The 231,643-nt window shown below is 39.5% G+C and overlaps 1 protein-coding gene and 2 long non-coding RNA genes across 7 annotated transcripts; 1 reads left to right on the top strand and 2 right to left on the bottom strand.

The window, feature by feature from the left end:
• Nucleotides 1–6,833: 6,833 nt before the first annotated feature.
• Nucleotides 6,834–9,024, bottom strand: LOC138923782 (uncharacterized). Its single transcript, XR_011437904.1, has 2 exons — nucleotides 8,825–9,024; nucleotides 6,834–8,067 (listed from the first exon to the last, which is right to left on the bottom strand). It is a non-coding gene; the product is annotated as an uncharacterized lncRNA (long non-coding RNA).
• Nucleotides 8,961–120,133, top strand: HIBADH (3-hydroxyisobutyrate dehydrogenase). Of its 4 annotated transcripts, none has more exons than XM_001499874.6 (8): nucleotides 8,961–9,431; nucleotides 18,634–18,794; nucleotides 30,237–30,346; nucleotides 33,075–33,196; nucleotides 104,850–104,983; nucleotides 106,872–106,948; nucleotides 114,292–114,448; nucleotides 119,168–120,133. In XM_001499874.6, the coding sequence occupies exons 1-8, from the start codon at nucleotides 9,341–9,343 to the stop codon at nucleotides 119,324–119,326; spliced, it is 1,011 nt and encodes a 336-aa protein (XP_001499924.1). In that variant the 5' UTR covers nucleotides 8,961–9,340; the 3' UTR covers nucleotides 119,327–120,133. The 4 variants fall into 4 exon arrangements, with proteins under 4 accessions (XP_001499924.1, XP_014594632.1, XP_070120823.1 ...); XM_014739146.2 differs by having other exon boundaries at nucleotides 9,100–9,431; nucleotides 114,292–114,453; XM_070264722.1 differs by having other exon boundaries at nucleotides 9,163–9,431; nucleotides 18,644–18,794.
• An 81,694-nt stretch (nucleotides 120,134–201,827) lies between these two features.
• Nucleotides 201,828–231,205, bottom strand: LOC111773204 (uncharacterized). Of its 2 annotated transcripts, XR_002807493.2 has the most exons (3): nucleotides 230,958–231,205; nucleotides 228,047–228,157; nucleotides 201,828–202,142 (listed from the first exon to the last, which is right to left on the bottom strand). It is a non-coding gene; the product is annotated as an uncharacterized lncRNA (long non-coding RNA). The 2 variants fall into 2 exon arrangements; XR_011438340.1 differs by lacking the exons at nucleotides 201,828–202,142; nucleotides 228,047–228,157 and adding an exon at nucleotides 228,343–230,138 and having other exon boundaries at nucleotides 230,958–231,198.
• Between the last annotated feature and the right edge of the window lie 438 nt (nucleotides 231,206–231,643).

The raw sequence follows: 231,643 nt of genomic DNA, 5'->3' as shown, positions 1-231,643 counted from the left end.
TAGCATGCTAGCTATCACATCTAAGTTCCAATTAGCGGGCTAAAGGAAGAAGGGACAAAGTATATATCAAGTGCCTCCTAAGGCTGGTTTCTATATGCTCACGTTCCAGTGGCCAGAACTTAGTTGTATTGCCACACCTAACTGCAAATGAAGCTGGGAAATTCAGTTTTTATGCTGGCTAGCCATATTTTCAGCAGAAATCCTATTATTCTGGAAGAAGGGAAGAACTGATATTGGGGGATAGTGATCTGCAGTATACATGTAACAGAATGTATTTAACACAGTCCTTCCTTTTGTACATTTTAACTGTCCCCCCCTTTTATAAATAGCACTTCTATCAACATATCTCTCTATATCTGTGAATATTTCTTTTTAATTCATTTCTAGGGTTGTATCTTTGGGTCAAAGGACATCTTTTTAAAACTTTTCAAAGTGCTTTTCAAAAAAATTGAAGCAATGGATGAATGCCTTCTCAGCATATATTGATGAAAAGTTATACAGAGATCCAATCGAAAAGCATGTTTAACAGCACCCAGAACGCTGCTGCACGTCAAGACGCATTTCCCTAAAGGCCAAACACGTGGTGCAGAACATCATTAATTAAACCAGAGCTTTAACTGAGCTCACTGGTCATTCCAATGTCATCTGGTAATAGAAAAGGGGAACCATAAGATGACAAGACCCGGCAACTAGTTTCCCCCTCTGATTAGAATTGTAAGTGTCCTGTTACCCATATACAGATGGAGTGTGATGCAATAATAAGAGGGGGCAGCAACTTTCTCTTTCTCTAAAATTCCTGCTGCCAAGTAGTCACCTCAGATGTATGTGTGTTCCTGCCTTGATTCATATTTTAAAAAATTATTACACCTTATTATGTTTGTATTTGTGAGATTGTTCCAAGTTTGTCTTGTTGCTGGGAAGAAAATCCACAGCTTTATTAACTGAGGCTTTCTTTGTGCCTTCTTTCTGGTTATAGGTTTTACATGTAGAAACTAAATGGGGAAGCATTTTTTTAAGCTAAACAAATTAAAGAGGAAGATCCTGGAAATTGTTCAGTAATAACCCCTAAAGCTCTCTTCCATTAGCCCTCTCCTTCAACTCAGTCTCTCTACTGACTTTTTCCCCTTAGCATTTAAATATGCTCCAGTCTCTTTCCTCTTTAAAATGAAAACAAAAATCTCCTTTGAATTTACTTCCTGCCAATTTCTCCTTTCCTTAACAGGTCAAGTTTCTTGAAAATGCACTCAATCTTCACTGTCTCCATTTCTCCGTTTTGCTATTTGTCATTCTCTCCTCAATCTATCGTGGTCTGGTCCCACCATTTCACTGCAGCTGCTCTCCCTTACTAAGTCAGCAATAACTCTGAGTTGCAAAAGCCCACAGGCATTTTCTGTGCTTATCTTACCACTCACTTGATAATAACTGGCACTGTGAAATATTCCCTCTTTGAGCTTTACTCCCGCTTTGACTTCTCTGACATGACTCTGTCGTTGTTTCCCTCCCTCTCTGGTCCCTCCCTCTCAGCTTTCATAAGCTCTAATTCTTCCACCCACTCCTTAGTGTGATCTCTGGAGTTTTATCATCAACCACATATTTCTTTATCACTCTGGAAATGTTCGGAGTGATCCCATATACGCCCATGACTTTTATTATCATCTATTAGCCCACAACTTCCAAATACATATCTCTAACTTAGACTCTTCATATGGCCAACTTCCCCGGTCACGTCCACTTCAAACTCAACATAACGCCAGTTCCCTATTTCGGGAAATGGCGCTTTCATCTATCCGATCACTCAAACCAAAAACGTGGGAGTCTACCCAGATTATTTCTTCTCTTTCAATGCTCCTTCAACTCCTGGAAGTAAGCGGTAATATCAGTTTTGCCTCCCAGATCTCTCACACCTGTGTCTTTCTCTCTATACCCACCGTCATTGCCAGCATGATTAGTCCCTGAGCATCTCCTATGTCTTAGATAGTTTTGCCTTCTATGGCAGTGGCTCTCAATGCTCCTTGTGCAGCAGAATCACTTGAGGAAATTAAAAATAAATTCAAATGCTCTATGACTCACTCCAGACATTACTCGTAGATGAAGACTGGGCTTTGGTATTTTGAAAAAATTCTAACATGCATTTGGGATTGCAAACCACTGCTTTATCTTTACAGATGAATTGGGCCAGACATAGAAATAATCTGACTAGGAAATATGAAAGCAGTTGAAGGCTACCATAACTATGTCATGGGACTCTGGTAATTACATCTTTAAACAAAGCCAAATAAACAAAGCAAAACCAAAAATCTCTATTATTTTTGTTATAATTGATATATGAGATATAGAACAAAGTTGATCCACTGCATCTTCAAACACAAAAGGACCAATGGGTTATATAAACATAAAGATGTAAATATTGGAGAACGCACAACTTGTTGAAAGGCATTCTGATGCCAATTTTTTTTTTTGGTGAGGAAGATTCACCCTGAGCTAACGTCTGCTGCCAACATTCCTCTTTTTGCTTGAAGAAGATTTGCCCTGAGCTAACATCTGTGCCAATCTCCCTCTATTTCGTATGTGGGTCATCACCACAGCATAGCTGCCAACGAGTGGTAAGGGGACCAAAACTGTGAACACGGACTGCCAAAGCAGAGCATGCTGAACTTAACCACTATGCCATAGGGCTGGCCCTTGATGCCAAATTTTTAAAGTACTGTAGTATATTTTGGGGACTAGATTTTACTTGGAGCTCCAGTCTAAAGCCCTGTGTAAAGTTGTGTTTATGTATTAATTTACTCGGTCACTGTCTGAGGTTGACAGTCATTGTTTTCGCTTTTGTCATTTTGTATCCTTTCCTCCTCCTTTGGGTGAAAAAACTGTACTCACCTTCCTCATCCCCTACTCCTCAAGCCCTTTGGTTTGAGTGGGAATGACCTCAGCTTAGCTCTAGAAGTGGGCCTCAATTTCATGGCTTTGGCCACAGCAGTTGGCTCAGAGATAAGCTAGAATCTGATAAAAACCGGAGTTTCTGTGAGGAAGAAAGTTTCCTCTCTTTTCCAGAAGGAATAAGGTTTTATCCAGCCCAGGGATGGTGCGATATGACAATATAAGCAGCCATTGGTAACTTCCAGGGGAGCAACTGCAATAGCGCATGATGCTTGAAGATGAAGTTGACTCTGCAATAGGCACCGCTGAGCAAAAACACAAAGAGAACAAGTCTCTGTTAACGCTAGGCCTACTGTGGACTTTTCAGTAATGGGAACCAACAATTTCTTTTTATTTCTTTAAGCAAATTAAATTTTCTTAATCACTTATGACATGAAGATGGAATTGATATGCTGTCTTTATTAGAATTAAAATAGCCATCATTTGTAAACATCCTTTTCTAATATTGTTAATTCTATTATGTCAAATAACAAGCAAAAACGTAAGCATTATTCTGAATTTTTCCTTTCTCAGAGGTGATGGAAATTAAGGTCCATGACTGAGGAACAAAATTATCAAGATGACATATAATAAGGATTTTCTGCATTTATAACAGCTTTCCACCATAGACACCATCAAAAGAGGTAAGACTCAGTGTAGTTACTATCATGTCATGTTAAAAAGTATGGGGTCTGGCCCAGTGGTACAGCAGTTAAGTGCTCACGTTTCGCTTTGGTGGCCCAGGGTTCGCCGGTTCGGATCCCGGGTGCGGACATGGCACTGCTTGTCAAGCCATGCTGTGGTAGGCGAACCACATATAAAGTAGAGGAGGATGGGCATGCATGTTAACTCAGGGCCAGTCTTCCTCAGCAAAAAGAGGAGGATTGGCAGTAGTTAGCTCAGGGCTAAACTTCCTCAAAAAAAAAGAAAGTATGTAATACATTGCTCCATAGTATTTATGAGCATTAACATGCTTATATGTTTTATAAAACAGAGCAAAGGAATACAATTAATTAATCTGATTAAATGTTTATCTTGAATTTACATGTTAAGGACCATATAGTAAGTAAAATAACTATGGATATAAGTTAGGTTGTATAATAATAATTATTGGCAGAATCAACAAACATTTATTGCATGGTAATTAAATTTATTCAATAATCTTGTGTAATCAATATTTATAAGGTTAGATGATTATTGACCACCATAGTCAAAGGTATACGTGTAAGTGGAAAACACGAAATACTAGATATGCTCATTGATACTGAAGTATCATCACTTCTAAGCCCTCTCAGATGACAGAGCAAGGAGATATACGTCTGTATAAAACCTGTGTATATATCCATATTGATAATATTTCTATGTGTTACCATCTGTGCCTATATTAAGCATGAGTACATACTAATGTCTCCAACTCTCAACCATTTAAATAAATGTAACAGTATGTACTTAGATATGCTCTCAACTTGAGACACAAGTCAATTATTTTATCAGTGTTTTGTGTTCCAAAACATTTTTGAAATTACCTGTGGGAAGACTGGTCATTGCCTATCCAAATCCATTCTTCTTCTTCTTTTTTTCCCCAGCTAAAATACTATATTTCTAATTTGTCTTTGCAGCTAAGTATGGCGAAATGATTAAGTTATGGCCCGTGGGGAAGTGAAATTGTGGGGCAGGACTAATAGGAAGACTAATAAGGTAGGACTAATAGGACAGTCTACTGGCACATCCCTTTTCTTTACTTTTCCCCCTGCTTTTCTGTTTCCTGGGACTCAGACAAGATGGCTGGACCAACTTGGATCATGAAGTAATCATGAGGCTAGAAGCCAGTGCTAGATAGTAAAACAAAAAGAGAAGCCTAGATTTTTGATAACTCAGAGATGCCACACCAACCCTGCTCTGCCTACATTCAGACTTCTTTTATGTGAGAGAAAAAATAGATTACTATCATTTGGCTTTTCTGTTTCATTCAGCCAAACCTGATGCAAACTGCTACAGTTTTTGAAAGTGCCTTTAGATACAGTTTCTTAATCAAACTAGATCATTTTCTTGATGGTTTATTTTCTGCAAACCCCACCCCCCCCAAGAGGCTTCTTGGGGAAGGTCATTTAGAATTGAGTCCTAAACAACAGGGAGAAGGGATATTAGAACTTGCAGAAAAGAAAGAAAGAGAGAGAGAACAAACCTGGGGAGTTCCGAGGGATCTGGCAAGGGACACTATCATTTTATCATGGAGGTGAGTTAATAAGAGAGGTATCTTGGGGACAGATATAAAAGTGATTAGACAGTGTGGGCCTTGTTGGGAAAATCTTTTTCCTCTCTTCCCCAGATTTGGATAACATGAATGTTACATCTTTTATTATAATCACATGGGTCCCTGGAGCTGTGTTCCTTTTTTTTTTCCCAGTCTATTTTCTCTCTGTTGTTTAAATAGTTTAATTCTTGTTGTTCTATCTCCCTGTTCACTGATTCTTTCCTCTATTCTGCTGTTGAGCACATTCACTGAGGTTCTTTAAAAGTTTCAGTTATCACATTTTTTCAGTTCTAAAATTTCCACTTATTTCTTCTTTCTATTTCCTATTTCTTTGCTGAGACTATTTTTTTTTGCAATTGTTTTAAGTGTGTTCTAATTGTTCACTGAAACATTTTTTCTGACAGGTGCTTTAAAATCTTTGTCAGATAATTTTAACTTCTCTGTCACCTTGGTATTAATATCTTTTTTTTTCCCCGTTCAGTTTGAGATATCCCTGGTTCTTGGTAGGATTAATGATTTTCAATTGAAACATGGATGTTTTGGGCATTATGACACTCTGGATCTTATTTAAACCTTCTGTTCTAGCTGCTTTTCCTGATCCTGCTCTGGCAAGGGAATGGAGGGGGCACCATCTTTATCAATGCTAGGTAGGGGTGGATGTTGGGGTGTCTCATCATAGCCTTGAGAGTGTGGAAGCCTAGGCTCCTCACTTGGCCTTTGCTGGCATGGGTAGGGGTAGTGCCATAGTTTTTAATGTGTGGTGTTTGTCCACAGTAGCGTGGTTATTTTTTAAAGGTTATCTGTTTTGCGAGGCTGCTCCTTTTTTGGTCCTTTGCCTAGAGAGAGCAGCCTTCTACTGGGGCATTTTTGTTTGTGACTCTCGGCAATTTTGGGTTTCTGGTTTTTGGCTTCTCCAGAACTCAGTACGAGATATATAAGGCTAAATGAAAACCCAAAACCTCACCTCTGTGTTCCTCCTTAGGTCCTGAGGTCCCTAGCTGGTATGCCTTCTTTTCTCCACCTTTTGGAATATTCTTACGTTTATTTTATACGTAATGTCCAGAGTTACTAGTTGTACTTAGTAGGAGGAATAGAGAGAAATATATCCACTCCATCTTCCTAGAAGGAGAAGTAGAGAGCCTATAATGCATCGAAACACAATTTCAAACAAAACTATGTGGCAGAGACTTGGAAGCAGTTGCAGTGCCTTTCAGACAAAGATATCAGGAAGGCAATCGAATAAAGAAAGCCAACTACAGGCAGTAACTGCCTATAGAAATACAGCAGTCCCCCCTTATCCATGCTTTCAGTTACCTGTGGTCAACTGAGGTCCAAAGATATTAAATGGAAATTCCAGAAATAAATAACTCCTAAGTTTTAAATTATGTGCCATTCTGTGCAGCATGATGAAATCTTGCACTGTCCCACTCCGTGTTGCCGAGGATGCGAATCATCCCTTTGTCCAGCATATCCTCGCTGTATATGCTGTATCGACTGTTGTGGTATCACAGTAGTTGTATTCAAGTAACCCTTATTTTACTTATTAATGTGCCAAAGCCCAAGAGTAGTGATGCTGGCAATTTGGGTATGCCAAAGAGAAGCTCCCTTTAAGGGAAAAGGTGAAAGTTCTCAACTTAATAAAAAAACAAAGAAATCTGTATGCTGAGGGTGCTAAGATCTACAGTAAGTTTTATTACAATACATTGTTATAACTGTTCTATTATTAGTTATTGTTAATCTCTTACTGTGCCTAATTTATAAATTAAACTTTATCATACGTATGCATGTATAGGAAAAACCAGCGTAGATAGGGTTTGGTACTATCTGTGGTTTGAGGCATCCACTGGGAGTCTTGGAACATATCCCTGTGGATAAGAGGGGACTTCTGTACAATAACATCCGCAAGCACCATCAAATAATCATAATTACTTAAAAAATAATGCTTCTGATAAACTCCTACAAAAATCTCAGGGCCTTAATTTATGAAACAGCATAGAGCTTGTGGGAGGGGATAGTAAACCACAGAATGGAGGGATATGGATAATTGTGACTTATCCCCTGGCCCTGGGTGAGAAAAAAGAATCAAACTTTCAATGCCACTCACTTCATTTTCAAAGCCCTCACATCAGTTAAAAAAAAAAAAAAAGAAAAGAAAAGCAAATTAAAAAGATCTCACACCGGCTTTAGCTCTGCCTGCTCTTCTTTCTGAGCCCCTTCCTCTATTGTTCTCCCCTTCCAGTCCTAGGACAACGCTGTTCATAGGAGGCAGGCTTGTAAAGAAATGCTCATTTTTCAAGAAAGGAGGCCTATAAACAACCGAGAGAAACAAAAACAGCAGCTCACAATAAAAATGACAAAAACAATCTGATTGGATATAAAGTCTCAAGAGGACTGGGATATAAACTTTAGGAGCTGAGAAGATCAATTGAGATGTTGTCTTGTGTTGTAAATGGCTCTGCCAAGTAGGTTGACATAGTTGAAAGGCACATGCATGTCAGTGCTTAATTATAGAAACCTGTAGGGCTACATTTATTGGTTGCAGGAGGTCTATTCCAGCTAAAACCTAAATAAACCAGGAAGAGAGGAGCAGGTAGGAAATGTTCCAGAAACCAATAAAGGGATTTGGGTGGAGTTCTAGAAGACTGTTCCAATGGCAGAAATGAATTTTTCTTCCCTTTCTTCCTCCCTTTCTTCTTTTTGGTTGTGTGGAATTGAGAGTTGAGTTTGAGAGAAAGCCAAAGAAGGGAATTGTTTTTCTACCAGTTACAAACGGGAACCTTGCACTCAGTTTGGTTCCTGGAAACATTGCTAGCATGCGCAGAACCAGGAGAGAGCCTGTTTGGAAATTATCCAATTCCTGTGCTTTTCCTTTAGGCACTTCCAACTCCATGAGCGACCTGGCAGAAGAAAAAAGAAGGTCAAAGTCAAATCTGTTGATTCTGCTACTTAGATTAAAAGGTTGGGTGAGTGCAACCAGGCAAGTGAGTAAACAAAGTGAATTTTGGGGAGGAGGTGGACACCTTGGGGTTCCTATTGCCTTAGCCACTCCTCACTCTCTTTTCTCCTGTACTACCTTTTTGCAAAGGCTGCAAGTCTTGGTTGGGTGTGCCCATGACTCAAAACCCTTTGATGGGGTCAGTGGTGGTGGGAAGGCCTACAATTATTAACAAAGGGTTCAGAGATTCAAATATGTACACCAAGCCCAGACAGAAAAATGAGTAAGTCTCCCTCTCTCTGACACACAAATATACATATACACTACTTTCTGGATTTTCATTTACCTTTACTTTTTGCTTAAGAAATGGATGCAGAATTTTCAAACATTAGAGAAATATGTGTTGGAATACAGAGAGCAAGTTCCTAGTAATTCTACCACTCAAAGAGAACAACGTTATCAACTTGTTTTCCTACGATGTTTCAAGTTTATGGAGAAACGGTTGGGTTAAATAAAATCAAAAGAATTTAAAACAGTTATTGCATGCATGGTAGATTTCTGTGATTTCTCAATGAACAAACACTAAAAATAGAAATGCTAACATTAAGAGACCCACGTATTATTGAAATTAAAAATGGGTCCCTATACTTGGAAAGATTGGGAATTTCTACTCGTCTAAAGATTGCAGCACCTGCTGCGAGCCAAAGTTTTGTCCTTGCCTGCAAGCCGACAGTGCACGCAGTTACAGTCCTCCAAGCAGGCAGGGCACGCAGTTACAGTCCTCCGAGGAGGCGGTTCTGGGGTGGGGGTCAGGTGCTCGGAGGAGGAGGTAATGAGTGACAGCCACTGCCTCTCAAACACGCTCTACGTTTTGGTAAACAAGGCTCCCGCCCGCAGACTGTGCACAACGGCGGAGCTTGGGGGCGGGGCCATGCGCCTGACGTAGAGGTCCGAAAAGGCCTCCTATTGGTGATTCGCGAAGAGAGGAGGATCTGGGAATCCTGATGGGTCCACTCCCCTGTCCGTAAGGGGATTGACGGACCTTGTCCCTCAGGGCCGCGCCTCTCGGCGCCGCGCTCCTCCCCTCGCAGGTGGGTGCCCGCCCCGAGCGGCAGAGCGCGTGCGCGCGCGGCCCCACGCCGCGGCCGTGTTCGCCCGCCCCGTGGCGCACAGTCGGAGTCAGTGGGCGAGTCGGGAGCGGCGGAGGTCACCGCGGGAGGAGGGGCCGGGGCAGCATGGCATCCTCCTTACGGTTCCGTGGAGCCGCCTCCGGCCTCCGGTACTGGAGCCGCCGGCAGCGGCCGGCAGCCACCAGCCTTGCAGCGGGTAAGGACCTCGCGCCTTCTTGCCCTGTCCCTCCTCCGGCCGCCCGCTTCTCGCGCCTGACATCCGAAGAGATCTTTTCACGGGAGGCGCTGCGGTTGGGTCGGTGCTTAAAACCCAACATTTTGGCTGATGTCAAGGCCTGGCGTCTTCTGCCACTGCCGCTCGCGCCGCTAGTGCTTCCCTCACTACCGCTGCTGGGGATCCAGATGGATGACGTTCAGCGTCCTTTTCGAGACTTAGGAAGGGGTAGGAAGGGCTTGGGGTAAAGGGAGGAGTATTTGGGTCCCTGGTTTGCTTCCTTGGAGGTAGGGCTCCGAGGACAGTTGGAGGGCCCAGCCCCAGGGGCGACCCGCATCCACCCCGGCGACCTCTGGCCTTTCAGCGCTGGCTAGCCTTTCAACGTCCCCAGGGTGCATCCTGAGTGGGCGTGCCTTCGGGCAGCAGGGCCTGATTTTTGTCTAACCATCTTAATTGTGTAAAATGGTTTTATACGAGTGGTGTCAATACAAAACAGGTGATAAGTCATTCCAACTAACTTTTAAGTCACCCTTGACCGGCAACGCGGGCTTGCCCCCCACCCCTTCTTTGTAACTGTGCTGCCTGAAGATGGCACTTCTGTCAATTTATTAACCAGAACACTTTCAACGTCCTCAAAATTGTGGCCCAACCTATCCTTCCTCAACCTGTGTCACTGAAAGTTATGAAAGCTAACTATCGATTTAGGAAGAGGCAGTTTTTAGATCCACAAACATCTAATCTTTTCATCTTTTGAGTGAAGAACCACAGGCCCCTTGGATAAGTGAATTAGGATATCCCAGCAGGCTCTAGAAAGTAGTCCTTGATTCTTCCTCATTCCTGCACTTTCTACCACACCAGGATTCTTCTTTAATCGAAAAATTGATTGATTTGTGGGGACACTGCCATCGTCCTCCTGTAAAAGTTTGAGAGTTGTAACAGTGCACTGTTTAGCAGGGTCATACTTTGCTAGCAAGGATTTTTAAAAAAGCTTTGGTATTAATTTTTCTGATCTTTGCTTAAAAAAATAGTAGGCTGGGAATTGAGTTCTTAATAGCGCCCTTTCGTCTCCCTCAATAAAACCTAAGCAGAAGAGAGAATTTCCTCTCTGGCTTGAGAAGGGCAGACTCCATGTGATGCAAGAAAACAGATGTCTGATACAGAGTCACAGCAACAAGATACAAACTCACAGAATTTGCCAAAGTTGAGTGTATCCACTCTTTGAGCTACATGTATTGAGCTACAAAAAATGCCTCCCACCTTGGAGATACTTAAAAAAAAATCGATTAGTCACTTTTTCACAGTAGTAAATGCAGCACTGGTTTTCACATGAATGCATAGTTCTTTCAGTTTTGATTAGACAAGGAAGACGTGTGCTGTTTAGTGGTTTTACAAGGTGTTCTAATGATATTTTAATAAACCCTTGATGTACCATTAGGGTTATGAAAGTTCTTAGAATTCATAGTAGAAGAACCTGAGGCCTAAGACTATAATAATTGTTTCTGTAAACTGGAAGGGCCTACCTCACAATGCTGCTCAGATTACTTTGGCATATAATCTGGTTCTTCGGGTTCTCTGACCCAAAGGTGTACAAATATAGTTTTATGATAAATTTTAAATAGTTCTTTTTATGATGATTGTTTAAACACTTCGAGGGCTGGCCCTGTGGCGTAGTGGTTAAGTTCACGGGCTCCACTTTGGGGCATGGGGTTCCCGGATTCCCATCCCCAGTGTGGACCTACACACCGCTTATCGAGCCATGCTCTGGCGGTCTCCCACATACACAAAATAGAGGAAGATTGGTTCAGATGTTAGCTCAGGGATGATCTTACTCAAGCAAAAAGAGGAAGATTAGCAACATATGTTAGCCCAGGGCTAATCTTCACCAGAAAAAAAAAACAAGAAAAACGCTTCAGCAATTATTTTCACTTTGTGGAGTTGTTTTATATGTTTCTGTTAATTTTAGTTTACTACAAAAGTGTTAACTTTTTTGATATTGAAATCTTAAAAAAAAAGAACTACGTGCAAGTATGGAGTCTAGGGACTTTAAGAAAACCATGTTCAAATAGTAACATTATTTAGTGTTGTGATTCTGATGGGATATATGACTCCATAGTGTGTTTAAGATGTTTATATCGTATAGATGGTAATATTATAAAGATCCATACAATTTACTGTTTAAAAAAAATGAGACCTAAAACTTGCTGGTTAGTAGTACATCTTACTTTTAAAATAGTTAAAGCATCATAAAGGAAATAGAGAAGTGAGAAATACTGAACTATACTTATATTACTATTTAATAAAAGTAAGTTTTGTGTTTTATCTTAAAGGTAATTAAATTAGGTTCAGCCTTCTTCCTATAAATAAAAAAATGTACAGATCTAGGCCCCCTGCAGTCATTGTGACCCATCAACATGTACGTGGAAAAATAATTTGTATCAGATCATCTTAACCAAAGGTGGAATGGGAAAGTTAACCAGCATCATGTACAGAAATGGGAATAAAATTTTTTTTTTATTGGCCCTTTTCGTGTGTATGAAATCTACTTTCAAAGCAATGCATAGCATAAATAAAATACGTAATGGCATTTTTTCCCCTGTACATTAGCTTCTATGCGTGTATGTGAAGCTCTGAAAAGCTGGGGACCAAAAGTTGACCTTATACTTGTGAAATTACATAGGGAGATACAGTAGTCCCCCCGTATCCTCAGTGGATATGTTCCAAGATGCCCAGTGGAAGACTGAAACCTGGAATAGTGCTGAACCCAATGTATACTGTTTTCTCGTGTACATATACATCTATGGTAAAGCTTAATTTATAAATCAGACATAGTGAGAGATTAACAACTAAGAATAAAATACAACAATTGTAACAATATACTGTAGTAAAAGTTACCATAGATCTGTGCAACCTCAGCATAAGATTTTTTTTCTTTCCATATTAAGTTGAGAACTTTTCACTTAAAGGAGGCACTTTCCAGCTTTTCTTTGCATATCCGAATTGCCACCATCACTACTCTTGCGCTTTGAGGCCATTATTAAGTAAAATAGGGGTTACTTGAACATGAGCAGTGCAATACCACAACAGTTGATCTGATAACCAAGGCAAGCGGGTAGCACATACAATGTGGATACACTGGACAAAGGGATGATTCGCATCCCAGGTGGGATGGAGCTGGACTTCTATACTCAGAGAAGTTGTTAAATATTATCACCATCAGTAAATAACTTCTTCTCTTTTGACATCAGATCATCTAATTACACTACCCTTTCTCTAACTTTGCCACAAGCAAAGATGAAGTGAACAACTCAGCCCATCATTAAAGACTTCATGTTCATTGATTTTTATATTGGCCCATCCAGAATCAGGGCCTCATTATTTTTGACCTCAGCTTCAACAGCTAACATCAGCACTTCTAAGATTTCATCAATAGGAATTGCTTTATTGCCAATATTTCAAAAGCTGAACTAGTCTTGTGGTTGATATAACTCCCCTCTGACTCTTGTTCTACTAACCAATATGCTATTTTTATTTTTTTTTTTTGAGAAAGATTAGCCCTGAGCTAACATCTGCTACCAATCCCCCTCTTTTTGCTGAGGAAGACTGGCCCTGAGCTCACATCTGTGCCCATCTTCCTCCACTTGACATGTGGGACGCCTACCACAGCATGGCTTGCCAAGCGGTTCCATGTCTGCACCTGGGATCCGAACTGGTGAAACCTGGGCCGCTGAATCGGAACGTGTGCACTTAACCGCTGGACCACTGGCCTGGCCCCCTAACCAATATGCTGTTGTTGTCATCATTACACCGGGTCGTTTGACCTCCCCCACTTTTCCCCTTGAAATCCATAGACATGCTTTCTATGTATGCTCTCTCATTTCATTAAGTCCCTCTCTAGGTTTGTCTGTATCCAGCCGCAAACTTATTTATAATCAGGAGTTTCAGTGATGGCTTTGATAGCATCCGAGTATTATTGTTTCGCAGCCTCCTGCTCTTATTCTGGGTAACATCCATTGTCTGTGGTCTGTCTTCCTCCTGGCTGCCGTTTGAGAGTGATAGTGAGTCACAGAAATTTGCTGATTAGATAACAATCCTTTCGTTAATCTCTAGTTTGTTCCCTGTTACATATTCAGATTACCCAGAGCATTTCCAGATATTTTACTTAGGGCTGCACTCTGTGAACCAGTCATTTGCAGAGAGATGGCATTACAGTGATTGGTTTAGATAATTTGGAACCTGACCCTGGGTCTGGGAGGAAAGGATGTTGGAGAGTCAACCTGCAATGTTTAATGGTTGCTGCAACGCACATTACCTTTGCTGGATCCACTTTATCAGCATCTTTATTCTGTAATTGCATCAGAACTGACTTTTATCCCCTTATGGTCATTTAATGAAACCTCTCTCTAGTTATTCATTCATGTAACATTGTTAAACACTCACTGTGTACTAAGTCATTTATTTCATCTTATTGTAAGAGTAGTTACAAAAGTTATGTGCACATGGTAAAAACTCAAAAGGTTGTAAAATAAAAAGTAAGAGTCTTTTCTCTTAACTCTGACCCATCAGTTCAGCTCTCTAGATATAACTGTTTCTTTTGCGTCTTTACAGAAACTCAGAAAAATTTAGTGCATATATATTCTTTTTTATCCTCATACACTGTATGTTATTATATGTAATGCTCTGCATCTTGCTTTTTTTTTCACTTAATAACTTATCCTGAAGAACTTTTCCTTATACTACTAGATAGATAGATCACATTCTTTTGAACATCCATATATTTCATTGTATTGATTTTCTGTGAATTATCAAGTGCTCTGTTAATGTCTATTTAGTTATTATGATTTATTAAGTGACTTGTTAATGTGTATTTAGTTATTTATGATTTTTTCTGCTGTTACAAACAGTGCTATAATAAACTATATTTTTGTGTTGTTCAGAGTTTGTGTATAGTAGGGGTCAGCAAACTATGGCCCATAGCTAGGAATCTGTTTCTGTAAATAAAATTGTTTTGGAACACAGCACAACCATTTGTTTTTATATTGTCTATGGCTGCTTTAAAACTAAAGTGGATGAGTTGAATAGTTGTGACAGAGGCCTCATGGCCCACAAAGCTGAAAATATTTAATACCTGACCCATTAAGAAAGAGTGTGCTGACCCCTCTAGTATACATTCCTAGAAATGGAATTACTGGGTCAAAGAGTATGCAAATTTTAAATTTTAGAATACAATTCAAATGTGGATTGTTTTTTTTCAAATTGCCATCCAAAAGATTCACGTAATGTATAATTCTACAGTATATGAGAGTACATGTTTTCATCAGTCCTTCCTTACCAGTAGTGTTTTGTTAAAGAAACAAATTTGTCCATCAGATAGGTGAAAAATGATACTACATTGCTTTGTTTTACATTATTTAGTTATTACAGAAGTTGAGTATATTTTCGAATTTTTTTTGACATTTATATGTTTTCTGTCATTTTGTAATTTTTGCCTACTTTTAAAAAATGGGATTTTTCTTATTTTTCTTCCAGATTTTAGAGTTATTTGCCTGTAAAGTAGCCCTACTCCTGTTGTGTGTTACATTTTTCCTAGTTATTTGTATTTTGTCATGTTTGTGATATTTTTTCCATATAGATATACTATTTCTCCTCCCCTTGTTTTATTATGAGAAATTTCAAACATTAAGTATTGAAAGAATAATACAATGAACATCTATGTACTCTTTGCTTAGAGATGGCAGTTGTTAACGTTTTGCCATATTTGCTTTATTTCTTTCCAAATATATTTATATCTTCTCTATGTCATTTTAAAGTAAAATGTGGACATCATGATACTTCAACCCTAAATAATTTAGTGTGAATCTCCTAAGAATAAGGACCACCATTACCTAAGACACTTAGCAATTCCGTGGTGTCATCTGATATATAGTTAATATTTAAGATTCCATAACTTTCTTAAGAATGTCTTTCTTCAAGCTTTTTTTAACTTCCCCAAATCAGGATCTACTTAAACTTCACAGGTTGCATTTGGTTGATACATCACCTTAGTATCTTTTAAGAACTGTCTTCTCCACTTGTTTGTTCCGTAAACATGTTGATTTTTTAAAAACAGCTTTATTGCAATGAAGTTGACTTACAATAGACTGCACATATTTAAAGTGTACAGTTGTTGAGTTTTGACATTTGTGTGTATCTGTGAAACCATCACCATAATCAAGATAGTGAACATATCCATCACCCCCAAGTTTCCTCATGCCCCTTAACATACACAGATATTTATAATTGTATATTTTTCCCTGGGTATGGATTCCTAGCTTGACTGTTTGCAGTATTTTAAAGACGATATGCTACTGTCTTCTCACTTGCTTTGTTTCTGACAAAAAATCTGCCCTAATCTTTATCTTTGTTCCTCTGTACATAATGTCTTTTTTCCTCTGGCTTCTTTTGAGCATTTTGATTATGATGTGTCTTGTTATAGTTTTCTTCTTGTTTCTTGTGTTGGGGTTCATTGAACTTCTTGGATGTGTGGGATTTATAGTTTTCCTCAAATTTGGAAATTTTAGGTCATTAGTTCTTCACACGTTTTTTTCTGTCCCCACTTCTCTCTCCTCATTTGAGGACTCCAGTTACATGTGTATTTAGCTGGTTTAAGCTGTCTCACAGCTCTCTGATGCTCTTTTTATTCTTTAAATTACTTTTCCTCTCTGTGTTTTGTTTTGGATAGTTTCTGTTGCTTTGTCTTCAAGGTCACTAATCTTCTGTAATATCTGTTTTGCTTTTTTAATTTGGTGTAATTTTCATCTTACGCATTATAGTTTTCATCTTAAGTTTGATTTGCATCTTTTTTAATATCTTCTGTATCTCTACTTTTGGAACATATAGACTACAGTTATGGGAACTTTTAATGTCCTTCTCTCCTCATTTTAACATTTGTGTCAGTTCAGGATTGGTTTCTTCTTTTTGCCTTCTAAATGTCGACATTCCCTTGGGCTTTGTTCTTCAACGTCTTTTACTCTCATTTGGTGATTTTTATCAACTCCCACAGTTTCAATTCTCACCTTGTAGCAGCTAGTTACCAAGTATCTCTTTTTTCTCTTCCTATCCCTGAGATGATTATAATTGGTTGTAATATTTCTAAGAGTCTGTGAGACATCTTTCAGCTCATTGACAGCTCAGTTAACCTACTTAAAACTGAGCCAGTTCTCCTTCTTGATTTCTTTGCTTAGGTTATTGCTATCACTATTTTCTAACTGTCGTCTTTGACTTTTCCTTTGTTTTAGCCCATAAACCAATCTATTGCTATGTCCTTTTAATTCTGTCTTTGAAATATTTTTCAAATCTGTCTTTTCTATGGCCACCGTGCTTTATTAATTCTGACCTTATTATAGACTGAATGTTTGTGTCCCCCCAAATTCCTGTGTTGAAATCCTAATATCCAATGTGATGGTATTAGGAGGTAGGGGCTTTGGGAAGTAATTAGGTTATGAGGGTAGAGCCTCTCGAATGGGGTTAGTGTCCTTATAAAAAGAGAGGGGAGAGCTTGTCCTCTCTCTCCTGCTCTCCACTATGTGAAGGTACAACAAGAAGATGGCCATCTACAAGCCAGGAAGTGGGCTCTCACCACACAGTGGATCTGTTGCCAACTTGATCTTGGACTTCAGCCTCCAGAACTGTGAGAAATAAATGTTTGTTGTTTAAGCCACGCAGTCTCTGGTATATTTGTTATAGCAGCTTGGACAGACTAAGACAGACCTAGAGAATTACTGCCACTTTTATGTTGTCTTCTTGCCTCCAGGCTCTTCTTCCAATTTATCAATCGTACACTGCTGCCTCATTTCTATTCCTAAAGTATAGGTCTGATCATGTCATTTCTTTTGCCAGACCTTTCAGTAACTACCTGTCTTAGTCAAGTTAAAGGGGATTAATATGCTTCTAACCCAATAAAAGGAATCAAGTTAAAAGGAATTAAACATGCTTCTAACCTAACAAGACCTCTATTTCTTAAGCCTTAGGGCTTCAAATAATTAGCTTTTAGTAAATCTCATTGCATTTAGATTAAGTTCAAAGAAGTGCAGGGATCCATGAGTTGAGAGCACCTGAAGCTTAAAAGGGTGACTGTGATTAGTTTGTGCAGTACACAGTCTTAAAACGAGTCCTTGAAAGAAAAAGGAAGACTAAAGCTGTGAAATGATAGGGGAAAGCAGGTGGAGTTATTTCTCTTTCTTCTCTCACTGGACCGTGAACTTTTCAAGGGCAAAGATCGTATCTTGCTTGTGTCTCTCTCAGCTCTGTCATAGTACTTCATACGGTAAATATTTGTTGAGTGGATTTCTAAATCTAGAAACGGAAAAATAGTGTCTGATGTTATTTTCATGATAACGCAATGCCTCTCTGCTCTCTCTTGCAAAAACCAGTGCTTTGAATTGTGCGCCCCAGTGTAATTTCAAAAACCTTTGTGACAAAGAAGAAAATCAAAACCTGCATACAGCTTTTAAAGAATTTCTTTTCTGTATATGGAAATGCCTCTTCTTTGAAAGTGCAGAAGTTGTTACCCTAAGGTCCTGAGACTGTTACTCTTGCCATTTAAAGCGGTGGAAGCGTCCCTTTCCTCTTTCCTAGGACCCCATTTATAAACTGGTGGCTTTTGGTTGAAATACACTTCCTGGGTTTCACATTTTTTTGAGATTGTTTTTTATACCACTGGAGGGGATGGTTTCTATAAATGTGGAGGAGGGAGAGTAAAAAGCGTTTTCATTCTTGGACTTTGTCCTAGATACAGGTTTTATTGAGTACTTCCAGATTTTTATGCACATTATTAAAGGAGATAATAGATAAGAGGAATCTAGAATACTTCACATAAATACATAATAGATAAAATACATAGTAGTTATTTTATAAATGATAACATTATTTATTTATTGTTAAAGATGGTAAAGGGATGTTATAGAGATAGAAAACAGAAGAGAAGATTGCTTAAAATTTTATGATTGTGTTCTGGAGAACTATATAATTAGAAGTTAGCCTGCCTGCACATCATTGATATCTTTAAATGTGATTAGATCGTCAGTTTAAAACTAGCCTTTAAAACGTTTTTTTAGCAGAAAACGTCTAAATAACAGTTGACTAATACTGAATGAATATTTACAATAAAAGATATCTCCTCCTATTGAAAGTATTGTATTGAAATCAGTGTGTTCTAGGTCGATGGCTTCCAAGACTCCAGTTGGATTCATTGGACTAGGCAACATGGGGAATCCAATGGCAAAAAATCTCATGAAACACGGCTATCCGCTCATTATTTATGATGTGTTCCCTGATGCATGTAAAGAGTTTCAAGATGCAGGTGAACAGGTAAGGCCTTTTCTTAAGATTTTTTTAGATTTTGATGTTTAAAAATGAATGTACATTCAAATAAGTGACAGCTTCTTAGAAGTATACTCAATGGAGTTGTAAACCTATTTCATTGTTAATTTTATTTCTTTATACATATAAAATTATATATATGTTTATATTATATATAATATGTAAAAAATATATATATTTACAGGAGACCATGTATTAGTAACTGAATTTAGAGTTTTCTTTTTTGAGATATAAAGGAAATTTTTCTTGTACAAGTTGTAGAACAGTAGCTGAGGGCTGAGTATAATTCTAGAACTGGGAGACTACTAAAAAAGGTTCCTGGGGCGGGCCCAGTGGCGCAGTGGTTAAGTGCGCACATTCCGCTTTGGTGGCCTGGGGTTTGCCAGTTTGGATCCCAGGTGCAGACATGGCACCATGTGGCAAGCCATGCTGTGGTAGGTGTCCCACATATAAAAAGTGGAGGAAGATGGGCATTGATGTTAGCTCAGGGCCAGTCTTCCTCAGATAAAAGAGGAGGATTGGCAGATATTAGCTCAGGGCTAATTTTCCTCGGGAAAAAAAAATAAATTAATAAATAAAAATGTGTTTGAATAGCAAATTCTAAAAAAAAAAGTTCTTGAGAACTGTAGAAAAACGTGAGAGAAAGAATAAAATTAAACAGTCAACTTCTGGATAATAGACTTGAAATAAATACTGAGAAATACAATGCCTGTGTAAAGAGCAGATTTAGGAAACTTAGGCCATTTGCAGAACTGGGCATCCTCCAATTCCTTCCTTCCTGCGGTTTGTGTGCCATATGAAGATGGCAGCACTGTTGTGTGAGGATGTGAGTATCATCTTGGAACTTTGCAGGGTAGGGTTGTGGTGCTTATGCTCATAAAATCTATGAATACTGACACTGTACCACCAGGTCAGCAGGCTTACAGATGACCTTAAGTAGCTTAGGGACTTAGTAGCCTTGTGGGAGAGATTTGATCACTTCTTTGTTTTAGTAAAGAATCTGGGAAAGATGGCCTTTATCATCTTCAGGGATGGTAAACAGTTGAAGTTGATATTCTGTCTGGGATGAATTAATTGTTATTTTGAGGAGATGGGTATTACTTTTGCCGATAACATATCTATTTCATGTTGGTACTTTACAGTGGTTAATATACTTGTTTGTAAGAGTAACAATGGTATTTGGTCTCCAAACAGAGGAAATATCTTCAGTTAAACACAGAATTTAATCAAAATAATAACACATTACTTTGGCATTTTGGAGAATATCGTTCCAGAAATTTTTGTGTGTGTGTTTATGAAAAATACTTGCATTTCTCTTCCTCTTCCTACTTCTCCCAGCAAGAGAGCAGTAGGAATTGAAAGGAGACTGATTTACCCTGAATTGGCAAAGCAGAAGCTTAGGGCCTTTCAAATTGTTACCAATGCCATTACTCTTTCCTCTATGCCTGTGGACTTACAGCTTGTCTGTGGAAAAGTGATCATAATCCCTCTGTGAATCTCATTTCTGCCGCTTCTTCCCGGATTTCCAGAGCTTTCTGACTCTCTGCCTGAGTTGCCTCATACTCTAAAGTTACCCTTTTACCTCCATTCCCCAATAAAGTTCTTATTTTTCAGTGTTGCTGATTTTAGGTAGGTGTGAAGGAAGCCTACTTTAAGAATAAGACTCATCCTTGAGTGAAGAAGATATTTAGTTTTTTAAAAGGAGAGAAAAGAAGCTAATATTTAGTGAGTACCTACTATGCGTCAGGTCTTTTACTAAATATTTTGTATATATTATCTAATTTTATCTTTGTAACAAAAGTATTATCAGGAAACTGATGCTTGGAGAAGTTAAATAACATCCCCAAGGTTACACAGTGAGTGAATGGAAAGAGCCAGGATCTGAACAAAGGTCTGTTTTTGACTTTGGCTTTAGCTCTTTTAATTACGTGATGCATATTCACTAATTAATGAAATTAATGTGTGAGACATTTTTGAGTTTGTGTGTGGCATCTTCCTTGATGATTCTGAAACGTAGCTAACTGTTATCTGTTTATAAACTGAGTACTAGAAAGTAAAGTGCCTAGATTCATTTTGGATTGGTAATGTCAAGCAACTGATCATATAGCAACCCCCCGCCCCCCCGGCCTTTAATGTGTTGTTCTGCACCCATGGAGTTTGTTGGAATTAAATAGTAATTATCTATAATAATGGGTTGTATAGGCAGTAGGAATACAGTGGGTTGAATAGTGGCCCCCAAAAAGATGTCCTCCAAAATTCTTAGAAGAAAACAAAGGGGTAAATCTTTATGACCTTGGATTTGGCAAAGGATTCTTAGATATGACACCAAGAGCATGAGCAACAAAATTAAAAATAGGATTTCATCAAAATTAAAAACTTTTGTGCTCCAAAGAACACTACCAAGAAAGTAAAAGGACAACTCACAGAATGGGATAAAATATATACAAATCATATATCTAATAAGGGACTTGTATCTAGAATATATAAAGTAGTCATACAACTCAAAAATAAAAAGACAAGTAACTTAATTAAATGGGGAAAGGATCTGAATAGACATTTCTCCAAAGAAGAAATAGAAATGGCTAATAAAAATGTGAAAAGATGAAAAGACTAACATCATTAGTCATCAGAGAAATGCAATCAAAACAACAATGAGATTACAACACCCACTAGGATGCCTAGAATCAAAAAGTCAGATAACAAGTGTGGAGAAATTGAACCCTCACCCACTGCTGATGAGAATGTAAAATGGTGAAGACACTTTGGAAAAGAGTCTGGCAGTTCTCAAACAATTAAATGTAGAGTTAGAATATGACCCAGTAATTCCAATTCTAGGTGGATACCCCAGAGAAGTGAAAACATGCCCACATACAAACTTGTATATTGATAGCAGCATTATTCAAAAGATAGAAATAACCCAAGTGTCCATCTGTGCGTGAATGAATAAACAAAACATGGTATACCCGTGCAATGAAATATTATTCAGTCCTAAAAAGGAATGAAGTACTGATACATGCCACAATGTGGATGAACCTTGAAAACTTAAATGAAAGAAGCCAGTCACAAAAGACCACATTCTATACAACTCCACTCATGAAAATCCAGAATAGAGAAATCTATAGAGACAGAAAGTAGATTAGTGGTTGCTTAGTGCTGGGCAGGGGAGTGAGGGCAGGGGAAGGGTAGGAGGAGGCAGGCAGGCATAGGGGAGTGATGGCTAATGGATATGAGATTTCTTCTTGTAGTGATGAAAAGGTTCTAAAATTGTGGTGATGGTTGCACGTATCTATGCATACACTAAATACTATCAAATTATATACTTTAAATGGGCACATTATATGGTATGTGAATTATATCTCAGTAAAGCTATTTAAAAAGTTGTGTCCAAATCCTAACCCCCAGTACCTGTGAATGTGACCTTATTTGGAAACAGATTCCATGCAGATGTAATTAAGTTAAATATCTTGAGATCATCCTGGATTTAGGGTGGGCCCTAAAGGCAATGATGAGTGTCCTTACAGGAGACAAAAAAGGAGAAGACACAGGGACGCAAAGGGGAAGGCCTGTGAAGTCAGAGACAGACTTTAGTTATGCTGTGGCAAGCCAAGGAACACCAGGAGCCCCCAGAAGCTAGGAGAGGCAAAGAAGGATCCTCCTTTGGACACTACGGGCCCTGCCGACACCTTGATTTCAGACTTCTGGCCTTCAGAGCTGTGAGAGAATACATTTCTGTTGTTTTAAGCCACCTTGCTTTTGGCAGTTTGTTGCGGCAGCCACAGGAAACTGATACGGCAGGTATTGGGAGTCTGCGAAATGCATGGATTTGAAATCTGCCTTTACTGCTTAGTATCTGCAATCTTGGGCAAGTTATTTAGTGTCTCTATATCTCTGTTTCCTCGTGTGTAAAATTGAGATAATAATAATACCTTTCTCAGACAGTTGTTATGAGGATTAAATAAATTTATATATGTAAAGAGCTTAAAATAGTGTTGGGCACATTGTAAGTACTGTATGTGTTAGCTGTGAGTTCCTATAAGTCTTAGTTTCACTGCTGCTATATATAAAAGGAACTGTTACTCTTTTTCTAATGCTTTCCATTCAAATGACAGTGTCAAAATCTCTTGCTCCTTTGTGAAGAAAAGTTACTTTTTATTGCTCTGATCACTATGGCTTAAGGCTGCTTAGAATCTCTTAGCAAACAGGGGATAGGACCTTCATTAATTTACTAATTTAACAGATGTTTCTTGAGTACTTTCTATGTGTCAGACACTGGGAATATAGCCCAGAATAAAACAGTCACAGTTCTTGCTTTTGGGGGCCAGTAGGAGGTGTTAGCTTATCATGTAACACAAATATGTGATGCCAAATTGTGGTAAGTCAGAAGAGAAAGTAAAGGGTCTCATTACTTTTTGGTAAAATATGCATTACATTGGGTGAGAGGGAAGTTAGGGAGTTCTCTCTGAAGACTAGACATTTAGGCAGAAAGCACAGGAATAGGTAGGTTTTATCCAGGTGAAGAATGGGGACAAAGGAGCAGTTTTCTTTAAAAGTAGAAGCCTCAGGCTCCAGGTTTCTAGAGATTTCTACTTTAGGTCAACAGATATGTACTGAATACCTACCATATGTCTAGCAGTCCACTTAGTGCTGTGAAGAATAAAATAGGTCAAGTTAGATGGGGTAAGCTTTTAGGTGTGTCTCAGGTGGTAAGACTAAATAATATTACAAGGAAGTTTCTATTAAAATTTTTTTGACTTTAATAGAGTGCTGAAGTAGTTTTTGAGGAGGAGAAAATAAGTAATTAACCAGGAGTCATTTCATTCCTGCTAGGGAACTACGTAAACATTGTGTATAATCTTTGCTCACCAACGCACAGAAATGATGTAGTCTGAAATGAAAGTCATGAAGATGATCTCTCAGATTCCTGAATAGAAATTAGAAGGTTCTGGGACACAGACTCAATTATTAGATTTTCCTTTTTCCCTCTTCCTTGAGATATGTAAGTGGTTGTGAAGAAGAAAAGAAGATGGATTCTGGGTCGCTGCCTCTCCCAGATTGGTAAAGAGTGGAGACTTGTCTTAGCTTCATGTCTGCAGTTCCCACTCCTGCCCCCAACACACAGTGGGAAAAGTTCTGTAGGTGGTTCACACTGAAGCAGCAAGCTTGGAAGACCGAATCCTCTTTTCCCATATCCCATCTGCCTTCTACCTCTGATTCCCCTAAGAGTCTTGACTCTTAAGAAGTCCTCTGAGTATTGATCATAACAGCAATGGAGGGTAGGAGAATGTGAAACTTAGATGAATGAAGAAAGAAGGATAAAGGGTAAAAAAGCTTTGGGCCTAAAGGGAAGCATGATGCCATAATAAAATGAAGACATTTGTTGATAAATGGTTTATGCTGGCAGCTTAAAAAATGTCCTGAACAGTGGCAACGTCATTTGAGCAAGTGCGATTTCCTAAGAGTACTACTTTAAAAGTTAACATTAATTTGAATAAGTTCTGATGTATCAAGATGTTAGTAGTTTTATTTCATAGCTATACTTAGTTGTAAAAAATGTCGGATAAAAGAAAAACAGTTTCATTCTACTACTAAAAGGCAAAGACAAGACTTGGGATGGGGTGGAAAAATATAGGTGGAAAGCTTGAAACTTCTTGCCATTGTGCACAATAGTGCAATGAAGGGATTAAGGATTCAAAAATTCAGAGTATATTTTGAGTTGACTCTTATATTTTAAGGACAGGTGTCTCCTTCTTCCACCGATGTTACTATGTCAAATGAGGTTGATGAAATGGCAGCTGAAGAAAACTGAAGTTTTTCCCCCCAAAGATTGCAGAAAGGCTGGCTAGTTGATTTCTAATACCGAGTGTGCTTTCAGTGGGAGATGTGCAGGGAGAGAAAGTACCAAAATAGACATATATGAATCGAAAAACAGTCAACTGGTTGTAAAGATCTTTGGACGTCTCCTTGAGGAAGTGCTTTTTGTTTTTTTAAAAGCAAAAACTGGGGATTTATTATTTCAGGTAACTGAGGAGTTGGGCAGTGGTCTGACTCCAGGCACAGCTGAATTTTGGGCACAGATGTAATCAGATTCCTTGCTGTCTGCCTCCTGGCTTTGCTTTCCTCAGGCAGCCTCCTCCCTCCCCTCAAGGTGCAAAGTGGCCACCTGCAGTTCGAGGTGAAGAAGTGCTGTAGAATGTTCCCACCCTGGAAGTTTTTCTTCAGGCTCTACCTATTAGTGAAAAATACTACGTGGATTATGAAGGAAATAAAAACTTTGACACGTTAAATATGTTTTGCATGACTGATTGTATTTAATCGACTTATTTATGCCTTTAAATGTTAACCTGTTCTAATAGGGCATTTATAAGTGGTTAAATATGTTATTTGTGGTCATTTCCCTAAAAAAATTGGGCATTCTTCTTTCTCTATCCCTTTATTATATTCTTATTTCTGTTGGAAACTCAGGTTTAACCTACAATGCATCATTTCAACTTTTAGCATCTTTTCTAAGAATGTGACCCATGGTGATTATCAGGCCTTTGTATATTAGAAGTCATGAATCAGTAAATTGTGAATGTAGTGGTTTAAAAACATATGCCCTGGAACCAGATTGCCTGGGCTCAAATCTCAACTCTACCATATGCTGGCAGTGTGACTTCAGACAGTTTACTGAACTCAGTCTACTTAAATTTTCTCATCTTATAAAAAGGGGATAGTAACAGTGCCTTTCTCTTAGTCCTGGAGAACCTGGCACGTAAAAAGTGCTCTTACTGCTACTACTACTGTTACTACTGTTGTTACGGTTGCTGTTGCATCTATACCTATTTCTCTCACATCTTTATTCTCTCACACCACATGTAGAAACACACCACAGACTTGGCTGAGCTGGAGTCCAGAGCGCTTTGGAAGAGAATTTTAAACATATTTTTAAGTGAAAGAATGATGCCCAAAATTAAAACCAAACTAGAGGATAAAGTGATTTGACAGCATTCCTGCTTAAGAATATATTCTGCACTGTCCTACTTTTATTTTACAGAAGATACCAATTTCTCTTTTTAAACATTAGTGTCGAGGGAATATGTGCTTCATTTTCATTTTCATTTTCATTTTCATTTTCATTGTCTAGAAATTTCCTTGGAGATGCTGCTGATCTGTGCCAAAACTCTTGGGACTTAGCATTTCTGTGTGAGTTTTCTGGTTGAACTGGGCTTAATTAGATTCTTTTCTCTTTAAAAATTTGGAAACCGTCTTGTTCCTGGGTTGTAAGACTGAACATGTTTGGTTGAGTAATTCTCTTGGGATTTAATCTGGCACCCTCTCAGGTCTTGTTAAATGAGAACTTGAAAAGCCTCTTGCTGAGTGGGCTGCATCATTGTTGACCAAATATTTCAAGATGTAGGCACAACCATTTTTGTCAGTTTTTCAAGTGTAGTGTAATTTTGAAGTAATAGTATGCTTTTCTACTTGGAAAGATTAAAAAACCCTGAATGGCAAGTTGAACCAAGGTCATGTTCATCTTGCTTCTTTGCAAGTTTTTTTTGGCCATTTGGTTTACTTGGAAGCAGTGCTGAGCTTGACTTATGTGACTGTTTTGTCTAGAAGAGACAGTGAGATTTTTCTTTTATATAAAGTAATTAGTTAACAGTTGTCTCTTTCCAGTGGATATGTAAAAAGGAGGTACCGTTCCTTCAGCTAACTCTGAGGCCTGATGCCCCCATCCTTCCTCCCTCCCCCTACCCAGCAAAACAGATTTTGTCTTTAATGTATCAAGTCTCCTGCCCTTTGTATTGGTTGCACACCTGCCATTGTTGTGTACTAGCATACAGATGAATCTAAATACAGAGAAATTGGCTGCAAAAATTCTTAAAGACTGTAGATACCATTATATATCAGGGAGCCAGTCTCCGGTAGTCAAAGTTGAGATAATGGAAAAGTAAAGTCATCTTAATTGATAATAATGTAAGAATGAGGCACTTGGAATTAGCAAGAGATCTTTCTGGGATGGCCGTGACAATCAGAGCAGAGCCATGGCCTGGAGTTGGCTAGGTCAGTGACCGGCCCCAGATGTGGAGATATAGCAGAGTCCTCCTACCGCTGTCCATTTGTGCTGGCTCACTACAGATGCCTCCTATTGCGTTGCCCTCTTTCACAGAGGCTATGCCTTCCTAGAACTTAAGCTTACTAAATATGAAAAGTTTCTTTGCCTAAGTTCCCTTTCTGCTTTTGAGATAGAAACCCTTAAAGTTAAGTCAAATCACTATTCTTTTTTAGTAGATTCAGAAACTGAAGCCGGAAAGGTCAAGTGATTTGTACAAAATCGCTCATGATTTAGTGGCTGAGCTACAACTAAACCTGTGTCTCTGGTTTCCCAAATTAGTGCTCTTTTCACTGATCCATGCTGTCGTTGCTTATCCATTCAATTAGCAAATGTAATTGAAGGGGCTCTAATTAGTTTGGCTCCTAAACGCTTTTGTGGTTAGTGTCAGACTGGCAATCAGGTTTTTTTTCCCCCCCAGCTTTTGAGTCGTGGCCAGGTTTTGTCAGTCAATTATTTCAGAGTCTAGAAGTCATCACATGGAAGGCAAGATGATTTGAGTAGCTGGACATACGTGTCTGTCTGTCTAATAAACATGCCTTCTGTAGGACAAATTAGAGAATGATATTAGAATGTACCAAATATATATAGTCATTAGATGTGGAGCATTTGTGGCCAGTACAGTGATGACATTCCAGCTATCACTATCATTGTGTGTTTTTTCCGGACCTGTGAGCTTTGACACTACTTCCCTGTGTAATTGAGGGGTTAGCAGGACTCTGGCAACCCAAGCATCCCACGAAGCAGATGCTAGGGATGCAGGGGGCTGATTGGCCACCCCACGCACTTGGCAGTTGCATGCATTGGCACTGCCAGTTCACAGGCCTGAGAAGCTTGGAGGTGTGAAGTGTCCTGATATCTGTGAACTAATTGTTGGTGCCCCTGAGGGCAACTCTCAAGGAGTTAATCTAGATGGAACTGGATTTCCTTCAGTGGAAGAGACTTTCTCAGTTCCTAAGAGGACGTCTAAAATTGCCTCTTAGACCTCAGGGCTTACTGTAGTCCCTCAAAGACCTAGAGAGATGGAGCTGCGATAGAAGGAACGGCCATTGAGAGGTATGCCACTGTTTTGCATTGTGTTCATTACTTCATTTAAGTAGAGATGAACAGATGAGGCTCTCTGTGTAACCCATATTCTTGATACAATCCAGGAGTGGAGAATTATAACTCCTCCTTCAACTTTTCCTTTTCTTATCTCCTCATCTTAATGAGCTGTGCTTTTCTTGAGTAAACTTGAGGTGTTTGCCAGGAAGTAGTTGCCTCTTTTTGAATCTCAGTATTTATTTGGGTGTAGGAAAGGTTTTCATTTAACTTAAGTATTTCTTTGTAATTTGACAGGAAAAAATTTTTTTTCAGAATTATTTGTGGCAAATCCCCATTATCTATCAAAATAGATATGTTGAATGTGCCACATGGTGGATGCTAAAATGCTGTATTGCCTTTAGAATGAAACATTTAAAGAGAATATCTTTTTTTTTGTTTTAGGGTCTGAGATTTCTTTTGAGAAAAATTAGCCCTGAGCTAACATCTGCTGCCAATCCTTCCCCTTTTGCTGAGGAAGATTGGCCCTGAGCTAGCATCTGTGCCCATCTTCCTCCATTTTATATGGGGGATGCCGACATAGCATGGCTTGATACACAGTGCATAGGTCTGTGCCCAGGATCTGAACCTGCAGACCCTGGGCTGCCAAAGCAGAGCGTGCTAACTTAACTGCTGTGCCACCGGGCTTGCCCCAGGGTCTGAGATGTTTTATATTATCATTTAATGTTAATACACAAAGTACTAGGATACTTGATTGTCTGAAATTTTAAAGTATGATTTATGAAATTACTTGATGTTATAACTGCATTCATCTAGAATTTGATTTAGAAGCTGATAGTCTTTTATGTAAAATGGAAATGTAATGACTTCTAACTCATAATATTTAGGTTACACACTGTGTTTGGCTTGCCATTCTTTTCACTTTCAACAACTGCACATCAAAGACAAAAAGAAAATGTTATGTAAACTTTGACCACAAGAAAGACATTCCCATTCCCAAGATGCTTACATGTCACTTCACATTTCCTAGTAGAAAATATGTCAATTTCTAATACACATGTAAATTATTTTATGGGGAAATCTTCAGTTATCCTCCTGATAGTCCTTTGTCTTTTTTTTTTAATAGTTTTGTTTTTCAAGTTTGCCTTTTTTTTTTTTCCTGAGGAAGATTTGTCCTGAGCTAACATCCATGCCAGTCTTCCTCTGTTTTTTAGTATGTGGGCCACTACCATAGCATGGCAGCTAACAGAGTGGTGTAGGTCCATGCCCGGAAACTGAACCTGGGCCACCAAAGTGGAGTGTGCTGAACTTAACCACTAGGCCACCAGGGATGGCCCCGCTTTGTCTTTTTTTTAAAGAGAGAAGAGCATTTAGAGGAGCTTTTGTGATACTTAGGGTGATGGATTCTTTCTATTAAAGTTTGAGCCAAGGAGTGAGCTCCTGGTCTCCTCTGACCTCTTTGGTTGCTGACTGGCTGGCAGGTGTATCAAGGTGTATACTGTATGAGAGAGAACAGGGGGTTGGGGGAATGTCAGTGAGTGTGCCTACACCCATGCACACATGCACATATGCAGAGGGTGGACAGAGTAGCTTTCCTGTACAGTGTGTTTGTGGTCATCATTAAAGCAGAAATGAGGGTTGAAATGAGGGCATACCTCGATGCCTTATTTATATGTCTTTCTTGCATATATAGTTTCCACATGAGTCCTGGTAACTCACACTCTCAACTTTCATGGTGATACTCACAGTGCAGTAAGTGCTCATGTCCTTGTCCTGACCTTTTCTTTTTTCAAACAGGCTTAATTTTTTTATTCTCTTGAAAATAGAGACAGTAGGATGATGGTGATTGGGGCTTGAGAATTTACTAGGGGATTTTGCTGCCCGTGAAATCACTGGTGAATCCTGTAGTTCGGCTCCCAGCTCTGTCGTACTAGAGTGTTTTTTAGTCAAAAGCATCTACCAAAAAGTGTGCTGTTTAAGGATCTAAGTTGGAGGAATCCATGAGAAGTGTGTCTGTTCCCAGGACTGTTCAGTTTTGCCCTTTCCGCCTCAACTCACTTCACACTTTTTAAAATAAACAGTACATTTGATTCCATAGAAACTGCATCTGTATGTGTATAAGGAATGGACTCTCTATTTCAGGCAATAAGCTATTTTTTTTGTCATTTGGAAACAAGGATTAGTTTTTATTCAGTCACTTTTATCGGCATGCATAAAAAGTAGATCCTACTTGTGCTCTAGAAACTGCTTATATTTTAATTTAAATAATATATATACCTTTGCGATTTTTTTTAAAGGTAGTGTCTTCCCCAGCAGATGTAGCAGAAAAAGCTGACAGAATTATTACAATGTTGCCCACCAGCATCAATGCAATAGAAGCTTACTCTGGAGCAAATGGAATTCTAAAGTATGTATTTCTCGACTGTGGATATTTTCTTACTATGATAGTTCATGAATTTCGCATTTGTTAGAACTATTAGGAAATTACAATGATGTTTGTTAAACCTTTCTACACTGTTTTCTTTTTTCTTAAAAGTGAATAGGGGCTGGCCCCGTGGCCGAGTGGTTAAGTTCGCGCGCTCCGCTGTGGCAGCCTAGGGTTTCGCCAGTTCAGCTCCTGGGCGCGGACATGGCACTGCTCGTCAGGCCACGTTGAGGCAGCGTCCCACATGCCACAAGTAGAAGGACCTGCAACTAAGATATACAACTATGGACGGGGTGGGGTTGGGGAGATAAAGCAGGGAAAAAAAAAAAAAGATTGGCAACAGTTGTTAGCTCAGGTGCCAATCTTTAAAAAAAAAAAAGTGAATGGTATGGTTTCTCTCATTGAAAGGGTTTATTTTTTCGCTGAAGTCAAATATATGACTTTTGGGAATAAATTCTTTTCCTTCTGTTGCTTTCCTATAACTCTTGCATTAAACTTACGCTTTCATTGGTAACATGTTTAAGAGACTTTTAAAGTTTGCATTTTAAACTGTACAAATGTTACAAGCATAATTGTCTTATGGTTTATAGAAATTCGGGAAAAGGTTTCTATGAAAAATAAAACCAAACATTGGAAAGAACACCATTATTTAACATTTTATTATATAATAAAAAGTTATTGTATGTCCTCTGGGTTAGTACATCTGTCGTGAGAACTTTGAGAAGTTGGAGTTAAAGGTTAGCAGTAGCTCTGTAAATAAAATATGATTTAGGTCAGAGTTTCCTAGCCAGTGCCTAGCTTCCCTTGTTTTGAGAACCTTTTGGTTAATTGCTGCCTATTGCCAAACCCTCGTGGTTATGTTAGGATGACAGTGGTTGAATTCCCAATTTACTCTTCTGGTCTTACTGGTTCCTGTTCTAACTTGTTTTTGTTGTTGAATTTCAGCAAAGAGCTGGAACAAGCTGGTAGGCCCTGTAGAAACGTGAAGGGCTAAAAGAAGGGGTTTAACTTCATGATCCTGTAGTACATGGGATTTGAGGTTTGGGGAAGTTGAATTGCTTTTGAAAACTAACAAACTTGGAAGCAAAAGACACTTGGATATTAGGCAGAAAACTGATAAGATAAATGTTTAGATTTCAGGGAAGGTTGAGAGAGACTCATTTTGGATGGGGCCCTGAGGCCCACAGTCTGTGTGGTCCTGAGGCAACCTAGCTGTCTCATTACCTGGTCTGTTCCAATTATGGCCGTGCTTCACCTCTCAGGGAAAAGTTAGTAAAAACTCGTGTGGAGACAAGAATACTACATTTATTAATATCCTTTAGTAAGGAATATGGTGGCCGGCTACCAGAGCAATTTTGTCTAGGGAGTATTTTGAAAGAGTTTGCCTTTGCATTGAATCGTAATTTGCTTCTCACGGGTGGTTATGTATTTTCTTCTGGGTTGGTATCATTTCCCCACACCCAGTGCATGTGTAAGTTTTGAGAGATTTCCCATTTGTTTAAAGACTTAAGATCTTAAAAATATTAATATCAAAGAAGACTGGTAAACTTAATTCTTACTTTTTAGGTTACATAAAGTGAAACTCTGCATTCTGAGGTGATCTATAATAGAGTATGTTACTTCTTTTCTGGGGATTATGACAATCATTGCTTTTGGGCCAGATTGATTTGTATGTCTGAAAGTCTTGTTTAAAGCATTTTGTGTGCTATTTTTTTCTATAGAAAGATTTTTCTTTTCTTTTTTGTAGTTTTTAGCAATGATTTTCTGTTTTCCCCTCCAATATTTGTATTTATTTAGTTCTGATTTTCCAATCATAATTATGATTAAATGGCCTCTAAATTAGTTTATCTGTAGTAAGAACTTTGGGAAGTTTGAATTAAAGGTTAGTCATAGCCCTTTAAATAAATTATAATGTAGGTCAGAGTTTCCTTGCCAGTGAAGATAGGCATAGATTATAGATAATAAGGAAATCATGTAGGTATATAGTCTGTACTTACAGTACAAATAAAAATGTTTTACTATAAGAATGCCATTTAAATATGTAAAATATGGTATATGAAAAGACTGTTTCCCCTTTTTACCAATGTGTATATATAAATTTACCATAAAGAACAAAAAGACTTTGTCTATGAGATTTCCAGGTCCATTCCTTTCTGCCTGTTTGATGTTTTATTTTGTCTTTAAAAAGTTACAATTATTAAAGAATATGCCACCCTGAAGCAAATGACTAAATTTCAGTTGCTTATGTTTGTGGAAATGACATGGATATGTGAAATTTGCAATATGACTTGTTAAAGACAAATAAATTACTTTTTAAAGAGACCCAACTACTTTACAAACAAAAATTTAAATCCTACCAAACAGCCCTTTTAAAGTTAATAGGTGTTTTAAATTGCTTACATCTTGGCTTACTTATATTATTATGGTTAGTGTGTATTTCACCTGAAACCAGAATTTATACCCTGTAGTTTATTAGATTATTTTGGTTTGTTTGAAAGAGTTTGGGTTTACTTTGAACTATAATTGATCTGAAAATGAATTTGAGATTTTGAACCAGTTCTAATGTTTTTAATATTAAACCAAAGACTTCTTTGATAGGTGGCAGCTTTTAGCAGATTCTGATTCTATGAGTAGTTGCATGAAATGTTTATTCAGAGTTGTAAACCATATTTTTAAAAGTATAAAACTATATTTTTATTTATTTGCTTAGAAAAGTGAAGAAAGGCTCACTATTAATAGATTCCAGTACCATCGATCCTGCTATTTCAAAAGAATTGGCCAAAGAAGCTGAGAAAATGGGAGCAGTTTTCATGGATGCCCCTGTTTCTGGTGGTAAGTGGTAGCTAAGATATCTGTATACCTATTTCTGTTTGTCAGAAGTAGCAATTAGGGTTTTGTGGTACCCAAGATATATCCAGTTATTTTTAGACCTATTACAGGGTTCTCAATTCCCTCATTAAAAATAAAAACAAAACAAAACTGATGTGTGTTATTTAGTACTTTCAAAATACATTGCTTGTTCTAAATTCAGATAAAAGGTTGTCACAACTTTGAAGAGTTGTGAATTTTTGGTGAAAATTTCTGTGGGTAGGGATAGATCAATTCCTAGAAAATTTAACTTTTTAAAACAGATTCAAGAAATAATTAGCTTGAATAATCATGTAACTATTAAAGAAATTGAATAAGTGGTAAAAAGAAAAAATCATTTCACAAGGGAAACATTAGGCCCAGATGATTTTACAGATTAATGTTAACAGAGTTTCAGGACGCAGATCACCTCAATTTTATATGAACTTTTCCAGACAATAGAAAAAGAGGAAATGCTTCCCAACTCATTCTACAAGAACTATATAATTCTAATATTTAATCTAGACAGAAACATTATGAGAGAGCAAAGTTATAGGTCTATATCAGCATGATATAGAAGTAAAAACTTTAAAAAAAGTATCTTAGCAAACTAAATCCAATCATGCATAAAAGAGATCAAACACTACAACCAAGTTTGGTTTATCTTACATATGCACAGATGGTTTAATATTAAAAAATCTATAGATATATTTCATCACATTAACATACTTAAAAATCCTATGATAATCTCAGAAGACAAGGAGACCCACTAATAAAATTTTTTTTTTTTTTTTTAAGATTTTATTTTTCTCCTTTTTCTCCCCAAAGCCACCCGGTACATAGTTGTATATTTCGTTGTGGGTCCTTCTAGTTGTGGCATGTGGGACGCTGCCTCAGCGTGGTCTGATGAGCAGTGCCATGTCCGCGCCCAGGATTCGAACCAACGAAACACTGGGCCGCCTGCAGCGGAGCGCGCGAACTTAACCACTCGGCCACGGGGCCAGCCCCCCCACTAATAAAATTTTAACAGTTTATTACTGTATTACATCTTAATAGTGGTATCTAGATATTTTGGAATGGCAGGATTATGCGTATTGTGATTTGTCATAATATCTAAATTTTCTAAAATTAGTGAAATCAAATACCACACACACACACACACACACACGGGTCCATAATTATAGCAATATAGCAGTAGACAATGGAATAGCAATTTTATTCCAATTACATTAAACTTGATTTTAGGCTTTGAAATAAAAAAATAACAAAATATAATCATTTAAATCAGTTTCTGTTTTTTCATAAAGAACCTAATGGTCTTGTTGCAAAGGTGTCTTATATCCAAACATTTTTGTATATAGGTGGAGGTATAAATAATTGTTAGCCACTCTAATTATTATATTGAATTGGTTAAGTAAAATTTAGGTGTAAAGATTTACAATGTGGTATAGACACTTTGATCATAAAATACTAATAAGCATCTTTAAGCTTGCTGTTGGTGTGGTTTTTTTATGGAATAGAATTAATAAATTGAACAGTTCTTTTCTTCAAGTGGTTCTATAATTGAATTTGAAAATTTATATAGTGCATATGATCTTGCTCTTGGTTGATCTTCTTTTGCTTCATGAGTATAGCCTGAAATTATCATTTGATAATGAAGAATACCAATTTTATTTTTAAACATTATTTAACTTTTCAAATATAGTCTTCTGTGTGATAAAACTTTGAGATTACCCTTGTTCACAGTGAGCTATTTTTAAACCCTGGTTTGTAATTTTAGGGTGCAAAAGTGCTAATTTATAATAGTAAATACACCTGAATCTGAACTATATTGTAGATTGAAAGCTCTGTGTAGAGTTGGTTTGTGATAATTTAGCGGTTGACATATGATCATTATGAGATTGGCCAGTGTATAATAGAAGCTTATGTTTTTCTTCTCATAGTTATTGTTTTTATATTTTTAATATGGTGGGCTAGAAATAGCTTCACTTTCTCAGTTAAAATAAAATAGAGGAAACTTTCCCTAAGTTAAATAGGCTGGTTTAAAATCATTATATTTTAACTAAATAAAATTAAGGAAAAGGGACCTGGGAAAAGCATGGCTTAGACACCGAAGGTGGGCCCACAAGTTTATAGGGTTCCATATATGTCATTCTTGAAATGTGGAATATTTGAGGTAATTTGAATAGAACCTTAAAAATGTTCCCCAATTTTGTCCCTTTCTCCACAACCCTCATCTGTTCTTTATCCTAGACTTTTTAAAAAATGCATTTACATGTATTTATTAAGAGATATTACATACAAATACAGTAGTATTCTAAAAATATAAATGGAAACATGTATTTCTCATTTTGTGGTTAGCTTTTTAAAAAGAGGTTTTTTAATCCAGATAAATTTAAAATTGTAGATTTTTGAGCAAGTGATTGGTTTCTTCAGTGCAGCCTTTTCCTCTACTTCCTGCTAACTATTTTTCTGGAAAGTAAAGTGAAAAGAATAATTACTGTATCATTTTGCCAGCCCATGGAGTAATAGATTGAAGGTTTCCCCAGGTTTCATTTTTTTATTTATTAGACCCACCCTATAGCAGCTCCTCCCTATAACAAATAATACCATTTTATTAAAGTTCTATATAACTTTTTTAATCAAAAGCAAGTGATGCTTATTAAACTGTTATAATTATCATCCTGAAAGCAATGTGAGTAGCTGTTTTACACTTGTTTAGTTCTCACTTTATAGTATAGATATTGCTTTCTAAAGTCCTTTGGTGTGCCTCAACAGATTTGGCATTTCCTTTTGAAGCTGTCAAACTGTGCATACCTTTACCAAAGCCCACATTATATTTATAGACATTGATGCTCTTCCTCCTGTAGAGTTTAAACTTTACGTTGAGTCTTGCCCTCTCTTGCTGCTGGGAAACTCTTCTCCTGCCACATAGAGAAGCCTGGACTAGCAGCTGGAGACGTGCTAACCACCAAGCATGCAAGTGAGGCCATCTTGACCATCCAGCTGCAGTTAAGTTCCCAGGTGACTGCAGCTGCATTAGTGACCTCAGGCTGACCCGCAAATGAACTTCCCAGCTAGGATAGTCTAAATTGCCCACCCACAGAATTGTGAGCAAATAAAGACACAAAGTTTTGGAGTGAGTGTTATGTAGCAATTGATAACTGATGAAGCCAATGTAGTTGATATTGCCATAATTATGTACAAGTGTTTGTGACTTAACATATCAATTAGTGTGCAACCTATACTTATTTAGTTTAAGTGTTATAAATCCTTTCTTGAAGGAGCATTATTGTAATGCGGTTAGCATGAAGACCAACTTTAATGCCAAAGCTAAGTTGCTAAACTGAAGTCTGGTTAAGCCAGTCCAGAAAAGAGGTAGGTTTTCTGTAAATAGGTCCTTGGCTTACGTCTCTATATTTATGATTACAAGGGAGAATCTTTGACTAAATGTTACCTAAGTAGCTACCTTGGTGAGCTGATATGAGATATACCCATATTTAGTAAGATTTGGAAAAGTAAGTTGATGAAAATTCAATAAATGTTGTTATAGTGTTCTCATGGACTGCTAGGGTTAAATAATGTGTTTAGATTTTTTTTTGCTAGTACGTCTAGCTTTTAACTGTCTTTTGTGCTCTTGGAACTGAATTTTATTATAGAAGGGACTTTAGGAATGACTTAATTTGACTGTTATTTTGTAGATAGCAGTTTGAGGTCCGAAGAGGTTAAGTGGCGTGCCCAGGGTTCTCTGCCTTGACAGCAGGTTTCAGGCTAGCCTCTTACTCTTCCACCTCAGTCTGAGGTTCTTCCCACACTCTGCTGGGCCTTCTTCCTTCAGTCCCACCCTTGTGGTGGCCTTCTCTCCTTTTCATAGAAGTTGCCTACTGTTAACTCCACTTCTAACAATTTCATCTACCCCAGTGGCTGGTCTTTGATCTTCTTTCTTGCTAGCTGACCTTTGAGGAGTGAGGGGAGGAATTGCTTTCTTTTCTAACCCTCAGAGGCTGGCTTCTAACCTGGAAGAGGCCTAACATTTCTGCCCCACGGTCACTGGAGAAGGAATGGTTGAGAAGCCATCATTCTTGAATCTGGATAACCCCGGAGAGATCAGCTCAGTCCTGTTGTGTTGACTCCAAACTGGAATATTTATTCTCTGGCTATCAGGAGCCTTTTATTCTGCAGTTTGGTTGGGATAGAACCGGAGATTTTTGGGTCCTTCCTGTTTGAGATCCAGCTGGCTGGTGTTGTTTAATCAAATAAACCTCCAGAAAAAGAGAAAGTAAAATGGTATTTTGACATAGCCCTCACATGTTTGAGTTTGACTGGGACAGAATCTGTTCTGAGTCATAAGGACTTGGAGTTGAACATGATTATACCTGAAAGCAGAGGGATGAGAGGATTGTTTATATAGCAATAATGGGGCAGTTTTCCATGTCCTTTTTCTGTGTTCCCATAGTATTGTATCTATGCTAGTGCAAGGACCGCTGTGTCAGGCTTATGTTTGTGCCTATTTCTTCCAGTAAGACTCTGAAGAGGGCAGGTACCATGTCTTTTTGAACTTACTCTCTCCGCGGTGTGTCTCCTGGTGGGCGTTTAATTCAGTATGGTTGACTGAATCAAGAATCTTCTATTTTTAAAATTCAAGATTAATGTTAAATATTTTGAGCATTCCTGCAGTTATTTCTCACTCCCGAACTGTTCTCTAGATTATCTATCTCCAGATTATTGATCTCTCTAAGTTAAGCTAGTTAACTGCCTCTACATTCTAACATCAGTCAGAAAGTAAGTATTTACTGTGTTCAAAATGTTATACAGTCAGGCATTACTTAACAACGGGAATACATTCTGAGAAATGCATTGTTAGGTGATTCTGTTGTGCAAACATCATAGAGTGTACTTACACAAACCTAGATGATATAGCCTGCTCCACATCTAGGCTATATGGTACTCATCTTATGGGACCACTGTCATATATATGGTCTGTCATATATATGGAGCTATTCTGTAAGGGCTCTGAGGCATCAACAAGCTTGGTAGGTTTGTGGAACATTTATCTTTGTATTCCCAGGACTTAGCAGGTAGTTTTGCTCAGTTTGTTAAATCACTAATAAATTGACTCCTCATATGTCTAATCCATGCCTTTAACAGTTTGTGGTTATCAAAGTAAAGTTAACTGGGCTTTATGTAAATTAGCACATGACACTGACCTCATAAGTTGACCAAGATGTCATTCTGTAGTTCGTGACTGTATTGTAACGTTAGTGCCATTGGGAATTGTGATTATGATCAAAGTGATAAAAGAAGTAGAGTAATATTCAGAACAACTTAAAGAGAAAGTCTTTGCGTTAGAAGTTTAGAATGTAGGAATAGAAACTATTAAAATGATTTGTAACTAGTTACAAAATGCAAAATAATGCAGTACAGCAGTATTCCCAATACTTAACAATTAGAAAGGAAACTCTTCATTAAGAGCATTAAGAGTTTGATCACAGGGGACGCCCAGTGGCCCAGCGGTTAAGTTCGCATGTTTCACTTCTCGGCAGCCTGGGGTTTCCCGGTTTGGATCCCAGGTGCTGACATGGCACTGCTTGGCAAAAAGCCATGCTGTGGTAGGTGTCCCACATATAAAGTAGAGGAAGATGGGCATGGATGTTAGCTCAGGGCTGGTCTTCCTCAGCAAAAAGAGGAGGATTGGCAGTAGTTAGCTCAGGGCTAATCTTCCTAAAAAAAAAAAAAAGAGTTTGATCACAGCAACATGGTAGGCATTGTAGAGGAACACTGTCTTTGTCCTGTCTGGGGTAGCTGTTAATACTTATTTTGACTTTTATCTTACATACACCTTTATGGATATTTAAAGAGAGAGAGCAACACCAAATTTGATTCCAGGGCAACAGGATTTTTAGTTCTGGAAATGGAAAATTTATGTTAAAGATCAATTAGGAAACTCATAGATGATTCCCAGTTACATATGAGGGGAACCAGTGAAATTTGGAATTAAATTTGCTAGTTCTTCAGTAAATATTCTTTAAGCAAGGAAGAAGGGAAATTGATTAGTTCATCTAATTCTCTTATCGCCTTTACTTTCACATTCTTCATTGTACTTCTGTTAATAAATTAAAAGAAGTTCACTTGGATATTAGGAAGAGCCTGGAACTTTTAGAGAAAGTAACTCTAAAAATGAAGGTCTTTATTTTTTCTTTAATGAAATGTCTTATACTTAAAATTATTGTATTTATATAATTCTCACAAGATTATATACTGTTTTCTGGTTATACATTCTTATCTGATCTTCTCTATTATGCTGACAGCACCTTGATTGCAAGGGAGATGCTTCATTCTTCATTTCATGCAGTAAGCATTTATTGAATACTTCCTATGTGCTAGGCATGCTCTGGGCACTAGAGTGAGGGTTTTAAAGATATCCAAAGTCTTCTGCCTCGTGGAGTTTATGATTTAGTGGGAATAGAGAGAATGGTAAGCACTTTGAAGGTAAAAAAGGCAGAGTAAACAGTTAAGGAGACAGAGATGAAGGGGAGGGCCCTTTATATAGAATGGACAGGATGCCTTCTCTGGGGAAGTGACACTTAAGCAGCAATCTGAATGCACAGGTTCAGGGGAGGAGTGTTTCAAGGGAGGGAGCTATTCTGTAAGGGCTCTGAGGCATCAACAAGCTTGGTAGGTTTGTGGAACATTTATCTTTGTATTCCCAGGACTTAGCAGGTAGTTTTGCTCAGTTTGTTAAATCACTAATAAATTGACTCCTCATATGTCTAATCCATGCCTTTAACAGTTTGTGGTTATCAAAGTAAAGTTAACTGGGCTTTATGTAAATTAGCACATGACACTGACCTCATAAGTCTGTGCCCTAATCTATTTATCTGTCTTGTGTAAATTACATCTTTATGAAAGTTGTAATTCTTCTTTAATGTTGAATGTTATTTAGTCACACCATTTTGGGTACATGCATTTTTTTTTAGTGTGGAGTGCGTCTGCTACCACAGGGTTAGTTCGAATTTGATCAGCTCTCTTGTATAATGAATGCTAGACATAAAGCAAATTAAAAACTATTGTTTGTGACTAATGACCAAATACCGTTCAGTCTGCTCTAAGGGCATAATTACAGCACTTAACTGTGCCTGAATAATTGAGGAATAAACTCACTGATTGCCTAATGTGTGTGTAGATTTGCACAGAGACCGTGAGTTGAAGTGACTCTGAAGTGGCACTTGTAGTCAGCCTGAGGCTTTCCATGCTGGTGAGCCTCATTGATTTCTGAGCTGTACTGCTTCAGTTAGGGATTAATGTCAAAATTAAATAATTGAGCTTGTGTGCAGGTGTTTGTGTAACGGTTCCCTCCCAGGAAACCAAATTTTATACTCTACTTGGCTGGGTTAAGTTTTAGTAATTTGTTTGAGGTATTCTTAGAATATGGAGTAGTCAGCACCAAACCGATTAAGGAGTTTCTCTTAGAGTACTAGACTTGCTTGCTAAATTCTTCAATGGAAGTCTCATACAGACTCCATTGTTGTTTTTAAAATCAAGTGTGCAGTCTTGGGCTTTACTGCTCACTGAACTGGATACCTACTGTTTTTCCACTAGATCTGTATCTAATTTATGGTAAAGGGACCACAAAAAACAAAAATTATTTATATTTTGGCACGTAATACCATTATAGTTAAGGGTCTGTTGGCATATCCATTAAAACATTTTCTTAGAGAGGTTTATAACTTGGCAATTTTACTTGGCTTTGGGCTGAAACTATTTGCTATTTCTGTCCAAAAGCAAATTCTTTTACCAAATTTTATATAACTGAATTTTATAATGTGTGGAGGGGGAAGGGCTATCAGCATAGGTCTTTTTTGGTGCTTTCACAAGCTGTTTGATTAGAGTAGTGTTGTTTGCAGCAGTTATTCTTACATTTTAGTCTGATGTCAGTAAGAGGTTAGTTTTTTTAGTGTTTTGACATAAGTTGGTTTAACATGAAGATAATTCATTTTCATAGGTTCTTCCCTTTAAAGAATTGTATTATTATGATGATTTGTAGTTCTTTTAAAATGATCAACTTATATTATTTATTATAAAAATTAGAAGTTCTTTGTGGCATTGGCTTTTGTATGAGAGACTCGAATTATTCTGTCTTGAAAAAACAATAAAATAAGCCTCTTCTTGGTCTGATTTCGTGGTATTTTGTCTCTGGAGGATACCTTTTGCCTGGGGTTTTCTCCAGTTTGCACAAGTAGTTTAGAAATGTTTGGTAAATAAATTCCAAGAATTTCTTTGAAATTAGTCGCAAAGAAGAGATGCCCATAAAAACTTCTTTTTTAGATTCTTTGGCATGCCTCAGACTTCCTTACAACAGTTGTCATAGACAGGAGGCCCTATGTAAGGTGTTAATGAGTTCTTAACATTTAGAGAAGACTGCTGACTCACTCCCCAATAATAATTTGTCTCCTAAGAAAATAGTAAAAAAATGAGTCAGAGAAGGCAAGGTGATCACTTCACTCAGAGTTTGTATTAATGCTCTCATTTATTGTTAGTAATAATTATTATTGCTAACAACAACCTAGTTTTTTCCTAAGAGTTTTACTCTTTTGCAGTTTGCAATTCCCTCTTCTCCAAATCTGCAGGCCAGGTTTTAATTGCATTGCAATTTCCAGTCAAGGTTGCCAGACTCTGTCCTAGGGTGGAGGGACACTGTGTTCTCTTCACCTGGTTATGTTAGAAAGTGCATGGATAAGGCAGGGGTCCTGCCTGAAGTAATCCCAGGGTATTTTTAATGTCCTTTAATTGCCATTCAGGATGTAACTCAGACCAGACACAATTGGGTCTGCGTACATAGTTCAGGACTGCCTAGCAGTGTTTATATAAAGGTGAAATAGATTTAGCAAACAAATCTCCTGAAGCTATTACTTACTTATAATTTATTTTTTGTTAACATCTATTGATTCCTAAGCACTGAGAAATTAGTTCCAGTATACCTTATGTATTATATGTCTTTATTTTGTTTTGCTTGTAATCCCTGGAGAGCATTGAGGGTGAAATGGGAGGAGGAAATGGAATTATGAGTTTGCCAAGGGCCGTGTCTTCATGATCAAACTGTTATCAGACTTATTTGCAGTATTCTAGATGTCTGATTCTCTTAAAGAAAGACAGCTTGATAATATTAACAGATAAAAAGTATATTAAGTTGAGTTTAAATCCTTCTCTGTATATATTTGCCCTGTGATTCTGTTTTTTGTTTTGCATTACTTTGGGTGCTTTAGTTGTGAAAATTTTCAATTTACATATGCATTTTATAGTAGCCATCCTCCCACCATGGCCAGTGGAGGTATGGCAGCAGGCTTATCTTCTCTCTTCTGACTTCGAGGGATTTTCGCTTAAGGTAGAAGGGTTTTGTTGATTTGTTTTGTATTTAGCTCAAGTTATCTCGGGTGGTATGAGAGATAGGGACTCTTTTAGAAGATTTGCACCTGACATCTTTTTTTATTGAGTTATTGACTGTTGTGGTCATCAGAATGCTTATCCATTGCAGTCTCTAAGAAAGCATTATTCTGAGGGAGTTTTTTTTTTTAATGAAACATAGTATGAAGCCAGGCATACAAATAGTTTTATCATTAATTACATTTCATTTCTCCTAATTTCTTATGTGTGAGGGTAATACTTATTCTCAAGTGGCCAACATTTTTAATGTACTATGTACATATATTAAAGTAGTAGAAAAATAGTCTTGGCAGACACTGAAATAGTTAATTGGCTTTTCCAGCCAAGATATGTTTGTAAAACGTTCTGAAAATTAAGAAGTGAGAGGGAAAGAATTTTTCTTTGCATTAATGCCATATTTTATTAACCCTTTACCTTAAGCTATAAAAATTTTCTTATAGCATTTTTTCATTAGATAAACAGAGGAAGAAGGATAGCTGATTTATTGTAATTATCAAATATCTGCAAACATTCACATAGTTAAAAGAACTATTTTGACATAAAATCCTGAGTAGAGATGAGATTTTTTCCTAAAAGTAAATGATAATTTTGAGAAAAGAATAAGAGCAACAGCATAATTCTGACTTTGAGATCTGTAATCTTTAATAGCAAACTTTTAAAAACAGCATTTAGAAATATTTGATAGTATCTCATGGTCTTTAATTGGGCTGTACTTTTATATTCTTATTAGTACGTGTATAAAATCAACAGCTTTTCATGATCAGGCATTTACGTCTTAAATCTTGCACACTGCTCTGTTAGGAAATAGAGCAACACTGGATATTTTGAAGTCAATAGAATACTCTACTTTCTTTTTTGGTGGGGAAGATTGACCCTGAGCTAACATCCACTGCCAATCTTCCTCCTTTTGCTTGAGGAAGATTGTCCCTGAGCTAACATCTGTGCCAGTCTTCCTCGATTTTGTATGTGGGGCCCCACCACAGCATGACTTGAGTGTGTGTAGGTCCATGAACCCTGGGCTGCCTAAGCCGAGCACAGGAATTTAACCACTAGGCACCACCTGTTTGGCCCAAAAGAGTCTACATTTGATACAAAAACTTACTTTCTATGATATTCAAGGGCTCCTGGACGAAGGTGAGAGGAGTAGGGGGTGGGAAGTGGGGTGGGAGCATGTGAGGGAATAAGAGAGAGATTGCATTTTCCTTTTCCATTTTAGCTGGTAGTTTGGTGTAAAACTGTAAACTTAACCTTTTTGGAATTGTTACTACCCAAAGTGGGAATATAAACTATATTGAACAAAATTTATTTAGCCTGTTAAAAAGTAAACCTAAAGCTATAGTTAATTAGTGTACATTATTGCATCACTTCTAGTAGAAAGTCAAACTGGTATAGAGTCAGAGGAGCTCTGTCAGGTAAGCTGACTGCTACCCATATGGGGCTTTAAGATAATGATGAGTTTAAATTTCCTCTTAGAGCTAAGTGAGAATAAAACTGGAGGCAATAAATACTCTTGGCCAAAGCCATTAAATGAAAAAGCTGGGAATTCTCCAGCTCTTGACTTAAATTGTTTGTTTATCAGCTGGCGCCTAGTCTGGAGTCAAGAGCTGGAGATTTCTATCTGTGACAGAACTTTGAAACTCTTGCAGGACACTTTCATTTCAACTTAAGGTAACTTGAGTTTATAGCTTTGGCTTTAAAGATTACTAATGATTTACTCATTTCCTTACCATTTAACCAGAGTGGACTTTTTCCCAGGAAGGGATCTGTGTTTATTTAGGGCCTTTGTCTGCGGAGGGATTAAAAGGCAGCCCACCAGCATTGTGAACTTGATGGTAATAAAAGGTCACCAAAACACACCATAAAAACATTCTTACCATGGAATTAATTATACAGTGTAATTTTACAAAGCAGGTCGGTTATTCCATCCCCCCCACCAATCTTCAACATTTTATCATTTAAAAATTAAAGCTTTGGTACAGTTTAGGTTTTTGAAAAAATTATTTTGTTTTTTTAATGATGTTTAAACACTGAGGAAATTGTCACATGGAGTAAATTGCTTTAAAATTTTAAAGTTTTTAAATAAAAATTATCATTTATTGTTAAACTATGGGATGAATAACTTGTTTGGAAGGAGGGTAGTCAAAAGGGATGGTTGGGTGCTCAGTTTCTAAAAACCTAAGCCTAGTTAAGAGTTTTCCTGTGCCACCAGGTGGCATTGCATCCAAACCTGCTTGTGATAAAGGGAGGATTTTAAAATACATTCTTTTTTGCTCGAGACGTAATCATACTTTTTCTAGATTTTGCTTTTGACTCTGACTTTAAAATGCATCTGATATTAAGGTTGTTTAAATGTCTCCAAAGAACTGAAAAGATTTCTGAACTCTACAAGTGTTTGCTTTTAGGTGGTTAATATTGAAATGAAAGTAAATTAAAATGTTGAAAGCTTTGCAGAGGATTGCCAATTTTTTTAGTAAAATGAACATTTAACAGTTGGTTGTTTGTTTTCTGCTTTTTTTTTTTTTTTTTTTACTTGTCTAAACACTCGAGAGAGGATCCTGCTTATAAAACCCTTACAAATGTTGCAGAAACTCCCCAATGTGGCAAACCCCACTCCCCCACCCCCGTCCCTTCCCATACCCCAAACACACACACTCATACCCACCCCAGCCCTTATTAAAAAAAGTGTCAGCGGGTCTCACTGTATGGGAATTTTTAAAAAGAGGGAAAGACCTCAGAAAGGTGCAAGTTGGTCCTTTTCACAAGCCTATGAGATTCATTAGGCAGTTCATGTTCGTGTCTTAAAAGCTGTTTTTGGGAAAGTAAATTCTTGCAGTTTCCTGTACTGGTTTTGAGGGAGTCTTTATAGTCTTTTGAATCAGCTCGTTTTAAGAAAGTGATAATATAAAAGCAAAAAAAACCCTCATTATAAATTTTATAAAAGTAAGATTTTTTCATTAAAATGAGTATTGTTTTATTTTTATGAACCCATATATATAAGTTAATAAACTGCATAGTAACAAATTATTTAATACAACTATCCAGGTGCTAAGATATGTTGTCAGAATAAATAAGGTTCAGTGTACATTCTATTGATTTTTATTCTTTTAAAAAAATGTATTCACCATGAAGAGAGATGTTTAATGCATAGCTTTGATCATTAATCAAAAAGCTTTATGAAATGTTACTCATTTTACACACCTACCTCTTCTCTGAGGCTTCTTAGTATGCACAACCTGTTAAAGAAATGTATATGTTTTCAAAGTAAATGTTTGACCTCCCACCTTGATGTTCCTGCTTTTAAAAACATGCACACACAAAACATAACTGTCCCCGTCCCTCTGTTTGGAAGAATTGATTGGAGTGTGTTTGTACTAAAACTAAATATATACAATCTTCAGTATTACAAAGAGACAACTTTGTTTTATAAATTATGAAAATTTCACATTTGAAAGTAGTCTAGACAAAGGTACTCATGACATTTGACCCTGAATATTTTACTTTTAAACTTGATACAACAGTCTGCTTCGTAGCTTTGTTGTATGCTGATATTTCTACTTATTTAACATCAAAAAGCTGTAGTGGTTTCTCTTTATAGATTGTGCCTGTGTTCTGGAATTGCCTCCTGCTGTCCATGAATTGCTTCTTGGCTTGTTTTGTTAGAATTTCTCACCAGGGTTTTTGTGAGCTATGTAGCCAACATTAAAAAAAAAATAGAATTTGATACAGTAGACTAGATTAGTAAAAATCGTACTTACTATTCATAATTATAATTGAGTAAGCCTCCAGGCTCAGCATATCAGTTTTATGTAATAAGAGTAAGCATATGTGAATCTCATGTAATAATATGCATATATATAATTGCCTACAATCAATCTATTTGTATAGTTATTTCTGTAATAATATTTGACTATTTTTGCTGAAATTCCAGATATCTACTTTTTCATTAAAAAGTTATAGTCAGAAAAAAATCCTTACTCGTTAGGCGTGTGTAATTTAGTAATGAAGCATTTAGATTTTGGCTTCTCTCATTTCAGTTGGAAATAGTATTGGTCTAAGTGAGTGTTGCCATGGGAACCTCCACATAGATATAAAAGGCAAGACTGTCTCAGTGGAGGAGGAGGGGCGATGTACTCAAATACCGCTGGCCTAAATGATCTGTTTTATGTATGTGTTTGGGGTGTAGAAGGAGCTGGGATGAGAAGGGAAGAGAAAGTGGTGCAGAAAGTAAATGTTAAAACTCTGCCGTGCACCCACACTTTTGGAGTCTCATAGGTAGAAGTGTTTTAAAATTTGAAATGTGATTCTTAAGTATTTGTGTTATTTGCATATATTAGGGAGTCTTTGCATACCTTATTTTTAAACTGTCGATGGAACGTGTTTATCTTACTTGATTTTAGATGAAATATTTAACTCAGTGAAATCTGTTGGTTGCAAAGTTAGGATTTTAGTCTCTGAGATGGCTTTAATTATAAATTTTATTAAAGATAGTTATCATATTTAATTCTTTTTCAGATATCTGAAAAATTTTTTAAAAACTTCAACTTTGCTGACTCGGAGACAGTCAATGTGACTTTCAAAGAAAAGCTGGCATTTAGGATTTTTAATATTAGATTTTAATAATTAAATAATTTTAATGCTTTTTCAATAAATGTTAGTCAAGGAAACAATGACTTACTGTATCTGCTTGTATATTATTGTATGGTTTTCTAAAAACAATGAATAATGAAAACAGCAAAAGCAAGCATCAAATCCCTTTATATCCTTTAGAAGCACATGGGTAGCAGCTGATAAAGATGATTAGAGAACAGCCAATTTAACTGTAAATGTAAAGTAACATTTTTGTTTTTTGTATATTTAGGTTACAAAAAACAATGAAATGGTGCCGAACATGAGTTAACATGTAAAATGCAATATCATCATCCCAGTTTTAACTCTACCCATTCTGGTTGTTAGATACATGTGTAAAAAAGAAGAGACATTAACCTGACAAAAACTATTTAAACTTACCTTTTTAGTCAATCCAGAGAAAAAGTAAAGCTGCCAAGGTAATAAAACATCCGGAAGTTTTTAAATTAAAAAGAGTAATTTAAATTTAAAAAAGGGAGGGGGGAGCCGGAGAAGAGGAGGGGAAAAGAGACAGCTTACTGCTCCCCAGGCCTGGCCGTGTCTGATGTAAATTAGCCAGCAGTGGAAGTATATTGTTTCCACTCTGCACAAACAATGCCGGCATCTCTGGGGGTGGGGGAGGTCGGGGTGGAGAGGGGATTTTGAGACTGGGATGCAAAGAGTTTAGTCATCAGTGGAGTCTGAGGCGTAAAAAATGGTAGGATTGAGAGTAAAGAATAAGAAAGTATATTTGCATATAGAGTTAACCAAGTGAAACCTTCAAGTGGTGTGAAATAATTCCTAATTGTGTGAGAATGCTTAGTCGTCAGTATTCTTGAGTCTGTCTTTCTTTTTTTTCTTTTAAAGAGACTGAGGCCTTATACTATAAAATGTTCAGCAACCAAGTTACCCTATCACTTTTTAGGTGTACTGTTGGCAAAGGGTATCTGCTTAGTTTTTAGACTTGACTTCTTAAAAACAAAAAGTCTGAGTAAAGTTGTATTTCTTGGAAAAATAGATGTTAGGAGGGATAAAAAGTCAAGTTTATAAAAAAAAATACTTAAGAGACTGAAAGTGGTGTTTTTCTGTTTCAGCTTTTGTCTGCTGCCCCCCCACCCCCCCCCCCCCACCAGCCCCACTCTTCCTTGGGAAAAAAATCTGACAGTCTTAATGGAGTGGAAATCATAAACATGCACACAGACATCAATAAGTGGTTTCAAAATACTTTTACTTGAATCACTTTAAAAAGTTTCATAATACAGAATTTTCTAGAAGAGGGCAAGTAATATTTATTAAGTAACTTTGATGTGTCAGGCTATCACACTGGGTGGTTTGTATATTTTAAACCGTTTAATCCTTATAGCAAATTCCTGAAATGTAGATTATCCTCATTTTTTAGTGAAGAAGCTGAGGCTCATTTAGGAAGGGACGATATGACAACATACAGTTATTGTAAGAATTAGCCTGTGTAGCAAAAAGAAGATATTTTAGGTAGAGGATTTTAAAATACGATAGGACTAGTACCTTTAAGTTTGGAATTTCTTTCGGTTGCTAAGCTAACGAAAAGACTTCCATTTGTTTTATTTAGAAACAACATGAATGGAAATAGTTTTTCATGCTCCATTGATATCACCATTCAATGACACCCCCTCCCCCCTCCACATCAAAATATAGAAAGAATTATTAGCTGACTAAGAAGTCCACTTAGATAATTTAAAGCAGTTTTTGTTTTGGATCTTATATGCTTGGATCTAGTCAACTACAGGAATGAAAGGGACAAGAAAATGTCTAACCAGAAGTGAAAACTGGAAGTTTTAAACTTAAAATAAGTTCCTTGGAAGGTCTTCTAGAACTTGGGTATTAAAGAGTCAAAGGGTGTCTTATTTAACTACAGCCAGAGTATGAGTACGTACACAGGACAGTTTCATATATGTTTTCTCTTTTAACTTGTGTTTTAAAATTTTTATTTTCCAAAATAAATTATTTAGTTAAATGTACTTTTACAGCTTTTTGAATACCCAAAACTGACCTTTACAAAATATCAATGAGAGTTTCAGTGTGCGTGTATACTTTTTTTAGTATGTTTATAGTATTCAGCATTAACACTTACGACTAACAGTGTACCAAAGCTTATTGCTTAATAGTAATAATAATAATAAAGTACACTATTTAGTCTAATTTGACATTACTATTGTCATTTTGTGTTTTACTGAAAGAATTATAATGTATTGGGGATTGATGATTTTCATCTTGTTAATATTCTTCAGTCATGTTACTAAAAGAAATCATCGTTCCCAACAGCTTTTAGCAGAAGACCTCTAAGAGTAGTGTGGGGGCTATGTATGTGTTTTAACAGTTTTGTCTTAAAGATAACTCTGTGAAAGATCCTTTTTATACCTAATTCAGATTATATTAAAAAAAATGAACAAACAAGCCCATGTTCATCATAGCTTAGCTATAAAACATGGTTTCATTGAAGGCTGTAAGAAGATCTGATGTTTATGACATTTTGCTTTGCCAGTTTTTCCCCTGAATTTTGTAAAAGGTCCAGTATGCTGAGGTGGAAAATGCTAGTGCATATTTGGAAAATAAACTGAAACCCACCCAACCTCCTATATTGCATATTCTAAAAGTGAGAATTTCAGATGTTTAAATAGTCTGATGTGTCTGGTTTCATCCTCATAGATTTCTAGCTCCAAATGTGATTGGCAGTAGTTTGGAAAGAAGAGTGAAGAGGAGGCCTTTCTTCTCCTTATGTTGCTGTGTTCAACAGGGAAGAGACAAACCAATATTCATGTTCTTAGAGCTCCGAGCACTAGAGAAGAGTCTTGTTCCAGTTCCCAGGTTATTTTGGAAGTCATATGAAGCTTCTTTCATTTCAGTTTGTTCTCCTTATTCTAAAGGTTCCCAGCTTGTTATATACCAAATTGTTTCCAGAAATGCTTATTAGACGGAGTGCTATGAAAGGAAAGGGTAGAAGAGGCAGAGTAGAGAATATTGGCAAGAAATTTTCTGGAAAAAACTTTTTTTAAAGATTTTCTGACCTTGACCCTTACTGGGGTAAAGTTCCCAGGGAATAATGATTATTGCTGGTCAGAAAATTGTCCAACTGGATAATGATGAAAACTGGAGTTTAGCCAAATCTTATTTTTGTGTAGTTTTCCTCTTTCTTTTCCTGTTGTTGGCTGTTTGGAAGGGATCTTTTAAGTGGGTCATCTGATTATGACAGGATGAAGGTCAAGTTTAGCTTTGCCTGACTTTAGATCTCTTTTCTAACCAAAGTGGCCTATGATAATGAGATTCTTCATCAGAAAAAAGGGAACAATTCTTTATCTTTATCTATACATCAGTTGTAAGCGGTGCTGTGTTTTTGAAGATTGAAGTTGTGAATTTAAAAGAGTGAACTGGGATGTTTGGGAAGTATGCTAATGTGAACATATCACAGTGTTTTCATCAAGAGGAGGTGATGTGGGAAACCTGTAGAAATGAGGGTGAAGAAAAATAAGAAATCTAAAGGAAGAATAAACATTCTAAATTTGTTGTTTAAGGGGGAGAACTAGGGAATTTGTATATATTATCAGTTATATGTGGATGTAAGGTTAAAAAAAAAAAGGAAAAAAACAGCGTCAAAATGGTAATTTTGATGTCCATGCTGAACACCCTTTATTAAGTATATTTGCAGTACAATTGACACCAAAATAAGCTCCAAATAAATTCCAAAATAGGGAGTTGTTGACTTTTATTTTAATTTGTAGTATGTGTCATGTGGATATGAGGGTCACTATTGGGGAATGAGTTTTGGGAAAAGGTGCTATGAAAATGAGCTGTTTGTGGTTTCACGCCCTAACCATTTACAATTTCCTCCTTACTTTCCATTGAGAATCATGGGTGTGCATCTGTGTGGCTGCACATCTTCATGTGGCTCTTCTCCCTGCCCTGCCAAAACGAAATTTTAGTGTCTAAGAAATAAGAGGTTATTTTTCTCTATTTCCTCTACATCCCATGGTAACCTAAACTCTGAATTTTTTTCCATTGATGATAAAAGTGAAAGTGATATACCTTCCTTGTACTTATGTCTGACTTTTAAATGTTCTTGAATCTTTGATACGCTGATACCACATTGTACACAGTTATGAAGAGAGGACCAACAAGCATCTACTCACGGTTTTTCATGCAAACCTTTTTTTGAGGGAAAAAACACAACCTTTCCTTAAAAAACCTCTCATCTTTTAAGTAATTGCTTTTTATTTTTATTATTTTACTTTCTCCTGCTTAATTTTAACCATAATTTTAAAAACTGATAAAAAGTATAAATGTGAAGAATTCAAAATGAAGTTTAGGATGAAAAATTTATCTAATTGCATCTGTTCTTTTCTGTTTTCTGCTGAAATTCCTTAATAAAGTTCTTTCTTTTTAACCCTTTAAATTAGACGCAAGGAAACATTTAATGAGCTTTTTTCTCTGGACCCAAAACCACAGCTTTGATGGACTATTATTGGTATATGCTCCTATATACACACGTGTCTTTGGTATGGTGTTTGCTTTCTGAAAGGCTTCTTAATTATTCCCTCTCAGTAATGATAAAAAATAGATGGATGGGATCCTTCTCATATTCTCTTAAGGTGTTCTGCATCTAACCTTTGTGTGACAGGGGAGATTGTGTTCTTGTATGTCTAGTTTGAGTTGTCCCCACTTTGTCTTGGTTATGCTTCTGATTGGGAATCCTTTTTGCTTTTCTTTTTAATGTTCACTCAATACGTAATTACTGAAATGAAGTGGTGATAAAGCCTGTGTGGGAAAGAAGTCCTTGTTTCCTGTCTTTGTTGGTACTTCTGGGTTCCTAATCTCCTGAGAGCCTTGGGATGTAGATCTGTACATCACAGCTAGGGGTTGGTCGTTTTTATGGTGAGGAAGAGGGGAAAAAGATAGTATTGAAGCAATTCCTGTCTAGGTCTGCAAAGTGCAGATTGCATTTCTCTTTCAGTGGTGTTAGGTTTATGGCCCTTTTTTTGGAAAGTGCTATTAAGTGTTTGGAGACCTTTATCTTTCTCTGTTTTGTTGTAGCAGATGGAGTTGTCCTTTGGTGGTTTTGCTAGGCATGATAAATGTACTAAAACGGCTTGGTGGAAGTTTGATCTGGAAAGATTACTGTTTCTTTTAGTTTCCTGAAGAAACTGGAATCATAGTATTCAAAGTGTTGAGCAAACAAGCCCATAAGCAGATCAACAATAATGATGTGTACTTCTCATTGATACTTGTAGTTTTTTTTCTTCCTTTTAAAAAGAAGATTTAGGAATAAAAACTAGAAATGATCAGTTTTGTCTGAAATAATGTAAATAGTATAGTCAAACCTTTCTCCTCAGAGCATACAGGGAGAGATGTGCACATAATGAAGGATTATCCCTATTTTATAAAAGAGGAATGAAAGCAAAGAAGTTCTACAGTTCTCTAGTATTCACAGAAAGATTTTTCAAGGGACACAGTGTTGAAGTCTTATACCCCATAGCTGTTCTTAGTATTATTGCTAACAAGACTTCGTTGTGTATATTTCTGGTATTCTGAGAGGCTTTTCCCTCTGCAGTCACACCTTTTTTAGTTTAATTCTGATTCATTTGAATATACTAGTATTTTTACAACCTTGTGTACTTCTAATAGCTTTTATGCAAATCTGTGATTTATCTATACTGGAGTTCAAAGATGTTAGCTACCACTTAGCTACTGTATTGAAATAAATTTTTGATTGATTGAATCCTCCCAACAAATAAACTTGTTGCTAAAATCAGATAGGAAGTTCTAACCAATTACCAGGCATTTGAAGACAGAGTTTCTTTCTTTCTTGAGTGATTCTCACTCCATATTGGCTGTGACTCAGCTGGGAGTAAAGTTGTAGCCTGACCTGTCTGTGGAGTGATTTGCAAATTTTTATCATCCTCACATTTCAGTTATTTGCATCAGTGCTTCCTTAGGTTAATATAGATAATTGAAACTTGTAAGTTTTGCATCAGAAACTCCCTCTTCCAGCTCCTTTATCGTTTATGTTCTAGATCTTATGTATTTCTAGCTTCAGTAGTTAGGAGCAACATAGTGAAGGAGAGCAGTAGTGTCCACAGTCTTAAGCCCCTCCTTGTACTGGTAGTGGGGAGAAGAGGTGAACCATCATCAGAATTCTAGGTGGTCTCAGTGGTGCCTGGAGTGCACTCAGCTCTTTGTCTGTGGTTACAGCACCTGAGAAACAAGATGCAGAAGAGTCTGGTTTACGGGATTCTGGCAGTACCTCCCACAGTGACGTAGCCTATGCACCTTTGGAGGTTCACTGACTCACAGCATCTTGTTTTTCTTTTTACTGAGGCTGCTAAGAAACTCACAGGTAGATTTTGGTACCAGTAATCATCATCCTTTTTCCAAGCTTTCCCTTTTTCTATATGATTTTCATTCTCGTTTGCAGCTTTAGCTTAACACATACTTATTTAGTCCTTACTTTTGCGAGGCACTGGGAATACACTGGTGAAAATGAGAGACCTGCTTTCCCTCCTCTTCGTGCTTATAGTCCATGTGTTTGTGTCATCTTATAAACTATCTCCACATCTCTTTTGGAAGTAAGGATATGAATCATAAATATGGATTCAGGGCCATCAGATTTTCTTACTACTTCTCTGTTTCTTTTAAAAATCTTCCTCTGTGTACTTTTATTCCTCTTTTTATTTTCATTTTCTTTGCTTATTTTTTCCTCAGCTTTTTTAATGAAACGAAGACTCCCTATTTCCCTTTTTTTCTTAAAGCTTCTGTATATCGTAATCAAATACCTTGTCTTAATATTATAAAAAGATTTTATTGCATGTATACCATACTATACTTTTTTTAAAAAGAATTCTTTTTTGCAATTTACTTTTTCATTTAATGTAATTTAATATATCTTCTAATATATAATAGATTTATTTTATACTTTTTATTACTGCAAAGTATTCTGTGGACAGATTTCTGCTATTATAAAAAGGCTACTCTGAATATTCTTGAGCAGAGATCTTTTCAGGTTTATGCAAATTTATCAGTAAGAGAAATTCTAAAACAGAATTAGTGGGTCAAAGAGTTTGTGTATTTTAAATTTTGGTAGATGTTGCCAATTTTTTCACCAAAGTTTATGCTTAGATCAACAGTGTAGGAAAATATTTATTCATATTCTTGCCAACCCTATCTTTACATTTCTTTTCTAGTCTGTTTTAAAATGGCATAGTGTGCTTTTGATTTTCTTTTTTTCCCTCCAATTATGAGTTGTTTGAGCATTTTAAGAATGTTTATTGGCCATTTATTTGTTGTTTTTTTTCAGTGATTGCCTCTTCCTGTCCTTTGGGCATGTTTTTATTGGATTCATTCATTCAGTAGCTATTTGTTGAGTACTTAGAGTGTGCTGGGCACTGTGCTAGGCATTGATCTTTCCTAATTGATATGTGTGAATGTCAAATGCTCATTCATTTATTCAGCACATATTTATTGACTGTCTACTATGTACTAAGTACTAGTCTAGGCTTGGGAATACGTCAAAGAGAGAAAACACAAACACGCACACTTACGCATTAGTGCTCTTAGGGATGTTATATTTTAATGAGTGTGAATATGTGTGGGGAAATATATATGTTGCAAATATTTACTGCCAATTTGCCCTTTTTAATTATTTTGTTTACAATACTTTTTGAAATACAGAAGTTTTTAATTTTTATGTAGTTAAATTTGTCAGTCTTTTATGGCTTCTGAGTTTTGTGTCATCTTTAAAAAGGCCTTACCTTCTCCAAGATTGTAAAATTTAAAAAAAGGAAATTTATACATTTTTCTTTTAGTTATTTTATGACTTCATTTTTAAAAAATTTAAATCTTTGATTCGTTTGGAATTTATTATGGTGGGGAGGGAATGAGGGTAGAGTTCTAGAATACTTTTTCTTTTCTAAATCCATTTAATGAAAAACCCATTTTCCCCGTTAATTTTAAATACTTCATTAATTTTATACACTCAATTCCCATATGTATTTGGGTCTATTCCGAGCTCTCTGTACTCTTCTATTGATATCTCATTGTTGATTTTTTCCTAAGCAGGATATTTTTACTTTCTGTTGCCTTATTTTCTTGTCTGGGAGAGTTGTCTTCATTCATTGGTCTTTTTTCCCCTCTTAGAATTTTCCAGACTTCTTTTGCTTGTTTACTGTTCCAAATAGACATGAGAGTCATCTTATTGTGTTTCTCCCAAAACATTTGGTTAATATTTTGGTTGGGATTGCACTGAGTTTGTGGATTGATTTATGGAAAATTTATATATTTACAAAACTAAGTCTATCTAAGAGTAAGATTTACTCATTATTCATTCCTTCTGTTATGTCTTTCTAGAATTTTAAAGTTTTCTTTTTGTATGTCCTAAACATTTCTTGTACGGTTTATTCTAGAGTCTTTTTTTTTTTTTTGAGGAAGATTAGCCCTGAGCTAACATCTGCCGCCAGTCTTCCTCTTTTTACTGAGAAAGACTGGCCCTGAGCTAACATCCGTGCCCATCTTCCTCTGTTTTATGTGGGATGCCTGCCACAGCATGGCGTGACAAGCAGTTCATAGGTCCGCACCCAGGATCTGAACTGGCAAACCCTAGGCCGCCAAAGTGGAACGTGCGAACTTAACTGCTGCACCACTGGGCCAGCTCCTATTCTGGAGTCTTTATCTTTGTTGTTGTTGGTATACATGGAACTCCTTTTTTTTTTTTTTTAAATATTTCTAACTGTTGTTTATAAATATGAGAAGTATTGATTTCTATATATTAATTTGAATTCCACTTCCTTTTTGAATTCTCTTAATGTTTCTAGTAGTTTTTCAGTTGATTCTCCTGGGTTTTCCAGTTCTAAAAGATAATAATTTTGTCTCTTCTTTTCTAACTTTTAGATCTCTTATTTCTTTCTTAACTAATTACATGATTAATACTTCCAGAACCATTTTGAAGAATAGTAGTGAGAGCAGGTGCCCTTGTCATGTTCCTGATGTTAATGAGAATGCTTTTTTGGATTTGATCTTAAATATGATGGTAACTTTTGGTTTGAGGAAGATTTTTTTTTTAAATTAGGTTAAGGCAGTATCCCATTATTTTTATTTTAGTGTGTGTTTTCATTATTCATTTTTTCAACAAATATTTATTATGTTTCTAGTGTGGGTCAGACACTACTTTGGTGCTGGAAAATGAGCAATCAGCATAGACACAGTCCCTGCCCTCATGGAATTTATAATCTAGTTGAGAGGAGACAGATATTACTCATACGATCACGAAAAGCTGTACGGTATTTTTGTGACTGTGATGCAGCAGGGATGCAGTGTGCTACAGGAGTATATAAATACGGAGATTTTCTTAGAGGTCAGGAAAGTCTTGTTGGGGAAGGAGCCATTGGTTTGTGACCTTCAGTAAGGGAATGAGTTAACTAGGCACAGGGAAAGAACATTCCAAGGGAAACAACATTCCAAGCGAAGGATGGCACATCGGAGGGAAGCCTGGTGTTAGATGAGGCTGAAGAGAGAGGTTAGGCTGGACTGTCCAGACTTGTTAGTCATGCTACTCGTTTTGATCTTTATGCTAAGAACAGTGGGGAGCCATTGAAAATTTGAAGCAGGGAGGCAGCATAATGGGATTGGGATTTCTAAAAGATCACAGTGGCTTTAGTGTGGAAAACGTTTCAGAGGCAGAGTGAGGGTGAAAGCTGGGAGACTAATTGGGAGCCTCTTGCAGTAGACCAGACACATGAGGGTGAAAGTCTGAGCTAGAGTTGTGGCTGTGGAGTCAGAGAAAAATGGTAACATGTTGATTGATTGTTTGGTTGTAAAAGTACCTTAGATTTAGGCATTACAAGAAGTCAACCTATAAAATTCACAAAAAATAACGCATAGAATGGGTAGAGCCAGGTGGAGATGTAGCTTTTTGGATAAAAAATATCCAAGTTGGTCTCAATAGTTTGTTTTATTGTTTTTATCCTTGTCTTTCGTTTCTTCTCATTGTTCCTCTGTTTGTTTCCTGACCTGAAAATCTAGTCTCTTTTCATCAGATTCTGTTGTTTATTCTTCAACATCCTTGCATCCAGCAAACATTTTTTGAGCACCTCCTTTGTGTCGTGTACTCTGCTGAGTACTGGGGAAAGAGATGAATGGGCCCTCAAGGTTGTCATAATGTATTAGATGAGGCAGATGCATATTCATAAAACTACACATTGTACTAAATGTAACTTACAAAACATGCAAAATGAAGTTATTGATCCATTTCGGGATATCTCATGGTTGGCTTTTTGGAATAGATGAGGTCTAAATTGCATTTTTAAAGATAAATAGAAATTTGTCAAGGAGAGAAAGGGAGGCCTGTTTTCAGGCAAAGGGAATACAGCATGTACCAGGACACAGAAATATGGAATAGCGCAGTGTTTTTGCTGAAATATGGCAGTTTGATATTTCTGGATTTTGACATTTCTGGTTGTAAATGGAGGGAGAGGTGGCAAGAGATGAGATGGGGCAGATTGGTAAGACCCTCACCATGAAGCTTCTTCCAGGATCACTGTATTCAGAAAAGCATTTACGTTGATTAGGGCGTAGAAAAGGATAGTGTGAGAAATTAAGATAGCAATATATTTAGTTGTTAGGAGCCCACAACTCCGTATTAAAAATATCTTTTTGCCTAGATAACAAGTAAGGTGTTAGACTAAGTTTCAAGAAGGCAGATTTAGTTGTACTTTTTAGAAAATGCTGTCTTTGTAAATGCCTTACATTGTGTCATGTGCAATTGTTTGCAGATAATAAAACTAAATAATCAAAGTGCCTGTGTCATTCACTGGAGGCAGTCAGAACTTGCAGTGGGCTCAGTGACATGTAAGTGTGCTGACAGGGCTCAGGTTCCCTGAAAACTTATAATTGACTTCCAGGGAGAAACTTGAGATTTGTGGAGAATTTTTTAAATGATAATTTTCATTGGATTCAATTGAATTTATATAGTACCTCCGTTTAGAAAAGCTGACAGCTAAACTTAAAATTAAAAATTTAAGACTTAGGGGTTACGTCCTGTAGCTCAGTGGTTAAGTTCTTGCACTCCGCTGTGGCGGCCCAGGGTTTCACTGGTTCGGATCCTGGGCGTGGACGTGGCACCGCTCATCAGGCCACGCTGAGGCGGCATCCCATGTGCCACAACTAGAAGGACCCACAACTAAAAAATACACAACTATGTGCTGGGAGGATTTGGGGAGAAAAAGCAGAAGAAAAAAAAAAAAAGATTGGCAACAGTTGTTAGCTCAGTGCCAATCTTTTAAAAAAAAAACTTTGACTTACTTGAGACCATTTAATACTGAAATATGATGATGTTATCATTTAAGTCCCTTAAAAAGAAAAACTAAAGTGGTTCTCTTGCAGTATTAGGATTTTTCCTGAGCTATTTTTTGCTCCCATTAACCATTTCTCTGTTCCTTGAGGAAGATATTCAAGGATGGAGACTAACAGAGTGCCTCACAGAAAGGCTGGAAATATAATTTCACTTAACCATTCTTGCCAGTATCTTTTAAAAGTGGTGGGAAAGTTCTTGTCTAATTCCAAGTGCTAATTTTATGACCAGACTTTGAAGAAAGTGATATTTCTAGTTTACTGAGTTAAGTGAGATCCTTATCTAGGACTATGAAGGAATTAACAGACACCTTCAGAGTGCTGTACAGCTGAGGGGTAGGTAGAGCTAAAGCTCCAAAGGGATCACATGGGTGGTGGATAAGTAATAGCAGATGTTGCTTTTAAAGTCTGTGAACCAGAGGTCTGTCAAGAACAGTGCTTGGTTTTGGCTGACTTCGTTCTATGGGAAACCTTTATATTTGTGTTAATGTTTCTGAAAGAATCAAGAAAAGACTATTCAGATGATTTAGAAATTTGAAGACCAGTATTTTTACTTTGTAAAGTGGACAGATTTGCATAGGAAGGAAATTCTGATTAACTAGTAGGGCAGCAGAGTATTTAATTAGAGTATGAAAGCAAATTGGGTATTGTGAAACGAACGCTTTTCTTAGGAATCTGAAGACAGATTTGAGTTCCATTGTTTCCACTACCTGTTGTGTGACTTTGGGTAAATTATTTGACTTCTCTGAGCCTTGACTTTTATGGGTATAAATAAAAGTGGTAACATTATTAATACTGAGTCTATTTATGTTAATTATTTTGAGGCTTGCTGGCTTGGTGGCATGGTGGTTAAGTTTGCATGCTCTGCTTCAGCAGCCCAGGGTTTGCAGGTTTAGATCCTGGGCACAGACCTAGCACTGCTCATCAAGCCATGCTGTGGCAGTGTCCCACATAGAATAGAGGAAGATTGGCACAGGTGTTAGCTCAGTGACAATCTTCCTCAAGCAAAAAGAGGAAGATTGGCAACAGATGTTAGCTCAGGGCCAGTCTTCCTCACAAAAAAGAAAGAAAGAAAGAAAGAATGTATAAAATGGAAACTCTTAGTGGTCTGTAAAAATATAACCATTGAATCTCCCCAAGTGAGCATTTTCCTTTCTGTAATGCCATTCTTAAGGCCTTTGCTTTTTGTGAAAATCAAGTAATTAGATTTCTATCTTTCCTTTTCTTTTTCCTCACTAAAACCCCAATTTCGGGGTTGACCTTACCAGAATGTTCTAACGTAATCAGAGTGGAAAAATACACATTACTGTTTACTTGGGAATGTTGTAACCCAAATCAGAGCTCTGACTCTGATTCACAAAACAGGACTTCTCGAGCTTTGAGAAGAGGCAGTGTGGTGTGATGGAAAGATCACGAGATTTGGATTCAGGACTCAAGTTCAGGTCACTTACTAGTTGCACAGACTTGGGTAAGTTCACACATTTCCAGGAGTGAACCACAGAATCCCTGCCATCGAGAAAACCACCCAGAGAAAGTAACTGACTTCAGTTAATTTATATTCAGAGGAGTATTTCCCCAGGCTATGTTTATGGTCCGGTGATTGCCTTACACCAAGCGATTGATTTCTGGTTTTCTCTAGTTTCTACAATAAGTTGGAGGTAGTGGAGTTCAGAGGTAGTTTCTTTGCTGCATGCTGGCCATAGGACCTTGAGCAACTTATTTAACATCTCCGTGCCTCAGTTTCTTCATCTGTAAAATGGATATTTTAAATAATACCTACCTCATAGGGTTGCGTTTAGAGCAAGGTATCTGACCCTTATTATGTGCTCAATGGCGTTAGTTGCTCCTTTTATTATTAAGATCACTGTTGGAATATTAAGGAGAAAAAAATGAAGTTCTTATTTAGTTGATAAGAATTTGAGAATCTGGTAGAGTAGCTTAGGGAGGAATCCTAGTTGCTGGTATTCTACTTTGTACATATCTTTATATGGGGGGAAATCCACTGTAGGGGAGGAAAAAAGCTTCTTTTTACTTCTGCCATCCTAATTTCTCTCACTGGGGCCCTGTAAATGAGACTGACAACAAGAAAAAAGCATACGAATTTATTTAATATTAGTTTTACTTCACATAAGGAAATGAAGACCCAAAGAAACTGTTACATCTGAGTGTTTTTATATTGAGTGGAAGGTAGTGGAAAAATGTGATGGGACAAAAGGGTATGAGCTAAAGGTAGTAAACTGGGAGAAGCTTAGCAAGGCTTGATGGTGTGGATTTTTGTGAGTCGCTCTGGAGGTGAGGCTGCTCTTTTCCTCTGGGTCTAGGGAGGGCACCTCTCACACGAGGGTCTTATGACCTACTTCAGGGGAGAAGAGGAAGGTCAGAGAGTCCTTCCTGCATCTCCTGTTTCTCACATTTCTTCGGCTTAAAATATTAACTATATCAAGGCACCATACTTTGGGATAGTGTGTTTTGAACTTTGCCACCACCATAAAAATTTAAACAACTAAAATAAATCGTAAATTTCTCCCAATTAAAGTATAAGCATTTTAGTGACTGCTAAATGTAATAGAAGTATACTTTACTTACCTTTTTTTGTTAATTTGAATTTGTAAGTGGAAATATAACATGCCAGTAAAGACATTTCGTTAGGTAAAAATGTTTTCAATATTACCTTATTTCCTAATATTGCCATTCCCACATTTTAAAAAATGTCGTTACTGTGAGATAGCTGTTTATTCTTACAAATACAAATGGTTTCTGATTTGTATACATACATATTTATACTTTTACATACTTGAGTGAAATAATTTACTTTCTATTCAGTTTTAACTTGCGTGAATTTTTTTTAAAAACTTTGGTCTCAAAAGTTAAAAGATATTTAGTTTTAAAAGTCATTATAAATGAAGCATTTGAGAAGCAACTTTTTTTTTTTAAGATTTTATTTTTCTCCCCAAAGCCCCCCAGTACATAATTGTATATTTTTAGTTGTGGTCCTTCTAGTTGTGGCATGTGGGATGCTGCCTCAGCGTGGCTTGATGAGCGGTGCCGTGTCCACGCCCAGAATCCAAACCGGTGAAACCCTGGGTCGCTGAAGCAGAGCGCGCAAACTTAACCACTCGGCCACGGGGCCGGCCTCCAAGCAATTCTTAAACAATTTGATTTTAGGGGTTTAAGGCCAAGCATATAGGCACTATGCTTTTTCCCATTTGATTAAGAACAGGGTAAAACAGTAAAAATAGAGAATATAACATTTTCTGCTTTTAGAGTGTTGATTCATCAGATATACTTGAGGAAATGTTAGTAATTTCTAGAAGCAAAATTACAGAATTATGAATTAGTAAATTATCAGATAAGGTGATTTTGTGATGTATTTAAAAATACTATGTATTTTATTATCTATATTTAAAGTACTGTATATACTGATATAAAAATACTGTATATACTGATAGAGAGAGAGACTTAGAAAATTTCTTTCCTTGTATTTATTTTAGACCTCCTTTCCTTATTTCCAGATTCAGTTAGAAAATGAAGCAAACCAGGAAAACCAGTAACCCTCCCTCACTTGTCTTATAGGCTCTAAACCTGAAATATGTTTTAAATTTGGCTTGTCCCTGTCTAGCTCTTTTCATTCTTTGAATTTTTCAATCGATGGTGAATTGTTATTGTCAGAGTAAAGATCCTGAACACTCCTGTGCTAGAAACATTCCTTGGGGACTGGGGTCAAAATATCATTCTGTCACTCTGTAATACCTGTTTTAGCTAAATTTGTGTTGTTATTTGTGTCATTGCATGATTCAGAAACAAACATTTGCTTAGATCCTTTCCCTCCTAGCTCAGATCATAGAAACCGCGAATTTGGAAGTGCAACTACTGATGCTCTCATCTTTTTCTCTTACCTTCTCAGTTGTTTAAAATGTCTAATTTTATAATGACGTCATCAGAGTGAGAATCTTTGAATTACGGCTTTAGCCTGGTGGAATCTTTTCTGAGTTGTCTTTTGAAAGGGTTAGAAATACTTAAATGTCTTTGAATACTCATATCCCAAATAATCTTCAAATTATCGGTTGGTTAAAATGAGTTATTAAAAGAGAAAGAAAGCTAATTGTAGGGGGAGGTGAAGAGGGTGCATGCAGAGGAGGGAGGAAAATGTGGGGAGGGAGTGCCTGTTGGGGGGCACGTGGCTGGGGAAGGGGTGCAGGGGAGGGGAGGATGTACGCGAGGCAAGGAGCCATAACAGGAGCTTCACCTGGTGAAATTTCTCGTCAGTTCTTTCCTTTTTAAGTAGGTATTAGTAAAAGTACTACTACAGCATTTTTCTGCTAATAATTCATTTTTTTGTCCAGTATAACTTGTTATACCAGATTTTCCTTTCAGTCATTAAGATTTAAATTTCCTATTTCTGGTAGTAAAATCATCTCTGTCAAGTGTAGGGAGACTGCAGCTTTAACATCGCTCCATGTCTGATTAAAAGGTTTTCTTTTGTAATTAATTTTCCTCTGAGCTCTTTGTGGAGAACAGTAGCCCACTGCAGAGAGGTTAGAATACCATGGACTTTGGCTGTTCAGCTTTAATGATACAAGGGAATAGCAAAGCAAGAATAAATGAGGTACTTTTTGGTGAGCAAAAAATGTGAAGTGACTGTCAGTGTGAGATTGGTTCTAGGAGCAGTTAGCCAGCAGTAATAGGGCACACTTGAGTAATTGAATTTGCATAACAAGGCTTGCTGAAGAGATCTGACAGGCATAGAGATTTGTCTAGCTAGAGAGCTCCAGATGGACGTGACCACGCAGCAGCTGGGTGGCACGTTGCTCAGCATGGACAGCACCGCCCAGACTGGCAGCTGGACCCTGGCGACTGCAAGGCTGTGGCAGGCCAGCTGGTGACTTCTGACAGCCAGTAGCCCTGTTAGAAAGACTTTTCATAATGGCCTGTCAGGGTACTGGACCTGCAGGGACCGGCAAGAGAGTGTCACAAGTCACCAGTGAGGGTTGTTAAGCTAAAGAAATCTGTCCCAGGGAAGTGGAGGTGGTCACCGATGCAGCCACAAAGCTCATACCTCCCAGTGATTGCCCTCCTTTTCTAGGAGAACAGGCCTTTTTTTTTTTTTTTTAATGCATTTGCTCTACACTTTAGTCATTCTGGATTATGTTGTGTTCTTAAAACCTTCAAACCAAGTTGGCCACATTCCTGAGAGCCCATGTTGACGGTCAGTTGAGGTGGAAAAGAATATTGCTTTCCATGTTTTTCCTTTTTCTTTGCATATTTGCAGCAAGGGCATGTTTGTTTTTTAGGAAATCAGTTATAATTTAATAATTTATCTTCGATTTATTGCTCATAGGAAAAAAACAACGTCGTTTAAAGTATAAGCTGCAGAGAAAATGAGGGAACTGGTATGAAGTTAGTTTGTTCATGTTAACCCCCCCCACCACGTCCAGGTGGACTGCGTTTATGTGGAGGAATTATATAACCACCCGTCTTCTCAGATTAGAATAAACATGGAAGAAGGCCAGCTTTGTGCTTGCTATTAATAAAGTTTACATCTGTGTTCTTAAATTGAGAATTTTGCCGTCTTATAACATTTCCATTCTAAAAAATCATGTAACTAGACAGTACAACTTCTTTTAAGGGCAGGAAAACTCTACTTAGAAGCATTTTCCAGTAAAATGAGAAACTTGCTGTTATAAGCCCCGAGCTCACTTACTTTTAGTACGACCAAATTCTAGTGAAACAAAATAATTCATACTGGAGCAACTTGGATTTCACGGCAGTAAGAATTGTCCAAAAGAGTTACCATTTTTAACCTTCAAATTGGCAAAGATACAAAAGTCTGTTCTTAGCAAATGTAGGGGAAATATGTAGCTTCGTAGACTTCTCTTGGGGATGTAAATTATTTCAACCAACTCAGAGAACAGTTGGGTTGTATGCATCAAAAGCTTAAAAAAAAATATATGTATCTCAATCTATTTATATATACATATCTATCATAATTTAGTAATTCTACTTCTAAAAATGTAGCCCCCCAAATTAAGAATGTATGTAAAGATTTAGCTATAAGAATGTATTTTTAATATTGTTAAGAACACTGGTTCTCAATGTGCCATCCATGGACCCCCCAGAGGGCCATGAGGTCAAAATTATTTTCATAATAACACAGTATTACTCACAGTGTAAGAGGAATAGTGGGTAAAACTGCTGGCCCTTAGCATGAATCAAGACAGTGGCATTGTGTTCTTCACTGCTATGTGCTTGTGGTTTCACTTAAGAATGTCCTTGATGAAGCAATAAAAATTAATTTTATTATATCTTCATCTATGCATGTGTTTTTTTATATTCCATGTGATGAAATGGAAAGTATTCATAAAACACTTTGCTACAATAGATATGATGACTGTCATGAGGAAAAGTACTTTTGTGATTGAGTTGCCAGCTGAACTATCTGCTTTTTTGTAGAACACCATTGTTATTTAAAAGAATGACTGACAAGACATTTTATAGACAAAGAAAAAAGTGAGCCTGTTACTTCAAGGAAAGCAACGGACAGTATTTGTTGCCAATGATAGGACTGGACCTTTCAAGCAAAAATTAGAATTTTTGAGAACTTGCATTTGATTCTGAGCCTGACAGCTTCCTCATACTAAAGCCCTGTGTGCTGAGGTTTGTGGTGCTATTAAAGAACAGGCATTTCTAATACTGTAAGTTGAGAATTTGGAAGATCTGCGTAACTCCCTGAATCACTGTTTCCCACAGGACCATCTGTGATGTTGCAGGCTTGTGCCTGGATGAAAGATGCATTCAAAGTGCAAAATAGACAGATTTTAATGTAACAGACTAGAAAAAGTTCATTGATAACAATTTTAGATTTCACACTACAATTATCCTTTACTAACCCACCATCTGTCAATCTTTGGTTTAATATCAACAAAGGATAGCCAGTTATCTGAAAATGTTATTAAAGTACTCCTCTCTTTTCCAACTACACATCTATATGAGGCCAGCTTTTCTTTATATACTTCAACCAAAATAACATATATCTGCTTCTGCATTCAGTCAAGTGAAAATCCAGCTGCTTTCTATTGTCAGAATTAGAGATTTACAAAATTATAAAACAGTGCTACTCTCTTCACTATTTTTTTGCTTTGTGAAGTCTTATTATTTTTCACAAAAATATGTTAACTTGTAGTAGGTTTATTGTTATTTTTAAATGAATTAAGAAATATTTTAAATTGTTCTCAGTTTTAATTTCTAACATTATAAATACTGATAGATTGAACCCACATAAGCAAAAGCTTTGGGGTCCTCAATAATATTTAAGACCAAAAGTTTAAGAACCGCTGATTTAAAATAACCCAGTGTCCGGTAGGATAGAGTTAATAATTAGGGATTAAATTTCATAATATGAATCAAAATGATTAATATTTGACATGAAAAATTTTATAGTATTATGTTAGGAAGGAAAAGCAGGTTATAAAACAGTATACACAATATGATTCAATTTTTGTAAAAGATTATAATATGTTTATTACAAATGTATTCTATAACACTAAGGTATTGAGGAGTTTTCTCTAGGGAAAGAAGGTAGAAAAAGTTTTTGAAAAGTTGTCGTCAGAGTGTTAGGCTGCATCACGAGATACTGGTTCCTCCTGGCTCTTGGTGAAGACATCTTGTTCTTTCCTAGTTTTGTGACATTGGCCAAGGTACCTAACCTGAATTTTTTTCCCCTTATTTTAAAAATCAGGGCAACAATAACCTCTCAGGCTTGTTGAAAGAATTAAGTGAGATGATATACCTGGCATGTGATAGTTGTTCAGTATATTTACTTTCCTCTAACATCTCTCTCAGCTTTAAAATTCCGTATACTAGCAGTATATCTGTGACGTTCAGTGGCTGGTAAAGTGTCCCTTGAAATCAAAATAAGGGTCCTTTGAAAACAAAAAGAGTGTGTCATGTGAATATCATCTTGTTTCTGTGAAAAAATGTTTTGTGGAATAATAGCTGTAATGGAAAAAGTAAATAGCGTCATACACATGCCTTTTGGTAAAAATAGGTAAGGGAAACTAATATTTAATGAGCTGCAATTGCATAATAAGTCCTCAGCCAGCTACTTTGTAAAATAGCTGGATGCTTTACAGACATTATCTTATTAACCCTCACATCAACCTTGTGCGGTAAGTACTGTCGTTACCCCATTTTACTGATGATGATTGAACAAAGAGGTTAAGGAACAAGGCCTGATCATTTGTGGATGTGGATTGCATTCAAACCTAAGCCTGACTGACTCTGTGATTTGTGCTTTTTATCCATATAATATGCTACCTCTGATTCAAGAGAAATCAAAACCACCAGATGAACACAAGGAACAGCTAGCCCAGCTCCTCCCTCTGAGAGGCCAGATGGATGGATTCTGAGGTGGGGAAAAGCCTGGATTAAGGTTCATAAATTTCAAGATCTCTGGGACTTAAAGACTCATTCCTCAGTGTTCAATTAAAATAACATATATAAAGCACAGTGCCTGGTACATCATAATCATTCAGTAAATAGAAGTGAATTATTATAACTCTCTGACTAAGCCAGAAGTTTGGGTTCCTGTTCATAAAACAGGAAAAAAAAATCACTATGAGTCCGTAATCCCTTACTTGAAACTCTTGGAGCTATGTGAGTTTTGTTTTCGATTTTTAGAACGATAATTCCTTGTATTTACCATATTTTTATGTAACGTCCCTAGTAGAGTCCAGGGCAGCCCTCTGAAATCAATACATTAATTGTTTCTGCAGTGAAATAGATGAATATTCACACTAAGCAGACAAACGAAGACCGTAAGTAACTTCACATCAGTTCAAATAAGGATTTGCCGTCAATGAGTGAAGAAAAACTCTTTTGCTTTTAGAGGTTTTTGTATAACAGAGTTGTAGAAAAGGGATTTGGACTCATAAAACATACAGTAATGTTTCAAGGAGAATAGAGAAGCATGGATTACCTTACCACCTGATGAATAGATAGTCAAGTGATAGTTCTGTTCAAAAGAGACTCTGAATCCTAAATCAAAGCAGTAAGTCTTTTTGGCCCCTAATCTCAATCCTAATTATATCCAAAGAGAGAAAAATGCACCTCTTCTCTTCTCTTCTCTTCTCTCAAATGAGACAGAATCAAGTACATTTCTTCTAGAGGATCTGCCTTTGTCAGAGAAACCACAAGAAGCCAAATGTATTTGAATTGGTCTCTCTTTCTAGATTTCTTCTTCTAACAGAATCTTCTTTGTTTTTGGTAAGAATGGAAAAATGATATTCTGTGTCTTGGTCTTTAAATGCTGAAAAACCTGCAAATACTAAATTCTCCTTAACTGTAAAAGAGACTAATGTTATAGGCTATTTTTGGTCATTCCTGAACAAAAGTATTCAAGAAATCTGCCTTTTGTAAAAGAAAAAGACTTGAGAAATTTTGAAAGAAGGGAATTTGAAATGTTAGGAAGATAAGCAATATAGTTAATGGCAATGCCTGATGGAGCTGGAACCGAAGCAGAATAATTAAATAGCTTCTTCTTTATCCTCCTCATGTCATCACTTCCTTTCCTAACCAGTTCATGTTCCATGGTAGATGATTAGACGTCATCAGCTCCCTTGTTCCTCTTTCCCGCTGTTGAATTTGACCCCATTCCTGGGCAGATCCAACTCTTCGTTGTGTAGCTGAACATGGTTGGAGTAAACGGATGACCCTGTTGGCCTGGTTTCACTTTTAAATTAATGATCACTAATCTCAAGGGGCCCTTTGACAGTTCTTCATTTTCTTAGTTCATTCACCCTTTCCATCACCTAACAATTATTTGACACCTTCCCTTCTCCAAACCTCTAGTACCCTTCCCCAGAGTCAGCTGATGAACTTCCTTCTTACTTTCATGGAGAAAATAGACAGTTATGAAGGAACTTCCACATTATCCTATCACATATCTACTAACCTACATGCATTTATACGCCATATACCTTCCCTTCCCTCCTGTCACAGTGGATGAGCCATCAGGGGTCTATCTCAAGCCAAACTCTTCCCTTCCTCTCTGATTTCTACCTCTCTTTCTGTCTCACAATTCAGTCAGAATCTCTAAGAGTTGTTCCTAATGTGCAGTTGGGGTTGAGAACCACCTCCTAGAACAGAAGCTTCAGGAGAGCAGAGATTTGTTGTTTTGTTCCCTGCTGTGTTCTCAGTGCCTAGATCAGTACTTGACACATAGGAGGCACCCGGACTTGTGCTGAATGGATAAGTGAGTGAATGAATGAATGAATCTTTCTAGAAAGAAAAGATATAAATTACAGTATAAACTCTGAAAAACACAAAACACACCTAATAACTCATCTTTCTCTATGTTTTATAATCAAATTGGAAGCTAAAATCTCCACCAAAATTTTGCTTTAAAGAGTTTTCTAGTGAATTTCTACAAATATGCTCATCTGAAAATTTTTTCTAGAATTTTTATGGAGATAATCATAGTTACCTATTTTTTGGTTACTTGGAGCTGGGATTTTTCTGATTTCTGAGTGTTCAAGCTTTCTTTTCAAATGGATTTCGTTGGTGGCAGTTTCACAAATGATTGGATCTGTACAAATCTGAAGCTTCTTTTTACCCAACACTGCTGCTCAGAAGACCTGTGTTCAAATGCCTGCTGGTCACTTTTTCTCCTCTATTAAGGAGGCAAGGGATGATGATTCTTATATTGAGTAATGTCTGTTATGATCTTACTATAATTGTTAGCATTTCTTTCATTAAAATCAGGGGAAGAATGTTTATTTTCTTGATGCCTCTGTTTCATGGAAAGTCATAGGAAAACCAGCCACATATGTTTTAATTTGGTTCTATGTCTCTTTTCCCTAAGTCCCAATTTACAGAAATGTGACTATCCAAACAGACTCCTATATATTTTGAAAATGAACATGTGTCATAGGTATGCAGTGTGGTTTTAGTATGGAAGTAAGCCTTATGGATTTTCATGGGCTGTAACTCAAGTAGCATGGCAGTGTGTTACAGAAACAGTCTGTGGACCCTACTTTCAAGTTTTCTTACTGAAGTGAGTCAATAGTATTAGGATAAAGATACTTAGCTTCTTTTCTTGGCAGTTAAGTTTTTATTTGTAAAACAATCCTAAAATGGAACTCAGCTAGGTGATTTATTTTTTTTATTTATTTTTGGTGAGGAAGATTAGCCCTGAGCTAACATCTGCTGCCAGTCCTCCTCTTTTTGCTGAGGAAGACTGGCCCTGAGCTAACATCTGTGCCCATCTTACTCTATTTTATATGTGGGACGCCTGCCACTGCATGGCTTCATAAGCGGTATGTAGGTCTACACCCAGGGTCTGAACTGGCGAACCCCAGGCTGCCAAAGTGGAGCACAGAAACTTAACCACTATGCTGCTGGGCTGGCCCCTCAGCTAGGTAATTTTTATACCTAATGCCCTGATAGAAGATGCCCTAGAACAAACACCATTAGTGTGATCATTTACTTGGGAAGCTATTGCCAGGGCAAGCTCATAGCTGCTAGGGACAAAAAGCACATATGCAAGCTTAATTGTAAAAATGGAGATACAGAGTAACTCAGCAATATCATAATGTAAATTAATGAAAAATTATTCAGTTTATGAAAATTTGACTCAGGTGTTTTAAGAAAGTATCTTTTGTAAATCAGGGTGCATGTATTTATCTCCAGTGGTCTTTAGGTTAGAGTTTTTCCTTTTTCACCTCCTACCTTTTTAAAAGACAGTAAAGATAGAATTCATGAAATATTTCTAAATAATGTGTATAGAGATTCCATTAATATGTAGATCATTGCTCTGCTATCTAATTATTTATTTTATTTCTAATTTCAATTTATGGGCTCCCCTGGCCCATACTTTTTCTTTTTGACTGAACCATAAACCTACACTGAAATACTTTTAACATAAACCTCCTGAGAACAGGGTCATTCTCCTATGTAACTCCAAGACTGCTATCACACCGAAGAAATTTAACATTGATGCAGTGTCATTTAGTAAATAGCCTGTATTCAGATTTTCTAAGTTACCCCCCAAATAACTGGGCTTTTTTCTTTCATTTGATCCAGTGTCTAATAAAGCTTCATGCCTTCCGTTTGGCTGTCATGTCTCACCAGCCTTCTTTAACCTAAAGCAGTTCCCATACTCTATCTTTTTAAAAAAAATTTTTCATGATGTTAATGTTTTTGGAATCCAGATCAGTTGTCTTATGGAATTTTTTTCATTCTGAATTTGTCTGATTGTTTCCTTAATGTTGGTTTCGGGTTAAACCTTTTTGGTTACCATACAAGAACCTGATTTAAAAAATTAATTAATTAACTTGAAAAAGGTTGGTATTTGGTTGTAGAGAATCTTGACTTGTTCTGCCTGTTCTCAGATGCTTTTCTTAGAATCCCAACCTCTCAGCCAGGTACCAAGAAGTAATGGTTGAATTCACTTTTTGCATTTATGAAAACCTAGCTTATTGTAATGAAGAAAATTTTGTTCCGTTTTTAGTAAAAAATCACTGTCCAATTTGTGATTTATCGAACCTTTCTGAAACCTCATGATAGGATGTGTGCTTTTCTGTTACCTCATAGGAATCTTAAAACAGCAGCATTAAATAATCTCTTCTGAAATGCCCAGCTTTCAGGTTTCCATCCAATCAAAAAATGGCTCATTGTGTAAAACAGAAACAGGCTGAATTTCAAGTGGATATACTGCAATCACATCCCAAAAATGAAGTATTTCATACCAGCAATCTTATACTTATACGCATGGAAGGCAATATGGCCTTCCAAAAAGCTGCTTCTTCAGATCCTTCTGATCTTATCTCTGGTTGTTTTTGAAACTTGTGTATAAGAAGTAAGAGTTTAACAGTGAACTTTGTAACCAAAATGATATCTTACTCTAACCCAGTTATAAAATCGTGTATCTCCAAGTAAGTGTTTCCCTTTGTTGTAACAGATGTTTATATTTAAGTATTGTCTTTAGCTCTATCTTTTCAGAACCTTACCAATTCTCACTTAGCAAATTTTGCATACCAAATTCTCTGAAAATGCTGTTTTTATATAAAGGTTTGGTTTTTATATTTTCATACTAAAGAATAGTAGATGTTAATAACAGTGAGGAATAGGTTTTTTTTTTTTTGAGGTCAGCAGTGTTTAGATTAATCAGGTTGACATTTCTTGCTGGTGGGTCATGAACTGTTGATAATAGCATTAAATGGTGATTCGGTTCTTGCAGAAGGTATAACTTATTATCCGCTACTATATTAAATCATCACGGAAATACAACTGGCATTCCACACCCATGTGTTTTGTAGAAATAGTACATGAGGGAGTATACATGTTTCTTTTGTTTACATCTTAAATTTGTTGGAGACTTAAGCACCTTCTCTGAGGAAGCTGCAACATTGCCACTGCTTTAGAGAACCAGGATCAATACCTTGACTGATTTTGGGAATGAACGGGTACGTAATTTTTTTTAATAACATTACCCAAAGTCTCTTCATATTGTGGGCCTTTCTGAAACCTCATTTTAATAATGAGTATGCCTGCGTAGCAAGTAATAAAAGTGAACATGTTTACAGATTTTTAAGTTGGGTTTACTTGTAACTTAAACTACTAGTGTAGGCATATGGATGCTTAAAAAATATATGTATTCATTGTAAGGGAGAGATGATGCTTGGAAAGTTTACTATGTGCTATAGAAGTAGATTTTTTGAGAAGCATCATTGTTATAAAAACCTCTTCTTTAAGAAAAATTTAAGAAATTGAGGTAGATTTTTTTCATTTGCTGATCAATTGCCTTTTAAGATAAATCTCAGTAGTTCTGTATACAGTGGATCTGAAATTACTTGTAACTTTGAATTTTAAATTAAAATGTGTTTTCAGCATGTCCCATGTGTGTATTGTATTAATGTTGACTTAGTTTCTGATTGGATAGTGTAGAATGAATGAAGTCAGTTTCCAAGTATTAATAAAATACCCCAAACACACAGCTCAGGGTCTTACAGATAGGTGCTCAGTTATGATTTGTTAATGAATGTGTGATACTTCGGCAAAAGCGGGAGAACATTTTAGCAATTTGTATTTGTCACACGTGTATTTTAAGGAGGGAAGAATAGGTAAAAGAGATATTTCCCTTTATAGGGAAAAGGAATATTAGCATCTTCAAAGTAACAGCCTTGTTTAGGGTAAATAGGTTCTTGGAATCTGTGCTGACTCGTTAAGAGAAACAATATAGCATTAGAAAATTGTGGGCCACTAGAGGTCACTGTTTAGTAATCAACTTTTAATGAACCAGAACAGTCAGGAAAGCCGATAAATTAGAGTGTGGATTTTTCTAATTATGAATTCATATTTAATCATTCAATGACAAGTTAACTGTGGCAGTGGTTCTATGTACTTTGCATATGAGGTTATGTTAATATACTATTATATTCTCAGATGCTGGTCCTCCATCATTAGAGTAGTGTGTTGCCAAAGGCTTTGTTATCTAGTCTTAATTACTAATTATGAGATGTAACTAAGTTTGCTACCACCTCCACCCCTTTCATGGACCAAAAGTTCTTTTGAAAATAAAGTTTCACTGTAAATGAAAGTTACGTCTCATGATCACAGGTGTAATGGTTCTGATCCGTTCCTGCCTCTTCCGCTTGTCTAAAGTCTTCATGCTTCATTCTTGGTTTCTCCTGCATCCATCCCTCCTCTCTGCTCTCTCACCTGCTTTCTTTCCTCCCTCCTTTGGGTTCCTTTTCCCCTTGAATGTGAATTAGCCACTTTATTTCCTCAGACTGAATATTTCTTCTCAAGCTTTCCAGCCTTGATTCAGTGAGTAGTAGAATGTGACTCTTACTGCATGTCTTAAAGGGATCTCGGTGGTGGACAACTTGGGCTGATCCAGCCAGCGAAGGCAAGATTGTATTTGTGCAGGCAAATGTGCCCCGTTGCTGCTGCCGCCACTGCTGCTGCAAGCAGATGGCTCTCCTCAGCCTGTCCAGGCCGGAATCCATTCAGGAAAAGACAGATTTCCCTACTCATGTGACAGAAATTTGTTTTCTTCCTTAAAGGCTAGGCTCGTTGCCCAAGAGGAGGCCTCTGGAAAAATAGGGAAAAAACTGAACACATGCACATGTGTTTCCTTTTCTTGAAAACAATCCTGTGCATTCTGCTCAGAAAGCGGGTTTATCAGCACATTGCTGCTCAGATTTCCTCTGCTTCTTGTTGCCTTTACCGCTCCTGCTGCTAGCACACTGCTTTGTGCTTATATCTACTCACAGTTCTTAGGTTTGCTTCCATCAGTACAAGGCACACAGCTGATAATGTTGTTCACCCAAGCCAGCCCAGTCTTCTGAGCGTGCTGTGCAAGGCCCTCCACAGTCTGGGTCCAACTTACTTTTCTACTCGTCTTTCTTGCTACTTCTCTCTACTTGCCTTAACTTCTAGCCAAACTGGTACATTCACTATTTCCAAAATGTGCATCTCATTTACTCAAGTCTCTGGTTCTTGTTTATGCTTTTCTTTTACTGGGATTTTAATCTCTTCCTCATTTTTTATCTGTCACATTCTAAGCTCAACATAGATGCCACCTCCTGTGATATCCTCCTTAGGTAGAGGTGACCCTTCCCATGAGTAGCCATTCCATGAGGGCACTTACCATTCCTCCTCGCATGTAACGACTTGTGTACCTGCCTTCTCTCCTCAACTACATTGTAAATCCATTGAGTCCAGGGATTCTTGATACATAAATTAAAAGTACTAAAATTCCCAGCAAAAAACCTATTTGGCAAAGTGTCTAGCTTTACAATTTTATTCTGGAAAAATTAATTTTATAATGCTAAGGTTTGTGGTATTAAGGAAGGTTGTGGGATATTCTTTGTTGGAAATCTTTTTTACAAAATGAGTTCTGTCTGAACACATGAAGAATAATAGTCAACTTGCCCTTCTTGAGTACCTGCTTCGTAATATCACTGGGAATACAAACAGTTCTTTATTAAATCTCCTAAGTGAGAGGAAAATGTATTTTATACTTTGAAATGATGCTCCTCCTATTTGCATAGCTCTATTTTGAAGAAGCTGAGTTTAGTTAAAAATAACTTTTGCTTATAATGCTATTAATTTCTTGTATTTTTCTGAAAATAAAAAGAAATGTGGAGAATATGTGGATTTTGAACTTGATATTTTTCAGCTCTTTTTCAGTTATTATTTCCAGTTGCTGAATACAGTATATAAATTCTGTATTATTAGAGGGTGAAGTTTGCATAACCAATTCTTTTTTCTCTCCTAGAGGAGTAGTAACTAAAAAGTTTTGCATGCCTAAACCTACGTATGCACTTTATTATGATAAAAACTAACTTGCAGGGTTTTTGTTTGTTTGTTTATAAATCAAATATGTAGAGAGTTACCTATTTGAATTTGGAAGATACTTTTCCTTGGAAACAACATTTTCTAATATATTTAGATCCCTATTTTCAACCTCAAATATATTCAACCCAGAATATTCCTGAATTATAATGCTGTTAGTATCATGTTTCTGTGGGAAAAAGGGATCCAGCTTGGGATGCCAGCCAGGATGCCAGCCCTTTCTACCCTTTGAGGAAATCTACCTACTGCCTCTTTTTCCTCTTGCTAAGCTGTGGGATATCAATTTTTCCCTGGGGATTCACCTACTCTTATACAGTTTGAACTCTTTCATCTCTGTAGAGTTTTCCTAATTTTGTATCGCCATCATAGACTTTTCTGCTTTCTAGACTTGCATTTTTATCTATAGGACTCCTTAAGTCAAACTAATTTTCTAAGTCAAGCTTGTCTTTTCTGTAAAACCGGAACGTCTTCTTGATTCCTTAATTATAGTATACTACAATTTCAAATTTTCTAATCTTTTAGGTTCAAACTCTGAGAGCAGCACTATCCAATAGAAATATAATGTAAACCACAGAGGTAATTTTAAATTTTCTAGTAGCCACATTAAAAAAAAAAAACAGGTGAACATAATTTTAATAATGTTTTTCATTTAACCGAGTATATCTAAAATATTATAATTTCCATATTTAATCAATGTAAAAATCATTGAGATATTTTATATTCTTTTTTTCCTAGTAAGTCTTAGAAATCTGATGTGTATTTTGTCCCTAAAGCACATCTCAGTTTGAAAACTATCTGTATTTCAAGTGTTCAGCGGTCACATGTGGCTAGTATCTCGATACTGGACAGCACACAACCTTAGAGTCTGCTGCTACGTTTTTCTCTCATCAGCCTGTGACATACTGTGGTTCTTCATTGTTTGCTGAAGTTCCTTCACTGCTTGCATGGAAATTTACAGGTTTTTCCTCCTTCCCTTTCTCCTCTCCTTCTTCCATTTCTGTTGTTAGGATAATGTATATATCAATTAATGTGCTAGAGTAAGTCATAGTCCTCGTTCTCAGGGAACTCACACTCTAGTAAGTGAGGTGGACGTGGAAGAAGATAACTGCATTGCAGTGCAAGTTGGTAATTGCCATAACAGATATAAACAAGTTCCATGATAAGTTGATGCTGTAATTTGGACTATTTGTGTTTATTGGATCCGACTTCTAGGCCAGTTGCTTTCCTGAAGAACTGTTAGGTGTTTACCATGTATTGTGGAGTTGGATGAGACCTTTCCAAGAAAAAGAGATCGTTTTTGAGGTTAGGAATTGGAAAAGGGCATGGCATATTTGAAGAAGATTAAGTGAGTGTCAGTATATCTGGAGTTATAATTGTTCCAAATTCAACTGCTTACTGTTTTCTGAACAGATCTCATGCTTTTATACCTTTATGTGTTGGCTTTCGCAGTTCACTTCACCTGGAATTTCTTTCTGTGCCCCAAGTCATTCCCTGCCAGCTCAATCTTAATTGTCTTTCATGGCCTATATTGATCTGATCTTTTATTCCACAAATGAATGTGATGTTTCCCTCCTTTGAATTTGAACATTTTAGCTTTTTTATAGCAATGTATTTTCTTTGTATTAAAGTTAATTTTATAGTGCAGTAACTCTTGTCTGGATCACAAAACAATATGAGCAAGAATTAAGTATTAAGTATTTGCGTATACCCCAAAGAGCCAAGAGTGGGTTCCTTGTATATAGAAGATATACAGTAAATACTTGATTTCTGTGTAGCAAATATTTTTTTATGAGATATTTAAAACAAAAAAAATAAAGCACAAAATTAAAGTGATCTAGAGATTCCAAGAACCTAATGGTTCCTTTAAGGTTACTTTCACAGAAAGTATTCATAAACTTGATTGACTGCTATGTGTAGTTGGCTGAAATGTCTTGATTTCACTTGTAAAAGTAAATGCCATAAAAGCAGCATTCTGTTGTAAATTTTTATTGTAATACAGGTGCTAATGGTAAAGATGAAACCTGTTTTATTATCAGAAAAGAGTTAAAGATATCCTGGCATAAAAATAAGACGGGAATCAGTCTTTCCTCTGACATTTAAGGACCCATTTTGTTTCTTCAGATAGCCATCTCCTACCTCGGGCAGTAAGGTGGATCAGGTATATTAAAATACCTGCTGCCGTAAAATGCCCAGGTGCTGGATACATTACAACAAACATACTTTTAAAGCATTTCAGATTCCTCAAAAAGTAAGGGAAATCTTCAATGACCAAATAATTGAATAGTAACCTGAAATCAGAGTGATAAACCTAGAAGCTCTGGGTGCCCTAGGGGCAAATGTTGATTTCAGGAGCCAGGGGCTTTGGGGACTAATATTCATGGGTGAAGAATCATGGGGATGATAGGAAACTAGGTCTTGTGCTCACTCAAAGTGAGAAAGCTGACCCCTGCCTCCCATTGCTCTCCCCACAAAAGCCAAAATACACAGAGGCCATACCCTCAGAAAAGAGTGGCTTAAGGGTAATCTCCTTGCTGATAAAGGGGACTAATTAGGAAATCTGTCTGACTATACTGATTATAGGTTGGGAAATAAAACATGCCAGTCTCCCCTTAGTCTTTGTAACAGTAGGTCTGACCTCATGGGTAAGGAATTCAAATTTAAACAACTTACCCAATTGGGAAAACACCCAGCCAATACATTTAAGGGCTTGTGAGTTGGTAGGGCTTATCACCCACAGAAAGAATAAGAATCCTCTCTGGAGAAAATCATCCTCAATCCAGGATGCTGAGCATTCACAAATACTAAGCACAGTAAATATGAACTCACCAAAAAAAAAAAAAAAAATCCAGACACATAAGAAGTCACCAGAACAAGAGTCAACAGGAACAAACCAATTTAATCCCTAAGAACTACAGATACTGAAATTCCGAAAATAGAATATAAAATGACTATATATAAAACATTTAAAGGAATAAAAGAGGAAATGGAAAATAAATGAATAAGGAAAAAGAATATCAGAAAGGACCAAATTTGGGAAAAAATTGCGCTGGCCCCATGGCATAGTGCTTAAGTCTGGCGCTCTCCACTTCAGTGACCTGGGTTTGTGGGTTCAGATCCCAGGCATGGACCTACCCTACTTGTCAAGCCATGCTGTGGCAGCAACCCACATATAAAAAAGTGGAGGAAGGTAGGCACAGATGTTAGCTCAGAGCTAATCTTCCTCAAGCAAAAAAAGAGGAAGATTGGCAACAGATGTTAGTTCAGCACAAATCTTCCTCACCAAAAAAAAAGGGAAAAAAACCATTGAAATTTTAAGTGAATTGGCGTATGGGAGCCAAAGAGAGAATTAGTAAATAGGAAGTGAGACCTAAAGAAATAATCCAAATGTAATACAGAAAGACTTGGAGATGGAAAATATGAAAGAAGGTTAAGAGACATGGATACATGGCTAGAAAGAGAAAGTCAAACATGCATCTGATTGGAGTTCCAGATGGAATGAGGGGAAATGGTCAACATGATAATGTCTGAGAATTTTCCAGAATTGACATAAATCCACAGAAACAGGAAGCACAAGGTGTACCAAATAGGAGTTTAAAAAAAGAAAAAGAAATCTTACTAAGTACATGGTTGTAAAACTGCAAAATACCAACAATAAACAGAAAAATATTTAAAACACCTAGGAAGAAAAGACAGATTACCTGCAAAAGAAAAATAGACTGATGCCAAACTCCGCCCTCCCCAGCATTATTGAAGTATAATTTATGTACAAGATTCACTCATTTTAACTGTAGAGATGGATGAGTTTGGACAATCATATGTAGCGGTGTAACCATCATCACAATTAAATATTCTATATTTCCATCACCCCGGAAACTTCCCTCATGCCCCTTTGTAGCCACTTCCCTCTCTCATTTCTGGATAATCACCGATTTGCTTTCTATTACTATAGTTTTGTCTATTCTAGAATATTATGTAATAATATCATGTAACTATGCATGCAGGATTCACACAATATGTAGTATTTTGTGTAAATAGCAGACTTCTTAAGAGCAACAGTGGAAGCCTGGAGACAGTGGGACAATATTGTCAGAGTACTGACAGATAACTTGTCAGTTTAGGATTTGCATCCAGCAAAACTTTTCTTCAAGAATGATGAGTAGGTTCCACTTCTGGTTAAGATGGAGTAAAAATACTTTGCCCTTTTTCTTCTACTGAATGTAACTAAAAACCTTGGACAGAATGGATGCAGCAGCTATTTGAGAACTCTGAAAAGTAAATGGTAGCAGATAGATGGGAGAAAGAAAACAGAACCTGAAGTACAAAAGCACTGCCAGCGAATTTCCTGAAACCCTCTTCCCCCACTTTGTTTCTCCCAGTCTGGATTCAAAGGCAGCATGAATTTTGGAACTGTGCATGGGTACACACAAAAGGAGTTATAAGAGAAGGGAACTTTCTAGTCCAAGGAGCAGGAAGAGGGGCCCTGTGAGACAGAGAGAGTGAAAGAAAGTCTCTTTTATTTTCTCCCAGCTCTGCAACAAGGAAAGCCTGACTCCTGAAACTGCAATTTTGTGGTGGCAGCAGCAGCTCTGTAGACACTTAAAAATCTGAGGGAGGGCCCAGCCCCATGGTCGAGTGGTTAAAGTTCTGCTTCAGCAGCCTGGGTTCATGGGTTTGGATTCTGGGTGCAGACCTGCTCCACTCACCAGCCACACTCTGGTGGCGACCTACATACGAAATAGAGGAAGACTGGCACAGATGTTGGCTCAGGGCGAATCTTCCTCAGCAAAAAAAAAAAAAAAAAGGCAGGAGAAGAATCCTTTCTAACCCGCGGAACTGTGGTCCAAAGAGTGTAGAAGAATCCCCTGTTGCTTTTTATTTTCTTTATTCTTCTGCTTCTTGGCCTCAGAGACAGACCTAGTTATAGGAATTGCAGGACTTTATAGCCAGAGGACCAGACGGGGAGGATTGGAAATGGGGGTACTGGAGTGTCAGTGAGCCGAGGGAGTTCACAGATAGGAGGGAACTCAAGAAAGGGATCCCATAATGTTTTATGAACTCTTGGGTCCACCTTGGAGCCGTACAGCATGAATCTTACCCTAAGCAGCATACCAAAGGCTTTAAGAACTTAACTATGGGGTAGGAAGCCTCCCCAGTCTCAGGCTGGGCCCTGGCTGGTGCACATGTAGGACAGGTTCAAATAGCACTCCAAAGACTGTGAAAACCAACCTAACATTGTGACCACAGCCCACAAAAGGCAGGTTGCAGTTTACAGCTTGACTGTAACCTGACTGATTGCCTGCTTGTTTAAAACAAACAGACAGAAACCAAAACACAATATTCTTCATAGAATTTGAACAAGACCCAGAGTCTCATGTAATATTCCCAATGTCTATGATACGATGAAAAATTACTTGACATAGAAAGAACCAGGAAAGTCTGATAAATTTTTCAAGTGAAAAGACAATCAAGATGCCAACCCTGAGATTACCCAGAAGTTTCATATCAGGCAATGACTTTAAACATCCCTTATAACCATGTTCCAATAAGTAAAGAAATAGAAGCTATAAAAAAGAGCCAAATTGAAATTTTATAGCAGAAAAATATGGTAACCCAAAATTTGAAAAATATCACTGGATGTGTTCAGAACCAGAGGGGATATGACAAAGGAAAGAGTCAGTGAATGTAAAGATGGAATGACATGAATAGAAATTATTCATTCTGAACAACAAAAAAAAAGACTGAAAAAAATGAACAGAGCCTCAGGATCTGGTGAGATAATATCAAAAGGTTTAACATTTGTGCCACTGAAGTTCCAAAAGGAGATAAGAGAGTGTGGTTGAGAAAAAAATATTTCAAGAAAGAAATGACTGAAAGCTTCTCAAATTTGACAAAAGACAAAGTTACAAATCCAACAAGCTCAGTGAGCCTGAAACAGGGTAAATGCAAAGTAATTCATGCCCAGAGATATCATAATCAGACTGCCAAAAACCAGAGAAAAAGAAAAAGTCTTGAAAGTAGGCAGAGAAAAATTATGCATTACAGGGGAACAGTGATTTGAATGACTTCAGAGAAACCATGAAGCCCAGAAGGCAGTGGAACATTTTTCAGAGTGCTGAAAGATATTCCATATGGCAAATATCCCTCAGGAATGAAGGTAAAATAGGGACATTCTCAGCTAAAGGAAAACTAAGAGAATTTATCTCCAGCAGACCTGCTCTAAAAACGTGTATTGCACCTAATAAAATAACCAAAAAAATGTAAAAACCGAAAATGTGTAGAACTACAAGGAGAAATTGATAAATGGCCACCATCATAGTGGAACATTTCAGTAAACCTCTCTTAATTAGTAAATGATCAAACAACAAAAAAAAGTGATGAGATAGATTTGAATAACACAATTGACAAGCTTGATCAGAAGGACCTAAATAGAAGCTCATACCCAGCAATTGAAAAACAAGTGTATTTCTCAAGACATATGGGAAAATTATTAAAAATTGACCACACAATGGACCATAAAGCAAATCTTCAACACCAAAGAATCTATATCTTATAGATTGCATTCTCTAACTACAGTGCAATTTAATTAGATATCAATAGCAAAAATACAATTAGAACCTTCTATACATTTGAAATTTAAAGTCGTATTTCTAAAGAATTTATATTCTTTGGTTGAAGTCATAAGAAAGAAAGAATATTTAGAACTCAGTGAAAAAATATATATTTAAACTGGGATGCAGCTAAAGCAGGACTTTTAGGAAAAAGCAAATGCAAGTTTTGAATGGATTTTGAAAGAATATTATAAGGAAGAAAGCTGAGTACAAGAAAAAGCTTTAAATTTTTTTTAATTCCAAAATATAAATAAAATACATGTAGAAAAATAAAACGAACTTAACAGCAGCAGCACAAACCAAATAACCCAATTAAAAAATGGACAAAGGACTTGAATAGATATTTCTCCAAAGAAGGTATACAAATAGCCAATAAGCCCATGAAAAGATGCTCAGCATCACTAATCATTAGGGAAACGCAGATCAAAACCACAATGAGATACTACTTTACACTCATTAGAATGGCTATTATGAAAAACAAAACAAAACAGAAAACAAGTATTGGCCAGGATGTGGAGAAATTGGAACCCTTGTGCATCGCTGGTAGAAATGTGAAATGGTACATCTTTTGTGGAAAACAGTATGGTAGTTCCTCAAAAAATTAAACGTAGAATTGCCATTTGACCTCGCAATTTTACTTCCGGGTATATATCCAAAAGAATTGAAATCAAGGACTAGAAGGTATTTGTGCATCAGTGTTAATAGCAGCAATATTCACGGTAGCCAGATAGTGGAAACGACTCAGATGTCCATCAGTGGAAGAAGGGATAAACAAAATGTCATATGCAAATACAATTGAGTGTTATTCAGCCTTTAAATGGAGTGATTCTGATACATGCTACAATATGGATGAATCTTGAAGACAGTGTGCTAAGTGAAATACGCCAGACACAAAAGGACAAATGATTCCACTTATACGAGATACCTAGAGTAATCAAATTCATAGAGACAGAAAGTAGTGGTTACTATGGAATAGAAGAGGGGGATTTGGGGAGTTAGTGTTTAATGGGTAGAGAGTTTCAGTATGGGATAGTGAAAAAGTTCTGGAAATGGATGGTGGTGATAATCGCACAACATTGTGAATGTGTTTAATGCCATTGAACTGTACAATTAAAAATGGCTAAAATGGTAAACTTTATGTTCTGTACATTTTACCACAATTTAAAAAGAAATCACTAGATAAATCAAGTGGACATTACTGAAAACTGAATTGGTGATATAGAAGTTCAGCTTATGAAAATATTCCAGAATATGTAGAGAGTAGAAATTGAGTAAAAAGATATCTTTGTGAATTCAGCAAAAGGGAAGAAAGAGAAAAAGTGGAAAAAAGGTAGAAAATAAAGATGCAGGAATGAAATTTAAATTATAACACTAGTGAATGATGTGCATTTTACTATGAGACAAAGATTCTTAAAGAACAAAATTCAGCTTTTTGTTCTAATGCCTAAAATAAAGTTACGTTAAAAGGCCAACAATAAAGGAAAGAACAAAGATACATTTTTAAGTGCCACTGTAAAGAAAGTATGGATGGCAACACCATATTACATAGGGCAAAATTTAAGATACAATTTGGGATGAACAAGGATGTCTTACAATGAAAAAAAGGAACAACTCTTAAAGAGGAAACAGTGCATCCTTTTATGTATGCAGTGTTATTATATCAATGAGCACATAAGGCAAAATCTTTAGGAATTTGAATTTGATTTAAAACCGCAATTATAATGGAAAATTGTAATGTTTCTCTTGGGATTTGACAGATCAAGACAACAAAATATGTAAAAAGTATTTGATTAATGCAATTAACAAGCTTAGTTTAGTAGTTATAGAACCCTAAAAATAGGAAATATACTTCCTTGTCACATTTCCATGGATTATTTACAAAAATTCATCAAGAACTTGGCCACAAATAAAACCTTGAAAGATTTAGAGATAGAAAGTGTGCCACATTCTCTAATCATAGGATCATAAAACAGTATAGTTTTAAGCTACTGTGATGGCTTGAATTATGTCCCTCCAAAACTCATATGTGTGACTCCTAAACCCCAGGAACTCAGAATGTGGCCTTATTTGGAGATACGGTCTTTACAGAAGTAATCAAGTTAAAATGAGGTCATTAGGATGGGCCCTAATTTAGTATGGCAGGTGTCCTTATAAAAAGGGGAAATTTGAACAGACGCTTAGAGAAGGAAGATGATGTCAAGATGCGAGGATAAGACAGGAAGCCATCTATGAGCCAAGGAGAGGGGCCTGGAACAGATTTTTCCCTCGGAGCCCTCTGAAGGAACAAACCCTGCCAATCCTTAATCTTGGACTTACGGCCTTCAGCTCTGTGAGATGAGAGAGTTCTGTTGCTTAAGCCTCCCAGTTTGTGGTATTTTGTTACGACAGCCTGAGCTACTTTTTGAAAATGGAAAATATTCTTCTAAATAGTTTTGAGATCAAGGAAATTTAAAGCTAAAATTAATGAAAATAGTTTACATCAAGATATATATTAAGTAAAGCTAAAACTGAAAGATTTTATGATATTTTAAATAGTTTTTAAAATTAAAAAAGGATTGAAAATAAACAGCTTCTGAAACTCGAACTAGAAGAACACAAAAACAAATCATTCTAGAGAAAACAATGTGAAAATTAACTAATTGAAATTAATTAGGAAATAAGTTAACAACAAGAAAACTAGATTTGTTAAATAGAACCAAGAACTGGTCTGTCAAAAAGACAAATCTTTGAGAAGTCTGACCAAGAAAAATAGAGAAAACATGAATATCAAGCATGAGGTAGAATGAACACAGATGGGAATGACATTAAAGGAATTATAAGCTTTAGGGCAGTAAGGTAGAAAGTCCAGATGAAATGGATGGTTTTCTAGGAAAACAGAAGTTACCAAAATTGTGTCAAGAGGAGGCAAAATTAGACTTTTAATGAATAAAGACGTTGAAACAGAGCCATTGCTAAAAAGGAACTAAGCAAAGATGGTTTTAAAAGACAAATTTTATGTAATCTTCAATTAATCTATAATTCTTGTATATATGTAAATATATAGTTTAAACCATATTATTCCAGATTCTAAGCTCTAAAATAATACTTAACAATGCAGTTAACAAGAAATGTATAAGGCCCATATGAAGAAGATGATAAAACTGTATGAAGGGAAAATAGGATCTGAATAAATGGAGAGATGCCATTTAGTTGCTTTGGAAAGCATGTAAAGATGTCCATTCTCTTGAGAGAATATGGAAATTATAATGCAAAATCACATTCTGTTTCTTTTTCAAAAGCTTAAGCTCATCTGGAAGCATAAGTCAGTAAAAGTAACCAAATGTTTTTTTTAATAGGACAAAGAGCTTAGTATTAAGTTACAGTGGTTAAAACAGCGATATTTGCTCAAGAATAAGCAGTAAATTGAGGAACTGAGTTGAGTCCCCAAACAGACCTATGTCCATATGGGGATTTAGTACATGAGTAAGCTGGTCAGATGAGTGGGAAAACAGTGAATTATTTAATGAACTGTGTTAGGACAATTGACTGCCCATTGGTGGGGGCGCAGATCCTTACTTCACACCATACACAAAAATAAATAGCAGATGGATTAAAGAATTGTGTTAAGAAACAAAAAGTGTGAAAAGATCAGAGAGAAATATGAGAGAATATTTTCATAATCTTAGCATGAGGAAAACTTTCTGAAGCAAGAAATATCATCAAAAGTCATTAAAAAAATGAACAGATCTGAGAATTAAAAAAACAATGTCTTCTGTATGACAAGGTATAAAGTTAAAAGACAGTAATAGACTGAGAGAAAATATTTGCAACATATGTAGCAGAGTAGATATAAAAACTATAACAAGAAAAAGACCAAGAAATCAGGAGAGAAATAGACAAATATATGAAAGGCACTTTACAAGAAGAAATAACAATGGCCTGGATGAAGAGATACTCATCTTGGCTGGAGGACAGAGAAGGACTGTTGTGTGTCAAGCACTGCTTGTTTAATAATCTTGCATTATCCTGAGAAGCAGGTATTAGTGAGCCCATTTAACGGGTGAGAAAACTGAGCCTTAGGATTAGTGAACTGACTCACTGATGGACAGTTTTCCAAATACTGCAGCCTATGGAAGGAGTGGAATGTTTTCTCCATTAAATTAAAACTCTGTATTCTCTAACTCATGATGATGTGTAATATAAATTTTATTTTCAGAATATATTTAAGAGTGTTAAGTTAGTATAGTCTCTGTAGAGAAAGGGCAAGGAAAGAACTGCAGTTTACTACCCTTGATCCTGTGGCTCCTGGTTTCACCCTCTAACAAGTCAAGCTTTCAGGACACACACACACACATATACACATACACATACACACACACATTTGGCTTGAGAAGATAAACGTGATTTTTACAAGGATGTGTTTATATTTTGCTTTAGTGAATACTACGTAATTTTGTCTCTAGATTTTGACTTAGTGGATATTTTCTGACATAGTATTGAATTGCCTTTAAATTGATGATCCAGGATGCTTTTTTGCAGCTTAATAGGGAGTCTATTAACATCTAATTCATTATTTTATGAAATATGGTTTCTTTATCATATTTTCTTTGATAAGACAATATTTTCCTGAATAGTGGAATTACTGCTTGTTATATATATTTATACATATGGGTGTGTATATATATATGTGTGTGTGTGTGTGTGTGTATTTTTGTTGTTAGTACTATAAAGTGTATTCCAACTCCTAGTGATCCTGTGTACAACAGAGTGGAACCCTGCCCATTCTTTTTGTGCCATCTCTCATCTTCTGGCACTATATCAGATAATGCTCTGCTGCTACTCATAGGGTTTTTCATGGCCAATTTTTTCAGAAGTGGGTGGCCAGGTCCTTCTTCCTAGTCTGTCTTAGTCTGGAGGCTCCGTGGAAACCTGTCCACCATGGGTGACCCTCTGGTATTTGAAATACTGGTGGCATGCTTTCAGCATCACAGCAACATGTAGCTACCACAGTGTGACAACTGACAGATGGGTAGTATGATTCTCTGACTGCGAAACAAACCCAGGCCGTGCGGTGAGAACAACCAAGTCTTAACCACTAGACCACCAGGGCTGGCCATATATATGTATATATATTATTTATATGTATATTTATTTATGTTTATTTATATATATGTTTATATATTACACATATTTTTAATTTAGTGGATAAATTTTTTTTTATGTCATCAAGATTTATTCTTTTTAATCCCAGGATTAGCCTTTGACCTTCTTTTTTTATCTTTTTAAGTACTGTAATGACTTTCTGAATTACAGTGACCAGAACTCAATAGTGTTTATGAATTATACAGATTGTCATGACTTTCCTCATATTCTGTTTTCATTAAAAATCAAGAAAAATTTTTCTAATAAAATGCTATACAGCGGCTGGCCCCATGGCTGAGTGGTTAAGTTCACATGCTCTGCCTTGGCAGCCCAGGGTTTCGCCAGTTCGGATCCTGGGCATGGACATGGCACTGCTCATCAAGCCATGCTGAGGTGGCATCCCACGTGCCACAACTAGAAGGACCCACAACTAAGAATACACAACTATGTAGTGGGGGGCTTTGGGGAGAAAAAGGAAAAAAAGAAAATCTTAAAAAAATGCTATTCATTATTTCTTTTTTAGTCATTATTTTTTACAATGTAAGACCTTCTCTACCTCTCTTTTTGCTGGAAATTTCTTACTTTCAATTTATTAAATGGCTGTTATGCAAAGAACTCATGGCCTAGGGGAAGCAAACAGGTAAACAACTGTAACAGAGAAGTGATGTGATTGATAACAGGAGCATGGATGAGGTGTGTGCAGAGGGTGCATAGACAGGCTTACTGAGTACTTTATGGGAGGGGGTTGGAAATGACACTGGAGCTGAACTTTGAAGAATAAGTGGATTTTTATTAGCTAAGCAGAGCCTGAGATGGGTGCTGGAGTAAGGAGTGAAAGTAAATATAGCATACCAGGAAGAAGAGAAGCATGAGTAGGAAGGCAAGAAAGATCAAGTTCGTCTTTCATATGTGGGGAAAAGGAGTCCTTTGGTTTGGCTAGAGCATCAGGTCTTGGGTATCAGGGGCTGAGAAGTTAATCTAGAAAGTTGAGCTGAGATCAGACTTTGAAGGACCTTTCATGCCTTCCAATGCAAGAAACCTCTAATCTTGAGGTAAGTTGGAGAAATTGAAAGATTTCAAGGAGACAAATAAGATGAATCGTTCTCATGGGGTTGGTGAGAATTGGGTTCAAGGGGGAGTGAGCAGGCATAGGAAGACTAGCTAAGTGATGGTGATATTCTAGGTGAGAGAGGAACAGAACCACAAGCAGAGCAGTAGCTGGGAATGGAAAGAAAAAAACTGGAGAAAAATAAAGTATGTTTTGTTAAGATGGTACAGTAAATTTGTGTTTTGATGCAACTGTTCTAAGTGTGTGAAAAAAATAGACTATAGTACAGTCATGTGTTGCTTAATGATGGGGATATCTTCTGAGAAATGCATCGTTAGGCAGTTTCATCGTTGTGCAAACATCATAGAATATCCTTTCACAGACGTAGATTGTATAGCTTACTATACACCTGGGCTATATGGTACTAATCTTATGGGACCACCCTCATATATGGGGTTTGTCATTGACCGAAATGTCATTGTGAGGCGCATGACTGTAATAGAACATATAAGACAATCAGTAAGACACAGTTTTGTTCCAAGATACAATACATGTATTCATGGACCAAAAATAGAGTGGAAAAATAGTGCATTGAGTGACACTAAAGCCATCAGCTAGCTAAGCTTTGGGTCCAAAACTGGGCTGTAGTGGCTGGGAGTTCTGTTCCTCAGTAAAAGCACTCCCTGTGAGTAAGGGACTGGTCCCAGGTTCACAGCCTGAAGTCAGGAAGCTAAAATCTCCTGCTGACCATTGCCTAGGGCTACAGTTTTTAGCAAGCTTTGAACCTAGGACATGGGAAGACACAATTAAAGTGGTAAGACCAGGCACTGAACCAAGTCACCTGCTGGCTTCCTGACTGGATCTGTGATGTCCCTAATATCCCCACAGAGCAGGTGCTCCAACCCTTGACTGCTGTAAGAACCAGTCCTAAACTGGGACCTGGGAGGCCGAAAGAGACAACTATAAAATCATACGTAGGGAGAAGTAAGCATGGATGGCCAGGGTGAGGGAGTGGTGGGGGTTAAACAAAAAGTCCTCCATTCACAATGAGCCTGCAAACTGAAATTCTACACATGTGAAAAAGAAAAAAAGATAGTCAACAAAATAACCTTACCTAAAGAATTATTAAATGGTATACTTAAGTGAGAAGAAAAATGAATCTAAGGAGAAAGTCGTAGAATATAAGGAATAACCATGAACACAAAGTTATTTTAAAAATCAAATAATAAACTTTATTGACTATTTTAAAAACCTCCTTTTGTGTATGCTTAAAAAAAGCTAAAATTCTGGACAAGATGTAAGGTGTGTCGGGGAGTAGAGTGGTAATCCCTGGCTTAAAGCATGCTAAGGTTCATTCATATCGTGTTTGAGAGGAGAATAGAAATACTGAAAAACTTCAGATATTCTTATAAAAATTTATAGTTAATTATGTATGTTTAAAAATTTTAATAATTATCATTCACAGAATAGAAAAGTGATCCATAGCTTCCACAGCCCACAGGAAATAAAGAAAGAAACTTAGAAAACTTTTATCAATCCAGCAGAAAGCAAGAGAGGAAGGGAAAAAAAGCTCAAGGAAAAATGAAAGTAAATACAAAAAATGTGATAGAAGTCTGTGTAATTACAATAAATGTAAACAAATTAAATTCACTTTTCCTGAGATTGCAATTTAAAAATCCAGCTCTCTCTCTACTCTATGAGAGACATGCCCAAACATCTTAAAAAAGAAAAGAAAAGAAAAGCTACACCAAAAGATTAAACATATGGGGATAGAAAATAATCCACTGAGAAAATATTAACCAAGAGAGAAATTTCAGATCAGAGTCAATAGGAATTAGTAGCTGGATGTAGAAAGGTAGGAAGAAGTCAGATGACTTTAAAGTAGCATTTCTTGATGCATAGCTGCTGAGAAAACTAATCCTGAGGAAGTTCCTTGAAAAAAGGAATTTTGTCATCAAATAAATTTGAGAAATGGTGCATACTCTATCCCCCTCTTGGAAATACTCCAGGTACATTTTTGGATATTTAAATAAGTCCTTAAATTCTTAGACATATGTTTAACTTTGTTTAGCTTGGTATATATTTGACCACCAAAGTTTTAATCAATTTGAGGGACTTTGGGTGGGGAGGGGGTCTAGGAAATTACTGAGGTAGCTCTCAGATTGAAAAAAAGAACTTGAAGAACCAGAGTTTCAGTGACTAGGATTGGGCACTTGGTGCTGCTAAAATGCTCTCCTTTTTTCTGTCTTTATTATCTGCTTGTTTCTGCTAGGCTTTGCATGTCAACCTCATTATCTTTTACTACAGGCACTCTTCATGTGAGCCTTCAGCAACCACAGTTTAGCAACCCAGGGCAGAACTCTTTTGGTTTTGTTGGATTTGCTTGACCCCATGGACTAGTTACCATTTCCCTGAGGATGGGGTACCCTTATTGTTGATGAGCACAACCTTTTGGCCAGAGGGGCAGCATTTGTTAACAGGAGGAGGATGGGAAATCTTACTAATTGCCAGAAACAAACAGAACGTGGCTTTCGCATCACCATCAGTATCCACTAACATCTTGTAAAAGGTAGTTTTCTGAGGAACTGACCTTGGGAAATGCTGCCATGGAGTTTCCAGTGTATGAGGATAGTAGTAGTAATGTCTTAACTGAGAGTGGATGTACTGGAGGAGGAAGAAATTTGGGGTCTGTGTGAGGGGAGGGTGGAAGAACAAAAGTTGTTTGAACATGTGGAGCTCATTAAACTGGAAATTTTTGTTTTGTTTTGGATTGTAAGATTTTGTGTGTGTCTGTGTGTGTGTGTGTGTGTGTGAGGAAGATTAGCCCTGAGCTAACTACTGCCAATCCTACTGTTTTTGCTGAGCACGACTGGCCCTGAGCTAACATCCATGACCATCTTCCTCTACTTTATATGTGGGGCACCTGCCACAGCATGGCTTTTGCCAAGCGGTGCCATGTCTGCACCCAGGATCCGGGCCGGTGAACCCCGGACCGCTGAGAAGCGGAACGTGCGAACTTAACCGCTGCGCCGCTGGGCCGGCCCTGGATTGGAAGATTTTTGAGCCTAGGGACTGTTAAATACAGCACTGCCTTGAAGTTGCCTAGCATGGTGCTGTGTACTGTAGCAGGAGTTCAGTAATGTTGAATGGATATATGAATTAACTATGATAAATTTATTGATTTTACCAATTGGCAGAATTGGAGATGAGATTCATTTTATGGGTGAGGGCACTGAGGCTCAAATCGATTGATCTGCCCAAAATAACACTGTCAGTGTCAGAACTGGAGCTAGAACCTAGGTCTGATGTGCCTTCTCATGGCTGCTATGTTCATCTGTGCAGGTTGTGCCTCACTGAGGAGACCTGAATTGAGGGTGAAATTCAGTTTACTCTCCATGTGCCAAACTTTGTGTTCTTACCTTCTTCCAGTTGTCTGCTTGGGGTAAAGCCTTTTTCTGATTTGTTCACCCAGAGGAGCTGCCTTTTTGTGGTAGGTCTACCTTGAAGGGTAACGTTTTACAGTTCATACAAATACACCACCATGTCTCGTGCCCCTGAGTAACCCTGGCTTCTTGCTTTAAATCTGGCTTCATAATTAGGCAGACCAGACAGCCGTCACTCTGCTTCTAAGTATTATCTTGGGATTATTTTCTTCTCTTGGATCTTGAAGCCATTTCACTTTGCTTTACATCCTCATATTCTTCATCCCAACCCTTCACTCCAACTATGCCAAGACTCTATGTGGTATCTTATTTTTATGTATGGTGGCATGTATAAGTATGGCACATATAACACGGCATTTTTCCCCCTAATACCATGTTTGTGGGTTAAGTACCAAACCCTATGGACTTAGAATAATTTGCTTCGTTCTTTAGCCCATGCTTTTGGTTTAACCAATTCTTGATTCTAGGTCAGTCTCTTGCTTGTTTCATCTTGTCTCCTAGATGACCTCACATCAGAATTTGTGCATGTTGTCTTCGGGGAAGCAACCTGCCCTAGTGAAGTGAGCATAATATTGGAAATTGGAGGAATTTAGTTTTACCCACTTGCCTCAACTGTGTACATTTTTTTATTTTCTATCAACAATTACTTTTTAAATGGAGGTTATAGGACTAGTATGAGCTTCCTCAGTTTTCTCTAGATAACTACATTAAGGATTTGTAAAGTTCATTATATTAAACATTATCAGTATATTAAAAGTTGATAGTATGTAATTGAAATACTCTGGTCTTTCGCAGTGTGTGAGAATCAGAATACCAATTATTTTTCTTTGGTTTTATTTTTAAATTATTTTATTTTTAATTGTGATAAAATATACATAACAAAATTTGCCATTTTAACCATTTTTAGGTGTACAGTTCAGTGGTATTAAGTACATTCATATTTTTGTGCAACCGTCACCATCATCTATCTCCAGAACTCTTTTCATCTTGCAAAACTGAAACTATACCCATTAAACAGCAACTCCCTACTCCCCTCTCATCCCACCGTTCTGGCAACCACCATTCTACTTTCTGTCTTTATGAATTTGACTGCTCTGGGTACCTTATATAAGTGGAATCATACAGTATTTGTCTTTTTATGACTGGCTTTATTTCACTTAGCATGGTATCCTCAAGGTTCATCCATGTTTAGCATGTATTAGAACTTCTTTTCTTTTTAAGGCTGAATAATATTTCATTGTATGTATACATCACATTTTATCTATTCATCTATCAATGGACATTTGGGTTGCTTCCACCTTTTGGCAATTGTGAATAATGCCGCTGTGAACGTTGGTGTACAACTATCTCTTCAAGATCTTGCTTTCAGTTCTTTTAGGTATATACCTAGAAGTGGAATTGCTAGATCATATGGTAATTCCATTTTTAATTTTTTGAGTAACTGCCATACTGTTTTCCATAGAGGCTGCACCATTTTTACATTCCCACAAACAGTGCACAAGGGTTCTAATTTCTCACATTCTCACCAACACTTGTTATATTTTCTGTTTTGTTTTGTAGTAGCCATCCAAATGAATGTGAGGTTTTCTTTGGTATTCTTACAGAATAAATTCTGATTCATATTTACTGAGCCAGAGTCTAGACTTTGAAAGACAAATTGACTGTTGTCTTTGTACTCAGCATACTATACAAATTGTAGCTATTGGCTGTGCATGTAGTTGGGAGGTAGGTTGTATTCAGGAGTGAGGAGGGAGAAGGCTCTGTACCATCTATGATAGGGCAATGTATATGACTTATTCTTCACTTTGCAAAAAAAAAAAGTAGGGCAAGAAATAGTCCTTTCTGCTGTGATTCATTCTCATGAAACCAGATGAAGAGTTCGCCCCACTTTCATCGTCAACATTCAGCAGGTGCCTCTATCACATATTTGGTCTCACAGCACTTTGTAAAAGTTTTATTCAACAGTTTTATTCAATTTTATTTATTTTAGTACTTGAAGTTGGCCACAAATATAATACTTTTTTTTATTTCTTCCTATAGGAATATTTTTCTACTCAATAAGAAGATAGTAAGTGAGATCCAAACCCTGTGTAAACAGTAATATTTCCTTGATCCTCATGCAGATCTGGTTACTCTTCCTTAATGTTATGTTATGCAACATAAGAAATGGTTGGTTGCAGAAGGATGCGTAATAGCTGAGGACCTAGAAAGAACGGGAGAGTGCACTGAGTCCAGCTTACATTTGGAAGCGTGACTTCTTCAAGTAGGCCCACCCAAAATTCAGGAGTCCTTGGGGCCGGCCCCGTGGCTGAGTGGGTAAATTCCTGTGCTCTGCTTCGGTGGCCCAGGGTTTCCCCAGTTCAAATCCTGGGTGTGGACATGGCACCGCTCATCAAGCCATGCTGAGGTGGCGTCCCACATGCCACAACTAGAACAACCCACAACTAAAAAAAAAATACACAACTATGTACTGGGGGGCTTTTGGGAGAAAAAGGAAAAATAAAATCTTTAAAAAAAAAAAAATTCAGAAGTCCAGAGACTCAAAGGGTTCGCAGCTGGTTGCCCGAGCTGATAATTCATTAGCTGAGTGTAGCTCATTAGCACAGCCTTCTCTTAATTTTTAGTTTCTTATTACCTTCAGTTTACTCTGATTTGATACCAGGTATTCATTTTGCCTTTTCTTAGTTCTCCTTACTCACTACCCTCCCTTCTCTGTCAGCCAGCACTTCTTTTTACCTACTCTAGTAATAACAGAATATATGTGAACAATCAGTTCTCTATAAAATAGAGGACAGATGATCGTCACTCGTGTTTTTCTTTTCAAGCAAACTGGAGAGGGGACACCCCAGAGTGGTGGGGAATATGGCAGTGATTGGATTACTCAGAATTTGGTTATTAGCCTTATTTTACTTCGTGATTGTTAATGCTGAATGCAAGGAAATGTATAGAAATTGTATAGGAAAATATCTGATTCCTATAACAGAAAAATGTTGCAAATTATGCAGTTCCTAAAGAAAGTAAAATAGAAAGACATTAAGGTTGCAGGCTGTTTAATGCAAGATTTCTTATTTGGCTTTTAAAAATGATTTTTAAAGCTGAAATATACTTTATCTATAAGATGGAGTTTTAAAAATCACATTCTGCGAAGGCGTTATGTTAACTTTCTCCTTGGGCTCCAGATATTTAGCTTTCAAGATCCTAGAGTTTCATTGCAGTCCAACATTATGCACTATCTTGATCTGGGGTGAATGTCAGAGAATTGGTTTGCAAAGTGATTTTCAAAATGAAAGCAAACCATTTCATTCTCATTTACTCCTCCGTTTAAAAACCTCATTCTGCGTTTCTGTCTGATGACTTCCATACTGCACTGGTCCTTCTCAAGCCAGCCCAGCTCCATGCGGAACATTCTGTTGCTCTTTCAGCATAAGCAGGTCTATTGTGATATTTATCTGAATTCAAACAAGGCTAATTAAAAGAGCTGCTGACAGTTGTTGTGATCTGACTTTGACTGCAGCTTGATGGTCATTATGGGTAAATAATGAACCAGGTCTGCAAATGTAGCAGCTGCCAACTTGGGATAGAAGAACAGCTATTGCTTCCAATTTAAGGATCTATCGACCGCTTCCCTTCTCCCTGCAGATCTTCTGCAGAAAACTAATGTTTTCTGCTGCTGTGTATTGTGGTTTCAGCTGTTTCAGATATAGCCTATAATTTCCTTCTTTAATATTTAACTTAGGACATTATTAGCTTTCAGAGTTAACAACTTTTCTATTTTGAAGAAGTTCAGCTTTGTCCCGTTGTATGCTATAACTAGCTAACCAGCTGTAGTGTATTTATTATTGTGTTTAATTTGTATTATGCAGGGAAAAGCTAGTCTAGAAGAGCAAGGGATAGCTTTATGAAGATGTTTCAAAATCCTATGTAGATAGGTTGTTGTTGTGGTGGTTTTTAAGAGATAGATGCATGTCCCTTGCTTTTGTTTTCTTAAAGATAGACACCTCCTGCCAAACCTGAGTTTTGGGTGTTGTTCACCTCCTCAATGACTTATGAAATACTTTGATGCAAAGCTCTGTCAATTCAGAGGAACTGCAGTGACTTTCATTAAAATGCAATACTGAATATATTGTCACTCCATCATGAGCTTTTCCTTGTCCTATTAGCATGTAGGAACATGTGCATTAAAGGTAACAGAAAAGGCACCCAGCATCCAAAAGTTAATATACTTCCCTGCAGATTTCTCACACTTATAAAATACAGATTCTGGATTTAAAAGCCACATTCTAGAATTTAATGCCAGCCAGTACTTAACACATCCCTAGCATTTGTTCACCTGCCATGGAAAAGGGTATCTGCATTATGTAAAGTCTGAGGATACAGTGGAGCTTGGTATGTAATGCAGCAGAGCTTCGAGATCTTGCTGGGAGGAAATGATCCCAAACATGCCCCTGAAAGACAAGTCTTACTTTGAAAAATAATTATGAAAAATTGCTTATTTCTGCATGTATTTGTGTCTTTGTTTATTTCAGGAAAAGCCAACTAAACTTTCTTTATCTGACTCCAGAATAGTGCTGTGAGTGTTTTTGCTTTTCCGTTTCCAGCTTGGATAATGCCAGAAATAGTGTTAACAAGGGGTTATGTTATGCTGGCTTATGTTAAACCAGATCACCCCCTAACATGTGCAGAGCCATTCATCTGTGTCACCAAAACCCAAGAGAACATCTGACATGGACTCTGAAACAGAAACAGTGATCACTTACAAATCAAACATGGCACGCTCTAAACTGATTGTGCACGGCAATCTTTTCTAGAAAGGACAACTAATTGAACATGATAAAGTGTAAAGTTAATTAACACCCTTAAATTTGTTGATTACTTTCACGGGATTATATTGTTCGTTGAGTAGCAGCTTTCTGTCCCAGCTGTCGCCTTTTTCAGCGAATGTCGCTGGTAAACAATAGAGACACCATAACAAGTCGTAAATGGTCCCTGTGACAGCAGCCCCTTGTGAGGCTGCATCTGTAGAAAATGATTAGAACAATTGCATTTTAAAGACGGCTCACACTGCAGCCCAAGTCCCATTGGTCCTCTTCTTGATCTCTTTTGATGGCAGACTGGTTAAAACATTTAAGTTCTTTTGAGTAAATTAAGTGATTTACTGCATTTTGCTATATATCAATGAAAGTGCTTTGGTGGCAAGATTTTTACAGTATTAAAGATAAAAATAATTTGATTGTACTTTTTAGATTTCCATCTCTTCCCTCTCTGGATTTGAAGGCCTCTTTCCAGAAGTCGTAGAATTGAAAATGATCTCCTCATTTTTGACTCATAAATGGTTATTCTAAGTTATCAGCACTTGGAAAATGGTTTTTCTATCATAGCTCTCATTTTGGCTTCTCAGTAAAGCTAAATTCCAAATTTCAGTTCTTTGCTACTTTTAGGCCAAAGACTTTGACATGTTCAAGCTGAGTAGATTTATGTGTTATATTTAAATTTTTTATAACATTTGTATAATAGCTGTGTAAAATACCTTTCAAATGTATTCTTTCATTTGAGCTTCAAATTAAGAATGGCAAGTGTTTTTATCATCCTTTTCAGTGGAAGAATGAAGATTGAGTGGTGTTATAACTTGTCCAAGTGGTGTGACCTTGAATTCTGACTTCACTCCAGGTCTCTTAACTCTGATTACATGTTCTTCATTTTTTAAGTCTTCATAATAATGTCTCCACACATTTGCACTTATGCTCGTGCGTGTGTATGCAGCCATAAGTGAAAATGCCATTACCACATGTGGGGGAATCATGCTACTCCAAAGTTGAGCTTTTTTGATAAGCTAAAAAGTATTGTCTTACTTAGTCTTAATTAGTATTCTTGGTTATTTTGTTAACCATTAATTTCTTCTCTGCCTACCTCCTGAAAAGACAATGAACATTTATCAGACACGTGCTACATGCTGGGTGCTAAGATTCAAACAGCTTATGCTCATGAGGATCTTAACATGACACAGTAGAAAAATCGTTGATTAGAGTGCTGTAAGCGCTTTATTAGAGGTATCACTGGGAATGTTATAAGAATAGGAAAAGGAGCTCATGGTCATGAACTGCTTCTTAGAATTGACGTAAGTTGAGTCTTGAAAGATAAGCAGGACTTAGCCAGGCAAAAAAGGAAGGGAAGGGAATTTCGTACAGTGGAACAGCCCAAGAAAGACGTGCATGCATGAAAAATCGTTGTACATTCCAGCCACTGTAAATAGTTCAGTATGCATAGCATGATGGTTTTTGTTGCAGGGAGTAGATGAGGAAACCAGAGAAGTGGTTAGAAAGTAACCACATAACATTGACAAGAAAAGTAAAACTTAAAAAAATCAGAAACCATTTAAGGAGAAAAAAGAGAAAGTTCATTGCTTCCTACAACACAAGACAAAAGGGAAGATACAGTGAGTTATGTAGTTCTCCTTTTTGCTGAACATAAACATACAAGTACTTCAGAAAGAATAACTTTTTTTTAATTGAAGTCAATAGTTTATAACATTGTGAAATTTCAGTTGTACATTATTTGTCAGTCACCATATATATGTGCCCCTTCTACCCTGTATGCCCAGCCCCCAACCCCCTTCCTCTCTAGTAACCACTAATCTGTTCCTCGTCCATGTATTTGTTTATCATCCTTCCACATATGAGTGAAATACTGTGCTGTTTGTCTTTTCTGTCAGCTTATTTTGCTTAACATAATACTCTCAAGGTCCATCCATATTGTTGTGAATGGGACGATTTTGTCTTTTTTATGGTTGAGTAGTATTCCATTGTATATATATATACCACATCTTCTTTATCCATTCATCAGTCGATGGGCTCTTGGATTGCCTCCATGTCTTGGCTATTGTGAATAATGCTGCAGTGAACATAGGGGTGCGTAAGTCTCTTTGAATTGTTGATTTCAAGTCCTTTGGATAAATACCCAGTAGTGGGATAGCTGGATCACATGTTATTTCTATTTTTAATTTTTTGAGAAATCTCCATACTGTTTTCCATGGTGGCTGCACCAGTTTGCATTCCCACCAGCAGTGTTTGAGGGTTCCCTTTTCTCCACATCCTCTCCAACATTTGTTGTTTTTTGTCTTGATAATATAGCCATTCTAACAGGTGTAAGGTGATATCTCATTGTAGTTTTGATTTGCATTTCCCTAATGATTAGTGATGTTTAACATCTTTTCATGTGCCTGTTGGCTATCTTCTTTGGAAAAATGTCTGCTCGTATCTTCTGCCCATTTTTTGATTGGGTTGTTCGTTTTCTTGTTGTTATATAAGTTCTTAGAAAGAATAACTTTTACTTAATAGAAAAAAATAGGAGGAACTGTGAGACTACAGAAATGCTGAGTAATAGTGAATAATGTCTTCAGCTGCTGGTTATGTCCATGTTTATGCATAATTTGAGACTTAAGCCTGTTTTGGTTCTTATATCAAGTAAAACTGCCAAAGATTGGGAGACAGATAAGCATAAATATTAGACTGAGGTGATTAATGTTAATATTGACCTTTATTACAGGTAGAGGGCTAAGATTAGAAAAGAATATAAAGCAAGAGCTTGAGTTACCTTGAAAAAATTATCACTGCTTTTGGTGTAAAAAATATAATGAACATTACCGTCATTTACTATCTCCTACATAAAGCTCCAAATGAGGATTTTTAAAACATGTAACTCGGTTCAAGGAAGAGTTATGTTTTCCTTGAGGCTGCTTTATTCCTCTCCCCAAGTAGTGTTCGCCAAAACCTCTAAGTTACTGAGATTCATATTTGAAATCCAATGTGAAATCTTAGGGTTTTATTTTTGTATTTGTTCTTAATTCTGATTTTCAGTTTTCTAATTGTTTTGTTCTAATAAACAAACTCAAATCTGTTGTAAAGAGAGGTAGGTTATCATGTGCAGTTGGATACCAGGCAGAACTCAGTGTCCATATTGTAAAACATACAAAATTATATGCTCAGTTCATGTTATTTTAAACTGCTCTGAACATGATTTGCAAATAGATTCAGAATACCTAAATTCTTATCAAAGTTTTTACAAACCTGCCCACAGCTGACAGCAAGACCATTACTCTCTGAGAATTTTTTTTTTTGATTGGCACCTGAGCTAACAACTGTTGCTAATCCTTTTTTTTTTTCCTTTTCTTTTTCTTCTTCTCCCCAAAGCCCCCCAGTACATAGTTGTGTATTCTAGTTGTGAGTGCCTCTGACTGTACCATGTGAGATGCCACCTCAGCATGGCCTGATGAGCGGTGCCATGTCTGTGCCTGGGATCCAAACCAGCAAAACCCTGGGCCACTGAAGTGGAGCATGCGAACCTAACCACTTGGCCACGGGGCCGGCCCCTTGTTTCCTTCTTCACCCTTTCTCTTTCTGAGAATTCATTATTCTTTCAGTGACGGAGGTTGAAACATGGAAGGAAATTGGGAATTAGGATTTGCTGGTGATTGTCCTCATCCATCTGACACTTGGTATATAATGCTACCTTTTGGTATTCACTTCTGAGTATATATCTATTTTCCCTAATAGTGTTTTAGACCTTTTGAGAGCAAAGACTGTAGTTTATACCTACCATGACCTTAAAATTTGGACTTTCTGGAATAGTTGTATTTCATATATTCTCCTAATATCAGAAAACAGGTCCTGATTTTTTGAGTCAGAAAATATGCTTACTCCTTCAATCTTTGCACAAAGATCTAACAAGTGGTTAATGGCACTGAACAGATACTTGCTGATCACATTTTTCTTCCTTGAATTTCCACGTGACTGTATTTATACATCTCCTGTAGTGTGCATCTGTCTTTTATTATTTATAATTGTGTATTTGTCTTATCTTGTCTCTCATCTACACACACACACACCCCCTCACCCTCCACCACCACAAACACTGGATTTCAAATTCCTTGAGGGCAAGGATGACTTCTTTCTCATTCCCTGGGTTGAGAACCACTGAAAAATGGATCTCCAGTGGTAATTTTTTTATGTCAATATTAAGTAGGAGTGTAAGGAAAGAAAGAAGGAAGATAGTTTAGATAATGGAGGCTTCTTAGGGCACCTTTTTTTAAAAGAGAGAGAGAGAAACAGAAGCTGACTTAGAGATTCTGATTAAATTTAAAGTGCTTCTGTACTATAAGGTTGATTGAAATTGAAGCAGACTACCAAGAGAAGAAGGGATAGATGTCTGTTCCTTTGAAAGCAGGGTAGTCAGCTACCTGTTTTGAATGGTTTGGGTATTTGCCTTTTTGTTTGTTTGTACAAATGAGTTCAGTTTTCCTGATCCTAGGGTAATGGGAGAGAAACAGTAGAGACGTCATCACAGGAAAGTGTTGAAGTGTTAAAGACAGCCACAAGTATTTAGACTTGTTAGATTTAATTAATGTAGTTACATAAGAAAATTCATTTTCTAACTCTTTTCTGTAGTTTGGAACTATTTGTATAAAATGAAACATGTCTTGGCTTTGTGTATTAATATAATAAATGTGGAAAAATGGATATATGTGAACTTGAAAATCTCAAATTATAGAATTTCAAAAGCTTAAAAGTAATTCAGTGATAATCTTTTCTAATATCTCACTTTATAAATAGAAAGCTATAGGCAAGGGAGTGTTTAATGACTTGCTAGAATGACAGATGCTTTGTCTGTAGACCTTGGCACCTTGTGCCTATCTCTAAGAGCAGTTATCGCATGGCCATGCAGTCGTCCATTTCCTTGCTCCTCCGTGCGTCATTGCCTCTTTCTCTCTCTTTCTTTGAACAAATACTGTATTTACTAAGCATCTCTTATGTACCAGACACTGTGCATATGGGACGAATGAGCCAACAGAGTCGCTGCCCTCATGGAACCAACATTCACAGGGGGAATACACACCAGAAACAAATAAACAGAGACATTAAAATAAACTGGTGGTAATAAATGCTGTGAAGAAAATGAAAGCAGGAAAAGGGGATAGAGGGTGGTGGGATGCCATTTTAGATTGTTAGACTCAGTGGTCAGAAAACACCTCTCTGGAGAGGTGAATTTTGAGAAGAAACCTGAATGAAGTGAAAGAAACAAATCGTGAATATCTAGGGGAAGAACATTGCAGGCAAAAGGAACAGCAAGTGGAAGGCTTTGAGATGGAAATATACTTGACCTGTTTCAGGAACAGCAAGGAGGCTAGGCTGGCTGGAAAGCAATGAACAATGAAGAGACGGTATGAAATGAGATAGGAGAGGTAGTCAGGGCCACATCTTACAGGGCTTTGTACGACTTTGGATTTTGTACTGAGAGTGATGGGAAGCTTTTGGAGGCTTGAGAGTAGGGAAGAAACATGAACTAGATTTATGTTTTAAAAGGATCCCTCTGGCTGCTGCATCGAGAATAGACTATGGAGGCAAGGGCTGAAGGGAGATCAAGTGGGAGGCTGTTGCAGTAATCCAGGTGAGAGATGATGATGGCTCAGTCCAGGGTGGTGGTGATGGATGAGAGAAGTGGCTGGACCACAAGTGTGTAACTTCTTAGGGGCAGAGACATATGTTATTCATCCATATCCTCAGAGCTTACCACAGGGTCTGATTCTTAACAGGTTTCCAGTTAATTTTGTTAAATGAGTAAAACAAACGCAGCATTCTTGTCACCTTTTCGTACACTTTGCTGCTATTGAAAGCTTTTACTAGAGCTCTTCACTGTTATTTTAACAGCACTGGCCATGGACCACTTTAGTTCTTCTTAACCTGGGCCATCCTACTTCCATTGTTTGTAGGTTCAGCCCCAAGGAGCTAATACTTCGTTGGAGAGGCTAAAATTATTCTAAAGGAGACAACAGCTTAGATAACCAAAAAGGAAAGGACTCGAGTATAGTAGAGGTAAAGGTAAAACTCCCACTTCACAAACTCAAGTTATAAAGTAGTAAGACTTTAACTTAAATAGCATTTTATATTTCATAGCATATATACATTCGTATATTCACAGTCACTCTATAAAGAAGTTATTAATGCTTTTTGTATTTTATGCACTTAGGCTCAGAAGTTAAGTAATTTGTTTATAATCACACAGCCAGCAAGTGGCACATGCCCCAAACCAGATATTCTGTCTCCATATCCTTTACTCTTTCTACCATGTTCATAAATTTATTTACCAAACAACCATCTATTGAATGTATCATGCACTGTGATAGATAATGGGAATGCTGACATAAACAAGACCCCAGTGCTGACCCTGTAGGAGCTTATAGTATAATGGAGGAATTGGGTAAGAAAATCAAAGATTTTAATAAGGTTTGTAAATGCCATTATAGAATTAAGCACCTTCTAAAATAGAAGGTAAAATAAATATTTCTCCCAGTGTTCTAGCAGCTGCCTAGTGTATATTCCATGTTTTCTTATTTTGGGAAGTGGACTTGAATTAAAATGGCATGGCAATGTGATAAATTTATTGTTTATTATTGATAGACATCAAAATCTATACTATATTTTCTGAAGTCTGTAAGATAAGTCTTGCACAGCTTTAGAGTTCTAGCTTTCTAGATGTTATTTCCTAAGCTGAAAATGGTATATTTATTTTAGGATTATTAAGGTCTTAATTTTGCCTTTGCAGTGGGACTAGGCTTGATAGTGTCATATGGTTAGAGGAATATGTATAGAACGATAAGATTTGGTCTTAGAATTACCCAGTTTGGTCAGACCCTTACGTTGGAATGTATGTTATGATAAAGTTGGAATAATGATAGCACCACATTGAGGGGAGACGAGTGGAAATACCACAGACTTCTGAATTAAAAGCTTGAATTATTCTTTTCTTTGTGACCTTCTCTTGCTTAAATAACTTATTTCTTCTTTTTGAAATATGTGTTTGAACAAGTGAGAAAGTACACCTGTCAAAAGATTAACCAGCTGAGAACCATTGTCAGTGTTAATTTTCATTTAATAAATGGCTCTCTGAAGCTATTTAGCAGTCTGTAATCTAGATACAAAGCTATTGACCTATGATGGATAGTGCTGGATTTGTTTGTAAGCTTTGACTTAAATCGTCTAGTTAATTTCTCTAGGTCAGATCAACAGGATTAGGAGTAAGGGTGGTTATGTGGTTTGAATAAATATGGCTAGAGAAATTGAGCAAAATAATTGTAAAACATTAATGATCCACCATCTTGGTAAAGTAAGTTAGAAACTAACAAAGTGACAGTCACTTAAACTTCAACATTATCAGAAATGTTCAAATGACACAGGTTGGTTAATTAAAAGCATTTGTTAGAATTGGGTTTTTGTACATAATGAATTCCAACATGTGTCTGAAAATATTGTGAAATAATGTAATTTAACCATATGTGTGAGCATCTCAGGCTTTCATAATATGTGGACACGCTCTCTTCCAAGATTGTTTGGCTAACATCCTGCTGACTTCTTTTGCTTTTAATAATTAGATAAAAATAGCATGAACTGTAAAATAGAAAGGCTCCTTGATTTGGCAATAGCAGAATACTCACAATTTGAATGAAATAGGAGTCTCCTCACATGAGCTTTTTGTGTATAAAAACTGTGTATTTCATTGAATAAATTAAATTCAAAAGTAGATCATTACTTGCAGCTGTCTATTTTAATGGCTGGGTTTGATACATAGCACAGACAATTACAGTTTCTTTATTCCTGGCTGTACTATAAAATAAGGTGTAGAGGCAAAAATTGTACTTAATATAACTCTTCCACATACTTTCCTGTTTTTAATCAACAAAACTAACTTGAAAATTATGAATTAAGATTTCTCTAATACTAAAAACAGTAATAGTACTCTGGGTTTTATTTTATAGTTAATAAAAATTTAAATGAAGCTTTCCCCCTTTTTAGGACAAGTCTAGGCCATGTTTTCTGGACTAAAGTAGAAGTTGTGTCCGCAGTCATTTCAGTGACTGAACATGCATCAGACCTTTGTTAAACGCTACTAAGGAGTAGTCAAACCAAAGTTTATTTCTTCTTCCTGCTCATATCACTTGGAATGAATTGCCCAAAAGGTGTATGGCAGAAGGAAAAAGAAAAATCAAATAATATTGGAAGGTATACATTGGAATAATTAGTCTAAATAAGCAACCCTTTTCTTTACCTTAAGAAAGAATCCTACCACCTGAAATGCCTGCTTGTTCCTGGGAGAAAGGGCCGGGTCTCTCTCCGTAGATTTCATCTGTAGATAGTATGTGGAGAGTAAGTAAGTGAGCCAGAGACCTCGAATTCAGATTGGCTGCAGACCCCTCTGGCTGCTCCAGTGCTGGTCAAGGCACAAGCAGCCTTTTTCATACTTCCTCTTACTAAATAGATTTCTTAGGAGAATAATAGATGCATGAGAATAGTAAAATTCACATTTCAAATTCCTGTATCTGTCGTACCACAATTGTGCCAAATATTTGAGATGAATTGAGAATGAGAGTTTGACTGAATCTGTATGATTTTCTCGGTTTATGATTAACCTGCATAATACTTGATTATTAAAATATTCCAGGAGAGATTTAGAGTATCTCTTACACATACCTGACATAAATACAATTAGGAGGCAGGATATTTTCATTTGGTTTGGGGATTTTCTCTAGGTTTACTGTCTACTTAAACATGTGAAAAATGTATCCTTCTGCTTCTACCCTTTACCCCCAAACCATTCAGGTGTGGGAGCTGCTCGGTCTGGGAACCTCACGTTCATGGTCGGAGGAGTTGAAGACGAATTTGCTGCTGCCCAAGAGTTGCTGGGGTGCATGGGCTCCAATGTGGTGTATTGTGGAGCTGTTGGGACCGGGCAGGTAACATTTTACATGAATGACCATGACTTGACGATAAAAAATTGGCTAATCTTCATTTCTCCTTTTTGACCACATTCTTACTCCTCCTTACTGTGTTCAATCTATTGAGTCTTTGTTTGCTCAGATTTTCTTAAATTAATTTGGAATAAATTAGTTTTCCATCATTCCTGGTAGAATAAAGTAGACATCAGCCAATTAACTTATTTTAAAAAGATATCTAAAGTTCCATCGTTCAGATTTTCACATGTCATCCCAGTAACCACTGAAATCGTCCTTAAGATTGCTTCTATATGAAGTGCTTATGGTGCCTGAGTTGCTATTATCCTCCATCTAATGTTGTAATTACTTGTTACGGCTCTATTTGTAGTACAGTCACATAGAAGTAACGTGTGCACTTTAATCTTTTCTTGAAAACCAAATAATTTTTATTTAGAAATATGTTATATCAATTCTCTAATCAGATAGAGGTGAATGACAACACTGAACTCTAAAATCAAACTATTTGTCCCCCTCCCACCCAACACACACTCTCACTCAATCACTGCTCCTCTTAATGCTTTGTCATGGTCACTGGCACCCTCTTGATCTTTTTCAAGACTTTGGTATTATCTTAGATATTTCTATTGTCTCCATTCCCTTGTTCAGTCAGTATCCAACTTCTGTTGATTTTTGCTTCAGTGGCTCTCCTTGTTGACTGTTTTGTCCATTCCATACCTTATGGTCCAATCTTTCTCTCATTATTTCACACCTTATTTACTGCTCAGAGGGCCTAATGGGTCTCTGGATGCCAGGTTTACCACTCTGCCCAAACTGTAACCAAAACAAACTCCATCAAGATGTGTGGGTCATCATAGACTTGCCTATTCGGAAACTTTGAGTAGTTCCCTATTTCCTAGCATGTAAATTTTAACTAACCACCCCCCGCCCCCAGCTTTCATAGCTCTTGCGCCAGTCTTAGCTATCAAATTTCTCACCATTCCTTAAAACATAAGCACGAGTCCATTTTCTTACTGTTCTCAGGAACATCCCATGCTCTTACATATTTAATCCCTCTTATATATTTCGCTTTTTCTCTGCTCTTCTCTTTTCTCTCTCTTGCCTATTTAAATCCTGAGTGGCCTTCTGAGAGATGGTTTCAGGTTCTACTTCCTCTCTACTCCTGCCCTCAGTGATTTTATTTTCTCTGAGCTCCTGCTGTCTCTATCTTATGGCCATACAATTTTCCACTTAATTGTTTTTGTATGTTTGTTTATTGCCTTTGTATTCAGTGTGTTACTCCTATTTCCCCAATTAAAATGTAAGCCCCCTTCCTTAAAGAGCAGTCGTACTATGGATGTAATGCACAACATGATGACTGTAGTTAACTTTTGCTGTATAATATATTGTTGTTCAGAGAGTAAATCTTAAGAGTTCTCATCACAAGGGAAAAAATGTATATACACATATATTTTTTCTATCTGTATAAGATAATGTGTGTTTACTAAACTTATTGTGGTAATCATTGTATGATATATGTAAGTGAAATCATTATGCTGTACAACCTAAAGTTATATAATGTTGCATGTCAGCTATATCTCAGTAAAACTGGGGAAAAAGGAGCAATTGTGCCACATAGATTAGTATTCCCTCTAGGACTGAGCCTGTAGGAGGAGCTTGGTTACCAGTTCAGGGTTCTTTCCTAGTGGAATAGGCTCCCCCGTCTGCTTTGGGGTAGCATGTTAGGCTAGGAGGGAGGCGTGCAGTACCACATTCCTTTCCTCGTTTGAGAAAATCAAGAGTTGAATGCTCGCTCTTTTAGAAAGAAGCCTGTAGAATTGGGTAAACAACAACTTCTTGTGAGTTATAATTGGAAAATAAAGATATTTAATATGTACTCACTTATTTTCAGGCTGCAAAGATCTGCAACAACATGCTGTTAGCCATTAGTATGATTGGAACGGCTGAAACTATGAATCTTGGAATCAGGTTTGTTGAATAGTACATTTTCATATACTAACAATTTTTATGAGCTTTCCTATTTGATTTTCTGATGTTGAAAAGAAATATTCATGAGAAATAAATGAGTTGATCCAGGAACATTTTGAAAGTACTTCATTATTGAACTTTAATAGACTTTGCTTATTTGACGACCAATAGGACCCTGGAGAGCATGAATACTCTTTGCCATAGCCGTAAAATGTATTGCACTGTATGTTAGTAGTTACATTATCCTTTTTATATGAGCACTCCATTTCTTCTGTTATGTTGAAATGCAAGAAACACTTTTACTATAAAATTTAAACACACTTTGGCAGTGTAGGACAAATTTGTATAAAACACATTTTTGATGTATAGTGAATTTAAGTAATATGCTACCACGTGACTGGTTTTATGTATCTATTTTAAATATAGTCCTCAAAGTCTACACTAAAAGGCCTCTTGGTTGTTTATTCTCAGGATAAACTGGATGGCATTCATAAAGCTGCAACGTATGTGCATAATTCATTTTAACTTGCCTGTGGTTTTGTTTCTTTACGTTAAGGATATATCTTTCCATTAAAATAAAATAGCATTTATACTTTGCTTAAAGGAATCCTGTTTTTCCTATGATGATGATCATCCTCTCAATGCTTAAGGTTAATGTCTTGATTTTAACCTTTAATCTTTTGAGTTAGGAATGCTACATATGATTAATTACCTAATTAATTTTTTGAATGTTTTGTGTTTCATGAATATGATAAATATACATTTCTTACTTTAGAAAATGTTTAATGAGCAAGGTGCTTTATTCAGGTGTTTTCTTCATACTTCCCAAAACTGCTTACCAAACATATCACAAATCAGAGTAGTGTTTCATATTTCATCTTTGGATAAAAGCAATAAGAAGAGTCAAAGTGCTTGAGATATTTTTAAAAACACAGTAATGGATTCACATTTCCTCTTAATTACCATATCAAGATGCTGTTGTTTTATTGAATTGCCCTTGTCTCAGATGTTAAACTATCTTGACCTATTAAGTTGTCATATTGTAATTGAGATAAAAGAGGAATTTGCTTTGCATCAGTGCTAATTGGTTTATCAATATCCTGTACCATTTACATTTTAAAATTGAATGTCTGGAAGATGGTAAGGCATATCTGTACAAAGCCTTAATAAAACTAGTTGTATATAGGAAGCTGTTCAAAGTGTTATGTCTGTGTCGTAGCCAGTTTTAGGCTATGGCTCACTTATCATAAATGAAAAACTGGTTACTAGTAACTTGTTTTCATGTTCTTCCTCTAGACTAATTTCCTGGAGGAGGAAAATGTAAATTTCTGGAACCAAAATTGCATACAAAATTAATTGGTGTTGATAGTAGGATTAGAGCATTTGTATGCATATGCATCTTTAGAATTTTATCTTCATTTTTCTGGATATAAATGAATATGTAATAAAAAAGTAAAAGCCTGGATGAACTTAGGTTATACTATACTGAGATTTCCCTCTTTATCTTTTCCAGTTTATTTTATATTCTGCTTCTTACTTTGAGCATCACTGGATCAGGATGTTCCTTAGGCATAGTGATGCATCCTCTGGCATTCCTCAAATAATTTTCCTAGCAAAACTCTTATTAGATGATCATTTGCCATTCTAAAATGAAGTTTTTGTATGGTAAGTGCTTGTGGAAGTCTTAACTCCAAACACCAGCTAATAAGGAATAGTATGAAAATCAGTTGAGTCAAATGAATAAAATATATACAATGAAATGTATACATTGGCTACTAGAGTGGGTTTGTTATCACAGAGAAAATGAACAATGATAAAATTCCAAATAGAAACGTTAAGAACAGAAACAATACATTTTCCTGTATTATTGTCCTTTCCAATATGATAAAAACAATATTTAGAAATATAAAACTTTTAAATGTTTAATACAAAACTCTACATACATTACTGTTACTGATATATATATATATTTATATATGTATAATATTTACATATATATAAAAAGTGTTTGAACACAAAGCAGGAACTCACTAGTTTTACTTAACTGTTAAAATAATTTATAAATTTCTGGTGCTTCAGATTGTACTAATGAATTGCTATTTTCATAACATTAGGGTTTTATCAGTTTATCTTACAAAGATTCTCACTGGTTTGAAAGTCCTGAAGATGATTGCTTCCTCTATTGTCTTTTCTCCATGGTTTACAGACATGGTTTAAAATGACAGGATTGTTCTCTAATAGAGTATAGAGAGTGGCCACGATTTATTGAGCTTTGCAAGGTGAAAGAGAAAATTGGCATCAGCAAGCATAAATTCCCAAGTAGTAAATTCCCACAAAGTAGTACAGCATCAAAGTGGTTCAGCCACATTTATATTCTATTCACTCTGAAGTAAAATTTTTTTTAGAGCATTAATGTCAACATTTACAAATTGAGTCACCCGTTCCTATGAAGTGATCATTTCTGATTAATTTCATTCTCATAAGTCAGTGTTTTTTCTGGGACACTGATGTTTCCCTTTTTTTTTTTTTTTTAAACAGAAGAAGAAAATCTTACAGTTTAAAACTCTTATTGACCCTGTGATCTTTCACGGTGAATCTTTATGGATGTTAGTGCAATTTTAGAATGTTGTAAAAAAGTAAAGCATAAAAAATATTGGTATACAACATATTCTGAGATTCTTTTCTATTAGACCTTTCTGCCTTCTAATTGGGTTCTAGTTAGGACTCAGAACATAATTTTATGGCAGTGAGAGTGCCCTCCTTGCATTGGAGAGATTTGTGTCTGTGCGTCACTTAGGCACAATGTTGATAATGTGAGTTTTGTTGTTTTGTTTTTATTTTTGCTCCACTGGGGATTGTTTTTTGTTTTTCTTTTTTTACTATTAGTGGTATAGCAAGTTATTTGCATTACCAGTCAGGGCTCAGGCCCCTCCAGCAACAACTGTAATGTCTTCTTCCACCATAAGAAGCTTAAAACAGTTGAACTTCTGGAAGACTGTTCAAGATGAAAACTATCCTACAAGCATAGTTTTAGTTTCTCGGCTACTGCCCTTAGAAGATGTTGCCTTTCCCTTTAGGAGCTGACTGAAGCCTCTTATTTATATACCCTAATAGATATAACAAATGGAAAAAGGTTTATAATACAATTTTGACTAGATTTCTTAATAGACTGATGAAATGCCATCGTATTGGCTGATTGTTGAGTTCACTATCCACATGACCCAGTGAGACTCAGGATGGTGAGAGTTTGGGTATCTGTCAATGCTTGCATCCCAGCTTTGCCACAGACTTCAGCTTTTCTCATCTATGAAATGACAGAAATAATAGTATCTATCCCCTGGGTTGTTGTGAAGATTAAATGAGTTAATCGATGTAGATCTTTTAAAACAGTTCCTGGCACACAGTACGTGTTCAATATGTGGTAGTTATTGATGTACAAAACTTTATACCCAGCAATTTACTGGTTTCTTTCATACAAAGAGCCATTATAAAACAATTGTCATAAAAGCCTTCTGCTTTTTCTTATAACCAATCTCTTTCAAAATAAAAAAAGATTGAAAAGAGACTCATACAAATGTTAAACAAGTGGTGCATTATGGCATGCTTAAGTTCTTGTTTGCTTTGTGTGTTCGAAATATACGTCTGTTTATTTCCAAATCTGAATATCATGATTAGGAAAACTAGCTGGCATTATATGTTTATTTGTTTGTTGCCTGTCTCCCCAACTAGAATGAGAGATCCAGGAAGGGGATCGGGTTTGTCTGCTCATTTCTGTATCTTAAAAACATACTCGCACATAGCAGACACTCAGGGAAGATTTGTCAAATGGATAAGGAGAGGAGAGAGGGAGGGAGAGAGGCACTTCTCCTGCCTCAGGTGACAGTTACCTGGGTGAGTGTCTTAACTGGCCCATTCCTGGAGGGCAGGCTTCTTTCCTGTGGTCTCCTTGGCTCCAAGCGCAGCACCTGCACAGGGCAGATCTGTGTAAACATTGGTGAATAAGCAAGTTAAAACTGACATGGTCTTAGATGTGTCATTTTCAGATCTGTTCTTGTGATACAGACATCTCAGTTTAGTGACATAATTTGCTTTGTTCTTACATAAAACCAGGCAGTATAGATACTTATAGAGAATATAAAGTGAACAAATTTTTTTGGTCCTTAAAAGCCTTGGTTATAGTGAAGGCAAATGTTTGGATTCTCTTTAATTTTTTTATAGTTTATGCATCATTTTTACTTCTCCCAAAAGTTCATTTAAAATTCTTGTGTTTTAAAGGTGAGTAGATTGGACACAGTGACGTTTATTTGAGTTGCATTATATATGCGGTCAGAGTGATGAATTTATTCTCTGTATCAGAGAACATTCCAGCAATTGTAAAGCCACATGCATGCACACGCACACTCTCGAACCACATCCAGTGGCAAGTTATTATGGGGACTGACAGACTGTCATCCTTTTGATGGCTTGAGCTGTATATCTCCTGAGCAGCAATGGGGCTCTTATGCAGAAAGTATCATATGTTCCCAGCCAATTTACAGGGAAACAGCAATAACATTTTATCATGGTTGAGAGCCCAGTAGCTGCTTCCTATTAAACTTGCCCTTTCAGATACCTGTCTTGGATTAATTTGTTGATTTCAAATGGAAACTCAGTCTTCTCCAGTGAAGCATGACGTTCTAGGATAGACTCTCTGAATGACAATTACTGTGTATTCTAGCTGGTTTCAGACCATTACAAGCCTTGGGCACAGTGGAAGACAGAGGACTTCAGTAACTGATTTTAATATCATGTCTAATTTTAACTGTCAGTTATGTATGTGCCAGTGAAAGAATCCTCAGAAAGATGAAATGCAAAGCACTTCTAACTTGCTCTTTTTAATGATACACTTTGCTGTAGGGTGGGGAGTAGGGGGAGGAGAAGTGGAGAGGGAGTAACCATCTCCTGAAGGGAATCAGCTCCTTGGGGAAGCAGCAGACTTGAAAAGAGAGTGCGTAACAACTGCCACCTCGTTTTTGTGTGTGCCCTTCAGGATGCTTCTAAATAGTAATACACCAAAAAGGGTTCCATGAATCAGTGCCGGTACTTTTCCTCGAACATTCAAGAAAAATGTGATGTAGGGTTTTACAAAGGGTAATAAGCCTTGCTCACCATTTTGGTGAGTATTACAGACAGAGCATGAATTTTTTTTAGCAATAAAAACTGTTGTGAGGTACTGCTGAGTATAACCCAGTAGATTATATCCAATGTCACTGTGTCAGATACATACATACAGGGGAGTAACTCTGCTGCTTTAAATGTGATGCACCATTTTAAAAGAAAATCTAGGGGCTGGCCCTGTGGCCGAGTGGTTAAGTTCATGCGAAACTCCGCTTCGGCAGCCCGTGGTTCGCCAGTTCAGATCCCGGGCGCAGACCTACACACCACTCATCAGGCCATGCTATGGCAGCATCCCACATAGAAGAACAAGAATGACCTACAACTATGATATATAACTATGTACTGGGGCTTTGGGGAGAAAAAAAAAAAAGGAAAAGAGGAAGATTGGCAACAGATGTTAGCTCAGGGCCAATCTTCCTTGCTGAAAAGCATACTTAAAAAAAAAAGAAAAGAAAAGAAAATCTAAATTAGAAAGCCCCTGAATTATATTTCAAATGGAAGGAAGAATTGATATTTGGGGTCTTTAAAAATATTCCCTGCTCATGGAATATATTAGACATATACATTCTTGAATATTTCTGCTTAGAGAATGTATTTGCAATTACAGCTAATTAACTAATTGCTAATTTGTGATTTTGCTTTTCACAATTATTACCTGAGCACATTGGCTTTATCTTTTCTTGAGTCATCTGCTGCAACAGCATACTGATAGCCTAATTTTATTTAAAAGAGGAAAGAAAGCATCAGTAGCAAACTACACATGTAATAAATTTGGATCTTTATAAAAGATGGAAACTGTTGAGTTTCTTTGGGCAGTCTACAGTTGAACTGAATGTATGCTAGTTAATTTAGATTGAATCTTTTACATCTATTATAATCTTCAGTAAAAACCCCTCCTTATATCGTGGCCCACCATATGACTTCATATATGTGGCATGCCATGTAGTATTCCTTGAACCACAGCTACTCCTGGAAAGCCTGATTACGTAACAGTTATATTACATAAGCAGTCCATACGTGCCCTAGCCCCCTACTCTAGCTTTGGAAAAATGTTTTCCTAGTCACAATATTCAGATTTGGAAATAAACAGACGTATATTTCAAACACAGAAAGCAAACAAGAACTTAAGCATGCCAAAATGCACCATTTGTTTAACATTTGTATGAGTCTCTTTTCAATCTTTTTTTATTTTGAAAGAGAGTGGTTATAAGAAAAGCAGAAAGTTTTTATGACAATTGTTTTATAATGGCTCTTTGTATGAAAGAAACCAATAAATTGCTGGGTATAAAGTTTTATTTGAAACTTGCTTCACTGATCCTTAGCAAAACTGTGCTTCCCAAACAGCGTTAAAATAGTTAGAATCAAAGTGATACAGCACTTTGATTCCACTTTTCTCTGGGTCCACATTGAACACCCGTTTATGCCATCAGCTCAGTGATAGCACAAATGATGTTTCCGCTTGGGCAAGCTTTGTTTTATCAGGATCAGTAACCTTATCAGCAGTTGACCCAGAACTATAATGCATGTCTCTGAATAGATAGCATATGTCACAACTCTGTGCACACTTGCTTCATAAGCAAGATTGTCTAATGAAGATTTAATAAATAAGCAAGAGTTTGCAGCAAGAAATGTCTTCTTTTATAATGATAACTTCTCTTAAGCTCGTTTCACTGCTCATGGTTCATCTCTTGCATTTATTCTCATAAAAGCTAATAGAATAAATATACATATAAATGCATCCTCACAGACTCCCATGATGCATAGTTTAACTGTCAGTATTTCTTTCTGAAATATATCAGTTGTGAGTAAAGAATGGAGAATTTAGATTATCGTATGGGTTTATGGTTCTTATGTGACACATAAGTGCAGTAATGTCCAAAAGACTAGAAGACCCATGTATGGGATAAACCAACAGCACTTTTCTGCAATTATGTATTATTTCTTAAAAGTAGTGTAGTGCAGAGGGTTTTCTCTCAGTGCAGAATGTCCTGGCTTAGAAATGTTTAATCACTAGCTTTTAATATCCTATAATTTAAGATTGGATTCTTCACCCTCATCAATCTGCTTTGATATTTGAAGACATACAATAAATGGAAAGAGAAGATGGAGCATCCTCAAACATAAATAAGTCATGCATGACTTGTACATTTTGACATTTAACACTTCTTTTCTTTGACCTTTGACAGGTTAGGGCTTGACCCAAAACTCTTGGCTAAAATTCTAAATATGAGCTCAGGACGGTGTTGGTCAAGTGACAGTTACAATCCTGTACCTGGGGTGATGGATGGAGTTCCCTCGGCTAATAACTATCAGGGTGGATTTGGAACAACACTCATGGCTAAGGTATGGTAAGTGCAGAGACTACAGAGAGAGGGAAAGACTGTTTGCTAGTCTAATTCTCCTCCCTCCCTCCCCCTCTCTCTCTCCCCCCACCCCTTTCCCTTTTAACAAAGCATATGTCTGTCCTAAAAGGCAAGATTACTAAAATAGTTATTCACTCACTCACTGGAAATGAGTTAAAACTTAGCTTAGATAAAAATCCTTACCTTGTTTGTTTTTATTCCTGGCCTTTCGCATGAGAAGAATGGGCTGGGATTTTTCTTTTGTGCTTGGGTTTGTGTGTAATTTGAGCTGGTAAAATTTTGTTCTTCATCATTAATTTACATTAATTTACCAAGTCCTTAGAATGGAAGCAGTAAGACTTTTCTGATGGTTAATAATACACTGACATTGGATATACCCATCACAAAAGAAGAGATCTTTCTCATGATACTGGATATCTAAATACATCTTCCTGCTTTAAGAATATTAATGTATTTATGTGTAAAGTAATTCAAAAGTAAATTGTTGGCCTCCTCTTGTTTATGATCTCAACTTTAGGAAATATGTTTTGATGAACAGACTTCCAGATTTCTGCATAGAGCTTGTTCCCTGTCTGTCCGTCTGTTCGCCCCCACCACCTCAGTGACTTTTTTTCCCTTGATTACCAAAGTAGTAATAGATATACCTGGATACCATATTCAGCTTACTGTCCTTCCTTCCCCTTGACATTCTGTCGGTTCTACTTCTTGAATATGACTTGAATTCATCCATTTCATCCTTCTGCCACTACCAGTATCTTGGCTGAGCCTCATTTAGATTAAACCACATCAGCCCTCAACTGGTCTCCTTACCTTTCATCCTCATCTTCTCTAGTTCATTTTCCACACCATGGTAAAGAGTGGGCTTCCTAAAATGTAAAAACCTGATCACGTCATTTCTCCAGAGCCTTTTTCATGGTTCCCAATTATTTGTAGGTTAAAGCCCATCTCTGCCAGTTGCCTTACAATGCCCTATTTGGCCTTGGCTTGCCTCACCCGCTCATTTTTGCCTTCCCACCCCCATCTCCTTGCTTTAGCCCTACTGAACTCATTTCTGCCTCTCGTTCTTTTTCACTTGCAAACCTGCACGCTTGCTGTTCCCCCTGCCTGGATTGTTCTTCCTTGTCCCCCCACCCCAGCCTTTGGCACAGTACCTGGAACATTGTCAGCACACTTTAAATATTTATTAGGTGAAGCAATAGTTGAAACTATGTTTCTTATTTTGCAGTTTTATTTCTCTTCATGTTTCATTTAAGAAAATAGTTTTATGTCGATCTGTACCTTGTATCTAGGTTTGCATATCATCCACACAGGCTTTTATAATTGTGCTTTGTGGCTGTTGTTGGAAACAGAAAGTAGATCCTTAAGTGTATTGTTTTCATTAAAGCTGCAGGGTGATTTATTAGGGCACGTGGAAGAAGGGGAGAATCACATTTATGCCCGGTTTCCATTACGTATCTATACGAAGTGGGTTGAGACCTGTTAGCTTATTTCGTTCCTAAAATGCTGCTAATGGCTCGAACAGAGGAGACAGCTGACAAGTCAAGTGTAGGAAGCAGTAGAGGCTTCTAATAACAAGGGGATGGATTTTCCAGCTCCTGCCCTTCAGCAGGGCTGGCTTTGCTTTGGTATGCTCCACCATAGCTGTCCCTTCCTGCCACTGTGAATGTGTCCTTCCTTTAAAATTATTTTCTTGATAATAAAATACAGCTTTTTCAACTAATAGCATAAGACAGTACAGTAGTAAAACATATGGATATTACCGTTCTCTTTTACTCTTGTTTTCTCTATGAAATGCAGTTGTCATTTCCCTTAGAAAGAGGAAGACTTCTTAATTTTGTTAAGAATAAGAATACTTAGAAAGGAACTTTTAAAAATCTTTCAGGGCCAGCCTGGTGGTGCAGCGGTTAAGTTCGCACGTTCCGCTTTGACGGCCTGGGGTTCGCTGGTTCAGATCCCAGGTCCGGACCTATGCACCACTTGTCAAGCCATGCTGTGGCAGGCGTCCTACATATAAAGTAGAGGAAGATGGGCACAGATGTTAGCTCAGGGCCAGTCTTCCTCAGTAAAAAGAGGAGGATTGGCAGCAGATGTTAGCTCAGGGCTAATCTTGCTCAAAAAAAAAAAGAAAGAAAAAGGAAAAAAGATCTTTCATCACCTCAGATAGCTGTTAGCAAAGACATACCATAGCTACTTAGATTAGTATAGAGAAATTAATAGAGATTTTTAAAAATCTCCTGTCATTGTTACGGTGATTAAAGCAGTTGTAGTGCTGGGGCAGATCAAGGCTTTACTTACTAAGAGATGTTTTGTTCAATTGCCATTAAATCTCATTGTGCTGGGGGATATGATGTTAGCATGTCCTTGAGGAAGAAGCTTATACATTTATTTCTAGGTCTTAACATCATAAAATTCTAACATATTGTCTGTGTATAATCAGACCATAATTAATACAAAAATTAGATCATTCTTCTGAACTTTCTAACCTAGAAGTCTGTTTCTGATGGGCACTAAGGAATGACTTATGGAAAATCATGATGACTCTTGGTACTCCCCCAATATACTGTTTGCTTGTAAAACATGACAAATTGGTCCTCCATTAATTTGTGAAGCCTTTTTGCAATTGTTTTATATTTTTTCCTGAACCACCCAGTGAGCTCATAAATATTTTGATTAGTGAAGTGAAATATTTGTTTGTTTTAAATTATATACTATAAGCTTCAAAGGATGCTTTCTTTTTCCAACATTTCAGGATCGACAAGCCACAGGCTTTTATAGACTAATCACCTTTCTCTTTTTAGAATGTCTATCCTTTAAGGTAGCAACCACCAAAGCTATTTTAGTTTCCCTTTTTTGGTTTTATTAGCTTTTATGTGGTATATTTACTTGCCCCTTTAAAAAACTCTAATAGACTTTTCTTCTCAATAGTGTTATCTTCTCAGTATGTTATGCTTACTCTGAGTTCTTATTTTCTAGTTATAGAACTAGGTTAAAAATTAAATGCAGTCTTTCTGTGTAGTTTTCCCTGTCATTTTAAAATAAATGCATCTTGCAGATGTGCTGCAAAATGATGTCAACAAAAGACGCTTATTTGCTTGTATGGGTAAAAGCAATAATGTAGTTGTCCACATTTGTTAGGTGTGTGGGTATTAATTAAACTTGCTTTTCAGTGTAACCTATAGGAGAATTTAAGGTTAAATAGATTTTCCAAATCTATGTGTTTAAAGGTGAAAATTATATAAGCACAAAATAATGTTCACACCTGTAGCATCGTACATATCCAAGAGGCTAGAGATTTAATTCATTCTTTAAATTTTGCTTGTTTTTTCTTTGAATCATTTTCTCCTTTGAGTGGATGGTATCGGTAACTGCTCAGTTATTAAGGATGTTCCTCAAAGAGTAGAAATATTTCTCATGTTGCTTCTTATCTTCCCCTTTCATTGCTTGTTGACTTTTCCATTGGTGGGGAAATGAGGACGATAATGGAAAGAAGGAAATCTAGGTGGTTTTGCCACTTGTTTACAGCTCTTATAAAATCACAAATAAAATGAAATGTAGGAATATTGTTTCAATTATCCATGTCTTCATTGTTTTCCATCTACCCCAGATATTTCAAATTTGGACACATTTCTATTTTTATGGTAGTGGATATACATTAGCTATAGCTTAACTATAGAAGATTTATAGTGTTAACTTTTGTCCGTTTTTAAACAACTGTAGGTTTTCTGAAACTCTCAGAATGAAGCATTAGCTCTCTGAGATGTCAAAAGGTTGTTGCCAAGATGATTGTCCCATTGCACTTAAAATAAAATCTGAACTCCTTACCAAACATATTAAAGCTTCCGTGTTCCCCCTCTGCCCATCCCCAAGCTCTTGGCCCTCCTCAGCCCCTTTGCTCACTCTAATTCAGCCTCATTGGCCTTCTTACTATTTCTTGAATATCCAAGCCATGTCCCACCACAAAGCCCTTACCTTGTGGTTCCATCTGCCTGAAGCTCTCTTCCCCCAGCTCTCCAAAGACCTCAGTACTGTCTGACATTCAGATCTTAGGTCCAGTGTCTTCACCTCGGGGGGGTCTTCCCTAAACATTTCATCTAACAAAACTCTCTTCCTCCCACCCCAACCCTTGCCATCCATCACTTTCTAACCCCTTACTCTGCTTTATTTTTCTTCACAGCACTTGTCATTGTCTGGAATTTTAGTATTTATCATCTCTCTTCTCCTGGGCAGTAAAGCTTCGTGAGAACCGTGACTTAGTTTTGTCATGACTGTATCACCAGCACTTAGAATAGTGCCCAGCACTCAGCAGTTGTTAAATATTTGTTGAATAAGAGATATTCAGTAATTCCCTAATGGGGTTTGTCTTAGGCTTACAGGTTTCTGTAGATTTGGAAAAGCTTTTCCCTGTGTGATCTCACCTGTATAGTAACCCCTGTGCAAGGTCAAAACAGAACAAAAAGGTCTGGTGGAACGTGGAGGAGTGGAGAGGATACTTGGAAATCAAGGTTTCTGTGTGGAGCAGTTTTGCAGCCCTATTAAAGCACTGTAAAAATATGCATAATTTGCCATAGTGCTTCTAGGTACCTTATCTTTTCAGGCTTCAGTTTTCCTCTTTTGAAACCAAAGCATTAGGAGCCACAGTTCCAAAGTGACCCCTAACTACCAGTCTCCATGTGTTTCCTCCTCTTCTTGTTTGATTTAGGATCTGGGATTAGCACAAGACTCTGCTACCAGCACAAAGAGCCCGATCCTTCTGGGCAGTCAGGCCCACCAGATCTACAGGATGATGTGTGCAAAGGGCTACTCAAAGAAAGACTTCTCGTCCGTGTTCCAGTTTCTACGGGAGGAGGAGACCTTCTGAGTCTGCACTTTGGCCGTGGACACTGTTGGAAACCAAACTCTATCTTGGAGCCCCCTTATAGCTGCCTCCACAAGTAAATGGGTTTAATCAAAGATCACCCATCTGCTTTTGATTGTCTAGGTCACAGTAAACCCCAGGATTTTCACCCATTTTTAACTGCTTATTCTTTTTATCTGTTTAGCAAACATAGATTATCTGTAATTTTTTTTTCTGCAAGCCACTGATGGTCTCTATCATAACTAACTAGCTGACTGACCTTTTTCAAAAGTTTGATCCCTGAGCATCTTCAACTAAATCATTGCTTACTTCAATTAGATATTATTTACTCCACTTTACAAATAAAACCATATAATTTTTCAACAGGATGAGACCTGTCTTAAAGGAAAGAAAAGAAACGGTGTGAGGAAAGGAATTAGAGAAAGGAGAAGTCTAGTGAGTTATTACCTGTGTCCCTCAGGAAATTAGTCCTGTTAATCAAGTGGGGGTATTCTAGCATTACTGAGGTTACTGATTTGCTTTCCAGGGAGTTGACAAAGCAAGTGAACTCCTGGCTGCATGTCTTCTAATTTGGATTCTGTTACAGTATCCTAGTGTATTCCTCTTCTAACAACTCCCGATACTTAGCAAACTTGTTTTTTATATTTTGCTTCCTTGTACATTCTTACTACATGTTTTTTGACTTCAAAAGAATGACATCTTTAGACCTGTTTCAGAGCCAAGCAGATGATATTTGCTTAGATAATTACTACATTATTCTAAATATAACCATATTATTTTGAATTCCAATAAATTTTTATGCTGATAATACTTTCTTAGAGTTTTTGCGTCTTCTCAGCCATTTGGTGAACAATCAAATGATCTGACAAACTGGGGTTACAGACTAGTGGGGAAAGGATGGGAAGAGCGGGGTGGTCAGAAAGAACCAAGCTCTGAATTGGCCAGTGGCAAGCCAGCATCCTGCTGCTCTACCTGAATCCTAATGGACATTCATTTGAATGTCTCTAGGTTATGGGCGCTATAGGAATTCAGCCTGCGCTCAGTATAGTATGTCCCAATATGGAGCACAGTTGCCACTTTCTCCACCTCGGCCCCTAGAAATATTCCAGATGATAGACCTAGACACCAAATTTGGTGGAAAGTACTACCACCTCCATTATTTTCCTGGTGATAAAAAATTCCAGGCACTATTATAAGTGCCGGGGCTACAGTGATGAACAAATCAGACAAAAATCCTGCCTTTGTAGATCATAAATTCTGGTGTCTCGTATGCATATCTGTGAGGAGGTGTGACAAACAAGAAATAAATGTTTAATGCTTACGTCTGGTGATGATAAGGACTAGAAGGAAAAATAAAGCAGGATAAGGGGGATGAATGGGGAGTGCCAGGGGTATTTTGTTAGGGTGATAAGGAGAGTTCTCTTTGACAAGGTGGCATTTGAGCAGAGATGAGGAGGAGGTGAGGGAACAAGCCATGCAGATATCTGAGGCAAGAACATTCTAGGCCCAGGGAACAGAAAGTACAAAGGTCCTGATGTAGGATAACACTAGATATGAGGAATAACAAGGAGGCTGTAAGTAAAGTGTCATGAGATGAGGGGGCCAGACCATGTAGGGGCTTGGAGGCTATTTTAGGACGTTGGCTTTTATTCTGAGTGAAACAGGCCATGTATCAGCAAAAGCTAACTGATACACTGCCACCCCCAAAATTTAGTGGCTTAAAAGAATAAGTGTTTATTCTTTGTCAAGATTCTTTAGGTTGGCTATTTTATTCTTCTGAACTGGGCCAACTCATCTGGAGCTGGAGGGCCTAGTTTGGCCTCACTCACCTGGGACAGCTGGGGTGGTTGAGGCTTCTCTCCACATGGTCGCTCATCCTCCAGGAGGCTAACCTGAGTTTGTTCACATGGTGGCAGAAGGGCTTCCAGCAGCAACATAGAACAAGCCCCAGTGAAGAAGCACTTGTCCAACCTCTGTTTGCTTCATGTCTGTACTGTGCCATTGGCCAAAGCAAGTCGTCCACCCAAGTGCAAAGTCAACATGGAGGGGATTCTGTAAGATTGTGGGCATAGAGAGGGGCATCAGGGAGGCCATTTTGCAAACACCCTATCATAGCCAGCCCGTGGAAGATTTCGTTCAGAGAATTGATATGCTCTGACCTACTTTTTCAAGAGATCACTCTGGCTGCTATGAGAACAGACTGTGGAGACAAGGGTGGAAGCAAAGAGACCAGTAGGAGACAATTGTAATAATCCAGTTGAGAAATGGTGGCAGCTTGGACCAGAAAGATAATGATGGAGGAGACGAGAAGTGGTCAGATTCTGAACATGAAAGATAGAGCCACTAACTGTGGATGAAGTGAGAGACAAAGGGAGGAGTCAGGGGTGGTGGAGAAAGTGGAAGAAAGGAGTTACCATTTACTATGTGAGGAAGATGGTGGGAGAAGGATTTAGGGAGAATTGTGGAAGGTTTAGGAGAAAAAAATCAGGAGTTTACTTGAGATGCCCAGTAGACATCTAAGTTGAGAAAAACAAAGGTCCAGGGACCAAGCACCATGTTACTCTAACTGTGAGAGTTGGGAAATTGAGGCAGAAACAGCAAATGAGTCTGAGGAGGAGTGACCAGTAAGGTAAGAAAAAAATAGGAGAAGTGTCCTATTAGGAGCCAAATGAAGACACTGTTTGAAGGTGGGAATGATTATTTGTATCGAAAGCTGCTGGTAAGTTGAGTGATAGAAGGGCTGAGAATCATTTGGATTTGGCAAAATAGAAGTTACTGGTGACTGACAAGTGTTTTGGTGGCGTGTTGGAGAGGAGATTGAGAATGAGAGGAGAGAATTTGGAACCAATGCATAGAGACAACTCGCAAGAAGTTTTGCTGCAGAAGAAAACAGACAAATGGGATAGAAACTGGCAGGGAATATGGGGTCAAGGGAAGTTTTGTTATACTGTTAAGAGGGGAGATGTTATGGTGTTATGCTGATGGAAGTGGAATGATCGAATAAAGAGGGAAAAATGGATGCGTGAAAGAGAAAGAGAACACTTGCCAAGTGCTATCTTTGAGAAGTTGAGAGGAGAAAGATGTAAGTGTGGATGGATCTTTGAAAACTAAAAACCAGCACAAACATCATATGTCGGATTGCCAGCATCTTATATGAAGGATAGAGTAGTATAGTAGTTAATTATACAGTTTTTTAACGTAAAATAATAAATTTTAGTGCTGAAAAGGACTTTATTGACCTCTAAGCATGACCTATATGTCATCCTCCTCTATTAGTTTTTTTTAAATTATTTTTATCTTTCCTTCTTCTCTCCAAAGCCCCCCAGTACGTAGTTGTATATTTTAGTTGTGAGTCTTTCTAGCTGTGGCCTGTGGGACACTGCTTCAGCGTGTCCTGATGAGCAGTGCTGTGTCCACGCCCAGGATCTGAAGCAGCGAAACCCCAGGCCATGAAAGTGGAGCGTGCGAACTTAACCACTCGGCCACGGGGCTGGCCCCAAGTTTTCTCATCTGTAAAGTTGTTTATAAACAATGTAGCCTAATATTAAATGCTCGCTTGGAATCTTGAAACAAGAAAATGTGAATTAAGGACAATCATAGGTGTTGGCGAACATGTAGAAAGAGTGGAACCCTCATACACTGCAGCTACTTTGGAAAATAGTTTGGCAGTTCCTTGAAAGGTTAAACAGCACATGATCCAGCAATTCTGCTCCTAGATATATACTCAAGAAAAATGAAAACATATGTCTGCACAACAACTTGTACATGAGTGTTCATAGCAGCATTGCTTATAATAGCCAAAAAGTGAAACAAAGTGCCCCTCACCTGATGATTGTATAAGCAAACTGTGATATGCCCATACTATCGCAGATTAGCCATAGAAATGAGTCAAGTACTGATACATGCTGCAGCTGGGGTGAACCCTGAAAACATTATGTCAGGTGAAAGAAGTCTGTCACGAAAGGCCACATACTGTGTGATTCTGTATGAAATACGGGAATAGGCACATCTGCAGAGACAAAGGACATGAGTGGTTCCCAAGGACTAGTGAGGAGGGGAAATGGGAGTGACTGATAGGTAAGGGGTTTCTGGGGTGATGAAAATGTTCTGAAATTAGATAGGAGTGACAGTTGCACAACTTTGTGAATGTATTGAAAACCACGGAATTGTACACTTTTTTTTTTTTTAAAGATTTTATTTTTTCCTTTTTCTCCCCAAAGCCCCCCGGTACATAGTTGTATATTCTTCGTTGTGGGTCCCTCTAGTTGTGGCATGTGGGACGCTGCCTCAGCGTGGTTTGATGAGCAGTGCCGTGTCCGCGCCCAGGATTCGAACCAACGAAACACTGGGCCGCCTGCAGTGGAGCGCGCGAACTTAACCACTCGGCCACGGGGCCAGCCCCAAATTGTACACTTTTAAATGGTGAACTTTATGATGTGTGAAATATCTAAGAAAAAGAAAAACTAAAGAAAAAAATCCTGAGTTAAGATCTTTCTCTCTTGATAAGTAGTTCTCAGCTGGGGCACTTTTGCCCCCAGGAGACATGTGGCAATATCTGGAGACATTTTCAGTGTCATACTGGGAGAGGGGGATTCTACTGGCATCTAGTGGGTAGCGGCCAGGGATGCTGCTAAACATTCTACAAGCCCAGGACAGGTCCCACAACAAGAATTATCCTGCCCCACATGTTGATAATGTGGCATTTGAGAAAACCTGCTTAGGTGTATGTTCCATAGGTGCCTCAAACTCAGCATATCAAAACCTGAGCTCCCCATCCTCCCCAGCAGAGCTGCTTCTCCTCCTGATCCCCGTCCAGTTCAGGTTCCCAGGAACCGTCTCTGACTCTTCTCTCGCCTGCCCCCACTCTCCGTGGTGAATTCTAAATCTCTAGTGCCTACTTCAGACCCTCATTCAGCCTTGTCTAGGATACTTCAGTACCTTTGCAATTGCTTCTCTTTTTTTCTAACAGCTTTACTGAGGTATAATTTACATCAATAAAATTTGCTCATTTTAAATGTACAATTCCATGACTTTCAGTAAATTTACCGAGTTGTACAAGCATCACCACAATCCAATTTTAGAACGCTTCCACCCACCCCCCCCACCCCCCCCCCCCCCGCCGAAAAATCTCTTGTGCCCATTTACAGTCACTCCCCATTCTCTCCCACAACCCCACAGCTATAGGCAACCACTAATCTTTCTGTGTCTATAGATTCACAGCCGCTTCTTGGCCACCAATCTGGTTCTTCTCATTTCATCCTTCACACTGCTGCAAGAGAAGTCCTAGAATGAAATCCAATCCAGTTATTCCCCTTCATAAAATCCTCTAGCCTCAGATGCACTCTCAACTTCTCAGAGTGGCATTCAGGCCCTTCATGCTCTGGCTCCTCTTTTTCTTCACCAGCCCATTGCCTTTCACTTCCTTTATGGCACCCTGTGTGCCAAAGGTGAATCACAGCACTTGCCATTTCCCAAGCATGCCATGCTTCTCACACCTCAGTACCTTTGCACGTGCCACTTCCTTCATCTGAAATGCCCTTCTCCTCCATCCCCGGCTCACCAGCTCAGGCACCATTCCATCTAAAAGGCCTTCCTCAGCCACCTCAGGCTGAGTCATTTCACGTCTGTTTCCATAGCTCCTGGTTGATATCTCTTGCATCATAGCACTTACCATATTACGTTATATTTGCTGGTTTGCCCATCTGTCTTCCACACCAGATTGTGAGCTCTTTAAGGGCACAGAATGTGTCATGTTCAGCTTTGAGACCCCACGTAGAGTTCAGCATCTGGCAGTTAGTAAGAACTCAGTAAGTGGTGAGTGACTGAGTGAGTGGCAGCTATGGCATCACAGTTGTGTTTGGTGAACTACTAACTGCATAAAGATTCTTCCTCAGCAGATCAAGTTTATTTTACTTGGGGTTATAAATGATGCTGTCTGTTATAGTTGCCCAAGAAGTCTTGCAGAATGTGGATCTTTTACAAAATTTTCTTAGTCAAAGGGTTAGCTTGTGTTGTTTGACTGAAGAAACTTAGGGGGAAAAATATGCAGTTTTGGTAGCAAGCTTTAGTCCCATTTTTAATGTACTTTAAACATCAACTTGCATGCAGATAAAGCATGCACATATTTCCCTTGATGGAGCACAGCAGTTCCAAATGTAATCTTTTATAACATGCTAAATAGACCTTGAGGCATAAGGTGACTCTCATAATAACACAGGTTTGATGATTCAGGGGGTTCTGTGAATAGTTGGTGTTTGAGAGACTCTTGCTATCCTATTGGTCTGACACCATGATAATGGAGCATATGCTCAGCCACAGCTGTGTCCAAATTTAAGCGAACCCCAAATGGACTGGGCCTACTTCCTGGCCGTTCTTCTCGTGGCACAGATTTTGATCTTGACTTGTTCTCTAAGCAATCTGAAATGTGTGTGATCTGTCTACTTCCTATGTGGGGAGAAAGGCAAATCTGAGCAGAGAATGGGGCAGTGTTATCCATGTGCATAAATTCTACCCAGGCTACCGTCAGAAGCCTGCGGCTGCTCAGCAAAACAGCACAAGTTACTACCAGCCTCAGCTGCAGTAACTGCACCCTGGAGCATTCTCAAATGGCCAGCCAATGGGGAGTCGTCTGCCTGAGTGGGGTTTTTAGCCATCTTTCAGTTCAATTGAAGAGGGAGCTTAAGGACATCATAGGGATTTGTAATGTTCCATGCAAGGTGTCAGACCCATAAACTAGCATGTCCATCGCACCAGTGCGCACATGGAATCATCTCTCGTGGGTGGCAGAGAGATTGAAGATGACCTTTTACTGTTTAATTGTATTCATCATTTAATAATTCAGGAATACCTAAAAGGGGTGAAGACTTCTGCATTCAGACTAGAATTAGACTCTTTCAGAATGTTAGAAGGAAAATACAGTAAAACAGAAGCACTTTGCAACCAGCCTGCAAGCAGTGCCTTTGCGCGTCTTGGTTCCCAGAGCTGTCCCCAACTGGGAGACAGGAGACCTGTGTTCCAGCCTTAGGTCAGCACTATCCTGTGCAATACCGTGGATCAATTTCTTCCTCTTTAAAACGAGAGCATTGCACAGATCTCCCAGGTTTGTTTTAGCACTAAAATTCTGATTCCTCTTAGTTAAGGGTTTAAGAAAACGTGAGGCATGTGCTTCTGACAGTCTTTAGACTCTTTCTGGTTAGGTATTATTTATTGCTCATATAGCCATCTCATTTATTAGGGTTTTTTTTTTTATAGCTTGGAATAGATTCAGAGATCAATACATTTTTATTAATGATAGTCCGTCATGCCTGGTGAAGAGATGGCAAGAGAGCTCATCTAGAATGAGCTACTTGAATAAACCTGACATACCAGCTTAGCTACAGGCTGCATTTTGGCAGGCCTCTCTGTAAAATAATGACATTGGCAGAGGGAGAGACTATGGAAACCTTCCTCACAGCCAGACTCATAAAATCAAAGGGCAGGTTTGGGGTGTTTCTTAGCCTTGGCTGTGTATGCAAATCCCATGACTTTTTGAGTGTTGCCTTTTATCTTCAAAAGGACAAAATTTGGCATTTGCCGTCATCATTAAAAATGATAAATGCCTAAAATGCTTTCAAGTTGGGATTATTGTAGGGTAGAACAAATATTGTTTCAGTACCAAACAGTATCAGAGTAGAAAACTTCTCACTGACACTGTCAAATCAGGAAATTAGAAACCCTTCATTAATTTTCCCTTTAAATCATATGAAATTGGGCATAAATGTTGCCAATTCTCCTTAGAAAAATGAATGGTCTGGACCTTTTGGAGGTGAATTACTCCTCCCAACACCATTAAGAGACAGCCTTGTGCCCTGCAAGAGTTAATTTGCCCCCAGATGGAGCTTTTCAGGCCCTCTGAGCAGAGTTCAGATGATATCAAGTTCACTATTCTTCTGTTTTGTGCCTGTTGAACTTAATTTTCATTCCCTTTATGGATAGAATTTGAAATATTCTATGCTAATTTTAAACTGTTTGAGACCTTTTCCAGAAACTTCACCTTATAGTTCTGATTTCAGACACCCTAAGAGCAAATGGAGCTTTAATTCCTGTCTGTCTCCTCCTCTTAATGACCTTAACCCTGACCCCAGGCCTGCTCTCTATAAGTGCCAAACATGATTCATTCTCCTTGCTTGGTTTAGTTTTGTCCCTTTAATGAGCCAAGATGACCAGGGAGAACTGATAGCTTATTTGTGCTAATATAAGTATGTTCTACTGGTTAACTCCTAATGCATTTATTTGGCTTGTACTTTTACCTAAAATTGACCCTTTGTCTGAGGGATGAAAAGTCCATATTTTAGACAAAGGAGATGCAAACAGCTCACATTAACAAGCAAGTCAGGAGACAGACCTTACACAGGAATGCAGGATAAAGCCAACTGTGAGAGAAGGAGAGTCTTTGTATTCTGTGCCTAAACTGTCATATTATGGATACAGTATACATGGTCATTAAGAACATATTTTATTGTGCAGTTACAGCCTAATGAGCTACTGCTCAGAACCACTTTTCTTTCTGATTTCCAGGATTCATTATGTCTCGAAGTTAAAAATTTCTGTGCTTGTGACTCTGCGGTCTGAGTGCCTCATTTCTCCAGCCTCTATAACTTAATTTCTGATACTGTTTGTGTGTGCAGGACTGCTTTTTGACTGTGTGTTTAATACTTAGTACCCGATTTTATTTTCAATGTTGCAATGGCAGAACTGGGCCATCAAGAATGCTTAGAAGGTGATAAGCAGTAAGAGACTTGTAAAGAGATTTATGATAGGTTTAGCTTCCCTATTTTCCGGCTTACCACTTTTAGCCCACCTCATATTAGGTTGGTAGGGGTCTGACCATGGATTTCTGACAGATGTGTTTTTATCCTTGTGAATTTATGCTTGCTTCAGTGTCAAAAAAAAAAAAAAAAAAAAACCTGTTAAAAACTGATAGGACTTTGAACAGTGGGTTGATCCCTGATTATGGCCTTTCCTGGCCATCTCATTTAATTTCTGGCTGGTCCAACTAGCGACATTAAAAGCTGCCCCTTCCGAGCTTGGCTGTTGTCTGCATTGCACTGTACTCAGAGCAGTTAGTCTGGCCCCTTTTATAGGTCAGTGACACCCTCAAGCTTGTATACCTGTGTCACTACAAATCTTAAAAGATGCAATTTTCTTGGCAGCTTCATCCTCCTAAGATGTATTGGAGGTGGGAGTGAAGGGCAGGGTTCTAATCTCCGTGTTAGGACCAGGGAGGGCGGACTCCTCTGTCCTCCCTCATGCGGGCCCTGGGAGACCGCTGGCTGAAGGACTCTGAAAGAGGATTCAGCTGGTGGTATTAGTCACATGCTGGGATTTTTGTTTTTTAAACAATCTGCTTCTCTTCTGAAAATACCTGGTTGTGCTTCTGGAACAGTACTGATGGCGTCCCTCATCCACAGTACAGCTTTACATACTTGCTCTCTTTAGAAGAAATAAGATTAAAACGTCAAAGAAAATTCTCCTCAAGGCAGTCGAACTGTTATCTCTCCAGACCTTCAGAGTTGGGGAATCTTTTCTTGTGTTAGTCCTATTATGCCAGATAGTTTCCTCTTAAAAAAAAAAAATCATAAATGAATTCTGCATGGTCAGGTATTGTCATCTTTGCAGAGAATTTTCTTTGCCTAATGTCCTATCTGATGGGCCATTCTATGTATTATATGCTACATAATCTCCACAAATGTATACTGTGGTCCATAAAACTGCCATACTGTTTTCAGAAACTAGTAATTCACAAAGTAAACCTGAGACAGTGCTGTTAATAAACACAAATTGCAAACAAGAAGGTAGTAAGTGGAAATAATGCACTCATTTAGGAGCAATAAAGCCTTTGATCTTACTTTGAAGGAAAGAGTCCATGTTGAAACTACCCATTCAGGGACAGCCAGATGCCCATAAAGAGCAAGGCTTGCTTTGATAGAAAATTGCTGAGGCCTGTCTAGCAGGTCTGGTTTGTAAACAGATTAGTTAAGGGCTCATCAGGACTGATTTGCATAGGCTTCAGCGAGCCCCACTTTTTCAACCTTAATGAGCAATGCCATTTCCAGGTTGGAAATTACACTATTTTTTTTTTTTTTCTAGCTAGAAATCTTAGGTAATTACTTTGTGGGAAAGGGAAAGAATATTCATATAAAGGGAACCCTTGCTGTCCTCAGCTAATGGGAAAATGATGACCTAAGACTTGTTTTGCTTGCTCCAAATGGTGAATGATATAATGAAGGAAATAGGTTATGCGTTTAAAATGTGGTTACAAAGAGGTTTTCCTCCCTTTCTCTGTTATTTGAGAGATAAAAGAGGATTAATCCAAATTATAATAGAAAAGGTAACATGGGACTGCAGACTCAGACTACAAGTATTTATTTATCTGCAGATTTTTATGGAGGACCTCCTTGGAGCCAGGCTGTGTTCTAGGGGCCTCCTATCCCTCAGTGCTCAAGGCAGACAAAGGCCCTGCCCTCATGGAGCCTGCCCTCCAGAGCCTACCACTGTGGAGAAAAGGGAACAGTAAAGGAAAGGAGTTGAGCCAGTTTAAGCACGTATTCTGAAATCTCTACTTGTTAGCAGCCGTTTGCTTGAGAGATGGCAAGACCAGTATTTCCAGAGAGAAAAGACCCTCTGATCAATCTAATTGCACTTTTATTTTCAATTCTCAGAATAATCAGTAATTGCCTTGCTGTCAGTAATCAAGAATATCTCCTCTCCTTAAATTTTGTAGTGAAAAAAATGTCAAAAGAAAACCTTTGCTTACTCTGGTCATTTAATAGATAACAAATGGAGCAGCTCAGTAGGGACAAAGGGTAGCTTTGAAAGTAAACAGTTCCCAAATAAAATGAAATGATATCAGAAATTTTCAACTCTGACCTTCTGAAAGTGCCATGAGGTTGTGGTGGACAACGGTCTGTTTCTTTGTCTGGCTTGCGGCAACGTCGTTCTGCTTATGAGAGATCTTTGTAGGTATTGTAAACACTGGTGACACTGACTTGCTCAGTTGGGAACTTGGGTTTAAATAACAACCTTCAGCTTCAGCCTTTGTGTCCTGCCTTGTCAAGGCCAAGGACCTCAGCCGTCTGCTGCTTCCTAGAAGTGAGATCAAATCAGCACACTCCCATAAATGTCACCTTGGATACATTCCACTCTGAAAAACAACGGTCCAGCTCTGGTAAGTGTTAGAAGAGAGGCTGGGGACAATTTCATACTGTGTTGGGCAGGGCTTCAGGCCCTGTCCAGGTAATTCAGATGGATAGGGGGTGTAAAGGGAGGCCATGCCCTCTGTTTCTCCAGATTGATTCGATTAGGCTGAGGAGGCAGAGGAGGCTTTGTTGGGTTGCCTGTTTGTGAAGATTGCTAGGGAGAGGGTTCCAGTAAAATCCACTTGAGTAGATAAATCCACAAGTAAGACACCTGTTCTCCTTAGGAAAGCTGGGTCAGGTGAACTCTCTATCTCTCAAGGGGACGTGTGTGAAGCCTTGGAGGGCTTTGCAGTTCCCCTTCCTGGCACCCCCCACCCACTGTAACTAATGGAGAGATCTTTCTCCAGCTTGCCCTTTTCCACATCTCTCTCAGCTTCCATATGGGAATATACCTGACAACCTCTGTCAGGCAGGTACCCTTGCCTGGAGGAGCCCTCTAGATGGGCAGTGACAAGATGGCTCCAACCTACCTTTCAGGAGTCCTCTTGACATATGGTAATACCTGCATCTTTTTTTTTGTTTTTGTTTTTGTTTTTGGTGAGGAAGATTGTCCCTGAGCTAACATCTGTGCCACTCTTCCTCCATTTGGTATGTGGGATGCCGCCACAGCTTGACAAGCGGTGTGTAGGTCCACACTTGGGATCCAAACCCCTGAACCCCAGGCAGCCAAATCAGAGCACGCGAACTTAACCACTATGCCATGGGGCTGCATCTTTGATGAACACAGTGGGAATCCAGACTGTTCCACCTCCTCCCCCTCTTTCTGTAGACGTCTCTCTCCAGTTCACTTCTCTCCAGCTCAGGCCAGCATGAGGCAGTTCAGCAAGATCACTGCCTGAGCCAATGTCCACGTGTGAGCTCCATACTGGCGAGGACCATCATTTTGTGTCTGATGTATCCCAGGCACCTAGCATAGTGCCTGGCACATAGTATGGACCCACTGTGTACTTGTTTGTTGGGAAAATGAATGAATAAATGAACGAATGAATGAGATACCCAACTTTCTCTTATAAGCATCCCCAGTTTTTCCTAGGAATACTCTTGATGCTTCCCCTCCTTTGGCTCACCAGGAACAGAGCCAAAGCCGAGCTCCCCCGGGCTCTGCTTCATGGGCTCCGGAGCAGGAGGGATTGGAGGCAGAGGGGACTGGCTGCGCTGAGGCAGGTTTGCCAGTTCTTAGGAAGCCAGAGGGGGCGCAGTATGGGTGATGCTCAGCCCAGTGTTTGGAAGCTCTCCTTGAGTTGGAACAAAGAACACTCAGCCCCTATTGTTATGGGCCCCAAGGCCAATTCCAGGGTATCAGGAAAAGTCCATCTAAACAGCCAGTTACACAGGCAAAGCCAGCAGCACAGACTCTGACCTAGAGTAGATACTCAGTAAATGCCACTGTCTCCATGTGGCTGTATCTGCATGCTGGCAGGTAAGAGCTTCGACTGGAGCCATGAGCCTGTTATGCGGCAGTGCTGCTTGGGCTAACCAAGCTTAGAGAACACGACACCCACTGCAGCGGGAAGCCAGGAGCTTTGCTTCGTCTTGTTTTCCTGGGTTAATATAGATGAGTGAGGTAGGTTTTAAAACCCTCCTTTATTTTACAAACCTGTAATCAAACTTTTGAAAATAAGAATGAAAGCCACCCTACATTCTCTCACTCACCTCCTGCATCTTTTAACATGGCAACATTGAGGCAGCAGAGTTGGGCCATGGAGAGGCAGGCCTGGGTTGCAATCCCAGCTTACCATTTGTTTCCTAGTGCGTGGCCTTGGGCAAGTGACAGCCTCTCTCAGCCTCAGTTTTCGCATCTTAAAATAGCTATGATAATAGCACCTATCTCATGGGGGAGTTGAAAGGCTTTAGAAAGATAATATATATACAGTGCATGACACAGTGTCTGCCACATAATAAACTCTTTGACTCAGTCATTTCATGCCTCATAATGTACTTTAAAGAAAGAATAAAACATTTGTTTATAACTAAATACATAGAGACCTATTTACAGATGTACCTAGTCTGTTAGCTTGTTTTATAGTATTGACAGTGGTTTGGTTCTCTTTCTGTGCCTTGGTCTCCTTCCCAGAGTCAGCTGGTGAAGAGGTTTGGCTCTGGAGGTGGAAGAAAGGTAGGAAGAGTTACCACAGAACTCTAGGAACCCAGAATGTTCCCTACATCTGTTAAATTGTCAGTGGAGGCATGGCATGGCCAGTGAAACTTATCTATCCATCCTCACTTCTAGCCACCCTTAGCCCTCCTAGTTATTAGAGAGGGAATACAAATGATTATGTATAGGCAGCCAAATATGATCCTAGAATAATAGAGCCATAGAAAGTGAAATGGAGCTACTGTGTGCGCCAGGAGAAGACGGGATGGGAAAGGGGGAGGAGAGATGACGGGAGACTGAGCTGCCGTTACCAAGCGTAGTACCTAGGGAGGCAGGGAAGAGAATGGGGGCTTTGGAATAGGAGAGAATGCATTTGAATATCAGCATTGCCTGTGGTTAGCAAACTAACCCTTCCAAAGCTTAGTTTTCTTATCTTTAAAATGGAGAAACAATTCATAGAGCTATTGGGAGAATTAAATGAGATGAAAGAGTAAATATAAAGTGTCTGACTCATGGAAGATACTCAATAAAACTAAGTCCCATTTTCAAATATTTTGTCCCGTTGCCTCCTCAAGAAACCTGTGCACTGTACAATGGGTGTTGATTTCAGGCTCAGTGCACAAGGTCAGTGTGACGCCTTTAAACTTATGTCCCAGATACAGATGGTCCGGTTTGTGTGGTTTGCATACTTTTCATGATCTTAGTGGGGTTGTAAAGCATTTACGCTTGTACTAACCTTTTCGATTGAAGACTCTGTCATTGACTGATTCAAGAAGAAGTTGGTGGAATGACAAAGAAGTAGATTAGTAAAGCCAAGAGAAGCATTTTAAAAATGTGATCACATGAAATGTGGAGCTTAACCCTCCAATACGCACTTGTGTTTATTCACGGTGAGTTGTGCTCACAACTATTGTGTGACTGACAGAGGGATTTGAAGTTTACTCAAAATACAACTAAGAAGCCTGATCGGGTCAGGGATAGGGGATAGTACATAGCCTGCTTTTACCCAAGTGTCCCATGCAGACAAGCACCAGGGCAGAGGGAGAATAAGAAACGGTCCTCCAAGCTTGGGTCTTCTGTTTCACTTCCTTCTGTCTGGACTAGTTGTCAAAGTAACTTACAGTTTGGAAAGCTGTGCTCCCCCTACCTGCAGCTCTAAAGCTCACGGTGAGGCTCCCAGTGTGTCACAGGCAGCAAATGCTCACAAATTGGACTAAAAGAGCTGTTGCCCAAGATTTTAACCCAGATGATAATACCACTGAGACAAAACCATTTTTTCTTAGGATGAGTGAGTGTGTAGTCTACTGGATATTTTTCGAGCTCACATTCTTATATTATGCTTTTTGACTTCATTAAACCAGATCTAAGGTTGGCTTTCATATTTGCAGTAATGAACCCTTGTCTTCCCTTTATTTCTTTTTTTTTTTTTTAAAGATTTTATTTTTTCCTTTTTCTCCCCAAAGCCCCCCAGTACATAGTTGTATATTCTTCGTTGTGGGTCCCTCTAGTTGTGGCATGTGGGACGCTGCCTCAGCGTGGTTTGATGAGCAGTGCCATGTCCGCGCCCAGGATTCGAACCAACGAAACACTGGGCCGCTTGCAGCGGAGCGCGTGAACTTAACCACTCGGCCACGGGGCCAGCCCCCCTTTATTTCTTGTCTCACTATTACCTCTAACTCAGGGGCTTTTCTGGTGTTTGAAGAGGGTGCGCATTTTGATCAATTTTGCATGGAACAGGGAAACAGGCACAAGGAAAGTGATACATTCAATCAGGAGTTAGCCTTCGAATTTCAGTAGCAAAATATGTATCCAAAACGTCGCTGACAGACCTCAGCAGCAATGGAAAGCGGCACCGTTGGATGTTGCGCAGTAGGAAACATACCTGCTGAGTTTAGAATGATTACCAAATTCCATCATGCTGCCTTCTAGTGAAATCTAACAGTTTCTTGCTAGTGTCATAGAAATTATTCAAAGCCAATCCGTTTAGCAAAATGAGTGACTTTATTGATGCCAGAGAACAGATTTAAAAACCCAAGAGTTCTGCTCTAAAAAAAAAATTAAAGAAAAAAGATTGCCTCAAGATATGAGACAATCCTGAAACTTCAAAGCCCTTGGTCATGTCAGTGTTGACCGAGGACTTGTCCTCTCTAAACGCCATAGAACGGAAAAGAGCTACAGAGTATTACCGATCTTGCCTCTTTCTGGCACATCTTTTGGGCAGGTTGGAAACCTCGTTTTTTGGCTTTGTTTGGTTTAGGTCTTTCTTTCCAGGTAAGTAAAAGTATCACCTGTCCTCTTGCTCTTGGGGACCAGGGACCAGCAGGACTGGCATCACTTGGGAGCAGGACAGAAAGGCAGAGCCTCAGCCCCAGCCCAGACCTGCTGAGGTAGGCTCTGCAGCCTAGCAGGGTCCACAGAGGGTTCCTTTGAACACTTAGGTCAGAGAAGAGCTGATGTCTGACTATGGCTCCACCCGTGCTGTGTTGGGGGTACTATGTTAGGGTGTCAGGTTTTTAGTTTGAGGAGATTCTTTGAGAGCAAACAACAGAGATTCAGAACACTTCAAGAAACGGGGTTTACTGATGGGATATACACGAACTGGAGCTGGAATCTGAAAGCAAGATCTGAGGCAGCTCTAAGGACTGGCTACCCTCTGCTTCTGCTGCCTCATAACTTTGGTTTCCACTTGGCGCATCACGGCCCACCGAGTCCTCAGCTCCATCCTTACATCTTTCATTTTCAGCTCATGTTGGAGTCTATTTCCTGCATGTGTGCCAAATCAGGTTCTCAAGAGCTAGAATCTTATTGGCCCAATTCAGTGTTTTGCTCTCAGCCACCCATAGGTCACTGGCCAACCTATGGACTGGACTCTTGGATCAGTTGGGTCGGGGTGGGCAAGTGGTCTGGAGAGGCTGCCCCTCAACTGGCAGGTAGGGAGAGAGGTCTGAGAGGCAGGCTCCTGACCATTCATCAGTCTAATCACAGCTTATAGGATCCACAGTATGAATTTCTGAATGCAGCTTGGGAAAAAGCACTTACCTGCTTCCCAGAGCAAATGTCAGTTTGAGCCAAGGAAATAGAAAATGTTTCTAAATTCATTTATTTCCAGACCTGTTCTAGGGCAGGAAAGATGAGTATGAGGAACTGAACATTAATTTTAAGGTTATTCTGTGGGCCAGTTAATTTTAGAGAGTTATCATGATAAGATACAAAACTATGTATGTGGGAGCCTGGGGAGCGAAGGTGGCACGGGTGGAGACTTGTTGAGTGATTATTCAGAAGACAGGGAACCCCTCTACATCTTTTCAAAAAGCCTAATAGCACAGCTCAGTTTAGGAAGCCTGGGAGAAATTGTTAGAGAAAATTTCAGTGTTTAAAAATTACTGCTGAAGGATTTGAAATCTTTAAGAATTCTAGGTATGGAAGCAAACTAAGTGTCCATTGGTAGATGAATGGATAAAGAAGATGTGGTGTGTATACACACACACACACACACACACACACACACTGGAATATTAGCCATAAAAAAGAATGAGGTCTTGCCATTCGCAACAATATAGATGAACCTAGAGGGTATTATGCTAAGTGAAATAAGTCAGAGAAAGACAAATATGTATATATTTATATATGTATAGGTATGATTTCACTTATATGTGAAATGTGAAAAGCAATTGAACAAACAAAACAAAACAGAAACAGACTCAAAGATCAGGAAACAAACTGGTGGTTACCAGAGGGGAGAGTGGTTAGGGGGGCAGATGAAATAGGTAGAGGGAATAAAGAGGTGCATATTTCCAGTTAAAAAATTAATAAGTCATGAGACTGTAATGTACAGCACAGGGAATATAGTCAATAATATTGTAATAACTTTGTATGGTGACAGATGGTAACTGGACGTATTGTGGTGATCATCTTGTAATATATATAAATATTGAATCACTATGATGTACCCCTAAAACTATACGATATTGTATGTTGATTATACTTCAATTAAAAAAAAAAATTCCAGGAGTGGGAGTATTTCTAGAAAAATAATAAATCCCAGAGCAGATAATATCAGCCATCTGGGGACCAAAAACTAACCCCTTTGATGCTGCAACAAGGTGACCTAACATTATGGAAGCGCTGTAGCCTCGTTTTACAGGCACTGCCTCGAGTCTGTTACACCTCCATAAGTGGGGATGATTCGGTGTAATGACATCTCTCTGCTAGTCAGGCCCCTCATTTCCCTCCCGGTTTCTCCCTCTGGGCTCAGCCTTGCTTTTGGCAGCAGCAGGACTGATCCCTGCTTCCTCCACTCCCTCCCCTCCGGCCTGTCCTGGACACAGTTGCCGCTTAGGCCTTCCTGGGGCATAGCTCCAACCATGGACCTGTCCTGCTCACATTCCTTCAGAGGCTGCAGTGGCAGCAGGTGATTACACTGCACCGTGGCCAGCTAGGTTCCCACCACCCGCTTACCTGACCAAACCCCGCTGTCATTCGGAAGGGCTTCCTGCCCCGGGAGTGCTGGGCCAGTCCCCCACCTCTCCCATCCCTGCCTAGAATCTCCTCTGAGCTCCATCTACCCCAGTGCTGCCCCCGTTCCAAGTGCATCTTGGATGCTGCCTCTTCAGGAGCCCCCTTCTCATTCTCTTGCTTGCATGGGTCTCTTCCACCCCCAGCAACTAGGACTCCCACAGGCCACTCCCACAGGCCCTTCTCATTCTCCTGCTTGCTTGGGTCTCTTCCACCCCCAGCAACTAGGACTCCCACAGGCCACTTCCCTTTTGGTTTTTGTGGGTTTTTTAAACTCACAGATGCTATTCCTTTCCCATTAGGTCAGAGGTCCCTTGAGAATGGGGACGTTAAAACCTCACAGCGAGTGTGGCGTGGGAGAAAATCAGAGGGGTAGAATAAGGCGTGTAGAATCTGGACTCCGATTTCTGTCAGAATTCACACTCCTGGCGGACATACTCCCTGTGGTTTGTGTGGTGTTGAACAAGTCGTGGACCTCTCCCAGCCTCAGCTTCCAGATCTGTAAAGTCAGACAAGAATTGGACCCACCTCACAGGCTTGTTGGAGGATCGCCCAGCTCTACGTCTTCTGAAGCACTCTGTGAACTCCCAAGCGCCTCGCAAACGGTCAGTTGCTGCTCTGGTGATTACAGTAGATGCTCAGTAAGTGCCAAGCCCCAGGGCAGCCTCTGGACAGGGATGCCGGAGGCTCCAGTTTTAGCCAATGGCATTAACCTGCCCATCCGTCAAGGCTTTTCTAAGAGCTGCTAATGGGCAGGAGAATTGCTGGGTTTGAGTTTCACCTCCTTCCCCTAACTGGGTCACCTCCTGGAGGAGGTGCTAATGAGCAGCGAAATGACCGAAAGGTGGGCAGTGAGGGAGGCAGAGGAGGAAGCAGCCAAGGAGCTTGGACAGCCCTCTGCTAGATAATAGCTCTTGAATGAGCAAGGCCTAACAGGCATCCCAGAGCCCAGTGCTTGACCCCACTTGGCACCAAGAGGAGAATAACTGTGCAGGGTCCGGAGCGGTGGCTCTGGTTCCAGAGTGGGTCTGGAAAGAAGCCCAAATCAGGCCTCTCTCTCTGGCCATATGAGTAAGCTTCCAGCCCCCAGCCTCCGCCATGGGCATCCTGGTGTTTTTATAGCTGTTCTTTCTCTTGAGCTGGTTCTATTTTTACGGATCATCTTCTTGACAGAAATATTAACCCACAGAATGTTCCTGGCATGTGGCAGCCTAAGAGTGCCATCAGCAGTGGAGGGCAAGCTTACTCGGGGGCAACTGCAGAGTTATGTGCCCCAGGGAGGGGGGCAAGCCCAACATGCAGTCAGCTGGTGGAGTTTGTGGGTAGTCCCTAGGTGTGGTCCCCATCCCTATCTCTGAGCCTTCCTGGGAAGTAAGCCACCTAATCCTTAATAATAATTAAGAGAGTTAATTTGTATCAAGCTCTTGTTATGTGCCATGCATTATGTTTCTTTACCTAATGTGCTCCTCACAGGAACCCTATCAGACAGATACTATTGTTATTGCCACCACACCTGTCTTATAGACAAGAAAACTGAGGCTCAGAGAAGTCACAGAACTTGCCCAAGGTCACACTACCTGTGAGAGGTACAGCCAGAATTTGAATCTAGGAAATCAAAAACTATGAAGGGTCTGAAGTTTTACTCAACTTTTGGTCTAACAAATCAGCCCACTACAGTTTCATGGATGCTGGCCATAGACACAATACTCCTGCGTCAAAGACAAAGGATGGTTTATTGCTTATGGCAATAGCAATAGCCAGAATTTTGACATTTTCTTGTGCCAGTTTCCTGAACCTCAATTCTCACGGGGCAATAGGAAGAGATCCAGTGTACACCTTTGCATGTAGTGGGTTGAGTTACGGAGAGGAACCCGAAGATTAGGGAAACTGAATCTTTTACAATGGGCAGAGGGCAAGCCTGACTCTTCTGTGAAGGGAGATGCTATATCTTCTGAGGCTGTTCACTATACAAAATCCTTAAAAAGATAGTATGGAACAATGTCATTCAGTGCCTCTGCTTTGCAGGATGTGCAGAAACATGAGAGACCCATGGAGAACTGTCTCCTGACAAGCCTATGCTCTTAATACTCTACGTCAGGGTCAGTAAACTGCAGTCCATCAGCCTGCAGCCTGTTTTTCTACTGCCAGTGAGCTAAGAATGATTTTTACATTTTAAAAGGCTATAAACACATACACAAAGAAGAATATGCAACAGGAACTTTATGTGGCCTGCAAAGCCCTACTATCTGGCCCTTTACAGAAAAGTTTGTCAACCCCTGCCCTATACAACACTGCTTCTGTAGCCCTGGCTAGACTAATGCCAAGGAGTGGATGAACCTGACTTATTCTAACATTTTCTGTAACCATTAAATTTTCGAGGGCAGGTCGGATTCCTTCGGAAGCAGAGTCTGAGATGGAGTTTCATGTGTAGACTTTATTAAGGAATGCCTTTGGTGTTGACACCTGTGGAAGACGGGAGACAGAAGTTGGAGTGGATAGAGGGAGAAGCCAGACTGTGATGCAGACCCAGCAATAGACTCAGCCAGTTCCACAGGGAGTCTAGACCTACAATACCCCTCAGAATGTTCCCAGGTTGGGCTGAGATGTCGAGGTTTTTATACTCCTGTATCAGTGAGTCATTGGATGTCAGCCACCTGGGAAGAGGCCAGACCTTGGGCAAGGTGGCTTTCTGGAGGTGAGGCAATCCCTGAAGGGGCTGACAACTGAAGGCTGTCTGCCCAATACTCCCAGCAACTGGGACAACAGATCTTTTGTTCAGGGGGGATCTGGGAGGTGCATCACTGTGTCCACGACATAGTGCACACATTTTAGGGCCATGACAGTGAAATCTGCTAGATTATAAACTCCTTACAGGTAGGAGTGATTTTTCTAATCTCTTCATCCGCTGAAATACTTAGCATAGGGTCCTGCAAGTAGTCAGTATCTAATGAATGAATTCAATGAGGGGATGAATTAATGGATGGATGGAAGGATGAGATGAATAAATAATGTAAGTTTAAGTACAAGGACCTCATCTTCTAGTTCTCTGGTCATTCCTTTCATGGTTCTTTCCTGCTTCCCCTACTCTCCCCCAACCCAATCCATTTAAACTCTAAAAAATCACCTAGTAATAAAATGCTAAGAACAGAGATGTTGAAAAATATATGTGGAGTGAATGAAAAATGAATCAATTACAGAACAGAATTTTAAATCTGCTGTAACTTAAAATTTTGAATATTCCAGTGATTTTTTTTATGAAACTCTTTCAAGACTTCTGTTTAAAAATTTTTTTGAAGTTTTATTTTATTTTATTTATTTATTTTTTTGAGGAAGATTAGCCCTGAGCTAACTACTGCCAGTCCTCCTCTTTTTGCTGAGGAAGCCTGGCCCTGAGCTAACATCCGTGCCCATCTTCCTCTACTTTTTATATGTGGGATGCCTACCACAGCATGGCGTGCCAAGCGGCACCATGTCCGCACCCGGGATCCGAACCAGCGAACCCCGGGCCGCTGAGAAGCGGAACATACGAACTTAACCACTGCACCACTGGGCCAGCCCCTGTTTTAAAAATTTTTAAATTTTTGTTGAAAACTAATTCTTACTTTAAAAAAATAGAAAACAAAGTATATAAAGTAGAAAACTAAGTCCTCCTTTCCTAACTATATTAAGAGCATGTTGTGTGTCCTTTTAGATTTTTAAAAAATGTATATACTATCATTTACTTATATGTAAATGTGTTATTTGTCTAAAATGGTATTATCATATATACAGATTATTTATCCCCCAAAAAAGCATATGACAGACATCTTGAGGTTATTAAAGACTGTTGTTTCTTTAGAAAATGCCCTAGTCAACTCTCGTACACTGCTGGTGGGAGTGCAAACTGGTGCAGCCACTATGGAAAACAGTATGGAGATTCCTCAGAAAATTAAGAATAGAATCATATGATCCAGCTATTCCACTGCTGGGTATTTATCCAAAGAACATGAAAACACGAATGTGTAAAGATATATGCACTCCTATGTTCATTGTGGCATTATTCATGATAGCCAAACTTGGAAGGAACCTAGGTGCCCATGAAGAGATGAATGGATAAAGAAGATATGGTATATATACACAATGGAATACTATTCAGCCATAAAAAAGATGAAATCTTGCCCTTTGTGACAACATGGATGGAACTTGAGAGTATTATGCTAAGTGAAATAAGTCAGAGGGGCGCAGTCAAATACTGAATGATCTCACTCATAAATAGAAGATAAAAACAACAACAAACAACCACACAGAAGCAGAGATTGGATTGGTGGTTACCAGAAGGGAAGCAGGGAGGGAGGAGGACAAAATGAGTAATTAGGCACATGTGTATGGCGCTGGATGGTAATTAGTCTTTGGGTGGTGAACATGATGTAATCTACACAGAAATTGAAATGTAATAATGTACACCTGAAATTTATATAATGTTATAAACCAATGTTACCTCAACAAAAAAGAAAATGCCCTAGTCATATCCTATAACCTCAGCCCCAAGAATTCAACAAAGGTGATTTGAATTGAATTCAATTTCTAAAGTTCACTCCCCTAGCACCTTTACTTTAGATCCCCTGGGTTTGGAAGCTGGATTAGGGTGGAGAAAGAGCTACTAAGAACTTGCCTGAGGGAGAGCAGGTAGCAGTGTTGGTAAAATCCTGCATGAGCCAAGGGGGAAGTTGGTGCACCCATGAGCACTTGGAGTCTGGCAGATCTTCCTCTCATAGAAAGATGGAAGGGATATGACAGGACTAAGATGGAGACCTCCCTGCCAGACTTAGAAACCCCCAGTTCTCTGAAAGTTCTATTGCACTCATCAGTCAGTCAGGTGTCCAAATGTCACTAACTTACATAGGTTTTATGGGCCACCAAAAACACATTGCTTCTGAATCTTCCCTAAGAAGCCAGAGCCCATGAAACTCTGTGCCCCAAGGAGCAGGACCCTGAGGTCTTTGACACTGCTGCAGTCGCCTCCTCCTGGGACCTACCTCTGTTCATGAGGAGCCCTGGAGAGGGAAGCACTGTTGGAGAATACCAGCTCATCCTCTCTCCTTCCAAAGGCTGTTCTTAAAATCAGCACAAACAGGAAAATAATTACTGTGATAGACTTGACCTTTGAAAAGAACACATTAAATCCTTTTTCTGGTAGCTGGGAATTCAGCACTAGCAACAAAATTGTATGAGTCCCTGACAGAAAAGAGGCCAGTAGCTGCAGCACTCACCAGTACAAGTGAGAGGTGGGCAAAAGGCAAATTAAAATATTATCCTGTGGGCACTTCAGCTTTGTTCTCCAGAAATTCAGTGTGTGGAATTGCAGACTGTGTTTTCCTTCTTCTCTACAGCCCCAGTGCATTAGGATTGGGACAGTAGACCTGGCTCACTACAGGCTTTCACCCTTGGCCAGAATTAGACCTCAGGGAGGAAGAGGCAGTGTGCTCTGTACTCAGAGAGACATCAGGAGTCAGACTCACCTTGGGCCTTGATTTTCCAGGCAGTATCACGGATGAGTTTCTGACCAGTAAAGTGGGGAAAAGTAGATAAACCACAGGACAAAGAATCCTTGAATGGTTATCTCCCACTAAAATCATCCAAGGCAGAAGCAATTTTCTGCAGTTTTTGTTGGTAATTCTTTTGAGATTCAAAGGAACAAAGAACAACCAATTCAATAATAATGATAAGAAACAGACAGTGGCCAATTATCCAATAACAAGTGTAAAAAATACTTATAGGGGCGCTGGCCCCGTGGCCGAGTGGTTAAGTTTGTGCGCTCCGCTGCCGGTGGCCCAGTGTTTCGTTGGTTTGAATCCTGGGCGATGACATGGCACTGCTCATCAAACCACGCTGAGGCAGCATCCCACATGCCACAACTAGAAGGACCCACAACAAAGAATATACAACTATGTACTGGGGGGCTTTGGGGAGAAAAAGGAAAAAAATAAAATCTTTAAAAAAAAATACTTATAGGAATCCTTTAAAAACTGAGTTTCGTAATAGGTAACAGACTTCTGGTTTCAGTAGTGCAGACTAGGAAATTTGAATCAACCTACTTGTTTAGGACAATTAGAAAATCTGGACAAAATCATTTTTAAAAATCTGCTTGAAGGCATTAGAGGGCTAATAAGGCAGGAAAGAATTACCAGATTAAGATTTGGGAGAACCTAGAAGCCCAGAGCAATGGGAACCCAGTGGCATCCAGGGTCACTTCTGTCAATTACAGAAGAGTGATTGAAAGGTTGAGAAGCTAAGCAGAGCTCTGATATCCTTGCAGGACATGAGAAGACAAATATTGGAGACTCAGGCTTCCCAAGGTGAGGGAGTCTAGTATGCCTTCCATAATTTGAGTGACACCCCTAAATATCTATTTCCCAGAAGTAAAGATGACCAGAAATAAACTAACTCTCAGAGAGTCTGAAACCCAGCTTCAAATCCTCTCCTCCTTGAATCTGGATTAAGAGGATCCCAGATTGCTAATGTCCTAGTCATCAGCCAGAAGCAAAGATAGATCCTTTCTGAAGGGATGATAACATCATCCTAAACTTCACGTTTTTTCCTACTATTTTTCTTATTTAATTTCAAGCACTCAATCAAAAATAACCAGGCACATGAGGGAAGAAAACACAAAAATCAAGAGAAACAACAGACCCAAAGGGAATCCAGACAATTCAGGTATTAATAAAGACTTTAACATACTCATACTTGATGTGCACCAAGATATAAAAGATAAAATCAAGATTTTTGGCAGAGAAAAATCAAATGGAAACTGTAGAAATGAAAATTCCAATAACTGAAATTATGAACTCATTGGGTAGGTTTAATAGATTAGATACAGCTGACTAGAAAATTAATGAACTAAAATGTCATAAAAAATATTTGGAATGATAGAGAAAATAAACAGAGGGAAGAATAAGAGACATGGAGATTCTGTGAAAAGGTCTAATATAACATGTAATTGGAATCCCAAAATTAGCGGAGAGAAATTGGGCAGAAGCAATATTTGAAGAGATAGTAGCTGGGAATTTGAAAAAACTGATGAAAGACATGAAGGCACAAATTCAAGAATCACTACAAACTACGCAGGACTAATAAAAGAAAAACCAGACCTAGGCACATCAGAGTGAAACTGTTCAAGACATCTTCAAAGAATTGACAGAAAATCACTGCCAACTTAGAATCCTATACTCCGTGAAAATATCCTTCAAGAATGAAGGTAAAATAAAAACTTTTTCAGCTAAAACGAAACAAGTTTATCACCAGCAGACATGTACTAAGGAAATGCTAAAGAGTATTCTTTACACAGAAGGAAAATGATCACAGATGGAAATAACAGCTGTAGAAAGGAATAAAGAGCAATGGAAGGTGTAAACATGTAGATAACATAAATATATATGGATTAGGATAATGCTTTGTGGAATTTATAATATGTGTAGAATTAAAATGCATGGCAACAATATCACTAAAGTCAGAGTGGGGGAGAGGGGAGGGGGTAAATTAATGTCCTAAGATTCTTGTATTATCAGAAGAGGGTAAAAATACAAAATAACATTAGACTTTTATAAGTCAAAGATGCATACTGTAGTCTCTAGTGCACTGCCTGGAAGAATAGTAAAGGAGTGTACACACACAATACGTGCAGTCGCCCCCGAGCATATGCATGCACACAGAAGAAAGAGAGGAAGGACCCATCAAGATGTTAATTGTGGTTATATGTGGGTGGAAGTGATCTGGTTCATTTTCCCTTTCCTTTTCTTATCTGTATTTAAAATTTTTTTGTCCATCACATGGAGAAGGGAGCACCAAGGGAGCTATAGCTTTTAATTTTATGACTTGTCTATTTCCTTTTTTTAGCTCTTCTGAGCTAAAGCTAGATGATTAAAAGTAAAATTTGCCATTAATTTGTGTTTTTGTAACTTACTGATATAACCTGAATAACTTTCCCTGTCATTACATATTATGATATAATATTTGTAATGGCTGTAGAGTAGTCCATTGTGTAGCTGCTCTATAATTTATTTAGCCCTTTTCCTATTGTTGAACATTTGGATTATTTCCAATTTTTAGAAGTAATAAATACTTCTGATGAGCATTCCTTCATACATGACATTTTCTTGAGGATATATTCCTAGAGGTATAATTTGTGGGTCAAAGGACAGACAAAATATTAAGTTTTTTGATTCATATTACCAAATTGCTTTCCATTAAGGCTGTATCTAGTTGCTTTTTAATTGACCGGTATGAGTGTTGGGGATATATAATAATAGTGTTAACACTGTGCACACCATCTGTGTCCGTGAGAGTTTGAACCTTGCTGTCCATACTGCTGTGGTCACACCTGAAGAATTATGCCCAACAGTGCAGGATGGTGTGGGATTCACAGAAAGGCATAGTCTTATGAGTGTTTGTTAATCTGGGGAAGCTTCACGGAGGAGGTGAGGCTTGAGGGAGGCCTTGAAAGCAGGTAATTGACTGGTCCAGAGGTCAAGGAAACAGCTGACTTGAAATGGAGGTGCAACTGGCCCATGCAGATGGGGGAAGGGGCAGAGTAGCTGGAGGGGAGAAGGTGCTACGTGCTGCCAAGTGGTGCAGGACAAGGCTGGCTTCAGGCTGGCTGGGGACAGGGCAGCTGCCCCATGCAGGACAGGATAAAATGGTTTCCAGCATCCGGGCTCTGGAGCAAGGCACAGGCTTGATGAAAGGGCTGTGTCATTGTCCTCATTGGACCCCTACACTTGATGATTCCTCAGAAATGCAAAGAAAATTGGGGTTTTTCTTCTTTTTTTTTGTATTAGGGAAAAAACACACAAAAAACCCACAAAACCCGACCCTGCCAATTTGGTAATATTCTTGGAAGAATAATAAAAATGAAACTTTCTTCCTCCCTCAGCAGAATGGAATTAGACTCACCTTGCTGCACATTGTGCTGCTACCAATTAAAAAGACAGAAAAGAAACTGCTGAAACGTCCTCCACTTTCCAGCTGCTCTTAATCTATGTAGTTTAAATTCCCTGAGGTCCTTCAACTAAATCGACCACCAAATATTGAAAAATAAAAACAAACTGTTAATTAAAGGGATTGCAAAGAATGCCTTCCTTTTGTTTAGGAAAGGGGGGAGTGGAGAAGATGTTGGATGGAAAGAAAGAAGTTTAGGTCACCTTTCTTTCTCTCCAGGGATTTCAAAGCAAAGATTTGTAAAGGCTCCAGGGATAGCCGGGACCGCACTGGCTCTTGTTAAAGCAGGTAGGGACCTCATTAGAGACTGATGGGAGCAGGCGGTCTCCCTGCTAGGAGAAGGGGCCACGAAGCCTGAGCAGAGTCAGGCGGCGCCGAGATCCGTGCGCTCAAGGATAGTCTCCGCGCAAGACCCGCCCGGGGAAGAGATGCTCCGCGCGCCGGGGACCTGGGGACCGGAAGGAGCCGGGCGTCCAAGGCTAGAGCAGACGACAGGTGACGACTGCCAGAGCACACTCCTACCTCCAGGCCTAGCCAGCCCCCAGTTCCCTAAACACACAGCCAGTCTGCGCCGAAGAAGCCGCTTCTCACTGGGGCGGGTCACCTGTGAACGCATCTCTTACAGCAGAGGGAGAGCGAGGGAGAGGTGCCATCTGTGGGACAGCGGTGGACAGCGGGGCCCTCTCCCTGCCTGCGCCCGGGTACCGCACTCGGCCCGTGGATTTTGACCTCCTTCTCCTCCACCCTGTGCTATTTGGACTGCGGGGCCATGTCACTGAATTAAAAAATGGCACTTTGGGGGTCAAGAAATGGAATCTTGGATTTTTAACTTTTGAGTTTTTGTTTTTTTAACTACTAAAAGAGTGTGAGGTATATGGAGCAATAGAGTCACAATGGCCAGGTGATTTTAGGTAACTTATTTTTCCTCTCCAAACCTGTCTCCTCTCTGTAATATGGGGCTAAGAATAGAACACACCTGACAGGATGTTGTGAGGGTTAGGTGAGACGATGCCCTCACCCACCTAGTAGACCTGGCACAGGGAAGTGCTGCCAGGTGGGTCTCATTCACACTCCCCAGTCCAGGGGAGTGGGGAACTCCGCTGCAGTCAGGGCTCAAGTAAAATGACAAGCCTCTTATTAAAAGGAAACCAATATTCCTTTAAAGAAAATATCTTTATGTAGGGCAGATACATTCCCTCCAGGCAAATATGCCATATCTGAATCCAAGTATGAAGTGGGATCCAGAGGTGTGACTCCCAGGCCAGATGAGTATCAACCGGATGAAACCAGGCCCCAGAGAATTCCCAAGAGCTGGATTTTATCAACTAGTTAGTGCCCTGCTGCTCTGTTGAGGTCTTTATTTCCCTGATTTTCTCTGGCTCAAACTTGTACTCTTGTGGTAATCCTGGCCCATGTGGGAAGGCTGCGAACAATTATGTAGGCACCGAGGTGGAATACGTTTATTTATCCACAGGATTTCAGTCAAGGGAACTCTCCTCTCCACTGAGCCCTGCACACTAGGATTTAGAGGCCTGTGCTCTAACCATGCCGGATTTAGGGTCTGATAACTGTCTTCTGGGTGACCAGCCTCCAACATGGGTACTGCCCCTGTGCCTTGGGGATGCGGGCTCAGTCCATCAGAACAGGTGGAAGTAGAGGGGGTCCAGGGCTGTGTCTTCATCAAGGGGGCCACCAAGAGCCCTGGTCATTGGCAGATGGGCTGTCACTAAGGATGCAGTGTGGTCCTGGAGGCCATGGAGACTCAGAGGAAGGTGGCCCTCTCCAGCTGGCTCCTGGGGCCCAGGCTGAGCTGAAATTGCACGGGGAGCATCCAGGTGGCGGAGCTCACAGAGCGCCCTGCAGTGCAGATGCTTCTGCGTGGGCAGCCTTCTCCTTCAGAGCAGGGAGGGCTTTAGGGAGCGGCTGTGGACCCTCATGCTTTTGAGGGTCACGGTCACGGCTTTTACTTGCCAAGCATTTGCCAGCCTTCCTCACTCTCTCTGCCTCCTTAAGATAGTCCTCTTTTGCTACAAATATGTTATAACTGACATCCCGGAAAGGAATGAATGGGACAAATCCTAGTTTGATAGTTTGCCTCTTAAAATTGACCTCCAGTTTGCCAGATGGCAGGAGGGAGAATGACCTTGGATGTGGACGTTTGGCCAGGGCACCCAGAGAGACCCCTCCTCATGCTCAGAGACCTCACCATGGAGCCACATCTCCCGACTGAGGAAGGCTGGAGGGAATGTCCACCCTGTGAGCCCCCTTCATGTAGCGTATCCCTCCCTATTTCCTCCACATCCCCAGAAATCTTAGCTATACAGTCATGAGAAATGTGATACCTAAACATTAAATTTTCAGTGATATGCTTGTGTTATTCCTTTAGCCCCCAAATATATCATTGAATTGTATATGGCATGGATCCTTTGCTGTGCATTTATCATATTGGGATTTTTATTTAATTAGTTTTACTAAATAATAACACACACATAGAAACTACAAATGTCGAAAAGAGTGGCCAGCGAAGAGTGGGCTCCCTTCCTCCGGCCCCTGCCCCCGACACCCCAGGCCTTTGTTTCCGCTGCACAAGGAGCATCCACGGTTACCAGCTGTTGTGTGTCCTTCCAGAGCTAGTCCACATATATACCAGCATGTAAGTGTGTATGTGTGTGTGAGTATGTGTTTATATAATCTCCTTGTTTTCAAACCGCAAGAGGTGGTACACTGTAAACATTGTTTTTGCATATTGAATTTTGTCACTCAATGGTATATCTCAGAGTTTGTTCCACATCAGAATGACCTGCCTCATTCTGTGTGCCATAATTTAACCAGTTCCCTAGTAAGGGACAATTGGGTTGTTCCTAATCTTTTGAAATTATAAACCAACTACAACACACATATCTGTGGGTTAAAATCCTACTATCAGATTGCTGGGTCGAAAGGCATGTGTATTTGTAATTGCCACTGTTCGTGTTTTATGTTTTTGTCCATCTGACAGTGTATCAGGGGTTAAAGCTTAAAGTATGACTAAGAGGCATGGTATTAAAACAGGATTAAAAAGGGTGTTTTAAGCAACTTTACACTGCATTGAAGAAGTATAGAAGCTTTCCACATATAAACTACCTTCTGTTGCAAGAAAACAATAACGGCACTCAGCAAATCTTTACTTCCTGTCAGCCATTGTGCTTTATACGCACAGTCTCATTTCATTCTTAGAACACCCCATGAGCTGTAATCTTCATCCTTGGTTTCTGAATGAGGGGACTAAAGCACAGAGAAGTTAAGTAACTCACCTAAGGCCCCACAACCGATATGTGGCAGAGCCAGGATTTGAACCCAGACTGTGTGATTCCAGAGCCTTGATCTCAACCATCAGGCTGCCCTGCCTTATCGTAACTGACATGGGACACAGAAACACTAATCCCCGTGTGAGTTCACATTAAGATATTTTTCAGAATGCTACTGCAGTGTTAGCATACACAGACGGAAATAAGCCTTGGTAACACAAAATAGGGACAGTGCTGACCTCAGTTGTGCTCATTCTGGGCGGCAGAGTCTTGATTGTAATAGGTTGGGCCTGCAGGTGGGCCTCCCTGGTCCAGGTGTCTGTGGATTCTGGGTTACAGAATCTCTGAACATGTTCTTTAATTTAGGGCTTATGCTCCAGATTCACCCTCTACCCTTCTCCCCGCTGCTCTGTGCCTTGAGAGGCTGACCTCCCTTACGGAAGGACTGTAAGCCCTCTGGTTTCTGGTTTGGTTTCGCCAATGGGAGGCCCTGGCAGGATATGGAAGGGTGGGAGCTGAAAAAGTTCAGGTATTTAATCCAGTGCCCCCTTCCTTCAGGGCTGCAGTCTAAGATGCCTTAAATCTTGACATCTGCTTCTTGCTTCGGGTCATTAAATCTCAGATGTTGCATCTGCCGTTTGCTCTAGGAACTGTCTTTTCACACTGAGCCTTTGACTTCTTTGGAACACTCTGTTTCCCTCTGCTATGCTCTGCGGAATTCTGGTCCTGCCAGCAGAAGGCCTCTGTTTGTCTAAACTGAGCGCGCACGTCCCCATCCTCTCGGGAAGAACCAACATTTTTCTGCACACTGCGGCAAAAGAAGGGTTGGTTTTGGAAAGCTCCTTCTGGTGTAGTAACTTCTTTCTTGTAACAGGGGTACACTTGCCCTCACCTTCACTTTGCACAGACACCACAATCCTGTGCAAAGCTGTTACCTAGCTCCCTCATAAAAGTTTCTCTGGGTGTTACTCTCTAATCATTTCATGGAAGATTATATGTTCAAAGATGGAGGCAGTAATATCTCCCATGCCCTGTGCTCTTCTGCAGCGTGACCTTGACACTCTTCCCAGCGAGAGGGGGAACTTGTGTCTCTCCCTCCTGCTGCTTGGATCTGGGTAATCTAGCAATTGCATCTACAAGTAGAGTATGGCAGAAAGGACGCCATGTGACTTTCTTAAACTGGGTCAGAAAAGGCCATGTGGCTTCAGCCTGGTGTTCTTGGAGTGCTCACTCTCCAAAGGCCCCCTATTGGGACCCCTCCTCTCAGAACCTAGCCACCAGGCTGTGAGAAGCCCAAACCGTGTGGGGTGATCCAGTTTACGAGGCCAGTTGAGCCAGCCTTCACTTATTCCAGCTCAGGCACCAGCCGAGTGAAGAACCCATGTGGGAAGGGGATCCTCCAATTCCAGCTATTCCAGCCCCTGGCAGTCCACATGTTCCCAGCTGAGGCTCCAGACATTACAGAGAAGAGAAAAAACATCCGCACTGTGCCCTTTCCAATACTTGATCCCTGGAACTCATGAGCATAATAAGGCGTTGTTGTTTTACACCACTAAGTTGGGGGAGGTTTGTTGTGCAGTCATGGTAACTGGAACGTGAGTGTACTTCATATCCAGCACTGTGTGGGTACATGGTGAAGGGACTGGCTGATTCCTTCAGAAACACACAACCCTCAAGAACCAAACTTTAAACAACAGCCCTTCTCCGCTTCTATTTTAGAAGGAGGAGAGAGAATGGAAGTTTGGATTTTTCTCCAAACATTGATTCAGTGATTTGACAACAAGCATGGGTATTTAAAATCAAAGGGATGCTCTAAACATTAAATACATGGCTCAAATTCCAGGGCTACTTTTATAATGTGGGGTTGCAAGTTTTCTTCCCTTTGCTGCCTTTGCTCTACTCTTGCGGGCATCTGCCCTGCTCTGATGAAAGTAGAACACCCCATGCCTTCTCTCCCTGGTCCCTACTCAGATTACATGCTTGTATTAGGTCGAACTGTATGAAATTGCCATTTTATAGGTCATAAATGGTTCAATCTCAGCAATTTCATATGGTTCAACCTAATGCTAAGCTCCAGCACCTCAAATACATGTACCACTGAATTGTGTTCTTAGGTCTCAAGCTAAATGGGGCTTGCTCCTTGCTTTGCTTGCCTGCCCGACTCCACCTAAATTGGGTTATTCTGTATCATAGCATCTTGTGCTTTCCTCCATAGCACTTAGCACAGTTTGTAATTATATCTATGTTCGTTATTTAATGTCTATTACCCTAACTGGGCTGTATAAACTCCATGAGTGCTGCACATCACTGTATCCCAGCCCCTGGCCAGGGCCTGGCACATCCTAGGCACTCAATAAATGTCGGCTGAATTATCGCATCTACAGTATGGCTCTCTTCATAGGCAGCCAATCTTCTTATTCTGTTGCCAGAGTGTTCTATACACACTGTGGTCCTTGTCATTGTGTCTGGATCCCAACGTAAGCTTCTAGAAGAATGAATAGTTCCTCATCCTGACTGCCCATTAGAAACACTCAGGGAGATTTCAGAGAGTCCTTAGAGATCTGTCCTCAGATCAATCCGATCACAGTCTCCGAGGCACGGAGCCCGGGCCTGGTTGAGAACCACTGTCCTGGAGGGCAGAGACCCCATCGACAGAGGTGTTTGTGCCCAGCACTCTGAAATCATGGTGCTTTCCTGCTGTTGCCTCAGTGGTAGTTTCAAACTCCGATCAGGCAATTTTGCCCTCAGTCTCAGTTCCCTTCTTTGGGCATATCAGATATGCCCGGCAACCAGTAACCTTTTGAGATCTAGTCAAACTTATTTTGCAAGTCACTTTTCCAGGGGCTTACCAAGCGGTGGCGTTAGCCTTTCCACGGTCTTGAACAGTGCCCCTAAATCCACCCCAAGTAAACATGAAATCTAAATTAAAAGAGTGTGTGCTTCAAAGCAGGCTCTCCAACCTCTCCTTTCAACAGTACTCCCGTGCTTAGACCCTTCCTGTAAAGAAATTCTCAAGCCTTCTTAATTTTTCCTTTCCTATCATTCCAGCTCTTGGGATTTTCCATAAGTCACAATTTAAGGGGAATCCGCTCACCCATCCATTTAACCTTCTTTCTATCCATCCATCCATCTGTTTATCCATTTGAATACTGAGCAGCCACTATGTAGCCTTTCTACATGCCCGGGACCATGTCCTACCCTTTAGAGGGCACCCTGACTGAATAAGGCTTAGTCCCTCCTGCAAAGAACTCTTGTAATCAGAAACTGAAACAAGGTGATAAGTGCTATTTTAACAACTTGTAAAATGTCTCGCCGGAACGCAGTGAGGGAAATGATTGATTACTAGTAGGAGAAATAAAGGAAGGCTTCACAGAGGTGGTGTTAACTGGACATTGATAGGTAGGAGGCCACCGGGTTGGAGGCAAATGGGCAAGTGACGATGTGTGGGCAAAAGCAGAACCTAAAAAATTAGAATAAACCCAATAGTCTGGGATGTAATCAAAATAAATCAGTCAGTAGATAGCTATTTGTTAACCCTTTATTCTGAATGTGGCCTCAGACCACAGAGGGCCGTCTCCTCGTTTCCTAAATACAGAACATGTCGTGCGTTTGTTACCCACATTCACGCACAACTAATTCCATTTTCATGAACTTTATTGATTCCACAGTGCTCTTTACAGCCACTGATTTTATATACTCTTCTCATCAAACTGCAAGTTGATTATTTCGCTTTGTACATATTGTAGTAATTAGATTGCTTACTTTAGTGGCGCGATAGTTTTTGCACAGTTTGCCGGTGACACTGCTGACAAAGCACGATTTATCTCACTTATTTTACTGCATTGTTCTTATTAATTTTCTACGGCCTACTAAGCTGTTTCTCTTGGGAATTGCCTGAGAGGCAGAAAGTCTTATTTCTGTCCCACTTTGGTATTCCTAGGGATGAGCAGGATTTTGAATTGGTCTCACTTTTCAGTAAATAGAACCTGCCTGGTTCCAAATCAGGGCTTGTTTCAGTTATTTGGTGCTGCATAACAATCCACACCAAAAGTTAGTGGCTTAAAATAACAACAGCCATTTATTGTGTTTCACAATTCTGTGGGTTGACTGAGTTCAGTGAGATGATTTTTCTGCTCCATGTGGTGTTGGATGGGGCTGCAGTCATCTGGGGTCTTCTCTGGGATGGAACTTCTAAACTGACTCACCGATGTGGCTGGCAGTTGGTGCTGGCTGTTGAATGAAAGCTCAGCTGGGGCTGTTGACCAGAGCACCTTAGTTCTCCTGCATGCAGTTTTGCCAGATGGCTTGAGCTGCTCATAGCATAGTCTGGATTCCAAGAAGGAGCACATGAAAGCAGAAATTGCACATCTCTCAAGGCTCAGTGTTGGAAGTTACACAGTGTCACTTCTGCCATATTCTATTGGACGGAGAACGTCACAGGACCAGCCCAGACTCAAGGTGAAAGGATATAGACTTCACTTCTCAATGAGAGGAGTGGTAAAGAATTTGCAGCCATCTTTGATTCACTGTAGGCATTTTCTCTTATAGATATCAGTTCCCTTGCTGAGGACACAGTGTACCACAAAATGTACCTCTGACACTGTCCAGTTCTTTCACAAATGTAACAAGTCTACTGCATTTCTTAGAAAATCAACTCCAGGCCAGCACCACCTCCTCCTTTTTTAAATATGTCTTCCTACTATGGAGAGTAATTGGGTTCAGGAACTATGCTTCTGTTTGCTCTTCTAACTCACCACTATTGATGAGCATTGGTAAATGAAAGCAGGCCTGCATTTCATTTTTTCATTTATATTTGGTCATTATTGCATTTTTGGTTTAATAATAATTCTATATCCTTTATGAACTCTAATTGTTTTTAAAAAAAACTCTAATCAAAACAAGAGGGCACATTTAAATAGGTTTTCTTGAGAAGAAAGTTGTAAACATAAGCACAATTTGCCAACTGTTCTGATCTGATGTTGAGATTAACTCTTAGCCATTACATTTGTCCAAGGCAATATTTTTCTAAATATGGCCAAATTGGTTTGGCACTTTGTGCAAATTCATTTATTCATCAATTCATCCATCATTCATTCATACATTACCTTTTGGACATTTCCACTTGGATAACCTGCTTTGGCACTGAGACCCAACCTTGCAATGACCTCACAATTTGAAGGGCTGAAATGTACACAACTTTGTAACATTCTAGATGATGAGGAGGACAATGCTGGTATAAAGCATGGGGTAAGGGACCCAGGCAAAAGGACAATCAATTCTGCCCAGGAGAGTCAGGGAAGGCTTTGCAGAGTACGTGGGGAGAATGGCAAATGCCACGGGGAAGGGAAGCAGAGGAGCTGGGAAAGGGGGTTGGGCAGATTGGGAACAGCATTGAATGCTGCAATTTGCCACCTTCTTATAAGCAGTGGTGAGAGGGCAAAGATTTTTAATAAGCAAGTGACACTGTTTTAAATGATAATGCTTTTGGGAGTGCGGGGTGCCAGCTGGAGGAGGATGTTTCAGGAAACAACGTATACAAAAGGCACACAGATGTAAGAATGGGTGGCACAATTGAAAACCTCACAAATGGGTCAGTATTGCTAGAGAATAGCAAGTGGCCTGGGAAAGCCAGTGGCAGCCCTTGAGGCCATTCTGGTTTTGTGCCCAGGCACCCTCCCTTTTGGTCCCCAGTCCTCTGTGACCTGTCTGGGTACCCAAGTTCTCCAACACGTGTCTCTGTCCCCAGCTGATTCTCCTGCCCGTGGCATCATGACATGATGCCTCCCCAAGCTTCCAGTCCTTCTTGGCTCTTCATGCTCCCTACATTGTGGAGCTCCCCAAGTGTGCCCTGTCAGAGATGTCTCCTCTGCCACTGTGCCCCATAGCATACCCACCTCCTAGTGAGCCCTGATCCCTTGTCTTGTTGGGGTAGAAGAGTCAAAGAGCCCCTGGCTACTGGAATTCTCAGCTCCTAAGGAAGAAAACAAAAACAAAACCAGAATTAAGATCTCAAAGCACTTTATAACCTGTAAAGTTGTGTCCAAACAGTATTATTGCCATCATTATGAGTTCCAGAATTCTGAAAGTCCTTGGTGGTAAGGAGCCTGTGTGTTTTTAATTTCCTCTAAGGCACTTGGCACAGTCCTTTGATGGTATATATGTCCTCAACAGGTAATAATGTGTAATGAATAGTAATAATGTGTAGTTTAATCAATACCCGTGTTTACCCTTTCCAAGCATTGGGGTAATTTTTCTTCCAAGCATTGGGATCTGTGGACAATTTTAAAAGGTGTGCCAAAGTTTAAGGGGTCTTTGTTGATCTTTTCCTTTCCATTTTGAAATTTTAACAAAACAGCCACTGGCCATTAAAACCCATAGACCACAAGAGTATAGGAACAAAATTAAAGATGAGAAACTATTGGGACAATGAGATACCACTTCACACAATAAGGTAGCTATGATTAAAAAAAAAAAAAAAGGCAGGTAATAAGAAGTCTAGGCGAGGATGTGGAAAAACTGGAATCTTCTTATGTGGCTGATGGAAAAGTAAAATGGGGCTTTGGAAAACAGTCTGGCTGTTCCTCAAAATGTTTAACATAGAGTTATCATAACCCAGAAATTCCTCTCCCAGGTGTGGTTCCAAGAGAATTGAAAACATATGTTCACACTAAAACTTATACATAAATGTTCACTGCTGTATTAATGATAAAGCCCAAAAGTGGAAACAATCCAAGTGTCTGGCAACTGATGAGTGGATAAGCGAAATGTGGTATGTACATACCATGGAATATTATTCTGCCATAAAAAGGAATGAAGTATTGATACATGCTGCAACATGGCTGAACCTTGAAAGCCAGTCCCAGAAGACCACATACTGTATGATTTTGTTTATATGAAGTGTTCAGAAAAGGGAAATGCATAGAGACAGAAGGTATAATAGTGATTGCCTACGACTGTGTGTCATGTGGGGAGGAGGAAGGCCGTTACTGCTAAGGAGTATGGGTTTTATTGGGAGGTGATGGAAATGTTCTAAAATTGATTGCTGGTTGCATAACTCTGTAAATATCCTCAAAATTATTGAATTTTACACTTTAAGAGGGTGAATTGTAAAGCTTGTGTATTGTATCTCAATGAAACTCTTCTGAAAAAGAAATTATTGTGAAGCGAAATGTACAAGCATTTCAACTTTTGTTAGTGTGCATCTCTCTTCTAGTTCTGCTCATCCCTTCATGATGAGTTCCTCAGCTCCAAGAGTGAAGCTGTGACTCCTGCTACAAGTCTCTCCCTGTCCCTCCCAGGGACTGCAAGTGTGGTTTGCATCCGATTCAGCCTTCCTTCTTTTCCCAGAATCCTTAGTGGGCCGTTCTCTACCTCTGCAGGATTAGCCCTGGTCCCTCAGGCTCTATAAATCACAATCTCCATTCTGCCCTCTCACTTTAAAGTGATCGGAGATACTTTGTATAAAGGATGAGGCAGCACATAAAAATAACTAGTATTGTGCCAATTTGTCTCATCTGATGGTCTGGGGGATACATATTTGTAAAGTTCTAGCAAATGTGAGAAGCCACAGAAAATTGCCTCTCATCCAAATGGAAGAACTGGATTTTTTATTTTGTTTTATTGATCAGTGAGGTAGGTGCAATGATATTTTACTCTGTAGTTTTCCTGCAGGAGTTACATCCACCCAGCCTGCCGCAACTGCTGGGCCAACTAAATGAGCCAGCCATTTTACGGCGCGCTGGAGGCAGCCCGAGAGAAGTGGGCTCCCTAGATTCATGGGCTGGCCAGCTACGTTTTGCCAAACTGCAAATGCAGCTTGAAGTGTGTGACTTACTACGGGAACACTTTGTTACAGATAAGTTAGGAGAGTGTGTTTGACAGTCGAAGTCAGACCATTTTGATTTTTACATAAAGATGGTTAAACGTTGTCTTGACAGGTTTATTCTCATTTGGTAAAGGCTATAATTTTATAGGATGGTAACTGTTTCCTTGCAGTCATGATTCCTGCTGTTACTCTTGCGTTTTCTTCTAATTGGCAAATTGATGGGCTCCCAAGAATTTGCTCAAAAACCTTTTGCAGAGGAAGAAAGACAAACCAGAGGGATTTTTTTTTCCTCTCCTGAAAGATTACTTCTAATAGTGTGGGTAAGGAGGCTATTTTTACACACAATTTACAAATTATTTCTGGCATATTAATGGACTTGTTGCCTATTTAAATTTCATTTGTATGAAAGTAATAAATGTGCTTAGTTTAAAAGTCAAATCCTACTACAGGACTGATAAAGAAAAACAGCAATCCTTTTCCACCCAACCCCCTCCCCCAATTCTTGCTTCCATGAGACTCCAGAAATTCCTTTCCTCTCTTTAGCTGTTCCTCCTGTTGTTTACTTTCATATTTCTGCATAACAAAGTTATGCTGCTATTTCTTTATTTTTCAGCTATAGATATTACCCATTAACGTTCTGCTATGGAAGATCAGAATTCAACTCTCATATTCCTCTGCCTTATCGTCCTTGGAATTCTCTTTTTGTTCACTTCTGTGTAGGGTCCTCTGATTTTTGTTTCATTGTTGTTGCTAATCACATGCCCTGCTCTTTTTAACTACCTTGTTTTGGTGGAGCATATCCTCTGGTAACTTTTTGAAAAGTGGTACATGGAAGATACATTTTGAGATCTTGTCTTTCTTTCCAGTAATATTTGATTGAAAGCTTAGCTGGGTGTAAGACTCTAGTTTGGAAATTCTTTTCCCTTAGGACCTCGAAGACATTATTCCATTGTCTTCTAACTGCTGGTATTGCTACTGAGAGGTCTGATACCATTCTCCTTGTACATGTGACCTGTTCTCTCTCTCTCTCTCTCAGTGTCTCAGAGCTTTTATTCTTTATCCCCAGAACTCTACCATGCCATGATGATATGCTTTGTTGTGGGTTATTTCCTTTCATTGTGCTGGGTCTTTGTTGAGCCCATTCAATTTGAAAACTCATATCCTTTGGGAAAGTTTCCTTGTATAATTTCTTTGGTAATTCCCTGTCCGTTTTACTGCCCTATCTTTCAGAAATTAAACTTCCTGAATTAATTCTCCAACTTTTTTCCTCCATATTTTTGCCCATTTATTCTATTTTCTGGAAGAGTTAGTCAATTACTTCCCAATTCTATTACATTTAAAATTTCTGTTTCATGTATTTAATTTCTAAGAGCTTTGTATGGTTAACCGGATATTCCTCTTTTCTAGCATCTTGATGTTTTTCTTACTCTCTGAGGATGTTAATCATTACTCCCTGAAGTCTTGCCCTGCTCCCTGCATTGCCCCTGTGTCCTCTACAGCACTTGCATCACGGGACACACAACTCAGCATGCAGCTCTGGCATGGCTTGAGCCAAATTAATAGAAGGAGATCACTATTGAAATTTTCTTCTTTTTGTTTCTGGAGATACTGTGCCATACTGAGTCTCTTCCTAGTATATTTGACCTCTCCTTTCTCACTTCAGTGCATCCACTTCTCTTCTTCTTTAGTTGAGGGTCCATCTTTTTTTTGATGAAGAGTAGCCCTGAACTAACATCTGCCACCAATCCTCCTCTTTTTGCTGAGGAAGAGTAGCCCTGAGCTAACATCCGTGCCCATCTTCCTCTATTTTATATATGGGATACCTGCCACAGCACAGCTTGATAAGCGGTGCATATGTCTGGCCCGAGATCTGAACTAGCGAACCCCAGGTCGCCAAAGCAGAGCACGCGAACTTAACCGCTACACCACAGGGCGGGCCCCAAGGGTCCATCATTTGATGGATCTGTTACTCTTCTATTTCTAAACTTAAAAAGAAAAAAAATCCTCTAAGACTTTCCTCATCTTCACAGCTTCAACTCTTACCTCTGTGTAAATCTATAGTACTTCAATCTATGTTTCCAAACTGTCTGGTACACAAGACCTGGTTCTATATCAACCACTGCCTATCAGACGTTTCCCCTTGAAGATTCGGACACACTTCAAATGCAACGTTTACACCAAACTAATTTCAAACCAATTTTCCACAAAATTAACTTCTGCTCCCAGCAGCATCCTTCTTCTTTCAGTCTCTCAGACTTGAAACTCAGGAACTGCCCATTAGTCATTCTTGCCTTTGAACCCAATAGCCGTCAGCACTCAGCTGATGCTTCCTCAGAATTCCTCATATTCACATATCCCTCCCCATTCATTATTATCCCTTCCCTTGGGGTCGTATTTGAGAGTGTTCTATGTACTAGGGACTATAGTGGGGCCCAGGGCTGGGAGAGGTGTGAGACGTGGTCTCTGTTCGAGGAATTTACAATCTACAGTCTGGAAGCACATAAGACTAAGTCAGGGTGTGTCTCTGCACCTTCTAGTTGCCTGCTGTTGCGGGTGGTTTCTCCCGGAAGCAGACTCTGAAGTGGAGATCAATGCAGGAAGTTTTTTGGAGGATGCTCTTAGGCTCAACACCGGAGGAAAGGAGGAGACGGAAGCAGGATTGGGCAGAGGCAGAAGTAGAGCTGTGATGTGCTCTTTGCAGCAGCCTCAGCAGACACCAAGGGGAGTTCTGAAGCTGGGACAACAACTCTTCAGAGTTGTCCCCAGTTGGGGCACTGGGTCTAGGCTTTTATACCTCCATGGACCAGCCATTGGATGCAGGCCACCCTAGGAGAGGGGATGACTTTGGACAAAGCAGCTCCCTTTGAGAGAGGCAATCCCCAAGGGCTTTCTGCCAGTGGCACTCCCAGCAGCTGGGAGAGTCAGGCCTTCATGCCTGAAGGGGCGCCGGTCTTGTGGTGCATCCCGGCACCCACCATATCTGCGGACTCAAGCCTGGTCCTGGTGTAGTGTGAACCCCGACAGTTTTTTTTTTTTTCCCTAGTGCAAGTGCCTGACTTAAGGTTTTATTGCAAGGCATCCACTTCAAAGACAGCTATCTTGGTTATCTCGAATAAACACACGGCCAGCCACAAAACTAGATAAAAAGTCAGGCCACCTCCCCCCCCCCGAGGGTCTTTGTCTTAGAGATCTTGGTTGATTTCAATAACTGACTATTTGGGTCACTTGGTTTTTTTCTCTTCCTGCACTTTAAAGATTTTATTTTTCCTTTTTCTCCCCAAAGCCCCCCGGTACATAGTTGTATATTCTTCGTTGTGGGTCCTTCTAGTTGTGGCATGTGGGACGCTGCCTCAGCGTGGTCTGACGAGCAGTGCCATGTCCGTGCCCAGGATTCGAACCAACGAAACACTGGGCCGCCTGCAGCGGAGCGCGCGAACTTAACCACTCGGCCACGGGGCCAGCCCCTCTCTTCCTGCACTTTAAGTTCCCACCCTTATGTTTTAAATTCACCAGTAAGGAGTGAGCCCGTGAGCCCCTAGGCCCCCATCCTTGACCCCAATAAAAGCAGAACCCCAGGCCCATGCTCTCTCTCTCTCTCTCTCTCTCTATTTGCAACCTCACTGTGTGGCCCCAGGTGTGCCATGTGATTTTCAGGTCCTGTAAGTAATAAGCCCTTTTTTTCCCCCAAATTTCCTGATGGTTATTGCTGAAGGGTGTCTTGCAATCATAAGAAGAACCACAACAGCTGGTCCAGCCACAACATTGGTTATTGATAGTCTGAGACCAGCACACAAAACCCTTGCACACCTTAGCCATAGATAACAAATAGTCAGGGGTTGGTTGACTGAGTGAAGAATTCAAGAAGAGTGAGGTAATCTTTCATTCATTCATTCATTTTATTACATGCTAACCGAATAGTCAAACTGTTAGATATCAGATGTAAAATGATAAAATTCACAGGCCCTGTCTTAAATAAGATTGCAGTCTGGAACAGGGTAACAAAAAGTAAGCAATTAAACACTGCAATACAATGAGAATCAAAAGACAGAGGATTATGGACTGAAAATGGATTTTCAAAGACATTTTAGGACATGATAAAATGTCAAATAAAAAAAGAGAATACAAACTGTTTAAACAGAGTTGTTTAAGCACTCACTTTCCAGCACAGATTTTTGTTAAAATGGTGCTTAAAACAATTCCTGGAGGGGGGCCAGACCCATGGCCTTAATGGTTAAGTTCTGCATGCTCCACTCCAGCAGCCTGGGTTCAGTTCCTGGGCGCAGACCTCCACCACTTGTCAGTGACTGTGCTGTGGTGGTGGCTCACATACAAAATAGAGAAAGATTGGCAACAGATGTTAGCTCAGGGTGAATCTTCCTCAGGGGGGAAAAAAAACCCTTGAATCTGATTTTTAAACTTTCTAAACTATTTATTAAAGTTACCAGCCACTTAGAAATACTTCATGCACTGAACTATTTTCAGTCAATATTCTCCTTGTCTTTTTTGCACAACTTGATTTTTTTTCCTTTTCTGAATATGTAAGAAGGTGCATAGAAGAAAATACTAGAAAGTGCTTGTAACCCCAAGTCGTTGGTTTATGTGTAATTTTTTCCCCTTTAAGCTTTTTTGTATTGTCTAAATTTTCTACAATAAGTCTGATTGACTTTTATGACGAGGGAAAAAGTGCTTTAAAATACAGTGGGAAAGTGTTGTGACAAAGCCACGTGAACACAGAAGAAGAAGACTCGGAGCAGTGGGTGAGGGAGGGCTTCTCAGAGGAGGAGGTCTCACCTACACCAAGAGGTAAAGGTGAGACGGAACTGGGTGAAGGAGGCACGGTTTGCATGGTGCTGGCCCTTGAAGGACATTTCAAGGAGAAAGGACAAAATACGCCCCCGCCGCTGGTGTGAAGAACCATGTTGGGTGAACAGCAAGTTCAGAAAGGCTGAGAAATAGGGAGCTCTGGAGTGGTAAGAGATGAGGCTGGAGGGTATGAGGGCAGGTCATGAAGGGCGGGAGGGACCAGGAGTGAGGACTTTATCAAGAAGTCCAAGCGAGACACATGTCACCTTAGCCCAGCTTAAAAGGACCCATGGCTGATCAAGAGGTTGATAATGGATACTGTTTTGTGGAAGTAATTTAGAACCAAAAACTGATTTAGAATGAAAAGCTTCATGCTTGACATGAAGTTTCCTGGCCGTAGCAAGGTGACCTGACTTAAGTAGGGAAGGCGACCTGTTGAATGTGGAGAGAAGATGATTTAGACATTACCACACATGTGCACACGCACACACCCTTAAGACTCCAGCATCTACATTTTCAAAAGAAGAGGAAAAGAAAAGAGCCAGCCCAGGTTCACTTTGCATACTTTACAAGTAATAACCAAGATCTGCAGGTAGCCCTCGTCCCCGGCTCTGAGCTCCCCACAGGTCACCGACAGCATTAAGTGTTAGCCGCCTGCAATCCCTTCCGCTCGCATATTCGGGCCTTCGCTGTCTAATGCTGCAGGGACGTGTTTTGCTGAACACTTATCTTCCCTTGCAGAGCTCAGCACCTCTCCGTCGTGTGTGCCAGCTGGGCTGGGCTCGTGGGGGAGCCTGCTGATCTGCTTTTTTCCAGGGCACCTTGGATGGCACTCACACTGTTTCCCTGTCCTTGCCTCGGTTCTCTCGGCGCGTTTGGACATAGTGGGCCCTGTAGGTCACTGCTTTTTCTCCTGCACCAGTCCCTCCTCCTCCATGCCCTCCAGCCCTGCCTCGTGGACGCTTGTGCCCCCTCACTCACGTGGTTGCAATATGCTTCTAGCTGCAGCTCTGCTCCCCTCCACCTGTTCTCCACCCTGCCACCTGGACACTCTCTGAGGCAGAGATATAAAGGAATCACTCACTTGCTCAGAACTTTAATGACTCCCATCATCTCTGGCAGAGTCCAAACTTGCCCGCCTGGTTTTCCCCGGACATCACACACTGGAGGCCCTCCAGAGTCTGGCCTCAGCCTACCTCTGTGGACCATCTCCCACGTGCTTCCTACGTCTGCAGCTCCCTGGGAGCACTTGCCCTCAGAGTGCAGACATGCAGGCTCACCCCTCACGGCCCTGCTTGTGCGGGGATATTTTTACCTTGTCTGCCAGCGCGTGGTGAAAAGAATGGGCTTTGGAATCAGACTGAGCAGGGTTTTAATCCTGTAATAGCATTACTGAATATGTGATCTAGATAAGAATTTAAGCTCCCTACAGCTCCCCATTTGTAACCAGGAATCTTACTAGCTCCCTCGGAGGGCTGTTGTGAGGATTAAGTCAGATGATGTTTGTGCAACAGAGTGTGGGAGGGGACTTATCCTGCTGTCTCAGATTTCAATTGAATCTCCAAGGTGGAGACATTAGGTGACAAGGAACCCCACAATTGAAAGAGTGGAACAGGACACTTCCCTCAGGATTTACAAAGAGGAGCCTAAGAGGCCCAGCCATCATGGCCCCAACAGACTGTGCAAGAGAAGGCTGTATATTCACTGGACTTCACGGGGCTTACCCAGTAAGCTCGTCTGGTACCCCCTCCTCCCTGGAGGTGAGAGGGCAGAACCTCTCTCATGATCAAGGATGAGGTTTTCCCCCAAAATACCCTCCTCAAAAAAAAGTCCCCTTTTCCCCTCTTTTGGTGCCAAGTTAAAACTTCAGCCTCAACATCCCTTCACACAAAGATGTGAGTTAAAAAATCACACCACCCAACGCATGAGCTCTCCAAGGGAGAAAGGCAGCAATTACTGCCAGGGTAAGTGGGTGGTGGCCAATGTGGCTGCAGCAGCCAAAGTGTCTTGTTTCTCAAAAGCTCTGCTGAGAATTTATTGCCCATCTTCTTCTTGTGAGGGAGGGTTGGTTGTAAGGCTGCCAGCTTGCTCAAATAAAGAGAGGAGGCTGTTGAAAAATTACAGGGGCAGCACATGACGTCAGGCGCAGCTGGGCTTCATGAAGATTGCAGATGGCAACTGGGAAGCCATCAGGGATCCGGGAGGATTTCAACCTGGTCTGAGTCTGAAGTTTTGTTTTAGTCTGGACTGGACTTTGTCATACCTGAAATTGTGACTGTTTTAATAATTGAAGGTGACCAGGAGAGAGAGGTATCTGATATTGTCCAATTTCTGACACACTGTGTTTGAAGGAGATAAATAGAGATGTTTCTAGATTAAAGCCTACTTCATCGGGGCCATTCAGTAAATGAGTATATCCAGGATGTAAAAGCATTTAGCACAGTATTTAGCACAAAATAAGTGCCAAATAGTTATTAGCTATACTAAGAATGGTTATTATTATTATAGTATTATCCCCCAGTGCCTGCCACACAGTATTATTATTAAAGTTATTCATGTGCATAACTCTCCCTCAACCAGACCAACACTCCAGTTGTTGAATTCATTGTGGCAGGTGGGGGAAGAGCAAACCACATGAACATGGATTCCTTGCACCCGACAATGAGAAGCCACGATGCACACAATGGTAGGGACTAGAGGAGCTCAATCCCAAGGGCAGAGTGTGATGTTCATCGGCTCTGACCGACGATAGCACAGGTATGCTGGGATTCTGGGTTCTCTTCCGACATGATTTCTGACAAGAAGCAGGGGCAACAAGATAAAAGTGAAAGAGGGAGATGGGAAGAAAAGGGACATTTCTATGTGCCAGGGACCGTGCTGGGCCCTTTTCATTTCTTATCACATTTAACACGATGAAATAAGGAACAAACGCAAATTGTGGCTGGCATCACCCCGATAGAACATGGACCCATTTTTAAAATGTGAAATGCTTGTACAGAGAACTGTGGGGCTTTTTTCTTCCATTTTAATTTTCGTGTAAACATGAAACGACAAGAGTTTAAAGATGGAGCCTCCCTAGGCACAAGCCTGAGTTCCTAATATAATCAAACCCTTCTTATTTATTTTCTTGCCTAAGTGGCTTCTCCCAGAGGGACAGCAGTTGCATTTCCTTCATTCCGTGCAGCACTGGTTGCAAATTAATGTTCTTTGCCATCAAAACAGCTCTATGCTCCTCTGCCAAATGTAGTTACCTCATCCATTAGCAGGTACAGCCTAGAGATGGTAGAGTTCTAACCTCCAGATCTCAGAAATTCTGGGCAACTAGCCACTCACTTGCAGAAAAGAGCAAGGAAGGGCAAGACTGCAGTAAAACAAATCCTTGTGACGGCTGTTGTTCCAAATAATATCTCCTTTAGTCTTCTAGACACTTCTCCCAATCTATAGGCTAGAGTGAGTGAATTGAGGTGATAAATAGGAGGAAAGAGAAGGTGAAGAGTGGGAAAGTGGTGAATTATTAGCAAGTTCTTAGCTTAGAGTTGGCTCAAGGTGGCGGGTAGTGGCTGGAGAATGCCTCTACTTTCAAACTGGGATTGGAAGATGAAAGGTGAAGAAAAAGTCACAGAAAAGTAGCTTTAGAGAGAATTTTAGTATCAAGATATATTTGAAGCACATTAAACGAATGATGTCCTACAAGATTAAAATCAAATCTATATAAACCTCTAGAATTGTTATACCAATATAAAAATCTGTTGAATTAAATAAGTTTTTTTCCTATCTGATGCTTATTAGCCAGGGTACAGTTTTCAGTTTAAGAATTGCTTGTGTGAAAAACTACTGGTTCTAGATAAATATTGCTTGACATGGATCTTAGGATAGTTGTATCTGGAAAGAATTTGCTTCCAGAGACCTGGCTCTAAAAAGTCTGCTGGAGATAGGAGGTGAATTCAGTCGCAAATATATCTACATGATTTGCTTCAGTAAAGACTCCATGTGCCCTGCTAAAAAAATATGACTTTTTCTTTCACTATTTGTGTTGGACAATTGCAATATGTTACTGATTTTTTTTATCTGGTTTCATATTTATATGGAAAAGTGGGCATAACAGTCCATTTACCTCAAAGCTCGTGGGATGTGGGGTTAGAGACCCCCGGTTAGTGTCCCAGATTTGCCCGACTGGCTCTGGGAGTAACAGCTCCCCAGCAGACACCCATCGCTGCCTAACGATGTTCGCTCTCTTCTTGCCCCTCACTTCAGAAACACCATTTTGCCCAGAGCAGCAATACATCCAACTCAAAATAGTCACTTCTCAAGACTCCCCTCAGCCAGGGCTGATGCTTCATTTTCTAACTTGTTGAGTATGTCCTCTTATTACTACTTAGTGCATCCATGGTTCTGGATTTTAGTCCTAGAATATTACATTAAAAAGGAAATAGTGGTTAGCCAAGATCTCAATGAGATGAACCAGCCAGAACCACCTCTCGCCCACATCTTCTTGCCCACGTATCTGAAAAGGAGTCATGCTAGAACTAAGCTTCATCGGATGTGCAGCGTCAGGGAGGCTTGATTTCTGTCGGAACAATGAATCAGGGTTTAAATGGGAAAGCATTTAATTCAGAAAAAATGAGCTAGTTTTACAAGATTTCACATAATGTTCACTGCTCACTGTCTTCTAAAAAATGAAGACCTCAGAATTGAAGAATCATAGGTACTTTTAAATTTTCTTTATACTTTTCTGTGTTTTCAAATATTCTACAATGAAGATCTACTCTATAACAAGAAAAGAAAGACATTCTGGAGTGCAATCAAAGGATTTAGAGGAAAAAAGAAAGGCCTAATGAATATAATTTCCTTGGGGAATAACATTACATAAAATAATATTAATAAAAACAAATATCAGCATTAACATTTTCATCAAATATGCTTCTGAGTGTCAGCGGCAGTTTGCTTCTGCCATGCGCCTTCCAAGTAACTGAAATGTTTAATGTCGAAGGATTTAATAATGTGCTCTGCAGAATTCCCACTGATCTAATAATTTTTCTCCTTATGGACAGGCAAGAAAAGCATTATCTTCAATGCAGGATTCTGCTTCCAGAAATGGCCTAAATCGTGGGGCTGGAAACAACAAGAATCGAGCAAATCCAAATAACTCCCAGCTAACACTAGTATGACATTTGGTTAGGGAAAATGTCCCAAGAGAAATGTAAACTATTTGAAAACATCCTGTTACTAAAACTTGGACATAAAAAGAATGACAAATGGACTGGACTCAACAACTTAATTCTAAGCACGCATGAGTTTGGCTCCCGTGAATACTTTTTTAGCATATACTATTTTTCATGTTCTCTTATATGGAGATGGTTCCTACCACATGAAGAAAGATCAATTGACATTTACTACTCACAGAAGAACATGTTGGAAGCAATCAGCATCCTCACTGCTGGCCTGGGGTCGAGCTGAGTGAGTCACAGAATCCTCGATCTTTGCTGAGTCTCTGTCCAACTTCCCTCCAAGGCTCACCCCTGGGGACTGATTACAACCATCTGCTTAAGAGCTATTACTCTGACCAAAGAAAGAAAAGCTACAAATGGTCAAACAGAAGGAATACAAGAACAACAGGGCAAAATGACCAGATCTTAAACCATGCCTGGAATTCATCATCCCCAAAGAGCTTCATATGCATCCAGCTGGGATCTCAGAAGGTGTGGGTCAAGTGCCCAGGAAGTGACAGGCTGAGGCTTCATTTCCATTGGAGCTGGACCAGACGATATATGGGTCCAGGAGCTCCAATCCAGGGCCTGAATGTTACTGCTACGTTTTCTCCGCTCACAGTCCAGCTCTGTTTGGGAGAATTTGTGGAAGGGCTTTTTGGTCTGGGTAGTTTCTTTACTGGCAGATTTACTCTTTCAAGATATTTTTAAGGCAAAAGAAGTGTAATAGGAAAACTGCAGCATATTAAGAGTTAGCCACTCTTGGAGAAAGTGAAATGATTAAGTGAACACTTTGAAGCATGCAAGGTGTGATCAATAAGTGAAGAGAGAGGATCAAGACGAGGAAATCTTAACTAGAAAGAGACAAGAGAAGAGGATTTCAGGGTTAACACCATTTAAAAGCCAAGCGTTCCTCTGATAATGAACTGTAGCTACAAACCACAAGGGATAACTGCCTATTGCTTTATTAAAAATAAAAAGAGGATGTCTAGACAAGAAAAATATTAGAGATCGTGTCTTAAATGTTCTTGTTCTGGAAAATATAAAACCACATATAATTCTTTTTCATTTTCCTGCTTTTTCACAACCAAAACCCGAGAGGTGAAAAAATTGTGTAAGAAATTGTCAGGGACCCAGGGCCATTCCCAATGAAAGACAAGCAGATGCCTCAACATGACTGAAAGGTTTCTTCTCATCTCCTTTGTGAGACAGTAGATGCTTTGAGGGTGGGGTCTGTATCCTAATTTTTTTTCACACACCTCCTCCCCTATGAACACTGTATTAGCCACAGAGGAGACTCTCAATAAATGCTAGATGAATTGAATTGAATTGAATTGTAATAACTTGGATTTTTGTTGACCTCGTTCTTTAAGTCATATTTTCTGTTAGTTGCTATTTAGATTTGAGGCTTAATATAAATTGTACACAGACTTAGGACAGATTAAAGAAAGACAGAGAACAAGGACCAGAAAGTTTGGGATCAAGAGAGTGAAATGTGGCCTTGACTGCCCCCATCTGTGAAATGAGGAAGGTGGATGAGGATGACTTCTAAGTTCCTTCCAGTCTTAACACAGCTTTACTGCATCCTCCCATCTCACTGATGTTTGCTTTTTAGCACCTCCCAATTCAAACCACCTCTGAAAGATTGCATTTTTTATTCATTACATCACTATTAATCTAACATATTGTAATGTCCAACAAAGAGGAACCTTAAGTAAAGTGTTTACTAAATAAAATATGAGATCTCTATAACAGAATAGTATTGACAATGTGGCTAGTAACACTTTGACAATGTCACCAGATGGTCATTTATTAGTATGGAAAGTTGTTCATAGATAAAGAAAAAGTTAAAAACCATGATATCACAGCAAAAGAAACCTTGGAATATCTGGAAGGAGATTCACCAAAATATGATTATATCCTGATGGAGGCTTTTCTTTTTCTTTTTGGGCTAACGTATTTTCTAATGTTTTTACGGTGAACATAAATTACTTACGTCATAAAAATAGGAAAGAAATAATTTCAAATCATCCTAAAAAAGGACTGCTCAAGCTGTTCTTAAACTTTTTTATGGAGAGTGATTCCTCCCCCTGCATTGGTCCATTCAAGACTTCTTACCGACTTCACAGCAGGCCTGTAGATTTCCACTTGACTCAGTGTTCATCCTCCTGTTTGCGTTAGCTCCACCTTCACTTAGGCCTTTCCCAAACTTTGCCTCTCCCCTAATTCTTCTGGACTAGATCCTTCTAGGATCCTTCTAGTGTAATGGAACTGGAAGGCTAAAAACTCTATTCCCAGACTCCTTTGAGGCTGTGGTTTTGGATGCAATTTGGGTTCTGCAGTGAGATGCTCTTGCCTGAAGACTAGAAGACAGAAGGAGGCAGAAGCCGTCTTCCTGCAGCGGTGCTACTTTACAAGCAGACAGTGGCAAATGTGGCTGCAGCAGCCTGCTCCACCAGCACGTGCATGTGGGGTGCTTATGGAGCAGCCAGTGGTGGCAATATGTTCCTGGAAGTTCCCTGACCTCCGTATCACAGCAGCTGTGGTGTGACCTTGAAGCCTAATGTCCAGCCTAAAGACCCCCTGACTTATTCCTGCAGCCCTTCCAGTGATTTTGTAGGCATCTAATTCCCTGTGTTTCATCCTTTTCTGCTTGATGTGCCTGGAGTGGTTTATTTTCCTGCATTGAACTCTGAGAGACACATCACTCAGGCAATTCTCCCAGCTGTGCAAAGCCCCATTCAGATCCCATCTTCTTCGTGAAGACTTCACTGAAGATTGTGTGGATCTAACAATGACCTCACCTTGTGGATTCCACTAGATTGGAGCACTGATAACAGGCTGCTGAGGGCCCCGTTGGAGGGCTTCTTTTTGTTTTCTATTTGGGGGTCCATGTTAAGATTTCCTTGAACAAGGGGCAGGCCTGGTGGCGCAGCGGTTAAGTTCGCAGGTTCTGCTGTGGCGGCCCAGGGTCTGCCGGTTCGGATCCCAGGTGCGGACATAGCACCGCTCATCAAGCCATGCTGTGGCAGGCGTCCCACATATAAGGTAGAGGAAGATGGGCACAGATGTTAGCTCAGAGCCAGTCTTCCTCAGCAAAAAGAGGAGGATTGGCAGATGTTAGCTCAGGGTTGAGCTTCCTCAAAAGAAAAAAAAAAGATTTCCTTGAACAAAGTGTTCCATATCAAAAAAAGCCTTGGAACCCACCAAACGACCCTTAAGATAAAAATCTTCTTGCATAGAATAAAGTGTTTCTTGAAAAAATATCTATGATGTTGCAACCAAAAGGAACAGAGACAAGAAAGGGGTTTATGCTATGCTTTCCTTGCGGTGAGGGACTTGCACATTTCACTGTGGCTCCTTTCAGAGACATGAAACCCCACCCTTCCTGTTTCAGCTCAGCCCGGCCTCATCTTCAGGGAGACAGGCAACAGCTGCTCGCCATCCTCTCTTTAACATCCCCTCTAGTCTGTGCAATCTCTCCTCCTCCCATTTTCAAATTTGTGTCCATCCAGAAATTTGAAACTTTCTGCAAAAGGATTGGTGGTTTATCTCATTGTGTACAGAGGGCTGGGGCTGCAAGAATACTGGCTTCTAGGGAGAGCCTTACTGTGCTCTGTCCCATCACGGTAAGGCTCAGAAATGAGAGGTCAAAATAGAAATGCCAATTTTCACACATAAAGTTGAGTAATTCATCTGACATACAAGCCAACTATTAGTTGTAGATTTAGTACATTTCTGCATACATACATTTCGCTGTAAATCTGGACTCAAAGACACACACAAAATTTTTGTTGGGACTGCAGCTCCTAGAGAAGTGGGAATCACCTCTCAGTCCCCAAAGATGTTGTAAAGAAAGAACAAGATGATGATAATGACTCATGTTAGCACACCTTTCATCAAAAGCATTCTAATAACTTTTTAGACTCCAAGTAGGCATAACATCAGGTATTTCTGGTCGTCGCCGTCTTTGGGGTGGAGTACGGCCACTGTTTAGAGATGTAATGCCTGGTGAGCACAGTGTTGGGAGGCACTGGAGAACCTTGTCTCCAAAAAAATGCTGAGAAGCATAAAAGTAACTCTGGGCAGTATTACACAGTTTCTACGGGCTGGGAGTATTGTTTCAAATATCACAGCCTCTTTAAAAGCATAAAGTCAGTCTTGTGCATGAGAAGGCCTTCCTTTGCCCCCATACCCCTAAATTGCTGGGCTTCCGTTTGATGCTAAGTCAGAGGAAGACTGTTTCCTTCACAGAGGCATCTCCTGTGAGTTTGCGTTGAGGCTTGGGATTTGGGTGGCAGACACACACCAAATAACTAAGTCAACCGGTGCCAAGAGAATCAGAAGAACATAGAAGAATGTAGCATTATTATTATTTTAATTAAGAGTAATTGCCTTAGTAATCCTCATTTGCATAATACTTGCTAAAGCACTTAGCTAAAACATGGCTATATTTGCAATTTTATTCACTCAGAATATTTCTATTCAGCATTTATATAGCACCTATTGGTTTATGATGCTAATATAGTAGATTCATGTTTCTGTTAAGGCTTAAATGAAAGAAGTTGAAAGCCAAGTCCATTATATTACCTTCTTTATATAGAACCTTTCATCATGAAGGATTCCAAATTGCTTTACAAAGTACAGTGAAACCCTTTTACAATGAATTCCTGAGGGGGCAGCTACAGCGGTGTTAGCTGAGGCATTTCATTGTGTGAGCATTGTATTCAGCATTATGGGATTGATGGGGAAGGGGTAGATTTTAAAATCTTATAGCCCTTGGGAACTCAGATTCTGTTATTTGCCAAGGTGTCTACAGTCCAGAGCAAAGGAAAAATTAAACTCTGCTGTTGACCTCTTCTGAGATGAAATTTTAGTCTTACAACATAAAGAAAGTATGCATAAGGAAAAAAAACACCTTAATACAATAAGTGAAAAATACCTTACATGCAGAACCTGCTGGTAAATACCAAGAACTGGATAATTAACATATTTCCTCAAGAACACACTTTTCCTTTTCAGTAGTTTGTTCAAATATAACTTTCAGAAAAGTGCACAAACCGCAAAGTGACAACTCAATGGATTTCCCAAAGTGAGCTCACCTGTATAACCCATGTCCTGTTGGAGAAACAGAATGTCACCTGGACCCCAGAGGTCCCCATATGCCTCCTCTCAGTTATTACCCAATATCCTATAGGGAACTACTCTCCTGATTTTTAACACAGTAGGAGAGTTTTGCCAGTTTTTGAACTTTATGCAGATGGAATTACACAGTATGTTCTCTTTTATGATGGCTTCTTTTGCTCATTATCATGTCTGTGGGTTTGTCCACATGATTCTATGTAGCAACAGTTCATTCACTCTGATTGCTATATAGTAGCCCATTATATGAATGTACCACAGGGGAATAAAACTACCTTTTCCCCCCACCCCTTTGGGTTCTTGACTGGAACTCCTATAACAAAAGACAGATTAACAAGAGAAAAGCATACAAATTTACTTAATAAAAGTTTTGCGTGACACAGGAGACTTCATACGGAAATGAAGACACGAATAAATGGTAAAATCTGAGTGTTTTTATACAAGGTTTTGACAAAAAGCAGAAAGTTGTGGAAAAATATGTCATGACAAAGGGTATGAGGTAGCTGTAGTAAAATGGGGGAAGCCTAGCAAGGCCTGTTCATTCAGATTCCTCTCTGTGTCCCTCCATCTTTGGAGGTAAGGATGCTCCTTTCTTCTGGATATGGGGAGGGCACCTCTCAGATGAGGGTTTAAGACCTGTTTAAGGAGAAGGTAAGAAAGTCTTTCCTGTACCTGCCATTTCTCAAATTCCTTTAGCTTGGAATATTCAATATGCCACGGTGCCATATTTTGGGGTAGTATGTTCTGAACTCCATTGGTACAATAATTTATTTGACAAAGGACACATTTGCAGAATATATAAAGAGCCCAAATCAACAAGAAAAAGGCAGACAACCCAATAGAAAAGGGGACAAAGTATGGAAAAGTAACTTTGATAGAGGTGAAAAAGTGATCAACTCATTAATTATCAGGGAAATGCAAACTAAAACCAGGAGATACCACTATACTCCTAGAAGAAGTGTTAAAAGGAAAAAGATTGGCAATAGCAAATGTTGGGAGGGTGTGGTGATTCTCAGATTTCTGGTTCAAGTGTAAAATAGTACAACTACTTTGTAAAACTGTTTGAGAGTTTCCTATAAAGTTAAACATACACTTGTGTGATTGTATTCCATTTCTAATATTGACTCAAGAGAAATAAAAATATATGTTCATATAAATACACGTAAAAGAATGTTCATACAACCTTATACATACAGCCTCAACCTGGAAACAATCCAAATGGCCATCTATATTATATTGGATAAATAATTTTTTCTTCTTTTCAATAATTCAGAAATAACATTGTTAGCAAGCAGAAGGAAGACAATAAAAAGGATTAGGTCAGAAGCTAATGACATAAAGAATAGAAAAATAATAGAGAAAATTAATGAAGCTAAAAGTTGATCCTTGAAAAATATCAACAAAATTGACAAACCCTTTGCTAAACTAAACAAGAAAAAAGGAGAAAACTCAAATTACTAAAATCAGAAATGAACGAATGATATTACTACCAACTTTACAGAAATAAAAAGAATTATAAGGGAATACTATGAACAACTATATGCCAACAAATTAGATAACTTAGATGAAATGGACGAATTCCTGGAAAGAAACAAACTACCAAATTTACTCAAGAAGAGATAGAAAATCTGAATAAATCTAAAATAAGTAAAGAGATTGAATAAGTAATCAAAAAACTTCCCTCAAAGAAAAGCCCAGGCCCAGATGGCTTCATTGATGTATTCTAGCAAACATTTAAAAAAAAGAACTAATACCAATTCTTCACAAATTTTTCAAAAAAAACAGGAGAGAAGGAAAGAACCCCCAACTCACATTATGCCAGTATTACTCTGATACCAAAATCAGACAAAGTTATCACAAGAAAAGAAAACTACAGAGCAATATCTCTTATGAATATAGACCCAAAAATACTCAACTAAATACTCCAATATACAAAAATAATCATATGCTATGCTCAAGTGGGATTTATCCCAGGAATGCAAGGTTGGTTTAACACTGAAAATCAATCAGTGTAATACATCACATCAATAGAATTTGGACAAAAACCATATAATCATCTTAGTAGACACAGAAAAAGCACATGAAAAAATTTAACATCACTTCTTGACAAAAACACTCAAAAAGCGGCTGGCCTGGTGGCTCAGCAGTTAAATTCACACGTTCCACTTCTCAGCGGCCCAGGGTTCGCCAGTTCGGATCCTGGGTGTGGACACAGCAACGCTTAGCAAAAGCCATGCTGTGGTAGGTGTCCCATGTATAAAAAAGTAGAGGAAGATGGGCATGGATGTTAGCTCAGGGCCAGTCTTCCTCAGCAAAAAGAGGAGGACTGGCAGTAGTTAGCTTAGGGCTAATCTTCCTCAAAAAAAAAAACAAAAAAACACTGAAAAAAATAGGAATAGAAGGGAACTTCCTCAATCTGATAAAAGATGTCTATGAATAAACCACAGCCAATATTATACTTCATGGTATGTTTTCCCCCTAAGATCAAGAACAAAACAAAGATGTCCACTCTTACCACTTCTATTCAACATTGTACTGGAAGGTTTAGCCAGGGCAATTAGGCAAGAAAATGAAATAAAAGGTATCCAGATTGGAGATGAAGAAATAAAGTTATCTCTATTTGTAGGTGACATAATCTTGTGTGTAGAAAATCCTAAGAAAGCCACTAAAAAACTATTAGAACTAATAAATGAGTTCAGCAAAGTTGAAAAATACAAGGTCAATACACAAAACTCAATCATATTGCCATATGGTAGCAATGGAGCAACCAAAATGATATTAAGAAAACAATTACATTTGCAATAGCATCAAAATGAGTAAAATACTTAGGAACAAATTTAACAAAAATTTATTGTTTAGTAAATTTAACAAAAGCATGAGTGCAAAATTCATATTCTGAAAACTATAAAATACTGCTGAAAGAGATTAAAGAAGACCTAAATAAATGGAAAGATATCACACGTTCATGGATCAGAAGATGTAATATTGTTAAGATGGCAATATTCCCCAAATTGATCTACAGATTCAACACAATCCTTTTCAAAATCCCAGCTGACTTCCTTGCAGAAGTTGATAAACTGATCCTAAAATTCATATGAAAATACAGAGGACCCAGAACAGTCAAAACAATCTTGAAAATGAAGAACAAAGTTGGAGGACTGACATGTCCCAATTTCAGAACTTACTACAGAGCTATAGTAATCAACACAGTGTGGTATTAGTATAAGGCTAGACCTACAGATCAATGAATAAAATTGATAAGTCAGAAATAAATCTTTATTGAAACAAAATAAAGTGAATAAACATTTACATCAATTGAATTTTGACAAGTGTGCCAAAACAAATCAATGGGGAAAAGAATAGTCTCTTCAACAATTAGTAATTGGACAATTAGATATCCACATGCAAAAGAATGAAATCGGACCCCTACCTCACATCATATACAAACATTAACTCAAAATAGGTCAGACCTAAATGTAACAGCTAAAACAATTAAACTCTTAGAAGAAAACATGGGGGTAAATCTTTGTGAACTTGTATTAGGCAAGGGTTTCTTGTATAGGACACTAAAGCACAGCAACTAAAGAAAAAATGGACAAACTGGGCATCACCAAAATTAAAAACTTTTGTCCTGCAAAGGGCACCATCAAGAAAGTGCAAAGACAACCCACAGAATGGGAGAAAAATTTGGTACATCATACATTTGACAAGGGACTTGTATCTAGAATATATAATGATCGACTACACAACTCCATTAAAAAAAGATAATCCAATTGAAAAACAGGAAAGGATTTGATTTCTCCTAAGAAGATACGCAAATAGCCAACAATCACATGAAAAAATGCTTAACATCATTAGCCATTCAAAAAATGCAAATCAAAACCACAAAGAGATACCACTTGGCATCTGGTCGGATGATTAGAATAAAAAAAGAGAGAGAATGATTTGTGTTGGCAAGGATGTGGAGAACTTAGAACCTTGTAATTGCTGGTGCAGATGTAAAATGGTGCACCCACTTTGGAAACAGCTTGGTGCTTCATCAAAAGTTTAAACAGAGTTAGCATATGATCTAGCAATTCCGTTCCTAGGTATGTACCCAAGAGAAATGAAAATATATGTTCACTCACAGACTTGTAAATGAATGTTCACGGCGGCATTATTTCTAATAGCCAAAAAATAGAAACAACTCAAATGTTCCTCAGCTGATAAATATATAAATAAAATGTGATATATCCATACTATGAATATTACTCAGCAGTAAAAAGAAAAGGAATGTTGATATACATGCTGTAACATATATGAACCTTGGAAAACATTATGCTACATAAAAGAAGCTAGTCACAAAAGATCACATATTATATGATGCCATTCATATGAAAGGCCCAGGATAGGCAAATTTATAGAGTCAGAAAACAGGGGATGCCAGAGGGGGACCGTTTGGGGAAGTGACAGGTAAGGGGTATGGGGTTTCTTTCTGGGGTAATAAAAATGTTCTAAAGTTGATTGTAGCGATGGATACACAACTCTGTGAATATACTAAAGCCATTGAATTGTACACTTTAAAAGAGTGAGTTGTATGGTGTGTGAGTTATATCTCAATAAAGCTATTAAAAAATAGCTTTGTTTCCAAATTACAAAATCAATACACATTCTTTGTGGAAAACTTATGAAAGATTGGAAATACAAAAGGATAAAAGAAAAGTCAACCTAATTCCACAGATAACAAGAGTTAACATCCTGGTGTATATCAAGGACGTTCTTTTGCTCTTCTGAAGAAAAGAGCAAATTCCTTAACAGCAAAAATTGTCAAGAACTTTATTGGCTTTACCAGTTCCCCAAACCATGCCTTGGCATATGACATTGTTTTCACAAAGCCTTGATACTATAGAAATGGGTTCATCCTCTGAGATGGCTAAAAAGTTAAGCTATTTTCACTTCAGCAAGTGAGTTTGAAAGTGAGATCTCCTAATGGCCTTGGTGGAATGGGACACTCAAAGACAAGTTTGCATGGGAGGTAAAGGAATAGAAAAGTTTGGAACCTGGGCACCTAGGGGGCGTTATGGAAGGATGAGACGTGGTGAGAGAAGGCAGCAAAAATAGAAGACTGAAGTAGAAGGCTAGGAGCAGAGACACGTCTTTGAAGATAAGCCTCACCTATTTCGCTGATTTTGTATACAGCTAGTCCAGGATCTGACAAAAGAGTTATGACAATAACCATGCCTAGCAGACATTCCTAGCATTGATGTTATTACCGAAAATAACCTCTACTCCCTTGGATAGTATGGCAGATTGTATTGTCCAGAGATAGTCACATCTGTACGTTTATCCCATCCCATGTGCTCTTTTTACAGTGCGCCCGACACTTCTCCACCAACAGATGGAGGTCCATACTCCCTTACCCAGAATCTTGGTGTGACTGCCCCAACCAGTGGATTATGGTGGTAGTGATGCTATATGACTTCTGAGGCTAGGTCATAAAAAGGCTGTAGCTTCCACCTGGCTCATTCTTTCAAGACACTTGCCCCGGGAATCAACTACCGTGTTTTTAGGAAGCCCAGACCACAGGGAGAAGCTGTGTGTGTATGTTCTGGCCCTCAGTTGCAGCTAGACCTTCAGCCCACAGTCAGAATCAACAGCTGGACATATGAGTGAAGAGCTTTTAGATGATTCCAGCTCTCAGGTTCTGAGAATTTCAGCTGAAGCCACCAACATTGAGAAACAGGAAAAGACCTCCCTGCCCCGTCTGTCTCGATTCCCTCAAAAGGACCCATAAGGATAAAAAGTGAGGCAACTGAGCCAGCCCTGAATGCCTAGTGGTTAAAGTTCAGCACTCTCACCACTTTGGTGGCCTGGGTTCATCTCCCCATCCTGGAACCACACCACTCGTCTGTCAGTTGCCATGCTGTGGTGGTAGCTCACATAGAAGAACTTACAGCTAGGATACACAACTATGTACTGGGGCTTTGGGGAGAAAAAAAAAAAGAGGAAGATTGGCAACAGATGTTAGCTCAGGGTAAACCTTTCCCTGCAAAAAAAAAAAAGGTGAGGCAACAGTGATGAAGTTAGACAGGTTATTTTCTTTCTCCTTAGATTTGGAGCCATGTATACTCCAGTTGCCAACACTCGATAACCAAATTGTGAATCACTTTTAGAACTATATAACCACCTGAAGAATCCTACCATCTTAAAGTATCTGAATCTCATAGCTCCACCATCTCATGTCAAGATATTTCAAGTTGTAACTTAGAACATCTAAATTTCTGTAGATCATGGAATTATAGGCTTCTGAATTTCATGGAAGTCCCTAAAGAAACTTTGCATTTGCTAGTTAACTACTGAAGATATATTTCTCTCTTCTGGAATATTTTGCCTGCTGTCATGTTAGGCTACCCATGTTAGGTAGCCTACGTTAGGTGAGTAACGGTCTTGGTTATGAAATGATAAGGTGCATGCTTTGATTTGACATATAATTGAGAACCATGTCTTTTACACTCAGTCAGTAGCTTCTATTTATATTTTGAAGAGAAAGTAATGTTATTTGTTAAATTGGCTTCCAGATCCTTGACAGATCATCTTTGATCAGAAATATGGCTCAATAGAACATTTCTAGACAGATATGCAAGAAGCATATCTTCCTTTGAGGAGTAGGTCAGGAAGGAAAAGAAATATTACTTTTCAATTTTTACCTTTTTTAATTTTTTGAATTTTTTATTGTAAGCATGGACTGCTTTTATAATAATAATAAATGCAAAACAAAAACAAAACAGCTAATTTTGGGGGGCTGGCCGGGTGGCACAGTGGTTAAGTACGCACGTTCTGCTTCAGCGGCCTAGGGTTTGCCGGTTCGGATCCTGGGTGGGGACATGGCAATGCTTGGCAAGCGATGCTGTGGTAGGCATCCTAAATATAAAGTAGAGGAAGATGGGCATGGATGTTAGCTCAGGGCTAATCTTTCTCAAAAAAAAAAAAGGCTAATTTTTGTGTCTGTGCATGTATGAGGAAGATTCGCCCTGAGCTAACATCCATTGCCAATCTTCCTCTTTTTTCTTTTTTTTTGCTTGAGGAAGATTAGCCCTGAGCTAACATCTGTGCCAATCGTCTTCCACTTTGTATGTGGGATGCTTCCACAGCATGGCTAATGAGTGGAACAGGTCCACACCTGCGATTCGAAACCAGAAACCTGGGCCGCCAAACCAGAGCACACAAAACTTTAACCACTTGGCCCTCAGTCTGGCCCCTAAAAAACCTAATTTTTTTTTTTTTTTTTGAGGAAGATTAGCCCTGAGCTAACATCTGCCGCCAATCCTCCTCTTTTTGCTGAGGAAGACTGGCCCTGAACTAATATCTGTGCCCATCTTCCTCTACTTTACATGTAGGACACCTACCACAGCATGGCTTGCCAAGCAGTGCCATGTCCGCACCCGGGATCCAAACTGGCGAACTCTGGGGCCGCCGAAGTGGAACCTTCACACTCAACCCCTGTGCCACTGGGCTGGCCCCCTAAAAAAGCTAATTTTTAAAAAGGACTCTGCTTCTGCAAGAAGATATTCACTCACCTTCACCTGGATCTAATTTCTTCATTTCCTTCTGTCTTTACATCTGTGTTACGGATATAACAAAGAGAAGTTCACAATCCTTGGCGTTTACCAAGGAAAAGGAAGAAAGTTCTTTTCCTGAATCCCCACCTACGTTCCCTTAGCAATTGTGGGGCCATAAGTAGTTGGAGACAACTATTAGTTTGCAAAGACTACCATACTTTGATCTACGGCCTTAAAATTCCTTGTATAGGTCAAGGTGGAGACTTGAATTCACTATTGAGAGTTTGAGCTCCCACTTAGGACAGAACACTTCAGTAGACATTTAGTTATTTAAAGATAAAACCCAAATCAAAATCTGAGTTAGAGGTCTCGTGAGAAATAGCTCTGGATAGTAACATGGGAGGTATCCATACATTATGGGCTGATATCTTATTCGATCTGTTGAAAAGAGGGACGAAACCTAGTCCTGGGAACTCCATCTGGCAGAAGTCAGAGGACCTGCAAGGCGGGGGTTGGTGGGGGTAGGGGGAGGCATAAGGAAAGGGATTCAGGGGGCAGCAAGGGCCGTGGCCAGTGGACTCTTAGAGTGGTTCTACCAGATCCAGTTTTAAGCTTTTCTTCCATGATTTGTAACTCTTTTACAATCCAAGATTTCTTGAATACCAAGAAAAAGTCTGGCTGAAAGATGCTAATTTCTAGAGGACTTTTTGAAGGCCATGTAGTACACCAAGTGTTCTACATTATGTAGATTTCTTCTTCTTCAAGCCCACTTAAAAATATAGTCTTGGGGCCGGCCCTGTGGCTGAGTGGTTAAGTTCGCACACACCACTTTGGCGACCCAGGGTTTTGCCAGTTTGGATCCTGGGTGTGGACATGACACCACTCATCAGGCCATGTTGAGGCAGCGTCCCACATGCCACAAGTAGAAGGACCCACAATTAAAAAAAAATATACAACTATACACTTGGGGGATTTGGGGAGAAAAAGCAGAAAAAAAAAATATCATCTTGTACCATATTGTGTTGGCAGAGTCTAGGATTATTTCCACTGAGTTTGTTTTGGTATAATACTCTCTGCTTACATCGAAGGACACTCCATAAACAGCCATGTGAGAATCATTATTGCATTTCCCCTAGGATTTTGTTAAATGCAGTATTTACAACACGATTCAATATTCTCTATATAAAGATACATCTGTAAAATTTCTTTCAAACCAAATTCCAAGAAAGTCTTTTATTCCACTGAGAAATTGACACTTTCCCTCACGGACAATATGAATCATATTATAGATTATGTTTTCCTTTTTGCTTTGACTGCTGGGAAGCTCAGAGCCAGAATTGCCATTCAATTTTTTTTTTTAATTTTTATTTTTTTCGGATGTACATCAAATTTCAAATTCTGTATACATTACATCATGTTCACCACCCCAACACTAATTATAGCCCATCCCCTCACATGTGAGCCTAATCACCCCTTTTGCCCTCCCCCCTCCCCCCTTCTCCACAGGTAACCATCAGTCCAATCTCCAATGCTATGTGCTTTTTGCTTTTTTTTTTTTTTGTCGTTTTTATCTTCTACTTATGAGTGAGATCATATGGTATTTGACTTTCTCCCTCTGGCTTATTTCACTCAGCATAATACCCTCAAGGTCCATCCATGTTGTCACAAATGCAATGTTTTGTTTTGTTTTGTTTTTTTCTGATATGATTTTTTTTTATTGAGTTATTGATAGGTTACAATCTTGTGAAATTTCAATTGTACATTAATGTTTGTCAGTCATGTTGTAGGTGCACCACTTCACTCTTTGTGCCCACCCCCCACCCCACCTTTCTCCTGGTATCCACTAAACTGTTCTTGGTCCATAATTTTAAATTCCTCATATGAGTGGAGTCATACACAGATTATCTTTCTCTCGCTGGCTTATTTCACTTAACATAATTCTCTCAAGGTCCATCCATGTTATTGCAAATGGAATGATTTTGTTCTGTTTTGCAGCTGAGTAGTATTCCATTGTATATATGTACCACATCTTCTTTATCCATTCCTCTGTTGCTGGACACTTAGGTTGCTTCCATGTCTTGGCTATTGTAAACAGTGCTGCAATAAACATTGGGGTGCACAGGACTTTTGGGATTGCTGACTTCAAGCTCTTTGGATAAACACCCAGTAGTGGGATGGCTGGATCGTATGGTAGTTCTATTTTTAGTTTTTTGAGGAATCTCCATATTGTTTTCCATAGTGGCTGCACCAGTTTGCATTCCCACCAGCAGTGTATGAGGGTTCCTTTTTCTCCGCAACCTCTCCAACATTTGTTGCTATTAGTTTTAGATATTTTTGTCATTCTAATGGGTGTAAGGTGATATCTTAGTGTAGTTTTGATTTGCATTTCCCTGATGATCAGCGATGATGAGCATCTTTGCAGGTGACTATAAATGCAATGTTTTTTTAAATTGGCACCTGAGCTAACATTTGTTGCCGATCTTCTTTTTTTTCCCTTCTTCTCCCCAAAGCCCCCCAGTACATAGTTATATATTCTAGTTGTAGGTCCTTCTGGCTCTGCTATGTGGGACACCGCCCCAGCATGCCCTGATGAGTGGTGCTAGGTCTGTGCCCAGGATCCAAACTGGCAAAACTGTGGGCCACCAAAGCAGAGTGTGCAAACTTAACCACTCAACCACGGGGCCAGCCCCGCCACTCAGTTTTAATAATGATTGGATCAAATATCTCTATTTCAACTTTAACCTCGATCTTGTTCTTCTATTCTAGATGCTTTTGCAATCCTGACTTTAGAATCTACTTATGTTTTTCTATTTTATACTGCTCATCCTTATAAGCTTCCTCAAATCCTTGGTAAAAGTAGGCCAAATACATGTAAATAAGCAAATAAAATAATGGAACAACTGAAGGTAACTAGTTTTATCTGGAACTAAATGGGACTTAAGAGACGCTCTAATCCAATCCCCTTATTTTACAAACGAGTAAAGGGAGACAGCGTGGTCAAGGAGGGTGAACAACTATCCTGATTTGCCTGGGACTGAGGAGTCTCCAGGAACTCGGGACTTTCAGGACTAAAATCAGGATGAGTTGGTTGCCCTACTGGGTTAAGTGGTTTTCCTCCAGACACACAGCAGTAAATAGCAGAAGGGCATCAAAGCCCACACCTCTGGCCCTGTAATGCAGCTCTCTTCCTTATTAAAAGTCATCTTAGAATGTGGTTTTATGAAAGCAAGATTTAAAAATACACATCAAGTTGGGTTGGCCCAGTGGTGTAGTGGTTCCATTCGGCACACTCCGCTTTGGCGGCCTGGGCCCGGTTCCTGGGTGCGGACCTACACCACTCATCAAGCCATGCTGTGGTGGCGACCCAGCCACCACATACAAAATAGAGGAAGATTCGCACAGATGTTAGCTCAGGGCCAATCTCCCTCACCAAAAAATAAAAAGCATTGAGGAAAAATTTGGTGTCCATTCCTTATTTTTTGTGTTTAAAACTTTTTACTTTCTCTTTTAGATTATAAGCCTAAACCTTTTAGGTTTTCATAAGGAGTTATAGTTGACCCTTCTCTTGTATATAGTTGTATCCACAGCAGGGAAGTGGAGAGCATTCCCTGAAGATAAAGGCTGAGTCCTCACAGCTTCCTTGGCAGATGAGGCTGAGGATGAGCCTCTTGAGGGCGAGAAAGGAAATTTCCCTTTGTCTCGCTCCTCCCAGCCTCCCTCTGTTTTCCAGGGCAGGAGCTGAAAGGCCAAGAACTTACGCTCATAACGGCTCTATTCAAAATCATCTGATCTCCTATGTCTTTTTTGCAATATAACATTCCCCATTTTGAGGAAGGAAAACTAAAATTATCTCCTTCTCCCACTCTTTTTACTTCCTCAGCAAGATCTGAAAATTACCTCCAGTGGTTCTCTGTGCAAAACAGCAGCTTTTACAACTTACTGTGGAAGCAGATTCCGGAAAAGTTTTATAATCTCAGCTTGTACCTGAAACTATTCTCTTATTGGTCCAATATCCAATAATTTAAATCAGTGTTAAGGAAAATTTAGCACATTTAAAAATGGAAATGTAAATAGTTTTCCTGCCAGTTTAGGGGAAAAATGAGAAGGGCAAGATTACTGGGGGAGCAAAGATGGTTCTAACTTCCTCTTGGTACCGGGTTCCTTGGAGGCGAAACAAAGTGATCCTGTGTCAGAGCTGATGACGGTGACGGCACAGGAAACGCTCAGCCATGGCACTTGTGGCCGCCGTCAGGAGGCCTGGCAGTGTCCCTCTCCCAATGTGGCTGGCTGCCTTGGCTACTTCCCAACTGGAGATTTAATAGAATGTACAGACAATACTGTGTAATCCTCAAAAGATTCTTCTTTTAATGTTTGATTTTGACTTTATCTTATGAGGACCTATGCAGAAGGAGAAAATAACCTGGTACTGAGCCCTGTGGCTCAATAGCCAAAGTATTCACCCTGCCAGCAATTTCTGCTCCCCTCCCTCCCGACTGCTCTCTCTCTCTCCTTCTCTCCTAATTCTTCCTCTTTCTCTCCCTTCCTCCCTTCCTTCCTCTTTTGAGAAGGATGTTATAAATGTGTGGACAAGCTATATTTAGATTTTATTAGTTCTCAATCCATGATTCTACTATTGCTTCCCCCTTTTGGAGTCTATTTCTTGATGGCTGGAAACGATCACTCTTTCTAATGGTATCTTTCAATTTCAAAAACAATAGACGTGAATCCTTGGTGGCATTATCAGTTATGCTTGGTGTAGAGGACCTCTGTTAAAGAGAGAGTAGTCTTGGGTGGGTCTGTGACTGCCCTCACCACCTCAGTTCTGCTTGCTCCACACGTTTATTTAACGTCTGAGCTGTACCAGGTATCATGCTTGGCACCATGAAGATGCTGCCTGCAAGAAGCTTACATTTTGGTGGAAAGAAACAAAAATGGCAGCAAGTTGGAGTAAAATAAGTTCTACGTAGAGGTATGAGCGACATGCTCTTTTATATTATGGTGGTGGGGGAGGGGTGTATTTGCTGTAATTAGAGAAAGCTCCCCTGTGGGAAATAGCATTTAAATTGGAAGCTCATTTCCCACTGGTCATGGGTTACCATTCTCTCCGGGTGAGAATACATGGCTACCAATAGGCTGTGGCCTACAGGGCTCCAAAAGCTCCTTTGTCCAAAAACGTCTTCTCCCAAGGGCCTGTCACGATGCCTGAAATCCTCTTCTTGGGCTCAGTCCTTTAACTCAAGATTCTGAGACTCCAGAGGACACTGGTTAAAAATGTAAGCATGGACCTGTAGGAGAAGCAATACATTTCGCTGTTGGGCACACATGTTATCAAGTGCTTTATCAGGTCAGCTAGTTGTCAACTTGGAAAGTGAAACACAGGGTAGGTACATTGTACTGGGTTCCTCCAAGAAAAACGTTTGGCTCTTGTAGCAGCACAATACAGATGGTAGGGGCAAGGAATGAGGTCCATAATATAGAACAGGGAGCCTGGAAAACACACTTCACTCATGAAACCCAAATGCCCCTATCTCTGTCTTACCTCCCTTACTGAGTGGATTATGAGTGTGCGTGTGTGGGGCAGATGACACTGGTAGAACCCTTTGTGGATGTAAGGTTCTCAGTGTGACCCTGCAAATGCCGAGGAAAAATTTCAGGGCATAGAAAGACCCAAGACTGGCAAAGAATGCAGAGCACACACTCTTCACCAACTCTTGTAACCAAAGGCTCTGTTGACTGGCTACCCAGTGTCTATCCTTCTATGCCCCCTCCTACAGTACCCAGTTTTTTTCATCTGTTAGCCACTTGTTGCCCATGAAGCTTTGTGCTTCAAAGGAACATCTGCCCCACCCAACTTGAGAGGCAGGGCCTGATGGACTTAAGCAAATATCACATATCCCATTCCTCTGACCAGTCACCAGCTCATGAGTGGGCACGTGACCTGAGCTGGTCCAATTGGAGTGAATTTCCAGAGCTTTGCTTGGCAATCTCTCACTTACTGGTTGAGAGTGAAGAGACAAGCACTGGAAGCTGTTACATGAGCTCTGGATGAAGCATCCTTTGACTTCAGCCAAAGCTTTAGCGGGCAGTGCTGCAAAGTGGAAAGAAACTAGATCGCTGAGGACAAGCTAGAGCCTCTGGTTAAGGAATCCTGGAGCTACAGTTGTCTACAGGAATCCCCTACAGTGCTCTTGTCAGGGACGGCCTATTAAATACCCTAACAAGTATGGTCTGAGGACCAGCAGCATCAGCGTTACCTGGGAGCTTACCAGAAATGCAGAATCTCAGGCCCCACCCTAGACTTACTGAATCAGAATCTGCATTTTACTAAAATCCTCGGGTAATTAATGAGCACTTTAAAGTTTAAGAAGTTCTGCCCAGTATAGGTCCATCTCATTGACTGGGGTTTTCTGCTCCTCTGGATTGAACAAATCCTGTCACAGGCTCCCTCACCTGGTGACTCTAGGCTTCTCTGGTTCTGTGGTCTTGATTAGTTACTTTTTGTTTCACCACAACCAACTCCCCCTGCAACCCTCTAGCCCCCACTCCTTTCTTCTTACCGTTGTCCATTTAGACAACCATCTGGAGATGTCTCGTTTTCCCTGCTGACCTCTTAATCTATTTCTTAAACATCCAACAGATATGTAAGCTGGACCAATTCCAAATGGTTTTTAGAGCGGCGAGAGGGAGTTTTGTACTGACTAGCAAAAGACAACTTTACTATTTGTTTATTGCGAGGGTCAGAAGGTTAGCTCTTAGCACACCAACCCAACTCTTTGCAAGTGGTTTCTTGCTCAGGCCACCAGAGGTGTAGAGTTTCTGAAATACTTGGGAGATGAAGATTCATTGGTTAGTTCCATTGTTGTGTCTGAGCTTTAGAGGAAACTTTTCAGGCAGAAGGGTATGAAAGGATCCTATTCTCTTCACTTATTTAGGGGGGATGGGAATCCCATCAGAAAGCTGACTGATCAGGGCAGCACCTGACAGATGGCACATACTCAATAAATGTCATATCATTGGTGCCCTCTTTAATACAGACATGGAAATGACGCATTTCCAAAGGGAATGGCTTCACCATTTGACTATCAGCTAATGCTCTTTCTGAGAAACAGGCAGTAAATGCTGTGCAACCCATCGTGTGTCAAATTTAAGGAGTAAGTTGTGATTTTTGCACTGGATTCCACACGGCACATAAGGCTTTCCTGGAGAAGCCCTTGGCCTGGGACTCAGAGACTTGCTTCCCTCTCTGGCCTCGCAACAAACCAACCATGTGGCCTGAGACAGTCACTCTACCTCCCAGGCCCTCAGTCCCTTCCACTGTCGAAGAGGGGACTGGACATCACGGCCGCTCAAGTCCTTTCCAACAAGCTAGGAACCCATGACTCTGCTCTGGTCCGCTTCTATAGCATTTTTCTCAAGAGCCCTCCTGAGAAGTGATTCCATTTTAGAAAACTCTGTTAAGCGAAAAGCAAAGCCCAGAAACAGAAAGGGACTTACCCCAAGGTCTGACCATCAGAAGCAGAGCTCTAGCGAACTTCTGCTCCCCCTGATGCCAGCTCAGGGCCTGGAGCTTGTCACGTGATTGCATTTGTCTCCAGTGACTCTCCGCGACTGGAAACAAGTCCATAGAAGGGTCCAGCTGATGGCAATATGTTTATCCTATTTCATGAAATCTAATTGTTAAGTAAAAATTCTAGGTTAGGATGTGGTTTTCTTGGTCCAAAAGGATTATGTTGACCTTAAGGATAGTTTGTATCCTTCACAGAAAGGTTTGAATGGGAGCAGACAGCCACCTCCCTGGGTCTTAAGACACCGCCTCAGTTGGCTGTGTTTTTTCAAATCCTGTATTTGCGTAATAAAACCAGTTAGCAGACCAGCCAGTGTGTTTGCTCTGGGGGGCTGTTCATCACGGTTATAATGGAAGGAAGGGCACCTGGTAGCATCGCAAAAGCAGACTTCATTTCCCTTTGTAATTACAACTGTAAAATAACTTCCAAAAACCCAAATTGCTATTGAGAACCAGATACGGCAATTCTCACGTCTCCACCTCAGTGAGTGACAGTCTCATTTCTGCTTAATTGAGCAGCAGTCAATTGCTTTTTGTAGCTGAAGTGGTAGCCTTGGCTGGTTTGTCACTTGGGTGAACGGGTTATGATGGCGGGAGCGGCGGTGGCCTCCCTCAGCCTGCTGGTGCTCATCTGGTAATTCTGCTGTCTGCCCCTGCAGACTGGCTCGGCAAAGAGTGCTCGCAGCGAACACTACCGTAACTTGTAATTTCTTAAGGAAAGCAGAAAATGATCACTGAGAGTAGCTGCGTTACACAGGGCTCTAACAGCAGTCAATTACAAAGAGCAAGAATTCCATAAATGGTCCCTCTTAGGCTGAAACGAATAGATTGAATTTTTTTTCATTTGCTGAAAAATCTCAGCACCAAATTTAATCAATATTAGCATATGACACAGCTAGATTAGACAATTGTTGGCCTTCACATGGACTATAAAATGCTGTCAATTACCCTCCCACATTCTCTCTCTCGTTAAAAAAAAAGGCTATTACTACAAAAATAAGTGATTGTAGGCTAAGGGACAGCAGCTGTTTAATTTTTGTCTTAATCTAGAAATTCTGGTCAGACAGCCATTTAAAAAGTCAAACTCAGAGTTAACCACAGGTAAAGAACTATTTAAGTTAGAACAAAACATACAAGTATATGTTTCTTAAATAAAAAACAGTGACCTGTTACTAAATATTTATGATTAACCTCCTTGAATCCCAGCTGCGCTGTGTTCCAACCACATGTCCTTGGGCAAGTTCCTTACCTCATTATATCTCAGTTTCTTCATTTGTAAAGTGGCAACAGTCGCTCCTATCTCATGGGGTGGGTGTGAGCATTAGATGATAGATACACGTATGGAGAGAGCACAGGACAGTGCCTGGTATTACCATAGGAAGCGCTATATTACATGCTTGCTATTATTATTCTTGCACCTTTTGCATTCACTAAAAACTCTTAATTGCAGTAATCATGTCATGTGATGCCCAGGAGCATAAATATATTCTTTGGTCTTCCTTATTTGGTTTAGCACACCATGCAACCTTTAGGCTGGAGACTGTTCCTCTGAGGAGCTTGGCTGGAGGAACAGGAAGGAAGAGGAGTGAGGTAATGAAGGCAGTGTAGAGATTGGCCATCTTCACTAGTGGAGGCCTTGGCCTAGGGCAGGCACACATCATCCTTGAAGGCAGAAAGGAAGGAGAAAAGGACCAGGGAAAGTGAAAACTGTTGGAGTGAGCAGAAGTCCGCAGAAGGAGCTCGAGTAAACAGTCTTGGTCTGGCTTGGAGTGGTTCTCAGCCTTGGGTGCTCATCTGAATAACCCAGGGTACTCTGTGACCCATTACACCAAATTCACTGGGGATGGGACTCAGGCATTTTTCAGGCTCCCCAGGTGATTCCAATGTGTAGCCAGGGTTGAGAACTACTGCATTAAAGAGGAAGGTTGAATGAGTCCTGAGTAGAGAAAATTTCAAACTGCTACTGCTGTGGGGAATTCCCCAAGAAGTCAAAAAAAGAGATGAGTCAACAAAGTGCTGAGCTGTAGTGACGGACCATCTGAGTTAAACAGCACTTCGTAGAAGACCTCATTGTCATTATTTCTTGGCAGCCTCAGTTGAGGTTCCTTTGGTTTGTGAAAGGTAGAAATGCACTCTGACCAGTATATGACAGAGGGGGAATTTATTGGAAAGACACAGGGGTATCTCAACAGAAGCCCAGAGAAGTGAGGGAGCCAGGGCAATGTTCAGGGGCTCAGTATCAAGAGCTCAGGGACCTTCTCCATAAATTTCTGCCGTTAAAGCCTCAAATCAAGGCCTCCATTCCAATTCCAACTTCCTGGGAGAGAAAATGATGGGCCAGGTCTGGCCAGTAGTCTATTCCTAGACCAATCAGCTACAGCCAGTAAGCAAGGGCTCACAAGGGCTGGCAGCCCACCCTTGTGTATGGGGACAGTTCCTAAGAATGGAGATCATAGAGAACCTGGCAGACATGCCAAGGGGGGTCCACAACTCCATTTTTCCCTAACAACACTTGACATCTTAGCCGTGGGAGAGGAGGAAACCGATTCCAGGGGTCTCCAGGGCTGTACCTTGTGAAGGCGGGCATGGCAGACCGCCTGTCATCAGACAGGACAGGAGGGAAGCCATACAGCTGGAGATGAACTGTGAGAATAAGGAGCTGAGATCGTAATGACAGCAAACACCTACATAGTGCTTATGAGCCGGCTACTGTTCTATTGCTTTACCCATGTTACTAAATTCACTTAATCCTCATGACAAACTCATGAAATAGTGCTATTATTATCTCCATTTTTCCGATAAGGAAACCGAGGCACACTGTAATTAGGTGACTTACCCAAGATCACACAAACCAGAAAGTCAGGCTCCGGAGTCTATGTTCCTATGTGTTCTGAATCACCACATTTGTCTGAAAAGATAAGCAGTCATGGTGATGTTTAATGAGACTGGGGTATAGGAAAAGTAGAGAGAAATAACCATATGGTGGGGAACTCAATTTGAATTCAAAGTCTTAGAGGGAGCAGAGCTCTAAGGGATGAAGAACCCATGTTGTAGGGTGGCTAACGTGAGTGTTAAGAAAGTCGATATGAAAATGTTTATTTCAAACAACTCCATCAAATGACTCTTATTATAACCAACCTGTAATTATCATAGCACTATCTGGATGGCGCTCCTGACACACCATGGGTGAACTCTATTTTGTTGTTGACCTTTTGTTCTTCATAAGACTGTAGGCTCTCAAGGGCAGAGATCACTCCAGTTGGTGCTCTAGAAATGTTCTTTGGTGGATCTAAATTGAGAGTTTATTTCCTTCCACTGCCATTTGCTGGTGTGGAGTACTTAGCCTGATGTAAGAGAAATTTACTAAGCAAGAAATTCTTCCTCTTCATACTCCATGTTCTGTTAGTGCTGTCTAACTGTTCCTGCAATGATTTGCTGCCATCAAGACTGTGATTTAATTATGCAAAGTGTGACAGATCATTTGAAAGTTGTTAGTTGCTGAGTAAGCACATTTGTGATGTGGGGATAAAAAGCCTTTGCATTTTGCTAAGTTTCATATTTCCTGTGAACACTTTTTAGTAGGAAAGAACTTAAATTCTAAATGGATACCCTGCAGATTTATGAAATATCTCAACTAGATGTGGCAATGAGAATGTGCTCAACTGTCTTCAGCAGTGGAAAAGAAAATGATATACTCCAAGACTCTGACTCTGTTACCAGTGCAAGTTATGAAAATGTCTCACCTCCCGTCAGCACCCAGACTGCATCCACCGTCATGTCTCTACTTCATCTTGGCAGAACTGTAAGGTAATCTTGACTTCCCTCAGGTTACCTGTGCTGGAAGGTGTACACGCTGGGACTCAAACACATCTGGGGATAATAAGACCAGGGCTAAGTCTGTACGTGGTAAGGGAATCAGGCTATGAGTGTTTGTTGACAGAGCCATCTTCCCAGTTGCTATGACACAATCAGATGTGCCAGAATACTTTGTTCCTCAAAGTGCTGTGGACCAACGGCATCAGCATCATCTGGGAGTGTGTTAGAAATGGAGAATTTCAGGCCCTGCTGCAGACCGACAGAAGCAAAATGTGCATTTTAACAAGATCTCTGGGGATTCATTAAAGTCTGAGAAGCACTGGCATAATATGCTGATCACTCAAGAGTTCTACAAGCATAGATTCTGTGCCGTTTGTCCATGTATCTCCCATGCCCAGTACAGTTAGTGGGAGCTCAGTTATGTGTTGTGTGGAGTGGTTTATACACAAAGGCACACATTTATCAAAGTATTGGGGCTTCTGAAGAATGCAGAGTGGCTGTAGTACAAAAGAAAAGCAGGGAATTCTCTTTTGTTCACTTCTTCAACTCGTATTTGTTGAGTACCTACCATGTGCCAAGTATTGTCCTAGGCACTTGGGGTACAGTGATGAGCAAGACACACCCGTGCCTGCTCTCAAAGAGCTTAACTTCCCGGCTACACAATAAATGAGCAGCAAGAATTTGTCTTTGAACCAAAGGTGAATAGAATCTTTTGGTTATTGGTTACAGGAAACGTGACTGCTCTTTGCTAAAAATTAAGATAGCCACGTTATTTTTCATCTGTTCTTCCTCATTTTTTCTCTCTCACCATTTATAAGAATGGGAAAAGGCATGATTTTAGTCATTATCCTTACTGGCAGCAGTGCCACTTTTCAGTTGTATTAAAAGTCTAAATCAGGACTTTATAATGGTTCTTTCATACTTTTAACGTTTCTCAGCTTTATGGCTCCATTTAAGATTCACCGTCTGCCCCAGTTTTGTATCCTGCGGAATACAAGCAGACGACCACTATTAATTGTAGCATTTCAGGATATTCCTTCTGTAACAGTTGGATGTCTGACAACCACAAGAAAGGGGAAGTTTACTTTAAAATTTCCTTTCCTTTTTTCACGTTACTTTCCAAATCTTGGGACCCTGAAACATGACACCAGAATTGAGCCAACACATTTTTAGTATTGAAAGTATGTCATTTTTTTCTTGGTGAGAAGGCCTGGAATTCATCTTTTCACAAAGGTGGTAGCAGAAACGTCTAGCTTTGGGGGAGCTACCTCATATCCTTAAGTGAATTCTTCTTCTGCTTAAACTGGCTGGTTAGAGGGGTTTCTCTGTCTGCAGCTGAGAATGCTGACACAGCTATCTATTCAGATGGTTTTGATTATTTTATATTAGTAATTCTCACTCTTTTTGGTTTCAGGGTCCCTTTACTTGCTTAAAAATTATTGCAGCTTCCAAATAATTTTTGTTTTTGTAGGTTATATTTATCAATATTTACTATATTGTCTTAAAATTTAAAAAACACATATATTAATTCATTTAAAAATAACAATAATAAACCAATTTCATGTCAACACAAATAGTATATTTTTATTTAAAAATCACCACAGTTTCCAAGAAATTAGTGAGGAGAACAGCATTATTCTCTTCATTAAGCAAGTCTGTTTGATGTCTGGATAAGTAAAAGTCAGCTCAATTTCATATCGTGTTGCATATGCAGTATTTTATTTTGGTAGAATATGTTAAAAGAACTAGTTTTACACAGATATTAATAGCCTTTCAGATAATGTGGACATTCTTCTTCAATACTACACCAAAACTTGACAAGTAGCACTTTCTTAAATGTTATTTACGATGTGGTACCTGAAACCATTATCAATGAACATTTTATACACTGCTACCTTAAAATTCATTGATATCTCTTTCAGTTTGATTAGATCTCTTACCCATGCTTGATTTTGAAACATCACCCGTTGTTCATTCTAAAATATACATTCAACATTTCATTATATAATATTTTTAAAAATCCGTTAGTATTATCTCTAAACTCATCAGAAAACTCTTGAAATATTGGGAAGCTGTCAAACTCCAGGAGCAAAAACAAGTTTCCTAAAATTCTGTTTCATTTGAAAGAGCAAATTTTATTATTGGGAACAAATGCTGTCATTTGTTTTCCTTGAGGTGACAGTCTTACCTTCACTTTCAGGAGGAAGTCTGCAAAATTACCCAGTAGGACTAAGCATAGCTTATTTTTTGGTTGTTCTTTCAAGTCAAAAATGGTATTCTCTGGAAAAAGCGGCTAGTTCAACTTACCTCTCAACTGCACAAGTGCTTTTCCTCAAGACAACTGTCACACCTTGTTATGCAGGAGGGCTTTATGTCAACTTTGTACTTCATTACACAGAATATTAAAAGGATGTGTACTCAAGAGGTGAGATTTAATAAAACTAATAATTTTTACTGCATCGTTAAGGACATTCTTAAGCAAAACTAAATGTATGTGGTGCTAAAAAATATGATGACTATTCATATAATTTGGCGCAACTACCTGGATATGTATTATAGCTTTTGTACCATCAGTGCAAAGTCAATACAGTGCAAAAGGCAAATAAGTTCTTAAGATTATTAGAAAAATAATTTTGACCTTACAGACCCCCTGAAAGCGTCTTGGGGACTCCGAGGAGTTATGAGCCACACTTTGAAAACTGCTGATCTATATAAAATGCTTGACACAAAGTTTTAAGGTGGTAAGGGCTTAATAAATAATAACAATTATTAGCTTATAAATGAAGGATGAACACAAGAAAGCCAAGAACACCTGAGGAGAATGTTCCGCTCCCTACCCCTACATACAAAGGGTTAATGTTATAGACTGGATCGTGTCCTCCCAAAATCCGTATGTTGAAGCCCTAGTCCTCAATGTGACTATATGTAGAGACAGGGCTTTCAAAGAGGTACTTAAGGTTAAATGAGGTCATAAGGATGGGGCCCTGATCCAATAGGAGTAGCATCTTTATAAGAGGAGTAAGAGACACTGGGAGTGCACATGCACCGAAGAAAGGCCATGTGAGGCCATGGTGAGAAAGCAGCTGTCTGCAAGCCAGGAAGAAAGTTCTCATGAGAAACCAGCCCTGCCAGCACCTTGATGTTGGACCCCCCGTCTCCAGAACCATGAAAAAATACATTTCTGTTGTTTAAGTCACTCAGTGTATGGTGTTGTGTTATGGCAGCCCGAGCGAAGGCAGTTAAACGCGAGATTTTTGGCAGTCATCACGGAGCAGGCTTCCAGCATGAGCCAGTCTATCTGTACAGTCCCACACTCAGTTGCTTTAATACCTAGTCAAGATTCTCTTCACTAACCAGCTAGGTGGACTGACGTTGTATCACTTAGGATTCCTTTAGTCATAAGTAACAGAAAAATGTCTTAAACCAAAAGAAATCCGACCAAAAGTATTATAAACTGAAAGAACAAGAATTCTGAAAATGGGGTGCCTCCTGGGTTGGTAGGTAACTCAGAGGTTCAGGGACCCAAGGCTTCCATCTTTCCACTTTACTGCTTCATTCTGTCAGTGCTCACCTCATATGGTGGCAGAGTGGGTGTACAAGTCCCAGGAATCAGAAGGAGAGTCTAAGATGTCTAGCAAAAAAAGAGCGATGTTCTTATCCATGCATCTGTTTTATGAGAAAGAAAAACCTTTTCCACATTCCCTGTACCCACAATCCCAATTTCTTCTCAGGTTTCCTAGGGAGGACTGGGACACATGGCCACGTCTAGGCCAATCACTGGCAAGAGGACCGAAATCACCAATCGTGACTCCTCTCCTGCGATCTGGGGCGGGTCCAGCCTCCTCTGATAGATGATCTAAAGGAGAACGAAGGGCTGGTTTTTACCATCTGGATCCTAGTGTATATTTGTGATCATCCTATAATAAGCTTGTAATTGTGTTATAATAAGTCTGCATTTCGGACTCTTTCACATGCTTGAGCCGTGACTACAGCATTACTCAAGGCACATTGCCAACACTGAGTCCAAATGACCTTGCCCCTTTTATAGCTGCTAGAGGAAGGAGGCAGTCTCCTGCTCACAGCCTACTACTCTGTCCCTCAAGCATCTTCCAACTTGCACCCTTGAGCAAGAAAGTGCAAACGTTGTGATTCAAACTGTAGCAGTTGTCCCCTCTATATCCCTCCCATCCCACCCTTTCAGTGTGCTCCCAAGAACAAGGACAACTGCCTACTGCCAGTATCCATCTCTGAGCCCGAGGCCTCTTTCTGGAACTATGCAAAGCTCTCTGCCAGGGACCAACAGTCCCCCTCCCAGCAGCCTTCAACCAACGACTGGCTGAAGTTGGTGTGGTAAGTGCCCGGGTTCCCACCCGCCATCTGGTGGGCTGGTTCTGAGGCAAGTGTCCTACACCGTTTCCCAGATTCAGCTCCAGTCCCAGACTATGACAGTCGGCTTAACTACTCACTCTTTGTTGCCTCTTTCCCTGTCTTGTTGCCCTTCTCCCCTGCTAGCGTTCCCTGCCCTTCCCAAATAAATTACTTGCATTTGAATCCTTGCCTCTGGGTCTACTTCTGAGAAAATGCAAACTAAGATAAAAACTATCCTATATTATATAAATCAAGCCAGACTTAGAGTCTAGGGAATGCCTAGGGTAAGTTTCAACTCTATCCTAAACTATGAAAGAAAGGAGGAATTTGAACCAAACTGGGCGTATGGCCGGACCACATGTCATAGGTGCTGGAGTCAGAACCAGCTTTGAACCTGCTGTTCTAATTTTATAAAGTCTCTTAAGAGAGTTGTCTTGCCAAAGCATCCTCCTTAAGTAAGTACCCCAGGAAGTCAGACACCTACATTACATTTTGGGGTGAAGGTGGGGATATCCCCAGAGACAAACAAAATGACTTCATACTTACAAGGGCAAATAAACGCAGTGCAAGCTGAGTATGTGTGAAAAGTGAAAAACAGAGAAGTAACCAAAGATGGGAGTGGATCAACAGCTCTGTCCTTAGGAATATGGACTCTGGCTAGTGTCTGACCTGTAAAAGGATTTTAGAGAGAGTTCGCCTGGTTTTTGACTAATTAAGTGCAAGGAAAAAAATCTAAAATCAATAATAGAGCGTTGTAAATGCAGAAGGAAGAAAATCTGTAAAACCTCTTTATATGATTTTTGTCCAATTTTCCATCTCTACCCATTGTTTTCTGTGTCTCACTAAGCTAAGCAAACTCAGTGTCAGGCATGTTTCACAGCAGCTCCTCACCCTCTGAAGCATGTGGCCGTATTTTTTATCAGTTTCTCCTCATAAGGGTGCTAGGTTCGGTCAAAATCATTTTCCCTGTTTGAGAAAGAGAAAAGCAGGACAAGCAAGAGGGGAAATGTCCTTGGCTTGGGTCAAACAGGAAGCTGCCAAGAAACAAGAAACGTTGACTGACCCACCAGCCTGTGGGCAAGTCACCTCGGGGCCCTATCTATGTAAACAAATTCACACAAGGCCTGTTACTTCCTTCAGGCAATTAAAAACTTTTAATTGGGAAGTAGAAAGCCTTTTAAGAAAACTATCGCTACACTAAGTGGATATTACTTAGACATTTATGCGCCATGAATTGTGATGCCAAATGAATTTTCTCCTTGAAGGTCCCTACCTTCATCTCTGTCTACGCAGTTTCTCCCCAGATCAAACCCACCTCGTTCAGGAAGTTCTCCAGTTCTCCAGCTGCCTTCAGGAACCGACCTTTCCTCTCTGCATCTGACAACACTTTGTCATCATATCACAAGGGTTCTGCTGTTCAGTGGTCTTTGCCTAGGCCCTTGTATGATTTCTGGCACATAATAGAAGTTCAATATGTATTATCAAATAAAGGAATAAAATTTTCTAACGAACATGGTGTGTGCACGTATGTGTGTTTGGGAAATGGCGGGGAGGGTCCAACCACAGCTCTACACTTAACTAACCAGCAAAAGCCGGCAAAGTCTCAGGGACAGTTAAGGAGTTCCTTGAAGAAAGAATAGACTGCCATAGTCACAAAGTGTCTTTTGGGGACCACAAAACCCTGTAACTTCCTGCACATTCCTGACAAAATTTTTCCACCTTTGAAATTCTGATTGTTCTCACTGTCATAGTGCTTGAAAACACTACAATTGAAGGCTCTTGAATGAGCCAGTCCACTCTGTTGACCACCCAACAGAAAGCTCCATTAACACTAGGTGCCATGGGGAAGCAGGCAGAAGGCCGTACTGCAGGGGCCATTGTGTTAGGCACGCTAGCACATACATGTCTGCAGAGCCGTCACGTTCAATAGACGACAACTCCTTCACTTCCCAGGCTCTTAAGTTCACATTTGGCCACTAATAATTTGTTCATTCACGAGTGTTTATTGAACAACTATCACGTGCCAGGCACTAAACCAGGTACTAGACATACAGAGCACATTTATTCCCACATCACTAGTGTTTCAGGCATTCTTCAAAGTTTCTGGTCCACCGATAATGACTTACCTTTCCAGGGCTGTTATATACTCTTCATTGTTATTGTAGTTACTGTTATAGAGGATAATGAATAAGTACAGGTGGATGCTCCCCTCGAACTTGATCTAATCCTCCCACATCATTATTAGTGGACATCGCCTGTTGCCTGATGGAGGAAAAGCGGCAGCAAAAGTCATGTCCCCCTTTTGGTCCTCAATTTCCTTACCTGTAACATGACAGTACACTGGGTGATCAGCGAAGTCACCACTTTCAGCAGTAGGTTGCTAAACTCTGAGTCTCGATTCAACAGTTTCTTGGCGGGTCCTTCCTCTCCTCCCTACCACCTGCGCTTTCCTCAGGGGGCCTCCCTCTAAGCCACTTGACACAGTCACATTGAGTAAGATGAAGAAATCACTGTGCTCGGTGCTTCTCCCCACTGAACGCTTCATTATAACCCAACAGGAAAGAAGTTTAATCTAAACAAATGCTCACTTTCCTTTTCTTCCCCCACCCATCCGTCTCTGTCAGCTTGATCGAGAAAATATGGCTGTTAATAGCCTACAGTGGAACAAACATTTGCATAACTGTTACCTCAGAGCCCATAACTCTGAGCTAATTGGCTGATGGTGATTAAAATGATTAAGTGATTGTAATTTATATGATTAACCAATTAAACCATTCTCCAGTGATTGGCTCAGGGTAGGCCTCGAGATGCGCGCCTGTCTCCCAGCATGAAGGCCAAGCTGAACAGTGTTAAATGTTCTTTCAAAGGCTGAGTTGTTCCTCTGACCAGTGGGGAAAATATTGTACCCTGGCAAGTTGAGTTTGATCGTGTTAAATGAGTGGCTACCAAAAACTCAGTGCCGGGCGTAAAAGAAGTAGGAAGCTGGGCAATGGTTCTTTAATGTGGAGGGACAAGGCGGATGGGTTGTTCCCCAGAACCATGATTGTTATTTGAAAGTAGCTCACATTCCACTGAAATGAAAGAAAAACACAGTTAAGACTTAGTGCTCAGGAGCCGAGTCAGCTGGTTCCAGCCTGGCTCTGCCACTCACCAGCTGTGTTGAGTGATCAACGTATTTAACCTTTTTAAGCCCGTGGATTCCTCTCCTATAGATAATATTCTTACCTATTATGAAGATCAAATTAGATTATCCATATTATATTCCCAATAAACATTAGCTGCCATTGTTATTGATATTTTTACTAGGATTTTATTATTACTCCACTGGAATATAAGCTCCAAAGACATCCTCACTTTTCTATTCCTGGTGTTCAGCATGATGCCTGGCACATAACAGGGACTAAAAATATGTGTTGATGATTGAAATAATAACAGTGAGCACAGAGCCCTAAACTCATGCCAGGCACTTTCCTAAACACTGCACATTCGTTAACCTGGGTAATCTTGTAACTGCTCCATGAGGTATATATACTATTATCTTCTGCATTTTAGCGGTCAGGAAACTCAGGTAGAGAGGTAAAATTAGCTCTCTCAGGGTCCCACTGCTAGTGAGAGCTGGATTTGAGAGTGAGGCCTACATTAGGCATCTCTGTAACTAATAAGTAGAAGGATGTTTAGACATTTCCCCCATCCAAGGTAAAACATCACTGCCAAATGGGTGTAAGAAAATAATATGGTTCCTTCCATTTAGTGGGAAAAAACCAAACTGCATTAATTTGCCCAGTGACACATTTCAGGGACTTGGCAAATTTGGCAAAGGCGATAAGAAGAAATGTCACAGAGATATAACATACAATATAGGGAATATAGTCAATAATGTTGTTATAGCTTTGCATGGCAATAGATGGTTACTAGACTTATCGTGGTAATCATTTCGAAGAGTATATAAATGTTGAATCACTGTGTTGAACACCTGAAACTAACATAATATTGTGTGTCAACTATATGTCAATTAAATAAATAAATAAATAGCTTGAGTTCTCAGAACCAACCAGACAGGTAGGCACAAAGCAGAAATTGAACACAGTCTTTGCTAGTCTGCTAGGTAAAGTCAAGTTCACTGTGATTCAGCGTGTGCATGCTCGTGCTGTGTGTGCGCGCGCGCGCGTGTGTGTGTGTGTGTGTGTCCCATTGCCTTCTACCAGCAATCACTTTACTTTCCCTGAGCCCCGGGCTAAATGCATCACCTTCTTCCCAAGACTTCCCAGGCTGTTAGCCAGTGGGATGGCCGAGAGTAGACTGCTGGCTGTTGGTTTTCAGGCTACAATTCATTAGAAAGTGGAAAGAGAGGCAGGTAATTGGCATCCCTATTCTGTGAGCTGTGGCCAACATTCCAAAGGCAGCCGCTTGTGGGTGTCTTTCTTCCGGGCCTCTTCTGGTTATTAAATGTCAGCACATCACAGACAGCGAGTGTTTTACTTCCACGTAAAGAGTAACATGTAGTTGCGCCATAGATACTCCCAAAGCTGAGGGGTACTGTTCCGCTGCTGCTACTCACTGCAACAAATGTGGCTGTGAGGCCGACTGGCATTTGCCTACACTGAACACAACACTTGATTGGTTCCACAGCCATCTGACTCAATTCACTTTCTTTTCCTGACTCTTCATTTTCTCGTCTTTTTATTCGCTTTCTTCCTAGCCCAGGACTTTAATCTTTTCTGAACTCTCTCGTCCTTCCTCTTTTCCCTCCTTCCTCACGACGTGTCTTGAACATGAATGCTTAATACACCTATTTTCATGGGACGAACTCTAGTTCATTGGGATGAATATGGCCATTCAGCAGTGATTTGTGCATGTATATGTTCTTCAGTAACTTCCATGCTGCGGAAGTTGGAATTTTACTGTTAACCTGATGCCAAAATTAATTTCACTTTTTTCCACCACAGGGGTTGTTGTTATTTTAGTGTGACTTTACCTAAGTTCTTATTTAAAAAAAACACACACATACAACTTTTTTGTCTTATAAAATTAATACATTTTTATATTAGAAATTGTATAGAACACAGACAAGACAAAGTAGAAAAGATTTGGTGTATCTCCTAATGTTTTTCTTTGCCTTTAAATCTCCCTGTACTACAAAAAAGTGAAAAAAATATGTATATTTTTTGCTGAGGAAGATTAGCCCTGAGCTAACGTCTGTTGCCAGTCTTCCTTCACTTTATGTGGAATGTTGACACAGCATGGCCTGACAGGCAGCACTGGGTCCGCGCCTGGGATCCAAACCCATGAACCTGGGCCACTGAAGTGGAGTGCGCCAAACTTAACCACTAGGCTACAGGGCCAGCCCCTGAAAAAATATTTTTAAACCTGAGAGACTGTGCTCCATGTATATGTGTGTGCACAAGAGGTAGGGTGGGTTTTGGAGAAAGCCCTTTGTGATTCACCAGGCTTGAAGAAATAGATCAAGATATTTGACAAGTTCAAATTATGGCTGGATTCCCACAGCAGGAACATCTGGATCCTTGATTTTTCCCAGGGTTTAGAGAAGTCAGTCTCTGGTTATTGCACAGGAGAGAGAGAAACCCAAGCTCTGGACTTGGCAGGACAAAGCTATTCAATTCATCTCTAAATCTTTACAAATCCAAGAATTTCCCTGAAGTCATCATTCACTCTGAACTTGTCTGTTGCTTTTTGTAAAGGAGAGAAAAGAACCTTGCTTTGGTTAAACGTCGGCTCCTATGGAACCAAGTGTTGAAAGGGGGCAGAGTCCATAATTGATTTTCTGACAGGTTATAAAATATGAAAAGATGGGAAAGTTTTAAAACTAATTTTTAGGTATCCGTCTGAAGCCATGTCCAGTTGGCCTGCAGGATCAATGAAACAACATTACATAGAAATGCTGAACTCATACTCTCCTGGCTAATCTATATTTCAAAGATGAGATTGAGCTCTTAAATGACCTACACACAGAGTGAGCGGATCCCCAGTTTAAACCTCCTGTTTGGAACCTTGGTTGCAAAAATTAACTATTTCAAGGAAATGAAAGTCAATACGTCCCTGATGTCTTGGCAGGATGGGGAGGTGGGAGAGAATTCAGACAAACCATGTAAAACAGGCCAAGTAGAACACACGTGGTCTTTTTGTCAATTTAATGTCGACTTTTTGGAATGATTTTTGGCTTTTTATTTTATGTTTTCTGGTTTACATCTGGATTCGGGGAGAGGCATGGAAGACAGCCTTTGTTATCCCTGGATATCCCCTCAAGGGCAGCATTAGGGAAATTTGTCTGACCTCATGCATAAATGAGATCTATCTTAGGAAGGATGGAGGAGTTTTTCAGCTTCTTTAGCTCCATCCCCAACAGGAAGTCCCGCCTGAGGAGCACGGGAATTCAGGAAGTTGCAGGGTTTTGGGAGGAGGATGCGAATCAGGATGTGGCTTCTTGTTACCTTGAAACAAAGGGAAAAATTCTGGCCTGAGGCAGTTTGAATGGGGCTTCCACCTAACGATTTCTAGAAACTCTTTTTCTTCCATCTGAGGCTGGGCCTCCATGAGATGCATTCTACTCTATAAATGTCCTAACCCTCTGAGAAGGTTCTCCTGAAGCTTACATCAGAAGTTTCAATATTGCAGCCTTCCCCAAGGTTTCAGGCGTGTCTCACTGATATCTCTGTGACCTTGGGGACTCCTCATGCTTGGGCATAGTATTTAAGTGCTCTTTCCTCCTTTAGCCCCAACCCCCCAACTGCTACTCTCCCACCTCTTACTTCCCCCCACCTCCTCACTCCCGTGATCATAAGCTCCTTGAAAGCAGGGATTGGGCCCAGCTCATTTCTCCCAGAACCTAGTGTAGTGCCTGACACCATGACCATCTGACACATATTTAGTTATTTGTTTTGTTTTCTAGCTCCATCTCTAGAATGTGAATAAGTTCAGCAAAGGAAGAGATTTTTGCCAGATTTGTTTACATCTCAATCCCCAGGGTCTAGAAGAGTGCCTGGCACATAGTAGTGCTCAACAAACGTTTGTTGGATGGGTGTATGGCTCAATGGATGGATGGACAGATGGATGAGCTGAGATACAAGGCGGCGTTAGAAGTATGATCAAGGTGCTATGGGAATGTAGTTCCAGACTCATTCGTTTTGAAAGAAGAACATTGGGAAAGACTTAGCAGAAGAGATGCACTTAAAGCTGGCCCTTAAAGGGTAAGTAAGTCTTTGTTACTTAAAAGTGAGGAAGTGGAGCCGAGGCAGAGGGGAAAGTGTGGTCAGGGCAAGAGGACGTGACCTCGTTGGGACACACAGACCAAATGGGAAGGCGGGGAGGCTAGAGCATTAGGTGAGGCAGTGGACCATGGAGATGAGGCTAGCAGGTAGGTTGAGCCCAGACTGTGAAGGGTCTGGGATGTGATGATTTTATTATCATCACATTAGGATTTTATTTTATAAGAGTGTCGAAGGCTTTTAAAGAGAGGAGTGATAGCATCAGATCTCATTAAAGAAACTGTATGGAAGATGCCTAGGGTGTGGCAGGGGGCAGACTTGTGGCAGGAAGGCCAAAGGGGAGGGACTCACTATGTACGGGCAGGTGGCAGGACATAGGTGTGAGCCAATCGAGTTTCAACATCCTGCACCTGGACCATAGGAGGGGCTTGCCGAAGAGTGGATGAATGAATGCTGCTGAATCAGTGCTGAGGTTTCTCAAGTTTCTCTTAAATACATGTATTTTCAAAGTTAATTCAGTTCACATTAGGTCACTGGTTCTCAATTGGGGTGATTTTGCCCCTCAGGCCAAAGTCTGGAGACGTCTTTGATTGTTGCAAGGTGAGTACTACTGACATCTACTGAGTGGTGGCCAGGGATGCTGCTCAACATCCTGCAACACACAGGACAGTCCCTACAACAAAGACCTACCCAGTTGAAAATGTTAATGGTGCCAGCAGTGATGCAATCTATAGAAAAATTAATAGACTAGTGGTAGAGGGTCCAGGAAATATGTGTTTTGCTCTGCCGCAGGCAAGACCTTAATCCAAGAGTGACTCCTTTGAGTCATGTAGACGCGAAGAGGACTTCCGAGTTGGGATGACAGACACCCTGAGGCATTGGCCTTAGTACATTTGACCTTGATTGTAAACTTGTTGCAATTAGATGAGTGCCAACAGAAGGCACTATTAAATTACAGAGCTAACACAGGTAAAGTGGCCAGCATTGTGCCTGGCACAGGGTGGCATTCCATAAATCTTCTTTTAATAACTTGTCCTGATATTTTTCCTTGATTCCAATCCTAGTGTTTCTAAGAAGCACACACTCAGGTGTCTACTCAAGTGTCTCCTTCTCAGTGGGGTCTTTTCTGGCTGTCCTCTCTAAGATTGAAGCCCACCCCCACACGTACTTCCTGTCCTCCTTTTCTACATTATGTTTCCCCATCTGACATACTCACATTTTGCTTATCTGTTTATTGTGTATCTCTCTCTACTGGAATCTAAGTTCTATCAGGGCAAGGATCTCTGTCTGTCTTATGGCCACGTCCTCAGCACCCAGAACAGAGCCTGGCATATAGTAGATGCTCAATGAATATTTGTTGAATGAATAAATGAAACAAATCCCAGTTCCTCATAGCCAGAGACTGTTGCTGTGGTATGCGATGTGAGAGTCTGCCCTTTTCTGTTTGTCTCCAATAGGCATGCAATGAATGTTTCTTCAGTGAGCAGAAGGAAAAAAATTCCATGAACTCCTGAGGCCAAATTTTCTCTTGAAAGGAAACAAGTTGTAGTGGCCCGTATGGCTCCAAACTCTTCTACATGTGAAGGAGAGATGTTCAAGGCTGATTTTGCTCACTGGCTCCACGCTCTCACCCGGATCCCTCTGCAAGGAGGTGGGCCATCAGGCCCCATCAGCGCTGCTGGGCTCGCAATCAGACTTTAATGACTGTCTGCTTCCCTTCCCACATGTTTATAGTCCTCCGCACTCTGATTAGGTTTTTGGTCCCACAAGATAGTTAAAAGCCCACAATTTGTGCTGGGTGTTTTATTTTTTTCTAAGTTAAGTGAGTGGGTAAATGTCCCTTTGATCTTCCCGCTGTGGATGAGAGCTGTTTGTGTTTTTAAGGCCCCCACCAATTATGTGGACTGGACTCAGGGCTGGGTTTGAGGCTGGCCTTCTGGGTGGTTCAAAAGTCCCTCAAAGGTTTTTATTCTTTCTCCTCCTCTCTCCTCCACATCCCAGGTGCTGTAGGAATACAGCAAAGAAAGCAGCAAGAAGCTCCGGGAAGAAAAATGCGCTGATGGTATAGGCCAGCTGAGGGTCAGCTTTCAGAGCTGGTGTTCCAGGAGGTCAGAAGCATTTCTCTCGGCAGGATTTCCCTCACCTTTGATTGGATAGGTTGCCAGTGGTGGGGAAGCACATAGCTTAACTTGTCATCCCCACGGAGTTTGGTAAGCAGCTCCATGGGAAGGGTGACCGGGAGGAGACAGTCCCAAACATCTGCTGGGCCGGATTTGCAGCTGAAGTGAGTAACAGACCTCTTGTCATTGCACTATTTCAGCTATTAGGTGTGCAAGAGGGATGAGGACCTGTGGGCCTAAGAGAGAAGGGAAGGGACCAGGTAAATCAGACACAGTGCCTCCAGGGCTCCCCAGTTGTGTCAGGGTTGAAATATGAGTGCCATGCTGGCCGGTGGCTTCCTTGTGGCAGGTTATCCCACCCGTACCGCAGCTAAATCGCCTGCAATAGCACTTCATTATTTTAATTAAGCTTATTGCAAGAGTAATCATCATTGCCGTCAGTATCAATCATCAGTGATTTTTCCGATTATGGCCGTAAGTGGGGACAGTCTATGCTGACAATAAATGATAATGCCTACGGCTTGAGTTGACACTTCATTGGACTTTGCAAGGTTGCTCTGAATCCTCCTGGGCTTGAATGTAAAGAACTATTTATCTATGACAAAAGCCGGGTCTACCCGATATTTGTTTTTGCTTCCCAAATGGCTAAGTTCATAATATTTGCAAAATTCATCCTTTAGTAGATGACAGTCCAAAACATATTTAGAAAGAAGTTATATGCTCTTAGCTCAGGACCGAAGCTTCACAGCCATTCTCCAACCTGTCCTAAATGTGTGTTCTTTGAGTTATGGCTCTTTCTTCCAGATGGACATGGGAAATGAAGTTGTTTCCATTGCAAGACGGCTTTTGGCTGTTTCCTATTTCTAAGCGGAAGCAGGAGGAAACAGCTCCACTTCCCTTTATAACGGGCCCTTTCTGGCATCCGACATGATTGAAATTCTTCAACAGTTAAATAAGATTTCTCCTGAACAACAATAACCTAGTTGCTTCTTATTCTTGTTACTGCATTTCCATGCTTTAAAGCACTCCCTGGTCTCAACCATTTGTGCTACAAATAATTTTAATTGAGCCGAGAAACCCTTGACATTTTAGAAATTACCTTCTATTTATAAGATTTTAAGAAGGAACCTTCCTGGCAGGCCTGACCTCTGTGTGATTTGGCCCTTTTTTTCCCCCTATTTTGAGTTTAGTTTTTTATTTTCAGTGAACCAAATTACTTTCATTCCTAATTTAAATTTTTGCAGTAGCAAATAAAAAAGCCAATTTGATATGTCTGTAAAATCCCACACAGGCTATGAAATACCCAGACTCCTTCGACTTACACATACCAGGAAGCTGCCCATCTGAAGACCATTCCGTGAAGGCTGATGGAATGAGTTCTGGGAAGACGACTAATGACGAAGGTCTAAAAACAGACGCTCTTTTGGATCCTAAAATAACCTTTTGAGTTTATGGAAGTTTTCTGAATCGTGAAAATTTTAATTTTTATTATTTATTTTCTCCAACTATCATAAATCCTACTAGTATAGGCTTTGTTGAAGTAAATTTCATTTTTCTTTTAAGATTTTATTTTTCCTTCTTCTCCCCAAAGCCCCCAGTCCATAGTTCTATATTTTCAGTTGCGGATCCTTCTAGTTGTGGCATGTGGGACGCCGCCTCAGCATGGCCTGATGAGTGGTGCTAGGTTCGCACCCAGGATCTGAACTGGCGAAACCTTGGGCCGTGTAGCAGAGCATGCAAACTTAACTACTCAGCCACGGGGCCAGCCTATAAATTTCACTTTGATATGAATTGTAAAATATTGCAAATTTGTATAGTACCTTCACATTCATTGTCTTTTCAAGCTTCAAAAGAACTCGTTCATTCATTTGGTAAATACTTATAGACCACTTACTGTGTTCCAGGCCCTATTCTAGGCACTCTAGATACGGCAGGGAACAAAACAGCTCATGGAACTTACATTTTAGGGGGAGACAAATAAAAAACAAATAGATAAACAAAACTATGTTTGTTTGGTGTTAAATGTTGAATAGCGCTAACCGTATTATAATATGAAACAAAAACTAAGTAGGGAAGGAGAATAGGGAACGCCAGGGTGGGAAGACCTCATGGTAAAATGACATTTGAGCGGAGATCTGGAGGAGCTCAGGGCAGGAGCAACCTTCCAGGTAAAGAAAACAGCAAGTGCAAAGGCCCTGAGGCAGGAATGGAAAAGAGACCATTGAGGTGCTGAGGGGAGTGAGCAAGGAGGTAAGAAATAAGACCAGGGTGGAAGCAAGAATCCCATCATGTAGGACCTTGAAGGCCAGTGTAAAGACTTGGCTTTTACCTTCCTTGAGATGAGAGCTCTGGAGGGTTTTGAGTAGAGGAGTGACATAGTCTGACTTATGTTTGAAAGGACCAGTCTTATAGCAGCATAACATAGGTTGGGAGGGGGTGAAGGCAGAAGGAGAGAAACCAGTTAGGAGACCACTGCCTTCATCAAGGAAAGGATGACAGTAACTTGAACCAGGGTGGTAGCAAGGGAGGTTTTGAGAAGCGATGTGTTTCTGGATATTGAAATTAATTAAGGAAAATGTTAATTAGTCCCATTTTAAAGTAAGAAACTGAGTCTCAGAAAAACTGTCTTTCTCAGAAATACGGAGCGAATGTGTGACAAAGTTGGGTTTGCAACCAGACTTGTTGGTGGGAGTCCCTCCACAGCCCAAATGTCCATCTGCGAGTTTCTGCCTCAGAGCCGTGGTCATGTTCCCATTGACGTAATAAAGAAGGACTCAGGAAGAGCAAGGGGGCTCCAGTCCCCTGGATACCTGTACGACCAATGCTACCTGACAGTAGCAGGTCGGAGCCTACCAAACAGCTGGGAGCAGCAGGAGCGTTTGCTTCTTGGGGAGGAGAGGCATTCATTAGCGGCCTAGCTGCTCAGGCAGCTTAGCGTCTTGTTTCAGGCAGACTCCTACACCAATGGGCATCTTTCTGGAAACAAACGACATTACTGTTGCTTTGGGGCCCACGGCTTTTTTCTTTTAAACGGAGGTAAGATTCACATAACATAAAATTAACCATTTTAATTTTAAAGTGAACCATTCAGTGGCATTTAGTACCTTCAAAATATGCAGCCACCACGTCTACCTAGTTCCAAAACACTTTCAGCATCCCAAAGCAGTGTAAGCCCCATTAAGCAGTTACTCCCTATTCTTTTCTTCCTCCAGCCCCTGGCAACCACCAATCTACTTTTTGTCTCTATGAATTTACCCATTCTAGATACTTCCAATAAATGGAATCATACAGTGTCTGACTTTTTTATGTTTGACTTCTTTCATTTAGCATAATATCTTTGAGGCTTATCTGCATTATAGTATGTATCAGCACTTCATTCCTTATTACGGCTGAATAATATTCTATTGTATGTGTATGTAACCATGTGTTTATCCATTCATCTGTTGACGGACATTTGAATTGTTTCCACCTTTTGGCTAGTGTGACGAGTGATGCCATGAACATGTATGTTCACTTGTTTGAGTAGCTGTTTTCAGTTCTTTGGGGATATACCTAGGACCAGGATGGCTGGGTCATATGGTAATTCTGTGTTCAACTTTTTGAGGAACCACCAAACTGCTTCCCACAACAGCTAAGTCATTTTCATTCCCACTATCAGTGTATGAGGATTCCAATTTCTCCACATCCTAGCCAGCACTTGTTATTTTACTTTTTTTTTCTTAAATTAAGCCATTCTAGTGGGTGAGAAATGGCGTTTCACCGTGGCTTTGATTTGCATTTCCCTAGTGACTAATGATGATGAGCATCCTTTCCTGTGCTTGTATAGGTTCTTTGGAGAAATAAATGTCTATTTAAGTTCTTCGCCCACTTTTTAATTGGGTTGTTTATCTTTTTGTTGTTGGGTTATAAGGATTCCTTATATATTCTGGATATTAGACTCTTAGACCTACGATTTACAAATATTTTCTCCCTTACTGTAGGTTGTCTTTTCACTTTCATAATGTCCTTTGATGCACAAAAGTTTAATTTTGATGAAGTTCAACTTAATCAGTTTTTGTTGGTGCTCTTGTTGTTGCTCATGCTCATGTGTGTGGCTTATTTAAAGCAATGTTAATGGGGACAACAACAACAACGGTAATAATGATAGCGAACACTAACACGGAAAGAGGAAGTCGTAGGTGAGCCTCTGTGAATTTTTCCTATTTTAGACCAAGATCCAGAGGAAACATGGAACTTCCCAAGCTCAAAAAGTATGAAGCTGTAGACCTTGAAGTGTTCCTCTTATAACCTCTGTTATGATGTATGTCAGGCTGCTATTACAAGAGACCCACAAATACAGTTGCTTAAACCAGAGAGAACTTCATTTCTCCGTCTTGTGTCAAAGATAGGATGGCTTAGTAGGGTCAGGGCCCCAGGCTGCTTCTAATGTCTTATTTGTCATCCCTAACACGTGGCTTCCATCCTGTGGTCTGAGATGACTGTTCCAGTGACCACCGTCACATCAGTATTCCACCCCACAGGAAGGGGAAAGGATAGGAGAGTTTGTGTGCCTTGCTTTTAAGTGTGTGTCCCAGAATTTGGACACGTCACTTTGGCTCACCTCCCGTTGGCCAGAATTCAAGTTACATGGCCACACTCAAAGGATGCTGGGAAATGTGGTCTTTAATTCAGCAGCCGTGTGCCCAGCTAAAGGTTCTGTAATTAGAGAAGAAGAGAAAATACATATTGGGAGATAAAATCCAGTCCCTGACATAAAACTCCAACTTTAGTAACTCAGAGTAGCAGTCTGAGCAGCGTTGCTAAAATTAGCAGGAAGAGAAGGGAAATCTCTTTTTCACCCTGTAGTTGTTTCCCCATCCATTAAATGGGTCTTTCTCAAGCTCTCTTCAGATGACTTGGGAAGGACGACTAAAACTTGGTACGAAGACAAGTCATCAGGGAAAGGACTCAAGTAGGTAGAGGGAAAGGAGAGAAAAGGAATTCACTGGTGAGCGGTCCTAAGGGGCACGCAGGTGATGAGGCAATGGAGAGCAGCCATGTGTTTGTATCAGTGCCCCTTTACTGTGGAAGATTTTTATGGGCAGAGATTTCTATCTGGAAGACAAACCGACAACAACAACAACCCAAACAGATGTTATTTTGGTGCTTTAGAGTTTTTAAAGTGTCTTCGCAAACTTTTTTTCATTGCATCATTATAACAATCTTAAATACCAGGAATGGCAGATAATGCTGCCTCCACTTCATCTTCATGATAAAAGAGAATCTCAGAGGTTAGGCGGGTTCTAGCTAGTTGGTGGCGGAGACAGGACTTACTCAGCTCCCCTGACCCCATTTCGTATTTATTCACTGCAGGGCTTTCCCATAATGCTTTGCTCCCAACCATGAGCACAAATGGAGCTAATGAGCCAGACCACTTGAAACTTGAAGCCTGACATACCTTCCAGGAGAGCCTAGCGGTTCTACCTTCAGGCCTCCCATCTACGCAGACCTGCCGTTAAACTCTACTGAGCTTTGCAAAGTTCCTAGTGTCAGGCCCACTTGCCTGCCTTTCTGGCCCGAGGCAAGGGTGGTGTGGACAATGGGACAGCAGGCCAGGGGAAGAGGGAATGGAGGTGAGTGATGTTGGCAAACATGCCATGGGGACCCTCTGTGCCTAATTAAGCAAAGTAGGAGTTCATAGCTCTGGATTCATGTGCAACACACTGTCCAGGGCCCCAGTCAGGGCTTGGAGTGAGGGCGGTGGGGAGTCAGAGGTGGCCACCTGAACATCCTGGGTATTCCCTCTTAAGCAAGTCCATTCTCTATTTTAAGAGACACCTCAGAGGGACATTGGACACTTTATACTGGCTACATGAAAAAATACAGTGAAATAAAACACCATGTCTAATTTTCTTCCAACAAGTTGGTGAGAATTTTAATGACAATGGCAGGAGATTATGACCTGAGGTTTCTTTTCTGGGGATCAACATTGCTTCAAGGAAAAGGCAAGAGATTTGAAGGTAGATGTCCTGCTGCTAACTGACCTTATGATCTTGGACAAGTCATTTAAGCTCACTGAACCTCAGTTTCCTCATCTGAGAAATGGGAGCCAACAGTCACCACAAGAGCAATAATACACAACTTTTGGGAAGTTCAAAGTTCAAATAGGAAAGTAAGTGGGAAATCACTTTGTAAACAGTTAAGTGAGATACGAATATTAATTATTGTTATAGTATAAACCTAGGCTTTAAATGTCAGGACTTCACAGGGTTAGGAGGAAATGTGAGTGGCAGAGAAGTTCTAGGACAGCCATAAGATCACTGACTGGGCTTCGGTCCTGGTTTGCCGACATGTCTTTCTTCTGGGGGTTCCGAGGTCAATCATGGGTGAGAATCATTAGGCTGATAGTGACAGATAACCCCACCTCCCTATATTGCTACAAACACAAAGTTTTTCAAAGTACTTTATCCAACTTTTCACAAAAATATCATTTCTGTAAATGTCAGAAAAGGTTCTTTTCCTTTTTTTATAGTAATAGAGGCCTATTTGTTAATTCTCAGGCAAATAGACTTGAGTCTCCAATTTCGTGATATGAAAAAACTTAAGGGGACAAAAATATAAAGCATGGGAAAACCAGCTATTGTACAAATCACAGCAGTTTAAAAAATGATTTTTCCTATCTAGGGATTTCTGTTACATGGTTGTCTTTCATATTATTTTTAGTATATGTTTTTAAATTGTTTTTCTCAACAGTTTTGTATCATGTCAAGGTCTAGGCCTACACTTATTTTAAGTAGTTCTGAAAATGAGGCGCGTTCTAGGACATTTGACTAGGGGGGAATATAGACCAAACTCTGAAAGGTGGTTACCTCTGAGGGGGGTTGGAGCAGAACTGAGGGGGCGGGGGAATCTATTGCTTCTTGACTCTGTTACAAAAGGCACGTAATACAGTAAAATTACAAATAATGTACATTTGTAAAAATAATAAAAATAGAAATTGTTTCAGAAAATAGATACTCTGTCTAGACAAGTCATATTACCTGGCAAAAAATATCATCCACTTAGAACTCTGTTTTATTTCCCCAACCCTTCTCCATGCCTTCACCTCTCCTCTCCCACAACACATTGACTTGACAAATCTTTCCCAATGATTGGAAATTATGAAGAAGAAAGCAAATTCAATTTTGGTGTAAGTGGCTATATTAACAAATCTGAAACCAAAATCTACTAGACTATGGACTCCTTAAGAGCAAGGGGCTTTTATGTTTCATTCTTTAAATCATTCATTCATTTAAATCATTCTTTCATCCATTCAATAAATGCTTATTGAGTGCCAGGTACTGTTTTATGCACAGAAATACAGCAGTTAACAAAACAGTTACAAATCCCTGCCTACAATTAACTTATTTTCTAGTCTTGATGCATAGTCTTAACAAAAATCTGTTGAATGAGTGAATTCGTTAATGAAAAACTATTGAGCACTTATTATGACCCAGGTATTATTTTAAGCATTGAAGCTATAGCAGTGAACCTGAAAAAGCTTATATTCTAGTGAGGGGAAGACAGACAGAAACCAGATAAGTCAATACATCAACGTCAGATGATAAATTGTATACAGCTTGACCATTGGTGCTGATATTACTTCCTGTGCATACAACTGTAGCTTCACAAATGGAAAAATTTGCAGACCTTACTTGTTGCCTGCTGGGTCAGGTCTTTGAACTTATCATGACAAATGGAACTAAAGTTCTATTGACATCATCTGTGGCATTGGGTCAAACCTCCCATTCTTTTGCCCAATCCTCCCACAAAGGTAGCTTGCCTAGGATGCTCTCGGGCAATATATTAATTTTCTATAGCTGCCATGACAAATTACCACAAAGGTAGTGGCTTAAACAATACAAATTTATCATCTTATAGTTACGGAGGTCAAAAACATGAAATAGATCTCACTGGCTAAAATCAAGGTGTTGGTAAGCTTGCGTTCCTTCTGGAAGCTCTAGACGAGAATCCATCTCCTTGCCTTTTCCTGCTTTCTAGAGGCCGCACACATTCCTTGCCTCAGAGCCTTTTCCTCCGTCTTCAAAGCTAGCAACATTGGGTTGAGTCGTTCTCATGCTGCCATCTCTCTGCCTCTCCCTCTTCCGCCTCCCCCTTCCACTTTTAAGGACTTTGTAATTACACTGGGCCCACCTGGGGATACCCCAGGATAATCTCCCATCTCAAGGTCAGCTGATTAGCAACCATAATTCCATCTGCACCCTTATTTCCCCTTTGCCACGTAGCCTGACATAGTCACAGGTTCCGGGGATCAGGACATGGACACCTTCAGGGAATCGTTATTCTGCCTACCACAGACAAGCCAGAGAAGAAGGAGCTACTTTTTCTTCTTCTGCCCCATCCCCAATTTCTAGCACAGTGTTGAATGTCTAGGAAATATTGACTAGTTTTTAGGTAATGCTGGTAAGCAGAACAGAAAATGCCACACTCTCCAGACATCGGGGAACATGATCCTGGGCTTATTTGCTGAGCCACGTTACCTTTCCTTGGATAACAGCTGTATGGGGCAGCAAGCTCAGTAACTCCCACAGGCAAACTCAAAAGCTTCCTGCAGAAAAGTCTTTAATCATCTGCTCTGTGTTTTCTCAGAACTGCTTAATTATAGGGAAGATTACTTTGAGCAACTATCTCATATCTCTTATCTTAATATTCTTCCTTTTTGCATAGTACTTTACAGTTTATAGAGCACTTTCACATACTCTCACTTGACCCTCATGAAAACTTTGTTAGGAGAAAGGGCAAGGAGTACAGTTATTCCCATTATAGCAGTTAGGAAACTGAATTTCAGATGGGAGGCATGACTTGTCCAAAATTGTGAAGCCAGGACTTGGACCAGGTTTTCTGACTCCAAAGCCTACACTCTCACCATTACAGCAGTAGTTATTTCTCTTGGTTCAGGACTCTGGAGTCCCTGGACCATGTTCCGTTCTTACTACATAATCATCGTTGCCATTGCCACCATCATCCTCATCATTCTTATCATCCTCATTGCCATCATCCTCTTTCTCATACCATCATTGTCAACATCATCACTAGGAATTTCCTCAAAGTTATTCATCAGAAGAGATCTTCTTAGAGTGTCAGTAACTACCTTTGGCTCTGTCCTTGAGGGTGGAACCATGACTGGATTATGGCCTCACTCTCTGATTCGAGCTATCAACATGTCAGGAAATCAGTCATTCTGATCTCTGTCCCTGTGAGTAATCCCTTTGCCTGCTCTCCCTAGTGACACCCAGATTCAGGCTTCAGATGGTTGAAAAAAATTACAGTGATCCGCAATCAAGATCACCAATACTACCAACATCAACATGCATCCCTGATCTGCCTATCCCAACTATCTATGGCTGCAAAACAAACCACCTCAAAACTCAGTGGCTTAAAACAACCACCATTTTGTTTGCTCATGATTCTGAAATCTGAGCGGTGTTCAGCAGGGTGGTTCTTCCCTCATCCTGTTGGTGGTCACTTATGTGAGAATGAGAATGAAAAAGACAAACAGTACCTTGGTGTTATTATGAACATAGTTTTGACCTTACATACCGGCTGGAAGGGCCTCAGGGACCACCCCCAAAGGGTCCCTGGAACACACCTTGAGAACTACCATCCTACCTGTTTTTGGTTCTCCATTTTCAGACTGGACCATGGCTTGTCTGGGAGGAGGGACATCAGTTAGCTCCAGGGAAGCTCTCTAAAGTCCGGAGGGTGCTGGGGAACTTTTATAACTGAAAAACAATGAGCAAGAGTGATTGGTGCCCACCTGCTTGAAGTCACTAAATTCAGTTTCCAAACTCTGGAGCTCCTTTGCCTCCTCGCGGTGCTCTTGCTATGCAGACTCCAGCTCAGAGACGATGTCCCAGGCAGAATTCCTATCATTTTGTTACAAGGTATGTGGGATTTGTTTAGGGTCAATATTTTTTCTCATCAGAATTCAAAATTTCCACCATCCAGCCTGAGCCTCTTTCCATGTTATATCTTGCAAGACATTTGCCATATTTTCAAAACGTCTCTCGGCAGCATCACCCTTCCATTTATCAAAGGGAGGAGGGATTGAGCCTTGCAGCTCTTATTAAAACCCATGGCAGTCACATTGCTTTGAAAATTTAGTGGTTAGCTATTATAAAAGTCATAAAAGGTTTGGGGTTCTGGGGAACTTCCATAAACTTACAATTTTAGGTGCCCTGAGATGCAATTTCTGAGCAATTTCTTTGATCTTTGGCTGCCCTGGTAAATCATTTATTAGGGCAGCCTTTTTAAACAGAATCCTCTCAACCTCTCCCACAAGATGTATAAAATAACGTACTCTGCAAACAGTCATCAACCTCCTGCACTTACTGTATTCACTGATTACAAACTGATGGAGACATTAGGAGTTTTTCAGCCAATTCTTTTTATTTTCAGAAATTTGCAGAAGAGACAATGCTGATGTGCTACGTGATACCAGATTGTAACTGCCTGAAATTTCCAGAATGGGACATGCCACGCTAAGAATACTTCAGCAGTATTTGTTTTTTAAAAGACTATGATATTTATAACTAATAGAGTTCCAAGTCTTCCTGGGTCATTTCCAAGTCGGCCCTCTCATACCAGTTTCATGTAGCATCCTTGTGTTTTCCTCCACCTCTCTCCCTAACTTGCTCAATCATTCTATCTACCATGATTTTTAGGGACCCCAAGTGGAGAAGGGAGTAGTCATCAGATCTCCATAACCACCCCACACCCATTCCTGTCTGTCTGTCTGTCTGTCTCTCTCTCTCTCTCACACACACACACACACACACACACAGGTGTACTTGCCTCCCTGCCTTCTCTGAGGACTTCAGAGAAGTCAAAAGTAGCTGTCATCAGGAAAATATTTGGGGACCTCTGGCTTAGAATAATATGTGTCACAATATTTACCCTTTGGGGGTGGTCCCTGAGACCCTTCTAGATGGTATGTAAGGTCAAAACTATTTCCATAATAATACCAAGGTACTATTTGTCTTTTTCACTCTCATTCTCACAGATACTTACCAACTGTCTAACACAACATGAGAGAAGGGGTATGGGGAGAAGTCCTGATGAAGTATTGGAAACAACAATTTTTCAAGTCTCCACCACTGTTATTATATTTAAGGCCAAAATTTCCAGTGTGTGGATTAAGGAAAACATTGATTAAGTCACCCTGAGAGGAATTACTCTCATGATCTACTTAAGCAACAGTTCATGCCTCAAGAAAAGGGAGAAAAACTTATCCTTGAATTTGTAAATCTTGAAGAAGAAAAGACCTTTCTAAACAAAACAAGAAGGCATAAAGAAAAAGTCTGATATCTTTGATTATATAAAAATTTAAAATTTATGTTCAAAACCCATATAAACTAAATCAAAAGACAAATGGTTGATTCAGAAAAATATTTGCAATATATGTGACACAGGACTAATTTCTTTAAAATTGAAAAGGTCTTATTAATCAATACGATAGGAAAAAGGATAAAGAAGCTAATCAAGCAGTTAATGGAAACTAAATACAAATGGCAAATAAACACATAAAAGATTCATAAATAAAAACAAACAAATATCTTCTCCCAGTAGGTTGGTTGTCTTTTCATTTTGTTGATGGTTTGGAAACGACCTAAGTATTCATTGATGGATGAATGGATAAAGAAGATATGGTATATATATATATATATACACACACAATGGAATATTGTTCAGTCATTAAAAAACCCAGATGAAATCTTGCCATTTCAGACAACATGGATGGACCTTGAGGTTATTATGCTGAGTGAAATAAGTCAGATGGAGAAAGGCAAATACTGTATGATCTCACTCATATGTGGAGTATAAAAAACAAAGAACAAACAAAACAGAAACAAACACATAGATACAGAGGACAGATTGATGGTTACCAGAGGCGAAAGGGGGCGGAGGGAGAACGAAATGGGTAAGGGGGAGTCAGTTGTATGGTGAGGGATGGAAACCAGAGTTTTGGTAGTGAGCACACTGTAGTATATACAGAAGGTGAATTATAATGTTGTATACCTGAAACTTATATAGTGTTATAAACCAATGTTACCTCAATTTAAGAAATTTACAATTAAATAAAATTTTAAAATCATAAAACAAAAACAACGATGAGATGCTGTTATGAACTGCATGTTTGTGTTCTGCCTACATTCATATGCTGAAGCCTTAACCGCCAATGTGATGGCATTTGGAGAAGGGGCCTTCGGGAGGTGATTAGGTCTGGATGAGTTCGTAAGAGTGGGATCTTCACGATGGGACGAGTGCCCTTATAAGAAGAGACAACAAAAGCCTTGCTCCCTCTCTCTCTGCCGCATGAGGACACGGAAAAGGTGGCTGTCTGCAGGCCAGGAAGAAAGCCCTCACTCGAATCCAACCATGTGGGCACCCTGCCCTAGGACTTCCAGCCTCCAGAACTGTGACAAACAAGTCTGTTGTTTAAGCCACTCAGTCTGTGGGATCCTGTTGTGGCAGCCCAGCAGACTAAGAGAGAGATCACTTTCATTTGCGAGATTATAAGCTAGTTTCAATGTTTGATGATAACCAATGTTGGCAAATGTGAAGTGTCTCCTTCCCTCTTGTTGCAAGCATTTCGGTAAGCCATATGACAATATACATCAACTTCTAGCATCCACAAAGCTTTTGACTCAGCAGTTCTTACCTCCAAGAATTTATACTGGGGATCTATTTGCATATATATATATATATATGACAATGTATGTACAAAGATGATTATTGTTGTGCTGTAGGACCCAAACCTGGAAGAAGCATAAATACACATCGGTAAGGAATGAGTTAAATCATTTGTCCTTAGATGGGCTACTCTACAGCCTTTTAAAAAGAATGTGGCAATCGCAGAATTGAAGAGGTGAATACACAGATGTTCATGGTGTGATTCTTTAAACTTTTCTGTTTATTTTAAATTTTCCTGATAAAAAGTTGGGCAGTAGGGAGAGAATACAGTAGAATTATAGATGCTGTTATGGAAACTAAGATAGATTAAGTAAAAAATAAATAAATAAATTGCAGAACAACGTATATAGTATTATTCAGAGTTTTCCTACCTTTGATCCATCATTTGTGGATTTACCTAAATTCAATCCCTTAATTTCTTGTTTTTATTATTACAAATAATTCCTTAATAAACATGTTTGTTCATAATCTTCTTGTACATCTCTATTATTTGAGTAAAATCATAGATGCTTAGAACTGGGGCGTATGACCATTATTAAGGCTATAGATACATATTTTTAAAATGCCTCTGGAAATGTTCCTCCAATTTGTTCTTTACCAGAAATTCCACAATTTAATAAGTACCTATTCTGTGCCCATATTATTGAAAATACAAGGGAGAACACCTTATCAAAATTCTCGAGGAGTTCCAAACACTGTTCTTAAGCCACTGAGGTAATAACTAATACTTACTGAGTCCAACTACGTGCCAGGCCCTGGGCTGAGTGTTTTACAGGCAACATCCACCGCCAAATTCTGACTCGCTGCTGGAGGTTGTGTCTGAGTTATTTCTTTGGGGAACTAATATTTAAAAGGGAAGCTAATCTACTAGGCCCTTCTCACTCTCCACTCCCATGCTAATTTAAAAAAGAAAAGGATGAGTTCATTCCTTTGCATACACCCAGCCCTCCTCTTTGAAATGGGCCCTTCTTTTCCTGTAGTTAACATTTCGGCGCCAAGGTGAATGCCCTCTGAGGCTTTCTGCTGGAGGAGCAGCCAAGCTCTTCCACCTGATTGGTATGAAGGTGGGAAGTCAGCGACGGCTCTGTGGAAACGCTTGGCCTAACTCACAATAGATTAGTAAACTGAGAATGAGCGAAATCACAGAATGTCATTGATGGGCAGAAAAAAGGATGTAGATCCTTTCAGGATAACGCAAGCGGAGCACCTTATAAAGTCAAATTCAGCTGTTCTTTTTCCTGAGTTTGCTGAAGGACCATTGTCCGTTATGTCAGTTAATGATTGCTATTATGCAAGAGACTACGTGAGACATGTATTTAGAATTTGGCTCCAGGATAATTTTTTTCCCAAGAAATTGATGAGTTTTTTCTTTCTGAATAAAAGAATGAGGGAAGCTCAGAGCCAAAACTGATGTTTAATCTCAGCAACTCTACTAGTGTTCATGATCTGTAAGTTTCTTTCTTTTTCCTTTTCTTCCTCCTGATTTTCTATTTTAATTTCTGTCTTACTGATGATATTGTATAGATGCCCTTAATATATTTTGCTTCAAGTCATTTTTGAAGGGAGGCTAAGGTATAGATAAGGTATTTTTGGCTAACGTGTAGTGTCTCTGGTGTCCGTGCTCTTAAGGATACTAAATACTGTGCATGCTTCCCCTCCATCCTTTCATCCAACAAAGATTTATAGACACAAGGGAGCAGTGTAGGGTAGTGGGGGAGGACACAGCTCCCAGAATGAAACAGGCTCCACCACTTATAACCTGTGACCTCCAGCAGGCCACCAAATTTCTCTGTCTCGGTTTTCTCATCTGGAAAATGGAACTGATAATAGTGGCATTCTTGATTCTTAGTCGTAACAGTGAAGTTTAAGATAACACAAGGAAAGTGCTTGAAATAATGTCCAACACATAATCTTACCTTTCATGACCATCACTATTATTTTTTATTAGATGCTGTTATGGACTGAATTGCATCACTCCCAAAAATTCTTATGTTGAAGTCCTAACCCCCAGTACCCCAGAATATGACTGTATTTAGAGACAGGGCCTTTAAAGAGGTAACCAATTTAAAATTAGGTCATTAGCATGGCCCCTAATCCAATATGGTTGGTATTTTTATAAGAGAAGGAAATTTGGACATAGACATAAGAGGGAAGACACTGTGAAGACACAGGGAGAAGGTAGCCATCTACAAGCCAAGGAGAGAGGCCTAGGAAGAAACCAACTCTGCCAACACCTTGATCTTAGAATGTCCAGAATCTTGAGAAAATGTTTCTGTTGTTTAAGTCACCAGATCTGTGGTACTTTGTCATGGCAGCCCTAGGAAACTAATACAGATGCCTATTATGTGCCTGGTTGTTTCCTAGGCACTGGATATATATAGTGGTGAAGATGGCAGACAAGGGCCCTGTTTTTAAGGAGATTAAATTCTAGTGGAGATAAGTTATAAGCCTGTAAGCAAATCTATGGATAACATAATTTCAAGAAAACGGTAGGTGCAATGAAGAAAATAGTAATGATGACGTGAAGGATGTGACATGGGGTGGTGGTGCATCTATTTAGACTAGATGGTTTGACAGCCAGGCAGGGTCTGCTCATAGAATGACAAGAGGGAGCCAGCAGGGGAACACTAGCTCCAGAGAATTCCAGGCAGAAGGAGTGTGCTTGATCTGTTTGAGGATCAAACAGGTGGACAGTGTAGCTGGAGGACAATGCGAGAGGAGAGGAGAGGTGGGCAGGAGAGGAGGTCTGAGAAGAACAAAACCAGGTCACATAAGGCCTGCAGGCCAAAGAAAGACCTTTGGATTCATACCTTTAAAACCTACTCTGTTGGAAGGAGAATGAATGAGGGAGCTGGAGTGGAAACTGGGAAAACAGTCAGAAAGATGGTGGACTTGGACTGGAAGAGAGTGGTGGAGACAGAAAAGGGAAGATCCATGGATGGATTCCAGATATATTTTGAAAGAAAAGTTTATAGGACTTGTTTGTGAATTAGATACAAGGTGAGGTGCAGCTGAATATCAGAGAATTTAAAAAGTGTTAGGTTTTTAAATTAAACAACTGCATGGAAAGTGGTGCCATTTGCTGATCTGGGGAAGACGGCAGGGGGTGGAAGAGTGAGGAGGAGGAAGGGGGTGGAATTTAGAGCTATATCGCAGCCTGACCATGACTGAGATGGCCATTATCCATCTAGGTGGAAATGTTAAGAGTCTGTTAATATCAGAGTTAGAGCTCAGGGAGACTGAGGGCCAGAGATACACATTTGTGAGTCAGCCAGGGGAATGGATGGGATCATCCAGAAAGATGCTAGAGCAGAAAGCCTGGGACTAGAACAGAGCCCTCGTATGTTCCAACTTAAGAGCATGAGAGGAGGAGACTAAGAAAGAGCCACCAGTGAGGCAGGAGGAAAAGCAGAGGAGTGCATCTCACAGAAGTGGAGAGGAAATGAGAGGCAATAACTACATGTATTGATACCACATTCACATGTATACATGATATTAAACACATCTGAGAACGTATGTGTGTTCCCAGAGGACACACATACACATGTGTGTGCACATCATGTGGGCTGTCTGTTGGTGTATATGATTATAGAATCCAATTCTAGGGTTTGAAGCTCTTTTTAAAATTACATTTTACACATCAGTAAACTTGTAATGCAGGAACTGCTTTCTTAGGGTTATTTATATTCCTGGGTTGCAGAAGGATTTGTCAGGAAATAATATGAATGTTATTTATCTGACTGTTCAGCTTTATTGACTGCTACATTTCACATCCTTCAGTTCTTTTTGGCAGAGGAGTAAATAACATTGCTATTAACCTCTAACACCGGTATAAAAATAGGCAGTTATTAAGGGGTAAATATTACTTTGACGATTATTGCCCCAGTCTGCTTTCTCTGGGAGATGTAATAAATAAGGTCTCTCATGGGGTCCACAAAGTTCCCAATTTTGTTGAGGGAGCTGGCAGCTTTCCTGGCCACGGGCTGTGATTTGGAGCCATGTGGAGCTGATATAAAACACCCCATGAGCGATTGCTTGTTCCTGGAGGAAATCAAGGCAGCGTTAATGCCCCACTGTGGCTGTGTATGTGGGAGCTGATGGTGTCAGGTCCTACGGTTCGTACAAGACGAGGCTTAGAGAGGGCTGAGACCCCTGCTAAGAACACAGGGAGCTGGGCTCAGGAGAAGGAGAGTATGTGGAAGCCTGGGGTTTGTTATGTCAACCTGTTGATGAACCCAAGCTATGGCTGTAGAGGCATAGGACCCAGAGTTTTCCAATGATCACTCTTTATTAATGAACAGTTTAACTGGCAGGCTAACTACATGGAGTATCCCGATTTTGGAGGTAAAGAGATGAAGAGCTAAGGTAGAGAAAGAGTCTTGAACTAGAAGCCAAGAGCACTAAACTATAGTCTCAACTCTAGCCTTCGTTTGCATTAAGATCCTGGGCAAGTTATTTGTCTTCTCATCCATAATAAATGAGGGGACTGAACTACACGCTTTCCTAAGACCCTTCCAGTCCAGAAATGCTTTGTCGTCCACCCAGTCAGCCCTGGTTGGAGGAGTCTACCAGGTCTGGGGAAAATTCTAGTAAGTAGTGAGCCATTGTTTAGTGATGTCTGCCCACTCAGTGGACACGACTGTGCACCACAGCCAGCAACACCTGTCACCCTACAGGAAGCTCCAGCAATAGTGGGCCCTGTGTGCTCAAGCAGGTCCTCAACTGTACCCTGAACCGAGAGCCACTTAGCTTTGCAGCACTTTTGATCTTGTTCTATCCTCTGATTACAATTGTAAAACCATGGGTTTTTTTTGTTCTCCTTGAAAAGCATTTAAATCCAGACACCATGGTTAACAATGAGTTGGATGTTTCATGCAGAATGAGAGGCATGCACACTGCAGGCTGTGCAGGAGATTCACTTCTGAAAAGCTGCCTCTACGTGAATGCATTCTAGGAACCCACTATTTAAGGAAAATTTTGTAAAATGAAGGGTCTTGCATTCATTTAATGTGTATGTTTGGGAAATTTGGGTTTTCACACATCAGTGGAGGTGGGGGTGGTGATGGCAGTAAGGCATGTTTCTGCTCTTCTTCATCCAAACCAGGCTAAACTGGTTGATTGTAGTGGCCCTTAAGCTTCTTGCCTCCATAAGACAAAACTTGAGAGGATGTGACCATCTTGACATCTCCACTCCACTCAGAAAGCAGATGATGCTTATTCAAGTGTTTTATTTATGAAGCAATGGGAATACGCACAAAAGAGTGAAATATATAACATTCCAGACCCATTTGGCATAAATGTCAGCAGAATGGTTTGGAAATCCTGGCCTCATTTAATTTTCCCAGAATTTACTATTTTATACTGCAGTGTTAATAGACACTGTGCCAGTATTTCTTGAAGGTTGTAAATTGTTGCAAGGGGACATTTTAAATCATTATGCGGGCCACTTCAACTCGTTAGTAACGCCTCAAATAACAAAAAAAAAGAAATATGCATTTTGGAAAAGGAAAAGATAATTGTGTTTAATAGTTGCATAAGGTATAAACACACATCGTATCAAACATATATAAGATGAGAAGGGAGCAAATGGAGAGAAAAAATAGAAGTTGGAAAAATGATGAGAAGGGATCCCAGAGAGGTTGGTACAACAGAGGGAGAGAGAAGTGCTTCCTGAACCACAAAACTCTTCACTGATGAGGAACCCTGCCCACCCACTAGCCGGTCATGTAAGCTCCACTCTAGGATGAGACAGCCAGTCTGTGGAAATTTCCTGCACTAACACACTGCTGGGAGTCCAGCCCTCCCTGCACAGCATAGCCCATTGGTCAAGGGTCACAGGAAGTGTTCCTGTTGCTATGGAACTTGTGGCTATAGTGCTCCTTGCCATTCACTCTTCTCAACAACTCTTTTCCTCCTGTCTCTGCACTCCTTGTTCTGTTGGACATATTCTGTTCTTTCTAGCAACAAAACAAAGCTTGTGATGGCCATGTTCCTACTTGAAAGTGAGCAGGGATTCAGACAGGGAAGTTGCCCTAGCGGGTGGGCACCCTTGATGCCTTTTTGTAGTGGGCAATGGGGACCCTCCTGAAAGAGAAGTCACTCTGAGGGAAGACAAACTCTGACACCTGGAGCTGTAGAGAGCAGTTTGGGACAAGTGATCCTGAAGACAGAGTAGTGTCTTTTACCTAGAATTGTCTGCTGGCTGGACCCCACATTAGAATCACTGTGGGTGCTGTGGTTGGGGGCATAGGGTGGGGTATTAGTAAAGACAAAGAGAGTTAATCAAGAGAACGGGGAAAATGTTTGTGAGCCCATGTGCAACTATCCCTAAGACACCCCCCCCCCACCCCACCCAGTGCCAAGAACTAGCACAGGACTATGCGACTTATTTAGGGGGTCTTTTTCCATGGGTGGCAGCAGGGGTGCTATACACCTGTGAGAACTGGTTTAAACAAGAGCAAATTTGAATTTGAGTTATTGTTGTTACGTAAGTCCGTTTGTACTCCAGGATGAGGAGACCTGGAGAAACCAAGATCCCACTGTCAAATCATGTTCCCCCAGATGCATCAGTGCACATGGTTTAAATCTAATGTCACTGCCACTGTGTGGTCCCTGGGCTGGCAGCATCACTACCACCTGGGAGCTTGTTAGAAGTGCAGAATCTCGGGCTCCACTCTAGACCTATGAATCAGAATCTGCATTTGACAAGACCCCACGCACATTAAAATTTGAGAAGCGCTTCTCTAGAGCAATGGTTCTCAGTTTGGGTCACACCAGTTCTCTAGGGAGCCTTAAAAACTACTGATGCCTGGGTCCTATTCCTAGAGATTCTGATGGTTTGTCCTGGGCTCCGGGATTTTTAAAAAGCTCCCTATATGATTTTAATGTGCAGCCAGGCAAGAGAACTAAAGGAAGAACTTTTTCGGAATCGAAGCCAATGGCTTTTTGCTAAGTCACCCTCAGTAGGAGCCTCTTGGCTTCATAAGGGCAGAGCGCATTCTCTCTCGTTCAACATTATAAACCTGGCACAGTAGCTGCTACATAGTAGGCATTCAGTAAATATTTGTCGTTGCTATTAGAGTCCAACAGAACCCTAACCCCCATGGGGTAGTGATTCCCATCTCTCAGGACATATAGATTAGGTTCCAAACATGTGCTCAGGAAGGAAAAAGCAACTATGATGGTAAGAGAAAAATCAGGACATCGAGATAAATCAGAGCCTTTGTACACAGCAGAAGGGATACAAGCAACTTTAGAAAGAATCGTGGAAAAATAATGGCTTTCTAAAAAGAAATATGAAGAAGGGAAGGAGGAGAAGAGAAATACCAAGTGTAGAATTTGTGAGGAACATAGCACCACTGGTTGTGTTGACATAGCTGAGCTTCTAGAAGCCTCCAGTAGGGGCTGCAGGACCAGTGGTTGGGGAGCGGACTCTGAGAGTGGCAGAGAGACAGCTGGGAGCCTTGTACGTTGGCACAAAAAATCCATCCGGGTTAGCTCAGGTGCAGCCCAGAATCACGTTTAATAAGACAGAGAAAAGGGGAACTTTTCTAATGCCAGGAATAAAGAACTGCTGGCAGGAAATGAGATGAGGAAGAAAGAAAGTGAATTGTAGAGATACCTGATGTTAAAAAAAGACTATCATAAATGAAGCTGATTTATTTGACTAAAAGGCCAGCCGTGGCATAAATGTTAAAAGGCCATTTGTTTTTCTATATCACAAAAGGCGAATCACTAAATTTGCAATGTGAATGCTTTATTGTACTTTAAAAATTCTGAATTCTTTAAGCTGCTCTTTTTCTGTTCCAAAAAAGCTATTTTAAAGGCCCACATTAGAATATTTTATAACTCTTTTATCCCTCCTGAACATCTGTGAACTGGAAAGAATACAGTATATTACAGAAACAATCCATTTAAAGAAAAACAATTAAAATGAAAACTACTTCCATTTCTGTGGCATAAAACTCTAATTCTCTCCCCTCTGCAATTTTATTGCCACCCTGACATGATATAGTCACAGCTTCACTTACACACAATGTTAATTTCACTCATACTCTACTTAATCTTCAAAACATTGCAGAATAACATTTTTCTTTAGTAATTTATCATTTGCTCTGATAAGGCAATGTGTTTAGAGGATGTTAGAATTTTTTCTAAGTTTGCATTTATCTCGATGCTGAAATGTGCTCTGAATGCTATTAAAATATATCATTTATACACTTTCACATTTAACTATATTAACTATACCTTAACTAGACATTTATTAAGAGCAGCGTATTTATTTCCCATTCAGGACTTTTCAAATCTGCGGAGTCAGCTCTATGGAAATGAGCAATTTTTGCCAGCCTTACACTGTGTAATAGGTTAAACTGAGCAGAAACCCCAGGGTTTCATTGTGGAGAGGTACGCAATTGCTCATCTTCTCTGGGCTTCCTTAAGTCGTTTCCCGACGCAGGACCTCTCATCATTCCACCTGCTGCCAGCGATGTGTTCTGAGCTCTAAAGAAGCTCATGACAGCTCTCATTCATTCATTCACTCATTATTTAACAAATATCTTCTATGTATGAGTATCCTAAGATGAACAGGTCTTTCTTCAAGATCTTTCCCTCAAGATTAATAAGAAAGCATAAATTCTTCTTATTTAGTTTTTATTTATATCTAAATATAACCTGTGCACATAGCTTAGAAAGTCAAGGTTTATTTGGCTTCTAAGGAAAAACTACAGTTCCTGTTTAGTCCTCCCTACTCTTAATCCTGCTTTCCAGAGGTCACCACTTTCAATTTTTAGCCATTTCTTCTTGTTTTTATCTACATATTTCTAAATGTCACTACTCTTATTTTTTGACTTTTCAGTTTTAGATAGTATCTACTGACTCTCAACTATGGAAGATATTGGGTTTCTTTCTTCTTATATTACCACTTTTCCACACACGTCAAACACTTGCTCTCCTCCAATCTCTCAATGTTGTATAGTGATGAACCAGTAAATATTATTCACAGTTGAGCCATAGTAGTAGAGTATAATTCCATTTCCTTTTTTGTATAGCTTTTTGTTTTCCCTGAAGTTAATCATTGCTTTTCTCATTTGCTTAGTTTTCCATGATTCTATAACTAAACAAACTCTAAATCCTCTGATAGAACTATAAAGTCTCCTTTCTGTATGTTCAAATACACCAGGTTATCAGTTTCTTCTTCCTTTTTCAAGACATCAACCTTGGAGTCTTTTGTCCTCCTCCTACAATTTGGCCCAGTTGCTCGCTAGGCCTGCTAACCATTGGTCAGGCTGGGACTTCCCTTCACTCTCATCCTGGAAATTTCCTTTACTTATCTCTTCTGTTAGATCCCTGTTTCCTCAGTCCTAGGTTTTTCTTCTTGATTTCTCCCGTGTTTGGGTGGAGTACATCCTCTAGCAGCTTCCTGAGAAAGGTGCATGGGAGGAACAAGATGCCTCCAAATCCTGAGCCTTTCTAAGGACCCATGGCACAAACAGCTTGTTTCTAATTGGTTTCTTCCCTGCAGGCTTAAGTTTCAGCTCTTCCCAGCCTGGCAAAATAGTTAAGACTATCAGCCGTCAAAATTTTGTTGAAATCTCTTTTCTGCTGCGGTCTCTTCTTGTTCTCCTAGTCCTTGTGTGTTTATGCCTTTTAAATTCTTTTAGAGGCATTTCTGGAGGCAATAGAGATAAACACGTAGATTCCATTTACCATGTTTAGCCTAAAGTACAATAATTTCCTTTTATAATGGTAGAGCTTTAGTTCTGCAAATGTGACCATTCATTTATTCTTTCATTACTTAACAAATAGAGAGAGCACCTAATATATGCTAGGTGTGATTCTAGGACCTGGGGTTATGTGCTAAACAAAGCTGATGAAATTTCCTACCCTCATGGAGTTTACATTCTAGTGGAGGGAGGGCTGGATGGTAAACAAAATAATTAATATATATCACATAAGCTGATGATGTTTCATGGAAAATAAACAAATACAGCCATAGTAGGAGCAGGGCATTCACATCTAAATATGATGGGCAGAGAAGGCCTCAGTGAAAAGGTGATATTTGACCAAAGACCCAAAGGAAGTGAGAGAGCAAGAGAGTGACTCTTTGGGGGAAGAGCATTCTAGACAGAGGAAGAGCTGGCCTTGAGGTGGGAGCATGCCTAGAATGTTCAAAGAGGGGCAAGGAGGTCACTGTGGCTGAATAGAGAAAATGAGGACAGGTTAAGTGGCAGTCAGGCCCGAATCATCTCTGTCTTTAGAAACATCACTGTAAGGACTTACTGTTTCCTCAGCTAGAGTTCGGTGTACACAACTGTCTCCTGACTGGCCGTTTCTCTCACCATCTTAAAGCCCTTTCAGAAAATGCGTTTCTGGGGTGGGAGTTCATTTTCCCTGTAAAGAACATTAATATTTCCACCTCAGAACACTCTTTGTTTGCCTATCTGTATGATTAGTTCTTTCTCATCGTCAGGCTTCCTCTCCAATGCCACCTCCTCAGACGTTAGGACCCTAAAGTGTTCCCCAGGGCATTCTCTAACATCTGCTCCCCTCCACCATTTCTCATAGAACTTACCACATTTTGAAATTATTATGTTCTTTTATTTGTTTACTTGTTTTTTTGTTCTCGTTTTTTGGTCTCCACCCATTAGAATGAAAGATGCATAGAAGAGACGACATCCAATTCGTTTGTTGTATGTACCATACGCCTACCCCTTCAGTGCCCAGTTATTGAATGGATAGATGGACAGATGGATGGAGGTGCCTTTGGGCAAAACTGGGAATGTCTGACAATTACATTAAATTGAGTCCTTTAAAATATCTTCCTTCTTTTATCCTATTCTTTAGTTTCATTTAGCTTGTACTTTCATTTAACTTGTACTTTGTAATTACAAAGGGGCTAATAAAAAAATTGAAATGCCTTGAATTAACACTTTTAAAATATTCTCAAGCTGCACTTCCTTCTTCAGTGTGTTTTATAATCTTTATTCCATCTGGTAATTATAACAATACAAACCATAGCTTGTGAGCCTAACTCACATACAACTTAATAGAACGTAATAAGTTTTCCAAAGAAAATTCAAATCTATTATGATTTGAATCTCCACTTCTTTAATAAGTAAAATCCTGGTTTTCTTAGCATAATAGTGTCTCCTGCATTATTACTTTGTTCATTTTTGAAAACTGAGATTTGGGGGAAGGAAATATGAGAGTGGATGGGGGAAGTCCCCTAAATGCTAATATCACTTTTTAACAGCTAAAGACAGATGAGGATGGAGGAAGAAAGAGCAGCAAGAGTTACAGGAATTTTGGCCAGAAATCAATGGAAAGCTCTGAGCCCCCTACTAAAACAATGATATGCCAATAGCCACATGAGAATTTGATGGATGATTCTAGGGGTCAAATAAAAGTGAATTAACACGGGCAGTAAACCATATGGAGGAACCAGCAGGCAGGGAGAGATGGCAAAAAATTGACATGGAAAACTTGAGCAGAAGCAAACCAGAAGGGGCAAAAAGGAAAACAAAGGAAGGGACAGTTGAGGCCCTTGGGAATTGTCCACAATGACTCCTAAATGTTGAGCTAAAATTGGCTCCCTGGATGAAGCCATCATTATTAGTTCATTCTAAGACATTATGGAGAGGAAATTAAGATGTTCTAAAATCATTTAAAATGTTTATGTTTCTTTTTATATCCCTCTGTCCTTTAGGATTTCTTTAAGGAACTTAGGGTAAAGTTTCATATAAATATGAATCAGAGAATTAAAACACATCTTAGGGAACCACCTGGCCCAAGCCTCCTTTTACATTAGGAAACTAAGGTCCAAGTTAACTTGGCCAAGGTTAACATAACACAGTCTTTTCTACTTATTTGCAGTTCTATGCTAGACAGGTTGGGTCAGATTCGCCTATGGTGTCCCTCCCGTCCAGCACTCATGGAGTCTAGCACACGAGAAGTGCTCCAGAACATCAGCTGAGTGAGCGAGAAATGGCAACTCACTGCTTCTATTTGGGGTTATTTCTCATGGGTCTGTCTTCTGAAAGGCTGCCCTATTCCCTCCAGCTTATTATTTCTAGCACGCCCAGTAACAATGGCTATAGATAGGAGAATGAATGTCTGCAGTGTGACAACTGGGAATTAAAGAAAATGCGTCACGTTGGTCAGAAACAGAGAGCTTTCCAGAGCACCAAGACTCCAGGGATCCGTGGCACTGCCTCCACACTCACAGAGGGAGCCCCCAGGGTACACAGTGCCCCTCAGGAGAGCTGCTCATCCACAGAGCTGACCAGTGACTTATGTAGCTTGAGGTTTGTGACTTAACTTCTTGAAGACTCCATATTTCCTTCTGTTAAGTGGAAGTCCATTTTTCCAAGACCTAAGGAGTTATTACATATATTTAATATAGAGTTTTGAGAGCTGACAGAGAAATTGACATAAGTTTCTAATTGAGCACAAATGATGATATAGCATTAGTTAGTACTCTGTTTTCTATTTGGTCCCCATGCCAATCTTTGACAACCAGTAAGGTGCTGCGGTCAAGTGAAGTACATGCCAAGCGGCAGATTCCTACATAGAATCCTACCAAAGTATCTAAACTAGTATGATTCTGATCTGTCCATGTCTAAACAAATCAAAGCTTGGCAAAGTTAAGTGCCTTTCTGAGGGCCATGCAGAAGCTCAGGTTCAAATCAAGGCCTGTCTGACTAAAGCACCCTTTATCTACTTATTTTTAAAGATTTTATTTCACTTTATTTTTTATTTTTCCTTCTTCTCCCCAAAGCCCCCAGTATATAGTTGTATATTTTAGTTGTGGATCCTTCTAGTTGTGGCATGTGGGATGCCACCTCAGCATGGCCTGATGAGTGGTGCTAGGTGCACACCCAGGATCCGAACCAGCGAAACCCTGGGCCACCAAAGCGGAGGGCGCGAACTTAACGACTTGGCCGCGGGCCGGCCCCTAAAGCACCCTTTCTATACCCCATTTGTTTCCACTAGCGAGATTTCAGTCGAATTGAAGAAAATAACGAGGGCCAAGCAGGTAGCTTTGGGGTCAGGAAAAAGATTTACCGACCCGTTGTAAAGGCTAGTCTTAAGAATTGGCAAGATCTGTACTGAGCTTTTCTTGGATGTCTCTCTGACCGTATATATCACTACGTAATCTATACAGTGGTATTTTAACGGACAGAGCTCTTACCTGTAATAATTTTCTTTGAACTCATATGCTCTAAGAAATGCCAATAAACTCAGTTGAAGTAATTTCTTACCCATAGCACATGCATTTGTGCAGAAGGACGCTAGATCTCATGAACAAGAGAACACCCGTAAACTCTGCATGGAGCAGCCATTACATGCAAAATGGACGTTTGAAAAAGAAAACATTTGACCCTTCCATTGATTGAACTTTCTTGAAAGTGCCCTTCAGGGAGTAGTGAGCTGGTTGCCAGGAAACAGAAATTCTTTTCTGGAATCAATTCTTGCCATTCTAAGTGTCTTTGAATGTGTCACTTATTAGAATCTTGGTTCCCAACTTACAATGGGAGGATTCTCCCTCTCCAGCTTCCTCAATCAAGAAATGTCAAGAGATTCAGAATATACCTGTAAATAGTTATGAAGGTATTCTGAACATATGAAATGACAATCTTTTTAAATTGTACATTATAATGGAGCTATTTTCAAATATCATGTCATTTGGAAGGCACTAAGTGATAATAAATAACAAAAAAAAATTTCCACATTGGTTCATGTGAGTATGAACGCTTCCTTTGGTATTAGGATGTAAATTTTGTGTGATGCGTTTTGAGGGAGTCTGGCATTTTGGAACAAGCTTGGGTGAGCCAATCTATGCTCTAGCCCAGTTCTTGTCACTCACTAGCTCTATGA

The sequence above is a fragment of the Equus caballus genome, chromosome 4, assembly GCF_041296265.1.
Source record: "Equus caballus isolate H_3958 breed thoroughbred chromosome 4, TB-T2T, whole genome shotgun sequence".
NCBI lineage: Eukaryota > Metazoa > Chordata > Mammalia > Perissodactyla > Equidae > Equus > Equus caballus.
This window is presented reverse-complemented; position numbering and strand designations above follow the sequence as displayed.

Excerpts from the sequence above, each read along its gene's own strand:
- HIBADH (XM_001499874.6), top strand. The coding sequence starts at position 9,341 with ATGGCATCCTCCTTACGGTTCCGTGGAGCCGCCTCCGGCCTCCGGTAC. Across the intron at positions 9,432-18,633 it reads AGCCACCAGCCTTGCAGCGG|TGTGTTCTAGGTCGATGGCT; the intron begins GTAAGGACCTCG and ends TATTGAAATCAG. Across the intron at positions 30,347-33,074 it reads GGAGCAAATGGAATTCTAAA|AAAAGTGAAGAAAGGCTCAC; the intron begins GTATGTATTTCT and ends TTATTTGCTTAG.